The sequence below is a fragment of the Bufo gargarizans genome, chromosome 5, assembly GCF_014858855.1.
Source record: "Bufo gargarizans isolate SCDJY-AF-19 chromosome 5, ASM1485885v1, whole genome shotgun sequence".
Classification (NCBI taxonomy): Eukaryota; Metazoa; Chordata; class Amphibia; order Anura; family Bufonidae; genus Bufo; species Bufo gargarizans.
This window is the reverse complement of record NC_058084.1, coordinates 140,184,960-140,434,439: the sequence shown is the minus strand read 5'-3', so window position 1 is coordinate 140,434,439 and position 249,480 is coordinate 140,184,960. Positions and strand designations below refer to the sequence as shown.

The 249,480-nt window shown below is 43.1% G+C and overlaps 1 protein-coding gene across 1 annotated transcript; it reads left to right on the top strand.

Moving 5' to 3' along the window:
• Window positions 1–7,065: 7,065 nt before the first annotated feature.
• METTL4 (methyltransferase 4, N6-adenosine) lies at window positions 7,066–169,756 on the top strand. The gene is made up of 8 exons (XM_044295107.1): window positions 7,066–7,379; window positions 11,980–12,042; window positions 42,722–43,094; window positions 82,367–82,433; window positions 92,571–92,745; window positions 94,949–95,055; window positions 95,211–95,302; window positions 168,175–169,756. The coding sequence occupies exons 1-8, from the start codon at window positions 7,170–7,172 to the stop codon at window positions 168,318–168,320; spliced, it is 1,233 nt and encodes a 410-aa protein (XP_044151042.1). The 5' UTR covers window positions 7,066–7,169; the 3' UTR covers window positions 168,321–169,756.
• Window positions 169,757–249,480: the final 79,724 nt, after the last annotated feature.

Here is a 249,480-nt window from a genome sequence, read left to right as displayed (position 1 = left end):
CAATACGTCTGCTACTTTCGACGCGCATGCGCGGTGTGCGGATGTGGATGCGCAGAGTGATGACGCCGCCTATCATGGAGCCTCCCGCGCCCGTTTGTGTGGTTCTCAGATGCGTCGAATGTAGGTAATTGCAGTCCATTGCCCCTTCCCCCACCATGCCCTATATATACCCTGCTTACACATTGGTTAGTACCTCCTGACGAAGCCGTGAGGTGAAACGCGCGTCGAGGTCCCGCGCCCAGGGTCTGTCATTTCAACTTTCACCATGACCTCAGGTACGGTCTGCATTTAGCTTGACTTATATTGTGTATGGTTCCCTTGTACGTGTCCTTGTCGGGTCCCATGCACTTAGGCGTATACGCATGGTACTATTTATGTACATTTATTGTATCATCTACATCCACTTCCACCCCAGGTTGGTCATTATTATGATTATATGGGGTTGATGGTGATGTTTACATCATTAGTGTATGTAGCTACGACTCTGGGTTTACTTTCTGGTTGTGGTACTGGGTGTACCATACCCTTAATTGGGTGAACAGCACACGTAGTATCCCACTGGTTTCCCAGAGCCCTAGCTTTGCCTCACACTTGACCGTACCCAATTGCGCATTACTTTGCGTATTTCCATGGTGTCTTTTTGCATTGACTCACTCTGTGCTTCTCCGTGTACTGTATTACAACATTCCGTTGTTCCCCATTTTTTATATTCTATAATAAATGATATATTTTTTGATACAATACTCCACTTGTTTTGTTTTTGGTTTACTCTGGATGTGGTACAAGTGGTTACTATAGCTGTCTTAATTGACAGAGCTGCCTTGTTGTAGGTTAATTGTACATTGAATAATCCTGGTCAAGTGGTGAAGACTCCAAGCAAGCACACCCCAAGGCAATTTTACCAATTTCAGGGATTGCAGATAGACTATATACAGCTACCTAAGGTAGGTGTGTATGAGTTTATTCTTGTGTGTGTTGATCTCTTTTCAGGATGGCCGGAAACCTTCCCAGTAGCAAAGGCAAATGCAAAGAATACCGTCAAGAAATTGGTCAGTGAACTGATATGCAGGTACGGTGTTCCTGAAGTCCTTAAGTCATATAGGGGGTCCCATTTCACAGGAGAAGTAATGAGGGAGGTCATGCAGGCGCTAGGGCCACTGCCACGAGAAGTCAACAGTTGCACAGCCACTGCTTCCGGTGCCCTGTTAACCAACATCCCTGATGAGCCGAGTCCACACTTGGTGAAACGCGTTGGCTATGGTATAAGAAGATATCTACTAGGGAGGTAAGAGCATAGGGCTTCATAGCACAGGCCCGAGGTTCCTGAGGCTGGGGGGTCGTCCTTCTAAGGACGAGTGCCCCGACTACAGCCACTGAGGTATTTACACTCAGTAGACTAGGCCAAGTAGGGTGAGCACTTAGAGTGAGATACTGTCCTCTTTAGTAGGCTCCTCCCCAATATTCCCCCAACAGTTTAGGTAACAAAATAGGCCTTGTCTGTAACTATAGACCCTGTGTGCTCCCGTCCTTATATAGTGCAGGACTCTACTACACTGTACTACACTCTACTGTCTCATATATTTTAGAAGACATAAATAAAAGTTAAATATTAATTTAAATACACGAAGGCACTCTCAGTCCCGTATATATCTACAAACCGGATTCCAAAAAAGTTGGGACACTATACAAATCGTGAATAAAAACTGAATGCAATGATGTGGAGATGGCAAATGTCAATATTTTATTTGTAATAGAATGTAGATGACAGATCAAACGTTTAATCCGAGTAAATGTATCATTTTAAAGGAAAAAATACGTTGATTCAAAAATTCACGGTGTCAACAAATCCCAAAAAAGTTGGGACAAGTAGCAATAAGAGGCTGGAAAAAGTAAATTTGAGCATAACGAAGAGCTGGAAGACCAATTAACACTAATTAGGTCAATTGGCAACATGATTGGGTATAAAAAGAGCTTCTCAGAGTGGGTAGAGGATCACCAATTCCCACAATGTTGCGCAGAAAGATAGTAGAGCAATATCAGAAAGGTGTTACCCAGCGAAAAATTGCAAAGACTTTGCATCTATCATCATCAACTGTAGTTAACATCATCCGAAGATTCAGAGAATCTGGAACAATCTCTGTGCGTAAGGGTCAAGGCCGTAAAACTATACTGGATGCCCGTGATCTCCGGGCCCTTAAACGACACTGCACCACAAACAGGAATACTACTGTAAAGGAAATCACAGAATGGGCTCAGGAATACTTCCAGAAACCATTGTCAGTGAACACAATCCACCGTGCCATCCGCCGTTGCCAACTGAAACTCTACAGTGCAAAGAAGAAGCCATTTCTAAGCAAGATCCACAAGCTCAGGCATTTTCACTGGGCCAGGGATCATTTAAAATGGAGTGTGGCAAAATGGAAGACTGTTCTGTGGTCAGACGAGTCACGATTCGAAGTTCTTTTTGGAAATATGGGATGCCATGTCATCCGGACCAAAGAGGACAAGGACAACCCAAGTTGTTATCAACTCTCAGTTCAGAAGCCTGCATCTCTGATCATATGGGGTTGCATGAGTGTGTGTGGCATGGGCAGCTTGCATGTCTGGAAAGGCACCATCAATGCAGAAAAATATATTCAGGTTCTAGAACAACATATGATCCCATCCAGACGTCATCTCTTTCAGGGAAGACCCTGCATTTTTCAACAAGATAATGCCAGACCACATTCTGCATCAATCACAACATCATGGCTGCGTAGGAGAAGGATCCGGGTACTGAAATGGCCAGTCTGCAGTCCAGATCTTTCACCTATAGAGAACATTTGGCGCATCATAAAGAGGAAGGTGCAACAAAGAAGGCCCAAGACGATTGAACAGTTAGAGGCCTGTTTTAGACAAGAATGGGAGAGCATTCCTATTTCTAAACTTGAGAAACTGGTCTCCTCGGTCCCCAGATGTCTGTTGAGTGTTGTAAGAAGAAGGGGAGATGCCACACAGTGGTGAAAATGGCCTTGTCCCAACTTTTTGGGGATTTGTTGACACCATGAAATTCTGATTCAAATTATTTTTCCCTTAAAATGGTAAATTTTCTCAGTTTAAACTTTTGTTCCGTGATTTATGTTCTATTCTGAATAAAATATTAGAAGTTGGCACCTCCACATCATTACATTCAGTATTTATTCACGATTTGTATAGTGTCCCAACTTTTTTGGAATCCGGTTTGTAATTTGAGACCACTGAGACTATATAATAGGAGGTCCAACAACTACAGATCCCTATTACAAATACATGAATGAGTCACTTAAGCGTTTCACACGGCCTACCATCCCCAAAGCAGCGGCCGAGTTGAACTCCTCAACGGCACATTGAAGTTAAAGATCCAGAAAGCCATGCAGGAAACCCAAAGACCTTGGCCAGAATGCATGCCCCTCGCCCTATATTCTGTTTGGACCACTCCCAACCGAAAAAAAGGACTTTCTCCTTTTGAGATTTTGTTTGGGTGCGCTCCCAGGCTTGGGTTGTACTTCCCCCAGCAGTTACAGATGAACAATGACAATCTCGCTGGGTATGTCCAGGCCCCCACAAAATGGCTTGAACATACTCATAAACAAGTGTTTGCTTTGATTCCAGATCCTGACTCAGTAGAAGGAACTCTCAGCTTGCAGCTTGGTGATAAAGAGGCATGTGAGAAAAGGACTAGATCCAAGATTCGATGGTCCCTTTCAAGTATTGTTGACCACCCACACCGCTGTAAAGGTTGAAGGAAAACCCAACTGGATACACGTGTGTCACTTCAAGAAAGTCTTGGAACCGCAGGATAAAGATCCTCCTGCTGACAGTGGCTTTGACCCTGTGCGTGTCAGCAGTGTTTCGTCCACTGAATGATGAATGGACAATGCTTTGATATGGCACCATTAGGTGCTGTTTGGAGGACTGAATGACATTGAAAAATTGAGGGACTGTTGGATCTGTACTAACAGTCCCGTGAGTTCAGCCAGTATGCCCTATTTCGCCGTGCCCCTCAATTTTTCTGAACTGATTGAACTGGCCATCTTTACTATCTTTTTCTCAGGCATGAAGCAGGTTAAGTCTAAAACTAGAGACATGGAGGCACCGTTACCTGTTGCAGGATGGACTGAGCCCCCCTGGCTCATGGTAAACAGATCAGGGCCACCAGTTGATTATAGCTCTACCCCCTGGAACGAGAACATGTGGTGCAATGTGTCATGCTTTCCAAGTTGGACACACTGTTATTGTTTGCAAATACAGTCAAAAGGTATGTCTTTTACTTCTCATAACAAATTCGGCTGCAATGACTCTAACCTGAACAACCTGGTGCAGTGTGTTGGTATAGATCCTGTAAAGGATAAGAATCTGGCCTGCAACAACCGTACCTTAGTTGTTTTAATTGCTGGTATAACCTCTAACTCCTCAGAGGGTCATGAAAAGGGACCAAAACTGGCAGAAGGTGTCCGAAGGCCAAATTAATAACTCAGTTGTTTAATATTACGGTGGTTACAGTCCCAGAAGATATATTCCTGGTCTGTGAGCATAAGGCATACAAGTGGTTGCCCAGAAATATCACTGGTCTATGTACAATTGTCCGTCTTACTCCTGCAACCTTTATAATACCCCTTTCCAACATAGATATAAACGATGTACCTAAACATACTCTGTATCGAAGGACCAAGGACAATATACCCAGACTAAATGGTAAACCTCACATAGTAGAGATGAGCTTCTCCAATAAGATTTTCAGCACCTTGTTCTTGTACCCCATGGTAATGCAGATGTGGGACAAGCTAGTGGTGGCAACTGATCAGATATGGGAGGTGTTAAGACTCATGAACACCTCTAACATTGTCCAGAACCAGATAATCATTGTAACCAATCAACACACCTTAGTTTTAGACAGAAAAGGAAGGAGGTATGTGTCAGGTTGTAGGACCTGCTTGTTACCATTATATAGATCCCCAAGGTAACCTACAGGTAAAAGCTGGAATAAGAATTGGTGAAAGCCATGAGAGACAAATGGTTACAGGAAAATAGTGCAGACAAAGACTCATGGTGGGGAGGCACTTTTTTCCTTCCTCAACCCTGCCAAATGATTCAAAACTTTGGGAGGGTGGTTCATGGGAATTCTTCAAACGATTGTCCAAGTCACCATAGTTATCCTCATAGCATATGTATAGCTCAGGCTACTGTTTATGTGCACAAAGTATGTACCAAGAGAAGAGATTATAGAGACTATTGAGAAAATCTTCGGTCCTGTTCCAGCTGCAGAACTGAAGATATCGCAAAATGGGGGAATTGTGAGGGATGAGAATCCATTTAGTAGGAACATGTCCTCCATCTTGTGTATATGGGAGATGGAGGTCAGTGTCTTGAATGGAGCTTACAGGGTTAACCTAAAACAAGGCATGAAGGTCAGCTCATGTGTGCACCCACATCCCCCCCAGTTTCCTCTCTAGCAGAGATATCTATCTGTGTCTCAGGAAGTGTAGGGGGAGAGGAAAGAGGAATGGAAACATACGTATGATCTTATATGGTCTTATGAGTTATATCTTGTAACCGCAAATGTCATGTTTGTCATGTGATTTTATTTTCTGTTTCAAGCCAATATTATTGTGAGCTTGTCTTTGAATTAAAGACGAATCTGATACAACTACATCCAATGTTTGTGTCAGTTTCCCAAGCGCTCGAATCCCTTTTAATTTGGATTCCAACAATTATAGGTGAAGGGATATTTCCCTAACAATTGCAGACAAGAATTGGACATGCTCTATATTTTTTGCGGGGCCGCGGAATGGAACGGATGTCGACAGCACACGGCGTGCTGTCTGCCTCTTTTGTGGCCCCATTGAAATGAATGGGTCTGCACCTAACCTGCAAAATTCATACGGTCGTGTGAATAAGCCCTAACCCTGTTTGTATCTTGGGACATCTGCTTTAAAGCAGCAGATTGTGCTGTGTAAACAGAGATCTGCTGCCTAGAAACAATGAATCTGTGTGAGGATAGTGATTGCAGAAGATATTGGTGATCCTCATACAGTGGAGGTGATCACTGCTTGTAAATACAGCTCTCACCTCTACTGATGGGCAGGGAATTATTAGGAAGGACGCTTCCTTTGTGAAAATCGTTTGCTTATCAACGCAACGTAAATGCACATTTACACGCACAGATAATCCAGCAATTATCGGGAATGAGCTTTTGCAGAAACGCTCATTCCCTTTAATTGGCCTGTGTAAAAGGTTGCCAGTTCTATGTACCACCGACAGATGGTGTTCATTCATTAAGTGATCCTGTCATTCTGCAGGCAGAAAAAAACATTGCGGGGTCATTCCCGTTTTCTGGCATATATCTGGCGCAATCTGCAACATTTCCCCACTCACGCCAGGTCTAAAAAAGGGGGCATGGCATGGGCGAGGAAGGGTACTGGTTGGCAGGCCTGTCTGATTCATCATTTTCTACGCCTGTTTTCGGCATAGAAAACGGTCTAATTTTAAGCCAGCAAGTAAGCTGTTAGACCGACCGTGGATGCGCCAAAGTTATGTGGAGGCTGGCGTCTCTAAATAACTTTGGCGGATCCACTGCCAGCGCAAGGATTTAAGACCGTCGTCTAAAACGCCGGTCTTAATAAATAACCCCCTTTGTTCCTGGGCAGCAGATCCCGATGTCTACACGACAATCTGCTGCCTAGAAACAATGACGTTCAATGGGGACAAACAATTGCTGTATTGATTGTTTTCCCCCATTTCTGCGGAGGCGATTGCTGCATGTAAATGCGGTCCTCATTTCCTCTGATAATCAGGCAATTATCGGAAACATCTGGTCTGTCCCTGATAATTGCGTGATATATTGGTTCTTGTAGAAGGTCCTTTATCCACTGTTCTATCCATGCACAGGCAGAGGCGCTGCTGTTCTTCATAGGGCGCATGGGTTTACACTACCATCATTCTGATATTCACTGTGAGCCACAGGCTTGCAGTTCTACCTTCCACCGACAGATGGTGATGTTTTGCTTCAGTAGCAGGACACTGCGTCTGCGCAGAGGGAAGGTAAAAAGCTGCGGACAGGAAGAAACGCATTCAAATCTTGTACGGCGGCAGAGGTGTTGCAGGTACCGCAGTGCTAGCCAGCGCCGAGCATACGGTGTAGGTAGCGGCCCATGGCAGTGGTGTGTGAGAGCGCAGCAGGCTGGCTGCTGGATGAATTAGCGCTCGTCAATCAGTGGTACCGGCTCGGAGGGGGGCTCGGTTACAGGTTAAGAGATGATTTCTTCAGGCTCTCTAAACCTTACTTCTCCCTGGCACCTACTGAAACCTGTGCCCCGAAAAGCGACAGCCAAGACCACAGCGCCACCAGCCGGTGCAGAAAGGTACTGCCTGTCATCTCCTGTGCTTGTATATATAATATAAAGCTGACCCAGTGACAACTGATACACAGCAGAGTGATTGACATCTGTTCTGGTACTGAAAGCGTGTCATTATCGCACAAACATGATCGTCCTAGGTTACGTGATTTTCCACTTCATAACTGATCCCCATTTAGGCTAGGGCTGTACGGCGCCGTATCATCAATGGTGTTAAAATGCGACATGCTTTGACGCGACAGTCACAAATTTTTTTATTCATGTGCCCGCATTGCTAAAATGATTATGCAAATGAGCCCCTGGGAGCAACGGGGGCATTGTCCTTACACTTAGAGGCCCTGCTCTCTCTGCAACTATGCCCTAGGAGAAGTCAGGACCAGGCCTGATGTTTTCACTGCCTGGTCCTGTCAATCAAAGTGCAGCGAGAGCTGAGCTTCTAGGCCTGTGACGGCTAGCCTCCAGCACTCCAACTGTGGTAAAACTACAACTCCCAAGATGTACGCTTGCTTGGCTGTTCTCAGAACTCCATAGAAATTAATGGAGCATGCTGGGAGTCGTAGAAACATAGAATGTGTCGGCAGATAAGAACCATTTGGCCCATCTAGTCTGCCCAATATACAGAATACCATGGATAGGGCCAGGGGCTATCTTAGGGCTCTTTCACACTTGCGTTCTTTTGTTCCGGCATAGAGTTCCGTCGTCGGGGCTCTATGCCGGACGAATCCTGATCGGGATTATCCCCATGCATTCTGAATGGAGAGAAATCCGTTCAGGATGCATCAGGATGCCTTTAGTTCCGGACCGGAACGTTTTTTGGCCGGAGAAAATACCGCAGCATGCTGCCCTTTTTGCTCTGGCCAAAAATCCTGAACACTTGCCGCAAGGCCGGATCCGGAATTAATACCCATTGAAAGGCATTAATCCGGATCCGGCCTTAAGCTAAACGTCGTTTCGGCGCATTGCCGGATCCGACGTTTAGCTTTTTCTGAATGGTTACCATGGCTGCCAGGACGCTAAAGTCCTATTTGCCATGGTAAAGTGTAGTGGGGAGCGGGGGTGCAGTATACTTACCGTCCGTGCTGCTCCTGGGGCGCTCCAGAGTGACGTCAGGGCGCCCCACGCGCGTGGATGACGTGATAACATGGACACGTCATTCTAGAGCGCCCCGGGAGCCGCACGGACGGTAAGTATACAGCTCCCCCTGCTCCCCACTACTACTATGGCAACCAGGACGTTAATAGCGTCCTGGCTGCCATAGTAACACTGAACGCATTTTGAAGACTGATCCGTCTTCAAATGCTTTCAGTTCACTTGCATTTTTCCGGATCTGGCGTGTAATTCCGGCAAATGGAGTACACGACTGATCCGGACAACGCAAATGTGAGCCAGGTCAGCCAGTGTCATAGGTACAAATCTGATGCCCTTTAGGGATGAGCGAACTTTGTGTTTCAAGTTTGGCGTACAAGGTTTGGGTTATCTAAGAATTCTATTATGGATTATTAGCTAACCCGAACCTTGTACGCCGTGAAACACAAAGTTCGCTCAACACTAATGACCTTTAAAATCTCTTCCACTTTGCTGCTACGGTAATATGCTGAGGATTTTACGCATGCGATTCTGCTGCATTTTTCATTCTGTGTGGCCATACCCTTACAATGGAGCTGAAGGGACTTTCTGAGCAAAGCATAATTTTAGTTATGCCACGTTCATATCACTGCTTTCAGCCTCATGTCAAATATATAAGAACCTTTGGTACTTAATGGGATAATGCTGCAAAAGGGCAAGTTGTATATTATTGTCCTAAATGCTGGGAACTAGGGATGAGCGAATCGATTAAGGATAAAACAACCAAAGTCGATTCGCATAAAACTTAGTTTGAATACTGTACGGAGTGAGCTCTCTGTAGAATATTAGAATGTATTGGCTCAGATGAGCCGAAGTTATTACTTTACGAAGTCTCGCGAGACTTTGAGTAATAAGTTTAAAAAAAAAAATTCTACTGTTAAAAACCTTTTCCCGAACTCTGGTTCAGTTCCAAGTTCAAACTGAACCAGAGTTCGGGAAACAGTAGAAATGTATTTTTGAACTTATTACCTGAAGCCTCGCGAGACTTCGTAAAGTAATAACTTCGGCTCATCTGAGCCAATACATTCTAATGCTCGCTCCGTACAGTATTCAAATGAACGTTTACGCAAATTCATTTCGGATGTTTCATCCAAAGTTGATTCGCTCATCCCTACTTTTGAACCTTGGTATCCAGTGATGTGTGTCTGGCTCCATTCACAGCTCTGCTTTGGCAACGCTGCCATCTGCTGGAAAAAGTTGAATATACTCTATAGAAGATTCTTCTTTATGGTCTTTATAACTGATATGATATTGGGTTTTGTTTTAATGTCTTATGCAAGTACTGCAATGAGCGTACCTTTTCAGTACACTTAACACGTCACCTTCACACAAGATAAGGCTCATGCACACGGCCATAAGTGTTTTGCGGTCCGCAGATCTCGGATCCTGGCTGTGAGCATGCCGCCTTTTTTTTTTCCGTCTAGAGAAAAGTCCTATTCTTATCTGCAAAACGGACAAGGATAGGACATTATCAATTTTTTTGCAGAGCCACGGAACGGACATTCGAATGTGCTGTCCGCGTCTTTTGTGGGCCCATTGAGATAAATGGGTTCGCACCCGATTCGCAAAAAACGCAGGTCAAATTAGATACAGATCAAAACTACAGCTGTGTGCATGAGGCCTTAGTAATAGTTATTTTTTCTTCTATTTTTTTTAACATTTTTTAAATGACGGATTTGGGGGGAGATTCATTTTTTTTTATTTTTATTTTTATGTGAAGCTTTTTACAAGACCTCTGTATACAGCGATCTAGAAGGCAAGGACACCTGGGAACTGTCCCTGCCTTCTCTCTGGGTTGCCCTGCTGTCACTAACAGTGGGCAACCCGCTCTGCAGCTGCACAATTAGCGTGCAGCTGCCAGCTCTGAATGGATGTTTCAGAACATCCATTCAGAGATAAACCACCCACCCATGGACATTTATAGTCAATGGGCAGTCGGGAAGTGGTTAATATTTTGGAGGGATTTTTTTAAAGGGCTCCTGTCACCCCACTAAACGCCTTTTTTTTTTTTTTTGCCTACTTATAATCCCTATCCTGCCATATTGCCATACATTATGTTAATAATTTTCGTTCAGTAGATTTAGCCCAAAACTTACTTTTATGATATGCTAATTACCTTTCTACCAGCAAGTAGGGCGTCTACTTGCTGGTAGCAGCTGCAGAAATTCGCCCCCTCCTTGTGTTGATTGACAGGGCCAGCCGCAATCTCCTTCTCCGGCCGGCCCTGTCAGCATTTCAAAAATCGTGCGCCTGTGTTGATTCGGCGCAGGCGCTCTGAGATAAGGAGGTTCGCCTCCTCAGCACTCCCTCAGCGCGCCTGCGCCGATGACGTCACCGAAAGAGAAGACTGTTTTGTTTGCTGCTACCAGCAAGTAGATGCCCTACTTGCTGGTGGAAAGGTAATTAGCATATCATAAAAGTAAGTTTTTGGATAAATCTACTGAACGAAAATTATTAATAACATAATGTATGGCAGGATAGTGATTATAAGTAGACAATAAAAAAAAAAAAAAATGCGTTTAGTGGGGTGACAGAAGCCCTTTAAAACTTTTTTTTTTTTTTTTTTTACTTTTTATTTTATAACTATTTCCCCCCTTAGGGGCTAGAACCTGGGGTCTTTTAATCCCCTGTCCTATTCACCCTAATAGAGCTCTGTTAGGGTGAATAGGACTTCACACTTTCTCTGCTGCCCTGTGCTTTGTGCACACAGCAGCAGGGAGATTACCATGGCAGCCAGGACGATACTGAAGTCATGGTAACCGATCAAAGCCTCGCAACTTCACTGCTGGGGCTCCAATCGAAACTGCCACCGATGAGGAGGAGGGGACCCTGTGGCCACTGCCACCAATAATTATAATACTGGGATGGGGGGCGCACTGCACCACCAATGAACATAACTAACGTTTAATACAAATACAGGAGGTGAGTGCCGGTGGCAGGATCACATAGCCGGCACCCGACCTCTATGACAAGGGTCTAGGTGCTGCACCTGAGGGGTTAACTTCCGCTGATCGCAGTTCCCTGTCATAGAGGTCGGGTGCCGGCTATGTGATTCTGCAGCCGGCACCCACATCCTGTATTTGAATTAATGGGCAAGTTGTCGTCATTGGTGGCCACAACCCCTCCCCTCTCTCCTGTCATTGGTGGCAGCAGCGGCACATGGGGGGGGGGGCGGGAAAGGGACTGCTTCCTTCTCCCCTATGCTGCTGAGGGAACGTGGCGTGCGCTGAGAGCAGCTCGTCCCATGTCCTTCTGATAATAGGCTGCGCAGTAGTGCAGCCTAGTATGGGTAAAAGGCAAATCCCGGTATCGAATCGATACGGTACAAAAATATTGATTGGGTATCGATAATTCGATACCCGATGCAACCCTAATTCACACTAGGAACAAAGTCTGTTATTCCAAGAAGTAGCTTTGCTAATTGTGCACTATGGATGCATTACAATAAAAATATACACATGTAACTTTTCTATTCTTACAGAAACGCAAACAATCAAATACTTTTAACCAAGGAGAGCTGGATGCTTTGGAGTATCACAAAAAGGTATGTGGCATAATGGCAATTTTGTATAAAATATTTAAAGGGGTTGTCTCATCTCAGACAATGGGGTTATATCGCTAGGATATGCCCCCATTGTCTTATAGTTGCGGTCCCACCGCTGGAACCTGCACCTATATCAGGAACGGAGCCCCACAAGGTGGTGGATGGAGGACTCTGGTCCGACCACCACCAAGCGCACTCCCCATAGAAGTGAATGGGAGCACACAACGCATGACTGGCCATCACTCCTATTCACTTCTATGGGCCTGATGGAAATATTTTAGACGGCCCCATAGAAATTGAAAGAATGGCGGTTGCACATGCGCAGTGCACTCTCGATATAGGTGTGGGTCCTAGTGGTGGGACCCGCACCTATGAGACAACCGCTTCAAATGGGTTGTAAAACCCTATGAAGATGCTACTACACATAGGAAAATAATAAGCTTTGTACATCTGCATGAAACAGCGCAGAGTCTGGAGATGTAGTGGATACGCTGTGGATTTGCTGCCATGTGTTTGTGTACAGCAAATCCACAGCTTTTTGCATCTCAGTAAAATGGATGAAATTGTAAAAAAATATCATCCATTCTTCGAAAAACATCCACAGCGTAAAATGACCTGTAGTAAGGATGATCCACAGTATAAATTGACATGTTGCAGATTTAACCCTTTCTACCCCGGGCCAGTTTTCGCTCTTCTGCCCAGGCCATTTTTTTGCATGTCATCTGACATGTCACTTTATGTGGTAATAGCTTTGGAACACTTTTACTTATCCAAGACATTCTCGTGACACATTGTACTTCATAATAGTCATAAATTTGTGTCAATATATTTCACCTTTATTTGTGAAAAAATCCCAAATTTACAAAAAATTTTGAAAAATTCCCAAATGTTCTAATTTTAATTTCTCTACTTTTATAATAGATACCTCATATAATAGTTATTACTTTACATTTCCCATAGGTCTACTTCATGTTTGGATCATTTTGGAAATTACATTTTATTTTTGGGGGACGTTGGAAGGCTTAGAAGTGTGGAAGCAAATCTTGAAATTTTTCCGAAAATTTCCTAAACCCACTTTTTAAGGACCAGTTCAGATCTGAAGTCACTTTGTGAGGCTTACATAATAGAAACCACCCAAAAATGAACCCATTTTAGAAACGACACCCCTCAAGGTGTTCAAAACAGATTTTATAAACTTTGTTAACCCTTTAGGTGTTCCACAAAAATTAATGGAAAATGGAGAAGAAATTTCTGAATTTCACTTTTTTGCCAGATTTTACATTTTAATCCATTTTTTACAGTAGCAAAGCAAGGGTTAATAGCCAAACAAAACTCAATATTTATTACCCCGATTCTGCGGTTTACCGAAACACCCCACATGTGGTCGTAAACTGCTGTATGGCCACACGGCGGGCACAGTAGGAAAGGAATGCCATATGGTTTTTGGAAGGCAGATTTAGCTGAACTGGTTTTTAGATGCCATGTACCATTTGAAGCCCCCTTGATGCACCCTTACAGTAGAAACTCAAAAAAGTGACCACATTTTGGAAAATATGGGATAAGGTGCCAGTTTTATTGGTAGTATTTTGGGGTACATATGATTTTTAATTGCACTATATTGCGTTTTTTTGTGAGGCAAGGTAACCCAAAAAATTGATGTTTTGGCACTTTTTTTAGTTTTTTTTAACAACATTCATCCGCAGTTAGATCATGCGCTATTTTAATAGAGCAGGTTGTTACAGACGCAATGATATCAAATATGTCTACTTTCCCTTTCGCCCATGACAGCACCCTTGAGAGACCGCCTCCATCCAGGACAGGAAACAGGAACTTTCGTGGAGAGCTCATAAGGAGGAGCATGGCCCCGAGACCACCAGTTCCTGTTTCCTGTCCTAGACAGAGGACGGTTCGTGGAGAGAGGAAAAGAAAAGCTAGGCTGCAGGGCCCCGGAGGAATTGTTCTAAAGTGGGGTTACCTGTTCCGGCATAAGTCTCCTCTAGGAGCCGCCGGCCGGAGTCTGGTGTCTGCTGCTGGGGTCTGGCTTACGCTGCGCTGGCGATACTCTGCAGTCCCGGGCTCACCGAGAGGTGCGTTCGGCACGCCGGTCCTGCCCGACAGTGCTCAGGCGGGCCGGGGCCTTCTTCTTTGCCGCGCGCAGGGGGAACTAAAATCTCGCGATGCCAGCGAGATCCGGGTCTCGGTAGAGACTTCCGGTTTTTGGAACGCACGCAGCGTGCGTTCCGGAAGTAGGAAGAGCCTTCTCCTACTTAGGCCGCAGAGGATTTCCAGCAGGACCCGACCGAGGAGATCGGACCCACAGGCGCACGGTCAGCAGCAGCCCAGCCAGCCAGCCTTACAGGAAGCCAGATTTCCTTTGGATCCGGGGAGTCACTCTCTATCCCACAGCAGTATGGAGGAGGAGAGTGCCCTACGCGCCGATCAACAGGAGGGTCATGAGATCAGACCGGTACTCCTGGTGGGGTAAGGGGGATCATTCCCCACCATTTATTTCATTTTTTAAGCTAAATCTCCTTTCCCTCTTGTTTCTTCCTGCATTTAGACTACAAAAGAGGGCCCTAGAAAGGCAATTTCAAAGACCAGAGGGAAGGAGTGTGCCGTCTGTAAAAAGAAACTGGCCCCCTCTTGGTTGAAAAAGCTATGCCAAAGTTGTATTGAGAAACTAGTGGAGGAGGAGTCCCCATCCCTTCTACAGAGTATTAGGGAGATGGTAAAGACGGAGGTCTCGGATTCCCTGAAAGATTTCAAAAAGAGCTTTCCCGCTGTAGCCTCTACCTCCCTGGGAACCAGATCAAGCACGGCTAATAGATCTGACTCAGATCCTTTAGAGGAAAGCGATACGGGAGAAATCCTAGATAGCCCAGACTCGTCCCAGGATGAAGAATCCACGGGCAGGCCACTTTTTTCCCCCGATGATACGGAAGCTTTACTAAAAGCAGTTCGTGCGACTATGAAAGTAGACGAACCCAAAGACCCAAGATCCGTTCAGGATATCATGTTTGGTGATCTCGGGCAGAAAAAATCTAGAGTATTTCCCGTTAACGAGAATATAAAGTTTTTAATACAGAGGGAATGGAAAAGACCCGATAAAAAATTTTTTGTGCCAAAAAATGTAAAAAGGAAATATCCCTTTGACGAGGCAGACTCAGTAAACTGGGACAGACCCCCTAAATTGGATGCACCTGTTGCAAAAATTTCAAAAAAATCGGCCCTTCCGTTCGAGGACTTAGGTTCTCTTAAAGACCCTATGGATAAGCGAGCAGAGGTTTACTTGAAAAAAGTTTGGGAGACCTCAGCCCAAGCATTCAAACCAAATATTGCCGCCACATCCACTGCTAGGTCTCTGAAATTATGGCTAGAGGAGTTAGAATCTCACATTCAGAACAAGACCCCGAGAGATCAATTGTTAACCGTTTTCCCCACTCTACTTAAAGCAGTAGACTTTATTTCTGATGCATCAGCCGATGCTTTAAAATTAAATGCTAGGTCAGCTGCTCTTTCAAATTCAGCCAGACGAGCTATTTGGCTAAAAGGTTGGTCGGGAGACACGGGATCTAAAAATAAGCTTTGTGCAATTCCTTGTCAGGGCGATTATCTTTTTGGATCCGTCTTAGACGACCTTTTGGATAAAGCCTCGGACAATAAAAAAGGATTCCCTGTCTCCAGACCCCCGAAAAAACAACGTTTTTTTCGCAAAAACAAGAAAGATTTTTTTAGGGGGCAGAGGAAAGACTTCAGAGCTGACAACAAGAATAGGAAAAGCAAGGGGTTTCTCTTCAGTTCCCAATCCTCCTCAACCTCTAAACCATCACAGCAATGACGGTTTCTCTCCCGTGGGGGGCAGACTTTCTCTCTTCCTCTACGCCTGGGAGAAAATCTCCTCAAGTCCCTGGATTTTAGGCGTTATAAAGGAGGGGTTTGGTCTAGAGTTTGTCTCCCGCCCACCGGACAGATTCAAAATCACGAATTTTCTAGGAAACCCGGGGAAAAATCTAGCCTTACAACAAGAGATTGTATCCCTACTTCGGAAAAATGTTCTAATTCCGGTGCCGGAGGCAGAGAAGGGCGAGGGTTTTTACTCCTCCCTTTTTCTGGTCCCCAAACCGGATGGAACATTCAGAACTATTATAAATCTAAAGGATTTAAATCAATTCCTCTCTTACAAAAAATTCAGAATGGAGTCGATCCAATCAGTCATAAAACATCTATTCAGGGGCTGCTTCATGGCTACGATAGACGTAAGAGATGCGTACTACCACATTCCCATTCGGCTAGACTGTCAAAAATTCCTCAGAGTCGCGGTTTCTATAGGAGGTCACATCCAGCACTTACAATACACAGCCCTTCCCTTTGGGATTTCTCAAGCTCCCAGACTTTTCACGAAAGTCATGGCAGAAGTCATGGCTCATGTAAGGGAAAAAGACATTTTACTAATACCTTACTTAGACGATCTCCTGGTGGTAGCAGAGTCAAAATCCATTCTAGAAGCGCACCTCAAAAAAGTAGTGCAGATCCTAGAAGACCTCGGCTGGCAAATAAACGGAGAAAAATCCCATTTAATTCCTTCCCAAGTTTGCATCTTTTTAGGGATGATGCTGGACTCAAAGAAACTACTCTGTATTCTACCCCAGGACAAGATTCAGAGATTAATACAACAGGTTCAGTCCCTGATATCGGCAGAGAACCCTACTATCAGACAAGCAATGGCGGTCTTGGGCAGAATGACCTCAACCATACCAGCGGTCAGTTGGAGCCATCTTCACTCCAGACCCCTACAGTGGCAAATTCTGAAGGAGTGGCAGGGCTCCCTCCGCCCATTAGATACACCTTTCACACTCACCCCCCAAGTGATCCAGTCCCTTCACTGGTGGCTGAACCCCGTAAACCTGTCCCAGGGGCTCCCTTGGTTCCAACAAGACTTTGTTACCCTTACCACCGACGCAAGTCCTTCCGGTGGGGGGCCTGTTGCCAAGGGTACTTAAGACAAGGTGTTTGGGAAAGAGAGCAGAGTCTAGACTCCCAAAACATGAGGGAACTGAGGGCGGTCTTTTTCGCCTTAAAAGAGTTTCTTCCTTTACTACAGGGAAAGTCTATAAAAGTTTTTTCAGACAACGCCACAGTGGTCTCCTATCTGAACAAACAAGGAGGAACCAGATCAGAAAATCTTATGCGGTTAACAACGGATATCTTTTCCCTTATAATTCCTTCTGTGCCGTCCCTTATGGCAATACATCTAAAAGGTTCAGAAAACAAAGTGGCAGATTTCTTAAGTCGAAATACACTAGACCAGGGGGAATGGTGTCTGAACCAAATGGTGTTCGATCAAATAATTCGACTTTGGGGTCGTCCTCATCTGGACTTGTTCGCCACCAGAGAAAACAGAAAGTGTCATCGTTTCTTTTCCCTCAGCACGAGAGATTCACCAACAGGGATAGATGCCTTCTCCCTTCCCTGGCCGAACCAGCTCCTCTACGCCTTTCCTCCATTAAGGCTTCTTCCAAGATTCTTACAGAAGCTGAGACAAGAAAGAACAACAGTGATCTTAATTGCTCCTTTCTGGCCCAGAAGAACCTGGTTCACCTGGTTGAGGAAGCTATCCTTGACGGACCCTTGGATTCTCCCGGAGTGGCAAGATCTTCTATCCCAAGGACCAGTCAATCATCCGAGTGTGAAGCAGCTACACCTAACAGCATGGCTCTTGAGGGGGAAATCCTAGAAAGTAGAGGACTCTCCAAGAGCGTAGTTTCCACTTTACTATCCTGCAGAAAGGATGTCACCTCCTCTATTTATCTCAGGATTTGGAACACCTTCCAGAAGTTTGCCAAGGATCCAGTGAATCCTTTAAATCCCCCACCTATGTGTAGGATTTTAGATTTTTTGCAAGCTGGACATGAAAAAAATTTGAGGCCAAGTACTCTTAGAGTACAGGTATCCGCTTTGAGTGCGTTCTTTGATTCTCCCATCGCTAGCCACCCGTGGGTCCGAAGATTCTTTAAAGCCATCAGCAGGCTTAGGCCTATACCTGGACCTTCAATTCCCCCCTGGGACCTCAACTTGGTCCTTACTAGCCTCACAGAACCTCCCTTTGAGCCACTTAAACAGTTACCTATAAAGATTTTGTCTTTCAAAACAGCGTTTCTTGTGGCAATTACCTCAGCAAGGAGGGTTGGTGAGATTTCAGCCTTCTCTACCTCGCCTCCGTACACTAACATCTTAGATGATAGGGTTCTCATTAAACCAGACCCTTCCTTCTTACCGAAAGTGGTTTCTATGTTTCATAGAACGCAGGACATTATCCTTCCTTCCCTGTGCCAAGATCCGAGAAATGAAAAAGAGGAAAAACTGCACTGTTTAGATGTAAAAAGATGCCCATCTCATTATCTGGAGGTTACTAGTCAGTGGAGGAAAACCTCAAAACTCTTCATTCAGTTTAGTGGGAAAAATAAGGGCCTCCCAGCCTCTTCTAAAACCCTTTCCAGATGGATCGTAAGAGCCATTAATTTGGCCTATTCTTCAGCTGGAAAGGCGCCCCCGGGGGGCTTTGGTGCTCATTCTACAAGATCAGTCTCCACCACTTGGGCAGAAAGGGCTGACGCTACCCTAGAACAAATTTGTAGAGCAGCCACATGGCAGTCGCCTAGCACCTTCTTCCGTCACTACAGATTGGACCTAGGCAATAGAGAACAGCTAGCCTTCGGTAGGAAAGTCCTCCAGGCGGTAGTCCCACCCTAAGAAATAAAGGGATTTCTATTCTAATCGTCTCTCAAGGGTGCTGTCATGGGCGAAAGGGAAATTTAAGATTACACTTACCGGTAATCACTTTTCCATAAGCCCATGACAGCACCCGGGTTTATTCCCACCCTGATATTCATATAAAAAAAAAAAAAAAAAAAAAGATATATATAGGAAAAAAAAAAAAAAAAAATAAATATAAATATATATATACAAAAAAAAAAAAAAAAAAGAGAAGAGTGTGGTCTAGGACAAGTTCTTGCAATTAACTGGTGGTCTCGGGGCCATGCTCCTCCTTATGAGCTCTCCACGAAAGTTCCTGTTTCCTGTCCTGGATGGAGGCGGTCTCTCAAGGGTGCTGTCATGGGCTTATGGAAAAGTGATTACCGGTAAGTGTAATCTTAAATTTCTATGTTTGTTTCAGTTTTACATAATGAAGCATTTTTGAAAACAAAAATTTGTTTTTTGTATCTCCATTTTCTGAACGCCCTATTTTTATTTTTATTCTGATCATCCTGTGTAGGGGTTCTTTTTTGCAGGAAGAGTTGACATTTTTAGCGGTACCATTTTTGGGTACATAGGATTTTGTGATCATTCATTACACTTTATAGGGCAAGGTGACCCAAAAATTGGTCGTTTTGGCACAGTTTTTATTTATTTACTTTTACAGCGTTTACCTGAGGGATTAGGTGATGTGACTTTTTTTATAGAGCAGATCGTTACGGACATGGCAATACCTAATAATATGTATACTTATTTATTTAAGTCTTACACAATAATAGCATTTTTGAAACCGAAATAATGATATTTTAGTGTATCCATAGCCTGAGAGCCATAGCTTTTTAATTTTGTGACTGATTGTCTTAGGTAGAGTATTATTTTTTGCAGGATGAGGTGATGGTTTGATTGGTACTATTTTGGAGGGCATATGCCTTTTTGATCACTTGCTGTTGCAATTTTTGTGATGTAAGGTGACAAAAATGGCTTTTTATTTTTAAATTTATTTATATTTTTTTTTAAACGGTGTTCACCTGAGGGGTTGGGTCATGTGGTATTTTTATTAGATCTGGTTGTTATGGACGTGGCGATACATAATATGTGTATATATATTTTTTTTAGGTATTTCACTTTAGCAGTTTTGAAACAAATAAATTATGTTTTAGTGTCTCCATGTTCTGAGAGCTATAGATTTTATTGATGCCATTTTGTGGGACATACGCCTTTTTGATCGCTTGGTGTTGCACTTTTTGTGATGTAAGGTCAAGGTGACAAAAATGGCTTTTTCTTGCACTTTTTTTAGTTTTATTTTTTTTAATGGTGTTTATCGGACAGGGTGAATCATGTGATATATTTATAGAGCTGGTCATAATGGACATGGCGATATCTAATATGTGTGTTTTTTTTTATTTTTATTAAAAATAAGTGGAAAGGGCGTTTTTTTTTTTCTTTTTATTAATTTTATTAAAAACACTTTTGTTTTTAACTTTTTTTTTTTTTCTTTTATGTTATTTCTGATCACTTTTGGGGGTCTGACCCCCTCTGCAATGCATTACAATACATCTGTATTGTAATGCATTGCCTGTTCGTGTACTACAGTGAGTAATACACTAACAGGTTGCCTAGGAGAACCAGCCTGAGGCTGGATCTCCTCGGCACCTGTAGAAGGCAGGCCCCGATGCCGTGCAAGGCATTGGGCAGCCTCTGCACGGCATCGGGCTGCCTTTTGACACATCGAGTCCCCGCCACAGCAGCGCGGGGACTCGATGTGCTCCCTCACCCTACACAAACCCCTTCTATGTCGCAGACAGCGGCATAGAAGGGGCTAATCCGCCAGCATCGGCTTTTACAGCAATGCCGGTGGATGCAGCAAGGACCCGGATACCAGGGATTGTCGGACCCCTGCAGTGATCGCGCGCACACTGCTCCGGTGCCCGCCCAATCACCATGACGTAATATTATATCAAATTGCGGGAACACAGTGGCTTCCATGACGTAATAGTACGTCATGTGTCCGGAAGGGGTTAAAATCCATCCTGCAGGGTAAATGATGCTGCAGACTTTTTTTTTTCTCAGTGTGGATGCTGTTTTTCACTCTTGCAATCCACAGGGTAAAATACACACTGGATATTCAGCTGCCGCCTCGTGTGGCTGTGCCTTATGTTTCTGCTTTCTGGAATCCGTCCATGGCTTGGCTTAAATAAAAATTGCACGTGACGATCTCTGATGTGTACAAAACGCTTGCCGTGATACAGCATGGACAGCTGCATGCACCAAAAAGCTATACAATCAACATTTTCTATTTTATTTGGTATTTAAAAAGTTGATAAGGCATATGCACCAAAGCACGGCAGGATTAGAAATATTACAGTACATACTAACAGATTTGCAGGTCAACAAAGTACAGATGTAGTAGAGTTAACACACATGCTTTATGAGACGTGTTATCTAAACTAAATGCGTTAAGCAAAAACCTTAAATCGCTTTCCAATGGCTTTTGTTTCAAGATAATGCGATGAGTTAAGAGTTTGTGTGTTAACCCTGCTACATCCGTAGACTTTGAATTAAATGGGTTCGTTCTCATGTACGTAGTAAGAGTTACTGATTGTGATACTGTTAATCTGTTACTGTAAGTATCTTAGACAGCCCTTTTCAAAATGTGGACCCAGGGTGACCCTGAGATTTTGACCTGCAGCAGCGGCTAGAGGGGACATGTAGTAGGGCTGGAGGGATAATCGAACAAAAAACCCGAAACCGACCATCAGCCTAATTAACAGACGGCACTTTGCTTATGTCAGACTCTCGTAGTGATCACAGCACTCTATCTATTCTGACCGGTTTGGGTGCATGTCGTGGTATGTTCCTAGCTCCACCTCTTGGAACTATAATATTCAGCAATTTATACAGCACTCCAGATTTTACTTAGATGATTTTTATTTGCTTTTGATTTATTCTGGTCTTTTTGATAACAACGTTTCGGGCAGAGAGAATGCCCTTCATCAGGCTGATGTAAAAAAATTATAAATAAAACATCTGTAAATACATGATTCTTATAGTACATGTTGGTCCCTTTTGTCCTGATGTTTAATGTATTTAAGTTTTCCACCTCATCACCACGACGGCTACAAGGAGATTGACCCCTGACCTCTGTAGGGGCAGGAACAGAGAGAGGGTTTAAATCCCCCCCTCCCACCACCAGCACCAGTGTTTCCTGTCCCTACAGAGGACAGGGGCAGAGAGAGTCTCCCTGCGGGGAGATGAAGAGAATGTAACGTCCTGACACCTACCGGGTGTTCCCCCTGCCCTCCTGCGGTCCTCGTACTAACGCTGGGCAGGGGTGAAGAAGGGAGGACTCGCTCCATTACGATATGTGAGCCTGCTCCCGGGTCGCGTTCTCCCGCCGGGCCTGCTTGGCTATCGCCGGGTGCGCGCCTAAGCGCTTCAGGAAAGCGGCAGACGTCACTTCCGGTGGACGAGGGAAGTGACGTCATTCAGAGGCGTCTCACATTCAAATTTTCGGCGCCAGCGGTGCCGAATGTCTCAGTGTACCGGCGTACATCGGAGCAGCGTGCAGTCATGTCGACCGAACCCCGCTCCCCTGGAGACCCTTCTGTGCCGCCTGCAGTAAGTTCCCCTGTGGGGAAGCGCTTTGTTCCACCCTGTTACTTGTTCCTAGACACTGTACCAGGTTGCCTGTTCCTCCTCCTCCACTTCTCTGGCTTGGGGCTTCTGTCTGTTAGTTCCATGTATACCTAGATGGCTAATGGGGGTTATTCTTCCCAGGTCGCTAAGGAGGCCCAGAAAAAAATCAGAAAACAGTCAAAGTGTGTGTCCTGCCTTAAACGGCTTCCGGACGACTATCGCAAAAAGCTTTGCAAAGACTGCATCTCTAGCGTTATCGCTGAAGAACAGCCTTCCTTCTTTAACGAATTAAGGTCCATGATCCATGAGGAAGTAAGAACCTCCTTATCCCAGATGCCTTCACCCAGGGATGCACCTCCACCAAAAAGACGTAGGGGTCCATCTCCTTCCTTATCAGACCCGGAGATGATAGAGGAAGATGCCTCATCATCTAGAGCCTGGGAGGACGAGGGGGCCTCCTCTGATATTGATACTTCGGAATCAGATAGAAGATTCTGCTTTTCATTGGATGAGATGCCAGATCTTCTAAAGGCGGTCCGGGCCACTATGGGGGTTGAAGAAACTCCTAGAGCCCACTCGGTCCAGGATGAGATGTTTGGGAGACTCAGGGTTAAAAAGACCCGGGTGTTCCCAATAAACGAGAACATACGAGATATGGTACTTGACGAGTGGTCCAACCCGGAAAAGAGGTTGGGGGTGTCCAGGTCCTTTAAGAACCGGCTATTGTTTGACTCAAGCGAAGCAAAAATTTTCAGTGAAACACCAAAGGTCGACATTCAAGTCGCAAAGGTCAATAAGAAGACTGCCTTGCCGTTCGAAGACACTTCTCAGCTGCGCGATCCCATGGATAGGAAGGCAGATAGCCTCCTAAAAAAATCGTGGGAAGCGGCGATGTTCACTTTAAAAACAAACATCGCAGCTACCTCAGTGGCAAGATCCATGAGGCTGTGGCTAGAGGAACTGGAATCTCACATCAGAGATAATACTTCCAGGGATGAGATCCTAAGGTCCCTCCCCCTATTGAAATCCGCCACAGCATTTATGGCAGACACCTCAGCCGAGTCTGTCAGATTTGCGGCAAAGGATGCAGGGCTCTCTAATGCGGCCCGCCGGGCCTTGTGGATGAAGAGCTGGTCAGGCGACAACACATCAAAGATGAAACTATGCTCCATCCCGTTCTCGGGGGAATATGTCTTTGGGCCTGTCCTAGACCGTATCCTGGAGAAAGCGGCGGACAAAAAAAAGGGGTTCCCAGAGGAGAGACCCTATAAAAGGAGATATCCTTTTCGGGCCCCCACCAGCCAGAATAGACCCTTTAAGGATAAAGGGAAGTCAGGACGCTGGAGTTACCCAAAAGGGGGCAGGGGTAGAAGCAACCCCTCCTCCTCCCAGAATAAGCCCTCGGACAAGCAGTGACGCCAGAGTTGGGGGGAGATTGAAGAATTTTCTGACTCCTTGGGAGTCCACTACCCGGAACCCTTGGGTTCGGGACATAATAAAATCCGGGTACCACATCGAACTTTCTTCATCTCCCCCAAACCGCTTTATTGTCACCAACCCAAGTTCCCCCAAAGTGCGCAAAAAGATTCTGCAAGGGGTCCAAGGTCTTCTGGCGACGAACGTGATAGTACAAGTCCCGTCAACACAGCAAAAGCAAGGGTTCTATTCGAACCTGTTTTTGGTAGAGAAAAAAGAGGGCTCATTCCGCACAATTATAAACTTGAAAGCCCTGAACAAGTTTGTCATTTATCGGAAGTTCAGGATGGAATCCCTGAAGTCCCTGATTCCGTTAATAGGGAGGAACGCCCTGATGTGCTCAGTAGACCTTCAGGACGCCTACTATCACGTCCCAATTCATCCAGAGTCACAAAGGTTCTTGAGGTTCGCCATCCAGGACCTCAAGGGAGTAACTCATCACTTCCAGTTTACGGCCCTCCCCTTTGGGATATCATCTGCACCCAGAGTGTTTACAAAGCTGGTAGTCGAGATGGTGGCCTTCCTGAGACACAAAGGTCTGGTGATTATACCGTACCTGGACGATTTCCTACTAATTGGGAATTCGGAGAACAAACTCAGAACAGACCTACAAACCTTCCTGTCTCTCACTCAAGATCTGGGTTGGTTGGTGAACATGAAAAAATCGAACCTGGTGCCCTCCAGCACTATCCAGTTCTTGGGCGTCATCCTGGATTCCCGAACCCAGCATACCTTCCTTCCACCAGACAAGGTCAAAAACCTTCAATTACAGGTTCGACGTTTCCAGAACAGGAGGTCATGTCCCATAAGGGAAGCTATGAGCCTCCTGGGTCTGCTCTCGTCTTGTATCATGTCCGTCCCATGGAGTCAGGCCCACTTCCGATCCCTCCAAGCATGGATCCTCAGAACTTGGAACAAACAACAGTCCTCCTTGGATCACAAAGTTCTGATTCCCCTAGCGGTGAAGACCTCCCTGAATTGGTGGAGAAGCACAAGCAATCTGTCCTTGGGAGTTGCCTGGGAGAAGGTTCCCTACATTCAAGTACTTACGGATGCAAGCGGAAAAGGATGGGGAGCGAAAGTAGGAGATCATTTGTTCCAAGGTTCCTGGAGTCCAACAATCCGCTCTCAGTCCTCCAATTTCAGAGAGCTGGAAGCAGTCTGGAAAGCCCTGAAGGCTGCAGAGACTCTTCTGGTGGGTCAGCACGTAAAGATCCTTTCAGACAACACGACGACGGTGGCTTATCTCTCTCACCAGGGAGGCACGAGATCGGAGAAACTGATGTCTATTGCAAGAAAGATCTTCAACTGGGCAGAATCCCATGTGAGTTCTATCTCCGCAATTCACCTAAAAGGAATACTGAACGTAGAAGCAGACTATCTCAGTCGCCAGTCAATAGATCATACCGAGTGGTCCCTGAATCAAGAAGTATTTCAGGTTTTGGCAGAAAGATGGGGCACCCCACAAGTGGATCTGTTCGCCTCCAAAAAGAACGCGAAGGTACCAACGTTCTGTTCGCTAAACCCACGGGACAATCCCTGGGCGCTGGATGCGCTGACGATTCATTGGGACTGGGATCTCAGTTATGCATTCCCACCTTTGCCTCTACTTCCCAGGATAATCCAGAAACTCTACCTAGAAGATACGACACTAATTCTGATAGCCCCCTACTGGCCGAAAAGGAGCTGGTTCTCTTCTTTAAAAAATCTATCAGTAGAGGATCCATGGCCTCTTCCCTCCAGGAGGGACCTGCTTCACCAGGGGCCAATCCTACACCCAGATCCGAGCTTCCTCAGGTTATCAGCATGGATCCTGAGGTCCAGTGGTTGAGGTCCCAGGGGCTCTCAGACCGAGTGATAGCCACCCTAAAAGCGAGTAGAAAGAAGGTTACCTTCTCAATTTACTTAAAGATCTGGAAGAGATTCTGTACCTGGATGGGCAACCCTGCCCCAAATTTAGAGCCGCCCAATTTTTTGAAAATCTTGGACTTCCTCCAGCAGGGGCTTGAATTAGGTCTTAGACCCTCTACCCTGAGGGTACAGGTCTCGGCACTTGCCTGCTTCTTTGATCAAGATCTAGCCAGTCATCGCTGGATTAAAAGATTCATGAGAGCTGCCTCCCGACTACGTCCCTCTCTAAAATCTAGGATCCCCAACTGGGACCTCAATACGGTACTCACTGGCTTGACTCTTGCTCCGTTTGAGCCCCTATCTAGTTGTTCCACCAAACATCTATCGCTTAAGACTGCATTCTTGGTGGCCATCACGTCCGCAAGAAGGCTAGGCGAGATCCAAGCACTATCGATACAGGAACCCTATCTCCGTATCACCGATGACAGAATCATTCTTAAGTTAGATCCAGGTTTTTTGCCTAAAGTGGTATCAGATTTCCACCGTAACCAGGAGATAGTCTTACCCTCCTTTTGCAGTAATCCCTCTAATACTAGGGAATCTAGCTTCCACTCTCTAGATGTAAGACGTTCTGTCTTACGGTATCTCGAGGTATCAAAAGGTTTCCGTATATCCAGCAACCTGTTTGTCTTATTCTCAGGTAAGAATAAGGGTCAAAAAGCCTCCAGGTCCTCCTTAGCACGGTGGATAAAGGATTCTATTTCCATCTCCTATGAGTCCCAAGGTCTGTCGTGCCCCCCAAATTTGAGAGCTCACTCTACCCGGGCTATGTCCTCCTCCCAGGCCGAGCGGGCCGGAGCTTCTCTTGAGGATATCTGTAAAGCTGCTACTTGGTCTAACATCCACACCTTTACTAAACACTATAGGTTAGACCTATCTACTTCAGACTTGTCTTTTGGACGTAAGGTCCTTCAGGCGGTCGTCCCCCCCTAAGCTATAATTTTTTATATCTCCTTGTAGCCGTCGTGGTGATGAGGTGGAAAGCCGGAATTAGACTTACCGGTAATTCAGTTTCCACGAGATCACCACGACGGCACATATATTCCCTACCCTTCCTTAGTCTTACCTGGGAGGTTATGAAGTAATACCCTCTCGGTTCATTAATTTTCTGTTCTCACCACTTATTTCTGTCTCTGTAATTTTGGACACACTGGTGCTGGTGGTGGGAGGGGGGGATTTAAACCCTCTCTCTGTTCCTGCCCCTACAGAGGTCAGGGGTCAATCTCCTTGTAGCCGTCGTGGTGATCTTGTGGAAACTGAATTACCGGTAAGTCTAATTCCGGCTTTTTGTATGTTTCTTTGACAAACATTTGTCTGCATTATGAACTTAACAGCCATATTTAAGTGATATTGCATAATATTTGATTATGAATTTATCCCATGGATGAAATGGGACGATTAACTATTTTCTTTCTGTATCACAAGAATCTTGTATTTACATATGTTTATCAAAGTTTTTTTTTTTTTCTTCCTGTAATCATGTATCACACGAATCATGTATTTACTGATGTTTTATTTATTATTTTTTACATCAGCCTGATGAAGGGCATTCTCTCTGCCCGAAACGTTGTTATCAAAAGGACCACTATGTCCGGCTAAGCAAATAAAATTAATCTAAGTAAAATCTGGAGTGCTGTATAAATTGCTGAACTTTGCTTATGTCAGTCTTTCCATTTCGGTTTTTGTGACGTCATATGGCGGTTGGGCGGCAGTGTTCCCTCTATAGGGCCTTTTACATGGGCCAAGAATAGCATAGATTAGCGCGAACTGGCATTAATTATAATGCTTTTTAGCAATGATCAGGTGGTGTAAATGTACCCTCCACAACGGCACTGAGCAGGAGGGTACCCTCCGGAAACAACATGGAGAACAAAGTTTAAAAGCCTCCTCCCCTTTACCTTCTCCAGTAAATACCTAAGAACTCGGGATGATGCTGAAGAAAACAAGACTTTTATTTTGGGAGAGAATTTTTTTTTTTTTTTTTTTTTTTTTTTTATATTCATATGTGCTAATACAATCAAAGTATCAGGGTGGTAAAAAACCCAGTGCTGTTGTGGAGGCTATACGGAAAATCCAATTACCAGTAAGAGTAATCTTCATCTTTTCCGTACGCCTCCCTAACGGCACTAAGCAGGAGGATTAACAAAGAAATCAGGCTAGGGAGGGACTGCTGCAGACAAAACTTTTCGTCCGAAGGACAAGTCCCTGTTGGACTGTACATCCAGCCTATAGTGATTGAAAAAAGTTGATGTACTAGACTAAGTTGCTGCCTGGCAGATTTGAGACAAAGATGCTGAGGCATTTTCTGCCCAAGGGGCCGACACTGCTCTTGTGGAATGGGCTTTTAATTCAGCTGGTGGAGAGAGTCCTTTTTCTTTATATGCCATGCTGATAGTAATTTCAATCCAGCGAGTGATGGTAGCTTTTGAAGCTGCCTGCCCCTTATTTTGTCCTGTGTACTAGACCAGCAAACGCTCGGTTTTCCTTAGTTCTTACGTAGAATCTTGATAAGACAGCACACATCTACGCACATCAAAATGATGAAACTTCAATTCCTTAGATGATTTTGCTTGGGCGCAGAATGTAGGCAACAATATTTCCTGTTGACAGTGAAATTTCGAGAACACTTTTGGTAAGAAAGAAGGCTCATGTCTTAGCACTATTCTGTCTTCCAAAATATTAAGATACGGAGGCCTATAGGACAAGGCTTGAATTTCGCTGATTCTGCTAGCCGAGGTGATGGCTTTTAAGAAAGGCCATTTTTAGGTATAGGAGTCTGAGAGAGAGTCCGTCAAGAGGCTCAAAGGGATTATCCATTAAGACCGAAAGGACCAGGTTAAGATCCCAGGGAGGAATCGTGGATCTATGAACAGGATGCAGTCTACTTGCCCCCTTAATGAACCTCTTTAATAAATCCAACCCAGCCAACCTGACTTCCATAAAGGCACTAAGAGCGGCTATCTAGACCTTAATGGTGCTAACTCGAAGTCCTTTGTCAAGACCTTTTTGTAAAAAGTCTAAAATTGCCTTAGTATCAGGTGGTAAAGTAGGATTCCAGGAATCCTTGGAAAATTGGAGAAAGGTCTTCCAAGTTCTAAGATAGATGTTGGACGTGACCAGTTTTTTGCTGGAAAGAAGAGTGTTGATAACGGCATCTGATAATCCTTTTGACTTCAGGATGGACCGTTCAAATTCCAGGCAGTGAGCTTTAACTAGTTGATTTTTGGGTGCCAGGCCGGTCCTTGAAGCAGAAGGTCCGGGATCTGAGGAAGAATCCAGTACCGCTTTCTGGAAAACTTGGAAGCAGGAGAAACCATTCCCTTTTTGGCCAATATGGGGCAATCAGGATTACGTGAGAGCGTTCTTCTGCAATCTTCGTCAGGACCTTTGGGATTAACTGGATTGGTGGGAAGGCATGAAGACCTGGCGGCCAAGGACCTGAAAAGGCATCTACTCTCGTTGGGTTGTCCCTAAATGAGGGAATAAAATAGATCTGTTTTGTTTTTCTGAGAAGCAAAAAGGTCCACCTTCGGATGTCCCCATTTGCTGCAAATTTTCAAAAAGAATGATCTTTTGAGGCTCCGTTCTCCTGGAAATAACCTCCTCCTGCTCAGGAAGTCTGCCAGAATGTTCTCTTCTCCTCTTAGATGGACTGAGGAGATTGACTCTATGTGCGTCTCGGCCCAGGAGAAAATCCGGGACGCAATCTGTCACGGAGTCCTGCTTCTCGTGCCCCCCTGCTTGTTTAGATATACAACAGTAGTGCTGTTGTCTGAGAGGATCTTGACATTCTGGAAGTAAATGACTGGTAAAAAGGCCTTTTAGAGCAAAAAAATACCGCCAGTAGCTCTTTTGCGTTTGAGGATAAGGGGAGAACGTCTGGGTCCCATGTTCCTTGTACTAGTTGTTCCTTGCAGTGGTCCCCCCAACCTGACCTGCTTGCGTCCATTGTTATGACCACCTGGTTTGTGGTTCGCCAAGGAACTCCTTGGTTCAGGTTTGACATTTTCAGCCACCAGTACAGGGAGCTTTTGACTTTCGGGCAGAGGGTCACAGACCTGTCAAGTGAAGGCGAACTTCGGTTCCAATGTTTTAGGAGAAATTTCTGCAAGGGTCTGTCTTCCGTGGAACTGAGCCCACTTGACTGCCGGAATAGTTGAAGTCATAAGCCCCAGAATTTTCATGATTCTCCTGAATGAAACCTTTTTGAGATGCTGAAATGCTGAGATCTTTCAAATTAGGTCTTTCTTCTTTGATTCTGGAAGAAAGGAGGTAATTTGATGGGAATCCATCTGTATCCCCAAAAAGACCTTTTACCTTGTTGGGTGTTAGATCCGATTTTTCCAAATTCAGCTTCCAGCCTAGAGACTGGAGAATATTTAGAACAGTCCTCAGATGATCTTGCAGAAGTATCTGTGAGCATGCTGAAATGAGGAAATCGTCTAGGTATGGGATAAAAATTATCTCCTTCTGATGAAAAAAACTTTATCTCCGCTACCATTTTTGTAAACGCTCTGGGAGCTGATGCCAGGCCGAAAGGTAGAACCTGAAACTGTAGATGTATTAGGTGATCTTTTAGGGAGACTATGAATTGTAGAGATTTCTGATGCTTTTGATAAATTGGTATATATGGTAGTAGGCGTCTGCTAAGTCGAGCATTACCATGTAGCAATCCTGTGTTAATAAATTGATTGTTGATTTCAGTCTCCATCTTGAACCTTTTGTATTGGACGAACCTGTTGAGATATTTTGGGTTGATAATAGCTCTGAAGGAGCTGTTCGGTTTTTTCACTAGGAATATTGGGGGGGGGGGGGGGGGGTCTTCTGGGACTGGAATAACCGCTTCCTTTTCTAACAACAAGAGGAGAGTCTAAGATTCTAAGAGATGGTGATCTATTCTTAGTTTCTTGTTATGAACCTCTCTGATGGGTTATGTCCAGAATCCAAGGGGAGTTTGAGATTTCTTCCCACGCCGTGCAGAATTTTTTTTATCTCCTCCCCCGCCCCCACAGGATCTTTTAGTGTCATAATCTTCACTGTTTAGAAGATTTGTCCTGGTTAAAGAGGAATCCTCTACCTCTATCTTTTGATGGCTGCCATGAACCTGAGGTATCCTTTTTCCTCTGTTCTTGTCTGCCCCTTTTTTTGGTTTCGAAAGGACCGCCGCTGCTGGAAGAACTTGGTCTCCATCAGGAATCCTTTCTTCCTATTGGAAGCTTTTTCCAGAATGTCATCTAGAACTGAACCAAAAAGTCTCCTTCACAGGGGATACCCCAAAGTCCCCTGTCTAGGATCTTAACCAAACAGACCTCATTGCCGTATTTGAAAGAGCTGCAGATCTAGTGGATAATTTAACCAGGTCTGCAGAAGCGGCAGCTAAAAAATTTGAAGTTGGTTTAAAAATCGGCAGAGAAGATAAAATGTCTTTTTCTAGGGGTGCCTGAGACCAAATGTTCCTCCAGCTGCAACAACCACAAGGATAAGGACCTAGCTGTATAAGTGCCTGTGATACTTGGTCTTAACATAGCGGTGTTAGATTCCCAGGATCTTTTTAGAACTGATTCGCACTTCTTAACCATAGCATCTTTTAAGAGCCCAACGTTTTATTATTTTTTTTATTCTGGCTATTGGCGCATCTACCTTGGGAGTCTTAACCCAGTGGACTGAGTCATCCTCGTTAAAGGGATATTTCCTTTTAAATACTTTTAGAGGTACCAGCTTTTTTTTCGGGATCCTTCCACTCTTCAGAAATACAATTTTTTATGTTGTCATGGACCGGGAAGACTCTTTTCTTCCTGTCCCCTAGACCCTTGAATATCTGATCTTGAACAGTCTGGATCCCTTTTGACTCCTCAATGTTCAAGGTGGATCTAATTTCCTTCAGAAGAGAGTCCGTTTCTTCTATTGAACCCAGGGGTCTACCTGCTTCATCTTCAGAGGAAGAGTCTGATTCAGAAGAAGCCATGTCTTACACTACCTCCAGGTTCCAATCCATCTGGGGTTCTGTATTAGATCTGGAAGTGGAGGGTTTTTGAGGCAGGGAGGCTATTTTTGCCTCAACAGCCGAGCTTACTACTTCTCTAATAATGGTTTTCAAGTTATCCACCAAGAAAGAGGCCTTTTCAGACATAATCTTGTCTGTGCATTTCTGGCAGATAGGTCTCTTACTGTGACCTGCCAGCTTCTTTTTACAGATTGCACACTTCTTTTTCGGCGCAGTTTCCCCACTCCTTCCGGCCTCTCTGCTTTGAAAGCACAGAAAACAACTCCTAACTAAGGAGTGGGAAATGAGTGGGGAACCTCCACCAGTGAACCAAAACAGTGGCACAATGTGAAGAAAAGAAAAACAATTCTCTCCCAAGAGGAGGCTTACCGGGCTGAGGGCCTTAGGGGTGTCGGAAGGCTTCTCCAAGGGGAGCGACATAGTCAGCGCTTAATCCGGGACGCCAAACACTCTCTACACGGCATCCGGATCTCCATACTGCATTCTTAACCACTTCCTGGTCACCTGGTACAGCCGGGAAGTCTTGCGGCATCTGCCGTGACCATGTGACCCGATCACGCGAGACTTCGGCCCAACAGCATCTCGCGTTCCTTCCGTTCCCTCTGTAGGCTACGATATGAGCCGGGGCTGCCCTGAAGAGAAGGACTTGCGCCAAAGCAAGCGGCGGGAACTGTCTCTCGTCCTGGAACTCTGCTGATCTGCTACAGCCCTTCTGGATGCCAGGGACTACTTACCAAAGGCTGAGTGAAAAAGAAGATGGCAGGGGGAACCCGCTAGTTTTCTACCTCATCCCAGAGGGACAGGAAACAACTAGAGAAGGTAAAGGGGAGGAGGCTTTTAAACTTTGTTCTCTACATTGTTTCCTGTCCCTGGGAGACGAGGTACCCTCCTGGTTAGCGCCGTTGGGGAGGCGTATGGAAAACACTTGCTCATCAGGTAATCCGGTTGTCTGTGCGCACGCAAAAATGATCAATTACCGGTAGCAGATTGTGCTGTGTAAATACGATCTCCTGCCGGCAAACAAGAAGTCCTTTATGTGGAAGAGCGATGGCATTAACGATTGCTCCTCCCCATGCTCTGGAAGAGATCGCTGCATTTAAATGCACCTGTCTCCTCCGCTAGTGATCAGCAGATTATCCGGAAGGAATGCTTCCTTCCCGACAATCTGCTGAAATATTGTCCCGAGTAAAGGGCCCTTAATCTGCACGGTCGCACAGTGGAGAATGAGGGAGAGGGTCCCTCCCACCTCTCACTGACTCAGCCAGCCGCTGCCACCAGTGAAAAAGCCTTGTGGCCTGCTGGGGAAGTGTCAGGGAGGGAAGGAGGGGGAGAATAGGAGGGCAGGCGAGAGAGAAACTCACTGCATCCTTGCGGTGCTGAATGCGGATAAGTTAAAGGACCTTTAATGATATCATCCTATGTGACCACTTATTACTGGTTACATGGGGATGACCTCATAAAAGGTCCTTTAACTTATCAGCATCCAGGAAGATCTGGGCGTACATATATCTCATAGGGCCCCATAGCAAAACTTTGTATGGGCCCCCCTGCACGGAAATTAATCGACTTTGTCCATAGAAGGATGAAGCAGATTCACTCATCACTAGCGCAGAGGTGTAACTAGGAAATACTGGGCCCAATAGTATATTTTAAAAGTGCATGAGACCCAAATCTGTAAAAGGCGTTTTTAAGTAGTATAAATATAGGAAATGCGATAAAAAGTGAATGCAGCTGAGAACCATCCTCCAGTCTTTTGACTTATTGTATGCAAGGCGGGGCCCCCGACATTGTGGGCTGTTGGGGAGTATGCTTTTACCAGATTTATTAGACCACGAGCAACAATGCAGAGATATTGGGAAAAGTCATTTAACCCTCCTGCCTAAATTTTGTATTTTGTATTTAGATGTGCTGATGGAATAGAAGTAACATGCCATAACTCAATGATAAAGGCTCTCGGGACACATATAGTACATCAGTCTTCTGATTGACAGGAGCGTGCTGCATTCTCAGCATATTGTACTTTAGCTAGCAAGCGGATGTCAGAATAGAATTTGACAGCAATCCTTGATCCCTCTGAGACCTGTCATTATTTTATCTCTTATGAAGTTCCCTGATGGTTGCCTTGGAATGGGAAGCAAAATGGCAGTAATAGTGTAATTACTGACATGACTGCTTTCTTTACTGTCCACAGCTGCATCTGGCCGGTTCAGTGCCTGTGCAAAAGAGGATGCAGCTGTATACAGCAAAGAAATTGGTAACATGAGTTAGGCTACTTTCCCACTACTGTTTTTTGCGGATCCGTCATAGATCTGTAAAAACGCTTCTGTTACAATAATACAAACGCATGCATCCATCATGAACGGATCCGATTGTATTATGTCTTCTATAGCCATGACGGATCAGTCTTTAACACCATTGAAAGTCAATGGGGACGGATCAGTTTCCTATTGTGTGAGAGAAAACGGATCTGTCCTGACACACAATTTAAGTCAGTGGGGACGGATCCGTTTTCTCGGACACAATCTGGCACAATAGAAAACGGATCCGCAGGCAGCGTTTTGGTGTCGGACTCCAGAGTGGAATGGAGACTGATCGGAGGCAAACTGATGCATTCTGAGTGGATCCTTTTCCATTCAGAATGCATTAGGGCAAAACTGATCCGTTTTGGACCGCTTGTGAGAGCCCTGAACGGATCTCACAAATGGAAAGCCAAAACGCTAGTGTGAAAGTGGCCTAAAACTACATGATCACCGCCATTTTGCTTCCCATGTGGTGGTGCTGCGATGTTTACATTGACCACTCATAGGTAGCCGTGGGACTGCGTGGCTAGAGCACACGTGAAGTTAAAGCATACCGTGAGTTTATTGTGCCACAATATGAACTGTATGGTCAGAATAATATTTCCAAAAGGAAGTGGCCAACCCCCTTAACATCTGCATTCTAAATAATTCAGGGCTCTTTCACACTTGCGTTCTTTTCTTCCGGCATAGAGTTCCGTCGCCGGAAGAATCCTAATCAGTTTTATCCGTATTCTGAATGGAGTGAAAGCCGTTCAGGATGCATCAGGATGTCTTCAGTTCCGGATCGGAACGTTTTTTGGCCGGAGAAAATACCGCAGCATGCTGCGCTTTTTGCTCCGACCAAAAATCCTGAAGACTTGCCGCAAGGCTGGATCCGGAATTAATGCCCATTGAAAGGCATTGATCGGATCCGGCCTTAAGCTAAACGTCGTTTTGGCGCATTGCCGAATCCGACGTTTAGCTTCCATCTGAACATTATAAAGCATATCCACAGAATATACCATAAATGTCTGAAGGTGCTGATCCCACCTCTGGGACCTGATTCTGTCTCAAACACAGGGCGCTATTGCTCACTGCAGTGAATGTAGAGGTGGCTGAACATCCACAATTGCTATGGGACTCCTGGAAATAGTCCCTTACGCGGCCATTTTTGGAAGTCCAATAGCAGTGAATGTAGAGCGCCAATTGTTCCTGATAAAGACACTTAGGCTACTGTCACACTGGTGTTTTGGTTTCCGTTTGCGAGATCTGTTCAGGGCTCTCACAAGTGGTCCAAAACGGATCAGTTTTGCCCTAATGCATTCTGAATGGAAAAAGATCCCCTCAGAATGTCTGTTCTACATGAGCAGCGCTAAACCAAAGGTCCTAGAATTTTTTTTTTTCGCTCATTAGTGGAGCTTCGCTTTAGCCCATTGAGGGTTGTCCTGAGTATGGTATATAAATCGTGAGACAACCCCTGCATATTTAGAATTTATTTTTTTACTTTAAAAGTACATTTGTATTATTTTCTGATTTTGAAATAATTTAGTACAGCACAAAGGAAAAGTAGCTCCGAAAGGCCATGGCAGCTTCCAAATATTTCAGGTCATGGAGGTGAATACTTTATGGCCCTATGGGCTCCTCTTATGATAGATAATTTTCTTTCACTGTAAAAATGCTTCATTGTTTTGTATTTTAAAGGGAACCGGTCATCAACTTTATGCTGACCTCACTGAGGGCAGTATAAAGTAGTGACAGAAATGCTGATGTCAGCGGCGTGTCACTCATGAGCAAGTAAGTGGTTGCCAAGAACCAGCATCATAATCATCGCAGCCCAGGCCTTGAATAGAGTCAAATCTACTTGAGAAGAGTCATGGTTATACATAATCTCCTGCTCTCCCCGCCCACCTACTGATGATTGGCAGTTCTCTCCTAGAGAGAAAGGGAGAAAACCAGGTAGAAGCCTGTCAGTCACTAGCTTTTAACTTAGAAATGACAGACCGCTTAAATCAACTCACCTGTCTCTACTTTATTCTGCTGTTAGTATGGGCTGCATAAAGGTGATGACAGGTTCCCTTTAAGGATTGAAAATTGAAGTACCTCATTTGTATTATTAAACTCTGATTTTAGGGGCCAGAGGTTAGAATTTCGTAGTTATACCGTGTACAAGCCGTTGCCGTGCTGGGCCGCTGTTCACTTCTCATAGCAAACCCCACAGCGGAACATTTATATTTCATATTCTACAAGATTTGTTTTCCAATAATAAACCCACTTTGTACTGTTTTTCAGTAAACCTTCAAAGCCTTCTCCTTTTAAAAGCCCAGTCAGCATGAAGCATTACCCTAAGCCATGTACTAAGATTTTTAATGCCTTTTTACCTGAGAATGCAGTTTTCTTTTTCTATCACCGCAGTTTCCCTGTTGTAGCGCTCTGCAGGAAGATGTGCTAAATAGTTGTTAATGATGATAATTCTTTAATATCCGACATGCCTGAAAGGAATTACTTGTTTGTATGGGCAGTATAGATTGTGTCCCCATAAAGAGCTCCACTTGTGAGGTTGCAGCCTTGAATTTTATTATGAAACCCTTCTGAAGTAGGAAAAGTCTACAAACAAGGTCTGCATGAATTATAAATGGTGCTGAATTTTTCATTGAATTATGAAATGTTTTCTTGAGGAGATCTCTTCACAACATACATAATTTACATGTAATAATGGCTGCTGCTTTTACTAGGGGAGTAACGTAACTGGTGGCAGTGGTAGATGACTTGCATATCTAACAAAGATTTTGTAGGATTTTTTCAGTTAATTTTTTTTAATTTTTTATTATAAAAAATAGCTGTTTCAGGAGGCTAGATATATATACTGTGTGTGTGTGTGTGTGTGTGTGTGTGTGTGTATATATATATATATATATATATATATATATATATATATATATTAATCTCTCTCCTAAAAAAACGAGGCAGCATTCCAGAATAGCGTGAAAGGGTGAAGGCTTGACAAAGGCCTCATTGAGTAGGCCGAAACCATTGCTGGGGGATTAAAGTTTGGGGTCTTCACCCTTTCACGGTATTCTGGAGTGATGCCTTGTTTTTTGGGCTATATATACAGTGGAGGAGAAGCCTGCCTCCCTAGAGGAATTGCACCCAGTGCACACCATCTGACTGTGCTGCTGTGGTATTTGCAAGTGTGTATACAGTACAGACCAAAAGTTTGGACACACCTTCTCATTCAAAGAGTTTTCTTTATTTTCATGACTATGAAAATTGTAGATTCACACTGAAGGCATCAAAACTATGAATTAACACATGTGGAATTATATACATAACAAAAAAGTGTGAAACAACTGAAAATATGTCATATTCTTGGTTCTTCAAAGTAGCCACCTTTTTGCTTTGTTTACTGCTTTGCACACTCTTGGCATTCTCTTGAAGAGGTAGTCACCTAAAATGGTCTTCCAACAGTCTTGAAGGAGTTCCCAGAGATGCTTAGCAATTGTTGGCCCTTTTGCCTTCACTCTGCGGTCCACCTCACCCCAAACCATCTTGATTGGGTTCGGGTCCGGTGACTGTGGAGGCCAGGTCATCTGGCGCAGCACCCCATCACTCTCCTTCATGGTCAAATAGCCCTTACACAGCCTGGAGGTGTGTTTGGGGTCATTGTCCTGTTGAAAAATAAATGATGGTCCAACTAAACGCAAACTGGATGGAATAGCATGCCGCTGCAAGATGCTGTGGTAGCCATGCTGGTTCAGTATGCCTTCAATTTTGAATAAATCCCCAACAGTGTCACCAGCAAACCACCCTCACACCTCCTCCTCCATGCTTCACGGTGGGAACCAGGCATGTAGAGTCCATCCGTTCACCTTTTCTACGTCGCACAAAGACACGGTGGTTGGAACCAAAGATCTCAAATTTGGACTCGTCAGACTAAAACACAGATTTCCACTGGTCTAATATCCATTCCTTGTGTTCATTAGCCCAAACAAGTCTCTTCTGCTTGTTGCCTGTCCTTAGCAGTGATTTCCTAACAGATATTCTACCATGAAGGCCTGATTCACACAGTCTCCTCTTAACAGTTGTTCTAGAGATGTCTGCTTCTAGAACTCTGTGTGGCATTGACCTGGTCTCCAATCTGAGCTGCTGTTAACCTGCGATTTCTGAGGCTGGTGACTCGGATGAACTTATCCTCCGCAGCAGAGGTGACTCTTGGCCTTCCTTTCCTGGGGCGGTCCGCATGTGAGCCAGTTTTTTTGTAGCGCTTGATGGTTTTTGTGACTGCACTTGGGGACACTTTCAAAGTTTTCCCAATTTTTCGGACTGACTGACCTTCATTTCTTAAAGTAATGATGGCCACTCGTTTTTCTTTTCTTTACTTAGCCGCTTTTTTCTTGCCATAATACAAATTCTAACAGTCTATTCAGTAGGACTATCAGCTGTGTATCCACCTGACTTCTCCACAACGCAACTGATGGTCCCAACCCCATTTATAAGGCAAGAAATCCCACTTATTAAACCTGACAGGGCATACCTGTGAAGTGAAAACCATTTTAGGTGACTACCTCTTGAAGCTCATCAAGAGAATGCCAAGGGTGTGCAAAGCAGTAATCAAAGCAAAAGGTGGCTACTTTGAAGAACCTAGAATATGACATAGATTTTCAGTTGTTTCACACTTTTTTGTTATGTGTATAATTCCACATGTGTTAATTCATAGTTTTAATGCCTTCAGTGTGAATCTACAATTTTCATAGTCATGAAAATAAAGAAAACTCTTTGAATGAGAAGGTGTGTCCAAACTTTTGGTCTGTACTGTATGTATGATAGATAGATAGACATTTCTCTATCTCTATATATCTATCTCTGTGTGTGTATATATGTGTGTGTGTGTATATATATATATATATATATATATATATATATATATATATATATATATATATATATATATACACAGTCATGTGAAAAAATTAGGACACCCTTTGAAAGCATGTGGTTTTTTGTAACATTTTTAATAAAAGGTTATTTCATCTCCGTTTCAACAATACAGAGAGATTAAAGTAATCCGACTAAACAAAGAAAACTGAAGAAAAGTCTTTTCAAGATCTTCTGTAAATGTCATTCTACAAAAATGCCTATTCTAACTGAGGAAAAAGATAGGACACCCTTGCCCCTAATAGCGAGTGTTACCTCCTTTGGCTGAAATAACTGCAGTGAGACGGTTCTTGTAGCCATCTACCAGTCTTCGACATCGGTCTGAGGAAATTTTACCCCACTCCTCAATGCAGAACTTTTTCAGCTGTGAGATGTTTGAGGGGTTTCTTGCACGTACAGCCCTTTTCAAGTCACCCCACAGCATCTCAATGGGATTCAAATCTGGACTTTGACTTGGCCATTCCAGGACTCTCCATTTCTTCTTTTTCAGCCAATCTTTGGTTGATTTACTAGTATGTTTTGGGTCATTGTCATGTTGCATGGTCCAGTTCCGCTTCAGCTTTAATTTTCTAACTGATGGTCTCACATGTTCTTCAAGCACCTTCTGATACACAGTAGAATTCATCGTGGATTCTATGATGGTGAGCTGACCAGGTCCTGCTGCAGCAAAGCAGCCCCAAACCATGACACTTCCACCTCCATGCTTCACAGTTGGTATGAGGTTCTTTTCTTGGAATGCTGTGTTTGGTTTACGCCAAACATGTCCTCTGCTGTTGTGTCCAAATAATTCAATTTTGGACTCATCTGTCCAAAGAACATTATTCCAGAAGTCCTGGTCTTTGTCAACTTTATCTCTGGCAAATGTCAGTCTGGCCTCGATGTTTCTCTTGGAAAGCAAAGGTTTCCTCCTTGCACACCTCCCATGCAAGTTAAACTTGTACAGTCTCTTTCTGATTGTAGAGGCATGTACTTCTACATCAACAGTAGCCAGAGCCTGCTGTAGTTCTCGAGATGACACTTTAGGGTTTTTGGAGACCTCTTTTAGCATCTTGCGGTCTGCTCTTGGGGTGAACTTGCTGGGGCGACCAGTCCTGGGCATGTTGGCAGTTGTTTTGAAAGCCCTCCACTTGTAGACTATCTTCCGGACAGTGGAATGGCTGATTTCAAAATCTTTTGAGATCTTTTTAAATCCCTTCCCAGACTCATAGGCTGCTACAATCTTTTTTCTGAAGTCCTCTGACAGCTCTTTTGCTCTCACCATGGTGCTCACTCTCACTTCAACAGTCAGGAGCACACCAAACTAAATGTCTGAGGTTTAAATAGGGCAAGCCTCATTCAACATGCAGAGTAACGATCTACTAATTATGTGCACCTGGTGTGATATACCTGTGTGAGATCTGAGCCAATTTAAGAGGGAATACATGTGAGGGTGTCCTATCTTTTTCCTCAGTTAGAATAGGCATTTTTGTAGAATGACATTTACAGAAGATCTTGAAAAGACTTTTCTTCAGTTTTTCTTTGTTTAGTTGGATTACTTTAATCTCTCTGTATTGTTGAAACGGAGATGAAATAACCTTTTATTAAAAATGTTACAAAAAACCACATGCTTTCAAAGGGTGTCCTAATTTTTTCACATGACTGTATATAGCTCTCTCTCTCTCTCTCTCTCTCTCTCTCTCTCTCTCGATATATATATATATATATATATATATATATATATATCTCTATCTCTATCTCTATCATATCTATCTCTATCATCTCTATCATCTCTATCTCTATCATCTCTATCTCTATCATCTCTATCTCTATCATCTCTATCTCTATCATCTCTATCTCTATCATCTCTATCTCTATCATCTCTATCTCTATCATCTCTATCTCTATCATCTCTATCTCTATCATCTCTATCTCTATCATCTCTATCTCTATCATCTCTATCTCTCTATGTTCGGGGCGCACTCTGGCTTCTGGCAATATATAGACACGCTTTTAGTAAAAATAAAAGTTAATTTTATTAGGATAGATGTACCGTATATATGACAAATGCACCAGTGTATTAAGTGGATGTCACGTGGTATAAAAGCGTGCATCCAAATTTGAGCTAGTGGCGCATATCCATAAGTTCACATAAAAATACATATATCATGAAATATAAAATAATGGTCTAGTAAGCGCTTCGATAAAAACAGAACAAAAAATATACAACTTAAGATTAGAGTATAGATACACTTAAAAAAGGGAGATAAATAGTGTATAAGTAATATATAAGCTGAGTGCTTTTTTTTAGGCCAGTAATATAGTGATCAGGTTGAGGGACAACGTTCTTTGTAGCACACGTACTATGTTGGTTCATTATTACCGTGGAACCCTTTTATAAGGTTAATAAATCCACCTTGAAGGCACTCGTATCATAAGTTTTTCAATTGTCACATTTGTATACAGATGGTATTATCTTAAGCATGCTCTTACAAGAGAATTGTATTCTTGGTAAACCCCTTTAAACTTAACATTTTTGTATAGAAATGCTACTTTGGTATTTTTATGCCACTCTCCTGCTGAAGTTATTTCTTGACTTTTTTTGTTACTTTTTGGAAACTCCTAATAAATCTAGAGTGACACTCATTTAAAAAAAATACTAATCACAACAACTTTACCACTCACTTTTTGAAACTGGATTGAGTGGTGTAGAAACGCAAAAAGGTTTGTGCAAGTAACACCAAACAGTCACAAAAGCCCTGTTTTTGTGACTTTTTGAAACCACATCTTGTGTTACAGTTCATAATAAATTCCCCCCCCCCATGTTTCTCCATTACAGCGATTAGATACAGTACCACTTGGTATTGTCAAAGCCTAATCTCGGTTCTTAGATTAGATGACTACATGGCACATGGACAAAGTTATCTGGATCCTACATCGCAACATTGTGAAGTGACTGTAACACAAAAGTCTCCAGAAATCCAGCAGGTTTAGACTTTTGTGTTGCAGTCACACCAATTTATGGGTTGCAACACAACCACATTCAGTTTTGTTATGTTGCAATGTAGCATTCCAATACTGCACTTATTAATTGTGTAGTCCATATAGCCCTTGCTATGTATTGGCAACATTTTTAATGTACTTTTAAAGGGCTTGTCTCACTTCAGCAAATAGCATTTATTATGTAGAGGAAGTTAACACAAGGCATTTACAAATGTATTTTTGCTATCCGTTGCTGGCTTGATTCACTTTTCCATCACATTATGCGCTGCTTGTTTCCATGGTTACGACCACCCTGCAATCAATCAGTGGTGGTCATAATTTCACACTATAGGAAGAAGCGTCGGCCTCTCTGGTGGCTGGGACTGTGGGAGTGCACATAGGCTGGTGCTTTTTTTCTACAGTGTGCAAGCAGGACCACTGCTGATGGCTTGCAGGGTGGTCGTAACCATGGAAACAAACAGTGCATATTGTGATAAAACATGAATGCAGCCAGAAAAGGAAGCAATATGGACAATCACAATACATTAGTAAGTGCCTTGTATTAATGTCCTCTGCTTAATAAATGCTGCTTGCTGAAGTGACACAACCCCTTTAAACCAAAGCTGCTCTTAAAAAAAAAAAAAAAAATTTTATACTACTATTTTTTTATGTTTTCTTGTTAGTTACTGGCAAATAAAGTCTGGTTTCCTCCTGTGTTCTCCCTCTCCAGATAAGTAATCTTATTTTAGAAGGATCACGGCCGCTGATTCAAGAAGGATTTAAGCAAGGGCTGCTTCACCCACCCTCAGGGACAGAAGAAGAAAAATGTAAAATGGTGTCAGAAGCAAATGGCAACAAAAGCGTCTTGGCTGATCTCTGTGATATGACCAAGGATATGCCTTGTGTTTCTTTGCCTGAATATTCTGTGAATGTTCTTGACACAGGATGTCAATTTCCTCAAGATGGGGACTATTTATCCCACATTACAGAAAACCCTTCAGATTGTCCGCAAATCATTAACCTAATGGGTGAGAAATATCTCCTACCACCCAGAAGTAGCTTTCTACTATCAGATATTTCATGCATGGAACCCCTACTGCATTGTAAGTACATTGCCTGCTCCTCCTCTGTAATTTGTGTTAGTGAAAACTTATGTTTAATGTGCAAATATGAAATACAGGTTGTATAAGCAATGTGGTTCATTCATGTATAATGGCCACACCATTTTTACCTGTGTTTTCTCTGGTCAGAGGTAGAAATACACCCATTGACAATGCACCAAAATTATAAGGAGCTGCCTTCCTCTAATGATTTTTGTGAATCTTCGACAGGTCCATGTATCATAAAATGAAATCTATGCTAGCAAGGAGCCGGCACAGATTTCTGGTGTAATGTTTGATTTCTGGCACACATTTTGGTAAATGTATCATCCCACCAACCTTTTACAAAAGTGCCAAGTAGAGCTGAAAAAAAGATAGAAAAACAAAAGGGTAATAAACAGTGTTAAGCGAACTTGTGTTTTAAGTTCGGCGTCTAAAGTTCGGGTTATCGAAGAATCGCGTTATAGATTCTAAATTCCGTTATGGTCCGTGGTAGCAGAATCCACAACTCTATTCTTCGATAACCCAAACTTTAGACGCCGAACTTAAAACACAAGTTCGCTCAGCACTAGTAATAAAGGTTGGACTATATTTTCTGTGCAGGAAATATTCTGTTTCCCTCACTGAACAATGCTCCTGTCTCACAAACTCACAGCATTATAATTACTTACAGTGCTGTGTGCTCCTGTGACCTTGGCTGCACTGATTTATACTGACAGCATTACGTGAGTACTATTCAGTACAGACGAGGTTGGGCAGGGACACACAGCATTATAAATCATTATAATGCTGTGAGTTTGGGTCACAGGAGCAGTGTTCATTGATCCGGGAAACATTGCTGTCACATGGAGCAAATTTTCTATACTGAATATACTTGTCTGAAATTGCAGGTAGGGTTTTCAGTCCCAGTGTCTCCTACTGTCATTACTTCCTCAAAGACGGTTGAGTACGGTAATGTGTCTTAGAATTGATATTCGTGTACCATCTGTTCTGCTGATGACCTCTGGGGGATTGGCCAGACACCCCGCTTTTAGCCCTTTACTACACTTGACTACAAGAGATTTTACTATTAACCTATTTACTACTGTTAAAATATAATTAACTCTATAGCCACCAAGTATAATGTAGCAGCGTTTATGATAATACTTGGACATTGAATGGCAGTATTATTTGGGAACTACATTGCATTATTATGTGGGAATTTTATAGTAGAGTTGTCTTGATATTGTAATATTTTAGCACTATATAATGGTATTGTGTCTGCACTGTATTGGAGTATTATTTAGGCATTATATATAATTATTGTATGGGTTCTTCAAGGAAGTATCGTTTGACATTGTATGATAGTGTATGTGTGTAAAGATTCAGGTAAGTGTATGTGTGTGTATATTCTTCCTTCTTGAGTATTTGTACTGTCGTTTTTTCTATATGGAGAAAGTGGACATGTCTACAGATAAAATAACAGGACAGAACATTTTAATAATCATTAAAGTAGAAATAATAAGGTTGATCACATACATTTAGCCCCTCAGATGCCGTGGTCAAATGTGACCACGGCATCTGGCTGCCCCGATGAGGAATAGGGAAGCCGAATGTGGTGTGTGGAAGCTTCTGTACTCAGTTTCTATGGAGCTCCTGTGGCTCCTTAGCATGATTCTAATAATGTTAATGCATTGTAGTCTGATAAAATTAATCTAAGGATTCCTTGTTCCCTAGAGGAACTATTTAATAAAAAAATAAAAAAAGTTTTTAGAAATTTAGAAAAATATGAAAATTCTAATCACCCCCCCCTCCCCAAAATTATAATAAAAACACATAATTAATAAAAAAAATTAACATTATGGGCATTGTTGCATGCAACAATGGCCGTACTATTAAAATATTTATCCCATACAGCAAACGACGAAATGGAAAAAAGGTCAAATGAATGATTCAATGTTTTTGGGTCTTTCCACCTCACAAGAAAATTGAATGTGTATCATAAAGTCACACACACCCCAGAATAATATCAATCAAAAGCACAGATTGCGTCGCAAAAAATAAGCACTCAAGCAGCTACTTACACATAAAAATAAAAAAGTTAGGAGGGTGAAAATATGGCAATGCAAAGAAAAAATGTTTCTTTTTTTTTAGTATAAGGGAGCATTCACACGACCGTGTTTTTCTTCTGTGTCCGTTCCGCAATTTTTGCGGACAATGCACGGACCCATTCATTTCTACGGGTCCGCAAAAATTGCGGAATGCCTTTCATTGTCACCTGTGTGCTGTCTGTTCCGTGTGTCTGCTCCTTTTATTTTAGAACATGTCCTATACTTGGCCGCAAATTGCGGTCTGTGGCCCTATAGAAAGTCAATGGGTTCGTAAAAAAATGGATAGCACTGAAAACATTCTAGGAAACCCCGTTTCAGTCCCATTTCAGTTTTTTGCGGACCGTGAAAAACTGATGACACACGGAAGCACCACGTCCGTATTATACGGCCTTAACTAAACGGAAAGATAACTGTCACGAGGGTGTCAAGAGCCACGTCTGACTCCGTTATACCCGGGGTCAGGAAGTCGCAGCGGGTGGCTGCGCGCTCTATGTCTAAAGATCACGTTGTTTCTTAGTGATTGTTTTCTGTGTTTGCCTTGCAATCCTTTTTGTCTCACTCAGGGATCCGTAGCTTCTCCTCCTCAGCTGTTTCTTTTCTGCCACTCCCAACCTCCTTATATTCTCCTCTCACACTTCTCTAGTTGCCAGTTATAGAGCTTCCTGCCTGGACTTCTATACTGACCCACTGGAGCTGTGAATCCTGGTTGTTGTTCCAGAGTGCTACCCTCCGGATCCCTGTTGGGCTTTTTGTTGTCTCCTGTTGTCGCCCACCTGGGATTATATGTTTAGTCTGTATTGTCTGTCCTCCCCTTGGTGTTTTCCTTTAGAGCTAGTGGTGCGGACTAGTGTTCCCACCGCCCTGTTCACTATCTAGGGCTCATCTTAGGGAAAGCCAGGGTTTTAGGCACGTGATCGGCGTACGGGTGAGGAACCCGTCTAGGGACGTCAGGGCAGCCAGGTGCCAGCCGCAAGGTGAGTCAGGGGTCACCACCTTCCCTCTCACTTGGGCAGGGCCTTCCTCTTTCCCTCCCTCTGTGTCACGTATGTGATAGTCACGCCGATCGTGATAATAACTGAAGACATACAGAACACACGGATCCGTAATTTGCGAAGCGCAAAACCAACACTGTTGTGTGAATGTTCCCTTAAGATGCAAGAAAAACTATGTATATGTATATCACTGTAATCGTACTGACCAAGAGAATAACAGTAACAACGTAGTACCACATAGGAAATAGTATAAACCCCTGTGGCAGAATGGTGTATATATTTTTTTCATATAGCCACCCCATTTGGAATTTTTTCCTGCTTCCCACCACATTATATGTAACCGTAAATGATGCAAGTAGAAAGTTCATCTTGTCCCACAAAAGACACGCACTCACATGGCTGTGTGAATGAAAAAAATAATAATATATGCCTTTAGGAGTAAAAAAAATAATGATGAAAACGAAAAATGGAAAATCACCTGGTCTTAAGAGGGTTTTTGAAGCTTATTTTAGGTATGAAAAGGTTCTGTGGTTTTGTTCGTCGAGGAGCACATCCTAATAGGTGCACACAAGACATCCCATTAACCTAGCTGTGCCTAGCCCAGATTTCATTATGAACGTGTGAATGCTTCCTCTGACAGGATTTTAAATTTACTGATAAAAATGAAGACTGTTCACATTGAAGTATCTGACAACAGTATCTGGAGTAGAGTTGCACTGGGTATCGAAGTATCAATACCCAATCGATACTTTTAGACCTGGATCGATATGATACCAGGTCTTACTATGTAACAATACTGCTGCACAGCCTAGTATCAGTTAGAGAACATGGCATGCGCCGCTCTCAGCACGCACCATGTTCTACTCAGCAGTACAGTGGAGAAGCAGGGAATCTTTCCCTCCCTCCCCACTGTGACGTGGCCGCCACTGCCACCAATGGGGAGATGGCACAGAGGAGGAGGGGAGGGACTGTGGCCACTGCGCCACCAATGAATGTAATTAACAAATGAATTCAAGTGTTGGCAGTGGGTGTCGGCGTCGTCACATACCCGGCCTCAATAACAGGGTGTGCGATCCCGCAAACTGCAGCAATTTACCCCTCAGATGCTGCACCTGAGGGGTTAATTGCCGTGGATCGCCCCGCCCTGTTGTTGAGGGTGGGTGCTGGGTATGTGATTCTGCCGCCGTCACCCGCATCCTACACTTCAATTAATGTATTATTACATTCATTGGTGGCGAAGTGCGCCCTCCCCAGTCCCAATCTCCCCAGTATTAGAATCATTGGTGGTGCAGTGGCCACAGGCACCCCCCCATTGTTATATTCATTGGTGGCAGTGGCCACAGGGTCGCCTCCCCTCCTCCTCATTGGTAGTGCAGTGGCAGTTCTGATCGGAGCCCCAGCAGTGTAATCGCTGGGCTCTGATCGGTTACCATGGCAGCCAAGACACTACTGAAGCCCTGTCTGCCATGGTAATCTACCTGCTGCTGTGTGTACAAAGCCCAGGGCAGCAGGGAGTGTGAGATCCTATTCACCCTAATAGATCTCTATGTTCCATTATGGGCTGGATGTTCCATAAAATGCAGAATGCACACAGCTTTTTTGGTGTGTGTGTTTTTTTTTTTTTTTTTTTTTTTTTGCGTGGTATCGCAATACTTTTTTATGTTATCGAAATCGAATCAAAATTTTGGTATCGGGACAACCCTAATCTAGAGTGGATCAGAAGAGGAAGAGAGAGGCAGAATTTTCATTGTATGATTCAGTGTATGCAGTAAAATATTGTATGTTGCTTTTTTTAATTTATAATATTGCTATTTAGTTTTTTAAAAATAGCGCTATATAGTCCTTTACCCCATAATGTCATTATACAATACCAAGATATACATTAACAGGGCCTATAATAGCCATAATATCAGTATTGAACTGTGTCTAACTTCAGCATCTAAGTCTTTGAAGTAGTTAGGTAAGGTGGTCCAAAGCTCATCTAAGGCTACTTTCACACTCGCGTTTTGGCTTTCCGTTTCTGAGATCCGTTCAGGGCTCTCACAAGTGGTCCAAAACGGATACGTTTTGCCCTAATGCATTCTGAATGGAAAAGGATCCTCTCAGAATGCATCAGTTTGCCTCTTTTCAGTCTCCATTCCGCTTTGGAGGTGGCAGCGTTTTGATGTCCGTCTGACGAAACTGAGCCAAATGGATCTGTTCTGACACACAATGTAAGTCAATTGGAACAGATCCGTTTTCTATGACAATAGAAAACGGATCCGTCCTCCATTGACTTTTAATGACGTTCAAGACGGATCCGTCTTGGCTATGTTAAAGATAATACAAACGGATCCATTCTGAACGGATGCAGACGTTTGTATTATCTGAACGGATCCGTCTGTGCTGATCCATGACGGATCTGCACCAAACACGAGTGTGAAAGTAGCCTTACCTAAAGGGTTTGTGATATGAAAAATCTAAATTTTTCAAACCAGCACCTGGACCTGAATACTTTTGTAATTAAAAAATTTAGTATAGCCACTGAGCTATTCAATAAAATGTATTTGTATAGCACCACCTGCTGTTAGTACTTTTCTTTTTTTCTTGTCCACCTCATTGAAGTGGTCACAGGTGCTCAGTTTAAATCTGCAACTTCAACCAGCCATATCTTCTGTTGGAAGCTGTGGCACTTACAGGGAGCTACAGCATAAGGCCTCATGCACACGACAGTTTTTTTTTTTTTATGGTCCGCAAAAACGGGGGCCGGAGGTCCGTAATCCGTGACCGTTTTTTCATCCGTGGGTCTTCCTTGTTTTTTGGAGGATCCACGGACATGAAAAATGAAAAAAAAAAAATCTAAGTCAAGTTTGCCATTGAAATGATAGGAAAAAACGGACACGGATCACGGACGCGGATGACAATCTTGTGTGCATCCGTGATCTTTTACGGACCCATTGACTTGAATGGGTCCGTGAACCGTTGGCCGTGAAAAAAATAGGACAGGTCCTATTTTTTTCACGGCCAGTAAACACGGATCACGGATGCGGCTGCCAAACGGTGCATTTTCCATTTTGTTTTTTTCCACGGACCCATTGAAAGACCCATTGAAAGTCAATAGATCCGCGAAAAAAATGGAAAACGGCACATCTAGCAGAACAATTGGAGCAATAAATGGAGAAATCTCTGGTTTTATGCGAGGTACAGGACTGGTTATAGCTTTGTAGAAAGATTTTAGTTTTTTTTATATCAATCATGGCATAACCCATTTAAAGCAAACTGGTTAGGTGATTTCTATTGCCTGACATCTGATAGGATTTACTCTGCTTTCTAATCTGAAATCCTGCTCCAAATCATGACAAGACTCCTAGTAGACATAGTAAGAATTCTGGTTACCCCACCCACACAGGATGATTGACTGTGTTCTGTGTGCACTCGCACTGATACATGGAGAGCTGTCAGTCACTCTGTATGTGTCTACTGGGGGTCTTGACAGGATTTAATATGCTTTTTTACTCAGAAATCTTGCTCCAAATCATATAAAAATCACTCTAAAGGTTCAATTTGTAATGTGCAGAATGGTGATGAGATTTCTTAATACTTTGATAGTATTGTACAACACTATTTATTTATTTTTATTTTTTACCTAGTTGTAATCTCTGAGCCATGTAATTTCAATTTTTAGGTGCACCATGCTATTTGAGGCTTTTTATTTTTGGGGGTGCATATTTTTTAATTTATTATTAAATTATTTATTTAGTTACGGTATTTTATGCACTTATAGCGCTGACATATTCCACAGCGCTTTACAGACATTAGCGTCACTCTGTCCCCAATGGGGTTCACAAACGAAGTTCCCTATCAGTATGTCTTTAGAGTGTGGGCAGAAGCTGGAGTACCCAGAGGAAACCAACGCAAACATGGGGAGAACATACAAAGTCCATTGAGATGTTGTCCTTGTTCGGATTCAAACCTAGGACCCCAGCTCTGCAAGGCACTAGTGTTAACCACTGAGTCACCGTGCTGCCCATATATGTTAGTTTTAAATATCTGTAAAAAAAAAAATGATGAAAAAAAATTCCACTATTTTCTTAAACCATTCACAGTAATTAACATACTTTTATTAAACTTATTAAATTGTTCATTTTTTTATTTTTTATTTTTTTTTACTTGGGTACTCTTTAACCACTTCAGCCCCGCTAGCTGAAACCCCCTTCATGACCAGAGCACTTTTTACACTTCGGCACTACACTCCTTTCACCGTTTATCGCTCGGTCATGCAACTTACCACCCAAATGAATTTTACCTCCTTTTCTTTTCACTAATAGAGCTTTCATTGGGTGGTATTTTATTGCTGCTGACAGTTTTACTTTTTTTGTTATTAATCGAAATGTAACGATTTTTTTGCAAAAAAATGACATTTTTCACTTTCGGCTGTAAAATTTTGCAAAAAAAAGACATCCATATATAAATTTTTCGCTAACTTTATAGTTCTACATGTCTTTGATAAAAAAAAAATGTTTGGGCAAAAAAAAAAATGGTTTGGGTAAAAGTTATAGCGTTTACAAACTATGGTACAAAAATGTGAATTTCCGCTTTTTGAAGCAGCTCTGACTTTCTGAGCACCTGTCATGTTTCCTGAGGTTCTACAATGCCCAGACAGTAGAAAAACCCCACAAATGACCCCATTTCGGAAAGTAGACACCCTAAGGTATTCGCTGATGGGCATAGTGAGTTCATAGAACTTTTTATTTTTTGTCACAAGTTAGGCTACTTTCACACTTGCGTTAGGAGCGGATCCGTCTGGTGTCTGCACAGACGGATCCGCTCCTATAATGCAAACGCTTGCATCCGTTCAGAACGGATCCGTTTGCATAACTGTTTATTTCAGATCTGATTTTTCACTTCGGAAAACTCAGATCCGACAGTATATTCTAAACACAGAAGCGTTCCCATGGTGATGGGGACGCTTCATGTTAGAATATACTGAGAACTGTGTACACGACTGCCCCCTGCTGCCTGGCAGATGCTGCCAGGCAGCAGGGGGCAGACCCCCCCCCCCTCCTGTATTTAACTTATTGGTGGCCAGTGCGGCCCCCCCTCCCTCCCCAGTATTAAATATGACCAGTGCGGCCTCCCCCTCCCTCCCTCCCCAGTATTAAATATGACCAGTGCGGCCCCCTCCCTCTATATTTATTGGTGGCCGGGCCAGTGCGGATTCCAAGTATTGTGAGCAGTGCGGCCTCCCCTCTCCCCCCCCTAATTAAAATCACCCCCCCCCCATCATTGGTGGCAGCGGAGAGTACCGATCGGAGTCCCAGTTTAAATCGCTGGGGCTCCGATCGGTTACCATGGCAACCAAGACGCTATTGCAGTCTTGGCTGCCATGGTTACTTGGCAATAAATACAAGCATTATACTTACCTGAAGAGCTGCGATGTCTGACCGGCCGGGAGCTCCTCCTACTGGTAAGTGAAAGGTCTGTGCGGCGCATTGCCTATAGCGCAGACCTGTCACTTACCAGTAGGAGGAGCGCCCGGCCGGTCAGACATCGCAGCTCTTCAGGTAAGTATAATGCTTGTATTTATTGCTAAGTAACCATGGCAGCCAAGACTGCAATAGCGTCTTGGTTGCCATGGTAACCGATCGGAGCCCCAGCGATTTAAACTGGGACTCCGATCGGTACTCTCCGCTGCCACCAATGATGGGGGGGGGGGGGTGATTTTAATTAGGGGGGGAGAGGGGAGGCCGCACTGCTCACAATACTTGGAATCCGCACTGGCCCGGCCACCAATAAATATAGAGGGAGGGGGCCGCACTGGTAATATTTAATACTGGGGAGGGAGGGAGGGGGAGGCCGCACTGGTCATATTTAATACTGGGGAGGGAGGGAGGGGGAGGCCGCCGCACTGGTAATATTTAATACTGGGGAGGGAGGGGGGCCCGCACTGGCCACCAATAAGTTAATTACAGGAGGAGGGGGGGGTCTGTACACAGTTCTCAGTATATTCTAACATGAAGCGTCCCAATCACCATGGGAACGCCTCTGTGTTAGAATATACTGTCGGATCTGAGGTTTACGATGTAACTCAAATCCGATGGTATATTCTAACATAGAGGCGTTCCCATGGTGATGGGGACGCTTCAAGTTAAAATATACCATCGGATCGGAGAAAACTCCGATCTGATGGGGACTCCTGACTTTGCATTGAAAGTCAATGGGGGACGGATCCGTTTGAAATTGCACCATATTGTGTCAACGTCAAACGGATCCGTCCCCATTGACTTGCATTGTAAGTCTGGACGGATCCGTTTGGCTCCGCACGGCCAGGCGGACACGAAAACGCTGCAAGCAGCGTTCAGGTGTCCGCCTGCTGAGCGGAGCGGAGGCCAAACGGTGCCAAACTGATGCATTCTGAGCGGATCCGCATCCACTCAGAATGCATTGGGGCTGTACGGATCCGTTCGGGGCCGCTTGTGAGAGCCTTCAAACGGAACTCACAAGCGGAGCCCCGAACGCTAGTGTGAAAGTAGCCTTAGCGGAAAATGATGATGATTTTTTATTTTTATTTTTTTCTTACAAAGTCTCATATTCCACTAACTTGCGACAAAAAATAAAAAATTCTAGGAACTCGCCATGCCCCTCACGGAATACCTTGGGGTGTCTTCTTTCCAAAATGGGGTCACTTGTGGGGTAGTTATACTGCCCTGGCAATTTAGGGGCCCAAATGTGTGAGAAGAACTTTGCAATCGAAATGTGTAAAAAATGACCGGTGAAATCCGAAAGGTGCACTTTGGAATATGTGCCCCTTTGCCCACCTTGGCTGCAAAAAAGTGTCACACATCTGGTATCGCCGTACTCAGGAGAAGTTGGGGAATGTGTTTTGGGGTGTCATTTTACATATACCCTTGCTGGGTGAGAGAAATATCTTGGCAAAAGATAACTTTTCCCATTTTTTTTTTATACAAAGTTGGCATTTGACCAAGATATTTTTCTCACCCAGCATGGGTATATGTAAAATGACACCCCAAAACACATTGCCCAACTTCTCCTGAGTACGGCGATACCACATGTGTGACACTTTTTTGCAGCCTAGATGCGCAAAGGGGCCCAAATTCCTTTTAGGAGGGCATTTTTAGACATTTGGATCCCAGACTTCTCACACTTTCGGGCCCCTAAAAAGCCAGGGCAGTATAAATACCCCACATGTGACCCCACTTTGGAAAGAAGACACCCCAAGGTATTCAATGAGAGGCCTGGCGAGTTCCTAGAAATTTTTTTTTTTTTGCATAAGTTAGCGGATATTGATTTTTTCTTTTTTTTGTTTTTTTCTCAGTCTCACTTTCCGCTAACTTAGGACAAAAATTTCAATCTTTCATGGACTCAATATGCCCCTCACGGAATACCTTGGGGTGTCTTCTTTCCGAAATGGGGTCACATGTGGGGTATTTATACTGCCCTGGCTTTTTAGGGGCCCTAAAGCGTGAGAAGAAGTCTGGAATATAAATGTCTAAAAATGTTTACACATTTGGATTCCGTGAGGGGTACGGTGAGTTCATGTGAGATTTTATTTTTTGACACAAGTTAGTGGAATATGAGACTTAGTAAGAAAAAACAAAAACAAAAACAAACAAAAAATTTCCGCTAACTTGGGCCAAAAAAATGTCTGAATGGATCAATGACAGGGGGGTGATCAATGATAGGGGGGTGATCACCCATATAGACTCCCTGATCACCCCCCTGTCATTGATCACCCCCCTGGTAAGGCTCCATTCAGACGTCCGTATAATTTTTACGGATCCTTGGATCGGATCCGCAAAACACATGCAGACGTCTGAATGGAGCCTTACAGGGGGGTGATCAATGACAGGGGGGTGATCAGGGAGTCTATATGGGTGATCACCCGCCTGTCATTGATCACCCCCCTGTAAGGCTCCATTCAGACGTCCGTATGCGTTTTGCGGATCCGATCCATGTATCCGTGGATCCGTAAAAATCATACGGACGTCTGAACGGAGCATGACAGGGGGGTGATCAATGACAGGGGGGTGATCAATGACAGGGGGGTGATCAATGACAGGGGGGTGATCAGGGAGTTTATATGGGGTGATTATGGGTGATCAGGGGTTCATAAAGGGTTAATAAGTGACGGGGGGGGGGTGTAGTGTAGTGTAGTGTTTGGTGCGACTTTACTGACCTACCTGTGTCCTCTGGTGGTCGATCCTAACAAAAGGGACCACCAGAGGACCAGGTAGGAGGTATATTAGACGCTGTTATGAAAACAGCGTCTAATATACCTGTTAGGGGTTAAAAAATTCGGATCTCCAGCCTGCCAGCGAGCGATCGCCGCTGGCAGGCTGGAGATCCACTCGCTTACCTTCCGTTCCTGTGAGCGCGCGCGCCTGTGTGCGCGCGTTCACAGGAAATCTCGCGTCTTGCGAGATGACGCGTATATGCGTCCAGGAGGAGTAAAGCAACCACCTCCCGGACGCATATCTGCGTACAGCGGTCGGGAGGTGGTTAAAGGGAGTCTGTCACCAACTTCAGTCATGTCAAGATGTTAATACCACGTTGTAGCTCACACACATAGGTAACACAAGGTACCTCTTTTTGCCACTTCTATGGCTGCAATTTTCCAAAAATGAGGTTTACACCATATGCAAATAGGGTTTGCAAGTGCCCAGGGGCGGTGTTTGCTGCACAAAGTGCCCAGCCCCCCCAGTGTTTATTTAGCGAAAACTTCTCCCCTCTATCTCAGTTCGCCTACCCAGTATCTGTGTGTATCGTGCCTGTCTTCGGTATGTGCCTGTGAACACAAGCGCTGGCTGTGCATGCGCAGCACGACACCCACTGTGGTCAGCAGCATACTCAAACCTAATGCACGTGCGCCACTTACTGGCCTCCATTGTACAAGCATTGTACGGGCCGCCACTGGTGTTCGTGATAGGCACATCACATGGATACCGGGCAGGCGAACTGCGATAGAGGGGAGGAGTTTTTGCCGAGTAACGCAGAGGGGCCTGAGCACTTTGAGCAGCACAACTAGATGCATTTCTCTCAGAAGCGATGGGGTGGTTGTCTCCCTTCTGTTAGTACTGAATGCAGTGACCTCACTTCCCTTATTTTCCACTATGTTGGCTTTCAGCTCTTGAGCTCACAGAGCGTATAAGGAGGGATACTCCTGGCCTTATATAATGTGCAGAATTGTTAGCTGCCATCCTTCCTGCGCTTTGGACAGAGCTGACATCTTAGCGTGCTGATGCTCTAATGCCCCGACACGTACCTTCAATGGCCTGAGGCTGAAAGGGCCATTCCCTGGCTGGGCCACACCAGAGACATAGTTCCCCTGGCAACAGGATGCTGCTGCCACGATGAAGTAGCATCTGCCAGGGGAACCATGGAGCAAAGGATTTAATGTGAGGAATCTGATAATATTTGATCTTTTTATATATTTAATATTTGAAGCCTAGCTACACTTTCAGATAACTGTCAAAAGAAGCTGGCATGTGGGAAGCTGGTGGTGGTGGTGGGGGGGCAGCAGTCAGGGGCGGGGATGAGCCTCCCTAGTGTCAGCCGCAATGCTAGGGAGGCTGGTCTCTGTCCCATCCTGCCATTGGTTGCTCCCCCTGACATCGGATGTTTTCATCTGTGCACAGGGAGAAGCAGCAGCAGTGGTGTGGCGAGCCAGGTAAGTATATTCAGTGTGAGGGGCCCGGGCATATGGGGGACATTTTGTAGTCTCTTGAACATAATTCCAGCGCAGGTTAAGGGATTAAATTGCTATTTAATGGTGGAATACTCTATATATGCACCCAAATGCTTATAGTCAAATTATGTATCTACCTAAATGGCAGATGGAGAACGGTTGGTGTTTCCTCACTGAGCGCTTGTGGCTCTACTTCCTGCACATGCGCTGCTCCAGCCGGAAGCTGATGCTTGTGCGAAGGAGCTGACAGGTGAGGAAGTTTGGGAGTGTATTTGTATGACGTCAAAACGTTACTATGGATGCTTCCAAGAGACAAAATTCAACCGACGCGTTTCGGAGCCAACGGGTTCCCTCTTCAGGGATGTTCTGTGCTTCTTGTCCCGTCCGGTTCCCATACCAATACCTGTCAATTAAACTGGACTTTTCTCAAATACTCATCCATCTTTCAATCAATGTACTATATCCTGGTCACGGTCCATTCATCTACAGTCGTGGCCAAAATGTTAAGAATTACATAAATATTGGAAATTGGAAAAGTTGCTGCTTAAGTTTTTATAATAGCAATTTGCATATACTCCAGAATGTTATGAAGAGTGATCAGATGAATTGCATAGTCCTTCTTTGCCATGAAAATGAACTTAATCCCAAAAAAAACCTTTCCACTGCATTTCATTGCTGTCATTAAAAGACCTGCTGAGATCATTTCAGTAAACGTCTTGTTAACTCAGGTGAGAATGTTGACGAGCACAAGGCTGGAGATCATTATGTCAGGCTGATTGGGTTAAAATGTCAGACTTGACCTGTTAAAAGGAGGGTGATGCTTGAAATCATTGTTCTTCCATTGTTAACCATGGTGACCTGCAAAGAAACGTGTGCAGCCATCATTGCATTGCATAAAAATGGCTTCACAGGCAAGGATATTGTGGCTAAGATTGCACCTCAATCAACAATTTATAGGATCATCAAGAACTTAAAGGGAACCTGTCACCTGGATTTTGTGTATAGAGCCGAGGACATGGGTTGCTAGATGGCCGCTAGCACATCCGCAATACCCAGTCCCCATTAGCTCTGTGTGCTTTTATTGTGTCAAAAAACCGATTTGATACATATGCAAATTAACCTGAGAGGAGTCAGGGACAGGACTCATCTCAGGTTAATTTGCATATGTATCAAATCATTTTTTTGACACAATAAAAGCGCACAGAGCTATGGGGACTGGGTATTGCGGATGTCCTAGTGGCCATCTAGCAACCCATGTCCTCAGCTCTATGCACAAAATCAGGGTGACAGGTTCCCTTTAAAGGAAAGAGGTTCAATTCTTGTTAAAAAGGCTTCAGGGCGTCCAAGAAAGTCCAGAAAGCGCCAGGATCGTCTCCTAAAGAGGATTCAGCTGCAGGATCGGAGTGCCACCAGTGCAGAGCTTGCTCAGGAATGGCAGCAGGCGGGTGTGAGCGCATCTGCACGCACATGAGGCGAAGACACTTCGAAGATGGCCTGGTGTCAAGAAGGGCAGCAAAGAAGCCACTTCTCTCCAAAAAAAAAACCCATCAGGGACAGATTGATCTTCTGCAGAAAATATGGTGAATGGACTGCTGAGGACTAGGGCAAAGTCATATTCTCCGATGAAGCCCCTTTCTGATTTGTTTGGGTATCAGGAAAAAGGCTTGTCCGGAGAAGAAAAGGTGAGTGCTACCATCGGTCCTGTGTCATGCCAACATTAAAGCATCCTGAGACTATTCATGTGTGGGGTTGCTTCTCATCCAAGGGAGTGGGCTCACTCACAATGTTGCGCAAAAACACAGCCATGAATAAAGAATGGTACCAAAACGCCCTCCAACAGCAACTTCTTCCAACAATCCAACAACAGTTTGGTGAAAAACAATGCATTTTCCAGCATGATGGAGCACCGTGCCATAAGGCAAAAGTGATAACTAAGTGGTTCGGGGACCAAAACATTGACATTTTGGGTCCATGGCCTGGAAACTCCCCCAGATCATTGAGAACTTGTGGTCAATCCTCAAGAGATGGGTGGACAAACAAAAATCCACTAATTCTGACAAATTCCAAAAAGTGATTATGAAAGAATGGGTTGCTATCAGTCAGGAATTGGCCCAAAAGTTGATTGAGAGCAAGCCCAGTCGAATTGCAGAGGTCCTGAAAAAGAAGGGCCAACACTGCAAATACTGACTCTTTGCATAAATGTCATGTAATTGTCGATAAAAGCCTTTGAAACGTATGAAGTGCGTGTAATTATATTTCATTACATCACAGAAACAACTAAAACAAAGATCTAAAAGCAGTTTAGCAGCAAACTTTGTAAAAACTAATATTTGTGTCATTCTCAAAACTTTTGGCCACGACTGTACACAGAGTTTGTGCATTAAGAAGGCAAACAACTCGATCTCCTGATTCAAGCCCTTTGGTGCTAAACTATTTAGCCTGAATATCCATTTGCTCTCGAAGCGTGACATTTGTTTAATGAAGTTTCCACCCCTTAAGTCCTTTTTAACTTTTTCTATACCCCCAAATGATGAGTCTGTAAATCTACCTGCGTGGTGCTCTGCATAGTGCCATGATAATGGATGTGGAGTGTATCTTACCAATAAATATTTTAAATATGAGAATGGATTTTATTTGCAGACGTGGGGGACCGCAATGGGGACTAGATTTGCACCGAGTTTTGCAAACCTGTATATGGGTAGGTGGGAGGACCTTACCATATACCCACAGGGGGTGCTTGATGCACATCTGTTCCTCTGGAAAAGATTTATAGACAACATTGTTTTTATTTGTAGATGAATGGACTGTGACCGGGATATAATACATTGATTAAAAGATGGATGAGTATTTAAGAAAAGTCCAGTATAATTGACAGGTGTTGCTATAGGAACCGCACGCTTATTTAACTGACAGGAGAAGAAGCAAAGAACATCCCTGACAAAGGAACCCGTTGGCTCCGAAACACGTCGGTTGAATTTTGTCTCTTGGAAGCATCCATAGTGACATTGTGACGTCACACGAATATGCTCCCAAACTTCCTCACCTGTCGGCTCCTTCGCGTGCACGTCTGCTACCGGCTGGAGCGGCACATGCGCAGGAAGCAGAGCCAGAAGCGCTCAGTGAAGAAACTTCACTGGATCAGAAGAAAAGGTGTTTGACAACACCAAAAGCTCTCTATCTGCCATTCAGGTAGATACATAACTTGACTATAAGCATTTGGGTGTACCGTATATAGCTAGAATATTCCACCATTAAATAGCAATTTAATCCCTTAACCTGCGCGGGTATTATAGTCAGGGCAGTAGACTCATTCTAATAACCCTGCAGCGGCTCCTTGGCTGTGATACTGGGGAGAAAGTGATTAAATTAGCGGGAGCGCAAGTGCTACACCTCTCTGATTTTGTAGTCTTGGATAACCCCTTTAACTCAGAAGCACCATGTAGGACATTATAGAGAAGTACTGAGCAGTATTGGTGTGAATAAAGCACTTGGGGTGAGAAATAATACTGTTAGCTTCTCCAGCCTCCCTATCTATGACTGTCTCACTGCAGCTCACAGCTCACTCCTTTTCCCCCTCCGCTCTCCATAAACTTCCATGGGAGTTTATAACCTAATCCCTTGAGCTGACTGTCTCTTTTGGTCTCACAACAAGGATTTATCAAAGCATTCAGAGTGAATGTTATTTTAGGAAAGGCGGGAAGGAAAGAACTTATAAATTGAGAACATGGCATTTTTCTAAGATAGTCTTTTTATTCACCTATTCGTTTTTTCAAAGTTATATGAAAGTATATTGACAATTTAAGTACCGGTAGTTAACATTGCTTTCGCCTTACTATAATAATTTATGTTTGATTTATTCCATAGTTTTGTTTTGCTGCTTATAACGGCAATTCATCAAACTGTTTTTTTCTTCTTGCTTTAATCAAACACTTGCTGGAGCAGATATTTAAAATGTTACAAGAAGATTTTAATCTTGTTGTCTCCACAATGTTTTTTGTATTGTCAGATATGACAAGAGCAGTTTGAACACACTGAGATGTGTTACTAATTTCCCAGGATTGCACTCCTCGTGAGCACTATAAATCACCAGCATCACTTTCAGAACAATGAGCTGAGGAAAACATTCAGTCATTTTCTTTGCACCTTAATGACAATTTGACATTTTTTTCCGAAACCTGTTTACCCTGTGAGAAAGTGTAATATAGTCTCCACTTTTGATATACAAAAAATCTGTCGCAGGAGAATGTGATGTGATAGAGGGGCACTAGCTATGGTGCTGGTAACTGTGCTAGTCTCAAGATAAAAACTCCACAGGCATGTTTTATCAAATAGGCCAACTGTTAGTTCTTGTTGTAAACAGTTTTTTGGCGCAGTAGACGGTTTTCTTTCTATTTAGACAGCATTCTCTTGTGTATCTCCATTTACTACAATATGTCTACAGTGTAAAAGGGCATGTGCTGCTAACAAATTTTGAAATGAAATGAACAGTTTATTCCCTATCATTGCCCTGTGTATTGGCCCATGTAAATGAAAATGATAATTTAAAGGGATTTTTCGAGCGATTACTATCTGATTGGTGCGGGACCTCTTTCGGAGACAGGCCTCCTACCCAGTTAAGCCAGTACTCTCTGCTCTGCACTGATGAGGGGCAATCGCCCCGAAACAGCTATCTGCAGATGAGGTGCTGGCTTATTTAATATCCAAGTCATGTCTCAAGGTTTATTTTAAGAGCTGAACATTGACTTATAGGATAGCTGCCCTACATCTAGTGGCATTAGAGGCAAAGCTTGTTAAGAGCTCATTTGCATTTCTTCCCTCCCATTGTGAATGGATTAATGGAATTTTTTTACCCAAAAAATTAAACCTATACAGCCTTATTCTACATAATTAAAAAACAAATCGTGATGGAATAACCTTTTGGATGGTAATATATTTTCCTCAAAAAGCATTTTATATTAAAAAAAAAATCAGATTTAAATAAAAACAAATCAGATTTAAAAATTAAAATCATAGATTTTTATCCACCCTGACTACAAGGGATGGTTACAGCTCAGTATTATGTACAGGGCATCCTGTGGTCGCATGTTCACTTTTGCCAGATTTATCACCAATCGAGAATATATGGGACCAAGCTGGGATGCCAACTTTGGCAACCTTCAAGTGTGCAGGGTCTACAGGCCCAGCTGCAACATCTGTTATCAAATGTGCCCCAGGATACCATACGGAACCTGTATACCTCAATGCCCAACCATATCTCATCTTGTATCCAGGCTAGAGGTGGCCCAACAGGGTACTGGATTCTCCTTTCAATTGTACAGTTTTCCCCAATAAACTTATCCTTTAGCTCTAATATTGTAATCACTTACCTATATCATTACATTCACAGATAGAAAGTTTGATTCATTAAAATAACTACTCCTATGTGCATAATTTTTTTTGGGCAATGAGTATATATGAACTCTCCATGTGTGGAGAAACCTATACTTGAAATGTATAACTTAATTTAGGTCAGAACAGAATTAAAAAAAGAATAATTTATTTATTTTGCTCGCCAAAAATAGAATTAAGGGTGCTTTAACACTAGTGTTTATCTTTTCCGGCACTGAGTTCCGTCCTAGGGGCTCAAATACGGAAAAGAACTGATCAGTTTTATCCTAATGCATTCTGAATGGAGAGTAATCCGTTCAGGATGTCTTCAGTTCAGTCTTTTTGACTGATCAGGCTTTTCAGAAAACCGTAGCATGTTGTAGTTTTACCTCCGGCCAAAAATCCTGAACACTTTGACTGAACGCCGGATCCGTTTTTTTTCCCATTGACTAGCATTAACGCCGGATCTGGCTTTTGCATGTTAAACCCGTAAAATGTGAAAAAAGTCCATAAATGGCGGATCAGTTTTTTTTAAATGCATTTTTTTCCATTGTGATCAAAATCCTGATCAGGATTCAAATGTAATCCGTTTTCACACGTTTTTCCGGATCCGGCGGGCAGTTCCGGTGTCGGAATTGAACGCCGGATTTAAACAACGCTAGTGTGAAAGTAGCCTAAAAGCTGTTTCTAACATATCCTAGAGTTTGAAAAAAAAAAAAATTGGCCTTCAACACTGTTGTCTGGTCTATACTTTTTTTGACAGAATAGTAAAACAAAATAGAAAAATGCTCCTGTTAGTGTTGCCATTGAGACACTTACCTGGATCCTGCTGATCTGTATGTGGGTCACTGATGTGGCCAGTGATTGGCTGATTGGGCACTTCCTGTATGTTTAGGGGAACCAGGAAGCCTAGACCAGCAGGTACTCGGTAAGCATCGGATTGGGAGCAGTGGGGAAGTGATGAGGTGAGTATAATTTTTTTATAATTTTGTTTATACCATTCTGACCCTAAAAAAATAAGCTGGAAAAGCCTTTTAAGGGGTAAACGTTTTATACCTCCAACATGAGTATAATATTTCACAACGATTGCTAACTGGGATAACTTGGTCTTCCCTCCCCTTCCACTTCTTTGAGATGTTTTAATTAGTTGAGCATTTAGGCCCATAGGCAAGATGCAGTGAGACATGTGCCACTTAACCCCTTAGGGACCCATGACGTACCGGTACGGCATGGTTCCCGAGTCCTTAAGGATCCATGACGTACCGGTACATCATGTATAGTTCCGATCGCCGCTGGCGGGCGGTGATCATAGCCCGGTGCCTGCTGAAATCATTGAGCAGGCACTTTGGCTAAATGCGCGGTGAGGTCCCGTGTGTCCCCCGTCGTTCACCTCTGTCGGCGATCGCCGCAAACCGCAGGTCAATTCAGACCTGCGGTTTTTGGCTTTTACCTGGTGTGCGGTGGTGCCATCGGGTCCCCATGGGGCTGTGGGGGGACCCGATGGCATGGAAGGCAGCGCGATGCCTTCCTGAGGCATTGCGCTGCCTTCCGGTGAAGAGCCTGTGAGATCCAGCCCCCTGGATCTCACAGGCCGGAAGCTGTATGAGTAATACACACAGTATTACTCATACAGCCAATGCATTACAATACAGAAGTATTGGAATGCATTGTAAAGGGATTAGACCCCCAAAAGTTCAAGTCCCAAAGTGGAACAAAAAAATAAAGTGAAAAAAAGTTGAAAAATAGTTTTCCCCCCCAAAAAATTAAGTTTTAAGTAAAAATAAACAAAAACGTAATTTTCTCCAAATATAGTAAAAAAAAAATAAAATTGGTAAAAAATAGGGAAAAAAAAATGTATACATATTGGGTAACGCCGCGTCCGTATCGACCGGCTCTATAAAGATATCACATGACCTAACCCCTCAGATGAACACTGTAAAAAATAAAAGCTGTGCTAAATAAACAACATTTTTTTTTTTGTCATCTTACATCACAAAAAGTACAACAGCAAGCTATCAAAAAGTCACACGCCCCCTAAAATAGTGCCAATGAAACCGTCATCTCATCCCGCAAAAATCATACCCTACCCAAGGTAATCGCCCTAAAACTGAAAAAATTATGGCTCTCAGACTATGGAAACACTAAAACATGCTTTTTTTTTTTTTTTTTTTTTTGCTTAAAAAAATAAATTGTGTAAAACTTACATAAATAAAAAAAAGTATACATATTAGGTCTCGCCGCATCCGTGACAACCTGGTCTATAAAAATATCACATGATCTAACCTGTCAGATGAATGTTGTAAATAACAAACAAAAAAAACTGTGCCAAAACAGCTATTTCTTATCTTGCCTCACAAAAAGTGTAATATAGAGCAACAAAAAATCATATGTACCCTAAACTAGTACCAACAATACTGTCACCCTATCCCGTAGTTTCTAAAATGGGGCCACTTTTTTGGAGTTTCTACTCTAGGGTGCATCAGGGGGACTTCAAATGGGACATGGTGTCAAAAAAACAGTCCAGCAAAATCTGCCTTCCAAAAACCGTATGGCTTTCCTTTTCCTTCTGCGCCCTGCCGTGTGCCCGTACAGCGGTTTACAACCACATATGGGGTGTTTCTGTAAACTACAGAATCAGGGCCCTAAATATTGAGTTTTGTTTGGCTGTTAACCCTTGCTTTGTAACTGGAAAAAAATTATTAAAATGGAAAATCTGCCAAAGTGAAATTTTATCTCTATTTTCCATTAATTCTTGTGGAACACCTAAAGGGTTAACACAGTTTGTAAAAATCAGTTTTAAATACCTTGAGGGGTGTAGTTTATAGAATGGGGTCATTTTTGGGTGGTTTCTATTATGTCAGCCTCGCAAAGTGACTTCAGACCTAAACTGGTCCCTAAAAATTGGGTTTTTGAAAATTTCTGAAAAATGTAAATATTTGCTTCTAAACTTCTAAGCCTTGTAACATCCCCAAAAAATAAAATATCATTCCCAAAATTATCCAAAGATGAAGTAGACATATGGGGAATGTAAATTAATAACTATTTTTGGAGGTATTACTATGTATTATAGAAGTAGAGAAATTGAAACTTGGAAATTTGCTATTTTTTTTTATTTATTTTTTTAGTAAATTTGGTATTTTTTCATTAATAAAAATGATCTTTTTAAACTTCATTTTACCAGTGTCATGAAGTACAATATGTGACGAAAAAACTATCTCCGAATGGCCTGGATAAGTCAAAGCGTTTTAAAGTTATCACCACTTAAAGTGACACTGGTCAGATTTGCAAAAAATGTCCAAGTCCATAAGGAGAAATAGGGCCGAGTCCTTAAGGGGTTAAGTAAAGGTACCAGACAGAAGTGAAAATGAAAAGCATCATCGAGTATTACTGACACATTAATATGGTTGCAGACCGATGAGTTTAGATCAAGTAAACCACCTATAGTCATGGGAAATCCCTGGCATGAATAATGTGTTATTCTGGTGAGCCAGTGCAAAGAGACAGCTGTACCCTTGTTGACAGCATAATTGAGTTATGTTTACCCAATGTGCGTTTGAACATATTAATTTTGACCGGTGCTTTAAGTCTAATTTATTTAATTACTGTTTACTATCCCAGCGTGGGAAATGCTTTGCTGTTTACCTTTTTATTGCCTGAAAAGAAATTGAGATGTGAAAGAGACGGCGATTTGTGTGTGCAAACTGTTTTTCATTTAGTGGAACTTTTAGTTAAGAATACTGTTCATTGTGACTAGGGATAAGCGAATTTGATATTTTGACGTTCGTGACTTCGTGTTGTGGTATTTACTGAATTGCGTTATGGATTCCGTTACCACGGACCATAACGCAATTCCATGATGGAATGCCTCTAAAAGAGGACTCCTGCATAACGTAAACCGGAGAAATTCGTTATGCAGGCCATAGACCTCTTTTAGGATGACGGAATGAATAACTGAATTCCCCACGCAAACTTCAAAATTTGAAATGCGCTCATCCCTAATTGTGATGTTTAAGACACATCAAATAGTATAAGGTTAATGCTCACGACTGTAAGTGGGTTTACTACATTTAGCATCCATCTAGTACATGGGACTAACATCGGCCCCAATTATGCATTTTTGGTTGTGTTTTTAAAGGCTATGGACAGGTTTGATGTTAGGAAAAGGATTTTAAAGGGAATCTGTCATCACATAACAGGTGAAGAGGTGAACATTGGCATAGGCACAGTGCAATTTCCTTCCTCCTGGGAAGCATTGAACTTCAAGGCGAACATGCAGGCACGAGACTTAGGGCCAGGTGTGGTTATGTTGACATTACCTCATCCCGCCATCAGGGAAATTGAGCGGAGCTTCAGGTGCAAGGGAAATGCCCTCATTGCACCAGGAAGCTCATTTGCATAACATAAAAATGCTAAGTAATATCTCTCCAATGGGCCATGGGTCGAGATGGAGAAAACAAAAAGCATTGGAATCAGTTGGGAAGCCCTCATCTAAAAAGTGTGTTGAATTGCTATGCTGTTATGAGATGACAGATTCCATTTAATGTATGCTAGGGGTTACATTAAACAGTTTGTCTAAAAAAAAATCAAAAAAAAATCTTATATTTATTCCTTACTCCTGTCCTGTTCTCTGCAGCGCTAGTCTGGGTCTTCTGCAGTTGTTTGCTCACAAACATCAGCAGTAATGTACCTAGATAAGGCACCTGACCGCTGCAGCCAGTCACTGTCCTCAGTGTTCTGCATTCGAGAACAGTGATTGAGTGCATTGGCCACATGCCGTAACTGGTATGTCACTCTACATGTCAGTGTCAGAGACATGCATGACACCTGACCGTTGCAACCATTTACTATTCTCAGCAGTTGACCTCGAAGGACAATGATTGGCTGCAGCAGTAGTCATGTGCCTTATCCAGGTACATCGTGCTGCTCTTTGTCACAGACAAACTGCAAGAGAATGGATCTGGAGAAAGGGTTGGGCATTAGATTTTTTTATTATTTAGGACAGCCCCTTTTAAGTAAGTCTGCAATCTTCATTTCTTTATTCATACTCCAGATATGCATTTTACAACCTGTCCCCAGAGTCAGACTTTTCCTATATGAGCATGTTCCTCTCAGTAATGCATACATACAAGATGTGAGGTCTGTGGGGGAGATTTATTGCACCATGTACTCCAGAATTCTGGCTTTAAAGAGTCACAAAATGGGGAGTTTGTGACTTTTTGGGTCCTTTGTTCAAAAATGTACTGACTTTTTTCACCTCTCGCTTTAGTTTTGACAAGTGGGTCTGATTATCTACTTCAAGTTTCACTCCAGATTTATCACTGAGAAAGTTGCAAAAATGTCACAAACTCACTCCAGTACAAGGGTAGCATAGGAAAACTTGAGTAACGTTTGGTGCAAAGTACGCCAATGCAGCCTACTACAAAACTGACTTCACCCATGTACCCACAAAGCTGCTTCCAGCATAAGTTCTCATGTATTAGCAAAGCTTGTACTTTCTCCTTCTTCAGCTCATAATTGTTCTCTTCTCACTTTTCTCCCTTTGCAAACTGCTTAGTGTGTGCTTTCCTCCCTATCCCCAGGCTGTCATCTGCCCACCCAAATAATGTGGATGCACCCTCTCTCCACACTCTGATCTGCCATGCACACAGAGTAGTTATACCTATTAGAATTAGACACTGTAAATAATTTGCCTTCAGATATGAGTCTACAGTTTCCTGATGGCGCTTTTTGTACGATGAAGCGCCAATGCACAAATATGAGGTTCAGAGACAAAGTGAACTTTACTGAGTGTGCATGGCTCGTTCTGAACAGGACTTCCTTTGTATTGCGTAGTCTTATGAATAGTACTGGAATTTTAGAACTGATCTTGGAGAAAACCTTATTAACAGTACTATAACATTTCCACAAATAATTTTCATTTTGACTACCAGATACACATTGAACAGACATCTGAGGCTTTCATTTCAATGCTAGGGTGACAGCTATTTCCATGAGAATCAAGCACATCTGCCTGTAATCTCTCGCTGCACACTTCTTGTAAAAGATCTGTCATGAGTATGACAATGGCAGTGTCGCAGAGGTAGGAACACCTCAGTCAGTGGTACACAAGTTCTGATATCGGAAGGAGATGAAAGGTAGTAACATAGAATGTGTTTTTTCAGTTGTTTGTGTGTTAGACCCTGCTGAGCTTTTGGGACTTGGAATGAGTAATGAAAAGCTAACTGTATTTTCTTTAAAAAAGTAAAGTTCTCTTTGCCTGTCCACAGAACACCTTTCACACTGGATAGTATCATTTCCCATGGGTAATATCTCTGCATAAGGTTTTCTGCAGGGACCTGCAAGAGTGTATTCATATATGGCTGATTTGATCCAATTGTCTGTGACTGAAATTCTGTTCCGTTTATTTGCATAAGTTTTGGCAGCAAACACATGGTTTTCCGTCAGCCCTATTCAGATCACTGAGATAGCTGCAGAAAACCAGGGATGTGAAGTTGGAGCCAGTAGCAATGTGCAGACTCTAACTCCAGCTTTGAAAACAAAAATATTACACAAAGGTGATCACACATTGAAAAGTCTGATTATCGCGTACGTGACTGTTCTGTCACTTGACACGGGTGCGATTGCCAGGGATGATTTACTCTGCCCAGTAAGTCTTGTACTCCACTACACTTAGGCCCCTTTCACACGGGTGAGTTTTCCTGCGCGGGTGCAATGCGTCAGGTGAACGCATTGCTGCCGCACTGAATCCTGACCCATTCATTTCAATGGGGCTGTGTACATGAGCGTTGGTTTTCACGCATCACTTGTGCGTTGCGTGAAAATCGTAGCATGCTCTATATTCTGCGTTTTTCACTCAACGCAGGCCCCCAGGAAATGAATGGGGCTGTGTGAAAATCGCATAGCATCCGCAAGCAAGTGTGGATGCGATGTGATTTTCATGCATGGTTGCTAAGGAGACGAGGGATAAGCGAACCGGGTCCCCATTTACTTTATTATTTTCCATTAGAACATGGTTATAATTGAAATTAATAGCCTTCTTTAATACAGAATGTAAAGTGAAATGTCACTTGAGGGTTAAAAAATAATAAAAACATTACTCGCCTCATCCACTTGATTGCACAGCCGGGATCCTCTTCTTCTTTGTTCTTCTTGAAGGACCTGCAAAAGGACCTTTGCTGATGGTGAGCGTGGTGACGTTAGCGCAGGTCCTGCTGAATGAAGATAGAAGATCCTTCTATCATCATTTAGCAGGACCTGCGCTGACGTCGCCGCGCTCATCACGTGGTGAGCGCAATGACGTCAGCGAAGGTCCTTTTGCATGTACTTCAAGAAGAACAAAGAAGAGGATCCCGGCTGCGTGATCAAGTGGATGAGGTGTGTAATGTTTTTTTTTTATTTTTTAACCCTCAAGTGACATTTCACTTTGCATCCTGTATTAAAGAATGCTATAATTTTCCATTATAACCATGTTATAATGGAAAATAATAAAATATACAGAACACCTAACCCAAACCCGAACTAGTTTTTTTCTCGCGTGCGTGCAAAAAGCATTGCACTCGCGTGGAAAAAAACTGAACATAGGACAAAACTGACTGCAATTGCGTACCTACTCCCGTGGGTTTTCCGCAATGCATCCTGAAGGCATCCGTGCCTCACCCGCGATGCCCATGTGAAGGGGGCCTTAGACTGAAAATTGAGTGCAAGTTACACCCAAACACGGTCAATAAATCCCCAAAACACACTGCCACCATCTACTGAGTTCTACCAGCCAATAGAAACCCCAATGACACCCTGCTCGCAAGAAGACACACGGTAACACAAGCCACACTTATACTCTAAAGCAGGCATCTCAAACTGCGGCCCTCCAGCTTTTGCAAAACTACAGTCCTTTGCATTTCTGGAAACAGGGAAAGAAAATGTATATAGCCCAATTAGATCTGCTCCTGAACTACAATGCCCCCTCAGCGGAAGTGGTGGACTGAGAGCGCGACCGCTTTCCATTCTAGCCCACCCCTTGGGGAAGGCACTTCATTATTCATGCTCACCACACTTCCCCATCCAGCTAGGAGATATTAAATATGATTTCAAACCTGTACCGAAGGGAGTGCATGATGATGCTCCATGATGTACAAAATGCGATTATGAAAATTATTAAAATATAGGTCTCAACAGGAATGATTTACAGCTTATGATAGATTTACTCATATTCCAGCATGTAGTCCAACAGTGTCTCAGACTTCATACATTTCTGTGGGCTTGAGTGTAAAGAACAGATCTCAATAGTTCCAAAGCCCATGTTGACTCACCACCTGGAGGTAGCTTCTGACAGGCAGATGCTAATTGGATTACCACAGGGGATGGCTATCCCAAGACAGACTACTGCAGACTTCTCAGAACCATAAGCCCTCTGTTATCATCAGATTCAGTACAATATTATACAAGGGGACTTGCTACACAATCACACAACAGAGAATATATGCTAATAGTTAGGCAGAGGCCTAATACTGGCTAAGGGCAAAATTACATTATGATATATAAGACATAAAATCGCGTGACATTCACAAAATCACATAACAGATAGTATATGTTAAAAGATAGGCATATAGGATATGCTACAAGATGGGACATCAATTTATTACCCTAATGTTACCATGATTTTACTACAGTAAATTTGTAATTACTAATTATTATACATGAGCCATTTATGAAGGAGGTGGGGTTAGACGTTTGCCTCCCCAGCCCTACTATGAATATAGCCATATTGACACAGTCACATCTACAGAAGCACCCAGGACCTCACAAACCGCAGAATAGTAAGCTTGATTATCGTTGTAGTGCCCAGTCTTCCATTAGTGAGTTTAGTCAACATATTTGTTATAGTTATAGTGGCCATATTCATTAGTCTAAAGTTGATCAAAACTGACAATTTCAACCAAAACGAATGTTTGCCGATTGAACTTGAACAATAGACGATTGTTTTAGCTGACTGATAACAGACCGTTATTGTTTAAAAAAGAAGTCGGCCGTGTTTAATATCTTTCGTTCAAAGAAAGATTGTTTCTGAACAAAAGATCTTTCTTTGAAAGAACATTCCCAGAAAGAGCTTTCATCCGTCTTCCAGTTTCATTGAACATGTATGGCCAAAACTGTAAAGGCCAATATGGGCTAAAATGTGTATGGTCGTGTCTGCAAAACAAATGTTCACCAGTTGATTGTTCACTGCTGTTCAACAATCAACCAATTTCTATCTAATGTGTATGGCCACCCTTATGGTATATTACCAATGTGTAAGAAGTATCTAAGTCGGGGTACATTGACACATTCAGAAATTGGTATCCAGCTCTCGTAGTTGGCTATGAGGAAGGTCAATGTGCTTGGTCAGAAACATGTAAGCTAAATATCACCCTATTAGGCCTCATGCACACGACCGTTGTGTGCATCCGTGGCCGTTGTGCCGTTTTCCGTTTTTTTTCACGGACCCATTGACTTTCAATGGGTCCGTGGACAAATCGGAAAATGCACCGTTTGGCAGCCGCATCCGTGAGCCGTGTTTCCTGGCCGTGAAAAAAATATGACCTGTCCTATTTTTTTCACGGCCAACGGTTCACGGGCCCATTCAAGTCAATGGGTCCGTGAAAGAACACGGATGCACACAAGATTGGCATCCGTGTCCGTGATCCGTGGCCGTAGGTTGCTTTTAATACAGACGGATCCGAAGATCCGTCTGCATAAAAGCTTTTTCTGATCTAAGTTTTCACTTCGTGAAAACTCATTTCCGACAGTATATTCTAACACAGAAGCGTTCCCATGGTGATGGGGACGCTTCTAGTTAGAATACACTGCAAACTTTGTACAAGACTGCCCCCTGCTGCCTGGCAGCACCCGATCTCTTACAGGGGGATATGATTGTACAATTAACCCCATCATATCCCCCTGTAAGAGATCAGGGCTGCCAGGCAGCAGGGGGCAGACCCCCCCCCCCCCCTCCCCAGTTTGAATATCATTGTGCGGCCCCCTCCCCCTGTTGTTAACTCGTTGGTGGCCAGTGTGCGCACCCCCCTCCCTCCCTCTATTGTTTGAATACATTGGGGCCAGTGTGCGCGCGCCCCCCCAACCCCCCCTCCCTCCCTCCCTCTATTGTTTGAATACATTGGGGCCAGTGTGCGCGCACCCCCCCAACCCCCCCTCCCTCCCTCTATTGTTTGAATACATTGGGGCCAGTGTGCGCGCGCCCCCCCAACCCCCCCCCCCCCCCTCCCTCCCTCTATTGTAATCATCATCGGTGGCAGCGGAGTGGAAGATTTTCATACTTACCTGGCTGCTGGCTGCTGCGATGTCTGCGTCCGGCCGGGAGCTCCTCCTACTGGTAAGTGACAGCAATGCGCCGCACAGACCTGTCACTTACCAGTAGGAGGAGCTCCCGGCCGGACACAGAGATCGCAGCAGCCAGCAGCCAGGTAAGTATGAAAATCTTCCACTCCGCTGCCACCGATGATGATTACAATAGAGGGAGGGAGGGGGGGGGGGGGGGGGGTTGGGGGGGCGCGCGCACACTGGCCCCAATGTATTCAAACAATAGAGGGAGGGAGGGGGGGTTGGGGGGGTGCGCGCACACTGGCCCCAATGTATTCAAACAATAGAGGGAGGGAGGGGGGTTGGGGGGGCGCGCGCACACTGGCCCCAATGTATTCAAACAATAGAGGGAGGGAGGGGGGGTTGGGGGGGCGCGCGCACACTGGCCCCAATGTATTAAAACAATAGAGGGAGGGAGGGAGGGGGGTGCGCACACTGGCCACCAACGAGTTAACAACAGGGGAGGGGGGGCCCACTGGCCACCAATGAGTTAAAAACAGGGGGGGGGGGGGGGTCTGCCCCCTGCTGCCTGGCAGCACCTGCCAGGCAGCAGGGGGCAGTCATGTACACAGTTTTTTTGTATATTCTAACCTGAAGCGTCTCCATCACCATGGGAACGCCTCTGTGTTAGAATATACTGTCGGAAATGAGTTTCACGATGTAGCTCATATCCGACAGTATATTCTAACATAGAGGCGTTCCCATGGTGATGGGGACGCTACAAGTTAAAATATACCATCGGATTGGAGAAAACTCCAATCCGATGGTATAACAGAACTCCAGACTTTACATTGAAAGTCAATGGGGACGGATCCGTTTGAAATGGCACCATATTGTGTCAACATCAAACGGATCCGTCCCCATTGACTTGCATTGTAATTCAGGACGGATCCGTTTGGCTCCGCACGGCCAGGCGGACACCAAAATGACTTTTTTTTCATGTCCGTGGATCCTCCAAAAATCAAGGAAGACCCACGGACGGAAAAACGGTCACGGATCACGGACCAACGGAACCCCGTTTTGCGGACCGTGAAAAAAAACGTCCGTGTGCATGAGGCCTTATACTGAGGACAGGGATACAGTTGAATTCAGGAGGTCACTGCATAAGTGCCTGATGCTCCTAACATTAATTAATGCTGAGAGCATAAGATCGTTACGCACCTGGACAGCGACCATGAGGAGGGCTCATGTAGTCCCCTGGGCATCAGCCCTCCGGGAAGTTTCCTTGTAAGGCCTATGGCCAGTCCGCCCCTGTGGCCCACAGTCATTGCATATGCTTATTTGTATGTATTATTTATTTTGGATTGCAGTGTATAATAGTACTGCATATAGTATATCCGTTTGGTACAAAAGTATGAAGCCATGGTGAAGAGAAAGGAAAGCCAGAAATCAGAAGGTTGAAATAAGGAGAATATTGTACGTATCTTTCTTTCACAACGATAAAAAAAGCAAGAAAGACTCAGGCTTGTATCCCCTAGGGCCCATGCTGATCTCAATGTAATTGTCTGACACCCATGTGGACATCATCAATCAATATGACTTCATCATATGTGTTAAAATGTGATGATGCCTTCGTATATGTCATTGCCATGAGTCATTCTCTTGCTGCCTATAATTTGCAATAGTGCCTTTTCCTAATGGCAATGGCGTCATGGTGGAGCATCATTAACCCCTTAGTGACCACACACCTTTTTTTTCTTCAAATAGCTGTTCGGTGAGGGTGCCGGGAGTTAATTCCTCGCAGATCTGATATTGATAACCTGTCCTGAGGATAGGCCATCAATAGGAAAAAAAACGGATAAACCCTTTAATTGAAGGTGTGATTTTTCTATTTCAAGGCAGTATTAGTCCCTGTTTAAAGAGGGCCATCCACATGAAACATTTAACACCTGTGGATAGGCCAATCCCTTTAACCGTTTCAGCCCTGGGCGATTTTCAGCTTTTGCATTTTCACTCCCAGCCTTCCTGGAGCCATAACTATATTATTCTTTTTATTCAAATAGCTGTATGAAGACTTTTTTTCTTTTTTGCTGGACAAGCTATACTTTATAATGGCACCATTTAATATTGCATACAATGTAATGGGAAGCGTGGAAAAAACGCTGCCATAGTTTTATGGGTTTTGTCTTTACGGCGTTCCCTATGACCTGTTACTTTTATTGTGCAGGTCAGTACAAATACAGCAATACCACATTTATATAGTTTTCCTTGATTATTGCTTATAGAGGTTTTTACCAAGTATTTTTCGATCCTCTGGATAGGTTATCCGTATTTGATTGGTGGGGGTCCCCCGCCGATTAGCTGTTTAAGAAGGCAGCAGCACTGTGGCCTTCTCCCGCTTCACCTAGGCCTGTGACGTCACAGCTCAGCCCCTTTGAAGTGAGTGGGACTGGGCTGCGATTCCAAGCACAACTGCTATACAGTGTACGGTGCTGTACTTGATAAGCAGAGAGAGCCCTGCAGCGCTACTGCGAGCTCCACTGCCTTCTCAAACAGCTGATCGGTGGGGGGCTCGGCTGTCGGGCCCCCACCAATCAGATACTGGTGACATATTCAGTGAAAAAAACGTAGAAAACTTCTTAAAAAAAAAATTTTTTTTTCTTTGCATACTTTTTTAGAGTTGCGTCTATGGAGCTGAATCGGCTTACATTTACTGTGCGATCTGTAGTTTTTACTGATACCGCTTTGGTGTGTGTATTACTTTTTAATCACTTTTTATTCATTTTATTTTGGGAGGTGAAGCGATAAAGCGCTCAAAACGTCAATTTTGATTTTTTTTTCCCCCCATTACGATGTTCACCGAATGGATTAGGTACGCTTATATTTCAAGTTCGGACATTTTGGGCCACGATGGTGCAAATGCTCTTCTTTTTTATTGTTTATTTTTATAACTGGGAAAGTGGGATGATTATAATTTTTATATTTTTTTTTAATATTTTTTTATTTTTAAAAACATTTTTTTCCTTAGGAGACTTGTTGGATCTCTTGTTCCTTAGACTGCGCTGAATTACATTTGCACCCTATGGAAGTTGCGCTATATTCCTATGGAGCCCTGTCACCTTCAGGCCCCCATAGGATCTACTGCTGTAGTAGTCTCGTATCACTCAGAGGAAATGAGGCTACTACAAGGAATGATCATATTCCCTAATTGCCTTATGGGGGAGCTGTTTGGGCTCTGGTAGTGCAGCGCATACTTGGTAAAACCACCTCAGATGTTGTGGTTACAATTGACCCCACCATCTGAGGGGTTTAATGTCTGTGATCTGCATCATCACCAATTACAAACAATGGCACTGGGGCTCTGCTCCAGTGCAAGCACCATCTCTAAAGGCCTGACTAGTGCTGTACATGTACGCTGCTGGCTGGGAAGGGGTTAACCTTCGCCTGCACCTTCTAAGCATTAAATGGCTTCTCTGTTTATATCAGGTTGTCGCCTCTCCACAGGATGAATAGAACGGCAGGTCCAGCCGGCGCACTGCTGCTTTATTTACCTCTATGGGACACCCACAACTAGTCCCGCACTGTACTCTCCAACAGTCCCGTAAAGATAAATGAAGTGCTAGTGTGCACACTTGACCTACCAGCGGGAAACGCGATCTGTGTGTCGAACTGACTGCATCCCATCATAGTCATTTATGGTGCAGTCATTTCCTATCCGTTCCTGGGTCTAGTGTACTCACTCCGGGAGGCGCTGTTGACACATGGACCATGTTTCCCAGACCAATCACAGTTGTGTAAATCAGCCTCTGTTCACATCTGCTTTGGAAACTCCGTTCACGCCCTATGTCACAGATTTTGCTAAAAATGTCATGCAGAACTATTTTGTCCTGGATTCCTTAAAGGGCTTTTCTGGAATTTAGATATATATTGATGGCTTATCTGATTGGTGGGGGTTTGAATCCTGGCACCGCCACTTATCAGTTGTTTTAAGATGAGAGCGCCACGGCCTCTTTAAGGCTACTTTCACATCTGCTCATTCAATTCCGCTATTGAGATCCATCATAGGATCTCAATAGTGGAACAAAACACTTCAGTTAAGTCCCCATTCATTGTCAATAGGGACAAAACGGAACTCGCCAAAATGCATTCCGTTCCGTTTGGTTGTGTCCCCATCACGGACAGAAAAAAACGCTGCAAGAAGCCGTTTGCTGTCTGCGATGTGGTGCAGAGCAAGACGGAAGTCAATGGGGACGGATCCGTTTTCTGACACAATGGAAAACTGATCCATCCCCCATTGACTTTCAATGGTGCTCATGACGGATGCATGCGGTTTTATTATTGTAACGGAAGCGTTTTTGCAGATCCATGACTGATCCACAAAAAACGCTAATGTCAAAGTAGCCTAACTCTTGCCAAGCGCAACTCCTTGCATTGTATAGCCGCTGTGCATTATTGCAGCCCACACCCTTTCACTTGAATGGGACTGAGCTGCACTTGGGCCATGTGACCAATGGATGTGACGTCCCTAACGTAGGAAGTAGGCGCAGCGCTTACCGGAGCTCTGCAGCCTCTTAGAACAGCTAATCAGCCGGGGTGCTGGGAGTCGGGCCCCAACCAATCTGATATTGACGCCCTATCTTGAAGATTAAGAATCCCAGAAAACCCCTTTAATGGAAACTTAGTGGACCCCATTATAGTTAATAGGGTCTCTTCAGTTATGTTACTTTGCTGTCTTGGTTTTTCAGCTTTTTCCCCTCTAATGGAGCCTAAGGGTACATTCATAGGAAATACAGCAGTTAAAATTGGATAAACAGTCAGTTTTTCAAGGTCATTTTGCATCCGTTTGTGCATCTCCTGGCTGTCTAAACGTTTTTTTTTTTAACCGCCGTTTTTCATCAGTTTGGAACATGGTTTTTAACATGAATTTCATTTACAATTTTTTTTTAACCCCCACACCACCCCCAGTAGTGCCGACAAATTAAAAAAACAAAACCTCACTACAGGCATGAGCCAGAACTCTTGTTTTGCACTGGAGGCAGCAGGACCTGATGCTCCTAGCAAGATCATTTGCCGTCACAATGATGGGAGCAACCCCTTTTTAACTGCCGTTAGACAAGTGAACAAAACAGCAAAAAATGGTACATATACTATTTTTGTTCTTCACTGGCCATAAATAAACATCCATGTAAATAGCCCCATAGACTTCAATGATTCTGAAAATGGACATATGAGGCCATTTTCCACTGTTGTGTGAATGTGCCCTAACTATGGAAATGATTAGTGCTGATGTGAACTTAGTCTTATTTATTTTTTACATGGAGTCTGATTTCCACTGGCAGTCAAACGCTTGTGGCTTTAGTCCGTGCAGTTGCGTTTCTGTTGCAGTGAGATTAGTCAGTGGGCGGTCATTAATGTGTTAAATTATGAGGTTTGTGTTTCAGATTTGTCCGGTAACTCCGCACCAATACATCTGTCTTCTCCTCCAAATCTCTGCAGACTGCTCTCACAATTTAGCAATTTGTTTTAAATGTTAAGGAACATCCAATAAATGTCTGCTATGATGGATGGTTAGTACTTGAAAGCTTTGTCTGGATAAACCTAAGCTAATCCTTTAAATACATGAGACACAAAATGATGTCTGATAGGTTGAATTCTTCCACATAAGCAAGTAAATATACCCCTACTTTAAAGGGGGGCCACATTGTTATTTACAGTGAAAGCGCACCATAATTACCTCTACCATTTGTGCACACAGATATCCCGTGCAGTATTTTTCCGACTCCAAAATGAATATTTTTTTGTCCCCACAGTTTGCAAAGTTCTTAAAGAGGACCACAAAATGCAGTGCAGGAGGAGCTGAGCAGATTGATATATAGTTTTGCGGGGAAAGAGTGGGTAAAACTTTTCATTTATGCATGTAAACGTCAGCTTTTTCTTATTTAACCACTTCATTACCAGAGTATTTATCTCCCTTCCTTACCAGTTTTTCAGTTGTAGCAATGCGTCTATCTGCAAACAACTGATTCATTTCTGAGCCAGCCTACATGTATTTGATATTATTTTTCTCGGGGCACCTTAGACCTTTCTTTTAGATGATGGCTATAATATAAAAATAAAAATAAAATAAAAAAGGAAACTGCGAAAATTATGAAAAAAAAACTATTTTTCCTTTCTAATCAAATTTTTTTTCTTACTATTACAAAAGGTTTCAATACAAAACATTTCTAAGACCTTTACCGTACTATTGTACTCTGAAAATAAGCGCTATTTATGTAATTTAGCTACTGGCTGGGCCTGCCGCAAGACTTCAAACAACTGGAGAGTATTTTAGATTTTGGTGGCTTATTTTTCTATTGCTGGTTCTATAGGCACCGTACTGCCAGAAAAAATTCTACAGTGCCAAAATGCTACAAGCCCCTTCAAAGTGACTTTTTTATGTTATTCGCCTTAGGTATTCATCTTGGGGAAATTTGGACATTTTAAGAGGGTTTTTTATTATTTTTTTTAACATTTTTATGTGCGTTTGTATAATTTACGTTGTGGCGGTAGGCTCTTATCTGTAACCCGACGTATAAAAGCGTTTTTGTTTACTGTTATAACGGAATCCATAAGGCGGAAGTCAAAATGGAAGCCTTTAAGAGGCATTCCGTTTTTATCCTTCATAATACAAGTCTACGGGCAGCATAACTGATCAGTCCAGGTTTCCATTATGCAGGAGTCCAGTCCGGCATAGCGGAAACCAGGACTGATCCGTTACGCTGCCCATAGACTTATATTATGACGGAATGCAAAATGGAAGCCTTTAGAAGGCATGCCGTTTTGCTTTCCATCGTAATAGAAGTCTATGGGCAATCATAACGGATCCTTCTGGTTCCAGTTATGCAGAAATGGAAAAAAAAAAGTCCTGTCGACAGGACTACTGTATGTTTTCTGTCTTGGAAAACGGGAAACAGACGGATCCGTTATGATTCGAATAGACTTTTCTATTCTTGCGGATCAAAACGGAATGCCTCTTAAAGGCTTCCTTTTTGATTCCGTTATTTTCTATTCTAACCATGTTATAACGGAAAACAAAAACGGAATCCATAACTGTGATGTGAACCCACCATTACTCAGGGAATGCTAGCAGTTACTGATAACACCTTCCCTGTGTACAACCTTCTAAGGGTCCATTCACATGTCTGGATCATTCATTTTCAACGGAGCCGGAAAAGATGCGGACAGCAGACAGTTTGCTGTCCGCATCCGCATTTCTGGTCCGCAAAAAAAAATAGAGCAGGTCCTATTCTTGTCCACAGCTGCGGACAAGAATAGGAATCCTCTATATAGTGCCGGCCATGTGCGGTGACAGTGTTTTGAGGTCCGCAATTTTACATCTGAATGGACCCTAAGGCCTCATGCACACGACCGTATTTTTCAGTGTCCGATCCGTTTTTTTTGCGGATAGGATGCGGACCCATTAATTTCAATGGGTCCGCAGAAAACGCTGACAGCACACCGTGTGCTTTCCGCATTAGTATGTCCGTTCCGTTTCTCCGCAGAAAAAATAATGCAAGGATAGGCATTATTACAATGAATCTGCAAAAAAAAAAAGGATCCGCAAAAAAAAACGGATGCCATATGGAACGTCATCCGTATATTTTGCGGATCCACAATTTGCGGACCACAAAACACATATGGTCGTGTGCATGTAGCCTAAGGCCTCATGCACACGACCGTTGTTGTGTTCCGTTCTGCAAAATGGGGTTCCGTGATCCGTTTCAGTTTTTGTTTCCATGTGTCTTCCTTTATTTTTGGAGGATCACCAGACATGAAGGAAAGTAAAAAAAAAAATCTAAGTCAAGTTTGCCATGCAAATGATAGGAAAAAAACGGACGTGGACGCGGATGAAAATCTTGTGTGCCTCCGTGTTATTTCACTGACCGGAAATACGGATCACGGACGCGGATGACAAACGGTGCATTAGCCGAGTTTTCCACTGACCCATTGAAAGTCAGTGGGTCCGCAGAAAATCTCGGAAAACGGAACAACGGACACGGGACACAACAACGGTCGTGTGCATGAGGCCTAAGTCAGATAAAGCAAAGATATAAATGTATAAATCACAAGTTTTAAAGATTTTTTCGTGGTGTCAGGTCCTCTTTAGGAATGCACCTTGCATTGCTCCTATGTCAGTGCACTCTCTTCCCTGAGATCACTCACTTTTTATTGCCCCAATTGATCTAAAATTAAAAATGTATTATATTTGCATATAGTATTCATTTAAAAAAATCCATAAAGGTTATCTACAGCTCCAATCCTGTGTGGTCTGATCCTGCAATCATACATTCCTGACACACTTTGTGCGTAAATTATGGGACAAATTAAAGGGAGCAAAAATGCAGGATCAGTCTGCACAGTGTTTGTTTTCTGTTATCATGAAAAAGTATAGATCACCACTAAGGCTTCTTGCACACGAACATATTTTCTTTCCGTGTCCGTTTTTTTTGCAGACCGTATACGGAACCATTCATTTCAATGGGTCCGCAAAAAAAAGGAAGGTATTCCCTTTCCGTTCCACAAAAAAATAGAACGTGTCCTATTCTTTTCCACATCACGGACAAAGATATTTCTGTTCTATTAGGGGCCAGCTGTTCTGTTCCTGCAAAATATGGAATGCACACGGATGTCAACAGTAGGAGCTGAGCAGATTGATGTATAGTTTTGTGGGAAAATATTTTATATAAGGCTACATTAAAACAAACGTATTTTGTTTCTGTGTCTGTGTCGGTGATTGACAGTCTTCCCTTTCTGAATGTGTATACAGTACATAAATAGCTGTCTGTCACAGATAAGATTGCCCACCATAGTGTGCAAGCACGGCCACTGCTGCTGGATTACAGGTTAGTAATAACCATGGAAACAAGAAATGTATAATGTGCCCATTATAGTCTATGGGTCCGTGAAAACCACAGAAGCAACACGGATGCTTAATAATCTAATATGCATGTTGTCCCCCCACCTAACCAGCCAAACCCCATACCAGCAACAGCCCCTGTTCAAAAGTACATTAAAGGTAGTGTGCGGCCATTAAAAATGACTACCGACTATACAGTGCAGTCTTCATTATTAAAAGAAAGGCTGTGTGGTTCTTGACCGCAGCATGGTTGCAACCCACCCACAGCATGGCTGCTTTGTGTGCGGCACCTGAGGGGTTAATTCTCGCGGATCGCAGCACCTTGTCATAGAGGTCGGGTGCCGGGTATGTGATTCTGCCGCTGGCACCTGCCTCCTGTATTTGTATTAAAATGTTAGTTATGTTCATAGGTGGTGCAGTGTGCCCTCCCCAACCCCAGTATTATAAATTATAATCATTTTTGGCACAGTGCGCCCCTCCCCAACACCCCCAGTATTAAAGTCATTGATGGCAGAGGGTCGTCGTCGTCCCCCCCCCCCGTCCTCTTTAGTGGCAGTGGAAGCTTCCGATCGGTTACCATGGCAGCCAGGACGCTACTGAAGCCCAGGCTGCCATGGTGATCTCCCTGCTGCTGTATGCACTGTGCACAGGCAGCAGGGAGAGTGTGAGATCCTATTCACCCTAATAGAGCTCTATCAGGGTGAATAGGACAAGGGATGAAAAGATCCCAGGTTCTAGCCCCCAAGGGGGCTAATAGTTTATTTAATAAAAAGCAAAAAACAAAAGTTAAAAACAAACACCAAAATATTAAGTATGTCACCCCCTTTCCCAATTTTACATATAAAATATGTAAACAATAAATAAACATATTACATATACCATGTCCGAAAAGTCCAAACTATAAAAAAATACAGTATCTCCAATGCGGTGAACGTCGTAACACAAAAAAAAAAAATTTTGATCACCTTGTCCCCCCCCAAAAATAGGATAGGACTGTTCTATTATGGGCCGGACCTTCCATAAAATGTGGGATACACGTGGCTTTTTTGGTGTTTTTATTATTTGGGGCGTGGAATTGAATGGTATTGAGTATTGCAATACCTTTTTATGGTATCGAAATCGAGTCAAAATGTTGGTATCGTGACAACCCTAGACTGTACTTTGGGAAAATTTTCATAGAGACATATTAAAAGTTTTGATTGGTTGGGGCTGAGGGCTGAGACTGCTAGAACGAAGAGAGAGAGCTCTCACATAGATCTCACTGTCTTTGCTGCAGGAGACTGAATAGAGACAGGTCTATAGACTATCTATTAAGTCCGCTTTATTCTCCTGCACGAAGAAAAGTGTCCTATGTGAGTGCTTCTCCCGCCTGATCTGTGTGGTCTCAGTGCTAGGACCATAAAAAATAGTATAGGACAGCACCACTTACTAGAACAAATAGTCTGTGATATGGCGGCGGTGCTCGTGGCGTTAGGTCCCGGCCTCAGGGACCCCTCAGACGTAGAGAAAACGTCAGGAAAGTCTCGGCACTCTTAATCTTGAATCAAAACTTAGTGTTTAATACCACCGAAAAATACAGCAACGTTTCGACACACATGTAGCTTGAGAAAGACCTGTGTGTCGAAAAGTTGCTGTATTTTTCGGTGGTATTAAACACTAAGTTTTGATTCAACATTAAGAGTGCTGTGACTTTCCTGAAGTTTTAGCTCAGTGCTAGGACCCCCACTAATCAAAACTTTTGATGTTACTATGATATATCAAATGTTTTCCAAATACAGGGACCCTTTAACCGTGCGATTGTGTCTGCAGCTCTGTTATATTCACTTGAATGATACTGCTGTGCCCAGTAGGCACCACTACCCTTTCTTACTGCTGACTATAGGGATAATTTCAATGTGGAATCCTGTGGAGTTTGATTTATTTCTCCTCTTTAATTTACTTTTTCCTTCCAGATAAAAAATACAGTATCATTGTTATTGATCCACCATGGAAAAATAAATCCGTCAAGAGGAGTAAGAGGTAATTGTTTGCTTGTTAGCTTTTCCATTTTTTTATTTTTATTTTATAAGATGTTGTAAGATGTGCTGTCATCAATGTGACAGGAGGCAATATTCATTATTAATACCTAAGGATATAGACATTTTACAATAGAAAAATTAGATTATTTCCTTCATCGCTGTGCTTTGTTTAACCACAGCCAGTTTTACCTTAAAGCGTCAGCAAAATGTTGCAAATCTGATGTTTCACTTTATGTGCTAATAACTTTGGAAGGCTTATACTTATTCAACCCATTCTGAGTTTTTCTCACGACACATGGTACTTCATGCTAGGCCGAATGCACACGGCCGTGAGCGGTCCGTGGAAACGGCGGCCTAGATTCCTGCTGAGAGCAGGAGCGCACGGCGTCATTGGTTGCTATGACTCCGTGCGCTCCCTGCTGCCGCCACAGTGCAGTAATACACTGGTATAGATCGTGAAAAACGGCTGTGTGCATTCGGCCTTAGTGTGAATTTGGGTTGATATATTTGACTTTTATTTAAAAAAGAAATCCCAAATTTATGAAAAATTAAAAAAATCACAATTTTCCCCCCAAAAAATTCAGAACATTAAAAAGCTTTAAATTTTAGAAGCAACTTTTGGAAATTTCCTTGAAAATTTGAAAAGAGCCTTTAACCCCTTAAGGACTTAGGACGTACCGGTACGCCCTATTTCCCGAGTCCTTAAGGACTCAGGACGTACCGGTACGTCCTAACTTTAATTCGTGATTGCGACGCGGCAGGGGTTAATCGCAACAGGATGTCCGCTGAAATCATTCAGCGGTCATCCTGTCACAACGCCGGGAGGGGGTCATGTGACACCCCCGCATCGGCGATTGCAGCAAACCGGAGGTCAATTCAGACCTGCGGTTTGCTGTGTCTCCGGTGACCCGATGAACCGGAAAAGGACTGTGATCGGTGGTGTGATTACTCACCACTAATCACAGTCCGAGCATTTGGGAGAGGCGGTGCTGGCCGTGGTGCTAAATGCCGCTGTCCAGGGTCCTGATTGGTGCGGGGAGAGATGCGCGAGATTCAAACTTCCAGCGCTCCTCTCTCCCCTCCTCTTCCTGTTCAGCACCTGCACCATCGAGCACCGTCCTCACCAGGCTCCTGCAATCCCCCCCATTGGCACCCATCACCCTCCAGGTAGGTTAGGGTAAGTGAGGGTGAGGCACCGTTAGGCAGGGATAGAAGGGAAAAGTTAGTTAGGAAAAAAAAATAAAAATAAAAATTGTTTTCTAGCTTTCAGACCCTAGCCCCCCCCCCCCCCCTTGCCGCTCCCACCACCACTTTTTTTTTTTTCCTGCGTGCACTGACAGGCCGGCACTCTTAGCGTCCGGCCACTGTTAGCGCATTGCCCGCCCCACCGCTGATCAGCAAGTTTTTTTCCTAACACTTGTTTAAAAAAAACTTTAGTACGTGAACACCCATGCCCCCACACACACGCACATACAATAAAGTTTTACACGCACGCACACACACACACATACCCATGGCCCGCCGATGTTCTCTGTGGAGGAGGCATACGCCCAGCTTGCCTCCGACTCCGAGAGCCCCAGTGAGGATGAGAATGACCCCACGTTCCTCTTGTCATGCGCATCCTCCTCCTCATCATTTGATGACGATGAGCCCCAAGGTGGCAGAGACGCCGCCAGGCGGAGCCAGGGGCCCTACATGCTAGGGACCCTGTGGCCCCCCTAGTACGAGCCGCTCTGGGGCTCATACTGCTTTTCCGGTCCACCAAATAAGCCCACTGGAGCCCCCTGCTGGTGAACTTAGCTGGTGTCCCCCAGTGGATTTTGAGCCCGAGATTCCGGATTTTGTTGGCAATCCAGGAATCCAGATTCCCACAGTGGGGTTTACTGAAATTGACTTTTTTTTAGTTTTTTTTCAGTAAGCCTTTTGTGAATCTAATGGTGGAGCAGACTAACCTGTACGCCTAACAGTTCGTTGCTCAGCACCCGGGCTCCTTTTTGGCTAGACCCGGTGGCTGGACGCCGGTCAGTGCAGCCGAGATGAGGACCGATTTTGGGGCCTCGTGCTGCACATGGGTCTAGTGCAAAAACCCAGTGTCGGGCAATACTGGAATGGGGACGTTCTCTACCAGACCCCACTCTACAGTATGGCCATGACACGTACCCGGTTTGAGGCCATCCGGAAATGTCTGCATTATTCAGATAATGCAGCATGTCCCCCCTGAGGTGATCCTGCCCATGACCGTCTGTATGAGATACGGCCGGTCATCGAGCACTTCGGGGCCAAATTTGCACAGGCCTACGTACCTGGAAGGGAGGTCGCGGTTGATGAGTCTCTCGTTGTGTTCAAGGGGAGACTCAGTTTTCACCAATACATTCCCTCTAAGCGGGCGAGGTATGGGGTGAAAATGTACAAAATTTGTGAGAGTACCAGGGTACACTTACAAATTTTGTGTGTATGAGGGGCGAGATTCCTGTATTGAACCCCCAGCATGTCCCTCCACTCTGGGTGTTAGTGGGAAACTTGTGTGGGACCTTATGTACCCACTGCTAGATAAGGGTTACCACTTGTACATGGATAACTTTTATACTAGCATTCCCTTGTTTAGGTCCCTTTCCGCCAGATCCACGTTCGCATGTGCGACCGTGCGGAAAATTCAACGCGGCCTCCCTACCTACCCCCTCCAGGTACCTATCCCCAGGGGCGAGACCCATGCCCTTACCAGTGGAAACCTGTTGCTGGTCAGTTATAAGGACAAGAGGTATGTCTTTATACTGTCCACAATCCACGGTCGACTACGATCAGTATATGGGAGGAGTTGATCTCTCTGATCAAGTCCTCAAGCCATATAATGCCATGCGCAAAACCCAAGCATGGTACAAAAAAGTTGCGGTCTACTTGATACAGGTTGCCTTGTACAACGCTTTTGTACTATCCCGAAGCGCTGGCAGCACAGGGACATTCCTCCAGTTCTAAGAGGCAGTCCTCAAGGACCTGATCTTTTCAGACCGGGAAAGAGCAGGCCGGAGTACCTCGGGAACTGGAGGCGCCCGGATCGTCCCTGACCAACATTTTCCAGGTGTGGTCCCCCATACTTGAAAGAAGAGACGAACCCCAAAAAAGTGCAGTGTGTCACAAGAATGGATACGGAAGGACACCACCACTCAATGTGACACTTGCCCCGATCATCCGGGCCTCATGCCTTATCGATTGCTTCAGGGAGTATCACACTTCCATGGAGTACCACATTTTTATAATCCCCAACAGTCCCCTAGAGAACATAAAAAACTATGTCTCTCAGACTTTGGCGACACGGAAACATTTTTTATTTTCCAAAAATGATTAGTTTTAGTGCAGGCATCCTCAAACTGCGGCCCTCCAGATGTTGTAAAACTATATCTCCCAGCATGCCCAGCAGGGCATGGTGGGAATTGTAGTTTTACAACATCTGGAGGGCCGCAGTTTGAGGATGCCTGCTTAGTGTCTCCAAAGTCTGAGAGCCATACATATTGGGCATCACCGCGTCCGTAAAAATCTTCTCTATAAAAATAACATTTAACCCAACCCCCCCGGATGAACAGCGTTAAAAAAAACACGGGTAAAAAAAAGCATTTTTTGGGTCACCTAACATCACAAAAAGTGTAATAGCAAGCGATCAAAATTTCATATGCACCCCTAATTAGTGCCAATAAAACCGCCATCTCATCCCACAAAAAATGAGCCCCTACATTAGATGGTCACCCAACAACAACAAAAAAACTGTAGCTCCCAGGCTATGGAGATACTAAAATAATTTTTTGGGGTTCCTAAAATGATAATATACTGTAAAATCTAAATACATTTTAAAATGTAGACATATTGGGTATCGCCGCGTCGGTAAGAATATGCCCTATAAAAATAACATTTGACCAAACCCCTCGGATGAACAGCGTTAAAAATATAAAATAAAAACGGTGCCAAAACACCCATTTTTGGGCAAAATTTCCGGTAATAAAGCAAATGTTAACAGCCAAACAAAACTAAATATTTATTGCCCTGATTCTGTAGTATGCAGAAACACCCCATATGTGGTCTAAAATGGCTATATAGCCACACGGCAGGGCATAGAACGAAGGGAACGCCATATGGTTTCTGGAAGGCAGATTTTGATGGACTGGTTTATTTACACCATGTCCCATTAGAAGCCCCCCTGATGTAGCCTAGACTAGAAACTCCAAAAAAGTGACCCCATCTAAGAAACTACACCCCTCACGGTATTCAAAAGTTACTTTACAAATTATGTTAACCCTTTAGGTGTTCCACAAAACTAAATGGCGAATGTAGAAACAATTTTAGAATTTAAATTATTTTTGTTACCTTGCCTCAAAAAAGTGTAATATAGAGCAACCAAAAATCATATTTATCCTAAAAAAGTCCCAAAACATCAACAACCTTATCCCGTAGTTTCCTAGATGGGGTCACTTTTATGGAGTTTCTACTCTAGGGGTGCATCAGGGGGCTTGAAAGGGTACATGGTGTAAATAAACCAGTCCAGCAAAATCTGCGTTCCTCTTCTTCTATGTCCTGCCGTTTAGCCAAATAGTAGTTTTCAACCACATATGGGGTGTTTCTGCAAACTACAGAATCGGGGCAACCCATATTGAGTTTTGTTTGGCAGTTAACCCTTATTTTATTACTGGAAAAAATGGGTTAAAATGGAAAATTTTCCAAAAAATAGAAATTCCAAAATTGTTTCTCAATCTGCCATTAACTCTTGTGGAAAACCTAAACGGTTAACAAAGTTTGTAAACCCAGTTTTGAATACCTTGATGGGTGTTCTTTCTCAGATGGAGTCACTTTTTTGGAATATCTATTCTAGGGGTGCAACAGGGGGCTTGAAACGGGAGATGGTATAAACAAAACCAGTTCTGCAAAATCTGCCTTGCAAAAACCATATGGCGTTCCCCTCCTATGTCCTCCCGTTTGTCCAAACTGTAGTTTACAACCACATATGGGGTGTTTCTGCAAACTACAGAATCGGGGAAACCCATATTGAGTTTTGTTTGGCAGTTAACCCTTGCTTTGTTCTTGGAAAAAATGGATTATATTGGAAAATGTTCCCAAAAATCGGAATTCATAAATTTTATGTCCATTTGCCATGAAGTCTTGTGGAAGACCTAAAGGGTTAACAAAGTTTGTAAAATCAGTTTTGAATACCTTGAGGGGGTGTAGTCTAAAATGGGGTAATTTTTGGGTGGTTTCTATTACGTAAGCATCACAAAGTGACTTCAGACCTGAACTGGTCCATAGAAAGTGGGATTTGAAAAATTTCAAAACTTGCTTCTAAACTTCTAAGCTATGTAACATCCCCAAAAAATAAAATGACATTCCCAAAATGATACAAACATGAAGTAGACATATGGGGAATGTAAAGTAATCAAAAAAATTGGGGGTATTACTATGTATTACAGAAGTAGAGAAACAGAAACTTTGAAATTTGCAAATTTTTCCCAATTTTTTATAAATTTTGGTATTTTTTTGTGCAAAAATAACTTTTTTGACCCAATTTTAGCATTGTCATGAAGTAAAATATGTGCCGAAAAAACTATCTCAGAACGGCCTGGGTAAGTCAAAGCGTTTTAAAGTTATCAGCACTTAAAGTGACACTGGTCAGATTTGCAAAAAATGACTAAGTCCTTAAGATGAAATAGGGCTTAAGGACCAATTCAGTTTTGAAGTGACTTTGAGGGGCTTACATAATAGAAACCACCCATAAATGACCCAATTTAGAAGCTACACCCCTCAAATTATTCAAACTGTAAGTCATTTGGGTTCCATGGCAACCATCAGCACGCAGTGGTCACATTGCATGGAGCCGATGGGATGTAAACCTCGTAGATTCCACAGTGTTGACCACAGCATCTCGGGGATTAATCCGCTGGCGGATACAGCAGGGGTCTGTCTGTCAGTAAAAAAACAGTCCCCTGTAGTGATTGAGCAGGTACTTTCCATGAACGCTATGTCCTCTACGGGTTAATGACTGTTCTTCTGTGATGTGTAAGGCTGTGTTTTCTTCTGTAATGTGGTAAATGGGCAATTATTGCATGTGAAAACTGGAAGCATTTATGAAAGCATTTTCATAAAGCCACAGTGTTGCAAAGCATTTATTGGCTGCATGATTGTGTAACGTTAAAAAATGTGTTTCATCATGTTAAAACCTCAATGCCAAAAATGCAGAAATTTACAGTAAAACACGTGTGGTTCATAAGCGCATATCACACTTCGGCAACTTAGCCTTAAGGACTTGTTTACACATCAGTGACTCAAGGACATGTGCTGTCTATGTTCTCCATGGACAGCACACATATCCATTGATTTAAATGTGTTTATTCCCACTTTCTTGTTTTTCACCTGACCATGGGTCATTGGAAAACATCAGAAGCATGCACTTGTCGGAGTAAGGTCTGTACAGCTTCACTCTAGCTGGCCCTGGTCAAACAAGCATCAGCTGATAGAGGCAGCGAAGCACACAAATGTCAGAGTACAACATGGCCTACCACAGAGCTGGTACCCTCTTTAGTGGCAGAGCACAAATGAGGATTAAACAACCAGAAAATAATATTACCATCTTAAGGCCTCATGCACACGACCGTTGTGTGTTTTGAGGTCTGTAAATTGCGTATTCGCAAAACACGGATGGCGTCCGTGCACGTTCCGCAATTCGCGAAATGGCACGACCGCCATTAATATAACTGCCTATTCTCAAGAATAGGACAGGTTATATTTTTTTTTGCGAACCACGGAACGGAGCAACGGATGCGGACAGCACACGGAGTGCTGTCCGCATCTTTTGCGACCCTATTGAAGTGAATGGATCCGCATCCGAGCCGCCAAAATGGCGGCTCGGATGCAGACCAAAACAACGGCCGTGTGCATGAGGCCTAAGGCACATTCAGCACACTACAACCTCTAAAACTCTTGGTTTCATGAGCAGCTTTAGCTGCCAGAAAATTCCATCCAAATATATGCCTCTTTCCAAGTGAAGAGCTGTAAGATTTTTGGGGGATATATTGTTTGGTCTCTGGATCGAGCAATATCTGTTGGCACATAATCTATTTCACTATACACAGTGCTGTGCTGCTTGAATGTATATGTGTATATATGTGTGTGTGTGTATATATGTAAATGTATGTGTGTGTGTGTGTGTATATATATATATATATATATCTCTGCCCATAATTATTCATACCACTGGCAAATTTTGACTTAAAAAATTACTTGCCGGTTGAATAAAAGTAACTTTGATGGGAAATGACACAGGTGTCTCCCAAAAGATAATAAGACAATGTACAAGAGGCATTATTGTGGGGGAAAAAAACATTTTATTTACATTTTGAGCAAAAAGTGTCCAGTCCAAAATTATTCATACCCTTCTCAATAATCCTTTATTGGCTATTACAGCAATCAAACGCTTCCTATAATTGCAGACCAGCTTTTTGCATGTCTGCACAGGTATTTTTGCCCATTCATCTTTAGCAATAAGCTCCAAATCTTTCAGGTTGGAGGGTCTTCTTGCCATTACCCTAATCTTTTAGCTCCCTCCACAGTCTGGACTCTAGCTGGGCCACTCCAAAACGTTAATGTCTGCTAACCATTTCTTCACCACTTTTGCTGTGTGTTTTGGGTCATTGTTATGCTGAAATGTCCACTGGTGCCCAAGGCCAAGTTTCTCTGCAGACTGCCTGATGTTGTTGAGAATCCTCATGTATTGCTCTTTTTTCATGGTGCCGTTTACTTTGATTAGGTTCCCTGGTCCATTGGCTGAAAAACACCCCCAAAGCATTAGGTTCCCACCACCATGTTTGACAGTGGGGATGGTGCTCTTTGGGTTAAAGGCTTCTCCTTTTTTACGCCAAATGAAGGAAACATCATTGTGACCAAACAATAAAATTTTTTGTTTCATCTGACCATAACACAGAAGACCAGAAGTCGTCTTCTTTGTCCAGATGAACTTTTGCAAAGGCCAAGCGAGCTTTTGTGTGCCTTATCTGGAGAAGTGGCGTCCTCCTTGGTCTGCATTGTGCAGTGTCCGTTGGATTGTCTGCCTTGAGACATTGCCACCAGCAGAGCCCAGATTCACTAGGATGGCCTTGGTGGTGATCCTTGGATTCTTTTTCACCTCTCTAACTATCCTCCTGGCCAGCACCACATCCTCTGAGATTTTCCACAGTGCAGAACATCTTGTATTTTTTTTATAATACTTTGCACTGTAGCCACTGGAACTTGAAAACATTTAGAAATGGCCTTGTAGCCCTTTCCTGACTTGTGAGCAGCCACAATGCGCTACTGCAGGTCCTCACTGAGCTCCTTTGTCTTAGCCATGACTGTCCACAAAACAACTGCAGAGAGCTGCTGTTTTTCACCTGTTGAATTGATTAAAACAGCTGTTCCCAATTAATCGGGGTAATTGGGATGCTTTAGAACAGCTTGGACTATTTGGAATGGTATAGAACTTTTGATTTTCCCACAGACTGTGACAGTTTGTGAAGGGTATGAATAGTTTTGGACTGGACACTTTTTTTCTCAAATGTAAAAAAAAATTACTTGCTGGTTGAATAAAAGTAACTTTAAGTCAAACTTTGCCAGTGGTATGAATAATTATGGGTAGCACTGTAATATACACACACACACAATTTCTATGTAAGAATAATTGATTGGAGCCAGCTTTAATATGCCTCACTGGTAGCACGATTTGAGAATATGCAATTAACCTGAGATGAGTCCTGTCCCTGACTCATCTCACATACAGGACACATCTCAGGTTAATTTGCATATGTATCAAATCAGTTTTTTGACACAATAAAAGCACACAGAGCTATGGGGACTGGGTATTGCGGATGTACTGGCGGCCATCTAGCAACCCATGTCCTCAGCTCTATACACAAGATCCGGGTGACAGGTTCCCTTTAAGCGTATGTAGTTTAGGTTTGTAAAACTAAGGTTAAAATTCACTTTTATGGGAATTTCTCTGCTTATAGGTGGGAGTGATCCAATAATGGGTGAGCACAGTGGCATTAAGACTTAAGACCCTGAATAATCTTTAGCAGAATGAGAACTGTTTACTGTATTCTACAAATGGGGGATATGACGCAAGCTGACGTGGGAAGAACACAGCCTCTGCTGTTGGACTGCAGAGAAACAATAGCGACTTTAGAATTCATTGTGACCTCCCTGCCCTTATCATTCATGATTGGATGGATGTGTAATGTATATCTGGGCACGTGGAAGAGAACATCTTTCTATATCCTCACCTTTTGCTCCATATATTTTATACATCCCTAGTTACCCGCAGGTCAAAATAATGTAGTGGAAGAGTTATAATATAATGACGCTTTTTTTTCTGCTTGTCTCAAGAAAAGGAAGGGTCAGTTACTACATTGCATTGCACCCCCCCCTGCAGATACGCAGTCTGCGCTCTAAGTAATCGCCAAACCCCTATGTACGGACAGTCTACATGTCCAAAGGTTGGAGATGGGTTTTCTCACACTTTATATCCTGTAAATGCAGCAGTTGACATCTTTAAGGTTGATAATGGCCATTGTGTTAAGTTATGGTACGTGAGAAAACCTGTTTGTAAGGGTTAAGTTTCCCAAACCCTATTGAATAAATGAGCTCTTAAAAATGGTGGCTGTCAGTAAGAAGTCCGTACTCTCCTATCGTGACTGTGTTTGTTTGTTTTTTGTCGTCCCCCCCCCGTCCCCACTCACCTTTGTAAGTCTATATTTGTAAGACTCTTTCTTTCTTTTTTAGCCATTCTTAAAATGCACCCTTTTAAAGATGTTGTACGTTGAATTATTTAAGGACCAGCAGTGGCCTCTGAGAGCACTTTACCATCTATTTGCACTATTTTTATACTACTGCACTCACATCAGTCATCTCCGAAGTAGGAATGAGACATAGACAATGGAAGGACATTATGAATGATATGATCTGTGTAACCACTAGGTGTCACTGTTGTCTTTTGTTTGATCGTTGTATGCAGAAATATCCTCTCCCTGATGCTAATGAACACATTTCTGCTTCCTTGCTAGGACTTTTTCTTCTTTAATGACACATTTAAGGCATTTTTAAAATTATAGCTTAACTTTTTTTTTTTTGTTAGATATAATGCTTTATCTCCCTTGAAAATTAAACAACTTCCTATACCTGCCTTGGCTGCCCCGGATTGCCTTGTGATAACTTGGGTGACTAATAGACAGAAACATTTGAGATTTGTGAAGGAAGAACTGTATCCTCATTGGTCTGTCAGAAGTTTAGCAGAATGGCACTGGGTAAAGGTAAGGCTCCATTATGCTCTAGTAATAGAGCAATGTTTTCTATTCCTGCTTACTCCGTCCTTTGCTGTGGCTATAGTTTTGGATTTCACGTTGGGCACTGTCCTGCGTTGCCCAGCCCATATTGTATGTGTTGTAATTATACTATGTTGCAGAGGGTGCCCTACAAGATACTGTTGTAAAATGAGGCATTGTTTTGCTACCAACATGTTCTTGTGATTTCTAAATTTTTAGGACAACTTAAAGGGGTTCTCTCACTTCAGCAAATGGCATTTATGAAGTTAATACAAGGCAGTTACTTATGTATTGTGATTGTCCATATTGCTTCCTTTGCTGGCTTGATTCATTTTTCTATCACATTACACACTGGTCGTTTCCATGGTTACGACCACCCTGTAATCCAGCATCATGCTTGCATAGTATGGGAGAAAGCAAAGGCCTCTCTGGTGGCCGGGACCATGGGAGTGCACATAGTCCAGCACTTTTTTCAGTAGTGTGCAAGCATAGCCACTGCTGCTGGATTACAGGGTGTTTGTAACCATGGAAACGAGCAGTGTATAATGTGATGGAAAAATGAATCAAGCTAGCAAAGGAACAATATGGACAATCGCAATACATTAGTAAGTGTCTTGTCTTAACTTTGTCTACACGATAAATACCATTTGCTGAAGCGAGTCAACACCTCTAAGCAGGATTTAAGACACTGCTTATAATCATTCAATACATTTTGCTTTGAAAAACCCTTACAGGGAGTCTGTCTGTAGTTTTGTAGTTTTCCATATTCTAAAATGCTAATAGTATTAGGTAGAGGCATGGGAGAGCAGAACACACATGCCCTTTGTGGAGCTTTTATTTTCAGGAGAAGTATGAATATGAAGTTTTATTCCCCCAGGGTCTGGGTCTGCTCCTGCAAGTGTCCAGGAGGGGTTCCTCCACTGTGAAGTGATCTCTGCACTGAGCTGCTTCACAACTCCTCCCCCCTAGTTTGAGTGACAGCTGTAGTGGTCTTCTGGTTGGATGATGCAGATGTCACTCAGAGCAGCGGGGAGGATGAGCTGTGAAGCAGCTCAGTGCAGAGATCACTTCACAGTGAAGCTCTGCCTCCAGGTCAATGACCGGAGCATAATCTGGCAGAATAAAACTTCATATTCACACTATTCTTGGTAATGATACTACTGTCTCCAACCCCTGCCTAGTGTTTTACTGCTAAACAGATTCCCTTTAAAGTGAATTTTCCTCATTTATTATCTGGTCATATTTAGATCAAAAACGGATCTGAAAGCATACCCACTGGCTGCAAGCTGTCACCACTAGGAGAAGCCCTGGAGTTTAGTGCATACAGAATTATTATTGAATTCTGTTTGTGACGAATAATGGACCCAGAAATCTGAACCTATTTGAGTTGAAAAAAAAATGGTACAGGGTGGAAATTCACTTTACTGGAGTTCCATACTTGTCATGAATATCACTAAATCTGTGGTAAATAAGAAGGATGAGCAAACCCAAACCTCACCGGGTTCATGTAATGAAGGAAATCTGCTAACGGATCCGTCTGGTTTCCGTAATGCAGGACGGGAAACGGTATGCTTGGCCATAGACTTGTATTTTGACTGAACAAAACTGAATGCCTCTTAAAGGCCCTCCGATTTGCATTCCATCATCGAAGTCCATTATATTCCGTTATAACAGAATCCATAACGGATTTCATTCACTACCCGGAGAGGTTCGGGTTCGCTCATCCCTTGTAAATTACCCTCTTCCAGGGCACCATTGTTCAAAGGGAGTTGAACAATGTAAAATGCAGACCTTTTTATTTCCTTTTTTTGTTTTTAGTTTTAACCACTGTTTGGACAATATGTATAATAAATCCAGAACCCCTGAATGACTGAGCAGGAAACCCTATGAATTACATTGCATCAATTGTTGTATTATAAGTCTCCTACAAAGATGGCTGCAACAACTATCCCTAAGAATTACATGTGATATTTCCTGCATTGTTCACCTTCTTTTTACATTTCCTTTTGGCTCTGTTTCTGAATGAAATGGTAGTACTAGTACTATGATTTGGAGAATGCCTCTTCCTAGGACTTGGTCTAGTTAACATGGGGTATTGTGCACAACGCAGTGCTTCCATTTTCTCATATAAAATATTTTATCCCTCATATTCTGTTTTTAGTCAAACGATCCATCATTTCTTCTTTCTTAGGTAACTCAGTCTGGAGAATTTGTGTTTCCCATCGATTCGGTCCATAAAAAGCCGTATGAGATTCTCGTACTAGGAAGACTTATGAGCTGCGAAAATTCCACAGCAAGGTACGGTATGCCTCACAGCAAATGTGCCTATGCTGATCTGAATACATCGTTGTACTATGAGCCTCCTATTGAGCTGGCTTTCATAAGAGTATGGTATGAATGCCTTTATGTAGTAACTACATAGATTTTCTTAACTTTTCTTTTTTTAATTTAAGGGAGTTGGAGACAGTCTTGCCGCCTATTCCAGAACATAAGATTATAGTCAGTGTGCCCTGTAGCCTCCATTCCCACAAACCACCTCTTTCTGGTATGTCATGCTCATTATAAGAATTACATTATAAATAAAGGATGTATTTTAAAGGAAAACTCCACACATGGGAAATACAGATTTATCATGAAGATACATAATTACATCTAGTTGATTTAATATCCCCTCTATCAACATGTGCCATCTGCTATACTCTGAATGTCATGTAGAAAAGTATCATTTGCATTCTGCGAATGCACTATTTTAACACATTTTGCTCGTTTTATTACTCAGAACGTGTCTACTGCTTGCCTTTTCCCTGAGCACCCATATCCTCTGTATTATTTAGAGAATGTAACCAGTGTAAGCTTTTTATATTGTTACCCTTTGGTGACACGCCGCTAATTTATAGGCATATTGCATGACTAACAATTCCATTATATTATCAGATTTGCTCCCTTTTGAAGTCATGTGATAACACAATAAAATCAGACTTCATGTCACTGACCTCTGCACAGGCTGGTGTTTATGGCAGCTTTTTGTCTTTGAATTGAAGGAATTTTCCCAAAGAGAGAAAGAAAACCTATTGAATAATTGAGTGACCACATTCGGCTTCTTCCTTGTCTCCTCTATAGGCTTAAATGGAGAGTGGCCTTGAATGCTTACCAGCTTCTCCAGTGGTAATTGGGACTGGTCATCAATGGTTAACCTATGAGTAATGAGTCACCAAACCTTTTAACGTCAGGAGACAAACCGGATTTATTAATCCTAACGATGACGTAAGCTTAGACCTACTGTCTAGACCTGCACCAGGGGCTCAGGCTGGATGATATATCTGGTGCAGGGATGGATACTTTTCTCTGACTCTCTACCAACTATTGGTTGGTTTACTTGCAGGCAGATTATTAAACCAGAATTGTGGAACAATTTTAGTGCAAAATGGCACATCCTAGGCCTCCCTCACTTTCCTGAAAAACTCCACCCTTGTTGCCTCTTTTTAAACAGATTTTTAGTGCAGGTCCATTAGTAAATCTGGACCCTTGTATTTTGTATGCATGGCATCGGCTTGTAGAAGGACAGCAGACTCCAGGTCTTCGTAAAATAACCTATAGTTTCCTTACACTTCTAAGAGTTCATGTACACGACCATATCCGTTTTGCTGTCCACAAATCATGGATCTGCAAAATACAGATCCTGGCGGTATGTGCCACCATTTTTTCAAACACCTCTAAAAATGTCATATCTTTGTCCACAAAATAGACAAGAATAGGACATGTTCCATCTTTTTTATGGGGCTGTGGAACGGACATCCTTTGCGGCCCCATTGAAGTGAATGGGTCTGCATCCGATTCCCTAAAAAATGCTGATTGGATGTGGATCAACCATGCAGTTGTGTGTATGAGGCCTAATTGTGTTCTGTACTGAGGAGGGACAAGAAGATGAAACTGCTGTCTACAGATGGGTCACTCTTCTTTTTTTTTTTTCATGTATTATTGCCTGTAGATAAATCTGCGTCATACATTATATGTGCGTTTATATATTATATAGTCCGCATCTCATTAATGAGAATTAGTATACCATCTGAGTTTGTAAAAAGAAATTCTGGTAATAAGACTGAAGAACTGCTATTTATATACTTTCTGAGGGGTAACATTGGAGATGTTTTCTCTGCTTTCTGCTTTGCCTAATTTTCTCCAGACTTCATCATGAAGCGCATTTCTTTTTGAATAGTGGATGCAATGATGGGGTACGGTGATTGCGCCGACCCCGTCTTTGAACCCCTCAGACGCCACTTTCGGCATCTGGGATAAAAGAAAAGTAGGGCTTTCAGGGGTTAATCGGTGAAACAAAATAATACTCATCCATTTGAGCGCGAAGAGGCTGCCGTGTCCATCTTGATTGAAGATCCCCTGCGAAATCTCGCATGGTGTGTGATGGCATCATCTCGCTGGCAGGCGAGGTGATGTCATACATCACTGTGCACAAGATTTTGCACAAGATTTTCAATCAAGATGGCTGTGGTGGCCTCTTCACGCTCAAATGGATGAGCTAAGTATTATTATTTTTTTTAGCCATTTCAGGGGAAATTGATTTGTTACCACAAAGCACAAGGGAATTCGGATTTGTGGCAAATTGCATTTTCCCTGAAATTCGGATTGAAGACCGCTTCGGATACTTCAACACTAGGTAACATGCTTAAAGAGGTTTTCTGGCTGTTAAGTTAAAAAAAAAGCTCCCCATGGTGTAAAATAATTCATTATTCTTCTCCTGATTTCCCTACCATTCCTGTTTTGACACTTTATGGTCCGCTCCTGGTCTCTGCTTCCTAATTGTCTTCAACGCACAGGAAATCCCACCCAGCCATAAGTTTGGCTGAGGTATGTTGCTGCTGCAGCCAGTAATTAATTCCATTTCGTGCATGTCGAGAGGGACCAGTATGCAGAATCAGGGACCATATAGCATCATAACAGCATCAGCCGGGGATGGCTTATTTTTATAAATTATAAAGCCCTAAGAGAGAATTATGGGCATGAAAAGGATTCTGTAGAGTATTAGGTTAAGCAATGAAACAAAATACATGCCATAAAAATCAAGGACTGCATTGGAGCTGTGTAGTTTACATTCGGGAGTACAGCTGGAAAAACACGTGTTTTTGGTGCAGTTTTTGAGATTAATGAACTGCTGTGCCGTCCTTTACCTTACTTCCCACATATGTTTATCAGCTCCTGATCACAGCTCACAGAACAGATAAGGAGGAGAAGATCACAGTACCTGAAAGGCAGGAGGCTTCTTTGATGTTCAGAAGCGGCGTAAAAGCAGTTCTTCTATCAGGCTCAGGATCTCAGCTAGGTCTGACCTGCCTCACTTCCTTTCTTCCCTCTCCTACGTTGATCTTGCCTGACAACAAACAGGGGACTGCAACTTAGGTGGAAGAGAGCCCCCTAGTGGCCTTGACTTTACAGCTTTTTTTTCAGGTAGAAGCAGGCATATTTTAAATGAAATGCTTTAGAAATTTGCTATTTACACCATTCTCTATTAAATAAAAAAATTGTGTGAAAGTACAGTGACTGTTTAAGGGAGGACACATCTGCATAAGGACACGGCATGCGGTTATGTCTCATGCAGGTCAGTAAATGTTTACTGGTGTGGTCTGATTGGACACTGGATCTTGCCACAAGAGTGTGTAAAATGCTTCTACCACTGCCCTACAAAAAAGGTTCTGGGAGGCTACTTTTAGGTAGAATACCTCTGGGTGAGAGAACATCGACTGCTAGACATGCCTATACAACACATTTTGCCCAGTTGACAAACTTTGAACGGGGTCACATGATTAGACTAAGAGAAGCTGCACTGAATCCTGACCCATTCATTTCAATGGATCTGTGTACATGAGCATTGTTTTTCACGCATCAGTTCTGCGTTGCGTGAAAATCGCAGCATGTTCTATATTCTGCGTTTTTCACACAGCCCTGGCCCCATAGAAGTGAATGGGGCTGCGTTAAAAAACGCATTGCATCCGCAAGCAAGTGCGGGTGCGATGCGTTTTTACTGATGGTTGCTAAGAGATGTTGTTTGTAAACCTTCAGTTTTTTTTTTTATCACACGCGTGAAAAACGCATCAAAACGCATTGCACCCGCACGGAAAAAACTGAACGCAATCGCAGACAAAACTGACTGAACTTGCTTGCAAAATAGTGCGAGTTTCACTGAACGCACCATGAACGCATCCGGAACTAATCCTTCACGCTCGTGTGAAAGAGGCCTTACACCTAGCTGTTAGGAGGTGTTTGGAGCAGTGGTTACTAGAGGGAATACACACACTGCGAGTAGACTCTTGACGACCCATGCAGACCACCAGTAGAGAGGATCGTTTGATCCATCAGCCTGCACGAGCAGCTTCAACAGTTTTGTTGTCCACCATGCTACCAATTACGTGCCCTGCCATTGACCGCGAGCCACTGTTGCCTTTGTTTGCAGTGGTGTCATTAACGAGAAACCTGGACTGCTACAGACTGGAACTGTATACTCTTTAGCGATGAATCCAGGTTCTGTTTGATATCCCACAACAGTCTAGTTCGGGTATGGACGCCTCATGGTTGAGCGCTTCCATCCCGTCTTTGCTGTGGAGTGACACACTGCTCCAAATGCTTTTTTAATGATCTGGAGAGTCATCACATATGACAGTCTTTCAACTCTAGTAGTGATATGAGGGGCACTTACGACTCAGCAATATGTGCAGGACATCCTGCAGCCACATGTTGCCTGTTATGGTAGGTCTTCCAACTGGCATTTTTCAGCAGGATAATGCTCGCCCACACGCAGCAAGGATTTCCCAGGAATGTCTCTGCCAGATTACACCACTTCCTTGGTCTGCTCGATCACTAGATTTATAAACAATTGCAGGATTTTACAAATTTATGACGTAAAGTCATGATTTTATTAAAGACACGGAGGCGAGTATTGCTTTAACATTCTTTACTGAATCTACCATAGCAGTAAAGAAAAAAGGTACAACAAGTGGAAACCATGGTAACAACTCCTCCCCTTATCCCAGTATATCAGTCCTTGTCTGCCTGGGATCCTCCTCTTTCTTTGCGCCTCAACCAGCGCATATCAAAACCGGAACGCAACGAAAGAACCTCTGGAAACCTGTCGGCTTGGACCGCAACATCCGGACATCCGACCGATCCAGAACTGTGTAACTCGAGTGCTTGAAGACGTTAGTCTCTCAACCTAAGAAAAAAGGATAAAAAGAAAACATTCTATGACCATAATCCAGTGCATCAGAAAAACATAGGATCTACATGTAGAGGATACTACTAATCTCAATATCGTAATCATAGAGCATCAGACATAAAATACTCACCCAGGCCCTAACAAGGGTGGGTCCAGGGAGGGCAATACTCGCCTCTGTGTCTTTAATAAAATCATGACTTTACGTCATAAATTAGTAAAATCCTGCAATTTTATAACAAGACACGGAGGCTCATATTTCTTGTTTAAAGCTGAGCCACTAAAGAATCAAAAGCGTGTGTTGCCAGTCTAAAGTAAAACTCGCGGAATGTGGAAGTCCTGGACCAATCCGCCAATCTCATAACATCTTCTAAGCGTGCCCCTGATGTAGTCATTGAAGTAGCGGCCGCACTGCGAACTGAATGCGCCGTGAAAACCGTCGTATCAATCCCGGAAAGGGAGAGAATCCACTTAACCCAGCGAGATAGGGTAACGCTGGTGACCGGAGCATACGGACTGCGAAAAGAAATAAATGAGGAAGAGAAGGCGACCGCAAGGGGCGGGTTCTATCTTCATATTCCTGCAAACAAACCACAGGACAAAGTTGTGGTGACGCCGGGAAACGGGGGTAAGAGACCGAATGAATATTGGTCTTAGTGCGTCGGGAAATATTAAAGTGAACCCCCTCCGGGGTGAAGGACCTAGCGTCCCAATCTAAAGCACGCACGTCAGACACCCTTTTACAAGAAATTAGACAGAATAAAGTGACCAATTTGGCCGATAATTGACGTAAGGATAATTGAGCATTAGAGGGCCAGTTGATCAAAAAGGTTAGGACACCAGAAACATCCCAGGTTGACGAAAACCGTGGCCGAGGCGGTCGGGCCAATCGTGAACCTTTTGAGTAAGCGACAGACCAGGGGATGTTGTCCCGCCGGACGTCCATCGAAACCGTTATGTCTGGAGGAAATTGCTGACCTAAAGACATTGATGGTACGGTAAGCCTTCCTCGCCTTAAATAGTGAAGTCAAAAAGGCTAAAACGGAATTTACAGGAGCCTCAACGGGATCCAAAGCCCGGTCGACGCACCAGCGAGACCAAGAGCCTCAGGCAGCTCTATAAGCTCGTCTCGTACCGGGTGCCCAAGCGCAGTCCAGTAGGAATCTAGTTGTTCCTGAAAGGCCAGTGCCTCCTCCGGGACTCCCGAGATCTTGCAGGCCAGGAGACGCAACGATCCGTCCTGCCGGCCCTAGAAGCAGCGACAACTGATTGGGAAGAAGGAGCGGAAAATCCACCAGAAGCTCCAGGATTTGGGGGAACCAGGACTGAGTCCTCCAAAAAGGCACAATCAGAATCAGGTTCGCCAACTGCTGGCGGACTTGAAGGAGTACCCTTGGGATGAGTGCAAAGGGAGGAAACGCGTACATCAGCGCGCCTCCCCAGTGTTGAAGCACGGCGTCCACCGCTTCCGCCAAAGGATCCGGCCTCCAGCTGAAAAACCTGGGCAGCTGGGTATTCAATCGGGAAGCGAACAGGTCGACTGAAAAAGGACCCCAAAGAGAAGAAATGGCAGAGAAAACCGTCTCGTCTAATCTCCAGTCGCTGGAGTCCGAGATGTAGCGGGAGCTCCAATCCACTAGGGTATTGTGAAGGCCCGGAAGGTACTCTGCCACCACGGAAATGTTCCTGTCGAGACAGAACTCCCAAAAGTCCTTCGCCAAATAGGTCAGAACAACTGACCGTGTTCCCCCCATGCAGTTGACGTACCTGACCGCAGATATGTTGTCCATGCGGAGTCTGATGGCCGTACTGACAATCCCATTGGCAAAACTGCGAATGGCAAACGACCCTGCAAGGAGCTCCAGGGCGTTGATGTGAAGACGAGATTCTTCCCGTGACCATGGTCCGCCCGTGGAAACTCCACTGCAATGTGCTCCCCATCCGTGCAGGCTCGCATCGGATTCTATGATGAGATCCGGTTGGGGACCCACAATAGCTCTGCCATTCCAGGACGACAGGTTGTGGATCCACCACCTTAATTCGTCTTTCGTTTCCGCGTCTAACGTGACAAAATCGGCGTAAGAGGCCCCTGTCCGCAGGTGAGCGATTTTGAGTCGCTGCAACGCCCGATAATGAAGGGGGGCTGGAAAGATGGCTTGGATCGAGGCGGCCAGAAGTCCGATTACCCTGGCCAAATGCCGCAACGACATCCGGGGCAGTTGAAGAACATGTCGCAGCGCTTTGCGAATGGCCTTGATTTTGGAGAGAGGGAGACTGAGGGATAACTCCACCGAATCCACTTGGAATCCCAGGAACTCCATCGACCTGGCAGGGGTCAGACAAGACTTTTCCTGGTTGACGATGAACCCCAAATTGGAAAGGAGGGACACCGCCAGGTGAATATGCTTCAACAGGAGAGATTGAGACTGGGCCATGATCAAGATATCGTCCAAGTAGACGATTAGGCGGACACCTCTGCCGCGGAGCCACGCCACCACTGGGCGCATGATTTTGGTAAAGCACCAGGGGGCGGAGGAGAGGCCAAACGGGAGGCAGGTGAAACGCCAAGTCTGACCGTTCCACAGAAATCGAAGCAGGTCTCTTGAAGAGGGAGACACCGGGACTGTCAGGTATGCGTCTTTGAGATCTCTCTTTGCCATCCAATCGCCTGGAAGGAGCAGATCTCTCAACAGATGGATGCCCTCCATCTTGAAATGCCGATACTGTACGAAAGCGTTTAAGGCTTTCAAATTGATCACGGGGCGCATCTGGCCCCCTTTCTTTTGCACCAGAAAAATACTGCTGATAACACCCCATCGAGTCACTGGTGCGCGCTCGATCGCGCCTTTCTGTAGTAAATCCGACAGCTCCCTCTGAAAGAGGGACCGAGCCGAATTGGATAGGTGTATTGAATGGGGCACCGGGATAGAACTCGGATCGGCAATCAGATCTATTGTGAACCCCTGTAGAGTAGAAAGAACCCATTGGTCGGAGGTTATGCCTGGCCACACATGGGAAAAGAACCGGAGTCTGCCTCCGACACATCGGCCTAAAAAAAGGTAGAGGACAAAGAATAGGACTTACCAAACGGTCGCCGGGAGTTCGGATTTCCTCTGAAACAGCGTGACCGGAAAGGGGCACCTCGCGATGGGAAAAAGGATGGCTGGTATCTCTGATCCTGGAGGGATGCTCGATAGGAAAAGGAGCCTCTGCCGGAACCCCGGGCATGAAAATTGGAACGGCCGGACAGTCGGCCCCTAGAACTGCCGGCCCTGTTGGAAAAACGCCCTTGGAAGACTCGACGCATTGACGTCTGGGCCTTATCAAGCGCCGTAAATGCTCCTACATACTTTCCCAACTCTTTAATAAAAGAGTCGCCGAAGAGCAATCCCTGGGCATCTTTGCCCGCTTCAGTCAAAGCCGGTTGGACAACTTTGGCTCGATTTTCATCAATATGGCCTTACGCCTTTCAATGGCCAGCGAGGCATTGACATTACCAGCCACACAAATGGCTCTCTGGGCCCAACCTCTCAGTTCTTCTGGGTCCACCTGGCTACCAGCCGCCTTAGCGGACTCAGCCATGTCAAAAATTTTGGCAAAGGGACCCGTAATATCCAACAATTTATCCTGGACCGCCTTTAAAGCAGAGTCCAGCCCTTTGCGGGGATTAAAACCCGTCTTCGCCAAGAATTGGACCATTTTTGGATCCACTGAGGGGGTTTCACACACTTTGTGTGGTATCAAAGGGCGAGGGCATTCGGCCCGTGATTTTTTTTTTTCCCGATTCCTTGCTAAGAGGATTGCATATGCGAGCTTCCAAGTATTGCCCACATATGTGGCGGGCATCCATTCCGCAGAGCGGGGATGGTGCAGCTTGTCAGGGTTGAACAATGGTACTCCAGACGGATCCTTTAAAAGATCCTCTGCTGACCCCTGAAGTTGTAAAGTGGGCTCCGGGCATACATTAAGTGCCTGGTCCACGGCGACGTCCGCCAAATCATCCTCCATATCAAAAATTTAATCATCCTCATTTATCATGAGCCTCCGACTCTCTATCAGAGTCCGACACTGGCTCAGGTAGAGACCTGGCAGTCTTCCATGCCCGCGTTTTTTCTGCCTGGCGGGTGCAAGCTCTTTTACGCGAGCGAGGCGCGTTATCCTGGGATGGGGACGGCCCATCAATCTGAAGTGTTCTGGAGGCAGTAGGTAATGGCTCTGGAGGTGGGACCGTGCTCTGAGCAGCGGTGCTAGGGCGAGCCATGAGGGCCTGAGAAATAGTCTGGGTTAATGCAGAGGACATTGAACCCATGGCGGCTATGATGGCATTAGAAATGGACTGTTGAAGTGCCAAATCATGAGCATCCGGGTGAAGCACCTCGGACCTTCTATCCTGAGTAGGGGAAACCTGTCCTGCAGGGGGGGGGGGTCATTAGGGGCCACAGAAGCAACGGAATTTTTTCGAACTGACATTGTAGCAGCAGCGAACGGCAGGAGTTAGTCACCCCAGCCAGGAAGCAGCAGAAAGCACTAGAAGAGAAGAAAGGGACAGTAATGTAATACCATTCAAGAATATAAGTAGAGGAATGAACAGGAAAACGCTAGTACTCACAGGTCACTGATGGGCACAAGAACTGCACAGGGCACTGATAACTCAAAGAGACTGCACCGGGCACAGGTAGGCACAAGGACACGTCCGACAAGCCGAGCGGTACTGTCCGGTGCGTGCAGTATGGTGGAACTCACAGGGACACCGAAGTCTCGCGAGATCTCGGTGTCCGCAATAGGCCTGAATAGCCGAAGTCCCACTCTCGCGAGACTACGGCCGGAGCGCAGAGGGGAAAATGGCGCCCGAAATCTCGAATCGCGAGACTTCGAGCGGGAAGGCGAAGAAGACAGCCGGGAAGTGCGCGAAATGGCGGCCGCAACCTGAGGTAACAGGGGGAAACGAAGTACCTCAAAAGAGCGCGGTACCCGCCGGAAGGCAGCGGAGCCGCAAGGGCCCCCAAAGGGGCAAGAAATAACCCTAGGGAGGCAAAAAGGGGATATGACCTGTAGGGAAAAAAATACATATGACACGAAAACCACCCAAAGGGTTAGCAGACCGCAATAAAAGACAACAAAGATGACCTAAGACACCCTTAAAACCCCGAAGGGTTAACTCAATCCAGCTAAAACAGATGTACCAGACCCTGAGCAGAGCTACAGAGCTGGAGTGTACTTATCTGCCTGGTAGCAGCAAAGAAAGAGGAGGATCCCAGGCAGACAAGGACTGATATACTGGGATAAGGGGAGGAGTTGTTACCATGGTTTCCACTTGTTGTACGTTTTTTCTTTGCTGCTATGGTAGATTCAGTAAAGAAGGTTAAAGCAATATGAGCCTCCGTGTCTTGTTATAAAATTGAATTTTGGCAACCTACGAGTGTGCAGGATCTACAGGTCCAGCTGCAACATCTGTAGGCAAATGTGGTAGGGATTCCATAAGGAACTTGTATGCCTCCTTGCCCAACCATATGCCATCTTGTACCCATGCTAGAGGTGCCCCCACAGGGTACTAGAGCCTCCTTTCAGTTGTACAGTTTTTCCCAATTAACTTATCCTTTCACTCTAATATTTTAATCACTTACATATATCATCCTATATCATAGTTTCATTCGATTCAAACTCCTACTTGGTGCGTTATTTTTTTTTGTCATTGAGTGTATTTAAATTGTGTGTTCATCATGGGTGGTTTGAATAAAAGAAAAGCCCAGGGCAGGGCACATTGAAATGTGTATAGCAATATTTTATAAATGCAGGGTAATGCTGAATCCAGTCGGCTACTAATCACTGTGACAGTGTCTACAATTTCCCGGCTGAAATCTACAGTACTTCCCTTTTTATGTAATGGCACTACAAGTGCTAAATTATGTTTCTCAACCCTGTAATCATCCTCCACATCTAGTGCTGATAATATTATCAATGTCTGCGCTTATGTGAATTAGTGTAATTGACCGAGTATGTAATTATCCCATTTGTGTTCAGACAAGGAAACCCTTAGCAATCGAGGGGTACTTGAGCTATAAATTACTGCGTTAGAGAAAATTACATCTTAGCAGCCTTAAACACTAGTGGGAGGGGTGTAACGTATAAAAGTGGTGTCAGATTAACAGAATGGTGGAAGTAAGGTTAAAGGAAATGGCTTTTCATGCAGCATATTTCTAACACTGTTCCCTGTGGCCTTGCACACGTAAGGAAAACATTAAAACAAAACTAGTAAGGGACATGGGAATGCAGAAAAAGCTCCCAAAGAGAAGATCACCCCCTTAGACATAATAGACTTCCTGTGGCAGCTTTTCAGTTCCATCATATATTCTGTATATTATACTAGCCATCCTTTTTGTGAAGACCCCCTCTCCAGAAGGCCACTGTTTAATGCAATTTTGGGTGACCCTCTCAAAGAGATGACCATATAATGCAGGACCAATTACAATCAAAAGGAAGGGAGGAAGTACTGGTATTTTTTTGTCTTGTCTGTGTTCAATGCTCGTCAAGGTGAGAAATTGCAACTAACCTTTATCCTTACTGGCAAACCCTTAAAGAGGTTGTCCCACCATAAAAAGTTATCCCCTATCAACAGGATAGGGAGTGATTATCTGATCATGGAGGTTCTACTAATGGGACTACCTGCAATCATGTTTAGCATGAATGGAGCAGCGGTCATGCATGCACACTCCTGCTCCATTCAGCAATATTGGGCTGCTGGGGATAGCCAAGTGTTCTACTTGGCTTCTCTTCAACAGGCTCACAGATTTGAATGGATTGGCAACTGTACATGCGTGACCACTGCTCCATTCACTCTGGGGACTTTAGCACCTCATTCTTGTGATTGTTAGGTTTGCTAGCAGTCAGACCTCCATCAGTCAGATACTTAGCCCTATTTTGTAGATAAGGTATAAATTCTTAAAGGATAACTGCCGTTTTTTTTTTTTTTTTGAGTATTGGATTGTGGTGATTAATATCACCTTGGTGGCCCTATTTCAACTTTTCACTGTGTATTCAATTACCCCTTAATTCCACATTTTGTTCCCTGTACTGCCTACTTTTACCTGTGCTTAAAATAGGGTTGCTAGGCATGGTCCGTCTTTCTGTTGAAGGACGGAGGACGCAGAAGCCGGCTGCGTACAGGGTCACATTACTGCCAGCCAGGGACTGTAAGTAAATGATTAGAGCCAGGTCCTCCCCAGCAGCTGATAACAGTGCCTGGGCTGTGTGCACTTCTTTGTCCCTGCGCTTGGCAGACGCTCCCTGACTCAGCAGAGCTGGAGAATGCAGAGTTGAACCAGCGCAGACCAGGGAAGGGAGATCTGCCATCTGCTCAGTGTATAAATGAAAGCAACATGTGTTAAGAGGACCTCTTTGTGCTGTAGGAGATGAACCCTTTAGGGGGGAGGGCTCTGGTTACTGACACTTTTGGGGGCTATTGTTACTGGCTAGTGAGGGCAGGCGGGATTAGCCTCAGGGTGAGGGCAGTAGCGGACATCTTGACTGAATAGTGAAATTGCAGTTTTATGCAGACTGGTTGCTAAGGGCTGAATCTTATTAAATATGGGGTAAGTCAGTCTAATAGTAATTGATTCTGGAATATCATGTTATTAGTAAATATCTGAATACAGTATGGCCTTAGGAATTGTCCAGGATTAGAAAAGAAACGACCTACTTTTTCCCAGAAACAGTGCCACTTCTGTTCATGGGCTGTGTCTGGTCTTGCAGCTTACAGTTTATGCGTAGATCCCATGCACCACCTGGTTCCTCTGTGCTTCCCTACAGTTTTACACCTGACTCAATACATCCAAATTTAAAGTATTCAAAGGCACTGGAGGTGCTGATGTACCAGAAAAGTGGTATAATTTGCATAATAATATATAATAATAATCTTTTATATTGCGTCACCATATTGCACTTTGCAATTCAGAGGGTTCATGTACAGAACAAAAGACATCACAAAGTTACCGGCTAATACAGTCGTGGCCAAAAGTTTTGAGAATTACATAAATATTAGAAATTGGAAAAGTTGCTGCTTAAGTTTTTATAATAGCAATTTGCATATACTCCAGAATGTTATGAAGAGTGATCAGATGAATTGCATAGTCCTTCTTTGCCATGAAAATTAACTTAATCCCCCAAAAACTTTCCACTGCATTTCATTACTGTCATTAAAGGACCTGCTGAGATCATTTCAGTAATTGTCTTGTTAACTCAGGTGAGAATGTTGACGAGCACAAGGCTGGAGATCATTATGTCAGGCTGATTGGGTTAAAATGTCAGACTTGACCTGTTAAAAGGAGGGTGATGCTTGAAATCATTGTTGTTCCATTGTTAACCATGGTGACCTGCAAAGAAACGTGTGCAGCCATCATTGCATTGCATAAAAATGGCTTCACAGGCAAGGATATTGTGGCTACTAAGATTGCACCTCAATCAACAATTTATAGGATCATCAAGAACTTAAAGGAAAGAGGTTTAATTCTTGTTAAGAAGGCTTCCGGGGCGTCCAAGAAGCGACAGGATCGTCTCCTAAAGAGGATTCAGCTGCAGGATCGGAGTGCCACCAGTGCAGAGCTTGCTCAGGAATGGCAGCAGGCAGGTGTGAGCGCATCTGCATGCACATGAGGCGAAGACTTTTGGAAGATGGCCTGGTGTCAAGAAGGGCAGCAAAGAAGCCACTTCTCCAAAAAAAGCATCAGGGACAGATTGATCTTCTGCAGAAAATATGGTGAATGGACTGCTGAGGACTGGGGCAAAGTCATATTCTCCGATGAAGCCTCTTTCCGATTGTTTGGGGCATCAGGAAAAAGGCTTGTCCGGAGAAGAAAAGGTGAGCGCTTCCATCAGTCCTGTGTCGTGCCAACAGTAAAGCATCCTGAGACCATTCATGTGTGGGGTTGCTTCTCATCCAAGGGAGTGGGCTCACTCACAATTTTGCCCAAAAACACAGCCATGAATAAAGAATGGTACCAAAACACCCTCCAACAGCAACTTCTTCCAACAATCAAAAAACAGTTTGGTGAAGAACAATGCATTTTCCAGCACGATGGAGCACCGTGCCATAAGGAAAAAGTGATAACTAAGTGGCTCTGGGACCAAAACGTTGACATTTTGGGTCCATGGCCTGGAAACTCCCCAGATCTTAATCCCATTGAGAACTTGTGGTCAATCCTCAAGAGGCGGGTGGACAAACAAAAACCCACTAATTCTCACAAACTCCAAGAAGTGATTATGAAAGAATGGGTTGCTATCAGTCAGCAATTGGCCCAGAAGTTGATTGAGAGCATGCCCAGTGGAATTGCAGAGGTCCTGAAAAAGAAGGGCCAACACTGCAAATACTGACTCTTTGCATAAATGTCATGTAATTGTCGATAAAAGCCTTTGAAACGTATGAAGTGCGTGTAAAAGATCTAAAAAGCAGTTTAGCAGCAAACTTTGTGAAAATGAATATTTGTGTTATTCTTAAAACTTTTGGCCACGACTGTATACAAATGAAACACTAGGAGTGAGGGCCCTGCTCGCAAGAGCTTACAATCTATGAAGAAGTGGGGGTGACACAAAAGGTGATTGTTATATGAAGTGGTCCAGTAATTTTTTGTACTTAAGGGAGTGATGTAGGCCGATCTGCATCTGCTAGGGCTTTGGGTGTAGGACTGTCAGAACATCGAGTTCAGGTCTGAAGATTTGGGGGGGTTACTGGGGGAGCAGTCAGTTTATCAAGCCTGATAAGTCTGCATGAAAAAAAAGTGTTTTTAAGGCACATTTGAAAATAGGCGATTTGGGAATTGACCTGATATTTCAGGGCAGAGCATTCCAGAGAGTAGGTGCAGCTCGAGAAAAGTCTTAAAGATGGGAGTGAGAGATGCAAATTATGGAGGATGTTAGTCTTAAGAAAGAATAAGAAAAATGTTGCTGGTGATGTAGGCCATATTTATGGAACACTCAAATTGTTATCAATCTCCTCCTGCAACATTGCCGAAAGTCCAAAAACATGAACTTTAAGCGCTGTTTCACAGGAGCGAGTCCATTGCAGTAATTACGCTCCGTGTGTGAGCGTAACCCTCCGTTCTAGACTTGCAGGAGCGCAGAGCATTATACTGATTTATAATACTGTGTGCCTCTGCTTGACCTTACTTCTACAGAAGGCTAGTGACATAAAACAGTCAGTCTGATCCTGTAGAAGTAAGGTCAAGCAGAGGCACAAAACATTATAAATCAGTATAATGCCATGCGCTCCTGCAAGTCCAGAACGGAGGATCACTCTTGCACACAGAGTGTGATTACCGCAATGGACTCGCTCATGTGAAATAGCCCTAAGGGGACCTGCACACTTTGTGGATTACATGCGGTTCATGTGGAAAAACCGCAGTGTAATACAGTACCAGCAAAATGAATGAGATTTGACAAATCTCATGTAGACTTTGCTTTATTTTCTGTACGGAAATTGACCACCTGTGCAGATTTAGAGATCCCAGCATGTCATTTTCACCATTGGCGATGCGGAGGGTAAGATTGGGACAAAACAGATTTGACCATTTGAGATGCAGAGGGTATGATCAGGGCAAAAATGCAACAATATCCACAAGTACCACATGCATATTTTGGTGTGGAGATGCAACCCAAGTTGTGGCTAAGCAGCTTATAGTGATTGAATTATAGATATCATTGACATTTTTTGCAAAATACTTATGTGCATGTACAGGAGCCATGAAAATATGTTAGTGTGTTTAGTATGTACTGTTTTATGACATGTACCCCAATGCATATTGTAAGGTTTTCTTTATCTTTAATATTGCTGTCTCTTACAACTTGGATAAAGCATTTCAGAATAAGAATCTTGCAAACTAAAGTACAAGTAAGAGACAGGGAAGGGCCTTTGGATAAATTTCTTTTAACTACGCTAGTGAATACATTTGTTAGCAAGTCTGGGTAACCTATAAAGATAACGGAGCTAAACAGCAGTGTCCTCTAGATATTGTTCTTGGACTTGCTGTTATATCTTTCTGCTAATAAGTTGTGTGTCTACATGCCGCATCTCTCAAGGTATGCTGCTGGGTTGGGGGTCATACTATAATAGAAATACTGGTGATTTACAGATCACGTGAACTGAGTATTAATATTGTCACTGGATTAAATCAGCAAGTAGTATTCCATGCCCAAGGCTTAGAGATAATTAAACTCTTTGAACAATATACACAATCTTCAAATAAGGACTGCACACTGGTGTATAAAAAAATGAGGGCTCATCAGGTCATTGTGCATTTCTAGATGATGGAGGAGTTTAAGTATCAAGAAGTTTATAAGAGATGTGAAGAAGCCTGTGTCAGCATAACATTTCACTGGCAGAAACATAATTTAGAAAGATGTTCTTCTCCCCCCCCACGTTTGAATTAGAAAGGGGTCATGTATTCATGTCATAAATTCGTGGCAAATAGGGAAGAAGCCTGTGTGGTCTAATCTGCTAGAGGCCTTGCACCGTAACGCAGAGTCTGTACAGCCTTCCTACGCTGAGCTCTGCTGTGTGCATGAGGGCTCACTAGGGGTAGACTGCTCTAAGGTGCTTGCTATAGAAGCACGCAAGAAGGTCACCAACTTACCAGGCAGTTCATGTGACGGGGCTGACTAGGAACTGCATTGTTTTCTCCCCACTGAGCTTCTTTGGGGATGCCGTCTCTGGAAAGGAAAACAGGGTTTCCAGCAAAGTGAAAAGCTTGAGAATCACTAGTCTACAACGTCACATGGACAGTTGTGGCCAAATGTTTTGGCCAAAATCTGGTGCTTCAGTGTTTTTGGATCTTTTTGTCAGATGTTTCTATAGTATACTGAAGTATAAACATTTTTTTTTAAACTATTATTGATGTGCATTGACAAGACCCAATATTTCCTTCTTTTACAAGACTTCTGCAATTCGACCTGGCATGTTGGAATCCTGACTGATGGCGACCCACTCTTGCGTAATCAGTGCTTGGGGTTGATCACAATTTCTGTGTTTGTGTATTTCCACCTGCTTTTTGAGGAATGACCACAAGTTCTCAATGGCAATGGCAGTTTCCTGGCCATAGCCCCAAAATTTTAAATGTTTTATCCACGGAGCCACTTGGTTATCACTTTTGCCTTGTGACATGGTGCTCCATCATGCTGGAAAAAGCATTGTTCAACAGGACTGCTGATACACACAATGATTCCAAACCTTCTTGATAATGGACTGGTGTCAAGAAGGGCAGCAAAGAAGCCATTTTCATCCAAGAAAAACCTCAAGGACTGACTGACATTCTGCAGAATCTACAGGGATTGGACTGCAGAGGACGGGGTAAAGTTATTTTCTCTGATAAGGGCCTTTTCAGACTGTTTGAGACGTCTTGGAAAAATCATTGTCTAGAGGAGAAAAAATGTGAGTGCTACTGTGAATCCTGTGTCATACCAACAGTAAAACATCCTGACACCATTTGTGTGGTGTTGCGTCTCATCAAAGGGAGAGGGCTCACTGCCATAAATAAAGAATGGGATCAAAACATCCTCCAAAAGCAACTTGTTCCAATGATCCGGGAGCAATCTAGTGATGAACAATGTTTTTTACAGCATGATGGAGCACCATGTCACAAGGCAAAAGTAATAATTAAGTGGGCCCATGAACAAAACTTTGCCATTTTCGGTCCATAGCCAGGAAACTCCCCAGATCTAAATCCCATTGAGAACCTCTGGTCAATCCTCTGAAAGCGGGTGAAAGACAAAAACACAAAAATTGTGATAAATGCCAAGTGCTGGTTAGGCAAGAATGGGTTGCCATCAGTCAGGATTTGGCCCAGCATGCTAGGGTGAATTGTAGAAGTCTTGAAGGTACGGAGAGCTTGCAATTGCACTTGAGTATACCATAGAAACATCTGACAAAAAGATCTAAAAACACTGAAGTAGCAAACTTTGTGAAAAACAAAATTTGTGGCTCAAAACTTTTGGCCACAACTGTACAGTATTTTTTTCTTGGTGCAAATAATGATGTAGCAGAACTGAGTGTCTCATTGTTGCAGGGTTGAGTGGTGTAATGGAGAAAAACTCCTTACCATAGTGTCACAATTATGAGACATAAGTCTGTGGGTTGACCTAATGAGTTTTCCTAAAAAGGTGTCTTCATGATACCACCTATTAAATCAGGAAATATAGCATGCATTACTAAAAGGGGAGACTGTAAATATGTCAAATCATGGTGCTTACTTTTCCATAATTTATTTTTGTATTTCTTTTATGTATAACAGCAGCCAGTCTGTATTTGGGAAGCAGCAGCGTGATAATTTGTATAGCATAGGCCAGCGATGCCAAACCTGCGGCCCTCCAGCTGTTCTAAAACTACATTTCCCAGCATCCCTGGACAGGTTACAGCTATCAGCCTATAGCAAGGCATGGTGGGAGTTGTAGTTTTACAGCAGCTGGAGGGCCGCAGGTTGGGCATCACTGGCATAGGCGGTTTGATACATGAGTCTTGATGTTTTAGTTTGCAATTTTTAGCATTACATTATATTTATTATCATCATTCAGGGAAAAACATAATTGATACCATTAATACCGTAGTTCTCAGAAATAAAGTATTGTCTGGGTTATTAAGGACTGAATGTGCTCAGAATTGCCCTGTACACAAGGATTAATTGATGCAATTGAAGCCTTGCACTAATGAAATCCGTGCCTGTAATCACTCTTCACTTGTTCTTTCTGCAGAATAATGTGCAAAATGCAGCTTGATCTACATAATTTAGCAGTCCCCAGAACATACTATATATTTCCAAATCCTGTACCTCCACCTGCATAACATTCGCAGAAGGAAGTCCGATTAGACTGGCTACAGTAGGGGGAAACAGAGACCACTGTTATAAACGTATAGCATCATACATGAAAATGAAAACCTAGAAACGTAATAGCGTTAGTAAATTAGGCTGGTTTCTATGCAATATATAACTCCGCCTCACTCTGATGGATGTGTACAGGGGTATGTATGGAGCATCATGTGTAGTGGGTACCGGCTCTGTGTCCAGTATCAAAGATAAGCCTGGCAGTCTGAGATGTAGAAGGTCTGGAAACCTCTGGCAGTGAAATGCAATTTATGGCAAGTTTTGCATTTATTTTCCAGTAAAAATAAATGCTTTGTATTTGATGCTCCTACAAGCATAGAGAGTGACTCATTCTATTCCTGCCTGCACAATTCCTTCCCTGACAAGCGTACAATCTTTGTAACACCCCCATTCCTGAGGCTTGGCGAGATGATTTTCTCAAGGACATAGATTTTGCGTATATGCATACTGTGAAACATTTTACATATGATAGCATGAGTGATTTCCCCTGTAGTTAAATTTGTCACCTTTTTGAATCCTTTCCGAATTTATATCCAAAGATGTACATGTATGACTGATGAAAGCAGCCCATTAACTGAATATTGTTGCTGATTTTTATTAAGGCAGATTATGAAGCAAGTGACGGAGAGGATTTTAAACCCCTTAAAGGGGTTTCTGTGAGTTTTCTACTTGATATCCTTTGGATAGGTCATCAGTATCTGATTGGTTGGGGTCCAACACCCAGGACTCCTGCTGATCAGCTGTTTGAGAAGGCACTGGTTTATCGGTCACGTGGCCTAGGAGCAGCTCAGCCCCATGAAAGTGAAGCAGGATGAGCACAATCCCAAGCACAGCCGCTATACAATGTACGCCACTGTGTTTGGTAAGCTGCAAGAAGGCAGCAGTGCTCACCAGAGCATCGGTGGCTTCTCAAACAGCTGATCACTGATCAGAACTCAATGACCTATCCAGAGCATAGCAATCAAAACACGGTCATGGCAGCATCTCCGGTTCCATCTTTATTTCGTATACTTAAAAAGAATGTGTACAAAACGGCAGCAACGTTTCGGCTACATAGTAGCCTTTTCCAAGCTCTAACAATCTATATATAGTGAACATAGTCCCTCCCCAAATGGTAGGGAACCAATCCAGTGGGTGTCACAACCCCCAATAGCAACCCCCTAATTTCACCTCCCATAGTAGCAATCAAATACATTAGCAAACACCTGTGTCTACCTTAAAAGAAGGCAATGGAGTATCATGGTATCCACATGGAGAGAGCCGGGCTGCAGACTGGCGTTCTCCTCGTCCAACTGCGCATGTCTAACAGCTCATCTCTGTGCACCGCTCCTCAGTCACGCACTGTATACGTCATGTTGCATAATCGCACAGCGATCATGTGAGCATCACATGATCGCGTTCCAACTCCCGCCCACCTCATCCGATGTAGACAGCTATCAAGCGTCCTCATCACCATAGAAATACGCTTCTATGGGTGGAATGGATACAGCGGTGCTTACTTATGTACGGGAACATTCAATGGAACTGTTATCTACATATTTAAGCATACATGATGTGTCGAGGCTATCATATATGTAAATATAATCTTCCTACCACCTATATACTAGTCAGAATAATCTCGATATCTCCATGGGTAACCAGATGTCAAACACCATCTATAAAAAGTGATATAGTAAAAAAATTTACATATTAAACAGAATAAAATCATCATGTATATTCAATACTGAATCAGACATATAAGAAGTATAACTTCATATCATTCAATACCGCTCCACATTGAATTCAATTTTAAGGCCAAAGGGTTGTAATGACTTCAAAGTAAAAATCCCATTTTAATTCCTTTTTCCTAAGGATACATCCTCTATCACCTCCTCTTCTCAGAACCCCCACCGAGTCAATCACACAGAATCTCAGTTGGTTGACCGAGTGACCACACTCAACAAATTGTTTCGCCACTGGCTTATCCACCTATCTATTGTCATCTGAAACCACTCTCCACACAGCGTTCTCCTCTTCCAACTGCGCATGTCTAACAGCTCATCACTGTGCACACCACTCCTCAGTCGTGTACTGTATACGGCATGTTGCATAATCGCACGGCGATCGTGTGAGCATCACATGATCGCGTTCCAACTCCTGCCCACCTCATCCGATGTAGACCACTATCAAGCGTCCTCATCACCATAGAAATATGCCCATGACCCCATCCATCTGGAAGTTTACAGCACAGGAATCAAAAGACCGCGGAACGGAGCCAGGGACCTGGAATGAAGAAGCAGGGGAGGATGCCAGCTTGTTTTCTTTATGTAGTGGATCCTAATGCCATATCTTCCCAATGTAAGCAACACACACCCACCCCAACCTGTTCTCCAGACCAGTCCTCCTTCGTTCACTGGTCCATGGTTCATTTCTAAAGCTCATATGCCCATTGTATTCACCTTTGGTTATGGATAGGTGTCAGCATAGGCAATGCGTTGTGTATATATACTCTATCATAGGCTCAGTGTGCGCTACAATTGTTATTCTGCGGATTCAGATCAGATGGGCAAGTCTTTTTTCCCCAGAAGAATTGGGGAGCCTTTTTTCTTTTGGACCACTTTTGGTAGGTACTAAATACTTCATATTGGGAACATCGCACCAATTTTTGGATTTGTAGATGATCTGACCCACCTTATTATCTAGTCATCACACTTTGTCCCTTGTAAAGGTCACTCAGATCCTTGCTCTTGATGGCATGAACTTTGGACTTACTGCCATATATTTCACACTTTGTAAAACATACGATGAAATCCTCAGCAAATTCTTTACAAAATTTGTATACATCTGCATGTTCAGCAAATTCTGTCTGGGACTGCAACTTAGGCTGCGTTCACATCACCGTTCAACCTTTCCGTTCTCCTGCTCCGTTTAGGGGCAGGAGAACGGAAAGGGCGGATAAGCACATAACTGACACCAAACTGAGCCTGAGGACCCCATAGGCTATAATGGGGTCCGTTAAGTTTCCGCTCAGAAGATGATTTTTAAGCGGAGACAAAAGTTGTGCGCAGGACTTTTGTCTCCGCTCCAAAATCATCTTCTGAGCGGAAACCTAACGAACCCCATTATAGTGTATGGGGTCCATAGGCTCCGTTCGGCTCAGTTATGTGCTGAATCCGTCCTTTCCGTTGTCCTGCTCCTATAACGCGGAAAGGCTGAACGCGAATGTGAACTCAGCCTTACATATTTGTATTGTGGCAGTATTTTCAAGAAGATAAATGTAGATTTATTTTTTCTTTGAATGGGTCATTATATATTTGTACAAATTAGAATTGGCTGTCCTCCACAAATGTCTCTTTTTAAAAAAGTATTCTTTAAAAAAAAATTATATATATATATATATATATATATATATATATATATATATATATATATATATATATATATATCTGAAGTATCTATATTGCATAGAAACATGATTGCCTTTTTTTTTTTTTTTTAAATGTTTCCAGCTTCTGGGTATCATATATATGAACTGGTGCCCAAAACTGAGCTAAAATTCCAGATGAAGCCACTCTGTTACTTGTAAAGTGATACAATTATGTAATCCCTGTCTCATGAATCTGTCTTGGCAGTATCCTGCTGGCCTTTGAAGCAGCAGATTGATGTTGCATACTGCTATTTAGACTGTGATCAGTATACTCAGAAGCCCACTCCACTAGCTGTTCTGACAGTATAACCCTCTCCAGGATGTATGGTATATGATGCATGCATAGGTCCATTAGCATATCTTTATCATTATCCACATTGAATTACGTTTGCCAGGCTGATGCCCCAACACTTTGAGGAGATTAATCTATATTTTCTTAGGGCTCTTTCACACTTGCGTTATTTTCTTCCGGCATAGAGTTCCGTCGTCGGGGCTCTATGCCGGAAGAATCCTGATCAGGTTTATCCCCATGCATTCTGAATGAATAGAAATCCGTTCAGGATGCATCAGGATGTCTTTAGTTCCGGACCGGAACGTTTTTTGGCCGGAGAAAATACCGCAGCATGCTGCGCTTTTTGCTCCGGCCAAAAATCCTGAAGACTTGCCGCAAGGCCGGATCCGGAATTAATGCCCATTGAAAGGCATTGATACGGATCCGGCCTTAAGCTAATACGTTTCGGCGCATTGCCGGATCCAACGTTTAGCTTTGTCTCAATGGTTACTATGGCTGCCGGGAAGCTAAAGTCCTGGCAGCCATGGTAAAGTGTAGCGGGGAGCGGGGGAGCAGCATACTTACCGTCCGTGCGGCTCCCGGGGCGCTCCAGAGTGACGTCAGGGCGCCCCAAGCGCATGGATCACGTGATCGCATGGCACGTCATCCATGCGCATGAAGCGCTCTGATGTCATTCTGGAGCACCCCGGGAGCCGCACGGACGGTAAGTATACTGCTCCCCCGCAACCCACTACTACTATGGCAACCAGGACTTTAATAGCGTCCTGGCTGCCATAGTAACACTGAAAGCATTTTGAAGACGGATCCATCTTCAAATGCTTTCAGTACACTTGCGTTTTTCCGGATCCGGCGTGTAATTCCGGCAAGTGGAGTACACGCCGGATCCGGACAACGCAAGTGTGAAAGAGGCCTTAAACTGAGGCAGCAATAAAATAGATAAGACAGAAACTGCCCCGAATGTATCACGGAGGCTACATTTGTTATAAATTCCGCCCTTATTGCTAGACATGTTACAGTTACATAATCTCTTGACTGGCTTACTCATTCCCATCTGGGCCATTTGCCCCCTTCCTGACCAGGCCTAATTTTGCAAATCTGACATATCTCACTTTATGTGGTAATAACTTTGGAACGCTTTTACTTATCCAAGCCATTCAGACATTGTTTTCTCATGACACATTGTACGTCATAAATTTGAGTTAATATATTTCACCTTTATTTATGAAAAAATCCCAAATTTACCCAGAATTTTTAAAAATTTGCAATTATCAAAATTTAAATTTCTCTGCTTTTAAAACAGTGATACCGCATACAATATTTATTACTTAACATTCCCCATATGTCTACTTTATGTTGGCATCATTTTGGAAATGTCTTTCTTTTTTTTTTAGGACGTTAGAAGGCTTAGAAGTTTAGAAGCTATTCTTAAAATGTTTAAGAAAATTGCCAAAACCCACTTTTTAAGGACCAGTTCAGGTCTAAAGTCACTTTGTGGGGCCTACATAGTGGATACCCCTATAAATGACCCCATTGTAGAAACTACACCCCTCAAGTTACTTAAAACTGATTTTACAAACTTTGTTAACCCTTTAGGCGTTCCACAAGAATTAAAGGAAAATGGAGATAACATTTTAAAATTTAACTTTTTTGGCAGATTTTCCATTTTAATCCAATTTTGTCTTTAACACATCGAAGGTTAACAGCTAAACAAAACTGAATATTTATTACCCAGATTCTGCGGTTTACGGAAACACCCCACATGTGGTTATAAACTGCTGTACGGGCACACGGCAGGGCGCCGAAAGAAAAGGAGCGCCACATGGTTTTGGAAAGCAGATTTGGCTGAACTGGTTTTTAGATGCCATGTCCCATTTGAAGCACCCCTGATGCACCCTTACAGAAGAAACTCCCCAAAAGTGACCCCATTTTGGAAACTAGGGGATAAGGTGCCAGTTTTATTGGTACTACAGGGCTCCAGATGGCAACCAAAATGGTCGCCAATGCGACTTTTTAGTCTTGTCACTATTTGAGATTAGACCCGCCGCCGCAGCACTGCCGTTAAATACAGCGGCGGGGCACAGAGCTGATAGTTCTCTGCCCCGCTGCCGGTGTTCTTCTCAGCAGCTCAGTGGAGAAGGAGTCTCTCCCTCCCCCTCTGCTGCTGCTGCTGCCGCCAATAAGGAGAGAGACAGGAGGAGGAGGGGAGGGGCTTTGGCCACTGCACCACCAATGAAGATAACCGACCTGTTAATACAAATACAGGAGGTGGGTGCTGGAATCAAATAGCCTGCACCCGACCTCTATGACAGGGAGCGGCACCTGAGGGGTTAACTGCAGCGGATCGCAGCTCCCTGTCATAGAGGTTGGGTGCCGGCTATTTGATTCCGGCACCTGCCTCCTGTATTAACAGGTGAGTTATCTTCATTGGTGCACAAGGATTAGCCCCATGCCCCCCCCTCCCCAGTATAATAAACATATAAACATTGGTGGCGCAGTGCACCCCCCCTCCCCAGTATAATAAGCATATAAACATTGGTGGCGCAGTGCACCCCCCCTTCCCCGACACCTCAGTATAATAAACATTGGTGTCGCAGTGCGCCACTCCCCCAACACCCCAGTATAATAAACATATAAACATTTGTGGCGCAGTGCACCCCCCTCCCCAGTATAATAAGCATATAAACATTGGTGGCGCAGTGCGCCACCCCACCCCGGAAACACCAGTATAATGAACATTGGTGGTGCAGTGCCAATGAGGGTTAAAAAAAATTAACTCTCCTCCTCCAATTGATTTCGTAGCTGCCGGTCTCCTGTTCTTTCTTTAGGACTTGTCAAAGGACCTGTGGTGACGTCACTGAGCTCATCACATGGTCTATTACCATGGTGATGTATCATGTGATGAGCACATCACCATCAGGATGTCTGTATTAAAGAATGCTATTATTTTCCCTTATAACCATGTTATAAGGGAAAATAATACAGTGAATAGACTTTCAGCCTAGCAACCATGCGTGAAAATCGAACCCATTAACTTCGGCCCCATTAACTTCTATGGGGCCTGCGTTGCGTGAAAAACGCACAACATAGAGCATGCTGCGATTTTCACGCAACACCCAAGTGATGCGTGAAAATCACTGCTCATGTGCACAGCCCCATAGAAGTGAATGGTTCAGTACGGGTGCATTACGTTCACCTCAAGCATTGCACCCGCGCAGAAATCTCACCCGTGTGAAAGGGGCCTAAGGGTGAATAGGACAAGGTTTCCAGCCCCTAAGGGGGCTAATAGCAAGTAAAAAAGATACGGAGTGCTGTCCGTATCTTTTGCGGCCCCATTGAAGTGAATGGGTCCGCATCCAAACCGCTAAAACTGTGGCTCGGATGCGGACCAAAACAACGGTCGTGTGCATGAGGCCAAAGGGGAATGGCCTTTAGTGCAAGATTTTGTGCCATAGTTTTGGTGTGAAATTCAGTCTCAAAATAAGCCAACCAATAGTTGGCATTAAGTTGGGCAAAGGTGTCTATCCCTGCATCAGATTTATCATCCAGCCACTCCAGTAAGTCAGTTGCATGTCTAAGGTTACACCACATGCAAGATTATTAAATTTGCCCAGATATCTTGCATTAGTACATTATCTTCAGGAAAAAGTTAATGTAGAATTGCTAATGATAGAGGAGGTAGCTTGTTTGCCCTAATAATAATAATAATAATAATAATAATAATAATACATATATGTATCCATTAATAAATGAATAATATTCTGCACGTATTCTCATTTGTTGGAGGTATCTGCAGATCAGAAATGTTTCTACTGTGGTGGCTGATATGGAGATTATGGAGAAAAGTGCTTGTGTACTGTTCGCTAGACTGGCTCGACATTTTTAAACTATATATTCACAGACGTTGCGTCTGATTTATGCCATAACAGTCTATACTTAGGCACTGGCTCATGTAGAATAAAATTCACCTATTTGGCTCAGTTATTGGTGCATTTGGCAATGGAGAAGGAAATGCTTTAGGATTTGATTACTAGACCTGCATTCAGCGGCAAGGGATATTTTTCAAACCTTCAAGCCAAACGTGGAAGACTACAAATAATCCTTTTGCAGAAACAAGACCTCTTCTATTTTAATCTGCCAAAAAGAGCTAATGTTCCAACTACTGTCGTTGTGCCGATCTTAGATTTCTCCAGGGAATGGCACAGGGAAAAATCCTGTCACCATTTTCATCAGTCATCTGAAGAAAATCGGCAATGAATATAGCACTTAAGGCCCGCAATGCACCAGCAACATATTCATTCCACTTGCCTTTGAACATATGTTTGCTGTACCTTTTGCTTCTGCGGCCTTCAAACCTACAGCCATTAAAACAGCCTTCTGCAATTCTTTGTGCAGTCCAGTCTTCACTTTGGGCTCAGGAGAATTTTTTGGCTTAGGTTTTCACATTTAATATTGTTTTGTATTTAACCTCTGTCCTAATTTAAAGCACATCCTCGTCATTTTTGATTGTCGCACCGCATTATTCTTTTTTTGTAACATCATTTTTCTTGTTGATTTTTATCAGCTTTGTATTTTATTTTCTGCCCCTTCTACTGTCTGAGAAATTAATTAAAACTTTGGCAGCGATGGTGATTTCCTGACATTGTTTTACAGCACACATCTGCTTTGTTTATTTTCTGCTCCTAATAGCAATAACCTTCGGACAAAAGCGCTCTTCATCCAGGATAACAAAAAAGAAAAAAAACATACAGAAATATTAAATCCAAGCCGTTTCTGCAGAGAGAAATTTTCATTATTCTTGCTTTCTTTTGTTCCTGTGACTAGGCTAATAACATTAGGTAAGATGCTCCATGAAATAACATTTTGCAGCTAGAAATATTACTGGCAATCTAACTTAATAAAGTTCAATGTTAAATCAGACTTAAATTCCAACTGTCCAGCAGGGGGCAACAGAAGCACGCCAACAAACAACATGAGCTTCAATGGCTTTGTGCATAGGGAAACTCTACGGAGCTACTGTAGTCCTTTGTTTAAGCACTCAGAGCCAACTCCTGTGGTCTCACCTAAAAAGTGTATGTATGTGTGTGTATATGTATGTATATGTATATGTGTGTGTGTATGTGTGTGTGTATATATATATATATATATATATATATATATAATTTATTTATATATTTCTGTGAAAGAGTATGGGAGACAACCTATTATTTAATGTCTGTATCAATGTGAACTTGTGGCTTACCCTACATGGCAGTTAAAAATCGGCATATATTTCATGATCAGTATGGGGTGCAGGCTGCCGAGATGAGCTGTTTGGGGCCAGTCTACTTACCACGTCAGTACTGCCTTATAAGCAGCTCCCTTAAGGCTATGAATGCCTTTTGAATTCATTTTTATCATTGCTTTTTTATTTAAAAAATATATAAAATGTTTTCACCTACAGTACAGGCTGTTCTTTCCTATTCAGGCCTAGTTTATAAGACTATGATTTCCATCATTTTTTGTGAGTCAAAACAAGGTGAGGGTCAAAAACACAGACCGGGTGCACATCTTTCCATTCTATGTCATCTCTGCAGGCTTCACTCCGGTTTTTAGCTGACAATGACTGAGGGAGACCACTGAACAGACCAAAGCACTGATGTGTGAGCTCAGGGTACTTTCACACTAGCGTTATTCTTTTCCGACATTGAGTTCCGTCCTAGGGGCTCAATACCGGAAAAGAACTGATCAGTTCTGAATGGAGAGCAATCGGTTCAGGACGTCTTCAGTTCAGTCTTTTTGTCTTTTCAGGATGGAGATAATACTGCAGCTTGCTGCGGTTTATCTTTGTCCAAAATTCCGGAACACTTGCCCATTTTTTCCCATTGAAATGCATTAATGCCGGATCCGGCCCCGAGTGTTCTGGCAAAACGGATCCAGCATTGCGGTCTGCTCATGCTCAGACCGCAAAAAATGTGAGAAAAATAAATGCCTGGATCCGTTTTTCCGGATGACACCAGAGAGACGGATCCGGCATTTCAATGCATTTGTCATACGGATCAGGATCCTGATCAGTCTTACAAATGCCATCAGTTTGCATACGTTTTGACAGATCCGGCAGGCAGTTCCGGCAACGGAACTGCCTGCCGGAATCCTCTGCCGCAAGTGTGAAAGTACCTCAGAGTGAAATCCATCAGACAAGCTTTCTGATGGCTCAGTCTTTAGCTCTCCGCTCCTAAATGGCTAAATCATAGTTGACCTTTGATCATAAATCGGATTAAAAGATTATTCAGAGTAGGGGGCTGTTGATTAGAAAAGAACAATTTTATTCGTATAAATCAAATTCGTTCATCTAACAGGCTTCTTTAACGGCAAGGGGCTGGCCCCACATCTCTTCCTTTGACGGGGACAGACATCTTGCCTCAGTCGGTGAGATGATCTGTTAGCATTCCTGTCATGCGTGGCCCTATCGCCCTCGCACCTGCGCCATTGCTCCGAATAGCGGCACAAGCACAGATGCCCTGCTGCTGCTATGAGAGCAATGTACAGTAGGCATCTGCACTTCTCCGGTAGCAGAAGCAGAGCCTCTGCGCTTGCATTTCTTTCTCATTGGGTTAAACTTTTACTCACTAATATCCACGGTTAGGGTACTTCCACATTATCGGCAGGACGAATCCGACTGGCTGTTCACCCTATTGGATCCATCCTGACGCTATTTCGCTGTGCCGCCGGAGTGCCACTCCGTCCCCATTGACTATAATGAGGACGAGGGCGGAGCTCCGGCGCAGCACGGCACAGTGCGCGGTGAGAGGCCGCCAGACTAAAAAGTCGGAGCTCCGCTCCGATCCTCATTATAGTGAATGGGGACGGCGGCACGGCGAAATAGCGGCAGGACTGATCTGAAAGGGTGAACAGCCTTTTGGATCCGTCCTGCCGCTAGTGTGAAAGGAGTCTTATGCAATTTTTATGCAAAATTACATTTTGAGACAGTTGCATGAAGGCGCATGAGTGTATAAAGTGCTGAGTGGCATTTTGACAATGTGTCAGGTGTCTACTTCCAGAAAATAGATGGGTGTGAGGGTTAGTATGATTTTTATTATTTTTTTAATTTTGTAATTTTAGATTTTATTTGTACATGTCAAAACTGTGAAAATTGTCCTGGCTACTAGAGGTGAAAAATGTTCAAACACCTCTGGCAGTAAAAGGGTAAATGATGTTTTTGCCCTGCCAAGGTAGAACAGAAAAATCGAATTCTTAATGCAGATTTGAATTTATGTAGCATGCCCTAAAATGCACTTGACGCTTGTCTGTTTCTTGTGACATTTAGAAAATCTCATTGTCTTGCACCTGCTGTGGGTCCTATTGTTGCTTGCTGCTTTGTATTTTAAATGTATTAAATGTAATAAGTGGTCGAAAATTATTTCAAGCGGTAACTGAAATCATCTTTGTGGCAAACATTGACCCATGTTGGTAGTTACTAAGTATCATCATCAATCCGAGTCTGTAACAAAACATATAGGTATCGTGCAGAATGAGGAACCAAATGAGAAGGCATTATTATTATTTTTTGTTAAGCAAGATTGGACCCTAAAACAATGGAATTCTGTAAAATAAAGACTTAACTCCTATTCCATTTTTTTGTTATTGAAAACATTAAAGGGGCATTTTTGCCAGAAAGGGATATTATTTTTAAACTTAATGTTCATAGAAAACTTTTTTTTTTTTTTTTTAGATGTGTTTTTTTTGTATTTTTCAATTCAGCAGTGCGGCGTCACTGAAAATTAAATACAAAATATTGTCCTTCTGTAGCGGTCAACACAGAGAGATAAAAGTTCTATATAGATGGGTAACCCATTGTCAGTTTACTGCTGCCGTACTGGAAAGATGTTTGATGGCGTCAAACCATGCAACTACTATTGTGCTGGGAGAGGGGGTTTCGGAAATGCTGAACTCCATTTTCTGTTCCGGACATGAAAACCCAAAATTTTCAAGCAGACACCAACTAACGGCAAAGAGATTTTTACAGCTTTTATTGCAGTCAGTGTTACCTGTATAAATTTCTATGCAGTGAGCTCCCCCTAGTGGTGGCTTCAGGCAGTCAGTTTTATGACACGCTGTGAGGGAAGCAGCAGACATAGAGCTATATAGGGGAGATTTTTTTTCAGTGTATTTATGCCAGTCGTATGCTGTAAATACACTGAGAAATATAGTTTTAAGAACGAGCACCATATTTATGAAGCAACATAGAAGTTGGATGGTGGGGGGCAACTTTATTACAATAAAAAAAAAATCTTAAATTGGTCAAAAATGTGGGTAGGCACACTTTGCATTCCTCCTTGTCTGGGACTGTTTATCGCAGACTTACTGGGAAACTTCCTGGGGTGAGGAGCCATAACTAAGTTCTGCTGTGGGGTCCTATGGGGACCCCTATGCTGTGGGGTCCTATGGGGTCCCATTAAAAACTGCATTATGTAAACCGTCATTAAGTTTAGTCATGTTAACAATACCACAAATAAACCACGAAGGTCTCACCCTTTAAGTTTCACTGACAATTTTAGGCGTTGTGTTATATAGTTATTGGCGTTTTTTTTTTTTTTCCTCTTCCTCTGTGTTCTGAAGGTCACAAGTGTGAATTGACAGCTGTTGAATCGGGAAAAACAGCGTCGGCAATAACAGGCATGAAGAAATTTAAAACCAGACGTACTCCTAGAGACCTGTTTTGATGTTCATGGGATTGCTTTTTGTTTGTTATTTGCTATTACGCATGATACTTTTAAGCTTGTAATTGGAGATGAGCAAAGTTTTGAAAAATTCGATCCGGATGATTCGGCGAAGTTTAAGAAATTTGATTAGTTCTGAATTAATTTGTCACAAATCGCAATAAATATGGTATACCCAAGCCACTCTGCCTAATCATATGCATCCCACACTTAGTGGCCCATTCTCATTGTGAAGGCTTGGAACTTAAACTGCAGGGACAGTTCGGGGGGGGGGGGGGAGTATAACCGTGTGCATTATGTTCTACTGTACCCACATTCATAGTTAATCTGTTCTGTAGGTACTGTACCATCAGTATTACAGTCAGTTTTAATTTATCATTGTCTACATCACTGTTCAGGGCACCAAGATTCATAGCTAATCCCTTCTGTTAGCTGTGGAATTACTGTGCATCAGTATTACAAGTCAATAAAAGCATCAGGTCTAATTTATCGCCTTGGACTTAACCATGCCTTGCCCCAATATTCAAGTAGTGGCCCCATGACAGAGTGGGGACATGACAGCAGCAATGGCGGTAACAGTGACAATAGTGGCCCCATGACACAGTGGGGATGGTGGCGGCAGCAGCAGTGGCAGTAACTGTGACAGAAGTGGCCCCATGACAGAGTGCAGGCAGTGACAGTAAGGCCTCATGCACACGACAGTTTTTTTTCACGGCCCGCAAAAACGGGGTCCGTGGGTCCGTGATCCGTGACCGTTTTTTCGTCCGTGGGTCTTCCTTGATTTTTGGAGGATCCACGGACATGAAAAAAAAGTCATTTTGGTGTCCGCCTGGCCGTGCGGAGCCAAACGGATCCGTCCTGAATTACAATGCAAGTCAATGGGGACGGATCCGTTTGATGTTGACACAATATGGTGCCATTTCAAACGGATCCGTCCCCATTGACTTTCAATGTAAAGTCTGGAGTTCTGTTATACCATCGGATTGGAGTTTTCTCCAATCCGATGGTATATTTTAACTTGTAGCGTCCCCATCACCATGGGAACGCCTCTATGTTAGAATATACTGTCGGATATGAGCTACATCGTGAAACTCATTTCCGACAGTATATTCTAACACAGAGGCGTTCCCATGGTGATGGAGACGCTTCAGGTTAGAATATACAAAAAAACTGTGTACATGACTGCCCCCTGCTGCCTGGCAGGTGCTGCCAGGCAGCAGGGGGCAGACCCCCCCCCCCTGTTTTTAACTCATTGGTGGCCAGTGGGCCCCCCCTCCCCTGTTGTTAACTCGTTGGTGGCCAGTGTGCGCACCCCCCTCCCTCCCTCTATTGTTTTAATACATTGGGGCCAGTGTGCGCGCGCCCCCCAACCCCCCCTCTATTATTTTAATACATTGGGGCCAGTGTGCGCGCGCCCCCCCAACCCCCCCCCTCCCTCCCTCTATTGTTTTAATACATTGGGGCCAGTGTGCGCGCGCCCCCCCAACCCCCCCCTCCCTCCCTCTCTCTATTGTTTTAATACATTGGGGCCAGTGTGCGCGCGCCCCCCCAACCCCCCCTCCCTCCCTCTCTCTATTGTTTTAATACATTGGGGCCAGTGTGCGCACCCCCCCAACCCCCCCCCCCCCTCCCTCCCTCTATTGTAATCATCATCGGTGGCAGCGGAGTAGAAGATTTTCATACTTACCTGCTTCTTGCTGCTGCGATGTCTGCGTCCGGCCGGGAGCTCCTCCTACTGGTAAGTGACAGCAATGCGCCGCACAGACCTGTCACTTACCAGTAGGAGGAGCTCCCGGCCGGACGCAGACATCGCAGCAGCAAGAAGCAGGTAAGTATGAAAATCTTCTACTCCGCTGCCACCGATGATGATTACAATAGAGGGAGGGAGGGGGGGGGGGGGGGTTGGGGGGGTGCGCACACTGGCCCCAATGTATTAAAACAATAGAGGGAGGGAGGGGGGGTTGGGGGGGGGGGCGCGCACACTGGCCCCAATGTATTAAAACAATAGAGGGAGGGAGGGAGGGGGGTGCGCACACTGGCCACCAACGAGTTAACAACAGGGGGGGGGGGGGGGGGCCGCACAATGATATTCAAACTGGGGAGGGGGGGGGGGGGTCTGCCCCCTGCTGCCTGGCAGCCCTGATCTCTTACAGGGGGATATGATGGGGTTAATTGTACTATCATATCCCCCTGTAAGAGATCGGGTGCTGCCAGGCAGCAGGGGGCAGTCTTGTACAAAGTTTGCAGTGTATTCTAACTAGAAGCGTCCCCATCACCATGGGAACGCTTCTGTGTTAGAATATACTGTCGGAAATGAGTTTTCACGAAGTGAAAACTTAGATCAGAAAAAGCTTTTATGCAGACGGATCTTCGGATCCGTCTGTATGAAACTAAAACCTACGGCCACGGATCACGGACACGGATGCCAATCTTGTGTGCATCCGTGTTCTTTCACGGACCCATTGACTTGAATGGGCCCGTGAACCGTTGGCCGTGAAAAAAATAGGACAGGTCATATTTTTTTCACGGCCAGGAAACACGGCTCACGGATGCGGCTGCCAAACGGTGCATTTTCCGATTTTTCCACGGACCCATTGAAAGTCAATGGGTCCGTGAAAAAAAACGGAAAACGGCACAACGGCCACGGATGCACACAACGGTCGTGTGCATGAGGCCTAAGGCTGTGTTAACATCACTGTATATGTTTCCGTTCCTCTGATCCCTCAGAATAACATATAAAAACAAAAAAAGTCCTGTATGTTGAGCATCCATAAAGCCTTTTGCAGATGGTCAGTATTTTGTCAGTGTTTTGCATCAGTATTTGATCAGTAATTGGAAGCCAAAACCAGGAGTGGGTCCAAAACAGAGATACAATGTAATGGAATTATTTGCATCTCATCTGTGTTTTGGACCCAGTGACTGAAAGAACGTATTAGCTATGATGAATTTGGGTCGAGTTGGTGGGGTGATTTGTGGTTCATTCTAATCGCCGATGGCACTTCACCCGTATGGCAAAAATCCAGCTGCCATATTTGATCCATTCAGCAAGTTTGGGCCATCTGATTTTAACCCAAATACACGTTCAAAGCAAAATACCATTCCAAAATTCATAGTATGAGGGGATCCCAGACCCTATGGAGGGATCCAAATCTAAAATTTCGTTGCACGAACATAGAATTTGTTAAAAATTTCTGTGAGTGATGCAGATAAAAAAATTCTATAACAGAGCGTGGTAGCTAGGAATGATGAATTTGGGTCCAGTTGGTGGAGCGATTTGTCTGGTAATCCATCTGCCAGGTTTCATCCATCCAGCAAGTTCAGCCCATCTGGTATTAACCCAATACAAGGAGTTATTTTACCCCAGTTGTCCAACTTCCTGGAGGGCCAAGTGGCATTTAGCACTAATTGTTCTGTGATGCCCTTACTTGTCCTGGAGTGCACACATGCTGCACTGAAGGGATCGCTGCGTGTCTACCTCTTGCCAACAGGTGCAGGTTACCCGTTCAACGTCGTTCGTCATAGGTATCGGGGATTGTTATACTGGAGTAGACTAATTTATTTGGTAAAATACTCATTTATCTGCTAAAAGACTAATGTTTTCACTAGGAGACTAATGTTTCAGCTAATGGAATAAATCTATCTGCATGTCCCACAGGGTGATAATTAAAACCTCTCTGTAATTCTAAATACAGTAACTTTTTGGCTAACAGAAGCGGTTTAATATCCATGTGGACACCCCATAAACAGTAGAATGAGACAGGGGTATCATCCAATTTGTGAACCGGGGCCTAATATAATTTCTTATCTATTTAATCAATGTGTCGGTCTATAACAGAACAGATTAAATATTAGTGGTGCAGCAAGTTAACTAGATAAACATGCCTATGTATTAGACCACCTGTTGAAACTGAATCTGATGCACAGTAAGTCTATGCATAACAGAATAAATTACGTATGAATGGCGCAGCTGATTAAACGCGCCTATATAGTATACCGCCTGTTGACTCTGACGCACAGTAATTCTTTGTAGAACAGAACAGACTAAGTAGAAATGAAGTTGTAGAGGAAGTAGATAAATGCGCCTATCTATTAGACCGCCTGTTGACAATAAGTCTGATGCACCGTAAGTCTATGTATAACAGGAGAGATTAAGAATGAATGGTGCAGCAGGTGAACAAGATGCATAGGGCATTTACACTGACCCTGCAGTCTCCTTATGCATTTCCTATGGTGGGCATGAGCTGTATACTACTACGCCACTGCTGCAGTTTGGACACAGACATTACTAGGAGGATCGGAGAGACACAGTTGAATATAGGCTTGTTATTTAGTAAAGGACATTTAGCGGCATTGTAGAAGTTTTTAATTAACTTGAACAAACCAAAAGGGTGTTTTATTTTTTTTCAAACTTAGTCCATTAAGAAATACACATAGGTACTTTACCTTAAGTGACCTCTATGTCCAGTTCCATGATCTCTTAGAGAGAGATACCACACCTGGCAATTATGGGTACAAGGGGTCCTTCTTTTGTACAGGGGTGTGATCAGGTTTGATCATGGACCTAAGCAGTCATCTTTCAAGGATTTGGAGTATTCTATAACTGTATTAGTGGCTGGAGTGCAGCTGTGTATTTCAGTCTAGTAGTCTGAATCACCTAAAGGGCCTTGAGGCACCATTATGAGAAGGTGTGGATGTGAAGAGAGGTCTAAGGCTCCATTCAGACGTCCGTGTTTTGCGGATCCGCAAAACACGGACACCGGCAATGTGCGTTCTCCATTTTGCGCACCGAACATCGCCGGCACTTAAAGGGAACCTGTCACCAGGATTTTGTGTATAGAGCTCAGGATATGGGTTGCTAGATGGCCGCTAGCACATCCGCAATATCCAGTCCCCATAGCTCTGTGTGCTTTTATTGTGTATAAAAACCGATTTGATACATATGCAAATTTAACCTGAGATGAGTCCTGTACGTGACTCATCTCAGGTTCATTTGCATATGTATAAAATCTTTTTTTTTACACAATAAAAGCACACAGAGCTATGGGGACTGGGTATTGCGGATGTGCTAGCGGCCATCTAGCAACCCATGTCCTCAGCTCTATACACAAAATCCCTGTGACAGATTCCCTTTAATAGAAATTGCCTATTCTTGTCTGCAATTGCGGACAAGAATAGGACATGTTCTATTTTTTTTTTCGGGATCGGAATTGCGAACCCGTAAGTGCGGGTCATAGAAATGAATGGGTCCGCAATTATTTTGCAGACGGAATTGCAGACGTGTGAATGGAGCCTTATACATCATAGATATTACATGCTGCAGAGCCACACAGGTATTATCACAGTTTATTAGTTACATAGGTCTACCCTGTTTATCCTCTTCTATCATTTTCCAACATCTGAATTCATTAGCATTTACTGTATGTTTAAAGGGGTTGTCCCGTTAAGACAACTTATCTCTGATCCACAGGGTAGAGGACAAGTGTCTGATCGGTGGGGATCCTGCTGATCACGAGAACAGGGACTTATTCTCCCCAGTTTGAATAATGTGGCAGTCACGCATGTGTTCCGATGTTCCATGGGGCTACCAGAGATAGCTGAACACTTGTGCTTGGCCATCTTTGTCAACCCCATAGAATTGAAAGGAGCGAGAGACACACAAGGGAGCACTAGCTATTGTTTGTTCTTGTGATCACCAAAGGTCCCACTGTTAGCACGGCCATAGATCAGACAGTAAGTTGTCTTAATTGTGCAACCCCTATAAGCTTCAACTACCAGGTATTTACATTAGACTATTTTAACAGAGTTTTCTTGGTCTTCAACACTAGAACCTCTTCAGTATACAGTCCATAGAGCTGCTCTAGGCCAAATGCACAGAACCTTACAGAACCTCTGTAATGTTAATAATAGATGTGTAATGGTGCGCTTCTTATATGTGGATGGTGAAACTATACTGTAAGTATGGTCCCAAAGCTGTCACCCAATAGCGTTCTTATATGTGTTCTCAGAATGTAGATGTAATATTCTGTTCAGAATTCTGTTTGTGTCTGTGTTGGTCATGTCAGTTATCCTTTTACTTTGCAGGTAAGATTATTATACTGTCAGGCATGTAAGAGGTTTGATTTATGGGATTTTGTACAGATTATATAAAACAAATAGGACTGAAGAACTTTTTTCTTGCACTGCTGAAAGGTACAAACAAGGAGTTATGGGTCAGGTCACTTAAATCTATCATAAAGCCCTCCTAGAAGTGTTTTATTTGTTGCTCCATCAGGGATTACAGGCATCTTGGTATATATATATATATATATATATATATATATATATATATATATATATATATATATATATATATATAAAAAGTTACCAAGTACTTTGATTTAAAAAATATTTCTATTTTACATTGTTTTGAGATGATTGTGCCCACACCTAGCTGTTCTGTAGTAGTGTCTCTTTATTTTAAAGGGGTTGTACACTTTCTATTGACATTTCAGAAATGCTGTGTACTAATGTGTTATGGCATAAGGCTAGCTTCATACTAATGCTTTGAGACCTGGAAGCTGTTCCGGCAGAGAACAGCCTCCCGGACCTCTCTGCATTCTGGCATTGCTGGCAGCTACTGCATCGCCATCCGGTCCCATTCACTACAATGGGGACCGGTGGAGACCCGGCTACAGCCCTGCAAATATGCAGAGAATCGGCTGGACAAAAACTGCTGTGCCCAGTAGTCTTCGTCCAGCTCATTCTCAGCATGTTTGTCCGGTTGGGTCTGGATCTCCGTTGGTCCCCATTATATTAAATGGGGTTGATGGGTGTCCAAATATCTCTGGCAGTGGCAGATCCAGACATCTCTGGCAGGCTGCTCCCTGCCGAAACAGCCTGCTGTAGGTGTCTAATACTAATGTGAAACTAGTCTAAAAACAGCTAAAAAGCTCAGTTGCATTATCTTAACCCGCATAGTAAAGCTGCTCAGTGCTCATGGGTAAGGCATGTAAACAAGCCACGATGTGCATAACTGCATAAGATGGCAGTAACTGTGTCCTCTACTGCGCAGGTGCTGGAAGTATTCATGACAGGTGTAGACAGAGGAGATTCTGCTGCTTGTATCTGCATCCACTCTGAATGCTTAACATGCCTGTGGGGATTCACTGTAAGGCCAGAAAATTGCATATTTTTTAAATCAAGCTTTAATGTTTAACATTTTTTGGGTGGTTATTTGTAATTTTCCATGTCATATTTTATATATTATATATAGTCTCACTTGACTTGAAAAAGGTTCTGTGAGAGAACCGAAACGTTGTCTTTGACATGTGTGAATAAAGTGCACATTTTTCTACTTTAAGGAGTGCCGCGGATTTTTCTGTGTGTGTGTGTGTGTGTGTGTGTGTGTGTGTGTGTATGTGTGTATATATATATATATATATATATATATATATATATATATATATATATAAAAAAAAAACATGAAATCCTGTTTTTTCACACTAGCCACTAAGCTACTAATAGGCACCACTTATTGGTCTATACTGATCACTGTACTGCCGTTATCTGCTTATCATTATAAGCAGGATTGCAAGGACAGGTGTTATCTTTGTATAGATTCACAGTAGGTGATATCCCAACTTATCTATTCCCCCCCTGACCTTTGCACATGTCACAGAACATGCCTAGAGAACTATTCTGTAGAAGTTAGTGAGGTCCCCTCCGGTCCATTGTATTCATGGCCCGTAGTGGCTGTGTAAATTTGTATTTCTAAATGCTGTTAAGAAAAGCTCAGGCAAGATGGCCACCTCATAATCATGTTCAGGAAATAGAATTTCAAAAATCTGCAACCAGAAAGTAAAAACTGATTTAGAAAAAAAAGTCACTATCTGGTTTTAACAGGCAGAAAAAAAATTCAGCAGCACATTTCTTTAGTCTATAATTCACACTTGTATGTATTTTTTGTATAGTAAAATAGGATCATATACTGTAGATTGATTAAATAAGGTTTTATTCACACAGTGCAGACTTGGTTAGTATTTTGAAGCTAATTCAGGACGGGATTGTAAAGACAGGTAAAATATAAAGGAAACATTACAGGGAGTCGGTCATCAGCAGCAGCCGAAATAAACCCAAACCATGTTCAAATAGGCTTTGCTCCCCTAAGTAGTATGCAAATTAACTCTTTCCTACACCGAGGGCTTTCCTGCTGCTCTTGGTACATGATACAGCTTCTCCTTCAGCCCTCCCAGCTGCTCCCACTGAAGTTTGATTGACAAGCCAGACATCCGCTACATCTTGCATCTTGCGCAAGTGCCATGTAATTACGGTAGTTGTCAGCGCATGCACAGTAGAGCCTGAAGTCTCTGCTGGAACAAAAACAGGTCTGCAATAAAACTTCAGAGGGAGTGGCTGGGAGGATGAAGGAGGGGATCTTTTGTCCACAGAGGGAACAGCTAATTTGCATATATATATATATATATATATATATATATATATATATATATATATATATATATATATATATATGGGTTGAGAGTCGGTACAATGGAGGCATGGAATTTAAAACGTATACGGGGTTGGTTTCAGGTGAGCAAAACATATATGAAAATGGCCCTGGTTAAATACAGCTGCTGATGATGACAGACTCCCTTTTAGGGTATAGTCAGGTGTTGGATCTGATGCAGTTTCTCCCAACAATCCACTTCTCGTGCATATGAATGTGGTTTCCAGAACCCTATTCACATGGAAGTTTTCTGTGCAGATTTTGAGTGTAGCATGTTTCTTATTTAGGGTGGAAATATAGAGTATCATTAGCCCTATTGAGTAACAATGGGTTAATCCTTACGGATCTGCGGCACACCCATGCTGAAATAGAAATTTGTGGACAAATCTAATGCAGAACAACAACTCCACTATTTCTTGCTTTTTTCCTTATAGTACCCATAGATATTTATGGACCCATACTGTATTTAGGCATGCAGCTTAAAATTAGTATTATCCATTTGTATCACACAAAACATAGGTTTTGTGCATTTAAAGGGTTTCTGTCACCAGAATTAACCCTATTAAACTAGCTGACATTAGCTAATCTCAGCTGAACCTTACTAGCCTATTCCTACTTTTATCTATGTCCCCGTTACGCCAGAGATATAACTTTTATAATGCGCTAATTCGAGCCTCTGTCCACGCCCTGCTACACTAGATTGACAGTGCCAAGCAGCGTTGGTCTCCTACTGCTGGCTCTGTCTGTCTGCTATGTAAATCTCGCGCCTGCGCCGTCCCGTTCAGTATTCAGCGCAGTGAGTGAAGGGCGTTCGCCAGCTGCCGGCTTCCTCACTGCGCCTGTGCCGAGTACTGAACGGCAACGGAGATCCAGACCCAACCTGACAAACATGCTGAGAATGGTCTGGACGAAGACCACTGGGCACAGGGCCGGCAGTTGGAGGTGAAGGCTGCCTGGCCCTGTCAATCTAGTGTAGCAGGGCATGGCCAGAGGTGGGAGAACGGAGCCTCTAGGAGCATGGGCAACGACCCCCCTGCTCCTAGAGGCTAATTAGCATATTATAAAAGTTATATTTCTGGAGTAAGGGGGCATAGATAAAAGTAGGAATAGGCTAGTTAGGTTCAGCTGACATTAGCAAATCGCTAATGTCAGCTAATTTAATAGGTTTAATTCTGGTGACAGAAACCCTTTAAATAGATTTTTTTTTTTTTTTCTAGGGGACAATGCAGTACACAATTTCATTTTCCTTTTAATTTTCTCATTATACTATGAAATTGGTATAACTAATGCTAGTGTTAACACTAAAGAAAATCAAAAACTGTTTTGGAACCCCCTGAGGATCAGTTTCTGTTCATGTGATTTTTGACGAATTGTATTTGGAAATATTGGCTAGGACCATCAAAGCAAATCAATAGGTGTGCCTATAAGCTTGGCTTAGGGTTTACCTCTTAAAGGATGCTAACAACAGAGCACAGTGTGAAGAAATCATAGGCAAGTCTATCTGCTGCCCCTGAGATCTGCCAGCAAATGATTGTTTACCTAATACTTCATCTGTAATATTTCCAGTGATAATTAATCAAAGCACATAACGTTAGAGCCACCTAGGTTTGTAGACACTGTATGTTATATGGGAACATCTCATTAACCAGATTGAATCACTATAATTTGTTGTATGTGGGTATATAAGTACAGAATAGTATATACGGATTAGTAATCGTATTAGGTTGTAAATACTGTAAAACTAGTTATCACTTGGATTTGATAAAGAATTCGGTGTGAAACTGGGTGAAGATTCATCTGGTGAACTTGGAAATAATAGGCATGTTCTAAGGACCATCATTCGCTTCTTTTCTTGTGGGTACATTATTTCTTTCATTACGGTCTGAATGTGAGCTTTAGGCTGAAAAATAATGTCTTCTCATCCTTTTAATAAAAGGAGTGTCTCTTTTTACTATTGTGACAATTACTTCCCACTGGAGACCTGAGGACTGCTTTGCATCTTTTTGTTCACCCCCTTTTGTCTATGATAAAATGCAAGTATATAGTTGAATAGCACATTTTTCTTTGACAGATGAAGTCAAATTGCAGATGTAAAGTAAAAAAAAAATACCTATTTTTACTCCTTTGTCAGCACAGTGATACTTGGAAATTATCAGGACAGATTGTGCACAGTGGAGCAAGTGTAAGGTAACTGTATCTCTTCGGTGTGTGTCTGGTATAAGAAGCACCTACTGTATATATTTTTTTTTTTAACCCTTCAGGATACAGGCAGTTTTCAGCTTAGTGTACCTGAGTTTTTTTTTTAAAGTTTACATAATGGCTGTGCTTCATTGTAGGATCATAACTGGGAAGGAACAGGTCTTTTTTGGGCTTTCCAAATGTCTTCCTCAGCCATATTATTCCCTGTTTAGCTACACAGCTAGATGCATTTCTCTCAGAAGCAGTGGGTGTCTCCCTCCTAAGGAATCTGCCAGTACCGTACTGCTGTGATGTCACTTCCCTTACTTTCCACTATATTTGTATTCTTCTAGGGAGTTCAGACGGTCGATAGTAACATAGTTTATAAGGCTGAAAAAAAGACAACTGTCCATCTAGTTCAGCCTTTTATTATGCCAGTCGATCCTGAGGAAGGTAAAAAAAAAAAAAAAGAGGGGAGATCATACTTACAGACACACAGGAGTTTCTCTGCTCGTCAAATGATGTGTAGGGGCAGCTCAGGCACTCGGCTAGCTCTAACATGCCCCCATTTCCTGTAAACCATCTCTGTTACTAGTCACAGCAAAGGGGCAGGGAAGGGGGGGGTGGTTACCGTGACTTTAAGCAAGGAGGCCGCTGCCTCCTTAACTTCAAGCATGTGTGGAGAAATGCGCTGGACAGGGGATAAAACAACGTTTTCGGTACTTTTACTGCATCTGCCTTCAGGAAGAAAGGCATTATCAGAAACGCACTGCTGGCTACATGCAGGTACTGCCAGTGGCTTGGGATGGTTTTGGGAGGTGACAGGTTCTCTAAATTTTGAGGGTCTGTTTCCTATTTCAGTGCAGTACAATACATGCTGTATTGTATGTCATTTTTTACACTGACAGTTGTCTATGAGACAGAGCTTGGGGACTGGGCCTCATAGTCTTCCATACATGTTAGGTCTGGAGGCCTTTGAAAGGCTTCCTGGCACTGTGGCAAAGATTAGTATCCCATGATCACATTGCAGGGAGTTGATGGAGGGAAAGAGGATGCTCCTTCCTCCTGTAAACGCCCTAGATGCTGCAGTCAGCACTGACCGTGGCATCTAAGGGGTTAATCTGTTAACCAGTTTTCAGCAATACCAGCAGATGCAGACAATCGGGTAATTATTGAGCAGTTATCCCATGATTGATGTAAAAAATGAAAATCAGACATTATATAGTACATGCCATTCTCTTTCTAACAAAGCTAGAGCCAGCCCTGTACCTTCCATGGAACCAGATATCCCTCCATTCAATGCTCCAATTGTTCTGCTAGATTTGCTCAGCGGGTGTGTCTTTTCTGCACAATCCACACAATCCATTTAAAAGCGGTTTTCCAGCCATATATATTGATGACCTATCGTCAGGATATCTGATCGGCGGGGGTCCGCCCGCCGATCAGCTGTTTGATGAGGAGGCAGTGCTCCGTGTCATCTACTGTGGAGTGGCGTCATAGTGTAATTACAAGTACTCGCTCCATGTAAGTGAATGAAGCAAGTACTTGTCATTACACTGCACTTCCAAGACAATGGGCAGTGTAATGAAGGGGAGGCAGCGCTTGCATGGAGTGCCGCCGCCTCTTCAAACAGCTGATTGGTGGGGGTCCTGGGTGTCAGACCCCCGCCAATTAGATATTGATGACCTATCCAGAGGTTAGGTCATCAGTATATATGGCAAAACAACCCCTTTAAGTGTAACTTTGTAAATCCCTGCTCTTTCTATGCGTAGTCCTGTCAGTGCATGATAGATATCTCTATCTGTACACTTATACAGGAAAGGCTGACAATCCCTTAGTAGGATGACCCATTGGACTCCCGAACATAGAGTGGATGTTTAAATAAATAAAATACAAGTTATACTGAATCCTTTCCCACAAAACACCTCCTGATCAATAACTTTTTCCCCTTCAGCGGCCGCTGAGTGTTCAGATGTGGCTTCTACCAGCAATTAGGGTAATCGCCCTAACCTCTTTGTTTTAAAAAGGTATTGTCTCCGTGAGATAAATCATTTCATAAAATAGATAACATTCCTACAGTTACGTTTTCAAGCTATTAGCAATAAAAAGTTGAAATGTAGACGATCTTCTTATGTTTTCAGAAATGTTTTGTGCATCCTCGGTGTTTGTGCACTTATCGTACTCTCATGAATTAGTGATGTTCTCTTTATGATGGTGTTTGTCAGATAATCCCATGTGGCTCACTTTTAGTGTTTATTACATTTCATACATTTTTAATTGAATAGATTATCTTCTGACAAATTTCTACATAGTTGCGCGCAATGGCGTGGAATTAGCACTTCCCAACTGTAAATAGTGAAAGATAAACTAAGGGTTATAATTTACACTACTAATATTTCTAGAGAAAGAAAATACATTTGCATCAAAGGTATTATATTTATCAGTAAATCTCTAGTGTACCTTCTTTTCTAAGCAGAATTCTGATAATAGAGCAGCAAAGCCGCGCAGTTTTCAAATTTTCATTGGCCCGGCGCACCAGGCAGACACCAGGAAACAATAGCAGCCTGCATCTGCTGCTCCTTAGAAAGAACACAGGATACTGAATAATGGAAATATGTTAGACAATTATTGGTTTAGTGATTGTGTATTTCAGTTTCATATTTATTTTTCATGGTGTTTTGCCAGTGACATGTAGATTAGTAGAAGGACACATTATAATTTAACGACCAGGGACCTTTGCATAATTTTTCTTATAATTATTGAATTGCATGTATTTTTATGGACATTTTTCTAATAGGGTTTTATTAAACCTGTTGCTTTGTTTGGCTTCTACATTTGGCTGTATGTACAGTCAGGTCCATAAATATTGGGACATCAACACAACTCTAACATTTTTGGCTCTATGCACCACCTCAATGGATTGTAAATAAAGCGAACAAGATGTGCTTTAACTGCAGACTGTCAGCTTTAATTTGAGGGCATTTACATCAAAATCAGGTGAACGGTGTAGGAATTATAACAGTTATAAGGAGCCCTCTCCTTATAACTGATCACTTAGATGCCACATTTGCTACTAAATGCATCAATTAAAGGGTTAAGCGGCTGGGATCAGAGTCCTCTTCAATCCTGGCCGATGTAGTGGGATCCTGGCTGTCAGCCACTGTGCCCCCAAGGTGATTGCTTGGGCATGTCTCCTGTGACATAAATGTACGGTATTCTGCGAGAAGTATACCTGGCAGATGAGATACAAGTGTAAAAGTAGCCTTTTTGCCTGATCCGGGAGGGAACAGCAAAAATGCTTCATTTACTGATAATACAACCGTCTGCATCCGTTATGAATGATCCGGTTGTATTATCTTTAACATAGCATGACAGATCCATCATGAATTCCATTGAAAGTCAATGGGGAACGGATCAGTTTTCTATTGTCTAAGAAAACAGATCCGTCCCCATTGACTTCAGCAAATAGCATTTACCATGTAGATAAAGTTAATACAAGCCACTTAGTAATGTAATGTGATTGTCCATATTGCTTCCTTTGCTGGCTTGATTCATTCTTACATCACATTATAGACTGATCCTTTCCATGGTTATGACCAGCCTGCAATCCATCAACAGTGGCCATGCTTGCACACTATAGGAAAAAGCACTAGCCTATGCATGCTTCCATGGTCTAGGCCACCCGAGAGGTCGGCGCTTTTTCCTATAGTGTGCAAACACAACCACCACTAATAGATTGCAGGGTGGTCATAACCATGAAGATGAGCAGTGTATAATGTGATGAAAAAAGGAACCAGCCAGCAAAGGAAGCAATATGGATAATAACAATATATTAGTAAGTGCCTTGTATTAACTTTCTCTACATGATAAATGCCACTTGCTGAAGCAAGACAACCCCCTTTTAAGGGTCAGGTGCTCCTGAATTTTCCTGTACCAAGGGAGGACATTTTTGGCAGCCTGAAGGAAACAGATTTTCTCTCTGGAAACCAGTTGGTAGCATAGATTAAAAAAAAAAAGGCTTTAGGCCCCTTTCACACGGGCGAGATTTCCGCGCGGGTGCAATGCGTGAGTTGAACGCATTGCACCCGCACTGAATCCGGACCCATTCATTTCTATGGGGCTGTGCACATGAGCGGTGATTTTCACGCATCACTTGTGCGTTGCGCGAAAATTGCAGCATGCTCCTCTTTGTGTGTTTTTTTTTTAACGTAGCGCAGGCCCCATAGAAATTAATGGGGTTGTGTGAAACTATTTTCACGCACGGTTGCTAGGTGACGATCGGGATGGGGACCCGATCATTATTATTTTCCCTTATAACATGGTTAGAAGGGAAAATAATTGCATTCTGAATACAGAATGCAATAGAGCTGGAGGGGTTAAAAATGTATTTACTGACCTTAATCCACTTGTTTGCGCAGCCGGCATCTCTTCTGGATCATGTGACGGACCATGTGATGAACGTAGTGACGTCATCAAAGGTCCTATTCCTCACAAAAGAACAGGTGGATTAAGGTGAGTTAAAATTTATTTTATTTTTTTTAACCCCTCCAGCCCTATTGTACTATGCATTCTGTATTCAGAATGCTATTATTTTCCCTTATGACCATGTTATAAGGGAAAAATAATACAATCTACACTACAACTAACCCAAACCTGAACTTCTGTGAAGAAGTTAGTCTGGGTACCAGTCGTTTTTTTTGTCACACGCGTGCAAAACACATTGCACCCGCGCGATAAAAACTGAACATCGGACTGCAATTGCGTACCTACTCGCGCGGGTTTGCCGCAATGCACCGGGATGCATCCGGACCTAATCTGGACACGCTCGTCTGCAAGGGGCCTTGGGGTATTGGGGATGACAATGGAGTTTTTTTATCCACTGGTAGTTTAAGGACTTGGGTTCACAACCAATTTAAGAAAGGGCAGTTTCTCCACCGCAAATAGAATATCTGTACTAGTAGGTGAAGGTACTGAAAAAAAAGAAATATAGGATTAAAGTGGAAAAAAAAGTTTCCTGGCTTTATTTTCATTGACATTTGCACATTTTCAGAATTAGAGACAAAGTCACAGACCCTTTTTGTGTTTTTACTGTTAGAAAGATTCATATTTCTTAGTAACGGATGAAAAGCAAAAAATCTGTTTTGTCAGAAAAATAGACAAAAGCTGAATAGGCTGCATGCGCTGTTAGCTCAGATAGTCCATCATCCGATTTGTTTAATTCTTCTGGCTCTATGAGACTTGAAAATGTCTTTTAATATGACAACATCAATATGTTCCTCATTGTGTCCTGGGTGACAAAAATGCTTAGACACAGGAAAATGTACTTTTTTCCTCTTTAATTGTGAGACCTGATCCTGGCTTTAAAGGGAGTCTGTCACCTCCATATGGCCATATACAGTGCTTACATGGCTCTGTAGCAAACCTATTCAGGATTGTAACGGTACCTTTGTTCTTTTCTTTAGACTTGCACCAGCAGGAAAAACGAAGTTTAATTCATATTCAAATGAGCCCTCGCAAGTGCCCAGGGGCGGTGTTCAGTGTGTAAGTGCCCAAGCTGCTCTGCCTTCTTTTCACTTTACTCCTCCCCAGTCTCTGCCTTTGCCCGCCCTCCAAGTCTCTTGCCTCATCGATAGGTCCAGACTTGGCGGGCGGGCAAAGGCAGAGGCTGGGGAGGAGTAAAGTGAAAAGAAGGCAGAGCAGCCGGGGCACCTACACACGCCCCTGGGCACTTGCGAGTGCTCATTTGCATATGAATTAAACTTAGTTTTTCTTGCTGGTGCAAGTCTAAAGAAAAGAACAAAGGTACCGTTACAATCCTGAATAGGTTTGCTACAGAGCCATGTAAGCACTGTATATGGCCATATGGAGGTGACAGACTCCCTTTAAGTTTCTGTCCTGTTTCTCGTTGGGCAATGTACTTTCAATAGTGAATAGTAGAATTTCTGCTTGATAGAACATTTAACAAAAAAAAAAAAAGTTTTATTAAGACCAATAGTTAAGAGGACACATATTAAGTAATAAATCAGGCAACAGGAAACCCAATATGTAGAGAGGGACTTAAAAATAATGCCATCTACATGTAGAGTGACCTGGCTAAAAGCCTCAAGTTTGCTGACATACAGTAAACCCACTGTTGTTTGTATCAGTGAGTGATTACAGCAGATGGCCACTAGAGCAGGTACTTAGTTAAGACTTGTCCCAATTATGTATCCATTCATATCTGCTAGGGGCGGGTGGGAAGCAAGGTCTGTCAAGTGAAATTGGTATGACGCAGTGAGACGATACTCCTTCTGACTGTCCTGCCTAGTAAGCACACTAACAGTGATCTATCTCATTCGCTCAATGCTTTTCCACATGGAAATATTAATCCATGTTTCATCAGGAGCGATGCGTGGAAAGCAATATCACAGTTGTTACTGATTAGTACATTGCAACCGCACTGTAGCGTGCGATCACAGGCGCTGTTTTTTTTAAAATATCGCACCCGAGGTTAAGAAAATACATACTCGCCTCATCCATTTGCTCACGGAGAGGCCATCTTGATTGAAGAAAATGCGCCAAATCCTGCGCGCTGACGTGAGGATGTCACACTGGGTAGATGTAGTGACATCATCACCAATTATGTCACCATGTCAACACGTCATCATGTTGGAATGGGCGTCACACAGTGTACACGATATTTGGTGCATTTTCTTTAATCAAGATTGCCACGGTGGCCTCTCCGTGAGCAAATAGATGAGGTCATTCTAGTAATTCCCTTCTAGAATGACCCCCATTAGTAATACTGACCCCTACAGTGCCCCAACCGTGATAACGCTTCCAAGAGTGCCACCATTAGTAGAAGAGCCCTCCAGTATTAATAATGCCCTCACAGAGCCCCTGGTAGAAATAAGGCCCCCTATTGTTCCCCCAGTGGTAATAAAGCTATTTGCAGAGCCCTCAGCAGTAATAAGGCCCCCGTAGTGCTCTTAGTAGAAATAAGGCAGATCTATAAGTCCCTCCTATAGAGCCCCCAATAGTAATAAGAATGCCTAATGTCCCCTGGATTTGCAGTGCCCCCTGTAGTTATATTCCTCCCACAACCATACAGTCCCATGTAAATAACATCAAATCATGTCTCCTGCCCTCTCCAAAATATAGTCCTATGTAAATAACATCACTCCCCTCCCTTCAGCCCCTCCAACATTCAGTCCCATGTAAATAACACTACTTCCCTCCCTCCGCCATACAGTCCCATGTAAATAACATCACACCATCTCTCCAGCCCCCTCCAATATATAGTCCCATGTAATTAACATCTCTCTCTATCTACAGCCCCCTCCAAAATACAGTCCCATGTAAATAACAACACCTCCTCCCCAGCTGCCTTCAAAATTCAGTCCCATGTAAAAAACATCGCCCCCTAAACCTTCAGTCCCATGTAAATAACATCACTGCCTCCCTCAGCCCCCTCCGACATACAGTCCCATGTAAATAATCACTCCCTCCCACAGCCGCCTTCAACATTCAGTCCCATGTAAAAACCATCTCTCTGACCCCTGTAACATTCAGTCCCATGTAAATAATCACTCCCTCCCACAGCCGCCTTCAACATTCAGTCCCATGTAAAAACCATCTCTCTGACCCCTGTAACATTCAGTCCCATGTAAATAACATCACTCCCTTCCACAGCCGCCATCAACATACAGTCCTAGCTAAATAACATCACCCCCTCCCCAGCCACCTCCAACAAGCAGTTCCATGTAAATAACATCCCTTCAGCCCTAACATACATTCCCAGTTAAATAACCACAGCTCCCAGCATTGCTCTGCCTTTCCCTTCACTTACCTTTCCTCATGTAGCAGACATCACCAAAGCTTCTTCTACCAGAACTTCTTCTACCAGAACTTCTTCTCTTCACTGCCGTCCCCTCCAGCCCTGGTCACATGATGGTAACATCATCGCAGGTCCGTCTCAACCACTGCCTGTTTTACTGGTCACATGATCGCTGATGTCACCACAGTATACAAATAGAAATGTAGAGCAGCACAAACGGACCTCATCGACCAAATCCAGAATGCATCAGCTGCAACAAGACTGCAGATCCACGGCAGTCCACAGAACAGCAGAAAAAAGAGGGTTACAGCAGCATATCTGGTCAACCTTGAGTGCGTACAAAAGCAGAAATACAAAGTTTCGGCTACATAGTAACCTTTATCATGTATGTATACAATGAAAATAGCAACCATAAATACTCATAAATAACCACTCCCACCACATGGTGGAACCAATCATCTGAAAGCCCCAACCCACTAATCACAACTGTGTCTAATCAAAACTGTCTGTGCCTAGTTTATACAAATGTGTATCTGAACTCTATATCGGCGTCTGGCCAGGTGCACTGCGCATGTCCGTGACATCATTGCACTGCCGTCGCAGCACGCATGTCCATAACGTAACCACGTTGCTATCGAAACGCCTGACGTAAGATGAATGCACACGCACCTCCTCCTGAGTGCTCACGTGATCGGCGTATACATGCCTTCAGCTTCATAGAGGGCACACATAGTGCTAGTCATCGAACCTAGTCCCGGACCACATGACCATTGCATGATGACGAAGAAGTCACCTGATCGCAATGCATCTGTCCGTCATGCAGATGTCACTCTAATACATCATGTAAAGCAGATAGGGGGATCACTAAGGGACCATATATACACTGTATCCGGACAAAACAATGTCTCCCATATAATAGTGTACTATTAGGCCCCATTTCAATCCACCATAGTGCCTATCCGCATCACATGATATACCATGACAAAAGGGGACAATATACTTCCTATCATCTAAATAAACCCCAATATGGAGCACATTAACACAGCCAGACTCCAGATCGGCAAGAATACCAAAAGTGAGGGGTGAATAACACTTAAACGAATACTCGCCATAAAAAAAACATGTAAAATCAGCACCATACTGAATTGGACAAATAACTCATGAAATATCCTACCTATCTATACTATTCACATTGAATTCGATATTGAGCCCATGGGGTTGTAAAGATTGTAATGTGAAAATCCATTTTAACTCTTTCTTTCTCAGCATGCGTTCTCTATCACCACCCCTTCTCGGAATGTCAACCGAATCTTTGACCCGGAATCTCAGCTGGTTGACAGAAATGCTTTGCAACCGGTTTGTCCATCAATTCTTTCCTTATTGTACTCTTGTGTTTGTTAATGCGTTCCCTGATTTCCATAGTTGTTTCTCCCACGTAGACTAAGGATCCGTCTCACAAATGCATTGCAAGGACGGATCCGTCTCTCCGCTTGTCATGCGGACAGACGGATCCGTCTTGTATCTTTTTTCACATTTTTACCGGTCTGAGCATGTGCAGGCCCGGAAGGACAGATCCGGCATTCCGGTATTTTGAATGCCGGATCCGGCACTAATACATTCCTATGGGCAGAAATGCCGGATCGTATTCCGGCATGTCTAAAGTTTTTTTCGCCGGAGATAAAACCGTAGTATGCTATGGTTTTATCTTTTGCCTGATCAGTCAAAACGACTGAACTGAAGACATCCTGGTGCATCCTGAACGGATTGCTCTCCATTCAGAATGCATGGGGATATGCCTGATGAGTTCTTTTCCAGTATAGAGCCCCTGTGACGAAACTCTATGCCGGAAAAGAAAAACGCTAGTGTGAAAGTACCCCATGCCACAGGGGCATTGGATCATATAGACGACAAATTCAGACCGGCATGTGTAGAATTCTGAAATGTTATACTTTTTTTCCATTGTATGGGTAGACAAAAGTGTTACCCTTGAGCATGTTTCCCCAGTTGCAACAACCTAGACATGGGAAGTTCCCAGTCTTTCTAGGCTTCAAATAACTTTGGCCACCTCTACCCCTGTCGCCTATATCTGTTTTGATCAGTTTGTCATGAAGGTTAGTACCCCGCTTGTCTGCCCTCAATGGCGGACTGCCAAATTCCCGGACCATGGGTAGGCCTCTATGCAGAACATGCCATTCTTTTCTCAAGACCTGTGCTGTATTAGCACTATGACCGCTATATATGGATACAAATGGAATACGTCCCATATCCCTCTTACTTGAGGAAGTGTGGAATGTGGTCTCTCTGACAACCAGGGAGATCTTGTCCCTAGTATTATGCAATAACCTACCTGGGAACCTCCTCATGGAGAATTTATTACGCATCTCATCGATACGGTTGACAAATACATGAACCCTGCAAGAGTGTAGCAAGCAGGCGCATAACAAAATCAATATGACACGCTGTGAAAGGGAAGCATTGAAAACATTGGAACAAAACAAGGATATCACAATCAAACTGGCAGATAAGGGGAAAGCTGTGGTTGTAATGGACAAGTATATTGGGGAGATACGCAGGCGGTTGGATGATGGGGAAGTGTATGAAGTATTGGGACATGACCCCAAATGGGAGATCGCCAGGGTGGCGAATGACCTAGTAGACACAGCCCAAGGACGGGGCATTATAGATCAGAATTTGTCAATTTCTGAAAGTACAGTACCCCATCACCCCCTTATATATGTTCTCCCTAAGATACATAAGCGTTTGATGGATCCCCCAGGCAGACCCATTGTGTCTTGCAGGGGGTCTATCTCCAGCACCATTGCCATGTTTTTGGACAGACTACTTCGAGTCCATGCAACCACAGCTCCCTCATACATTAGAGACACCGGACACTTTTTGACCAAACTGCGTGACATCATTTTACCTGCACAGTTCTATCTGGTCAGTTTTGATGTGGTATCATTGTATACGTAGATCACACACGAATATGGTTTGAATGTTGTCGATGTGGCTCTGGCCCGCACAGGACTCACTCCTGAGGCTCGCGAGTTTGTTCTCCACCTCTTGGAGTTGGTCCTAAGGAGGAATTACTTCCTCTTTGGGAACACCTTTTGCCAACAAAAGCGGGGTGTGGCCATGGGTTCCAACGTGGCACCAACTTACGCCAATATGTTCATGGCTGAGGTGGAGGACAGGCTAGTATATTCATCTCCCTTCATGGAGTGGGTCCTGTGCTGGTGGCGCTACATCAACGACATTTTTATGATTTCGAGGGGCTCCATTGACTCTTTGAACAACTTTCACCAACATCTGAACAGTGGTGTACCTGGCCTTCAATTCACTGTGACGACTTCCTGGGAAGAATTATAATTCCTTGACGTCAGGGTATATACAGAGGGAGGCAAGGTTAAAACAGATTTATAACAGAAGCCCACAGACAGAAAAAACTTATTGAGGCATGACAGTAATCATCCCCAACGCATGCTAGATTCTTTACCTTTGAGTCAGATGCTGCGAGTTAGGTGAGTGGTGTCAGAAGATGATGTATTTATCAACCGGATCGATGAGATGTGTAATAAATTCTCCCTGAGGAGGTTCCCGGGTAGGTTATTGCAGAATACTTGGGACAAGATCTCCCTTGTTGACAGAGACCACATTCCACAATTCCTCAAGTAAGACTGATATGGGACGTCCGTTTGTATCCATATATGGCGGTCATAGTGCTAATATAGCACATGTCTTGAGAAAAGAATGGCATATTCTGCATAGAAGCCTACCCATGGTGGCATACAAGCGGGGTACTAACCTTCATGACAAACTGATCAAAACAGATATAGGCGACAGGGGTAGAGGTGGCCAAAGTTATTTGAAGCCTAGAAAGACAGGGAACTTCCCATGTCTAGGTTGTTGCAACTGGGGAAACATGCTCAAGGGTAACACCTTTTTTGTCCACCCATACAGTGGAAAAAAGTATAACATTTCAGAATTCTACACATGCCGGTTTAAATTTGTCGCCTATATGATCCAATGCCCCTGTAGCTTAGTCTACGTGGGAGAAACAACTATGGAAATCGGGGAAAGCATTAACAAACACAAGAGTACAATAAGGAAAGAATTTATGGACAAACCGGTGGCTAAATATTTCAATGAATGCGGTCACTCTGTCAACCAGCTGAGATTCCGTGTCATAGATTCGGTTGACATTCAGAGAAGGGGTGGTGATGGAGAACGCGTGCTGAGAAAGAAAGAGTTAATGGATTTTCACATTACAATCTTTACAACCCTATGGGCTCAATATCGAATTCAATGTGAATAGTATAGATAGGTAGGATATTTCATGAGTTATTTGTCCAATTCAGTATGGTGCTAATTTTACATGTTTTTTTTATGGCGAGTATTCGTTTAAGTGTTATTCACCCCTCACTTTTGATACTCTTTCCTATCTGGAGTCTGGCTGTGTTAATGTGCTCCTTATTGGTGTCTATTTAGATGATAGGAAGTATATTGTCCCCTTTTGTCATGGTATATCATGTGATGCGGATAGGCACTATGGTGGATTGAAATGGGGCCCAATAGTACACTATTATATGGGAGACATTGTTTTGTCCGGATACAGTGTATATATGGTCCCTTAGTGATCCCCCTATCTGCTTTACATGATGTATTAGAGTGACATCTGCATGACGGACAGATGCATTGCGATCAGGTGACTTCTTTGTCATCATGCGATGGTCATGTGGTCCGGGACTAGGTTTGATGACTAGCAGTATCTGCGCCCTCTATGAAGCTGAAGGCATGTATACGCCGATCACGTGAGCACTCGGGAGCATTCATCTTACGTCAGACATAAGCATTCATCTTACGTCAGGTGTTGCGATGGCAACGCGGTTACGTTATGGACATGCGTGCTGCGATGGCAGCACAATGATGTCACGGACATGCGCAGTGCACCTGGCCAGACGCCAATATGGAGATATACTCGAAACTGCCAGATGGCAATTGTTATATATAAGGTACACATTTGTATTACCTAGGCACAGACCGTTTTGATTAGACATTGGGCTGTGTTAGTTTTTTAATTACACAGATGTAATTAGTGGTTGGGGCTTTCAGATGATTGGTTCCACCATGTGGTGGGAGTGGTTATTTATGGTTGCTATTTTCATTGTATACATGCTTGATAAAGGCTACTATGCAGCCGAAACGTCTTATTTCTGCTTTTGTACGCACTCAAGTCTTCAATAAAAAACACACCAGATATGCTGCTGTAACCCTCTTTTTTCTGATGTCGCCAAAGGTCCTTGTTCATTTCCAGTGCATTAGATTGAATTGTATTGCGGTTCTGAGGACGGTAATACAGTTGTATCTGGAAGACAGGCAGGACATTCGGGGCCTGGGACAAAACATTAGGTGCCCAGGCCCCGAATGTTTTAACCTAGCAACGCCCCTGTCGTCAGAAATAACTCCAGGTAGGTATTTATTATAACTCTTTATCAGTCTCGGACTTCTCTGCAGAACATCTTAACTGTGCTATGTTAGTAAAGTTTCTTGTATACACAGACTAAATTCCCTAGCATCTCATTGAGATGGATATCTTGGCCACTCCTTGACTATCCAGTTCTACAATTCAGTTTTTTATTTTATTTAACTGATCTCAAATACCTCCAAGTAATAACATTTCCACCATCAGGTACATTTAGTAAAATAGTTTTTGGTTTTCATCAAACATGTCTTCTTGCACAGTTGCCAAAAACTGTACTCTTCATAAGTCTTTTTTTTATTATCATCTTTATTACTAATTCATGTATAAACAGTTTTTTTTTTTTCAACCAACATTTTTTTTTCTAAATTCTAATTCGTCATTAAAACAATCAGTTACATCATATATCCAATAGACCAGGGATGGGCAATCTGCGGCTCTCCAGCTGTTGTAAATCTACAACTCCCAGTATGCCCAGTCTGTCTACAGCTATCGGCCTACAGCAGGGCATGATGGGATTTGTAGTTTTACAACAGCTGGAGAGCCGCAGTTTGCCCATTACTGCAATAGACAATTAAACCCCCCTACCATCCATCCTATATTCAACCAAAAAAGTAAGTAAATCCGTGTGTCACTCCTTAATGCCCCATCTCTGACCTCTCCGCTTCATCCATCTTCTCCCGCCCCCACTTTCTCCATTGTGATCTAAATTGTTTAACTTTCTTTCCTGTCATTGTTGCCATCCAAACAAAATAGAATATGCATTTCATATAGTTTAGATGTCTGGAACAGAACTTCACTCCAGAACTGTTGAATATACAGTCGTGGCCAAAAGTTTTGAGAATGACACAAATATTAGTTTTCACAAAGTTTGCTGCTAAACTGCTTTTAGATCTTTGTTTCAGTTGTTTCTGTGATGTAGTGAAGTATAATTACACGCACTTCATACGTTTCAAAGGCTTTTATCGACAATTACATGACATTTATGCAAAGAGTCAGTATTTGCAGTTTTGGCCCTTCTTTTTCAGGACCTCTGCAATTCGACTGGGCATGCTCTCAATCAACTTCTGGGCCAATTCCTGACTGATGGCAACCCATTCTTTCATAATCACTTCTTGGAGTTTGTCCGAATTAGTGGGTTTTTGTTTGTCCACCCGCCTCTTGAGGATTGACCACAAGTTCTCAATGGGATTAAGATCTGGAGAGTTTCCAGACCATGGACCCAAAATGTCAAAGTTTTGGTCCCCGAACCACTTAGTTATCACTTTTGCCTTATGGCACGGTGCTCCATCGTGCTGGAAAATGCATTGTTCTTCACCAAACTGTTGTTGGATTGTTGGAAGAAGTTGCTGTTGGAGGGTGTTTTGGTACCATTCTTTATTCATGGCTGTGTTTTTGGGCAAAATTTGTGAGTGAGCCCACTCCCTTGGATGAGAAGCAACCCCTCACATGAATGGTCTCAGGATGCTTTACTGTTGCATGACACAGGACTGATGGTAGCTCTCACCTTTTTCTTCTCCGGACAAGCCTTTTTCCTGATGCCTCAAACAATCGGAAAGAGGCTTCATCAGAGAATATGACTTTGCCCCAGTCCTCAGCAGTCAATTCACCATATTTTCTGCAGAAGATCAATCTGTCCCTGATGTTTTTTTGGAGAGAAGTGGCTTCTTTGCTGCCCTCCTTGACCACAGGCCATCTTCCAAAAGTCTTTGCCTCACTGTGCGTGCAGATGCGCTCACACCTGCCTGCTGCCATTCCTGAGCAAGCTGTGCACTGGTGGCACTCCGATCCCGCAGCTGAATCCTCTTTAGGAGACGATCCTGGCGCTTGCTGGACTTTCTCGGACGCCCTGAAGCCTTCTTAACAAGAATTAAACCTCTTTCCTTGAAGTTCTTGATGATCCTATAAATTGAGGTGCAATCTTAGTAGCCACAATATCCTTGCCTGTGAAGCCATTTTTATGCAACGCAATGATGGCTGCACACATTTCTTTGCAGGTCACCATGGTTAACAATGGAAGAACAATAATTTCAAGCATCATCCTCCTTTTAACAGGTCAAGTCTGCCATTTTAACCCAATCGGCCTGACATAATGATCTCAAGCCTTGTTCTCGTCAACATTCTCACCTGAGTTAACAAGACGATTACTGAAATGATCTCGGCAGGTCCTTTTAATGACAGCAATGAAATGCAGTGGAAAGTTTTTTTTTGGGGATTAAGTTAATTTTCATGGCAAAGAAGGACTATGCAATTCATCTGATCACTCTTCATAACATTCTGGAGTATATGCAAATTGCTACTATAAAAACTTCAGCAGCAACTTTTCCAATTTCCAATATTTATGTAATTCTCAAAAATTTGGGCCACGACTGTACATACAATCCCAAAACATATGCACATCATCTGTTCCCTTTTCCCCACAAATAAAGGTGTTATCCAATACTATAAACTGCTCCCCCATATGCCTGGCCCCTCACAGGGAATATACTTAACCCACTCCCTGCATTTCCCCTGGTCCCCGCACCGCAGCATCTACTTCCCCCCGTGCGCCGATGAAAACATCTGATGTCAGGGGAGCAGCCAATGGCAGACTGGGATGAGCCTTCCTAGCGTCACCTGTGATGCTTGGGAGGCTCATCCCCGCCTGCCATTGGCTGCTCCCCCCCCCCCCCCCCCCAACATCGGATGCTTTCATCTGCGCTTGGGTAGAAGCAGCAGCGGCGGTGCGGGGACCAAGGCCTTCGCAGGCAGCAGGGTAAGTATATTCCCTGTGAGGGGCCCGGCATATGGGGGGCAGTTTATAGTATTGGATAACCCCTTTAAGACAAATATAGTCTTTATCTCTATAAAACCTGTCAATTTAGCGGTGGTAAAGAATAGACGGTGGATCACAAAGAACTATGTCAGTCTATGAGCACAGTTTAGTGAAAACATTTTATATTCAACAGTATCTCATCCCATTTTTGAATGATGAAGTGGGAATTTTTTATATTTTTGTCTCAACATGGACTTATACCATCAGGTCCATAAATATTGGGACATCAACACAGTTTTTAGCTCTATACACCACCACAATAGATTTGAAATTAAACGAAAAAGATGTGCTTTAAACTGCAGACTGTCAGCTTTAATTTAAGGGTATTTACATCCAAATCAGGTGAACGGTGTAGGAATTACAACAGTTTGCATATGTGCCGCCCACTTTTTACATGACCAAAAGTAATGGGACAATTGGCTTCTCAGCTGTTCCATGGCCAGGTGTGTGTTATTCCCTCATTATCCCAATTACAATGAGCAGATAAAAGGTCCAGAGTTCATTTCAAGTGTGCTATTTGCATTTGGAATATGTTGCTGTCAACTCTCAAGATAAGATCCAAAGAGCTGTCACTATCAGTGAAGCAAGCCATCATTAGGCTGAAAAAACAAAACAGACCGATCAGAGAGATAGCGAAAACATTAGGTGTGGCCAAAACAACTGCTTGGAACATTCTTAAAAAGATGGAACGCATCGGTGAGCTCAGCAACACCAAAAGACTCGGAAGACCTCGGAAAACAACTGTGGTGGATGACCAAAGAATTCTTTTCCTGGTGAAGAAAACACCCTTCACAACAGTTGGCCACATCAAGAACACTCTCCAGGAGGTAGGTGTATGTGTGTCAAAGTCAACAATCAAGAGACGACGTCACCAGAGTGAATACAGAGGGTTCACCACAAGATGTAAACCATTGGTGAGCCTCAAAAACAGGAAGGCCAGATTAGAGTTTGCCAAACGACATTTAAAAAAGCCTTCACAGTTCTGGAACAACATCCTATGGACAGATGAGACCAAGATCAACTTGTACCAGAGTGATAGGAAGAGAAGAGTATGGAAAAGGAAAGGAACTGCTCATGATCCTAAGTATACCCCCTCATCAGTAAAGCATGGTGGTGGTAGTGTCATAGCGTGGGAAGGTATGGCTGCCAATGGAACTTGTTCTTTTGTATTTATTGATGTGACTGCTGACAAAAACAGCAGGATGAATTCTGAGGTGTTTCAGGCAATATTATCTTCTCATATTCAGTTAAATGCTTCAGAACTCATTGGACGTTGCTTCACAGTGCAGTTGGACAATTGCCAAAAGCATACTGCAAAAGCAAGCAAAGAGCTCTTTTGAGGGAAAGAAGTGGAATGTTATGCAATGGCCAAGTCAATCACCTGAGCTGAATCAGATTGAGCACGCATTTCACTTGCTGAAGACAAAACTGAAGGGAAAATGCCCCAAGAACATGCAGGAACTGAAGACAGTTGCAGTAGAGGCCTGGCAGAGCATCACTAGGGATGAAACCCAGCGTCTGGTGATGCCTGTGCGTTCCAGACTTCAGGCTGTAATCGACTGCAAAGAATTTACAACCAAGTATTAAAAAGTGAAAGTTTGATTTATGATTATTATTCTGTTAGATCCCTTAACAAGTGGGAGGCACATATGCAAACTGTTGTAATTCCTACACCGTTCACCTGAGTTGGATGTAAATACCCTCAAATTAAAGCTGACAGTCTGCAGTTAAAGCACATCTTGTTAATTTCATTTCAAATCCATTGTGGTGGTGTATAGAGCCAAAAAGGTTAGAGTTGTCGATGTCCCAATATTTATGGACCTGGCTGTATTGTATATAACCAAGATCTTACCTTTTCCCTGCCCCAGGCTCATGAGTTTTTATCAATGTATCAGACACTTTTATTAGACCATTTTAAAGATTTTTCCTGTTCTGATGGCATGTTATAACTTAGAATAAAGGTTGTATATTCCCTTCATTTCTTCAAAATTTAAGAAACTATTATTTAAGAATAATCGGTCAAGCCAAATAATCTCATAATTCTGCCAAGCTTTACTATTTAGGGTACCAAATTCTTTTAACTAAACATTATTCCATATTGCTGTACTTTCATAAACCCCCTTAATTCGCATAATTTTCCTAATTTTCAGCCATATCTTGTTGATTAAATTCAGGGTGGCAATTTTTTTGAATTCTCAATGGAGGAATATACCAGTCTCCAACACTTAACATAAACTGTCACTAGGCAGATTTTTGTCTAGCATTTTTAATAAACCTCTATATCCCGGTGTCATTGCCCAGTCCAGACATTGCTTGAACTGACTTGCCAAGTAATATAGGCCTAGGTCAGGGACCGACAAGCCTCTCTCCCCATTGGAATATTGAAGATATTGCAGCTTCATTTAGGGTTGCCACCCCCTCCAGATTAGTTCACTTGGTTGACTCTCTTTAATCTTGATCATTCTACTAGGGATTTCTATCGGGGAGTTCCAAAGTATATAATTTACCTTGGCTAGTATACACATTTTAATTAGGGATCGACCGATATTGTTTTTTTTTTTTTGCCGATAATTTATACCGATATTCTGGGTATTTTCATTTTTGAAAAAAATTAATAAAATTCCTACACAAATCTGCTGAAAATTAATGTTTATTGTTAATGTGTATTTATTTATTTATTTGTAAATCTTTCCTTTTCAATTATGCCTAATATTTGGGTGTTTTTATTTAAATTTTTTTACTTGTTTTTTTTGTTTTTTTTTACTAACTTTTAGCCCCCTTAGGGACTAGAACCCTTGTCCTATTCACCCTGATAGATCTCCATCAGTGTGAATAGGAGCTCACACTGTCCCTGCTGCTCTGTGCTTTGTGCACACAGCATCAGGGATGTTGCCATGGCAGCCAGGGCTTCAGTAGCGTCCTGGCTGCCATGGTAACCGATTGAAGCCCCAGGATTACACTGCTGGGGCTCCGATCGGAGGAGCAGGGGAGAGGGGATCCTGTGGCCACTGCCACCAATGATTAATACTGGGTGGGGGGGCGCACTGCATCACCAATGAATAATACTGGGGGGCTTGGGGGGGCGCACTGCGCCACCAATGATTAATACTGGGGGGGGCACACTGCGCCACCAATGAAGATAAATCTCTCATTTATTCATATACAGGAGACGGGAGCTGGCTGCAGAATCACATAGCCGGCTCGCGACCTCTATGAGCGGTAGCTGCGATCCGCGGCACCTGAAGGGTTAACTACCGCAGATCGCAGATATTGCTCATAGAGGTCGGGAGCCGGCTAAGTGATTCTGCAGCCAGCTCCCGCCTCCTGTATATAAATTAATGAGAGATTTCTTTTCATTGGTGGCGCAGTGGCCACAGCCCCTCTTCTCCTCCCTCCTCTCATTGGCAGCAGCACAGGGGGGAGGGAGACACTGCTTCCTTCTCCCCTGTGCTGCTGAGGGAACACGGAGAGCGCTGTCAGCAGCGCGATCTGTGTTCCCCATAAGCTATTGGAATATCGGCAAAATAGATGCAGATACTGATAGCGGTCAAAATCCTGAATATCTGCCGATAATATCGGTAAATCCGATAATCGGTCGATCCCTAGTTTTGATAAGGGCAATTCTTCCGGCCATTGATAAAGGCTACTTTTTTTCCATACAACCATTTTAATTATTTTTTTATTAATCAGAGGCATGATGTTAAACTTAATATAATCAAGGGGGAGTGGGATATTTTGATACCTAAATAGTTCATATACTCACCAACTTCCTCAACCTCTAAAGCCAATGGTTTAAAGTTACCTAGATCATCTATTGAAATGCAAGCAGATTTCTTCCAATTTATAGATCAACTCGTCATATTCCCTAAAAACATCAAAAGCTTTCCCCAATGAATCATGTGACCCAATAAATAATAGCAGATTGTCCACATAAATTGATATTTTTTCCACTACACCACTATACAGGAAACCATTTATTTCCTTATCCTGTCTGATTCTAGCTGCCAAGGGCTCTAGCCCTGTCGTGCTCCCCTCAATATTGTAATTGGGTCTGATATGCTATTAATCAATACTTTAGCAGAGACTTCTGAATATAGAAATGTCCCCAAATCCTAGATGTTTGGCCCAAAGAAATCTCCATACCATCATATCAAATGCTTTAGAGGCGTCGCTCGAGACCACAAGATGATCCTGAGTTGAAAGGTTCCGCGTGCATTTTTAGGTAGTAGATACGAATATTATAAGCAGTAGATTTACCTGGCATAAAGCCAGTCTGGCCCTCATGCACTGTACATGATATAACTCTTAAGTCTACGCACAAGTACCTTTGCCAATAGTTTGTCAAAGATATTGGTCAATAGGAAACTACAAATTGAGGATTTTTGTCCAGCTTTATTATTAAGGCAATAAGTGTCTCCTGAAGGGATGGATGAAAAGCCCCATCTCCCATGAAACATTCCACATTTCCAACATTTTTGGCACCCACACCTTCCAATGCGTAGAATACAACTCAAAGGGTATACTGTCCAATCCAGGAGATCTGTTCTTCGATATAGAATCTAATACTCTCTCAATGTCTCTAGTTATCGGGGCTTCTAGCATTTGCATGTGGCTCTTGGATAACCCTGCACATATTTATATTTTCCAAATATTGGACTATTTCTATGTACTCTGCTGTAAGCTTACTTTTATATAACTTTTTGTAATTTCCCCTCATAAATTCCAATTTACCCTCTTGTGTACCAATCTCTAAACCTTTGTCATCTAGTAATTTAGGAATCGAATTAGATTTTCGCTGGGCTGCTAGTATAGAAGAAAGTCTCTTTTGTGGCAGGTTCCCCTGTAAGTAATATTCCCCTGCATTTAGAACTTTATTCTTTTCAGCCATGAAATACAGTTTATCTTTATATTGTTGTATTTCCTGCCAGATCTCTCTATTTTGAACTGTCGGATTCTCTACATGTTCTTGTTCTTTTCTTTCTAGCTGCTTCTCTAAACCATTTAGCAGTTTCCATTTTTTTTAATGCATACATATATTTGAAGAGAACACCCCTAATATAGGCTTTACTGTACTCCCAGACTACCCCAGGTGTCGCTGTTCCTTCATTAATCTAAAAAAAATTGTGAATCTCATTTTGTATCTTTTCCTGCATTTTTATTATAATCAACCATTCAGGATTTATTTTAAATCTCGATCTCTCCCCATTACCCATCCCACCAAGAGTGACAGATAATGGTGAGTGTTTAGAGACCCCTCTGTATTCATATTTAACTTTTTGTATTACGTGGGTTGCCATTTTATTTCCTACCTCCAAATCTATTTGTGAAAGTGTGTTATGGGTTTTACACTGACCAAAAATATAAATGCAACACTTTTGGGGTTTTGCTCCCATTTTGCATGACCCATTACTCTCAAATATTGTTCACAAATCTGCCTAAATCTGTGTTAGTGAGCACTTTGCCTAGATAATCCATCCCACCTCACAGGTGTTGCATATCAAGGTGCCGATTAGACAGCATGAATATTGCACAGGTGTGCCTTAGGCTACTTTCACACTAGCGTTCGGGGCTCCGCTTGTGAGTTCCGTTTGAAGGCTCTCATAAGCGGCCCCGAACGGATCCGTCCAGCCCTAATGCATTCTGAGTGGATGCGGATCCGCTCAGAATGCATCAGTCTGGCACCGTCTGTCCTCCGCTCCGCTCAGCAGGCTGACACCCGAACGCTGCTCGCCTGGCCGTGCGGAGGCAAACGGATCCGTCCAGAGTTACAATAGAAGTCAATGGGGGCGGATCCGTTCGAAGGTGACACAATATGGTGCATTTTTCAAACGGATCCGCCCCCCATTGACTTTCAATGTAAAGTCTGGACGGATCCGTCTGAATACAATTTGTACTTAGACTTTTTTTAGTAAAATATAATGCAGACGGTTCCGTCTGAACGGATACCATCGTTTGCATTATAGGAGCGGATCAGTCTGTACAAATACCAGACGAATCCGCTCCGAACGCAAGTGTGAAAGTAGCCTTAGACTGCCCACAATAAAAGACCACTCTGAGATGTGCAGTATGATCACACAGCACAATACCACAATGTCGCAACTTCTGAGGGAGCGTGCAATTGGCATGCTGACTGCAGGAATGCCTACCAGAACTGTTGTCCGTGCAATGAATGTTCATTTCTCTACCATAAGCCATCTCCAAAGGCTTTTCAGAGAATTTGCCAGTACATCCAACCGGCCTCACAACCACAGACCATGTATAACCACACCAGCCCAGGACCTCCACATCCAGCATGTTCACCTCCATTATCGTCTGAGACCAGCCACCCGGACAGCTGCAACAACAATCGGTTTTCATAACCAAATAATTTCTTCACAAACTGTCAGAAACCGTCTCAGGGAAGCTCACCTGCATGCTCGCTGTCCTCATCGGGGTCTGCACCTGACTGCAGTTCGTCGTCGTAACCGACTTAAGTGGGCAAATGCTCACGTTCGATGGCGTCTGGCACGTTGGAGAGGCACTCTGTTCACGGATGAGTCCTGGTTTTCACTGTTCAGGGCAGATGGAAGACAGCTCATGTGACATTGTGTGGGTTAGCGGTTTGCTGATATCAACATTGTGGATCGAGTGGCCCATGGTGGCGGTGGGGTTAAGGTATGGGCAGGTGTATGTTATGGAGAACAAACACAGGTGCATTTTATTGATGGCATTTTGAATGCACAGAGATACCCTGACGAGATCCTGAGGCCCATTGTTGTGCCATTCATCCATAACCATCACCTCATGTTGCAGCATGATAATGCACGGATCTGTACACAATTCCTGGAAGCTGAAAACATCCCAGTTCTTGCATGGCCAGCATACTCACTGGACATGTCACCCATTGAGCAAGTTTTGGATGCTTTGGATCGGCGTTTACGACAGAGTGTTCCAGTTCCTGCCAATATTCTGCAACTTCGAACAGCTATTGAAGAGGAGCGGACCAACATTCCACAGGCCACAATTAACAACCTGATCAATGCAATACGGCGGAGATGTGTTGCACTGTGTGAGGCAAATGGTGGCCACACCAGATACTGACTGCTTTTCTAGGATGTAAGTATTGATTTGCCATATCTCTTGTACACCCTGGGGTGTTGTCCATGTGCTAGGATATGGCGACCGGAGTCTCATCCCATATTGCATGGCCAGTGATGATTATTTACTTTTTACTATTCTGTGTGTGATTTCTATATTTAATCAAACTTAGTAAATATATTTATTTGCGTAGCCTGCGTAAGCTTATTCATTCTCAAATCTTTTGAAGTTGCGTTACAATTATCCAATATGCAGTTCATGAAAACATATCGACCCTCCTTGTCCATTTCAACCTCATTGATTTGTATATTTATACCCTTATCTATTATTATGCTAACATCTCTTGAATATGTGGAATGGCAGGAATGGAAAGCATATTGTACCCATGGCTTTTCTAAAATATGGATCTTATCTGTGGTCAAATATGTCTCTTGCAGGCACACAACTGCTAGCAAAATATTCTTGACGCTGTTAATGACTGAAACCTTTTTAATCTGGAACCCAATCCTCTTATATTCCATGAAAGTATTTTCATATTTTATGAAAAGATAAAATAATCAGACCAGAGGAGGAAGATATATGGCTAGGTCGTATCTGAGACGGAAGAGCTAGGGGGCCCGCAGAAGAGGGAGAGAAAAAAACCGTAAACATTCAGAAATCTCTTTCTTACCCCTTACACAGTGACCTATTTAGTGTTTCACTTCACCAAAGGATCCCGGAACCCAGTATCATCTTTCCCCAAGACATCTCTTCTAACAACAGTTTCTTATTTCCCTACCTCAACCTCACAATCCAGTTTGTCCACCATCCAGGATTGGCCTCATTAGAGGTAGAGAAAAAACTGATGGAGTCATTCCAAATTACTCTTAGGCTGGCAGGGAACAATATTGTATATTTAATCCCTCTTGAGCTGAATTTTTTTGACATCCACAAATTGACTACATACGTTAATAATCTGACCATATAATTGGGCCTTTAGTCATGGATCTAGTGACTTGTTCATAGATTTTCACAAAGGGTAAATGAGATTTAAGATTAAAAAACAAACAAAAAAAAACTTTAAATTGAGGCATATTATGCATTAGCATTGAGGGTAAAAAGAAACTGACAGCTTTATCTGCCTATACGTCATGATTCTATAAAATGCATAGCACATTGTCAAAGTTCATGGGCATCAGAATGTTCTGTGCTTGTACTTTCTATTATTCACATTTGTGTTTTGTGTTTGGTTTAAAGTGCTCTTGAATGAAGCAAGGCCATGTTACAGTTGACGTTTGCATGCTCAAAACGCTTTGCCAGCTCCGCTGTTCATTGTAGTTTAGAAACTTTGTAACTATGGAGACAAACTTTTTCAAACAACATTGTAAAGATGACTTTGCTTGGCAAACCCTCCAATGATTTGCAAAGTGCAGCCTTGTGCAAAGCCTAACCTCATATTAACAAAGGGCGGGATGACCCTGATATCTGTAAAGAATTCATTAAAATCACCCTTTACATTAACAAAAGCAAAAATACTGATCTAAATGTTGGATTGGATGCCTTGAGTTCCTTAGTGGCCACAAAAATGTGTTTATCAGGCACCTGAAAGTATAATTTAGCATTTGTGTGCATTCCTAAAGTCTTAAAGATCTACCGTACTTCAACAGTCATCAAATTGATATGCTAAAATGCATTTATATGCAGCTTGCTGTGTTATTATTCTGTAAATAGGGTTTTATATCAGCTTCTATTTTAGTGGAGATGAGCTAATGTTTCTCACATTCACAAATTAGTTGACATTGTCATTAAAATAAAATCCTATAAATAAGATTTGAGATATATATTGTATACTATGAATTTCAAATCAGATTAGTATACATCGTGCCACGTCTGTGGGCATACTGGTGTATATATCGTGAAATTGTTCAGACATATTTGCCGAAATTAGGACTTCTTTATTCATGGTGATATCGCACATTAACAAAAATATATTAAAGGAGTTGTCTGTATAATGAAAATAAAAATAAAGCACTGTAAATCTGATGGTCAGCAATATATACATTAGCTAAGCAAGTTTTAGGCAAAACAAATGTTTACTTATTTCCCTAGTTCTGTTCTGGCCCTTTGTTGACATGCAGTTGCAGAGGTGGGGAGGGGGATTTCACAACAATCTTTGAGGTTTTCCTCATGAATATTTCTGGGTGTCAACAAAGACTGCCTTTACCCTCTCCCTGCTCTGCAAAGGGAGTGAATGAAATTGCTGCAGTCTGGCTGCTGGGATACTCACGTTGTATGTGTAGAACTACATACCTCCCAACTTTTGAAAAACATAGAGGAACAATTTTTTTTCATACTAGGCCACGACTCTAAGGCTTTGTTCACGTCACCGTTCAGCCTTTCCATTCTTCTGCACAGTTTAGGAGCAGGAAAACGGAAAGAACGGATTCGGCACATAACTGAGCCGAACAGAACCTAAGGGCCCCATAGACTATAAGGGGGACTGTTAGGTTTCCGCTCAATAGAAGATTTTTGAACCGGAGACAGAAGTCCTGCATGCACTACTTTTGTCTCCGCTCCAAAATCTTCTGAGCGGAAACCTAACGGGCCCCATTATAGTCTATGGGGTCCTTAGGTCCGTTCGGCTCAGTTATGTGCCGAATATGTTCTTTCAGTTTTCCTGCTCCTGAACGGAGCAGGAGAACGGAAATGCTCAACGGTGATTTGAACAAAGCCTAACTCTGCCCAAAATATAACCATACACACCCAGTTCCCATAATGCCCCCACATGGTAATTATTCCCTCTTTGTGCCAGCATACAGTTATAATGCCCACATGTGCTTCCTTCATAGTATTTATGCCCACATTGTGCGCTCTTTACCGCAGTAATGCACACGTGTGCCCCCCCCCTCACAGTAGTTATGCCCAGATATGCTCCCTTCACAGTAGTTATGCCCTCTTCATAGTAGCTATCCCCAGATGTGCATACTCACAGTAGTTATGCCTAGATGTGCCACCTTCACAGTAGCTCTGCCCAGATTTCCCCCGCTTCACAGTAGTTATGCCTAGATGTGCCTCCTTCTAAGTTGCCTTGCCCAGATGTGTCCACTCACAGTAGTTATGCCAGATATGTGCCCCCTCACAATAGTTATGGCCAGATATGCCCCCTCACATTAGTTATGCCAGCTTTGTTCTACTCACAGTAGTTATGTCACATATGTGCCCCCTCACAGTAGTTATACCAGATATGTGCCCCCTCACAGTAGTTATGCCAGATATGTGCCCCCTCACAGTAGTTATGCCAGATATGTGCCCCCTCACAGTAGTTGTGCCAGATATGTGCCTCCCCACAGTAGTTATGCCAGATATGTGCTTCCCCACAGTAGTTATTCCCGATATGTGCCCCCCTCACAGTAGTTATGCCCAGAAACATACAAAGAACAAAAAAATAGTATCTGGCATAACAGTAGTTATGCCATATACAAAGAACAAAAAAAATACTTGGACAACCCCTTTTAATTTCTATTTTTTATATTGTTATTAGCATTGTGTTTTAAGTCGAATAAAAATATCATGGGTGTCTATATTTGCAGTAGGCAGTATGCTATAAAGTATATTTTAACCAATTTACTCCCAGTGACATTTTAAACCATCGCTGTAAATAGTAAATAAAAAGTATAGATAAGTACAGATGTTTCTTGCTGTTGATTGAGACACTGGGCACCTGATTGCTATTTACTCATGAGGAAGAAAGAAATCTCTCTAATCTCTTTCTCCCTTGTGTTTTAATGGTGGATGTCACTGAGATTTTGTTATACACCACTTTTTGCCATATTTGGGTCACAGACCTTGTCGCAAAGGTGTTTTGCAACAAAATCTGTGACGTTACTCTGCTCACACTACTTTTGCAAAGTGGTGGAAAAAGGGGCATGGCATGAGCGGGGAAGAGGGTGGGCCAGGTGGGCCAGCCTGCCCTCCCATCTCATTCATATTTTTCGACACCAGTTTATGGCGTGGAAATTGGCCTTAAGCTACGCCAGCTGGCATAGATTAAAGCATGTTGCACGGCCGACGGCAGCAAGCGCCAAAGTTATGTAGAGGCCTTTGCCTCTACATAATTTTGGCTCATCCACGGGCAGCACAGAGAGATTAAGACCATTGTCTAAATCACTGGTTTTAATAAATGTTGAATGAGCGGTCCTGGCTCACCATCTCTATTCTAGTTCATCCCTAAGGTTTTCAATGAGGTTAAGCTCAGGATGTATCCGGCCAGACAAGTTCTTCTATACCAAACTATGACATTTTGGACTAGCTTTGTGTACTGGGGCACAGTCATGCTAGAACAGAAAGGGCCTTCCCCAAACTGTTCCCACAATTGTCTAAAATGTCTTGGTATGCTAAAGCATTAAGATTTCCATTCACTGAAACTAAGGGGCATAGGCAAAAACAACTCCATGGCATTAGCCCTCCTCCCCGAAACTTTACATCTGGCACAATCAAAGCCAGACTGGGAACTTAAAGTAACCCTGAGAAAAACCTAAAGCCAGCCCCAAGTTGTAGACGAGTCCAAACTGACAGAAGGTGAGGCAACAGAAGTAGGAAGGGTCAGCAATGCCATAATGCAGTGCAAAGTACTGTCCCAGAAAAAAAAAAGAGAGACTGGAGACAGCACGTGCGCACTACGTGCACAGTCTTCTCATACAGCTGATCGGAGGACTCCAGCCAAGGATAGGTCATAAATATTAAAAGCCCGGACAACCCTTTTAAATAATGCTGAGAGCATCAGATCATTATGTACCTCAACAGCGGTCATGAGGAGGGCGACCCACCAAGAAATGTCCTTGTCGGGTCTATGGCCAGTGCACTTCTGGTCACAATGCAGTTGGGCAGGTAATGTTCTTCTGGTATTCTCCAAATCCAGACTTGTCCATCAGACTGCCAGGTAGAGAAGCGTTTTGTCATTTTACAGAACATATTTCCACTACTCTGGAGTCCACTGGTGATGTGCTTTACCCCACTCCTTCTGATGATTGACATTGTGCTTGGTGATGTAAAGCTTATATACATATACATATGTTTGGAAATCTGCAGTAGAAGGTTGGCGACTTTTATACACTATGAGGGAGGTTTATCATTCCCTGTGCGCCTGAAAAGTGGTGTTGAAAAGTTGCACGTGCAACATTTTAACCGCGACTATTTTAAATATTGTCGCATCTGTCACTTTTCGCCATCCATGCTGCTTTTCTGAAAGGGGATTTGGCAAGGGAGGGGAAGGGGGTGTGGCCAGCCGCTGCTGCAAATTTATCTTCATGTACGCCAGTTTTCTGGCGTAAATGAAGCTCTGAGCTGTCGTAGATTTCTGGTTAGGCTCATGGACTTCAGGAGAGTGCCACTAATTTATGACTAGGTGTGTGCCTTGTCACAGCAATACTCTTGATAAATCTCCCCCTATGTGCCTCAGCACTCAGTGATCCCGCTGTATGGTCTGTCACGTCATGGCTGAGTTGCTGTGGTTCCTAAACACTTCAACTTCGCAATAATACCACTCACAGGTGGAATATGTTTGAGGGACGAAATTCTACAAACCGACTTGTGCAGCAATGGCATTCTATTACAGCACCATGCTCAAACTCCGCTCTTTAGAACAACCCATTCTTTCCCAAATGTATACATACCATCAGAGGTTGCACTACATTTTTTTCAGTAAGAGTAAAAATACTCCTTTTACCATTTTTGAGGAGTATTTTTTACCCGAGAAGGAGTACGAAAGTCGCAGTAATTCAAATTCATTATACGTAGGCCTACACTTGTTCACATTTGCGGGGAAGGCTGCATTTGGAGCCTCTGTTGCACTTTCTGTCAAAAAGACCAAACAAAAAAGCCTTATATGCAGCACTTTTTTGTCTGGTAAAAAACAAAATATATATACCGTACGTTAACAATATACTGTGAAGCGTTGAATTCCTTTGTAAATTTTTTTTTTTTAAGTTATACGTTAGCCTATACTAACTAACTGTTTTTTGTGTATGTTAAACGTATAAAAAAAGAAAACCCACCCTTACTTGCCCAATTCAGCACTTCCGTTATTTTCACTGTTGTGCTCATCTAACAGAGCAGAACAACTGATATAAATAATGATCGTGTAAACGTGGCCTACGGCCGAATGCACATGGCCGTGGAACACGGACGTGAGCGGTCCGTAGTAGCCCGGCCTAGCATCCTGCTGACAACAGGAGCGCACGGCGTCATTGGTTGTTATGACACCGTGCGCTTCATGCCGCCGCTGCACTACAGTAATGCACTCGTATAGATCATACCAGTGTATTACTGTAGTGCAGCGGCGGCATGAAGCGCGCGGCGTCATAGCAACCAATGACGCCATGCGCTCCTGCTGTCAGCAGGATGCCAGGCCGGGCTACCACGGACCGCTCACGTCCGTGTTCCATGGCCGTGTGCATTCGGCCTAAATACCATTAGGCTATTATAGCAAGGTGATAAAGTACAATCCAATATAACAGATCTTCCCTGTACTTTATCACTTCGCTATAATAACCTGCCTGCATTTGTTACACACTGCACTGCATACATACATCAATGTGTGATGTATGGGGTGCAGTGTATGATTAGGGATGAGCGTATCGATCGACTTGCATACAACTTCAGCTCATAGAAGCCAATACATTCTAATATATTCTAACAAAGTTTTATGCGAATCGACTTCAGATGTTTCATCCAAAGTTGATTCACTTCCCCCTATGTATGATATATGTGGTGCAGTGAGAGACATATGTGGTGCAGTGTTTTATGATCACATACATCGATACATTACACGCTGCTGCTGCCACCTTGTTTTGCAGGTCCATCTTGTTGTCCAGGCTGTAGTCTTCAGCTCCACCGCTCTCCTTATTACAACCACCCCTGGGGGCTAGCCCCCCCTCCTTACAGCTCCCCTAGTTTCCTGTACTGCAGAGCACTGTATCACTCCAGCATCCTGCCGAAACTAACCAATTGCAAAGCTCCTTGCTGTAAAGAGCTTTGTTATTGGTGATTGCAGGCACAGGCAGTATCGCTGCGCTGCCCGTGCTGTACACAGTGCGCCCTGTGCTGATGAATTTTAGGGGAAAGTCTATGGCGTATTGGTTCGCCTTAGACTTTTTCCAGGGAATAAAATGGCCCGAACAGGCGTCTATGACGCTTGTACAGGCGTTATGGTAAGCTCTGATAAAATATATAGATATATATACTGTATATACGGACACAAGTAAAAGATCTGGTCAAGAACATGTCACAGGCATCATAGATAATGATTACGGTCAGTTTCAATGTCTCCATTTGGAGCAATAACGTTCTAATAAGATTAAGACGTGTCTTCCATACAACACACATCCTTTCACATAACAGTCAGTATGGCTCATTGACCACAAGCACCAGTTCACCTGTAGTTATGAATCACTGATCTGATCTCTCTTCATTACAAAGGTCAACTGGCAAATGAATGATGACACAGCTGCCGAGGCAGAGGAAGAACTCACTGATCCTGCACTTATATGAAATGATTTCAGGATTTCACTACAGTCCTGTGTTAGACCCCCGACATCTGTGTAGAAAGCCCTTGAGTTGGAAAGAACACTTATAGCAGGCCATTGTACTGCAACGTCCCCAGCTGGTGATGAGGTGTTACTGTCACAGCCCATGTCCTCAGATTTTAACCTGAGTGTCGTGTACTAATTGCTCTGTTCTTTTCAGTGGTATTTTGTTCCATTCATTCGGGAAGCATTTAAAACATTGTCACCTCCTGCTCGGGAGTACTGTGATGACTTTATTGAGAAATTGAAAAGTCACCTGTGTAGGCGGTAAAATCCTCATTCCCTGTTTCTAAATGAAAACCGATAAATCAGCCCTATTGAAGCCTCTGACTACATTGTTCACAATCTCAAGGGCACTTATTTCAAATGATTTCCTGCCTATAAATAGCATAGGCTGTTGATGAAATCCTTGAAATTAATTTGCTGTCTTCTTTTTAATGAAATACTCCACTTTTTCACTTGCCAATATCTGAAAGAAGATTGATTTTTGTTCCTCCTCATCACTGTCTTCTTCTTTGTGTTTTGAACAGAGGTTTTGAAAGAATTTGTCAAGCCAGATGTGGGATGCTTGGAGCTGTTTGCCCGTAACCTGCAGCCGGGATGGACTAGCTGGGGCAATGAGGTCCTGAAATTCCAGCACGTGGACTATTTCATTTCCCCCAAGACTGGAAACTGACTCGGCTCTATTAGCTTTACAGGAGTTTTTTTTATACATTTGAATGACTTTTTATTACCAACAGCACACTTAGGCATCTGTGTAAATAGAATTGGACATGTTGCAATAAGAAACCCTTGGCGTGGGTGACTCCGAGTGCAACCTGAATTCTATTGTCTTAAGACGAACAGATTGTCCTTTGGTTGGCTTTAGAAAGCTTTACTGTGAAATGAAAAAGAAAATTGCGTTCAAACCCTTTATTTACCGTGGTGCAGCCTAGTTTCCTGGCAGTATAAAGGTTAATTGCCTAGCCTATAAGGGAATAAAAAAAGAAGCTGCAGAAGAATAGAATGAGAGTATAGATGCTGATCTATGCCAGCAACACAAGTCCACATAGGCATCTCAATAATATTGCAAAATACTATATATTTCCCAGATGTATTAAATGACATTTTTTTTATAGTCCATTCCATTTTACAGGTTTCTAGAACAACATGTTAAGTGTGAAGAGATCTCAGGAAAACAATGATCTTGTCAGTAGTCCATATTTCTATATCTCCATTATACTTATATATGGCCAGTGTTGCTTATATTGCATTACACACATTTTTCATATTTAAATGCATCCCTCATGTGAAATTATATTAAGCGGACCCATTGTCTCTCCTGAGATGTCTGTATTAGTAAGTATTTGCATTCCTCATTAAATAACAATTTCTGCGTTATGTCATTCCTTAACTGTTCCCCCTGGAAAACTATTAAGATACTAAAAAGTGTGTACCCATATCAGTGAAGCATGTCTCTCCACACTCTGGTATTGTGCATTCAGTGCATTCAAAGTGAGCATTCAGCTTGTTCATTTATTCCCAGAGGATTAATGCAGAGCTGTACAAAAAGGATAGTTACATTATAGGGAATGCAAGTATTTACAAAAACAAACACATGTCAGGGGGGCTAACTGGTCCTCTTCAAGTTTAGTGTGTTAGGCCTCATGCACATGACTGTATGCATTTTGCAGTTTGTAAACTGCGTATATGTAATATGGATACAGGCTGTGCGCATGCTGCATTTTTCGCTTGCCCAATAGTAGAAATGCCTAATGTTCGCAAAACGGACAGGAATAGGACATGTTCTATAATTTGCGGTATGGACTCATGGATGTAGATAGCACACGGATGACATCCATGTGCTGTTTGCATTTTTGTGGTCCCATAGAAATTAATGAGTCTGCATCTGAACCACAAAAATGAGGATCGGACGCGGACCAAAAATTCTATCATGTGCATAAGGCTTTATATACCAAACCGCTCATCGTGTATTTAGATGGTTGTAATACGGCAGGAGATGTAGAATAGGTGCCAACAATGGCTTTGGATAACATCAGGACAAAACAGGCAAACTTTTCTTAAAGTGTTACTGCTATTCTATTTTTATTTGCGTAATGTACAGGGGCAGTGATACTGACCATTCTTGTAATATACTTTAATTACTGAAATCATACATTTCTATTAGAAAAATAGCTCTAAAGTGGCCCATTTTGAGCCTTAGCAACGCTTCTCTGTCTTCTGTTTAACACAGTCAGTGTCAGCAAGTCTCCACTGTTATGTAAACAGAAGACAGAGGAATGTTGCTAAGGCTCAAAATGGGCCACTTTAGAGCTATTTTTCTAATAGAAATGTATCATTTCAGTAATTAAAGTATGTTATAAAAATGGTCAGTATTATTGCTTCTATACATTACACAAATAAAAATAGAATGGCAGTTACACTTTATAGCTTGTGTTTCGGAAAGGTTGTCCAAAAAATTGTATGGACGGGGTCTGATTCTGTTCTTGTCGTTAAATATACTGCTCCTGCCTCATTACAGCTGCTGAATGCATCTCTCTAAGGATAAACCGCAAGGGCTATAAACGGCATTTGCAAAATCTGTTGAGTTACTTGCGGATCTGTCTTGCAATATGCTGCAGATTTCATCCTATTGAAATCAAAAGCCTACATTGACATGCTGTGCAATAAAAATACGCATTGCAGGTCAATTCATGTCGTAGATTTGTTTCCATTTGTAAAATCTCATCTACTTTGCTATTACTGTAAATGTTGCTGACTTTCCACCCACAATTCTGCGGAGGAAAATCTTCAGCATCTGTTTATACCTGAACAGATGTACTCCATTGGGGGCAGGACATTGTTTGTTTTCTTTTATATATTCATTATTTTATTTTATTTTTTAAACCAGGCATCAATATTTTCATTTTATAAAATACTTTTGTGCATTTTAACCATGTCAGTAATCTTGGAGGACGGAGTAAGCAATTCAAGTAGCCAATTCCTTACAGCCGTCTTCTTTTTCATCAGTCATAACAGAGATAATGTGCCACCCACTGTTCATTAAAAATGGTATTAAATGTCTCTTATGAATTCTGTGGCAATATAAAGGAAAATTACAAGAGCCAGAATGCAATAAAGAGCGAAGAATTGTGAATGATCTTACATTGAAGCTATTATACTTGTGAACAGTCATATGACACTTATAGCTGGTAGTATGTGTTTTTAAATGGACCGTAAACTGGATGAAATGTGTCCACTGTAAAACCGCTGGGTGTTGTAGTGTCATTCTTTTTTATTGTCTTTTATACCTTTTGTATGCTTGTATTACAATGACTAAACTGTGTATTTATCCAGTATGATGTTTTAATGGAAGAGAGAATAAACTGAACGATGTCTTTTATTTGTCTAAGTTGCATCTATTGAATGCCGGTATGGATGGTAGTTTAAGACGTTGGTGCCTTTCTTTAGTGGGATATCTCATTTCCATATCTCAGACGTGCACACTATTGGCCCATTTCATAAGCTGCCAATTCATTTCAGTTTAATTTTTATGTCATTTTGATGGTTTCACACATAAAGCGAATCGGGAAATATAAAATGCACAGTCCTTTTTTTTTTTTTTTTGCAGTTTTTTTCATTATGTTTAGGCTTAATTCACAAGTCTGTGTTTGGTCAATGTTTTACAAGAGAAACTCGAAAAAATTAGAATATCGTGCAAAGTTCATTTATTTCAGTAATGCAACTTAAAAGTTGAAACTAACATATGAGACTCATTACATGCAAAGCGAGATATTTCAAGCCTTTTATTTGTTATAATTTGGATGATTATGGCTTACAGTTTATGAAACCCCAAAGTCACAATTTTGAGGTACCCTTTGCTCAGTGGATATGGATTAAGTAGCTGTCTAGAGTGTTGACGCTTTGAGCCTACGATATTGGACCTTTTAGCACAATTCAAATTTTAAGCTGCATTAATACAATTCCTTTTAATTTACATTACTAAATTAAATGGACTTTTGCACTATATTAAAATTTTTCGAGTTTCAACTGTATATCAGTGATTATCTAAAACTGTCGAATTACAGAACAGGAGCAAATCTTTCCATTACACCTAATGTCTGTGTATGCTACTCTCTTGATTTTTGCTCGCTAAAACACATTAGTGGAAATTTATCCAAACAGGTGTTAAGCACAACTGGCTTATTTGCCCATAGCAACCAATCAGATTTTATCTTTCATTTTCCTAAGTACCTCTGAAAAATGAAAGGTGGAATCGGATTGATTGCGTTGGGCAACTAAAGCAGTTTTCCTTTTTTATAAGTCTCCCCCAATGTGTCAATTAGGCCTTACTTTGTTTCTTTTTTCAGTGGCTTTACTTTTAAAAAGTACAGTGCTGTTAAAAGTATTTGCCCCCTTACAGATTTCACACTTGCACATTTTTCACACTTAAATGTTGCAGATTATCAAACAAATTTGAATATCAAAGAAAGCCTAAGTAAATAAATAAAAATGCAGGTTTTCTTTTTATGATTATTTATTAAGGGGGAAAAAAAAAACTATACAAAACAACCTAGCCCTATGTGAAAAAGTAATTGTGCCCTAAACCTAATAACTGGTTACGCCAACTGAAATCAAGCATATGTGATAACTGGCAATGAGTTTTTCACATCTCTGTGGAGGAATGTTGGGTCCTTCTTTGCAGAATTATTTTAATTCAGCCACATTGCAGGCTTTTCAAGCCTGGTTAAATTTATGCCACAGCATCTCAATTTTTCCAGACATTTAAAAGTGGACTTGCTGATGTGCTTGAGATGATTGTCCTGCTGTAGAACCCAAGTACACTTGAGCTTAAGGTCACAAACTGATGGCTGGACATTCTCTTTCAGGATTTTCTGGTAGAGAGAAGAATTCATGGTTTTATCAATTACAGAAAGTCATCTAGGTACTGAATCAGCAAAGCAGCCCCTAACCGTCATGCTACCACCACCATGTTTGACTGTTGGTATGATGGTCATTTTCTGAAATGCTGTTTTAGTTTTACTACATATCTAAGGGGATGTACACCTTCCAAAATGTTCCACTTCTGTCTCATCAGTCCAAATAATATTTTCCCGAAAGGCTTGGGGATTGTCAATATGTTTTTAGGCAAATGTGAGACAGGCCTTTGTGTTCTTTTTGGTCAGCAGTGGTTTTTGCCTTGGAACACTTCCCATGGATACCATTTTTGTTGAATCATAAACACTGACATTAACTGAAGCAAGTGAGGCCTGCACTGCTGTAGATGTTCTGGCGTCATTTGTGACCTCCTGGATGAGTCATCAATGTGCTCTTGGAGTTATTCTGGTAGGCCGGCCACTCCTGGTAAGGATCGCCACTGTTCCATGTTTTCTCCATTTGTGGATAATAGCTCTCCCTGTGGTTTGCTGGAGTCTCAAAGCCTTAGCAATGGCTTTGTAACCTTTTCCAGACTGATAGATGTCAATAACTTTCTTTGTCATCTGTTCTTGAATTGCTTGATGTGCTTTTTGAGATCTTTTAGCTACTTCTTGTTGTCAGACAGGTTCTATTTAAGTGATTTCTTAATTCTACCGGTCTGGCAGTAATTAGGCCTCAGTGTGAGTAGTGAAATTGAACTCTGTTCCCCAAAATGGTGGTTAATTACAGTTAATTCATGGGGGGGGGGGGGGGGGGGGCAATTATTTTTTCACATAGGACCATGCTTTTTGTATTTGCTCAGGTTATTTTTGTCTGATATTAAAATTTATTTGATAATCTGAAATATTGAAGTGTGAGAAATGTGGAAAAACAAAATAAGTTTTCCCATAGAGTTCTCTATAGCACATAGACGTAATAACAAAAAAAAAAAATTGGAAGAAAAATGTTTGTAAGACTCATGAAATTCAACGTGTTTTATTTATAAGCCACACTAAGGCATAAAGTGCGTAGGAAGCTTCATAATGCAATCAAACATTCTTACATCTACCATCTATCCATATGATGCATTTATGCACTCATGAAGACTAAAACCAACTTCCACCTAGAACTAAAAAGAAAGCTTCTCTTAAATTTGTTTTATCGGTGATGTCCATGTGGGAGTTTTTAGTCATAATTTACACCAGTTTTCTGATGGAAATTATTGTAAATATTCTTCTAAGTTCCACATGTTTTTTTTTAAAGTGATAAGTGAGCAGTAGAGAAAGGCAAAGAGTCACTCCCCAGAGATTATCATTTATAAACTTTAAAATTTGTGTGCAGGGAAACTCCAATCACTATAAAGAAGCAGACACCTGCCGCTAATGTTCGCCTCCGGCACTAATGTCGATTAACCCCTCCGATGCCGTGGTCAAACCTAACCACGGCATCTTAGCGAGTTAGAAACTGAAAGCACGTGCTTCCGGTTATGCTGCGGTTCCCCCGTCCGGCGATCGGAAGAGTCAGAACTTTTTTGCGGCAGCCCCTGTCACAATCTATGACAGGAGGACAGTCTTTCCTATGGAGCCCTTGCCTGTAATAGGGCTCCATAGAAAAGTTGTAAAATTATCATATACTCCAATGTTAGGGCATTGGAATCTATGATAATGGCAATGGAATGACTGATTGTTAACAAAGTTTTTACAAATATATATATATATATTTTTTAAAGTATAAATGCTCAAATCACCCCCCTTTCCCCAAAATGAGAATAAAAAAAATAAAAAAATACACTTCATGGGTAGGGATGAGCGAATCGACTTTGGCTGAAACATCTGAAGTCGATTCTCATAAAACTTTGTTGCAATACTGTATCGAGCAGGAGCTCCGTACAGTATTAGAATGTATTGGCTCCGATGAGCCGAAGTTATCAGTTTGTGAAGTCTCGCGAAACTTCGCGTAATTACTTTATAAATTAATTTGTACTGTAAAAAAACATTTCCTGAACTTTGGTTCGGTTCCAAGTGGCACCTTGGAACCGAACCGGAGTTTGTGAAATGTTTTTTCCACTTCACCACCATGACGGCCCAGAGAGATTGACCCCTGACCTCTGTAGGGGCAGGAACAGAGATAGGTTTAAAAGGACCCCTCCCACCACCATTCACCAGTGTGTTCCTGCCCCTATAGCGGCCAGGACAGAGAAAAAGTCCTCTCTGGCTTCAGGGAGGTGAAGTGGACCTCGTTTTTTATTTTCCAAGGTACCTGGATGACCGCATCGGCTGTCCTCGTGGCCTCCCTTACGGCTCCATCATCCAGGTAAGCGTCCCCTGCTCTCCGGCGGATTATTCCAAAGCTGGCAGGGTGACGCCGGGGTCACGCTCCCTACGGGTGGGAAGCCTGCCCTGAGCTGCCGCAGGTCGCCTACCTCCTTGTGGGGGAGCCGACCGGAAAGACGCTCTGCATAGTCGCGCGCGTCTGACGTCACTTCCGGGTTACCGGCGAAACCCGGAAGTAGACGGGGCCTCTCAATAAAGCGCTCCCAGCACTCTTTCCCGCGGCGTTCTCTGCATCGATTGCTCGCAGACATGTCGGACCAGGAGAGGGAGAAGGAGCCGCAGCAAAAGGTCCCACAGCTGAAGGAGCAGACCGTTTCAGAGCGCCCCTGCGTGAGTAGCCCACCTGGGCAGCTGGCAGCTTCACAATGCAGGGGGGTCCATATGTGTGCACACTCTTGTGTATTCACTGTCCCTCCCCCTGGGGGTCTGCGGGTATACTGCACTAAATTATGCTCCTATACCTGACTGGCATAAATTAATGGGCTGCCTCTCTCACTTTAGGCCAAACTACCTTTAAAAAAGTTAAAGAAGACCGCCAGATGCCTCCAGTGCTCCGTCCGGCTTCCGGAGGGCTATACAAAAAAACTTTGCTCGGATTGCATCGCTAAAATAGTGAGAGAGGAACAGCCCTCAATTATGCAGGAGTTCAGATCCATGATCCAGGAAGAGGTTAAGTCTTCCCTGACCTCCCTCCGCGAGGATATCCGAGGGCCTCGCCCCCCTAAACGACCCAGAATGGCGGATATTTCTGACTCAGAGTATTTAGAGGACAACGCCTCATCCCCTAGAAAAGAGGATGAGGAACCCCTATCTGAGGGCGAGATCATTGAGGACACTAAGAAATATTTCTTTACCTCCAGCGAGATGAGTGACCTTTTAAAGGCCGTCAGGGATACCATGGGGGTGGAGGATATCCAGCAACCCCATACGATTCAGGAGGAGATGTTCGGGGGATTGAGGGTCAAACGCTCCAGGGTCTTCCCCATAAATGAAAACATTAAGGAAATGGTGATGGATGAATGGGCCCATCCTGAAAAGAAACTGGGAATTTCCAAAGAATTCAGAAACCGCCTTGTGTTTGACCCGTCAGATTCTAAGATCTTTGATGAGGTTCCTAGAATTGATGTCCAGGTGGCCAAGGTTAATAAAAAAAACCTCACTTCCATTTGAAGATTCCTGTCAGTTAAGGGACACTATGGAAAGGAAGGCCGACAGTCTGTTAAAAAAATCTTGGGAGGCAGCAATGTTTAGCGTCAGGACTAACATAGCCGCTACTTCAGTCGCCAGGTCTATGTACCTATGGCTGAACGAACTAGAAAACCATCTAGTTAACAGGACTTCTAGGGACCAGATACTCGATACTATTCCCCTACTAAAATCTGCCACAGGTTTTCTGGCGGATGCCTCCGCAGAAACGATTAGGTTCTCAGCCAAGGATGCCGCTTTGTCCAATGCGGCCCGACGGGCACTTTGGATGAAATCTTGGTCGGGAGATATCTCTTCCAAGATGAAGTTATGTTCTATAGCCTTCTCAGGGGAATATGTGTTCGGTCCCGTTCTGGACAGGATCCTTGAGAAGGCTACAGATAAAAAAAAGGGGTTCCCTGAAGAGAAGACCGCTAAAAGGAAAACCTCCTTTCGTGGTCAATTTTCCCAGAGCAGCTCCTTTCGTGGCAGGGGTAAAACCGGACGTTGGAGTTACCCAAAAGGGGGGAGGGGTAGAGGCTTCCTCCTTAATCCCCAAAACAAGGGAGGTGAGAAGCAGTGACGCCAGGATAGGGGGAAGACTATCCCAGTTTTTTGCTCAGTGGCAACAGACTTCTTCCAGCCCCTGGGCTCAAAATCTTGTCAGAATCGGTTACAGGATAGAGTTATCTTCCCCCCCTCCAAATGTGTTTCTGGTTTCTCACCACCCATCTCCTTGTCAGCTCAGCCAGATCTGGAAGGAGGTTCAGAATCTCCGGGACTTAGGAGTGGTGATTCCCGTTCCCGAGCTTCAGCGGGGGCAGGGGTTCTACTCCAGCCTTTTCTTGGTAAAGAAACCCGGGGGTTCCTTCCGTATGATCATAAACCTCAAAAGACTAAACAGATTCGTCACCTACAAAAAATTCAAGATGGAATCCCTAAATTCCACCATTCCTTTAATTCAAAAAAATGCGTCCCTCTGTACAATCGACTTAAAGGACGCATACTACCATGTTCCTATTCACCTCCTGTCTCAAAGATTCCTGCGATTCGCAATAAGGGATCACAGAGGGTCTGTTCACCACTTCCAGTTCGTGGCTCTCCCCTTCGGGCTGGCTTCAGCCCCAAGGATTTTCACGAAACTGGTGGTGGAGATGGTCGCCTCCCTGAGACCTCAGGGGGTGACGGTCGTCCCGTATTTAGACGATTTTCTACTAATTTCCAACTCTGTGGATCAGTCCATAGCAGACCGAGACATCTTCTGCTCCCTTCTGACATCTCTGGGGTGGGTGATAAACCTAAAAAAGTCATCCCTAGTTCCAAATACCAGGGTAAAATTCCTGGGGGTCCTGTTAGATTCAGAAAAACTAACAACCTTTCTCCCAGCAGAAAGAATCCAGAACCTGCAGTCGGCTATCAGAGCCTTCCTAGGACGTCGATCCTTCTCGTGCAGAGAAGCGATGAGTCTCTTAGGTCAGATGACAGCCTGCATAGTAGCAGTCCCTTGGTGCCAGGCCCATTACAGAACCCTTCAGTCCTGGCTTCTCAGGAGGTGGGACAGGAACCTATCTTCTTTGGACAAGAAAATCCTGATCCCGGGCCACATAAAATCCTCAGTACGGTGGTGGCTTCAAACAAGAAACTTAACGAAGGGCATGGCCTGGTTCAGAACCCCAGCAGTGCTTATCCATACCGACGCCAGCGTAAAGGGGTGGGGCGCAAAAATTGCTTCCGACCTCTACCAGGGAGACTGGCCTCAAAGTATCGCAGCCCAGTCTTCAAACTACAGGGAGCTCAGGGCAGTCTGGGAGACAATACAGGTAGCCGCTCAAAAATTAAGAAACCAACATATAAAGGTCTATTCAGACAATGTAACGACCGTGTCCTACCTCAAACATCAGGGGGGCACATGATCTCAGAAGCTAGGTCTGTCCAAAAAGATATTCCTCTGGGGGGAAAAGAACGTAAAGTCGATATCTGCAATTCATTTAAAAGGAAGCTTAAACTGTGCAGCAGACTTCCTCAGCAGGACTACCATAGACCAGGGGGAATGGTCTTTAAACAGGGACGTCTTCAATCTGATTGTCCAGAGGAGGGGCCTCCCTCAGGTAGACCTATTTGCTACAAGAACAAACGCAAAGGTATCAACCTTTTGCTCCCTAAACCCAAGGGACAGGCCCCTAGCGATCGACGCCTTCTCCCTACACTGGAACTGGGACACTGCATATGCCTTCCCTCCGTTCCCATTAATCCCAAAGGTCCTCCAGAAGATCATCAGGGACAGAGCCAGAGTAATCTTGGTCACTCCGTACTGGCCCAAGAGGAGCTGGTTCTCGATACTAACCAAACTCTCCTCTCAGGAAGCTTTTATTCTCCCAAGGAGGAAGGATATCCTGATCCAGGGGCCGGTTCTCCATCCTCATCCGGAAATCTTCAGTCTCTCGGCTTGGATCCTGAGTCCAATCTTCTAAGACGTAGAGGTCTCTCTGAGGGGGTTATTTCTACCTTAAAAGCCAGCAGAAAGAAGGTGACAAACGCCATTTATTTAAAAATCTGGAAGAGGTTCTGCACCTGGTCGGGCGACAAAGCCCCAGATCAAACCAGACCGAATATACTGAAGATTTTGGATTTCCTGCAGAAGGGCCTAGAGTCGGGGTTAAGTCCTTCTACCCTTAGAGTCCAGGTCTCAGCGCTTAGTGCATATTTTGATTCTGAACTAGCCAACCATAGATGGATCCAAAGATTCCTGAGATCTGCAGCCAGACTAAGACCTTCTCTCAAATCAAAGGTGCCTACCTGGGACTTAAACACCGTCCTTAACGGACTCACAGGTCCGCCTTACGAACCCCTGGACTCAAGTTCTCTGAAGCATCTTTCCCAGAAGGCGGCTTTTCTTATTGCTATAACATCAGCAAAAAGATTGAGCGAGATCCAGGCATTGTCAATAAGACAACCATACCTCATTATTCAGGACGACCGTGTCACCTTGAGGCTAGACCCGACGTTTTTACCAAAGGTAGTAACCGACTTCCATAGGAACCAGGAGATCATTCTTCCCTCCTTCTGTGAAAACCCTAAGAATTCTGGAGAAGAACGCTTCCATACCCTGGACGTTAAACGAACAGTGCTAAAGTACCTAGAGGTCACTAGAAACCTGAGGAAGGTGGACAACTTACTAGTGCTATTTGGTGGTAAAAATAAGGGGAATGCAGCTTCCAGATCTACCATTGCCCGATGGGTAAAACAGACTATTACAGACTGCTACAGGATTGAGGGCATCAGTTGTCCAGAGGTCATTCGGGCTCACTCTACGAGAGCCATGTCGGCCTCTTTTGCTGAAAGAGCAGGAGCTTCCCTAGACCAAATATGCCGGGCTGCAACCTGGTCCAGTGTAAATACCTTCACTAAACATTACAGACTTGACTTATCCAGGTCCTCTGACCTGGCTTTTGGTCGCAAGGTCCTTCAAGCCGTTGCCCCACCCTAAGACGTATATAATTTGTTATGTCTCTCTGGGCCGTCATGGTGGTGAAGTGGAAAGCCGGAATTAGACTTACCGGTAATTCATTTTCCACGAATCCACCATGACGGCCCAGAGAGATTGACCCCTGACCTCTGTAGGGGCAGGAACAGAGATAGGTTTAAAAGGACCCCTCCCACCACCATTCACCAGTGAGTTCCAGATTATAGTGCCACAATCACCAGTTAATGAGTGAAAAAAATCAGTGTTTTTTTTTTTTGTTTTTTTTTGGTATTAAGTTCATACCAAATTTTGGAGTAAAATGTATTTTCAGGGTGGGATATCATGCCGTCATGGTGGATTCGTGGAAAATGAATTACCGGTAAGTCTAATTCCGGCTTTTTTACAGTACAAATTAATTTATGAAGTTATTGCGCAAAGTCTCATGAGACTTTGCGAAGTAATAACTTCGCTCATCAGAGCCAATACATTGTAATACTGTATGGAGCTCCTGTTTTATGCAAATCTACTTCGGATATTTCATCCAGTCGATTCGCTCATCCCTAATCATGGGTATCGCCACATGCTTAAACACCCATACTATCAAACTATAAAAGTATTAATCCCATAAAAAGTGATAAAAAAGTAGATACCCCAGAAAGGTATCAATGACAGGGTTAAAAAGGGTTAAGAAAGGGTTAAAAAGGCAACTTTTTAGTATTATTCTATCAAGTTGACAGGCTAAACTTCATCATTTTTTTTCTTCAGAAGTTTATGAAGTTTAACAGGTTCTGTTTTCTTTCTTTTCCTTATAGTGAACCGCCACTATAAAAGACAGAAACAGTGGCCCAGATTTATTAATGCAAAAACACTAATGCAATCGCACTCTGCAAACCAGCACTCTGCCCTGCCTTTATGCTGGATGTTGAATGAGGCATTTGTGTACATTTTGGCCAAAGCGTAATAAGCCACTCACCACGTCAAGGTCGCCTTCATGAGTGGTCCCTAACACTAGTTCCTACCTGTTATGAATAGCCACACAAAGTCCAGGGAGCGCACTCATGAAGGCGACCTTGACGTGGTGAGTGGCTTATTACGCTTTGGACAAAATGTACACCAATGCCTTATTCAACATCCAGCATAAAGGCAGGGCAGAGTGCTGGTTTGCAGAGTGCGATTGCATTTGTGTTTTTGCTTTGTATCTGTATTTCGCCATAGCAATGTGCACCTGCATACTGGGTTGTGCAGGCTGAACCCCCTAGATTTATTAATGTGTCCGTGCCAAAAATCTATCATTTTGGATGATGGATTGAACCATCTGTGAGATGTTAGGAGCTTGGCATTTTTTTTATAACCTAACCCAGCTTTACACTTCTCAACAACTTTAGCCTTGACCTGTCTGATGTGTTCCTTGGTTTTCATAAAGCTATTTGATCACTAATTTTCTCTAGCAATTCTCTCAGGACTTCATAGAACAGCTGTAATTATACTGAGAATAAATTACAGACAGGTTGACTTTATTTACAAACTAGGTAACTTCTAAAGGCAGTTGGTTGGATTTTATTTAGGGATGTCAGGGAACGGAATAGAAATGCATGCCACATTTTTCAGATTTTTATTTGTGGGTGTAATGTGAATTTTTTTTGAAAGTCAAAAGGTATGAATATTTTTTCAAGATGCTGTAGCCTATTAAAGGGAATGGCTGAAGATTGCCCACAGCTGGGATTCTCACTGAGGGGTCCCATATTCCCTAGTTGAATGGAGTGGTGGTTGAGCCTGTGTGTTACTGCCTGAAAGTCTGTGATACTGATTAGATGGCCAAGTACAGGGCTAAGTTCAGTTTCAAGCAGAATAGGAATTCAATTTTGTTGAAATGTAATTTAGCTGTTTTCAGCAATTCTCTCACAAAAACATCATTTTTTTTTTTTTATCCATCAACCTTATTTGCTCTCCAGAGGTTAATATCAAAGAAAGTATGCTTCAGAACACATTGGAGAGTGAAATATTTCACATTAGTGTTTTTAAAGATGAACGCAAAATCATATTATTCGAATAATGAGTGAAGATATTTTTCAGTAGGCCTTCTCAGGGCAATGTCTTAAAAACTTGCAACCTATGCAACATTTTCAGTTGATAGGTTTCTTGTCAGCTACTAACTCTGGTAATAACAAATTGCCTAAAGTGCCTAGTTCAGAATAGTGTAGCAGATTAATTTCAAAAACATATTAAAAGACATTTAAATTGTCTTAAAATTTAATGAATTTATTGTAATTAAAGGGGTTATTCCGTGAGTAATAAAAAAAAAAAAAAATTAAAACCAAACATTATATAGTGCATGGCAATCTCTTTCTTACAAAGCTGGAATGAGCACTGTACCTCACGTGGATCCAGAGAGCTCCCCATTCATTGCTCTGCCAAGTTCTTATCAAGCTGTCTTTTCTGTTGCAGCCTTCTCCCTTTTCATATTTTTTACGATGTGTTCTTTCTGCTGCGGCTGTAATTGTTACAGATTTTAGCAGTTGATAGGGCTGGTGGCAGTTGGAGGATGGACCTGAGAATGTGTGACCACCTCAGCAAGGTGGAGAGAGAAATAAGGAGAAAAGTAGGTGTTACTATACAGATACATTTTACTGAATAAGTGGCAATGCTAAAGTTTTAATTACATGATATTACAAAAGCCAGGTGCTGGTTTGAAAAGTATAGAATATTATTTTGTGGAAAACCTCTTTCAAATAACTAAGATATACAGTAATGTGTAAATTTCAGAAAGCACTTTTTATTCATTCAGGTATTCTTTATTCAGAAGTATGCTTAAGGCTACATGCACATGACTGTATGCCATCCGTTTCTTTTGCGGATCCATTGTAACAATACCTAAAATGGACAAGAATAGGACCTCCGTAGGGGCTACGGAACAGACCTACTGATGTGGACAGCACACGGTGTGCTGTCGGCATCTTTTGCCGACCCATTGAAATGAATGTGTCCGCATCCTATCCGCAAAAAAAAGGAATGGACACAGAAACAAACAACGTTTGTGTGCATGTAGCCTAAAGCAGATCTGTCAGCGGTTATGACCATGCTAAACTGCTGACAGCACTAGGTAGATGCTGGGGAGAGCAGTAAAAAATTACTTTTGGAATAGCATTTGTGATCAGTAGTATGACTATGAATATTGCTTCTGCATGGCTTCAATGTTAAGTACACCCTGCTCTCAACTTTGAACTATTTCATAGCCCTTCCCCTGAGTGACAACTGTATGATCCAAATAGAAGACCACTACAGCTTTCACTTACAGCAAAGTGGAGAGACTGTGACAGCACTTCACAGTAAAACACTGCCCCAGTGCACATGCAGAACAGAATGCATCAGAATAAAGGTTCAATTGCACACTACTCCACAAAAGGTAAATTTGCACTGCTCTTCCCAAACCCTAACATGCCAAGTGGTGCCCGGACAAAATCCGCAGCACGTTTATATTTTTCCCCCGCTGCCTTTTGGCATGCTTAACTTGCTGTGGCCAGACCTCCAGCCCTCCCCCACTGTAGTGAATGGGGCCTGAAAGGATTTGGACCTTTCTGGACCTCTACGACAACCTTGGTTTGAGACACTGACATCAGGAGAGATGTTTCTCAGTTGGCAATAACAGACACACACAAGTATCACTGAGAAACACTCTAACTTTATTATGCTATCACTTGGCCTTATATAGGCAAATTGAAAAGTTTGCATAACAGCGTTAAACCAATCCTAAAAGATAAACGTTGGTGCTCACACACATACTACCGGAACGTCCTTTTATGGTATGTATACGTGCAGGAAATAAGACGAATAGGTTTTAATCACTCACATAGAATGTACGCAGTTGTGCCGAATGACCCTGAATAAGACAAGAACTTTTGTTCTAGTTCTAGGATATTCCCAGAATCTGTCCTGGGACAGATAAGCGAAACTAAACTCACAGCGGGGGAAGGTGAAAGTGCGTGGGTGAGATGTTATAACAATTCTTTACACGTTTAAAGACTAGATGGAATCACATTTCTCTTCAGGGCCGGAGCGGATTTCCAGCAGCACAGGTGTGCTATCGTTAGCCAGGATACGGCAAGTCGAACAGCCTGCTAGACAATCCTAACGCTAGTGTGAAAGAAGCCTAAATGTTCAAGAAACTTCTCTGCTACTGTACTTAAAAGTCAGTGCAGTGTAAAACAGTGAGTAGCAGATGGGAAGGAGGGGGATCGGGGGATAAAACAGCAATTTTCACATCGTTTTGCAGGATAGAGTTCTATTTAACACTGAGGGAAAATTAGCATTTACAATTATCTGATATCATGCTTGACTGGAGGTTGAAAACATGATTTGAGTGTTTTATTGGTGTAAATATTGCTTCCCTTTTGTCTGTAGAGCTCACATTCTATATATAAAATGTGCAGTTTGGTGAACATTTTCTTCTACGTTCCTCTTTAAAAGATTCTTGACCCCATGGTGTTATCTTCAAACAGTGGAAGGATTGTTCAGTTTTGAAGAAAGTGTGGAACTTCATTTTCTTCAATCTGTAAAGTTAGGTTCACTCCATTTCCATCCTGTTGGAAGGTACTTTTTTATGTTGGGCAAACATAAAAATGACACAGGTTCTTTTTTTTGTGTCCTCCGAAGAAAATGAGTGATCCAAATGGATCCTGTTTTATTTTTTATTTTTTTTGTACAATAGAAGTCAATGATAACAAGATACCGAGTGAGTGTTGCATTCTGTTTTAAAGGTAGTTTATTTTTTCTAATCTCGAATAAAGCAGAGCCTAAATCAGATATTTTTGTATGGTTAAAAAATATACTGTGGGGCACATTTGTTAAGTCTGCTATGCCAATTTTGTGGCATAAAAATATCACAAATGATGCCCCCGTGCAACATTTGTTGCATATTTTTGGACATTTGTTCCGATTTAGCAAAATTCGGTGAGCCTGGCCACTTTTAGAAATGTATTGAAAATTAGTTCAGGATTTCAGATTAACACCTTTAAGGGGGTATTGCCATCACAGACAATGGGGGCATATCGCTAGGATATGCCCCTATTGTCTGATAGGTGTGGGTCCCACCTCTTGCAGCTGCTCTCCATTAATTTATATGGGGCCGCTGAAGATAGCAGATAGCTGGTTCGGCCCCATAGAAATAAATGGAAGCGGGCCACTTCTCTCCTCGCTCCGTTCTCGGCGCAGGTGTGGTTCCCAGAGGTGGGACCCACACCAATCAGACAATGGGGGCATATCCTAACGATATACACCATTGTTTGTGATGGGAATACCTCTTTTAAGTCTTATTTATTATGTGCAATTGTTTTTTGTTTTGAAGTTGCAAAAAATGTCACATCTTCATGCCAGGCAAGACCCTGGTGTACTTTTACTGGCACGTTATGGGGGAGAGGGCACTATGGGGGTTTCTGGTGGCACTAAAGGGGCATTATTTACTGGTGCTTTATGGGGGGCACTATAAGGAGAGGAACACTAAGGGCATCTGGTGGCACTATAGGGGCATTTTTACTGGCACATTATGGGGGAGAGGAGCACTATGGGGCATCTTGTGGCACTAAAGGGGCATTTTTTTACTGAAACATTGAGGAGAGGAGCACTCTGGGGGCACTAAGAAGGGGAATTTTTTACTGGCACATTATTTGGGTCACTAGGGGGAGAGGAGCACTATGAAGGCATCTGGGGGCACTAAAGGGGCATTTTTTTTACTGCCAATTATAGGAGCATCTTTTTGGACCACAACACATAACCATAAAACATATATTATCACAGCAAACATTATAATAACTAGGAGATAGGCGGTCCTTATTCCTGACACCCTGATTCACTACCAAAGCATGAAATATAATGGCTTAGATACAGCAAATAAGTAGCACAGCATCACACATGATTTAAGTACACCAGCTAAGCAACATTAAAGGCTTAGATACCCTAACTCCCCATCACAATAGGCTTAGATATATTGGATAAACAGCACATTGTAAATGATCACAGCATTAGATACAAACTGATCTAAGTAATAAATGTTGCTGAAGTGTTAGGGTACCTACACATGGCAGACATTTCTGCAGCTAAAAATCAGTTCATTCATGTGAATGGGATTGTTTTAACGGAAAGCACGTGGATTTCTGCAAGCCTCATTCAGGTGAATGGAACTGATTTGCAGTAGCAGACATTTTCTGCTACATGTGAAGGCACCCTTACACACTTCTTATAAGATGTTCTGCCAGCTGTGCCTGCAGAGCTTACCAGCTTTGATTGTGGGGGCATGCAGCACGCAAAGCTGGCAGTCACAAGATGGCCAGTCTCATGAGCTGTTTAGTGTGATAACATAACTGAATATACGGGTACATTGATTGTGCTTCCAACAGTGATTTGTTTTATAGTTAATTATATTTACCTCATCCCTACTGTAATCTAACTTAGTTTGTTAGATAGTGATAGGTCTTTAGGTCTTAGGCTTGATTGTAAAATATTGCAGGATGACGTATAAAGCTGGCAGCATGGTCAGTGTGGCAGATGCATTTTATTGTTGATTATTGTAGAATAATGCAGCTAGTCCACAGTAATCGTATTACTGTATATACACTACATACAATAAAGCTGGGGTCAACAGAACAAGAAAAGGACTTGGGTATTCTGGTTACAAATAAGCTAAGCATTAGCACGCAATGCCAAGCAGCAGCTGCAAAAGCACGTACAGTAAAATGTTACATAAAAGATTGTAAGAAGCATAAGCTCCTGTGATCCCAATGCAATATTACCGCTCTATGATTCCTTTGTAAGGCTACTTTAAAAGTAAGTTAAAAATGGCAAAACAGTATTTTTTTAGTCTGTTAAAAATGATCCCTTTAATTGTATGGGGCGGTTGGTCAGTAATAATGACAAAAACGAACATGTTCTATTTTTTGACATCCAAACAAACTGCCGTGTGAATAACCCCATGTACTCCATGATTCCTAAAGGGGTATTCCGGTTTCCATAAATATAACTTATGTTTTAGACTAATTGATCATCAATACCTAATATAATGTAAATTTCATATATTTACTGCTCAGTAGTTATAAAAGTAGTTTTCTTCCTCTGCTACCCACTGTGTTTTCTCTTAAATTACCATGGCAGCGACCTGTAGTTCTGAGCCTTTGTTAGGTCGAGCATGCTCAGTGTGTTGCTATCAGTTCTCTAGCTAAATGTCTTGCTATACAGCAGCACATACCTGTAACATCCAGTGCCTTCCAGGTGATTGTCTCCTCTGATGTAGATCTTCTCTGTCATTATCTTCTCCATTTGGTCCGTACAACTTCTCTCAGCCGCCTTGTCGCTGCAGGGTGTGGCACACAGACATCTTAGCTTCCTCAAATTTCTATCATCATCCCCCAACCTGGAGTCCTTGCAGCGTTATCCTGCTGCTTGCTGTGCCCCCCACTACCCCCAAATACTATCCTGAAGAAAAATAAGTGCCCCCCATAATAATAGTGCCCCTCCAAGTCCCACCAATAGAAATTCCATTCTATAAGCCCTTATTAGTAATACTGCCCCCTACAGTGATAATGCTCCCCAATAATGTCCCTATTAGTAATACCCTCACAGAGCTCCCAGTAGTAATAAGAATGTCTATAATGCCCCCTGCAGTGACGTGCCCAGGGGGGGCGTCCGGGTGCCGGCTGTGACGGGGGTGCCAGCAGGCCCAGAAGCAATGAGTGCTTCCATCAATACAGATGGAAGCGCTCATTGCTGAAGCGCTGACACCCGTGACCCACACATACTGCGGCGGGGCAGGGAGCGGAGCACATAGTTCCCTGCCCCGCCACCGATCACCTAGTAGGCCTGAAGCCTATGCGGTAGTGAAATCCTGGTGCATGCACACACTGCTGGGACTCTGCAAGCAAGCGCAGGTAAGTATTTAGCTTTTAGTATTTTTTTATTATGTGCCAACTTTGGGGGACATGAGGGGGCCGGGGTGCACACAGGACAGAGAACGTGTGGGAGGAAAATATGGTGTGATACTGTGTCGGGGCAAACTTTGTGGGGGGCAGCGTGGGGAACACTACTGTGTGGGGGGGCAGCATGGGGGCTTCACATACTTTTTCCAACTGCACTGTGAATGTTTACAGGGTGTGTTCAATAAAAACATGGTAACATTCAATTCTTTGTGTGTTATTATTTTAAGCAGACTGTGATTGTCTATTGTTGTGACTTAGATGATCAGATCACATTTTATGACCAATTTGTGCAGAAATGCATATCATTCCAAAGGTTTCACATACATTTTCTTGCAACTGTATAATATCACCCCCTCCCCAGCTGCCTCCAACATGCAATCCTAAACATCTTCCCCCTCAACATTGTCCCATGTAAATAACATAATTCCCCCACCAGCCACCTTCAACATACAGTCCCATGTAAATAACATTGCCCCCTCAACATTCAGTCCCATGTAAATAACAATGCTCCCTCCCACAGCCGTCATCAACATACAGTTCCATGTAACTAGCATCACTCCCTCCCAGAGCCGCCACCAACATACAGTCCCATGTAAATACCATAATCCCCTCCCACAGCTGCCTTCAATATACAATCCCATGTAAATAACATCACTCAGCCCCCTCCAATATTCAGTCCCAGGACTTCTGCTCTTCACTGCCATTCTCTTCTGCACTAGTCACATGATGGTGACATCATTGTAGGTCCTTCTCAACCACTGCCTGTTTTACTGGTCACATGACATCACAGGTCCTTCAGCTGTTCCAGTGCATCAGAGTCAATTGTATTGTCCTCCTGAGGACGGCAATACAGTTGTATCTATTTGGCAGGCAGGACATTCGGGTCTGGGGTAAAACATCAGGGGTCCAGGCCCCAGATGTTTTAACCTAGCAATGCCCCTGGTGCTGGTGATTACTGAGTAGAGGGGGCATGACTGGACTGTATAACAGGCAGCCAATCAATAAACATCAACACTTATGAACAAGCACAAACTCGCAGAAGGAAAGCTATGGATTGTGGAGATTGTAGTCTTTGTGAGGGAAGATCAGGCGCCATGATACTCTGTGTGTTGCATGCTCACATAGGAGCTAGACAAAAGGATTGCAAGGTATATTGAAGCTCTGGTTATATGTGAAGATATGGGTTCTGGTTGGGTCACAGCTTGCAGCCTAAGGGTCCGTTCACACATCTGCAGTGTTTTGCGGATCCGCAAAACCCCGGGCCGGCATCCCAATAGAAATGTGTATTCTTGGCCGCAGCTGCGGACAAGAATAGGACTTGTTCTATTTTTTTTCTGGAGCTGTGGACCCGAAATGCGGATGTGGAAAGCACACTGAGTGCTGTCCGCATCTTTTCCGGCCCCATTGAAAATGAATGGGTCCGCACCCGTTCCGCATAATTGCGGAACGGATCCGGACCCATTTAATGGACGTGTGAATGGACCCTTAATGTAGTTTAAAAAAAAATTAAGTTAATTTACCAGAATCCCTCTGTAAAGTGGACATGTGAAGGTTATTAAAAGGATTTTCCAGGACTTTAAAATTGATGATCTATCCTCTGGATAAGTCATCAGTATCTGATCGATTGGGGACCGTCACCCAAGAACCCCTCCTATCAGTTGTTTGAGAAGGCACCGGGGCTCCTGTGAGCGATGTGGCCTTCTCCATGCTTACTAAGCACAGAGCCGTACATTGTATAGCAGCTGTCCTTGATATTGTGGCTCAGCCCACATAGTACACCTGCTTCGGCTTTCGCCTCCCTGGCTGATGTACCTTGTAATCTACCTCTCCAATTTTTTCAAGTACCTCGTAGGGGCCCTGCCACCTAGCTAGGAACTTACTGTCTACAGTTGGTACAAGAACCAACACCCGATCACCCGGGTAAATGTTCCGGACCTGCGCCTGCCGATTATATACCCTACTCTGGGCTCATTGCGCTGCCTCCATATGCTCCCTAACCAGAGGTAAAACTGTTTCTATCCATCCTTGCATCTGGGTGACGTACTCAACCACACTTTTGTGCAGTGTGGGTTGTTGTTCCCACGCCTCTTTGGCCATGTCCAACAGACCGCGAGGGTGTCTGCCGTAAAGCAGTTTGAAGGGCGAGAACCCAGTAGAGGACTGGGGTACCTCTCGCACTGCAAACATGAGATAGGGAAGAAGAAGGTCCCAGTCCCTTCCATCCTTAGACACCACTCTTTTTAACATTTTTTTAAATGTTTGATTAAGCCTCTCTACCAGGCCATCTCTTTTTGCGGATGATAAACCGACGTCTGTAGCTGTTTTATGTGGAGCAACTTAGAGTTCCCTCATGACCTTGGACATAAATGGGGTCCCTTGGTCAGTCAGATCCTCCTTAGGCAGACCCACTCGGGAAAACATCTCCATTAACTCCTTAGCGATGAGTTTGGCTGATGTATGATGCAGTGGCACTGCCTCCGGGTACCGAGTGGCGTAGTCGAGGACGACCAAGATGTTTTGGTGCCCTCTAGCGGACTTCGGTACCGGACCTACGAGATCCATAGTGATTTGCTCTAACAGGACCTCGATAATCGGGAGGGGTACCTGGGTACTACCGAAATGTGGTTGGGGGCTCGTTATCTGGCAGGTTGGGCAAGACTTACAATATTCTTCTACCTCTGTGAACACACCGGCCCAATGAAATCATTGTAGAATCCGGTCCTGTGTTTTCTGCATTCCCAGATGACCCTCGAGAACATGCTGGTGGGCTAACTCTAACACGAGTTTGCGATAAGCCTAGGGCACCACCAACTGTTCAATGGATTAATCTCGCAGCTCGTTTACCTGAAACAATATATCTTGATGAACCACAAAACGGGGAAACACTGTCTCTGCCCCCGGTTGTTGTGGTTCCCCATGTATTGATAACACATTTTCCCAGGCTCGGGATAGGGTTGGGTCCAGGTGTTTTGCAGTACCAAAATTATCCCCAGAGACATTGAGGTCTGCCAGCTCAGGACCTGGCGGCAAGTCCCCCATGTCTCCCACATCACACTTAGCAGGGTTGTCTCCCTCTCTTCCACCGAAGTGGCAGTCACCCCTACCGCTGGCCCTACGGACTCAGGTTCCCAGGGTTCTGGTCTCCCCCCTGAGCAGGGCCACTAGGGTTACATGTGTCTCACGGGTATCGGTCTCTTTCGTATCCGGCCATAGTGCCGTGAAACCGGGGAAGTCTTCCCCAATTATTAGTTCATATGGTAATTTTGTGGTGACGACCACCTCATGAGTCCACCTGCCAGCCACCATTGACAGAGAGACCAGTGTGGTGGGAAAGTCTTTTAAGTCCCCATAAATGCACACAACACCGACCTTTCGGACAGTATACTCGACAGGCCGCACCAGGGCAGCTCTTACCAGGGACACCAGGCTACCTGAATCCAGCAGTGCCACCACCAGAGTGCCCCCCACTTCCACCTGGCACAGGGGGCTATTGTCTACAGTCTCGGAGGTAGATGTGGTGCACAGCTTCCTGGCATACAATGAGTGGCGGTCGCAATAGTTGGTATCCATGGGTTCAACCCGATGGGAACAGTCGTCCCTTATGTGTCCAGGCTCGTGACACTGCCAGAAGACCACCGGGGCTGTGTCTGCAGGGAGTTCGCCCCAGGTGGGTTTGGCTGGCACCAGCCGCCGGGTCTGGGGTCTAGATTTCCGGGATTTGACTGGCCCTCTCGCCCCAAAAAAACCTGCAGATTTCTGGTGTCCTGGTAGTGCTCCACCAGGTCGACCATCTCTAAAGCATTACCAGGAGACACCTGGCCGATCCAGTGCTGGAGAGGATACGGCAAAGCCCTCCAGACTACATCCGCCAACAGACGGTCCAGCATAGCAGTCGGAGTCATTATGTCAGGCTGTAGACATTTTTGCAATTGGTGTAGCAGGTCATAATATTGTGTTCTGGCGGGTTCTGCCGGGTTAAATTCCCACTGATGCACCCGCTGGACTAATACATTCACCCCCAGTCTCGCCAGGATCTCACCTTTTACGGTCCGGTAGTCGGCCGCTTGATCATCGGGGAGATCAAAAAACACAGAGCAACAACCTCAGCCCACTGGTTTAGGGGTAACTTCTCCCTCATGGCCACTTTTTTGAACACCCCCAGATAGGTCTCGACGTCATCTGAGGGGGTCATCTTAGGACAGTTTCTGGGCATCGTGGACGTTCTGGGACGCTCCTGCCGCTTGCAACGTCATCACATGTTGTAATAGCAGCAGGTTAGTTTCCTGCTGCTGCTTGTTAGCCTCCCGCTAGCCTTCACGAGGGCTTTCACAGCCGTCTCCATTTTGTCAGGGGACACGGGTCGGAACCTTGCCGGCTTAATATAGGACATGCACTTGTGCCAGGGAAAACAAAAAACTTTTTGGCCTGTCTCGCTGCGTTTGCCCGCATCCGACACCAATTGTGGGGATTTGCTCTGGTAGACTAGCTAGCGGACACAGTACAGATGGAACCACAAAGTCTTTAACTTAAACAGTTCAGTGTTTTATTCACACATAAGTAAAAACAAAAAGTAACGGGTTGCAGTCTTGGTGTTTGTTCACACCATAATAAGTCCACAGAACAAAAGCCTTCACTTGGTCAGCAGTTTTTCCACCTGCAGTCCATAGTAGGCTTAAAGGCCTGTTTCCCAGCAGGCGTCTCTCAGCCCTTTAGCACGGCACAAGTTCTCAGTTCCAAAACACACAGAGACTGACAGCGCTTCACTGTCAGATGGAGGAAAATCCACACCCAGCTGAGACTGCTGGCTGGGTTTTAAATAGGCCAATAAAGACCCCGCCTGTAGCGTGGGGAGAAGCCACACACCCAGCACTTTGGCTACTACCAGTAAGAGTCGGCCAGGATCGGCTTTACGGCCACACTAACAACAAACAGTGTCAGTCAGCACTAGCTGCCGCTGACACTTAAAACTACCGGCTCTTACCTCACCGAGGCCAGGAATCTCGGTGACACATACCTTCCATCAATACCGTCCCCTTCCGCCTTCAAACAATATATATATATATATATATATATACACACAGAATTTTTTTTAAATATATATATATATATATATATATATATATATATATGAAAAAAATGCGACCACTGCCAAATTATCATAATTACGAAACTAATTATTAAAAATATTTTTGTAAATGTGCCAGAAATATAATTTAAAATGTACATGTACAACCATTTAGAATAACAGAACATTCAGTTTGTTTAACAGAAAACACAATGTGCTGTAAAAACTCAAGAGTCCTTAAGATGTTCCCTTAGGTTTACTTTGAATAAAGTAAAAATTAGCGTATCTGTTTTTGTGAAAGCAAAAACATGCAATTACAATGCATGAGCTTAACAGAGCAAGGATGTTTTTAATAGCACAATTATTTAACTCCTCTGCAATTTAGTTCCAATAAAGGACAAGGCGATCCATGTAATACCCCAGTGTGTTTTAATTTTATTTTTTAATTTTAGAGTCACATGCTGTGTTTTGTTTATTATTTTTGCTATTTAGGAACCTACTCCACTTAGTTACAAGGCAGAATGACCTTTCAAAATGTCCCCATAAAGCCTTTAGGTTTCAATTCTTACTAATTTTCTAACTTTATATTTATTTTATTACATGCATGTCTTTTTCTTCTTAAAGATTCTCCTTTGAATTAAAGAGGACAAATCTGAATCACAAACATTACTGCCAGCAGAATTAAACACAAAGGAGTTTTTGAAGAGGATAAATGACATCTAATTGCAGCACAGAACACAACAAAACAAATTACAAACTCTTACAATTTAATTCTACATCAGACTTTTCTGTGATGTAGTTTACATTTAACAGTGACCTTAGCTGAAGTATCATTTCCAAACCCAAGGCTAAAAAAAAAATCTTAAATTACATTGCAAAGGGTAGAAACTCCACTTGATTATTTCCTGTAATTGTAGAATTCTAATAATAGACTTTATAGTGATTTAAGGCTATAAGCCCCTCAATTTGCACTGGGTGTTGCTGGTAGGAAAGGCACAATAACCTATGAAAATTGTGATGGCTTTTGCGCTGAGAATTCCTGTGACTCTTAACAAAGTGTATGTACTGTATATAGTTATGGACAAGGGTTGTGGAACCACTTTCCAACTAATTTGACTTAGGGCTAGTCCTGAGGGTGTTATCCTGCTAGTCCTCTGGTTTTCACAGCAGTACAGTAGCAAAATACCAACGCGTTTAAGATAAAACTGATAGCCCTTAGTCTGGTTTTCACTGCAGGGGAGCAATCAGGCCGCTACCTATTGGAATATTCCTGGTGTAGTTGGCAGTTGAAAAACAGGGGTCAGAGACTCCAGTGCAAAGCACCAGAGTCACAGGCAAAGCACTTAGAAAAGATGGAGAATGGCAGACTAAATGACTAAACCAAACAAGGTCAGGCATACAGAGTGCATACTGCTCCATGGAACAGACACAGGGTAATGACAAATGGTCGTAGGTCAGAATTAAGATACAGACAGAACCTGAACAGATCCAAACACAATCTGGAAAGACTACACAGACAGGTAAAAAGCTCAGACACAGAATAAGCAGACAGAACCTGAACAGAGCCAAACAGAATGTGTTGCACAACCAGAGGCAGGACATACAACTACATTCATTAGTCAAACAGAGCCAAAGGAGGTTAAATCTAGTAGTTCTGAACTGAAGTGAGATACAAATCACAATAGCACTAATTCACACCCACAAGAAGCTGAAGCCAGGATAGAAAGAACAGTGGCAAAATTAAATACCATTGACAAAATGGCTCAGATTCAAAACCGCAAGAATTCGACACCTAAAATTATGTAAAAAGGTATACTATTGCTATTAATTTGTATGAGTATGCTACCATATCTCTTTGTCATATTTAAATTGCCACTGTCATTTCTACAAGCTTTGCACAAATCAATAGTACAAATGAATATAATAAACTTTGTATCAGATCCACTTCTCCTCACATCTGCCCCCTCACTGCTCATTCACTCTCAGTTCACTGCTAAAAGTCACCTTGAGAACAAGACAGATTGTTAGTTTATTGAGGGATTAAGTTATGTGCTTACTATAGAAGTCTAAAGAGAAGAGGGAGCAGTGACAGAGCAAGAGAGAGGCAGAGAAAGAGACACAGACATTACTGAAGGCTCTAGTACATTTTCTATTGTACCTCAGTGCTGGATTCGTAGTTACACTGCTCAGTCATGCTGTATATTATCATAGCAAGATCTCCTTTTCTCTGTGCACTGTGTATGGGAGACATCATAGCAACTACTCTCCACCCATTAGCTCAGGGGAAACTGGCAATTAGAGATGGGGCTGCAGATGGTGAAAAATATCATATACAAGTAATATGGACAGGTACAGTGCTACTCATCATGTACACAGACATCCCAACCTGCAAAAACTCATTTCAGGGAGGTGCACTTCTCATTTCCGGGAGGTTTTTTTTTTTTTTCTTTCACAAACTTTTTATTACATTTTCCAAACATATGCAGTATCTGCACACTTTGCTCTATGGTGTGGAGGACTGGGCTGATTACCCTGCCCCAAATTATCATATTTATATATATGATTAAAGGGATTCTGTCCCCACCTATAAGCCCTGTAAGCTAAACATATGCTCATGTCCAGGGTAGCATTCTGATTTCTAAGGTGGCCTTATAAAAGCTATTTGTGGTTTTATTCTGCAGAAAAACAGGTTTTACTAACCTGTCAATCATTGAGTTAAGGTGCCCAAGCAGGGGAGGTCTGTGGATGCATGGTGCCCGGCCACACGCATCGCCGTTCGTGCCCAGCGCCGCATTGTACTCCTCAGTGCCGCCACTCTCTCCCTCCTGCCGCTCAGCCTGATGCGCCGTTGCGGACTGCTGGCATAAGCTTCTTCTTGCACTGTGCGCATGCACCGAGAAGGGGACACTGCTACAGGTTGCCGGAAAGGTTTACTGCGAGTAAACCTTTCCGGGATTAGGGATGGAAAGTTTGAATCTTTCACATGAATCGGTTCATTTGAATCAGTTCATTCAAATGAACCGATTCATGAATTGGATCGTCGGTTCACTCGCTGAGTCTACTGACTGCTGAGCTGAGATGCAAGTGAATCGAAGAGCTTAGGCGGTGCGCATGCGCGGATGCTTTGATTCACTTGCTGACTAGCTCTTGGCACTTGGTCTGAGCTCTGAGTGAAGAAGAAGGGAAGGGGACAGGACTCAGGACAGAATGCATTGTCAATAAAATCGTCCACAGTCCGCACAGACATCACACAGGACAATAACTATTGTTAGTTATATAGCTACTGAATCCTAAAGGGTTAATTCAACCTGTAATCTAAACTGTGTGTCCTGTCACTTCTCTTATCTCTCTGCTGACCCTTATCACTGCTGCAACAGAAGCATCAGCCTCAGTGTAAACTGTTCTAGTGACTGATGGTTCTTTTAACTCAAAGAATCAAATGAGTCTCTAAGTCGGATCTTTAGATTCTTTTAAAGGGAACCTGTCATCTGGATTTTGTGTATAGAGCTGAAGACATGGGTTGCTAGATGGCCGCTAGCACATCCGCAATACCCAGTCCCCATAGCTCTGTGTGCTTTAAAAAAAACACGATTTGATACATATGCAAATTAACATAAAAGAGTCATATCTTACTTGTGTGACCAGAGAAGAGTCATATTTTCAAGCTCTGACTAATCTCAGGTTAATTTGCATATGTATCAAATCGGTTTTTATACACAATAAAAGCACACAGAGCTATGGGGACTGGGTATTGCGGATGTGCTAGCGGCCATCTAGCAACCCATGTCCTCAGCTCTATACACAAAATCCCGGTGACCGGTTTCCTTTAACCTGTGACTCAATTGATTCTTAGACTCCCTCTTGTACAGTGTGTGACTCAGAGCTGCTTGCCTGAGCTCTGATTGGTTGCAGGCCGGGGTGGGCAGGGAGGGGAGGGGCTGGCTTCCACTCTAGGATCAGATTACACTCCTCACTGCTGCTAGCGTCTCTCTGCTCTGCTATCTGACTGATGAGCGGCTTCACACGATCAGCTCAGTCAGAGGATTTAGGGATATATTGTTTCACATGCGGGCGTCAGGGAGACGCTATCTAATAGCAGGAGACTCCCTGAACGTCTAGGAGACTTGAGATCCCTGTGTACATACATGATAGCTTATACTAAAAAGTCACCTTTAGGGTCCATTCACACATCCGTGTGTGTTTTGCGGATCCGCAATACACGGACAGCGGCAATGTGCGTTCTCCATTTTGCCGGCACTAAGAGAATATGCCTATTCTTGTCTGCTATTGAGGACAAGAATAGGACATGTTCTATTTTTTTCAGGATCGGAATTGCGGACCCGGAAGTGCGGGTCCGCATTTCCGGATTGGGGCCGCACGTCGTGCGGCCCCATAGAAATGCATGGGTCCGCAATTCCGTAATGGAGCCTAAATGACAGGTACACTTTAAACTAATCCTATCATACTGAACATGCAGCCCTATCTATGGACCACATGTTACTATGTAAAAAGAACTGGTATTTAGTCCCAGACTTCCCCCAACAGTGTCAGGGACTGTACAGCTATGTGTTATGTCATGCATATCACAACATTCAAGTGAAGACCTTCTTGGTAGGAATGTACCAGATGATACAACCAAATTATTATTACTGTATTTGAAAATTTAAAAGAAAATGGTATTTGAGTAATGATTTTCATATGCTGAGTTTAGTATGGATTCTCTGTGTGGAATACATGTACCCCAAATATCCGTTATGACCCTCCATAAAGCTCTATGTCCTTTCTAGCCCTTATACCTCCCCTTCCCCTAACTGCTACACCATGGTATGTAACTTTTCTATGGAAACCCCTAGTCCAGTGATGGTGAACCTTTTTAAGACCGAGTGCCCAAACTGTAACCCAAAACCCACTTATTTATCGTAAAGTGCCAACACGGCAATTTACCCTGAATACAATACTGTACTTTATCATTTAGCTATAATAGCCTGCCTACATTCAATGCGCTGCCTGTGTCATTCATAGTGCGCCTGCGCTGATGAATGGCAGGAAAAGTCTAAGGCATATTGGTACACCATAGACTTTTTCCAGGGTGTGGGTGCCCACAGAGAGGGCTCTGAGTGCCGCCTCTGGCACCCGTGCCATAGGTTCACCAACACTGCCCTAGTCTCTCCTCTTTCCCAGCACCACATTATCTGTGCCTGTCTTGGCTACTGTATCTGCCTTTTGTTCTCGTTTCTCCTCTGCATCCCCCCTTCTGTAATACAGTACCCGAGAACAATAGTCTACAATTTTAGGCTACTTTCATACTAGCGTTTTTTGCTGGATCCGGCATGGGATTAGCAAAAACTATTCCGTTACTGATAATACAACCATCGGCATCCATTATAAATGGATCCGGTTGTATTATCTTTAACATAGCCAAGACGGATCCGTCATGAACTCCATTGAAAGTCAATGGGGGACGGATCTGTTTTCTATTGTGGCAGAGAAAATGGATTCGTCCCCATTGACTTGCATTGTGGGTCACGACGGATCCGTCTTGCTTCGCATCCCATGATGGAAAGAAAACCGCAGCTTGCTTTGGTTTGATCTCCGGTAGGGGAACGTAACCAAACAGAAGGGAATGCATTTTGGAGTATTCTGTTCTGTTCAGTTACGTTTTGCCCCCATTGACATTGAATGGGGACAAAACGGAAGAGTTTTTCTCCGATATTGAGTCCCTATAACGGATTTAGATACCGGAAAATAGAAACGCTAGTGTGAACGTAGCCTTATTCTTGTGTGTCTCCTGCTATTAGCTTCTATATGGGCTTGCTTTAATAGCCATGGTTGGCGGGCCCAATCTTGTTAATGGCTGAACACTAACTACACAGCCATTGCAGTGGTAGACGTATATATACATCTAACTGCACGGTATATCAACACTTAGGACATATATATGCTGTGCACATGGTGAACACAAAGGGGTTAATATGGTCGCATTGTTGCATAGGCAATTCATGAGGTCATCAGCGTTCAATAAACACATTGTACTAATCTCATTTTTATAAATTAGTGATGAGAAAATTGATTCATTAAATCAATTTGTTCATCTGAACAAGTTTACACTTGTGAGGGAGAGTGCCCACAGCTTTAGGCTACTTTCACACTAGCGTTCGGGCGGATCCGTTCTGAACGGATCCGCCCATAATAATGCAGACGGAGGCTCCGTTCAGAACGGATCCGTCTGCATTATATTAGCTAAAAAAAGCTAAGTGTGAAAATAGCCTGGGACGGATCCGTCCAGACTTTCAATGTAAAGTCAATGGGGGACGGATCCGCTTGAAGATTGAGCCACATTGTGGCATCTTCAAACGGATCCGTCCCCATTGACTTACATTGTAAGTCTGGACGGATCCGCACGCCTCCGCACGGCCAGGCGGACACCCGAACGCTGCAAGCAGCGTTCAGCTGTCCGCCTGTCCGTGCGGAGGCGAGCGGAGCGGAGGCTGAACGCCGCCAGTCTGATGCAGTCTGAGCGGATCCGCCTCCATTCAGACTGCATCAGGGCTGGACGGCTGCGTTCGGGTCCGCTCGTGAGCTCCTTCAAACGGAGCTCACGAACGGAAACCCGAACGCTAGTGTGAAAGCAGCCTTAGACGCTCACTCCACAGGCAGATTAACATGCGGCCTTAATAATCTCGCTCATGCGCCGATACTGTCAGTATGAGATGCCTACAAATCCACATCAGTGAATTAGCATGCATCGCTAAAGGAATTATTGTCCGGCGTGCACAATTGCTTTCTTTTGTTTTTTGTCATATGATTTTGCATATAATTTGCTTATGTGCTGATACAGTAACGGCACATGCGCAAGATGCGTGGCTATGTTAATCTGCCAGCACAGTGCGGAATCGTCTGTAAAGGGACTGTCCCTCACAGACAGGGAATTTGTTTAGATGAATGAATCGATTCCCTCTTCACTATTATGTATGTCTGGCCATTGAGATATTGAAGCATTAACTGGTTTATTTTATTAGCTTTGTGTTTAATACATACAAGGTGAATTCTTGAGTTTGCACCTTCATTCTGGAACCTAAGGCTACTTTCACACTAGCCTTTTAGTTTTCCCGTATTGAGATCAGTCATAGGGGCTCAATACCGGAAAAAAATGCTTCCGTTTTGTCCCTATTCATTGTCAATGGGGACAAAACTAAACAGAACGAAGTGCACCAAAATGCTTTCAATTCCGTTTAGTTGCGTTCCCAGACCGGAGAGCAAACTGCAACATGTATTTTGCTTTCCGTCCTGGGATGCGGAGCAAGACGGATCCGGCATGACCCCTAATGCAAGTCAATGGGGACGGATTTTCTCTGCCACAATAGAAAACGGATCCGTCCTCCATTGACTTTCAATGGAGTTAATGACGGATCCGTCTTGGCAACGTTACAGATAATACAACCGGATCCGTTCATAACGGATGCAGATGGTTGTATTATCAGTAACGGAAGTGTTTTTACTGAACCTTTCCGGATCCAGTAAAAACGCTAGTGTGAAAGTCGCCTTAGAGATAAATATCCACCACACTCGCACCCCTCCAATCTATTCTCATGTCCGCTGCCAGGTTAAACCACCTCTCCCCTTGTTTCTCCTCTGCCCTGCCAATCCCTTCACTGGCTCCCCATTGCCCAGCGAATTCCGTTTAAAATACTTCATATAAGGTCGTCCACAACCTGTCCCCTCCTTACATCTCTGACCTGCTTTCTCGCTCCATCCCCACACGTAATCTCGAATTCTCACAAAACCTTCTCCTCAGTTCTCCTCTCATCTGTTCTTCACTTAATCAACTCCAAGATTTCTCTCGTGCCTCTCCCATACTCTGGAACTGTCTACCCAAGCACATCAGGCTCTCCCCCAACATCCAAACCTTCAAGAGTAACCTGAAAAACCCACCTTTTCTGGAAAGCCAACCATCTGCAAGGAGCATGCTGCCACCACACAACCAAATGAGAAGACTTTACCCCCACCTACTGTGTTCGCTCCTTCCCTTATAGATTGTAAGCTCTTGTGGGCATGGTCCCCCCCCCCCCCCCTCTGTACCACTCTGTTAATAGTTTCTTAGGCTACTTTCACACTAGCGCTTGATCGGATCCGTTCTGAATGGATCCGATCATATTAATGCAGACGGAGGCTCCGTTCAGTACGGATCCGTCTGCATTAATAACTTAGAAAATTTTCTAAGTGCGCAAGTAGCCTGAGCGGATCCGTTCAGACTTTCAATGTAAAGTCAATGGGGGACGGATCCGCTTGAAGATTGAGCCATATGGTGACCTCTTCAAGCGGATCCGTTCCCATTGACTTACATTGTAAGTCTGAACGGATCCGCTCGCCTCCGCACGGCCAGGCGGACAGCTGAACGCTGCAAGCAGCGTTCAGCTGTCCGCCTGTCTGTGCGGAGGCGAGCGGAGGCTAAACGCCGCCAGATCCTTCAAACGGAGCTCACGAGCGGATAGCCGAACGCTAGTGTGAAACTATATTTATTGTATTTTTATATTTGTGTAACCCCTCTAGATGTACAGCACCATGGAGTTAATAAAATAATAAATAATAATAACATTGTATGAATGCACTTATGCTTTAGATATTTTGAGCAGCATTTATAACAAAATACTAAGGAAGATTCAATGAGGGCAAACTGGGGTGATAGTAAATTATAATGGTCCACGTAGAAACATGCATGAATCTGAATAAATAATTTGACACCTAGCAGTTAAATGTTAGGGTGAACAAATGTCAGGAGCTCCCCAAATTATAAAACATGTTCATGAATGCTCCGTTTCTTCTAGTCTGTACATTGTTTCACTTTTTAGGGGGGGGGGGGGGGCGGTAGTTTGTGCTTCAGAGCAACTTTCCTGCAGTAAGCTCAGACAGGAATTTGTAACCATGGTGACGCTCTTGTGATACAATACATTGTCATTATTATGCAGTGTTGTATTGTTTTATGCAAATACTTGAATTGGTTTATGTTGTGTAGTTTTTAACCAGCAATTAATGACACTTCCATAGAAATGAGCATAAGACATTACTGCTGCCTTTTTTGACCTAGTCAGAAAGCATAGAACCGCCGCTTACATACATAAATCCCCTGCTCTCCTCATGAAGTATTGAGACTAGTGAAAGCAAATAGAATTAAATTCAAGTCATGGCAGACAAAAACTGTGCTCTGAATTTGAAACTGCTAAAAAATCTCTGAACTAAATATCCTGGGACAGACTTCAAATAATATATTGGTATAGCCCTAGCAATTAGAAGCAACAACCATACGCTTTGAATGTCCTAGAATGATAAAAACAAAGGAATCGTCGACGAAGCCTGGCTTTTTTTATTTGAATGTCCAAAAGATATATGTTTGTGTAGACAAGTTGTGTCACACTGAAGCAGTCTATATACTATGCAGTTCTACAGACACCACACACATCTTCCTCACCTGGTCTCTACTGCCTCTAAAATACTGTAACCCTAAGGCCTCTTTCACACGGGGGTCCGGGATTTTCTCTGGATGCGGCACGTGTGCATTGCGCAATTTCAGTCAGTTTTGACTGCGATTGCGTTGCATAGTTAAGTTTTTATCGTGCAGGTGCAATGCATTTTGCACGTACATGATAAAAAATTGAATGCGGTAACCAGACCTGAACCCGGACTTCTTCACTGAAGTTCGGGTTTGGGTTAGGTGTTCTGTAGATTTTATTATTTTCCCTTATAAAATGGTTATAAGGGAAAATAAGGGAAAATACTAGCATTCTTATTACAGAATGCTTACTAAAATTGAGGGGTTAAAAAAAATAAGAAAAATTAACTCACCTTATCCACTTGATCGTGCAGCCAGCATAGTCTTCTTTCTTCTTCTTTCAGGACCTGCAAAAGGAACTTTGATGACGTAATCACGCATCTTCATTCAGCAGGACCTGCTCTTACGTCACCATGTGGTGAGCGCGATTACGTCATCAAAAGTACAAACCGGATTCCCAAAAAGTTGGGACACTATACAAATCGTGAATAAAAACTGAATGCAATGATGTGGAGGTGCCAACTTCTAATATTTTATTCAGAATAGAACATAAATCACGGAACAAAAGTTTAAACTGAGAAAATTTACCATTTTAAGGGAAAAATATGTTGAATCAGAATTTCATGGTGTCAACAAATCCCCAAAAAGTTGGGACAAGGCCATTTTCACCACTATGTGGCATCTCCCCTTCTTCTTACAACACTCAACAGACGTCTGGGGACTGAGGAGACCAGTTTCTCAAGTTTAGAAATAGGAATGCTCTCCTATTCTTGTCTAATACAGTCCTCTAACTGTTCAATCGTCTTGGGCCTTCTTTGTTGCACCTTCCTCTTTATGCTGGGCCAAATGTTCTCTATAGGTGAAAGATCTGGACTGCAGACTGGCCATTTCAGTACCCGGATCCTTCTCCTATGCAGCCATGATGTTGTGATTGATGCAGAATGTGGTCTGGCATTATCTTGTTGAAAAATTCAGGGTCTTCCCTGAAAGAGACGTCTGGATGGGAGCATATGTTGTTCTAGAACCTGAATATATTTTTCTGCATTGATGGTGCCTTTCCAGACATGCAAGCTGCCCATGCCACACGCACTCATGCAACCCCATACCATCAGAGATGCAGGCTTCTGAACTGAGCGTTGATAACAACTTGGGTTGTCCTTGTCCTCTTTGGTCCGGATGACATGGCGTCCCAGATTTCCAAAAGAACTTCGAATCGTGACTCGTCTGACCACAGAACAGTCTTCCATTTTGCCACACTCCATTTTAAATGATCCTTGGCCCAGTGAAAACGCCTGAGCTTGTGGATCTTGCTTAGAAATGGCTTCTTCTTTGCACTGTAGAGTTTCAGCTGGCAACGGCGGATGGCACGGTGGATTGTGTTCACTGACAATGGTTTCTGGAAGTATTCCTGAGCCCATTCTGTGATTTCCTTTACAGTAGCATTCCTGTTTGTGGTACAGTGTCGTTTAAGGGCCCGGAGATCACGGGCATCTAGTATGGTTTTACGGCCTTGACCCTTACGCACAGAGATTGTTCCAGATTCTCTGAATCTTCAGATGATGTTATGCACAGTTGATGATGATAGATGCAAAGTCTTTGCAATTTTTCGCTGGGTAACACCTTTCTGATATTGCTCCACTATCTTTCTGCGCAACATTGTGGGAATTGGTGATCCTCTACCCATCTTGGCTTCTGAGAGACACTGCCACTCTGAGAAGCTCTTTTTATACCCAATCATGTTGCCAATTGACCTAATTAGTGTTAATTGGTCTTCCAGCTCTTCGTTATGCTCAAATTTACTTTTTCCAGCCTCTTATTGCTACTTGTCCCACCTTTTTGGGGATTTGTTGACACCGTGAAAATTTGAATCAACATATTTTTCCTTTAAAATGATACATTTACTCGGATTAAACGTTTGATCTGTCATCTATGTTCTATTACAAATAAAATATTGACATTTGCCATCTCCACATCATTGCATTCAGTTTTTATTCACAATTTGTTTAGTGTCCCAACTTTTTGGGAATCGGTTTGTAATCGAAAAAATGTGCCAAATTGCGGGTGGAACCCATAATATGCCCCAAAAAACAGCGACTTATCAGTGGACTCCTGCCTACGGTTATTTATGGCAAATTCAGTTAAACACAAAGATGAAGACCACTCCTCCTGGATCTCCGAGACAAAATATCTCAAATAAGTCTCAAGATTCTGGTTAGTTCGTTTTGTCTGTCCGTTTGACTCAGGATGAAAGGCTGAAAAGGACAATTGTACCCCCAGACGAGTACAGAACGCATTCTAGAATTTGGAAACAAGCTGAGTCCCCCTATCAGACACCACATCAGAAGAAATACCATGTCATTTCACAATGTTATCGACAAACACCTGTGCATGAGTTTTAGCATTAGATAGATCTGGCAATGCTATAAAGTGCGCCATCTTACTAAAGCGATCAACAACCACCAAAATCACAGTTTTTCATGAAGAATTAGGCAAATCGTCCAAGGTCTGGACGGGATGGGCAACTGAAGTAAAGATCCGGAAGGCCGAGTGTGTGTCTCTTAGCACGTGCACAAGTACTACAAGCAGACACATAGTCCTCAACACTCTTACGCAATCCGGGCCACCAGAATCTATGAGAGATGAGAACGACAGTGGATCTGCTCCAAGGGTGTCCTGTGAGAACAATACAATGATGTTCCTTGAAGGACAAGGTGCATCTCCCTAGGCCTCCAACACCTCTGCTCAAGGTCGAGATATAGGGCAGATATGACTAACCCTTTTAAAAAAATTCTGACCAGGATCTTCTGAACCCCCCCAGGGAAGCTACACGATAAAGCATCAGTCTTGACGTTCTTAACCCCAGGGGAATAGGTGACAATGAAATTAAATCTGGTGAAAAACAACGAACATCTGGCCTGCCTTGGGTTCAGTCGTTTAGCCGACTCCAGATAAGCCGATTTTTGTGGTCAGTAAGCAAAGTAATAGGATGAATAGCTCCTTCCAACCAATGACCATTTCTCAAAAGCCAACTTAATGGCCAGCAACTCTCTATTACCCACGTCATAATTCCTTTCTGCAGCCGAGAGTTTCTTAGAGAAGAAAGCACATAAGCGCAATTTACTAGGTGAAGGACCCTGCAACAAAACTGCTCTTACCCCCACTTCGGATGCGTCCACTTCCACAATAAATGGTTGTGACACATCAGGTTGCACCGGTATAGGAACAGAAGCAAAACACTCCTTCACCGCAGAAAAGGCTTGTAATGCCTTATCAGACCAGACTGAGACATCCGAACCTTTCTTAGTCATGTCCGTCAAAGGTTTGACCACAGTCAAGTATCTCCTCTCTTATACTGCGTTTTTTTTACATGCTTTTTTTTTTTATATAGATGTGCTAAAACATGAACCTTATAGATATAAATATTTTCTTTATAAAAATATATTAAGGAAAATAAAAAAATGTGTATATTTTAGGCCAAAAATATATATTGTCCAAGACTATAAAAGATAAAATATAAACAATATAAGTGTGTATACTGCACCTAGCGAGTCATATTGCATTAATTCTGTTGTTCTTTTATTCAGGTATGTTTTCTACATACATTCATCACTAGAAGACTAGGGGTGGGGGCCTTCCGCCCAAGGGAAGATCGGGGTACTGAGAAACACAGATCCTCCGTCGGCCGGGGGCACCCACCCCAATTCTACATGAAACCAAATAACTCAAGTTAGGCATTAAGGCCTTCAGGTAAGAGGGTATTGAATTCAAAGATGTATCTGGATTCTAGACAGAGATTTTCATGATGTGGTTTCCTCCCCTTCAGTGTTCCTCCACCTTTTCAAATCACTGTCGTTTGGAACGCTACATTTCTGTTAAAACTGTTACTTTATTAATCAGAAAAACAAAAGGGAAGGGGGACTAACCTATATTAAAATTCTAGGACACCATCCATTCAGTATGGGGTCGATATGAGGACCTATAAGCCGCATACACGGTAAATGCAGCTGCGGATGGGGTCACTAGAAATGCCGCAGGCTAGTCCTATACTGCAAGTGAAAGCAGAGGGCCATGGGGCCGTGCTAATTGATTCCACAGAAGTAAGCACTAAGGTGCGGTCAGTGTGCTCTGAATCACTACCAGCTCATGGATCCCTCGACTAAAGTTATGGATAGACTAATCCAGTGATAAACATCTGCCTGCAGAAGCCGATCTCAATTGAATCCATCCGTTCATGTGAAACGGATGTCTAAGAATCGGCCCTGCAGACACGAATCACTGGATCTAAGCTAAGCTGGGTGAAACAGGCAGATCTGGATTGTTGTTGCTCACCTAACTGCAGAGGGCTGAGAACCGCAGACCTCAACTGCAGTGTGAGCGCAAAGCAGATACAAATGAACATTGATTCATCCCCACACCACACTCAACGCGTTTCGCCATAAGGCTCGTCAGGAGCGTGTATCTGTGGTTCGCAGGATAAATATTCAAAGCTGCTGAGCCTCCATTACAGAGGCTGCAGCTGTAAGTACGAGGTGGCCGAACGCGGCCGCTCAGGTGCACAGAATATGAGGAGAGTCCTCCTCCCCTCAACTGAGCCCCGCCTGCAGAACGGCCAATGAGGACGCAGGAGGCACGGCATCGCCGCATCATCCATCCCGCCCCCATTGTGCCGCCCCCTCGATGAGACCGGCCCAGATGAATGTAATAACATTCTACATTAAAGTTAGAGTAAATATATACGGCGACTTACTACCCTGGCAACGTTTGTATAGCTCCGATCGGGACAGGGATCATGAAGTGGTATGAACTACATTGTATTTTATTTAATTTTATTTTTTTATTTTATTTAATTAATTGAGGACATCAATCGGTGGTGGTGGAGACAATACAGGAGGGTCAGGAAGGACCCAGCAGCATTTTTACTAGACGGCAATACTGTGATCAGGCTGATTTAAAGGGGCAGTATATGGTATAATGTGGTATAAGTAATCCACAACCAATAATTACACTATCACACCCCTGGTATCTCCTAGCCCCCTCAATTGCCTAGGTGATCTAATGACATAGAGTCATTAGTAGTCCATGCCGCTGAGACACACGGATCGTGGGCAGTATGTCATCACCCCTAATGTTCCCCCGTTGCACCTCAGCTCCAGGGATCTAGAGAAAACACACAAAGGAATTATACTCATTTAGTCCCTGGGGCTGGAGCGCACATAGGCGGTAAATCCACTGTGTCTCTTTTTGCAATAACCGCCTATCAAAGTCGCCTCCTCTTGGCGCTCTTCTGACCACCTCCACAGCCTGAAATTTGATGACATCCACATCACCGTTGTGCATGGTCGATATGTGTCTAGCAATCGAACCTCAAATTGTCCTCTACTAAAAACCCGCCCCTTAGTGATGGCACACCACCTGACATTTTTCTCAAGGTCGTCACAGACCAACTGAGAAAGCTCGACACATTGAAGGGGACTGAGTCCAATCTCCGGAAAAGGGAGATTGAGGCCCTAATTTCACGGGAACGCGACAACTCCCTTGTCATTAAACCATCGGACAAGGGAGGGAATATTGTCGTAATGAACTGTGACCAATATAAGATCATGTGTCTGAACATTCTCAGTGATAAATCATGTTATCGTGTGCTGGAATCAAATCCTACTGAGATGTTCAGGAGGCAATTGAAGGACCTCTTGGACACAGCACACGATCATGCCCTTATCAGTAGATCTGAATTTGAGTTTTTGTTTCCCAAACATCCCCAGATCCCTTGTTTCTATGGGTTACCCAAGGTGCACAAGGGACTTACCCCTTTAAAGGGACGTCCTATTGTGTCAGGGACTGGGAGTTTGACACATCCAATCAGTACATACGTGGATAGGATTTTACGACCATTTGCGGTGTCCCTATCCTCGTATGTACGTGATTCTATGGATGTAATCAAAAAATTGGAAGGAATACATCTTGGTGAGAACGTTATGCTGGCCAGCCTGGATGTTGAGGCCTTGTACAGCTCCATACCCCATGATAGGGGGTGTGGAGTTGTGGCCTCTTTCCTTAGTCAACGTGGCACCCATTGCTGGCAGCATAACAAATTTATTCTTGAACTAATGAAATTTATCCTTGAGCACAACTGTTTTATCTTTGATCATCGCATGTACCACCAGCTCAGGGGAGTGGCGATGGGGAGCCCCTGTGCCCCGACCTTCGCCAATCTCTACCTGGGCTGGTGGGAACGTGAAGTTGTGTTCGCGGATAATCAGAGATGGGCTGACCACATTAATTTGTGGTTACGCTTCATCGATGATGTATTGATTTTATGGTCTGGGAGTGTTGAGGACTTCAATCGGTTTGTTTCAGACCTGAACATAAACACTATGGGATTATTTTTTACATCAGAGATCCAGGAATCTCAAATCAACTTTCTGGATTTAACCATCTTCAGGGACAGGATGGGCAATATTGGCACACGGCTGTTCCGCAAGGAGACTGCAACAAACAGCCTCCTTAGTTGGGACAGTTGCCACCCCCTGCCCCTGAAGAGGGGAATTCCAAAAGGGCAATACCTTCGGGTAAGGCGTAACTGCTCCAGTATGTCGGATTTCAGAACGGCATCCAGTGATCTACGAACCAGATTTAGGAGTAGGGGGTACCCACAACATGTACTAACTAAAAAGCGTACCAGCATTCACTGGCACAAAACCGGGATGCCCTCCTTACCCCTAGGTCGGGATCGGCTGGAATAGACCAGTTGCGCATCATAGCCACATATGATGAAGCACACAACACAGTGCGTGACTTGCTGACGACCTACTGGGGTATTCTTAAATCAGACCCAGATATTGGGGATATGATAGGCGATGTACCTCTAATCACGTACAGACGTGGACGTAGTTTGAGAGATCGCCTGGTGCACAGCTTTTTTCAGGGCCCGACTACATCCACATGGCTGAGTACCAACCTCAAAGGGACCTTCCGCTGTGGCAGCTGATTGGCTTGCCCTGCAATCCAGACTGGCGCTACATTTATCTGTAGCGTCACTGAACAGAGATTTACTATCAGATCATTTGTCAATTGCAAAACAAGAGGCCTGGTATATTTGGCCACTTGTGTTTGCGGAAAGCAATATGTGGGTAAAACCACAAGAGAATTCCGTAGAAGAATAGCAGAACATCTAAATGACATCCGCAAAGGGGCGGATACCCCGATTGCTAGACACATATCGACCATGCACAACGGTGATGTGGATGTCATCAAATTTCAGGCTGTGGAGGTGGTCAGAAGAGCGCCAAGAGGAGGCGACTTTGATAGGCGGTTATTGCAAAAAGAGACACAGTGGATTTACCGCCTATGTGCGCTCCAGCCCCAGGGACTAAATGAGTATAATTCCTTTGTGTGTTTTCTCTAGATCCCTGGAGCTGAGGTGCAACGGGGGAACATTAGGGGTGATGACATACTGCCCACGATCCGTGTGTCTCAGCGGCATGGACTACTAATGACTCTATGTCATTAGATCACCTAGGCAATTGAGGGGGCTAGGAGATACCAGGGGTGTGATAGTGTAATTATTGGTTGTGGATTACTTATACCACATTATACCATACACTGCCCCTTTAAATCAGCCTGATCACAGTATTGCCGTCTAGTAAAAATGCTGCTGGGTCCTTCCTGACCCTCCTGTATTGTCTCCACCACCACCGATTGATGTCCTCAATTAATTAAATAAAATAAAAAAATAAAATTAAATAAAATACAATGTAGTTCATACCACTTCATGATCCCTGTCCCGATCGGAGCTATACAAACGTTGCCAGGGTAGTAAGTCGCCGTATATATTTACTCTAACTTTAATGTAGAATGTTATTACATTCATCTGGGCCGGTCTCATCGAGGGGGCGGCACAATGGGGGCGGGATGGATGATGCGGCGATGCCGTGCCTCCTGCGTCCTCATTGGCCGTTCTGCAGGCGGGGCTCAGTTGAGGGGAGGAGGACTCTCCTCATATTCTGTGCACCTGAGCGGCCGCGTTCGGCCACCTCGTACTTACAGCTGCAGCCTCTGTAATGGAGGCTCAGCAGCTTTGAATATTTATCCTGCGAACCACAGATACACGCTCCTGACGAGCCTTATGGCGAAACGCGTTGAGTGTGGTGTGGGGATGAATCAATGTTCATTTGTATCTGCTTTGCGCTCACACTGCAGTTGAGGTCTGCGGTTCTCAGCCCTCTGCAGTTAGGTGAGCAACAACAATCCAGATCTGCCTGTTTCACCCAGCTTAGCTTAGATCCAGTGATTCGTGTCTGCAGGGCCGATTCTTAGACATCCGTTTCACATGAACGGATGGATTCAATTGAGATCGGCTTCTGCAGGCAGATGTTTATCACTGGATTAGTCTATCCATAACTTTAGTCGAGGGATCCATGAGCTGGTAGTGATTCAGAGCACACTGACCGCACCTTAGTGCTTACTTCTGTGGAATCAATTAGCACGGCCCCATGGCCCTCTGCTTTCACTTGCAGTATAGCACTAGCCTGCGGCATTTCTAGTGACCCCATCCGCAGCTGCATTTACCGTGTATGCGGCTTATAGGTCCTCATATCGACCCCATACTGAATGGATGGTGTCCTAGAATTTTAATATAGGTTAGTCCCCCTTCCCTTTTGTTTTTCTGATTAATAAAGTAACAGTTTTAACAGAAATGTAGCGTTCCAAACGACAGTGATTTGATTTTGATAGGTGGAACGTATACCATATATCAGTTATACCAGTGAAATTTTCCTCCACCTTTTCAATAGCTGCAAAAATCATACCCTTTGGGTCTTGGTTGTGGTGTGTTTTGAAATGCTTTCACAATGAATGTTTTTCGTATCCCTTCCTAATGTTATTGATATGCTCTGACATTCTTTTCTTAAGTGTCCTTTTAGTTCTTCCTATATATTGTTTTTTGCTTGGACACTGTATGATATAAATGACATTAGTGGTGTTACAGGTAAGAAATTCTCTTATTTCATGTTTAAATTAATTAGATAAAATCTCCTCAACAACCATTTTCTTTGGAGCGAGGGCCACCTTACAATTACCACATCTATTACATCTATAAAATCCTTTCAAGCTTAACTAACCATTTATTAAGTGTTCCTGTTTTTTATTTCCTGATTTGATGGAGGGTGCGATCTTCAATCCCAGATTTGGAGCCTTAGTGTATATTATACATGGATTAGCAGTGAGAAATGTGCCTATCGACTTGTCTTTTAAATTATGGTGCCAATGTTTATTAATGACCTGTTCCACTTTTTTTGTATTGGGCAGTAAAAGGTAGTATAATGCGTGGGGTATCTTCTTTCTCTATATCTAATTTCGTGTTACTGTTTTTCGTATTAGAAAAGAGTGTATATCTAGAGCACTTACTTTTGCTAAAGAGTCTTCTATATTAGTTACTCTTTAGTTAGGGTACTCTTTTGCAATAAATTGTTATTTCAAAAGTTTAGCCTCATATTAAAATATTTCATCATTTGTACAGTTTCTTTTTAAGCGTCAAAATGAGCCGGTGGGTATGTTAAGAAGACACCTAGGTAGGTGGCAACTTGAATAAAGAATATAGCCATTTCTTGCTGTTGGTTTTTGATAGGTACAGCAGATTAATCTATTGTTATTTACCTTAATTTGTAGATCTAAGAACTATACCTGTGATCTACTTATATTGGATGAAAAACATAGGTTGATTGAATTATTATTGATTTCTTCAAGAAATGATTGTAATTCTACCTCACTTTTCTCCCATATAAAAATGACATCATCAATATATCGATGCCATAGCACCAGGACCGTCCCCAGTCTGGGGCCAATGTGATGGTCCTCCCATTGGGATATGAATAAATTTGCATAACGGGGGGTGAACCTGGTGCCCATGGCAGTACCCCTGGTCTGGAGAAAAAAATTCAGACTTAAAACAAAAATTATTTTGTAACAAAATAAATTCTACTGCCTCTGCCAGATATTCGATTTGCTCTACATAATACAGATGACTTTTTTGTAGTTGTTTTTTTAATAGAATTTATTCCCTGTTCATGCTCAATTATTGTGTACAGAGACTGTACATCTAAAGTACCTAGAATCCAATTAGATTCAAAATTCAAGTCTTCAATAATTTTTACAATTTGTGTAGTATCTTTTATATAAGATTTAGTGTTTTTAACCACCAGTTGGAGTAATTTATCTATATATTGTGATAGATTGGACATTAAAGACCCAATGCCTATGATGATTGAGCTTCTGGGCGGATTAACTAGACTGTTATGTACCTTCGGAAAACAATTAAAGATTGGTAATGTCACGGACGTTCCAGTGGCAGGTACCAGGAGATCGGAGAGACTGGCAACTTGTGGGTTAAATTGACATGTTCACTGTGGATCTTATTGTGTCTGTGTTTTATTGAATGCCACACTCCTTGCTTCAGTGTCACGGCTGTTTAAGGGTAACCAGAGCATACACAGTAAGAAGAGCTACTGACCGGACCCAAACTAGGGAAGAGAAAGGGTGACCCCTGTCAGACCCTCAACACTCTCCCTATGCTGCTAAAGCACATGCCCGGATCCAAATGGTGGAACGAGGCATGCCCGCGTACCTTAGACTGATGAGCCCTGTAACCCCTACAATAGTGGAAGGGGCACGGCCACCGATGCCCTGCTCAGAATATGGAGGGAACCGTGGCCACCTCAGATCCAGTCAGGAAATCACCAGGTACACAACAAAGTCTGCACACTTAGCTGATGGAGCTGTAGCCGCAGAGAAGACGGATCCAAGGGCCGCTGTCAATATCCGGAGTGCTTGCAGCAGCAGAACACAGGTCCAGAGAACTAGTAGCTAAAGAAGTGAAGATACTCAAGGCAGAGCTACAACTGAAAAGAGAAGTATAATCCACGCCCTGCAATAGGAGGAGGGGTGATTTAAAGGCAGGGAAATCAAACGCAGGAGAGACAGCTGGGAGTAAAGACCTCATCACAGGGGCGGAGAAACAGAACAGTGAGAACACCTCCAAACTCCAAGTGACATCATCACAGGGGTGGAGACACAGAGCTGTGAGAACGTCTCAAAGCTCTGGTAGTGACATTCAGTTGTTGCTTGTTGGTAAACTATCTTTCCCATAAGTAGCAGCTTCTCACTCTTGGAGGTGCGGTTTATAGATTTTCTTCCTGCCTTCTAACTAGCTGGTCGGTTGTACTCTGTGGTGCTTCTGGAGTTGCTAGTTTTCTACTTTCAGATAAGTCTTGTCTGTTCTTATTGTTTTGTGTTTGTTATTTTCCCTGTTGCTTGTATCTGGGCCTTAGACAGAGACCGCCATTCGTGCATCTGGGGAGGAATGGGTTGTCTCTAGCCCTAACCTCATTCCTGAGCCTTATAGGGATATAAGGCCCTAGGTATACAGCTTATGAATATTCCTACCTTCAAGATCTATTCATATCGATAGGTAGTTAGGGCCCGGATTAGGGTTGTTTAGGAGGTGACCTGTTTCTTCCTTAGTTTCCACATCTAGTTACTGTTCCCATTCCCTCTTGTGCTTAGTGTGGAGTTTTTCCCCCCACACTGATCGTGACAGGTAATCTTAGTTCTGTGTTTGAGATAAATTTGGCATCCTGTTCTGAAATGAGGTTACTGTCTACACCTTTTTGACAGAATTTTAAAAGAATCTAATTAAAATCCTTGGTGTGATCATTAGTCAATTTTCTATATGTAGTTTGATCTAATTTTTGTCTCCTGCATTCCTGATTGTATTTATCTGTCTAAAACTACGATAGCTCCTCCCTTATCCGCCGGTCGAATAGTAATATTGCTTTGTGTTTGTAATTGTTTTATTGCCTGACTCTCTTGACTTGAGAGATTATTCCTAATGTGGCCATTTTTTATTCATCTTATATCAGTTTCAAAGAATTTGCGAAAAGTGCCAATCTCTTGGCTTATTTCTTGCCTAGGAAATTTCATAGATTTTTGTTTTAAACCCAAATATGTAAATATTTTTCATCGTTTATTGGTACACATGTAATAGGGTTTTAAAAAATTTTTTTTTTCAATCATAGTTTTCTAATAAATTTTTCTATCCCTATATAATTTGTTTATTTTGGTGGTAGGTGCAAATTTTAATCCTTTATTTAAAAGTTAGGTTTGGGCGCCAGTTAGAGTAACTGTACTAAGATTGATTATTTAATCTTTTACATTATCCATATTTACCGTTTGTTGTGATTTATTTCTTTTCCGCCGCCCTATCCTAATCTTTCTCTTCCTCTGTCCTGAATGTATTCTCTGTGATGTTGTGCTTGTGGAATCTCTTTTGTGTAATTGGGACTCGGGTATTGATGTGAGTGCCATGTTTGTGGGGATTTGTGATGGTGAAAATTCCTGCAGTCCCAATTTTGATTCACATTTTTGTTCCTTAGGTTGTATTAATGTGAAATTGGAGAAGGTGAGCGATGTATTCGATTTGTTGATTGACGTGGTGTCCGTCGGTTGCGTATTTTGTGATGCGCTGGTGTTCTGACAAAAAAATGTTCACTTGTGAGTGTTTCAAATCTGTTGAAGTGACTGGTACAGTACATTTTAAATGTGTAGTAACTTAATTTATCACATCTATTTTTGTTGTGTTCTCACTTGCCTGTTCTTTCTTATATTGAGTATTTTCTGGATTGTTTTTACATTTTTTAATTTTCTTCTTTATAATTTCCTATTCTAATTTGTCTAGGCTTTTACAAAGTCTGTCTTGCCAGATGTTGTATTCTTCATTTGTTGAAAGCTTCTCTATCGTTTCTTTTATCTGGTTTATTTTCTCTATTGTTTCATCCAAAATTTGTGTCCTTCTTTTAATGATCAATTGGGTCAATGCCATAGATTGAGTCATCAAGAAGAATTACCATTCTTTGTTGAAATCTATATCACAAAGATCTTGTGCTGGGATTTTGGATAAACACAGACCTTTTGGGATTCTACCGCTTTCTACATATTGTTTTAGAGACTTTATCTCTCACCTTTGTTTTGGTTGTTTGTGTAAAAGTGTCTCTAATTCTCTAAAAATCTCTGACATGGTCTTGTCCTTAGGTGTATTCACATCTGACGTATCAAATATGAATGATTCTACTTTCAACCATTTACTCTCCGCGTTATTCCAGATATCCATGATTAGCAGTCTGGGAGCCCAACCTAATTTGGGTTAGAAAATTTAGGTATAATGCAGAATAAAGGTGGCTCACCTGTCTGCTGTCATGTATGGGGTGCTCAATGTCTAACTGACAAAAAAGGGTATATATCTATTGTATAGACAGGCACTTTGCTACTGGTAACACTCAGAGAGGTGATAACATAAAAAAAAGAACCTTTAATATATATAATAAAATAGATTCAAATGACCCTTAAAGTGCGCACAAAAGATATTAAAAAAGATAATGACAATTATATGTATACAAATTGATACAAAAACGCATGTGGAGGATCCTTTTTTGCAAGTAAATATTTGAAAAGGTGTCCAACCTCCATTCACAGAGATAGCAGTATATACTTCCACCTAATAGGAGCCGCAATTGCTATTGATGTTTGCAACACTGTGTTGCAACAATGTGGCAGCGTTTGATATGAAGGTGTAATAGAGCAAATCACTCTTAGCAGTTCAACAGCATCCAGTGTGATAGATCGGATAGTCTCTATTTATCTAGACTTCTGATCAAATACAGTTAATACTATAATATATATCTCATAAACTGGATTGTACTCTGTTGTTTAGAAGATAATTACTCATATGTAGTGTGGATCGAGCACCATAGTGCTCGGGGGCTCGGGCCGAACACATTGGGATGCTCAGGTGCTCTACCGAGCACCCGAGTATAATAGTAGTAAATGGGAGGACCCGAGTATTAAACCAGACACCCCCTTCTCCGAAGAGGAGAGGGTGCCTGGTTCATAGGAAAAGGTCAGAAATTTATGGAAACACCACCAAAATAGTTCGAGAACAGCGTGGGGAGGATGTCTGGATGCATCTTGGACTCCCAGGTTGCTGCTGGGAACAATGTTGTCGGAGCAGTATGACACTTTTACAGACTGACAATATTATGCACAAAACCAAAGATAAAATCGATTTTAGAGGAAAAAATGTTAGGAAACATTCTTTCCTGTATATTTACTTATATATAAAGTGCAAGTGCTGCCAAAAATTACAAGGAAGAGGCACTCCAATATAACCTGTATATCACATAAAGGAGGGCCTCATTCACATTGTGGTACAATTGTTCAGGTAGTGGGACTCCTACACTCATAAAGCCTATGCACTAAGTGAAAGGGCTGTCAAAAATGACAAGGAACCGGCACCACAATACACCCTTTGTTACTGTCACGACCGTAGGCAGGGACACCCACTCATATAGTGAACCCTAACTTGAACCAAGCCCTCTAACCCTACCTACTTGCAGAACAAGTCCTAGGCGACAAGTCCACAACTGGTCGATGGTCCCTATACTGGTAAGTGCAGAGACACAATTCAAGTGCCCGCGGAAATCGCAGGCACCTGTTCACACACAGGACCAGACAAACAAACGCCAAGGGAAGTAGTGCCAGAAACAGTCAAACCAGGAGATCAATACCAACACAATCACTAAGCGGAATGAGGAAGCAATAACAAGCCAAGGGTCAATATCGGACAGGAAGAAAGTACAGAATCGCTAAGCAGAGAGAGAGGTCTAGGTATAGCTGAAATCAAGTCCAAAAGCAACAGTTCATTTACCACACAGGCAGCAGAGCACAGCAAGGAAAACCTTTAACTGACAAAGATGATTGCCAGTAACTGCCTTAAATAGGGAGCTAATCACCTGAGCGCTAACATCATTGGGGGCGTAGCTCAGGTGGGACATCACCAGTGGGCATGGCCAAAGTGGGTGGTCGAGGGGGTGTGGCCTACACAGTAGAGAGGGGCGTCATCTAAACACCATCGAGAGGGCGTGGCCTAAACACAGAGTTAGTTACCAAGGGGCTTGGCATGACAGCGCGTCTGGCACCTCACTTCAGTGTCCGAGCCCCAGACTGCAGCGCTGGAGCTCGTTCAGGCAAGTTGGTGACAGTTACACATAAAGGAGGGCATCATACACAGCCTTGAAAATTTATGATTGATGGCCTGCTGGTGACCCTCAAAAACATTTGGAGCAAGGGGCTGCTGATCTGACCATCTAAAACATTATGGGCGAGGGTCTCCTGCCGCTTTGGTGACTGGATAACCTGGGCCTGATCGCAGGTCCCCGTGACGGCAACGATCCATTCGGATGTCTGCTCTATCGACTTTCGATGTTAATTTCAGCGCGAACCACGATGACCATGGGTAATGGGGAATCAGGGTTTGATTCTGGAAAGGGAGCCTTAGAAACAGCTACGGCTACCACTTCCAAGCAAGGCAGCATGCGCAAAAATTACCTATTAGGTATAATTAGGTGAGGGCCTGCAGGTGAGCTGACCCTGTAAAAGATTGTAGGTGAGGGCCTGCTGGTGAGCTGACCCTGTAAAAGATTGTAGATGAGGGCCTGTAGGTGAGCTGACCCTGCAAAAGAATGTAGATGAGGGCCTGCTGGTGAGCTGACCCTCTAAAAATGTATATGTGAGGGCCTTCAGATGAGCTGACCCTGTAAAACATTATATGCATGGGCTTGCAGGTGAGCTGATCCTGTAAAAGATTTTAGGTATGGGCCTGCTGGTGAGCTGACCCTGTAAAACATTATATGCGAGGGCCTGCTGGTGAGCTGACCCTGTAAAACATCTTAGGTGCGGGCCTGTTGTTGAGCTGACCCTTTTGAAAAATTATATGCGAGGGCCTGCTGGCAAGCTGACCCTGTAAAACATTGTAGGTGAGGGCCTGCTGGTAAGCTGATCCTCTAAAAAATTATATGCGAGGGCCTTGAGGTAAGCTGACCCTGTAAAACATTATATGCATGGGCCTGCAGGTGAGCTGATCCTGTAAAAGATTTTAGGTGTGGGCCTGCTGGTGAGCCGACCCTGTAAAAGATTATATGTGAGGGCCTGCTGGTGAGTTGACCCTGTAAAACATTTTAGGTGTGGACCTACATTTTAGCTGATGTATGTCGCAGTGGCACTGCCTCCGGGTGCCGAGTGGCGTAGTCGAGGACGACCAAGATGTGTTGTTGCTCTCTAGCGAACTTCGGTACTAGACCTATGAGATCCATATCTATTCGCTCGAACGGGAGCACGATAATCGGGAGAGGCACCAGGGGGCTCCGAAAATGTCGCTGGGGGCTATTTATCTGGCGGGTTTGGCAAGACTTACAAAACTCTTCTACCTCTCTGAATACACTGGGCCAGTAAAACCACTGTAGTATCCGGTCCTGCATTTTCTGCCACCCCAAATGACCCCCAAGAACATGTTGGTGGGCAATCTCCAATACAAGCTTGCGATACGCCTTGGGCACCACCAGCTGTTCAATATGCTCAGCCCATATTTGGTTTACCCGATACAGCATTTCCTGGTGAACGACAAAATGGGGAAACATCGACTCATCCCCAGGTTTTTGTGGTTCACCATCAATTATTACAACATTCTCCCAGGCCCGGGATAAGGTTGGGTCCCGGTGTTGTGCGGTTCTGAAATTTTCACTGGAGGCATTGAGGTCTGTCAATTCAGGACCCGTGGCAAGTCATTAACGTCTCCTACCAACACACTCAGTGGGGTTGTCTCCCCCTCTTCCACCAAAGTGGTACTCAACCCTGCCGCTGGCCCTTCAGTTTCGGGTTCCCAAGGTTCTGGCCTCCTGCCCGAGTTAGGCCACTCTGCTGAAGTTATCCCTGACTCAGGGACAACAACAACTCTAACAGCCGGCCACAGGGCCAGAAAACCCAGAAAGTCTCTCCCTATTATTAGTTCATAAGGTAAAGTGGTCACAGCGGCAGCCTCGTGGGTCCATTTGCCGCCTTCTGTGGATAGAGACACCAGGGCAGTGGGATGGTCCTTTAAATCTCCATGTATGCACACGACCCGATTTTTCGGCCAGTATAATCGTCGGGCCGCACCAGGGTAGCTCTTACCAGACTCATTGAGTCCAACAAAGCCACTGCCAGAGTGTCTCCTACTTCCACTGTTGTGTTCAAAATAATAGAAGTGTGTTTAAAAAAATGAATAAAGCTCAAAATCCTTCTGATAGCTTCTATTTCCATACAAACAAATGCATTGAGAACACTACACATTGTATTCCAAATCAAAACATGAAGAAAAATATATCAAATTTGCGTTGTTCCTCTAAAATCATTTGAATCATTTAACTAATATTTAATTGTATAATCACTGTTTCTGAGAACTGCTGTACATCTGTGCTGCATGGAGTAAACCAACTTCTGGCACCTGTGAACAGGTTTTCCAGCCCAGGATGATTGGACTACGTTCCACAGTTCTTCTCTATTTCTTGGTTTTGCCTCAGAAACTGCATTTTTGATGTCACCCACAAGTTTTCTATTGGATTAAGATCCAGGGATTGGGTTGACCACTCCATAACGCCAATCTTGTTGGTCTGGAACCAAGATGTTGCACGTTTACTGGTGTGTTTGGGGTCGTTGTCTTGTTGGAACGCCCATTTCAAGGGCATTTTCTCTTCAGCGTAAGGCAGCATCGCTGTAGTATGAAAAACATCCCATATCATGATGCTGGCGCCACCATGCTTCACTGTCTTCACAGTGTACTGTGGCTTCAATTCATTGTTTGGGGGTCGTCTGACAAACTGTCTCTTTAGGCCAGTCAATGTGCTCTTTGGCAAATTGTAACCTCTTAAAAACCATCTTTTTTTCAGAAGTGGGACTTTATGGGGGCTTCTTGCAGATAGATTGGCGTCTTCTAATTGTTACAGTACTCACAGGTAATTTTAGACCTTCTTTGATCTTCCTGGAGCTGACTCTTGCCATTTTGGCTATTCTTCTATCCATTTGAATAGTAGTTTTTCGCCTTCTTACAGGTCTTTCACGTTTTGGTTGCCATTTTAATGCATTTGCGATCATTTTAGCTGAGCAGCCTATCATTTTCTACACTTCCTTATATGTTTTCCCCTCACTAATCAACTTTTTAATCAAGGTACGCTGTTCTTCTGAACAATGTCTGGAATGACCCATGTACAACATTTGCTGCCTTCCTTCCTTAACTAAGGGCAATAATTGCCACCTGTTTTTCAAAGAATGAATGATCTCACTAATTTAACGCCGCACTGCTATTATTTTGAACATGCCCCTTTCAATAAGTGATTGAATTACAGAGAATCCGCAGCATGCATGGCATGACTGTGGGGTCTGTTGGATTTCTATTACTCTACTACACCTGCTAGTAAACTATTTGCCATGTAGAAATATAATTTCTACCAAAAACAGTGATTGATCATCTTAGTGATGTCTGACTGCTATTACTTTGAACACAACTGTACCTGGCACACGTGATTATTGTCTATAGTCTCTGGTATACCTGATGCACACAGCTTCCTGGCTTACAATGTGTTGCGGTATCCATAGTTAGTCTCCATGGGTTTACCCCAATGGGGACAGTGGGCCCTTATGTGGCCCTGACACCGCCAGCATACTATCGGAGCTGGGTCTTCGGGGGGTACACCCCAGGAGGGCTTGGTTGGCACAAGTCTCTGGGTCTGGGGTGGAGATGGTGGGGTTTTGGCTGCCCTCCTCCCAAACGAACGCCCTTTCAAATTCCTGGTAGCCTCATAGCGTTCCACCAGGTCCATCATCTCAAGGGCATTACCAGGATAAACCTGGCCGATCCAGTGCTGGAGAGGGTACGGCAAAGTCCTCCAGAACACATCAGCCAACAGACGGTCCAACATAGCAGTGGGACTCAGCATGTCAGGTTGCAGCCATTTTTGCAACAGGTGTAATAGGGTATAATACTGGGGCCTCACGCGCTCAGCCGGGTTAAACTCCCACTGATGCACCCACTGGTTCCGGACTAATACATTCACCCCCAATCTCGCCAGGATCTCACCCTTTACTGTCGGGTAAGCAGCCGCTTGATCATCCGGTAAGTCAAAATTCACCTGCTGGGGTCCAGACGCCAGGAACGGAGCGACGACCTCAGCCCATTGCTCCCAGGGTAGCTTCTCTCTCATGGCCACCTTCTCGAAGATCGCCAGATAGTTTTTGATGTCGTCTACGGGGGTCATCTTGGGGATCACCGCACGGACCACTTTCCGGACATCGTGGACGCTCTGGGATGCTCTTACTGCTTGTAAAGCCATCACATGTTGTAACGGCAGCTCGTTCGTTTCCTGCTGTTGCTTATTGGCCTCCAGCTGTTGCAGGAGGGCCTTCACGACAGCCTCCATTTTGTCGAAGGACACGGGTTGTAATCTCGCTGGTTTAATGTAAGACATAAAATCATGCCCGGAAAAACAAAAATATTTTGGCCTTCTTGCCAGTCTCACTGCAACGCCCTCATCCTCCACCAATTGTGGGGATTCGCTCTGGTAGGCAGGTTAGCGGACGCAGTATAGAGGCAACAACGAAATCTTTGAATTAAACAGTTCAGTGTTTTTTCACACATTAAGGATTTGTTCACACGACCGTATGGTTTTGTAGTCGGTTTTTCACAGATCCGTTGTTCCGTTTTTTGGATCCATTGTGTTTCCATTTCATTTCCATTAAGTTTTATCGCAAAAACAGGAACTTTGTAGTCTTTGCAAACACCAAACACATGTGCAAAATGGGCTGGGCATAGCATTTCTACAGCATGGATCCGCAAAAAACGGATGACATACGGACATGTGTTCCGTATGCATTCCTTTTTTTAAACATTCTCTTTTTATTGTAATCATCATCCATAAAAGCACTATATCACATATACTTTTCGAGTGTTAGGGAAAAAGACATGACCAGTGCAACTGACCTAAATAGCAGACCATTGCAAGTCACAAGTACAACCTCTATCAAAAGACAACAGGTGGTTTGCAAACCTCACTTATCATGCATTGAGACATTGCAAGTTTTATACATCAGATTTCCCCTCTTGTAGCACAAAAATAAACCACAGACCAAAAATCGGACAAAAACAGAAAACATAATATTAGAACAAAACTAAGAGTCGAGTTGGTTCACTCCCTTACCCTGATCTGATATCTGTGTACTGCGTAGCACATGTTTTAAACCTATTTCTCTTCCACTTGAACTTGGTTGCTTAGTAATGGGTCCCAAGTTAAGCTAGAGACCTATCCTTGCTCTCTGGCCTGTTCTCTTCAGGGATGATAGGTACCCCTATTCCTCAATCACCTTTCTCAGGATCTCTGTTCCCGTTGGGTTTCTATGTACGACAGCCAAGGTTGCCAAGTTTCTAGAAACTTTTGTCTGTTATGAGCCTCCCAACTAGCTAATTCCTCCATCCTGCAGAGGTGATCCATTTTCTCATACCACATGGAAATACTAGGCGGTTCTGTATTTCTCCACAACGCAGGAACCAGCAACTTGGCAGCCGTTATCATATGTGTCTGAAGATTATTTTTATGAGGGGTAAATTTGCCTTTGGGTTTCCATAACAATACCAGGGGGGCAGAAAGTGACAGGTTTCCTCTGCAAATCTTATTCATAGTACACTCCACATCTTCCCAAAACTGTCTAATTTTATGACAATGCCACCCTATGTGGGAGATGCTACCCACCCCCTCCATACATCTCCAGCACTCACTTGAGTTAATTAAGTTGATTTTTTGGAGGAATTCAGGTGTACGATACCATCTGGTTAAGGTTTTGAGTGAATTCTCCTGCACTCTGACACATCTGGAGAACCCATGTGAGTGAGACAAAATAAAGGCTTTACTAGGTTCATCAAGAGTCATCTCTAGTTCCCTCTTCCATTCTTTAATGTAAGTGGGCGGGTTATCCCCTCTTTTTTCCAGAATCTGTCTGTATATTAATGATAAAGTTTTAGTTGGCAATTTCGACAATAAGACCATGTTCTCTAACCAGGATGGACCAGGTTTGTGCCATAGCAAGTGCGAACCTCTTTTACCTAGTACTTCTCTCTCAAATCGAACATGCAGGGAAGTGTCTCCAGATCTGGTTAAAGTTAACCATCTCTCTAGATGGATAGCCTGGACGTAGGCAGAAATATCTGGTAAAGAGATTCCCCCATGTCTCTTCTTCCGTATAAGTAGGGAGTACGGTAATCTGGCTTTTTTGTTATCCCATAAGAATTTCCCCATAATAGATCTCAATTTATTCAGGAATGACCTGGGTATTGCTATTGGAAGGGACCGAAGCATATATAATATTTGGGGGAGGATGTAAGAGGTTAATACGTTTTTCCGCCCTAGCCATCAAACCTTGGGTGACTAGGATTTATTCAGGAATGTTTGAACTTTTGTTAATAAAGGAGAGTAGTTGAGCTGGAACAGCTGGGTAGGGTTGGCTGGTATCATAACTCCCAAGTATTTAATCGCCGTGGAAGGCCACTTAAAAGGGTACATACCTCTTATCTTTTTCAATTGGGAAGGGTTTAGAGAAACTCCAATGGCTTCCGACTTTTCCATGTTAATTTTAAAATTGGAAATCTCTCCAAAAGCCTTAAAGGTGTCTAAAATTTGCTTCATTGCTTCAATGGGGTTGGTGACCATTAGTAGCAAATCATCAGCAAATGCTGCCATTTTCTGTGTGTCACCTCTAAGTTTAATTCCTCTAATACTAGGATCCTGCCTGAATTTTAGCAGAAGCGTTTCTAGAACTAATATAAATAAAGATGGGGAGAGGGGGCACCCCTGCCTAGTGCCATTCTTAATAATGAAGGGATCAGACCATGTACCGTTCACTAAAATACGAGCTGTGGGAGCAGAGTACAGGGAGAAGATCGCTCTGACAAATGTATCAGGGAAGCCAAACGCCAATAGAGTACTGCGCATGAAAGGCCAGCCAACCCTATCAAATGCCTTTTCAGCATCTGTTCCTAGCAATATTAAAGGCATATTTTTCTTCTTAGCGTAGCAAACCGCGTTTACCACTCGACTAACGTTATGCCTGCCTTCTCTGCTGGGCACAAACCCCACTTGCTCCTCCCCCACCAACCCAGGCAGCAGACCTGCTATACGATGACTTAGCAATTTAGCCCACCATTTTAAATCCGTGTTAAGGAGCGAGATTGGGCGATAGCTGCCACACGCTTCAGGATCTTTCCCTTCCTTGAGGATGATAGTGATTGTCGCCTCCTGGGCCTGTGGAGGGAGAACCGAGCCACCGAGGAGGGAGTTGCACAGCTTAGTGAAATGTGGAATCAGTATTTCCGCAAATTTCTTATAATACACTATAGGGAAACCGTCTGGTCCTGGGCTTTTCCCAGATGGTATGCTATGGAGAACCATAGCAACTTCCTCCTCAGGTAACGGCTTTAGTAGATCTGTCCTGTCTCCGGCAGACAAGGCAGGCATATCAATAGATTTCAGGAAGTCATCTATGTTATTTTGCAATGATGTATTATCTCTGATTTCGGGCCCCCCTCCTCCTTCCAGGTTGTATAGTGAGGTATAGAACCTACAGAATTCTTTCGCTATAGCTGGGGTTAACCTGTTCCCTTCTCTAGACTTAACTACTTGAATAAAGGACTTATTTCTCTGGGCCTTTAACAGGTTCAACATCAATTTAGAGCCCTTATCGCCATGCGAATAGTATTTAAAACGCAGAGCTTGCAGTATTTTAGCTGACTTAATGTTCAGTTTGTCCTTTAGCTGAGACCTTAGGGATTTTAGTTGAGATAAAACCTCATCTGTCCGAGACTTTTTATGTAGCTTTTCCAGAGTGGATATTTGCAAGAGTAAGGAATTTATTATCTGTGTTCTTTGTTTTTTAACTTTGGAACCTATGCTAATAAATTCCCCCCTTACTACAGCCTTGTGGGCCTCCCACAGTATTGGGCATGACATCTGAGGGGATTCATTTAAGCTAAAATAGTCTAACAGAACCTTCTTAACCCTATCTTTATGACCATTCTCTTCCATAAGGGTTGAATTGAGCCTCCATGACCAGGACCGCTCAGGCATGCCTTTCAACAATAACTTCAAACTCACCGGGGCATGATCTGATATCGTGATCGACCCTATGGAAGCTTCCTTAACCATGGGGATAGCGTTGTTAGATAAAAATATATAATCTATGCGCTGGTAAGAGCCGTGAACTTTAGAGAAAAAGCATTCCTTTTTTTATACCCACCCATTGACTTGAATGGAGCCACTGAACGTGATTTGCGGACAATAATAGGACCTGACTCAAAATGTTGCAGAACAGAAAAACAGAAATGGAATGCATACGGAGTACATTCCATTTTTTTTGAGGATCCATTGAAATTAATGGTTCCGTATACGGACCGTATATGGAACGCAAAAAATGGCCCGTATACGGAAAGCAAAAAATGTTTGTGTGAACAAGCCCTAAGTAAATGACAAAACAAAAAAGTCTGCTTCAAGGAAAACAGTCACCTTGTGATTCTGGTGTTCGTTCACACCATGCAGCAAAGAAGAAGTCCTTGAACAAAGTCGAATCCACCTGCTTTCACACCAACAAGGTAGCAGGCCTTATTCCAGGCCCAAACTCTCAGGTCCCAACACAGAGACTGACAGAGCTCCACTGTCAGAGAGGAGTAATCCACTCACAGCTGACACTGCTGGCTGGGTTTTTTATAGGCCAGTCAAGACCCTGCCTGGAATGTGGGGAGTAGTCACCCACCCATCACTTTGGGTACTCCCAGTAAGAGCCGTCCCAGATCAGCTATACAGCCATACTAAAATAGCAAAGGGTCCATCAGCATTAGCTGCCGCTGACACCAGAAAATACCGGCTCTTACTTCACCGAGGCCAGGAACCTCGGTAACACATACCTTCCATCAACGACGGACCCTTGTGCCTTCCTACAATATATAAAGGACGTATATATGTATGTATGTGTGTATGTTCCGCGATCATTTAAAAACGCAACCATCAATTTCAATGAGACTTGGTATACACATCCCTTGCTATCTGGAAACAAATCTTGTGGTAGTCACAGCTCTCTAGGACGTACTGTTCCTGGGATATTCCCAAAATATGCAAATATGGCACATCACATGACCTACATTAGCCAATAGAAGCCTGCAGGTCTTTCTCTTTATCTCCCAACTGCCATACACACGGTCACATGTCCCTTATCAGCCAATAGAAGCTTGCAGGTCCTTAGACTCCACTTACACACAGTTTTACACCAGGTTTCCATAACAACCCAGCAATTTTTCTTCACTGCTGCAGATTAGCTTTAAAGGGGCAACGCGCTGTTGATGACACTTTTAAGGGGGCAGAAGCCACTATTGAAAGGGCAGCTGCTGTGGAGGTCACTGTTAAAGGGGCGGGCACTGTGGAGGTCACTGTTAAAGGGGCGGGCACTGTGGAGTTCACTGTTAAAGGGGCGGGCACTGTGGAGGTCACTGTTAAAGGGGTGGGCACTATGGAGGTCACTGTTAAGGGGGCGAGCACTGTGAAGGTCACTGTTAAGGGGGCAGGCACTGTGGAGGTCATTGTTAAAGGGGTGGGCACTGTGGAGGTCACTGTTAAAGGGGCGGGCACTGTGGAGGTCACTGTTAAAGGAGCAGGCACTGTGGAGGTCCCTGGTAATGGGGACGGCACTGTGGAGGTCACTGTTAAAGGGAAGGGCACTGTGGAGTTCACTGTTAAAGGGGCATTCACTGTGGAAGTCACTGTTAAAACAATTTTTCTTTACTGCTGCAGGTCAGCTTTAAAGGGCTGTGGATGACACTGTTAAGGAGGCAGGGGCCACTATGAAAAGGGCAGCTGCTGTGGAGGTCACTGTTAAAGGGGCGGGCACTGTAGAGGTCACTGTTAAAGGGGCAGACACTATTGAGGTCATTGTTAAAGGGGCAAGCACTGTGGAGGTCACTGTTAATGGGGCGGGCACTGTGGAGGTCCCTGTTAGGGACACAACACTGTGGAGATCACTGATAAAGGGATGGGCACTGTGGAGTTCACTGTTAAAGGGGTGTTCACTGGGGAGGCCACTGTTAAGGAGGCGGCCACTGTGAAGGTCACTGTGCAAAGAAAGCAATATAGCAAAGGCAGCACTGCTAAAAGCTCAGTCAAAAAGCATGCCAACATAACCTCAAACCAAAAGCCAATCAAAAGAATACAAATACACCCATACAGTTCAATAAAAATGATCCTTTATTTCATATGGGATGCAAATGTGGTATCAGCAGAGGTAACCGGGCGGATAGCAAATAGTCCACACGTAGCATAAACGCGCTTCCTCAGGCCACTGACCACTGTGGCGGTCACTGTAAAAGGGGAGGGCACTTTGGAGGTCACTGTTAAAGGGGTGGGCACTGTGAAGGTCACTGTTAAGGGGGCGGGGACTGTGGAGATCACTGTTAAGGGGGCGGACACTGTGGAGGTCACTGTTAAAGGGGCGGGCACTGTAGAGGTCACTGTTAAAGGGGCGAGCACTATGGAGGTCACTGTTAGGGACACAGAACTGTGGAGGTCACTGTTAAAGGGAGGGGCACTGTGGAATTTACTGTTAAAGGGGCGTTCACTGTGGCGGTCACTGTTAAAGGGGCGGGCACTGTGAAGGTCACTGTGCAAAGAAAGCGATATAGCAAAGGCAGCACCGCTAAAAGCTCAGTCAAAAAGCATGCCAACATAACCTCAAACCAAAATTAACGCACCTTTTAAATCTTCACTGCACAACGGCGGTGCACAAGCCAATCAAAAGAATACAAAACTACTGAAGTAGAAATTTAAGGGGCAGCACTAACCCATACAGTTCAATAGAAACGACCCTTTATTTTATACGGGATGCAAATGCGGTATCAGCAGAGGTAACAGGGGCGGATAGCAAATAGTCCACACATAGCAGAAACGCGCTTCCTCAGGCCACTGACCACTGTGGCGGTCACTGTAAAAGGGGCAGGCACTGTGGAGGTCAATGTTAAAAGGGTGGGCACTGTGAAGGTCACTGTTAAAGTGGAGGACACTGTGGAGGTTACTGTTAAGGGGCGGGCACTGTGGAGATCACTGTTAAGGGGCGGGCACTCTGGAGATCACTGTTAAGGGGGTGGACACTGTGGAGATCACTGTTAAGGGGTCGGACACTGTGGAGGTCACTGTTAAAGGGGTGGGCACTATGGAGGCCACTGATAAAGGGGCGGGCACTATGGAGGCCACTGATAAAGGGGCAGGCACTGTGGAGGTAACTGTTAAAGGGGCAGGCACTGTGGAGGTCACTGTTAAAGGGGTGGGCACTGTGAAGGTCACTGTTAAAGAGGCAGACACTGTGGAGGCTACTGTTAAGGGGGCGGGCACTGTGGAGATCACTGTTAAGGAGGCGGACACTGTGGAGGTAACTTAAAGGGACGGGCACTGTGGAAGTCACTGTTAAAAGGGAGGGAACTGTGGAGTTCACTGTTAAAGGGGCAGGCACTGTGAAGTTCACTGTTAAAGGGGCAGGCACTGTGGAGGTCACTGTTAAAGGGATGGGCACTGTAGAGGTCACAAGGGAGTGTGGTGCTGTGAAACTCATTGTTAAAGTGGCAGGCTGCTGTAAAGGTTAAAGTTAAGGGGATAGGCTGCTGTGGAGGTCACATTTTAAGAAGGCTGGGCACTGTGGGGGGTCAGTGTTAAGGGGTGGGGGGATGTGGAGTTCACTGTTATGGGGGATACTGTCGATATCTTTTAACGACACATATAAACATTAAGTGAAATAGATGAAATATACTCGTGCGAAGCCGTGTCCTTCTGCTAGTACCTAAATAAAAGATCAACAGAATGAATGCAATAGGACTTGTTAGGTGCAGTATATACAGTTGTAGAAAAAGTATGTGAACCCTTTGGAATGATATGGATTTCTGCACAAATTGGTCATAAAATGTGATCTGATCACAACAATAGACACTCACAGTCTGCTTAAACTAATAACACACAAATAATTAAATGTTACCATGTTTTTATTGAAGACACCGTGTAAACATTCACAGTGCAGGTGGAAAAAGTATGTGAACCCCTAGACTAATGACATCTCCAAGAGCTAATTGGAGTGAGGTGTCAGCCAACTGGAGTCCAATCAATGAGATGAGATCGGAGCAGTTTGTTGCAGCTGCCCTGCCCTATAAAAAACACACACCAGTTCTGGGTTTGCTTTTCACAAGAAGCATTGCCTGATGTCAATGATGCCTTGCACAAAAGAGCTCTCAGAAGACCTACGATTAAGAATTGTTGACTTGCATAAAGCTGGAAAGGGTTATAAAAGTATCTCCAAAAGCCTTGCTGTTCATCAGTCCATGGTAAGACAAATTGTCTATAAATGGAGAAAGTTCAGCACTGCTGTTACTCTCCCTAGGAGTGGCCGTCCTGTAAAGATAACTGCAAAAGCACAGCGCAGACTGCTCAATGAGGTGACGAATCCTAGAGTGTCAGCTAAAGACTTACAAGTCTCTGGCATATGCTAACATCCCTGTTAGTGAATTTATGATACGTAAAACACTAAACAAGAATGGATTTCATGGGAGGATACCACAGAGAAGGCCACTGCTGTCCAAAAAAAAACATTGCTGCACGTTTACAGTTTGCACAAGAGCACCTGGATGTTCCACAGCAGTACCGGCAAAATCTTCTGTGGTCAGATGTAACCAAAGTTGAGTTCTTTGGAAGAAACACACAACACTATGTGTGGAGAAAAAGAGGCACAGCACACCAACATCAAAACCTCATCCCAACTGTGAAGTATGGTGGTGGGGGCATCATGGTTTTGGGGCTGCTTTGCTGCATCAGGGCCTGGACAGATTGCTATCATCGAAGAAAAAATGAATTCCCAAGTTTATCAAGACATTTTGCAGGAGAACTTAAGGCCATCTGTCCACCAGCTGAAGCTCAACAGAAGATGGGTGTTGCATCAGGACAACGACCCAAAGCATAGAAGTAAATCAACAACAGAATGGCTTAAACAGAAGAAAATACACCTTCTGGAGTGACCCAGTCAGAGTCCTGACCTCAACCCGATTGAGATGCTGTGGCATGACCTCAAGAAAGCAATTCACACCAGACATCTCAAGAATATTGCTGAACTGAAACAGTTCTGTAAAGAGGAATGGTCAAGAATTACTCCTGACCATTGTGCACGTCTGATCTGCAACTACAGGAAATGTTTGGTTGAAGTTATTGCTGCCAAAGGAGGTTCAACCAGTTATTAAATCCAAGGGTTCACCTACTTTTTCCACCTGTACTGTGAATGTTTACATGGTTTGTTCAAAAAAACATGGTAACATTTAATTATTTGTATGTTATTAGTTTAAGCAGACTGTGAATGTCTATTGTTGTGACTTAGATGAACATCAGATCACATTTTATGATCAATTTGTGATCCAAAGGGTTCACATACTTTTTCTTGCAACCGTACATGAAGAATACATGTAGAATACATACCTGAATAAAAGAACAACAGAATGAACGCAATAGGAATCGCTAGGTGCAGTATACACACTTTTATATTGTTTATATATTATCTTTTATAGTCTTGGCCCAGAATATATTTTTGGCCTAAAATATACACATTTTTTTTAATTTATATGGATAAGGTTCATGTTTTAGCACATCAATATAAAAAAAACGCATGTAAAAGAAAAAACGCAGTTATGCCGCAACAAAAACGCAATATGTGTAATATTTGTATTTTATCCCTTTATGGATAGATAGATCAAGGAATTGTGGATTATAACTAATTGGATTCATATGCCTTAATGTAAATAGCCCAAATAAGCCCAAATGATTTTGATTTCGGATTTTTACTCCAACCGAATGAACAGTATAAGAGGGGAGAGATGGGTAAATGCGAGTAACCACTGATGAAGGAGTCAGTTTTAGACTCCGAAAAGCATCTGGTGTACTAAAATTGGGCCCACATGTCCTACCTTGGAAGGAATATTGTTTAAATCACCCCGTCTGAAGCGCTTCACTTGCTGGCATTTGCTCTTACCGGTCCACATCTACACTGTGTACAGTGTACAGATGCCACGTGGGAAGCCACTGTAGGCCTAAATCAGTACCTGACTGTCAACTTGACTTAACGCCTTAATGAACTGGACATATGAATCTCGTACTGGGAGAGACTGGGCATATGAGTAATTATCTTCTAAGTAACAGAGTAAAATCCAGTTTATGAGATACATATGATAGTATTAAAAGGGTTGTCCAAGTTATATTTATTGATGACCTATCCTCAGGATAGGTCATCAATATCAGATCGGAGGGGGTCCGACACCCGGCACCCCCTCCGATCAGCTGTTTGAAGAGAAGGCGTGCGCGGTGTCAGCGCTGCCTCCTCTTCACTGTTTACCTTCTAGCCGTTGCATCTGCAGTGGTGAGCAGGTGTAATTACACCCAAGCCTTCCTATTGAAATGAATGGGACGGCTTGGGTGTAATTACACTTGCTCACCACTGCAGATGCAACGGCAAAGAGGTAAACAGTGAAGAGGAGGCAGCGCTGACACCGCGCACGCCTTCTCTTCAAACAGCTGATCGGAGGGGGTGCCGGGTGTCGGACCCCCTCCGATCTGATATTGATGACCTATCCTGAGAATAGATCATCAATAAATAAAGCTTGGACAACTCCTTTAACTGTATTTTATCAGAAGCCTAGATAAATAAAGACTATCCGATCTATCACACTGGATGCTGTTGAACTGCTAAGAATGATTTGCTCTATTACACCTTCGTATCAACATTGTTACAACACAGTGTTGCAAATATCACTAGCAATTGTGGCTCCTACAGTCCTGATCAAAAGTTTAAGACCACTTGAAAAAATGGCAAAAAATCATATTTAGCATGGCTGCATCTTAACAAGGTTCCAAGTAGAGCTTAAACATGCAACAAGAAGAAATGGGAGTGAGACAAAACATTTTTTGAGCATTCAATTTAATGAAAACAACGCATAAACTGAAACAGGCAGTTTTTTTTAGCTGATCAAAAGTTTAGGACCACATGCCTTTAAAAGGCCAAATCTGTGCAAATGTCACGGGGCACCAAAGGCGCGCTCGGTCTCCCATCAGCCGCAGACCTGCTGCTTAGCTTCGGGAGCGAGGATCTGTGTTTGGCCTCGTTCCCAGGGCGGCTTTGCTAGCTGGGAGGCTCCCTGCTCCTAGGTCTGCCTTGAGCGCCGAGCTGATCACTCGGTGCTCGACTTGTCTGTCTGTCAGTCATGTGACGCTGGCCACGTCACATGACCCTCAGACCCCACTATAAATACAGGCAGCCTGCTGGCCACAGGTTGCCTGTTAATTCTAGGTTCCTGGCTATTTCTTGGACTCCTAATTACTCACCTCATCCTGTTCCCTGACGATCCTTTGCCTGCTCCTCCTGTACTGCGCATCCCTCCTGGTATTGTGACCTCGGCTCCCACCTGACTACTCTTTGCGGACTCCTCTGGTACTTCTCTACTCTCCTGGTATTTGACCCCGGCTTCTCCTGACCATTCTTTGCTTAAAAGAAAAAATGGTAGGGCACACCAATATTCGGAATTACAAGAATAATTAATATATCAATATTTTATTATTAAGTGACATACACTGTTGAATAACACACGTAAAAATTATAAAACTGTTAAATACAATAAAATAATAAAACAATATGCATACAAATCAATAGTCTTATATGTATAAATATTCGCAGTGAATTTGCTGATATTTGCCCTAAAGTCAATTAAATAGTGGTTGGTATCCTTCCAAGTGGGTTATTTAACCCAGTCAGTGCCCCAATAAATGAGGTGGGGAGTAAATCTGCTGTTTGGATAGAGTCTTTTCTCATTTAGTCACTTGTAACAAATGTTGCGACTCAGTAGTCGCTGCGCTTATGTGAGCGCTACACTGTTGCTGCCTGCTAATAGAGAAAGCCGAAGCTGTTGTACTCACAGTTTGTAGTGAAATAATGTCGGCTTGCTGCGTCACAGGTGGCGTCCCACGTGTGGTCAGCAGTGATGATTCAGGTTGCAGCAAATAAAACTGATGCGGCTTCGGGATCTTCAGTGTTCTTATATGGCCGTACTGTCTCGGAGATCAATCGATAAGCATTTAAGCAGATCTTTTTCCAAGGGTGGATTTGACCACAAAGTTGACTCTCCCAATACGCCAATTTCCAGCTTATCTTTACTTTTTTAAGATAGAGGAAATCACCGATCCCTTGCGTCTTTTACTTTCCTTTAGCGCTTCCAGTCCTCCGGTATTGTGTTCTGTTCCATGGGATAGTTACCAAACGCGTTTCGGAGTTAACTGCGACTCCTTCTTCAGTGGCTAACCTATCCATGGAAATGACTAGCTTTTATACACCTAACGCAGGTGCGGATTAAATTAATTGACTTTAGATCGGAAGTGACGTGCATTCTTTCTCAAGTCGGAAGGGCAGATATGTCGTTTACATACTTCAGTATAAAACCAATAAAAAGTAGATTAAATATATAATTTGTGTGTATCGCTATATATGTATATCACTATCAGACTACAATATATATTTAAAAACATTCGCATATATTTACATATATATATATACACGCCGCAACATAGAATATACTCTACTTTAATAGTTGTACATCAGCTAATCTGTTATGTATTGTTCATTTCGTGCTGTTCGTTTATACTGATGGGAAGAAGATATTAAATATTACTGAATACCACACAATATTTATGCGGTTAATGTTATAATTTTGTATATATGTATTTTGTATGTAATAATGTTTTATATATTGCGGTTTCATTGCGTTTTTATTTTGATTAATTCTGTGTTGCGGTTTCATTGCGTTTTTAATTTAATTCAATATAATTTCGGTATCAAACTTTCCCAAGCTTATATTGACATTTCAATATATAATAAAACAAATATGTTATCTTAAAAATATATAAAATAGTTACTATATACATAAAAATGCATAAAAATACATAAAAAATATATATAATCACTGTATATATCACCATGGATAAAAGGACAGTTAGATATTTCATTTATTTAATATTAATTATAATTTATTTTGGATTAGATTTATTTAATTATTTATTTAGACATTTATTTAGACAGGGAGGAGCTTCAGCCTTTGAGGACAGTGAGGAGAGAGTCCATCACCGGGGGAAGGCCCGGAGGTCCAAATACTCACGGGTCTCTCCCCGGTCAAGGACTCCCCCCCCCCCCTCCTTGAAACATGGCTATAGGAATCCATATATTTCAATTTCAGCATTCAATCCTGCCGGTAGTAGTGTATTAAAGTCAAAGATGAATCGTGATTCAATCCTTGACATTTTTTTAATATGGTCTCCACCCCTCCAGTCTGTTTCTACTTTTTCAAGAGCCGAAAAAACAAGTCCCCTAGGGTCTTGGTTATGTTTGAGTTTAAAATGGTTTGACAAAGTATGTTTTACATAACCTTTTTTAATGTTAGAGATATGTTCTGCTATACGGACCTTTAGTTGTCTCTTTGTTCTTCCCACGTATTGTCTTTTACAAGGGCATTGTATAACATAAATAACACTTTTGGTATTGCATGTGAAGAAATCTTTAATTGTATGTTGGTGATTATTTGTTGTAGATTTTACTACCACTGTTTTTTTAGGGAACATAGTATTTTTATACCCCATACACTTTCCACATCGAAAAAAACCTGTAGTATTCGTCCATTTTTGTATGGACGGGTCTACCTTATTTTTGTTGGTTTTTGGGATAGTGGGCGCTACCATAAGTGCTAAATTTGGAGCCTTAGTAAAGATCACTTGTGGAAAATCTGGAATTAATTGGCCTATTACTTTGTCTTTATTCAAAAAGTGCCAGTGTTTATTTAATATATATTTTACTTTTTTATATTGAGTATTAAATGGGACGATTAATCTTATATTTTCATCTTTCTGTTCCCTTGTTTTTATATCAAAGAAAGACTGCCGATCTAATTGTCTAACTTTATTTAATGCTGTTTCCAAAATTTCTGTGGGATATTGTTTCTCCAAAAATTGGTTTTTCATAATTTCAGCTTCTTTTTCAAAGGTCTCCAATTTTGAACAGTTTCTCCTAATTCTTCTAAATTGTCCTGTCGGTATATTAAGGAGCCATTGTGGCAGGTGACAGCTATTGTACAGGATATAGCTATTTTTTGATGTTGGCTTCCGAAATGTATTGCAAATTATTTTGGATTCTTCTATTTTAATCTCTAGATCTAGAAATTCCACCATTTTTTGACTGTTTTTTCCTGCAAATCGTAGATTGTAGTCATTTTTGTTTATATCTTCTAAAAATCTATCAAGTGAATCTTGGTCATTTTTCCATATGAAGAGGACATCGTCGATGTACCTCTTCCAGAGCACCAGGTCTGTCCCCAGCCTCGGATCGATAACTTCTTGTTCCCAATTAGCCATAAAAAGATTGGCGTAGCTGGGGGCAAACCTGGTGCCCATTGCAGTCCCACATATCTGCAGATATATATTCGAGTCAAACCAGAAATAGTTGTGATCCAGAATATACTGGGTAACTGTCTGCAGATATTTAATCTGTTCCATAGGCACCTGACTATTTTGTTGCAATTGCTGTCCCATAGCTTTTATTCCTTGTTTATGATTTATTACAGTATATAGGGACTGCACGTCCAATGTTCCCATAATCCATCCAGGGCTGTACTGTATTTTCTCAACCATATCTATTATTGCGGTGGTATCTTTTATATATGATTTGGTTGTTTTAACTACTGGTTGCAATAGTTTATCTATATAATGAGACAGGTTTGATGTCAACGAGCCTATGCCTGAAATTATTGGACGCCCTGGCGGGTTTATAGGGTCCTTGTGTAATTTGGGAATGCAGTAAAATACTGGCATTCTGCATTGGCTATTAGTGATGTATTGGTATTCTTGTTGGGATAAAATGCCCGATTGTTGACCCTGTTCACATAATGTTGTCAGTTGTTTATGGAATTCTATAGTGGGGTCAGTGCGTAACCGTTTATATGTAATCGTGTCAGACAACTGTCTAATACACTCTTTATTACAGTTGTCTTTATCCCATATCACTATTGCTCCCCCTTTATCTGCTGGACGTATTATTATTTGATGATCCTTCTGTAGTTGTTTTACCGCTTGTATTTCCGCTTTTGATAGATTATTATCTCTACTTTTATTCGTTTTTATCTTCCTAATATCAAATTCTACTGCCTGTCTAAAGGCCGTCATCTCTTCACTAATTTCTTGGCGTGGGAATTTAGTTGATTTAGTTTTCACATCTGTATGTACATACTTTCGACCTTCTATTGGGATACTTCCATTTAATATAGGGTTTTTAATGAAATATTTCTTTAAGCATAGCTTTCTAATGTACTTTTCTATACCAATCATTGTGTCAAACTTATTCAGTTGATTGGATGGTGCGAATTTTAATCCTTTATTTAATAATTTTATCTGTGAAGGGGTTAAAACGGTTGTGCTCAAATTTACAATAGCATTTGTGTCATCTAATTGTAGTGATTGTTGTGATTTCTTCTTTCTACGTCCTCTCCGTAGTGCCCTTTTTCGTATCTTTGTGGTTTGTGTCGGTGTCTTTGAGTGTTCTGAGACTCCTCGTATCGTGTTGCTACTCGGGGTTGTGGTGTCTTGTAGTGTTGATAAGTTTTGTGGTAAGGTTGGTTCGGGTTCATATCCCTGTGTCTTAAATTGTACCGATGTGTTGGGGATTCTATTTGTGTAGGATGTGGTTGTGATGATCGTCTCGGTGTTTTCTGCCGTGATCTTACTTTGTGATGGGGTGGAGTTTGATCTAAAAAATGGTTCTCAGTAAATATTTCATATCTATTGGTGGTTGGTATGCTAAATTCCCCTTGATCTGAATTATGTGTTATATCTCTTTCTGTAGTTGGTTTTATGTGTTGACTATTGGTCTTTTTTTGTGTTGTTTTTTTCGGCTCTTTTTTAGCATTTTTAGCATTCCAAATTTTTTTACTTTTCTTAGATATTATATCATATTCAATTTTGTCTATATTTTTACAAATTCTTTCTTGCCATAGTTTGTATTCATCATTTTTTGGTAGATTTATCATAGATATCTTTAATTCCTCAATCTGGACTGTTAGTTCCTCCAAAATTTGTGATCTCCTCTTTATAACCATTTCCATTAATGCAATGGACTGTGTATATAGGAAATCCTCCCATTCTTTTTCAAACTCAATGTTATACAAGTCATATGCTGGGGTTTTGGATAACAACAGTCCAGTTGGTATTATTCCTTGTATGATATATTGTCTAAGAGCTCTAATTTCCCATCACTGTCTTAATTGTTTTTGTAATAAAATTTCTAATTCTCTAAATATATCTGCTGTAGATTTTTCATTAGGTGAACCTATATGTCCATTATCATTTTTTTCAAACGTGAAAGCCTCCACCTTCAAACGTTTGTTTTCCATGTGGCTCCAAATATCCATTCTTTGAAAAACAGGGAGCTCACTCTCAATGGGTGATAGTAAATAGTGAAAATATAAATATTTAGAGAGGGCTCACCTGTATAGTCAAGAGTGGAAATGGGTGCACCTGCCAAGAGGACGCCACCTGTGACGCAGCAAGCCGACATTATTTCACTACAAACTGTGAGTACAACAGCTTCGGCTTTCTCTATTAGCAGGCAGCAACAGTGTAGCGCTCACATAAGCGCAGCGACTACTGAGTCGCAACATTTGTTACAAGTGACTAAATGAGAAAAGACTCTATCCAAACAGCGGATTTACTCCCCACCTCATTTATTGGGGCACTGACTGGGTTAAATAACCCACTTGGAAGGATACCAACCACTATTTAATTGACTTTAGGGCAAATATCAGCAAATTCACTGCGAATATTTATACATATAAGACTATTGATTTGTATGCATATTGTTTTATTATTTTATTTAACAGTTTTATAATTTTTACGTGTGTTATTCAACAGTGTATGTCACTTAATAATAAAATATTGATATATTAATTATCCTTGTAATTCCGAATATTGGTGTGCCCTACCATTTTTTCTTTTGATCCTGCCATTTTTACCTTAGAGGATTGGGTGAATCCTCTTGGCAGGTGCACCCATTTCCACTCTTGACTATACAGGTGAGCCCTCTCTAAATATTTATATTTTCATTCTTTGCTTAACCCTTTGTACTGCGTAGCTCTCTTGGTTCTGACCCGGTCCCTTCAAATTCTGTTATTTGTCTTGTCTGTCTTCCCAGCAACGTATCCTAAGTTAGGGACTGCCGTCTAGTTGTCCCCTGTCATTAGGACTTGCGAGGCAAGTAGGCTGGGCCAGGGGTGAGGGTGGAGCGCAGTGGTCACTATCCTCCCCCCTGTGTGTAGTGTACGTGACCGTCACAGCAAAGTTGTGGATTAATTGTCATTTTCTGTCAGGTAGTCACACGTTGTGATGGCAAAGGCAGAAAAACTCTCCCTTTTTTTAATGTGGTCGGGTTGTTGAACTGCATAAGCAAGGTCTCTCACAGCGCGCCATTGCTGCTGAGGTGGGACACAGTAAGACAGTCATTTGGAATTTCTTAAATGATCCTGAGGGTTATAGAACAAAAAGTCAAGTGGAAGACCCAAATAAATTTCATCAGCACTGAGTCGGAGGATCCAATTGGCTGTCCGTCAATACACTGGATGATCCTCGACCCAAATTAAGGCTCTTACTGGTGCTGACTGCAGCCCCATAACCATCAGCCGGCATCTGAGACTGAAGGGCTTCAAAAACAAAAAAAAGTCTTCAAAGACCTCGTCTCCTTGAACGCCACAGAACTGCTCGTTTGGACTTTGCAAGAGAGCACCAAACATGTGACATTCAAAGGTGGAAGAAAGTTTTATTCTCTGATGAGAAAAAATTTAAGCTTGATGGTCCTGATGGTTTCCAACGTTACTGGCATGACAAGCAGATCCCACCTGACATGTTTTCAACGTGCCACAGTGGAGGGGGCGCCATAATGGTTTGGGGTGCTTTTTCCTTCAGTGGAACAATGGAGCTTCAGGAAGTGCAGGGGCGTCAAACGGCCGCTGGCTATGTCCAGATGTTGCAGAGAGCATTACTCATGACCGAGGGCCCTCGTCTGTGTGGTAACAACTGTGTTTTTTAACAGGACAACGCTACAGTACACAATGCCCGCAGGACAAGGGACTTCTTCCAGGAGAATAAAATCACTCTTTTTGCCCATCCTGCGTGTTCCCCTGATCTAAATCCAATTGAGAACATTTGGGGATGTATTACAAGGGAAGTTTACAAAAATGGACAACAGTTCCAGACAGTAGATGGCCTTCGTGCGGCCGTCTTCTCCACTTGGAGAAATGTTCCCACTCACCTCATGGAAACGCTTGCATCAAGCTTGCTGAAACAAATTTTGGAAGTGATAAACAATAACAGTGCAGCTAGTCATTACTGAGTTCATGTTTGGAAGTTGGATTTCTGTTTGGGGGGGGGGGGGGGGGTTATATATATTTTTTTGGAGTTGTGGTCCTAAACTTTTGCTGAAAAACAGCCTAATTCAGTTTATTCATTGTTTTCATTAAATTGAATGCTCAAAAAATGTTTTGTCTCACTCCCATTTCTTCTTGTTGCATGTTGAAGCTCTACTTGTTAAGATCCAGCCATGCTAAATAGGATTTTTTTTGCCATTTTTCAAGTGGTCTTAAACTCTTGATCAGGACTGTATTAGGTGGAAGTATATACTGCAATCTCTGTGAATAGACAAAACCTACAACAAAACACTGAGGCTTAACAACTGTAGTAAAAAGGCAATTTTATTGGAAATATATATAAAAAAACATACATAAAGAGATGACAGATGTAAAGATACTGAGTGCAGTACAACACTGGGAGATATATATCATGAGTATGACCAAAAGGGAAGTAAAAGGAGGGAATGCTAAAAGTAACCACTAAATAGGCGTCTATACATGTAAAGTGCCAAGTGATATGCTGGTAATGTGCAAAAAAGCCCTATTACTTATCAGAGGCAGTATCCCCAACCTACAAACAGAAAGTAACATGCAATGTATCAGAGTTATGACATACCCATTATATAGATGATATCTCCTCAGGAGGACCGCACACCCGACGCGTGTTTTGGTGGAACACCGTCACCTGGGGGTACGGTTCTTCCTGTAGGAGGGCTCTATTTAAATATAAACCCCACCAATCAGATGTTAACTAATTACAATAAATTGGAAACATACCACAGGAAATGCCAGCCAACCAGTCACAAACCTCCTATGCAAATTAGGAGCGCAGGGCAGCCACGCGAACGTAAGCAGGTAAGGACCTGGTATGATGCAGAAGAGCCACGAGATGAGGAAATTAAAGAAACAAGGGTGAAATAGGATAAATACCATAGTGCAAAAGAATGAACAAAATTGAAAAAGCTAATGAAATAAGGAAAATAAAAAGATAAATTAGTATGTGTGTATGAAGTGATAAAACATAAGTGAAAAAATATAAAAAACATAACAAAAAAACATGTGTGTATGTGAATAGAAAAATGTGACAATAAAAATGTAAAGTGTGTAGAAAAAAATAAATAAGTTCGATATCAAGTGAAAGTGATCAATCGATGAAACTCCGGTGAAAAGTGACATTAAATCCTGCCACATTTGTGTCTTCAATAAGTGTTGAACAATTCCTTCCATAAATGTGGAATAGGGTCCGTCAGATCACACTCGCAGCCAATGTGTAAGGATAAAAACGGCTGATATATCCTGAGTATATAAAAAAAATATAGAATAAGTAATGTATACTGAAAAAACAATGATAAGAAAAATGAAGGTAAAATTGATAAAAATGCACAACTGTACATTACAAAAATGGGGCAAAAGACAGAGCATCATTGAGGCCTTTAGGCTGCATGGTATCCAAGGTCCAGATCCACTTAGTCTCACGTTGGGCCAAGCATTTCATGACATTGCCACCCCGCATACCCAAGTCTACGCGATCGATCCCACAGACTCTCAATAAGGAGGGATCGATGGCGTGAAATATTTTGAAATGCTTGGGGATGGACTTGAGATTAGTCAGATCAACCAGTCCTTGGATTTAATGATGTCACAAACGTGTTCACGAACACGTACTCTAAGTTCCCTAGTCATCAGACCAACATAGATTTGTAATGACCGGCGTCACGCACAGGGAGGGAAAAGGGAAAGCCCTGCCCAAGGGAGGGAAAGGTGGTGACCCCTGACTCACCTTGCGGCTGGCACCTGACTGCCCTGACGTCCCTAGACGGGTTCCTCACCCGTGCGGCGATCACGTACCTAAACCCTCTGCTTTCCCTAAAATGAGCCCTAGATAGTGAACGGGCCGTGGGATCGCTAGTCCGCACCACTGACACTAAGAGGGAAACACCAGGGAGAGGACAGACAATACAGACAAACATATAAACCCAGGTGGGCGACCACAGCAGACCACAAAGGTCCAACAGGGATCTGGAGGGAAACGTTCTGGACCAACAACCAGAGAACGCAGCAACACAGCTCCAGTGGGTCAGTATAGAAGTCCAGGCAGGAAGCTCTATATCTGGCAACCAGAGAAGTGTGAGAGGGGAATATAAGGAGGTTGGGAGTGCTGGACAAGGAACAGCTGAGGAGAAGGAGCTACAGATCCCTGAGTGAGCCAAAAAGGGTTGCAAAGCAAACCCAGAAAGCTACCATAAGGAAACAGCCCTATCTTACATAGAGCGCGCAGCCAACCGCTGCGACTTCCTGACCCCGGGTATAACGGAGTCAGGCGTGGGTCTTGACACCCTCGTGACAAGATTTTTGGGCAGGTGGCATGATAGATCACAGCTTTAGTGACACATGAAATGCATATAAGTTTTTTTTTTGCAAAGAATCAGTAAATTCTGTAGCCCTCGAAATATTTTGGCAGGTGATACATTTGCCGCATGGGGCACAGCCCCATTTGTGTACTTTAGATGCAAAAATTGCACCTGATGCTTGAGGAACATTTAGTAAGATTTTAACAAATAATCACCCAAGTTTTTTGCTCTCCTAGCCACCAGAGATGGATACGGATGTAGGATTTTTTTCCAAAATAGGATCAGCCCTTAATATTGGCCAGAACCTCTCCAACACATCCCGCATATATTGCCACTGTGAGTGATAATTGGTAATGTATCTCACCGTGTCTTCTGCTTTCTTTTTAGGTTTAGAGTGGATCAAATCCTGACGCATTGTATTCTTCGGGCGATTGTATGCCTTCTTCACTGATCTTCTGCTGTACCCCTTTTCCAGGAAGCGTTGTTGTAGAATGTTTGACTGAGATTCAAAGTCTTCATTGGTTGAACATACTCTTCTGATACTGATGAATTGGCCGGTAGGTATTCCCCTAATTGTCTGGGGAGGATGAGAAGATGACGCATGTAAAAATGCAGAAGAATAAGAACTAAATAGATGAGTGTAATAATGCCAATGATGATCACGGGTGAGAATGTCCTGGGTCAGACAGGGACCCCACCAAAGGTGCAGCCGGTAGAGATAATTGACTATACCAGAGGAGTAAAGATCATAAGTGCCGAAACAAAATAAAAATAAAAATACATGCTCCCTGATCCGAAACAAGTACTAGAGGATAAGTACCCAAATTGTTCTAAGTCCCGGCCTAGGCGCAACCTAGAGATGTGATGACGTCATCACCGGGAGTCGGAGGACGCAGGAGAGATACGTCACAGTAGTGTGACGGAGCATCATCAGCGCAGGACAGGTGACGTCACTAGAGGGCGCCGGAAGCTCTAACGGATTGGTCGATAGAATTGTCCCTCACAAGTATGTTACATGATTATTGGATGCAACAATCCCGCCTATCGAAACCGAAGGCTTAAAGCCCAGGGACCGCCCCCACATGCCACAACCTGTACGCCGTCCCCTGAAGACGCCGATCCAAACGGCGAAACATGTAGGGAAGCAGGAATAGCTTTTAGTTGAGGTTAGAGAGGCAGGGATCCCAAAGGGGAAGAAAACATATAGTTGATCATAGATAGAATTAACAGGGAAGGGGTGAAAGAGCTGAGAAATGATCAGGCACCCCACCGGAATACAGTCTATCTGAATGATGGATACATCTATAATGTGAAAAACACACATCCCCACCAGTCTAATCCTGAGGAATTTTAACCATTTAGCAAAGAGTTCTAAGAGTATTTAATAAAGATTTATGTTTTACATACTATCAGTCAGAGAGGTGTACAAATGCGACGCTTAGGTCCTAGAGACTTTGAACTTCACATTGGACCTTTGAGCTCTCTCTCTCTCAGGCTTGTATCTATACGTACAGCAAGGCACATAGACACTTCCAGTGAATCAGGATTTTTGAGAAAGGCCAAGGCGTCCTTTAGTCTCTCAGACAATCCCTGACAGAATTGACTATGGAGAGCTGGATCATTCCACTCCATATCCGTAGCCCATCTCCTAAATTCAGAGCAATAGAACACAGAACGCTCTCCCTGTCGTAAACCACATAACTTGGTCTCGGCCAGGGTGATCCGATTCGGGTCATCGTAGATGAGACCTAAAGCTCTGAAGAATTCATCTTCTGACTGTGATCTGGAGGGACTGTGATCTGATCAACAGAGAAAAAGCCCAAAACAGAGAGTCCCCTTTAAGCAACAACATAACCAACTCTTTGACTCTCATTCCTAGATGAGAGCGGGCGTAACTTAAAGTACTACTTACACGACTCTCTGAACCGAATTGTCACTTTCCCCTGAAAACCTGTCCGGAAGTGCAACCTTAGGTTCAGGACAAGCCTGGTAAGAACTACTGACACCAGCATCCTGTGATCCCTGGATCTGTGTGCGGAGGTCGGCTACCTCCAAAGACAGACCTTGCAATTGTCTAGCCAGTGTAGCGATAGGATCCATAACCTCACTAACACAGACAAAAAAATGATAGTTTGCGGCGGTTGATAATGTCACTGCGCAGTGTAGTAAATACACTCCACACTGAACACTGAAGGGAAGAGAAAGGGTTTTAGGCCTGGAACCTAGGGATAGGAAAATGGTCACACCTAGTGAGTCCTTACTCCGAGTCCTGTCTGCTATTAGTATGAACAGGCTTTGATGGTAGGAATGTTCATACGCAGGAACCTAAGCCCAATCTCACCCTAATAGGGCACTGCAGATAGTGTCATGACACAGATGGCCTATTCCTTCCCAGATGAAGGAATAGGAGACCCCCTCAGGCCTAATATCAGGAAGTAGGGGAAAACAACAAAGAAGATACACTTAACTTTCAGAAGTATATGGACAAGCAGGAACTCAGAGAGAACCAACACCAGGACTTTCACAAACAAGAAGCTATCAACTGCATAGCATTATTGGTGAGGCCGGACTAAATCTAGGAGAAGGAATGACCACTTAAGCTACATCTGAGACAAGAGGTGTGATCATCCCCAGCAACAACACAGAAAGGTGAACCAAATAGGCTGTCAATCACATGCAGCCAGTCTCCTCGATTTTCTAGTCCCTGTCACCGGCGGGACCGTGACACTTTGGCTATTTTATTTAGGGTGCTGTGACAATCGTGCTTGCCTTTCCTAATGACTTTATCTGGACCTACCAGCAATTATTGGACGACTGTAAGTCCTGCCTGCGGCTGCTTACTTTTCCTTTTCATGTTAGGAGGTGGGAGCTTATATGAAATTGAAATGATGGGTTGTGTTCTGTTTATTTGCTTCATGCTTTCTGTGAAAATAAATTAATTGCAATGACATTTACCACTTTTAAAATGGATGCATGTATTTATTTGCTCACACGTATTGTGTATCTAATGTAATTATATGGAAAATGTGATATATAGAAGATGTCAATTAGTAACTGAGTAGCTCAATTAAATTCTAAAAAAACACACCAGCAAACATTTCTAAATAATACAAGTAATGATTTATTGATTATATGTATTGTATTTGTAAATTCTAGTTTTAAAGGGGTATTCCGATTGTGTAAGCTATTTTTTTTAAACTGCACTGTTGCGCTGCAATATGTGTCCAAGTCTTAACCCATACAGAAACAGTTTTCAGGGGTCAAGCGTTACCCTTCTATCCTACTACTGTTCTCCTGTTTTGATCTGTAATATTCTCTTACTGTTATGGCACTTTCCCTTACATCACATGAGCTGGAAACAAACATTCTGACTACATTGCCCATGATTCTCTCGCACTGTCCCGGGCCAAATAGGCAAGGCTAATGCAAACCCCACCCAAAAGTGGGCAGGGCTTACATGCAACAATGTCTCTGTGCATCACTTTAAGGCAAACTCTCATCTTACTTATGAGGAAGTAAGCTAGGCAGAGAATAACTGTGCTTGCTCAACCATTCTACACAAAAAAAAAACTACCGGTCGTATCCATGGAAACTTTAAATAAGCAAAAGGCTGGCGCCCCCAAAAAGTACTTTTATTACTGAAAAAGACTGCAAAATTGGTAATAACATTATATTAGTGAGCCATTAGTATGGTAAAACTCTGTAACATAGATACTACTTTGTGTAACTGGAATACCCCTTTAAGATGACATGTTTAAAATGATGGTGAAGGTAGCCAATAAATGTTTGATTACAATATAGCAAATAGCAGAATTGAGATCTACATCCTTTGCAAAGTGTAACATGTAGTGGTCTAGATAGTATGCATGTTCCTTGTTTTCCACAGTGTCCCCAATGCCAAGTGTAACTAGCCACAATGCACTGCTATTAGCCATAGTGCCACCATTAATCTACATGGTACCAAATGAAGTCATCTGGGACAGATTGCCTCTGCTGGAATAACATTGTCATGTCCTGGGGCAGTGGCATTGTCCTGCTGGACGGTTGAGAGGCACACTGTGCTCCTATTTATCAAGAACTAAGGGGCGCTGTACTTGAGTCAAGCCTCCTGTTGTATTTAGTCCTTTTCTGCTTGCTCGATGTGTGTGTAGTATCAGTAGAATACAGAGAGAAAACGACTCCAAGGTTAAAAGGTTATATGAAACTTGTTTAATGAATAAACTTAGTACATTTCTTTGAAATCCTATGTATTACGTAATTTTAGCCATACGGTTCTAGAGCCTACTATATATCGCTATACAATGCAGCTTTTTATGTTATTTGTAGAATAGCTATGGCTTCTGTAACATGTAGCAGATATCCATGAGTGCGCGATTAGATTTGTCAATAATTATCTGACAGAGCCATAATTTTGGTGGATAAATACTGTGCCTGGCATCCAGCTGAAAAGAACATCTGGGCGGAGCTTTGTGAACTGCTGTCAGATGCTTAGTTGCTCTTGTCCAATTGTCCGCTTTTTTTTTTACAACGATGCTGAATCCAAAATGACTGCTAAATGTCAGGCACAGTATGCATCCACAAAGAGAAAAATCTTCAACACTTGCAAAATAAAATCCAAATGCTTTTTTTAATCCACAGGGTGATCATATTAACCCAAAACGTATTAAGATGCTACCTGTATGCTACCTGTATGCTACCTACCTACATCCTCTTTTAATGTGGATTAAATAAAGTTTTTTGAATTTTTTTTGCTTGTGCCGAAGATTTTTCTATTTTTGGAAGATTTAAGTGATACAAGCCAACACGGATCTGCAGTACTTCAGAACACTGCAACCATATGCCAGTGGAAGGAACATGTTTGGATGAGATATGCACTAATCCCCCAGTGCTTTTCCTATTGCGGGATACAGTATGCATCCACCCAGACTCTGGTTTGAATGCTGTATAATGAACGTTTTTAGCACCCATTGGGTATGGTATAGATGTTTCTATCTATGGGAATACTGCATGCTTCTTCTGTGCTATACATTTCATACCGGAACATTTCATCTGTGTATTGTGCTTTATTTTATTCAATTGATTATTATTAGTAAGAAGATATATTAATTGTAGCAAACACAACCGATTGCTGTTATGTTTTGGTTTGTGCACAGAAACTCTTTTTGACATCTCTTTCAGCTCTACAAAGACGTGATAAGTAAAAGAACACAGCAGAGGACATTTTACACTGGCTTTCCTGCAGTGAGCTGACGTATTTTAATTTATAAGACTGACATTTTTATTGATAAACGTGACCGTTTTTTTTTTGTTTTTTTGGCTCAGTGCAAAACTGTAGTAAATCAATGCTGAATCAACCCTCCAGGATACACAGAAGCTGTTCAGACACATAGCTGCAGGTACAATACAGTCCCCTGCTGTGATACGAATGAAAGAGACACAGTCTTTATGGGTGTGTGCAAGAATAGACAGAAATCTTCACACATATAACAACTGAAGGACAGTTTTAGTGACACCGTTATACTTTTTATTATCCTGCCCATCACCATTTCTCATATTCAGATACGACACCATAATAATTTTTGTCATTAACAATATCTGTTGTTATTTCACAAAGGGACCATATAATAAGGCAATATGTGAAGGAGACATAGAGAAGCAAGATTTTTTAAATAAAGTATCCAGATAGATGGCAGTTTTAGACCCATAGGCAGAAAGGTTTATTAGTAAAGTTTCCCTCTGGGCATCAATAGTTGGACAGACAAATAGGACAAGTGTTACCAATTAACATATGATGACCTTGATCCAGCAGCCAGTGCTCCTCTCCATGCTGCAGTGCTGGGGGATCAGGAGCAGCGTGGGAGACTGTCACGTGGCCTTTCCAAAGGAGGCAGGGGATGGCTGCAAGGCAGCATAATATTGGCTGCTGGGGACCCAGGTTGTGTGTGGTGCAAGATGACAGACATTAGGTGCAAGATCACCGACCTAATTTGACTATCAAAGGAAAGCAGAAGGGATAATAAAGCAAGCTGGAGTCAAAACCAGGATGGTGCAGACAGGGGCATACCTAGAGCATTTGGCACCCAGGGCGAACCCTTTGTTTGGCACCCCCCCCCCCCCCCCAAGAAAGTTAAGAACACATGCACAAACTTTTTTCAATGTTTTCAATAATATTTATTACAAATTACACCCCCTCCCTCCCCACCTTAATTACACCCCCTCCCTTAATAACACCCCCCCTTAATTACACCCCCTCCCTCCCCACCTTAATGACACCCCCCCTTAATTACACCCCCTCTCTTCTCCCCTTAATTACACCTCCTCCCTTAATTACACCTCCCCTTAATTACACCCCCCCTTAATTACACCCCCCCCTTAATTACACCCCCTCTCTTCTCCCCTTAATTACACCTCCTCCCTTAATTACACCCCCCCTTAATTACACCCCCTCCCTCCCCACCTTAATTACACCCCCCTTAATTACACACTCCCCCCTTAATTACACCCCCTCCCTCCCCACCTTACCCCTCCCTTAATTACACACACACATCCCTTAATTACACCCCCCCTTAATTACAAACCCCCCACTTAATTACGCACACACACACACCCCTTAATTACACAATTATTTACTCACATTTTGATGCTACCTCAGGCTCCGTCCGACCGCTGGTAATGGATCCTTCCGCTTCTTTAAAAGATCCGTGAAGGCGGCGCGGCATCAGCGTCGTGCCGTCATGTTGCGCGCCGCCGCAATAATCCTTCCACAGAAGCCGGCGCCTGGCGGAGTCGCGTCGCGGTGCAGCAGTGGATGGAGGGGTGACTCCGTCATGGCACCCCTCTTGTGAGTGGCACCCGGGGCGGGCCGCCCCCCCGCCCCCCCTTGGTACGCCACTGGGTGCAGAGAAAGCCAAATTAGCAGACAAGAGGTTATTCAGTAGGACAGCCCAAGGTCGAAACCTGGGGAGTATCTACAGTTGCAAGAAAAAGTATGTGAACCCTTTGGAATGATATGGATTTCTGTGAAAATTGGTCATAAAATGTGATCTGATCTTCATCTAAGTCACAACAATAGACAATCACAGTCTGCTTAAACTAATAACACACAAAGAATTAAATGTTACCATGTTTTTATTGAACACACCATGTAAACATTCACAGTGCAGGTGGAAAAGTATGTGAATCCTTGGATTTAATAACTGGTTGAACCTCTTTTGGCAGCAAAAACTTCAACCAAACATTTCCTGTAGTTGCAGATCAGACGTGCACAATGGTCAGGAGTAATTCTTGACCATTCCTCTTTACAGAACTGTTTCAGTTCAGCAATATTCTTTGGATATCTGGTGTGAATTGCTTTCTTGAAGTCATGCCACAGCATCTCAATCGGGTTGAGGTCAGGACTCTGACTGGGCCACTCCAGAAGGCGTATTTTCTTCTGTTTAAGCCATTCTGTTCTTGATTTACTTCTATACTTTAGGTTGTTGTTCTGTTGCAACTCCCATCTTCTGTTGGGCTTCAGCTGGTGGACAGATGGCCTTAAATAAGTTCTCCTGCAAAATGTCTTGATAAACTTGTGAATTCATTTTTCCTT

Coding starts and splice junctions, on each gene's coding strand:
- METTL4 (XM_044295107.1), top strand. CDS start 7,170: ATGGCAGTGGTGTGTGAGAGCGCAGCAGGCTGGCTGCTGGATGAATTA. Junction 12,043..42,721: donor CTTTGGAGTATCACAAAAAG/GTATGTGGCATA, acceptor CTCCCTCTCCAG/ATAAGTAATCTTATTTTAGA. Junction 95,056..95,210: donor TGCGAAAATTCCACAGCAAG/GTACGGTATGCC, acceptor TTTTAATTTAAG/GGAGTTGGAGACAGTCTTGC.